This window comes from Dasypus novemcinctus, chromosome 19 (genome assembly GCF_030445035.2).
Source record: "Dasypus novemcinctus isolate mDasNov1 chromosome 19, mDasNov1.1.hap2, whole genome shotgun sequence".
Taxonomy (NCBI): domain Eukaryota; kingdom Metazoa; phylum Chordata; class Mammalia; order Cingulata; family Dasypodidae; genus Dasypus; species Dasypus novemcinctus.
The window spans coordinates 71,504,564-71,788,009 of NC_080691.1; the positions used below are offsets into that span (position 1 = coordinate 71,504,564).

General features: G+C 47.8%; 6 protein-coding genes, 1 long non-coding RNA gene and 2 pseudogenes across 29 annotated transcripts; 2 read left to right on the top strand and 7 right to left on the bottom strand.

Annotated features, from left to right (window-relative positions):
• Positions 1–34,982: 34,982 nt before the first annotated feature.
• PNPLA6 (patatin like phospholipase domain containing 6) lies at positions 34,983–59,631 on the bottom strand. 17 transcript variants are annotated; one of them, XR_011646559.1, is made up of 34 exons: positions 58,572–59,600; positions 58,249–58,317; positions 57,824–57,911; positions 57,595–57,677; positions 57,302–57,399; positions 55,428–55,568; positions 55,158–55,317; positions 54,711–54,791; positions 54,279–54,407; positions 53,750–53,830; positions 53,497–53,659; positions 53,082–53,165; positions 52,647–52,756; positions 52,334–52,501; positions 52,158–52,235; positions 47,267–47,472; positions 46,895–47,026; positions 46,689–46,812; positions 46,190–46,303; positions 45,870–45,945; positions 43,022–43,162; positions 42,723–42,786; positions 42,296–42,464; positions 41,932–42,114; positions 41,641–41,759; positions 41,324–41,480; positions 40,864–40,980; positions 40,701–40,770; positions 40,129–40,448; positions 37,441–37,742; positions 36,532–36,648; positions 36,209–36,305; positions 36,017–36,123; positions 34,983–35,287 (listed from the first exon to the last, which is right to left on the bottom strand). XR_011646559.1 is itself a non-coding variant. In XM_058281927.2 (34 exons), the coding sequence occupies exons 2-34, from the start codon at positions 58,273–58,275 to the stop codon at positions 35,216–35,218; spliced, it is 3,975 nt and encodes a 1,324-aa protein (XP_058137910.1). In that variant the 5' UTR covers positions 58,276–58,317; positions 59,519–59,631; the 3' UTR covers positions 34,983–35,215. The 17 variants fall into 17 exon arrangements, 12 of the variants coding, with proteins under 12 accessions (XP_058137910.1, XP_058137911.1, XP_058137908.1 ...); XR_011646558.1 differs by having other exon boundaries at positions 59,519–59,586; XR_011646557.1 differs by having other exon boundaries at positions 36,014–36,123; positions 59,519–59,586.
• Positions 59,632–59,749: 118 nt separating this feature from the next.
• On the bottom strand, positions 59,750–68,575 carry MCOLN1 (mucolipin TRP cation channel 1). Of its 2 annotated transcripts, none has more exons than XM_004477152.5 (14): positions 68,403–68,575; positions 66,233–66,438; positions 65,256–65,423; positions 65,013–65,178; positions 64,408–64,516; positions 64,059–64,155; positions 63,745–63,844; positions 63,426–63,532; positions 63,182–63,331; positions 62,966–63,067; positions 62,477–62,599; positions 61,808–62,023; positions 60,055–60,185; positions 59,750–59,944 (listed from the first exon to the last, which is right to left on the bottom strand). In XM_004477152.5, the coding sequence occupies exons 1-14, from the start codon at positions 68,431–68,433 to the stop codon at positions 59,908–59,910; spliced, it is 1,743 nt and encodes a 580-aa protein (XP_004477209.2). In that variant the 5' UTR covers positions 68,434–68,575; the 3' UTR covers positions 59,750–59,907. The 2 variants fall into 2 exon arrangements, with proteins under 2 accessions (XP_004477209.2, XP_012374551.2); XM_012519097.3 differs by lacking the exon at positions 68,403–68,575 and adding an exon at positions 67,813–67,849.
• A 1,532-nt stretch (positions 68,576–70,107) lies between these two features.
• ZNF358 (zinc finger protein 358) lies at positions 70,108–73,799 on the bottom strand. 3 transcript variants are annotated; one of them, XM_058281938.2, is made up of 3 exons: positions 73,671–73,799; positions 72,133–72,235; positions 70,108–71,874 (listed from the first exon to the last, which is right to left on the bottom strand). In XM_058281938.2, the coding sequence occupies exons 2-3, from the start codon at positions 72,203–72,205 to the stop codon at positions 70,184–70,186; spliced, it is 1,764 nt and encodes a 587-aa protein (XP_058137921.1). In that variant the 5' UTR covers positions 72,206–72,235; positions 73,671–73,799; the 3' UTR covers positions 70,108–70,183. The 3 variants fall into 3 exon arrangements, with proteins under 3 accessions (XP_058137921.1, XP_058137920.1, XP_012374541.2); XM_058281937.2 differs by lacking the exon at positions 73,671–73,799 and adding an exon at positions 72,801–73,528; XM_012519087.4 differs by lacking the exon at positions 73,671–73,799 and having other exon boundaries at positions 70,108–71,944; positions 72,133–72,350.
• A 9,464-nt stretch (positions 73,800–83,263) lies between these two features.
• Positions 83,264–88,992, bottom strand: SAXO5 (stabilizer of axonemal microtubules 5). Its single transcript, XM_004477156.3, has 9 exons — positions 88,953–88,992; positions 86,943–87,525; positions 85,903–86,009; positions 85,717–85,817; positions 85,379–85,491; positions 84,982–85,091; positions 84,502–84,703; positions 83,959–84,044; positions 83,264–83,504 (listed from the first exon to the last, which is right to left on the bottom strand). Exons 1-9 carry the CDS (start codon positions 88,965–88,967, stop codon positions 83,280–83,282), a joined length of 1,542 nt encoding a protein of 513 aa, XP_004477213.2. The 5' UTR covers positions 88,968–88,992; the 3' UTR covers positions 83,264–83,279.
• A 10,604-nt stretch (positions 88,993–99,596) lies between these two features.
• On the top strand, positions 99,597–109,600 carry PEX11G (peroxisomal biogenesis factor 11 gamma). The gene is made up of 5 exons (XM_004477157.5): positions 99,597–99,699; positions 101,223–101,408; positions 103,144–103,322; positions 106,835–106,897; positions 107,542–109,600. The coding sequence occupies exons 1-5, from the start codon at positions 99,640–99,642 to the stop codon at positions 107,777–107,779; spliced, it is 726 nt and encodes a 241-aa protein (XP_004477214.1). The 5' UTR covers positions 99,597–99,639; the 3' UTR covers positions 107,780–109,600.
• A 6,023-nt stretch (positions 109,601–115,623) lies between these two features.
• Positions 115,624–235,914, bottom strand: ARHGEF18 (Rho/Rac guanine nucleotide exchange factor 18). Of its 4 annotated transcripts, none has more exons than XM_058281935.1 (29): positions 235,823–235,914; positions 223,969–224,105; positions 218,431–218,684; positions 217,575–217,725; positions 216,752–216,866; positions 215,557–215,614; positions 215,192–215,236; positions 214,392–214,469; positions 213,422–213,524; positions 213,082–213,223; positions 164,554–164,692; positions 163,342–163,454; positions 163,033–163,173; positions 157,910–158,160; positions 157,090–157,215; positions 134,123–134,240; positions 133,018–133,266; positions 131,346–131,422; positions 128,239–128,417; positions 127,101–127,192; positions 124,299–124,490; positions 122,896–123,033; positions 122,412–122,539; positions 121,453–121,509; positions 121,313–121,360; positions 120,646–121,116; positions 119,179–119,503; positions 118,069–118,194; positions 115,624–117,995 (listed from the first exon to the last, which is right to left on the bottom strand). In XM_058281935.1, the coding sequence occupies exons 2-29, from the start codon at positions 223,981–223,983 to the stop codon at positions 117,808–117,810; spliced, it is 4,119 nt and encodes a 1,372-aa protein (XP_058137918.1). In that variant the 5' UTR covers positions 223,984–224,105; positions 235,823–235,914; the 3' UTR covers positions 115,624–117,807. The 4 variants fall into 4 exon arrangements, with proteins under 4 accessions (XP_058137918.1, XP_058137915.1, XP_058137914.1 ...); XM_058281932.2 differs by lacking the exon at positions 235,823–235,914 and adding an exon at positions 230,025–230,141 and having other exon boundaries at positions 120,658–121,116; XM_058281931.2 differs by lacking the exon at positions 235,823–235,914 and adding an exon at positions 230,025–230,141.
• On the top strand, positions 128,911–160,492 carry LOC131274633 (uncharacterized). The gene is made up of 3 exons (XR_009181925.2): positions 128,911–128,988; positions 131,102–131,174; positions 160,359–160,492. It is a non-coding gene; the product is annotated as an uncharacterized lncRNA (long non-coding RNA).
• Positions 137,414–138,292, bottom strand: LOC139436996 (thioredoxin-related transmembrane protein 1 pseudogene; annotated as a pseudogene).
• Positions 199,739–200,810, bottom strand: LOC139437030 (adenosylhomocysteinase pseudogene; annotated as a pseudogene).
• Positions 235,915–283,446: the final 47,532 nt, after the last annotated feature.

The window sequence follows — 283,446 nt, forward strand, 5'->3', positions numbered from 1 at the left end:
TGGCATAAAATATTTGCATTGCAAATTATAATGGGTTAGAAGTTACAATATGCTGATTGTAAGACATGCCCTGGAAAAATCTTCCCACAAAATCAACTGATAAAAAGACAAAGAAACCCACTCACATAGAACTCTGGAGGACGGTAGAGTGGAGAAGGACTCCACAAACACTGAATCAAAGAAAAATAGGGGATAGAGGATTAGAAAGACACAGGACTCTCTTCTCTCCTAGAAAAATAGCTAGAGGACAGGTAGAAAGGACCTGGAAAAAAATCTTCTATGACTTAGGACACCAGGGAAGGTTGGATGCCACCTGGAGGAGAGAGAGGCAGAGGAAAAGAATCATGATGGCAAAACTGTGAGTTAAAAGCCATAGCTGCTACTGCTGGCACTTTCCTCCACACTAAAAACCCTTTTGAATTCTCAGGCCTCGGGCAGCAGCTACAGAAAAAGGGTCCTCCAGGGATCCATCGCCCCAGGAAAGGCGAGAGAGAAGGACACAGCCTAAGGCTGACTCAGCTTTTGACTGACAAATTTTGTGGGCCGAGTCCCCCAGCCCTTCCAGTCCAGGTGGGGCCCACCATTGTTTGCTTTGGGAGCCTCCAAGGAACTAAAGATATCTGACCCTCTCAATCTCCCTCTCTACTGACTGGGACTGGTTGTTGAGAATGCAGAAGAGAGTGGATTTACTTCCTACACAGGAAAAGGAACGGGGCTGCCAGCAAAGACTGGAGAGCTGCCTCTAAGAAAGTTTGAATTATGAGGCTCTTAGCCTCCAGGTAGGAATCTGTGTCACACTGATTCAGTCCGTGTTGTAGCAAACATACTCCCACCGGGCATTTAACTGAGACGGCTTCCAAAGAGTGCCATCAGCTGGCAGAACAAAGAAGTACATTTGAGGAATTAAAAGTAAATAAATGGAGGATTTTCCCGGCCTTTATAGCCTCCCTATTCAAGGCCCTAAGAAACAGGTGTGCAAGCCATTGCTAGGTCCAGGGCCCAGATTTGAGTCACTAACAGGGAAAATTCTAAAGACCCAGAACAGGTTGAATCAAGCAACGAAGAGCAGCCATATCACACAACCTCCAACCACTAAAACCCTATGAAAGAGACAAAAATCAATCATCTTAGAAATTCGCCACCCTAATTAGTTATACAGACATCAGCAAAAAATTACAGGCCATTCTAATAAGTTGGAGAAAATGGCCCAAGAAAAGGAATATATCAGAGCCTCAGAAGATATGCAGGATTTTAGACAATTAATTAAAAAGATGCACACAAATTTCCAAAATCAAATTAAGGAGTTGAAAGACAATATGGCTAAAGAGATAAAGACATCAATAAGACACTAAGTGAGCAAGAAGAATTTGAAAACCAAAATAAAGAAGTAGCAGAGCTCATGGGAATGAAAAGTATGATAGGTGAGATTAAAAAAGACATTAGAGTGGAAAGTGGATATGGCTCAAGCAATTGAGCTCCTGCCTATACCATGGGAGGTCCCAGGTTTGGTACCTAGTGCCTCCTGGGGGAGATGAGCAAGACAGCAAGCTGTTTTGGCAAGCTAATGCAACAAGATGACACAATAAGGAGACACAAAAGGAAAGACAATGAGAGACACAACGAATCAGGGAGCTGAGGTTGCTCAAGTGATTGAGCACTTCTATCCTACATGGGAGGTCCCAGGCTCAGTTCCTGGTGCCTTCTAAAGAGGAGACAAGTAGACACAGAGAGCACACAGTGAATGGACACAGAGAGCAAATAATGAGTGCAAAACAGTGAGGGGGGAATAAATAAATAAAAATAAATCTTAAACACACACACATTAGAGAGGGGAGTGGATGTGGCTCAGGTGACTCATCTCCTGTCTACTACATGGGAGGTCCATGGTTCAGTTCCCAGTGTCTCCTAAAGAAGACAGCAAGCTGGGGTGATGGGCAGGCATGGCAAACTGACGCAACAAGTATATCAAGTATACACAAGACGAAACACAAAAAGACTTATACATCACAACCAAATGGGAGCTATTCCTAGTATGCAAGGTTGGTTCAACATAAGAAAATCAATCAACGTAATACACCACCTTAACAAATTGAAGGGAAAAAAAACACATGATCATCTGAATTGATGCAGGGAAGGCATTTGACAAATCTAGCATCCTTTCTGTTTTTTAAGATTTATTTTTTAATTATTTTTCTACCCTTCCCCCCCCAGTTGTCTGCGCTCTGTGTCCATTCTCTGTGTGTTCTTCTGTGTCCGCTTGTATTCTTGTCAGCGGCACCCCGAATCTGTGTTCCTTTTTGTTGCATCATCTTGTTGTGTCACCTCTCCATGTGTGCAGGACCATTCCTGGGTAGTCTGCATTTCTTTCACACTGGGCAGCTCTCCTTACGGGGTGCACTCCTTGCGTGTGGGGCTCCCCTATGCAGGGGACACCCCTGTGTGGCAGGGCACTCCTTGTGTGCATCAGCACTGCGCATGGGTCAGCTCATCACACGGATCAGGAGGCCCTGGGTTTGAACCTTGGACCTCCCATGTGGTAGGCGGATGCTCTATCGGTTGGGCCACATCCGCTTCCCTAGCATCCTTTCTTGATAAAAAACACTTCAAAAGATAGGAATAGAAGGAAAATTCCTCAATATGATAAAAGACATATATAAAAACCCACAGCCAACATCATACTCACTGGGAAGAGGATGAAAGCTTTCCTTCTAAGATCAGTAACAAGACAAGGATGCTAACTATTACCATTGTCACCATCATTATTGTACTAGAAGTTCTAGCTAGACAAGAAGAACATAAAAGGGATCCAAACAGGAAAAGAGGAAGTAAAACTCTCACTATTTGTGGATGGCATTCTCCTATATTTAGAAAATTCTGAAATGTCTACAACAAAGCTACTTGAGCTAATAAATGAGTTCAGCAAAGTGACAAGATACAAGATCAATATGCAAAAATCAGTAATGTTTCTGTACACTAATACTGAACAATCTGTGGAGGATATCAGGGGGAAAATTCCATTTACGAAAGCAACAAAAAGACTGAAATACCTAGGAATCAGTATAACCAAAGAAGTACAGGACCTGTATGCATAAAACTACAAAACAATGCTAAAAGAAACCAGTGAAGACCTAAACAAATGTGTTATAAATTGGGAGACTAAATATCTTGAAGAAGTCGGTCTTACCCAAACTGATTTATAGATCCAATGCAATACCAATAAAAATTCCAACAGCCTATGTTACAGAAATAGAAAAGGCAATTACCAAATTCATTAGGAGGGGAACATGCACCCAAATAGCCAAAAGTATTCTAAAAAAGAAGAGTGACATGGGAGGAATTTCACTGCCTGACCTTGCAACATATTACAAAGCTACAGGGGTTAAAACAGCACGGTACTGGCATAAAGATAGAAACATCGATCAGTGGAATAGAATTGAGAGTCCAGAAATAAACCCTCACTTCTATTGCCAATTGGTTGTATTTTTTTTATTCCCTCCCCCTTGCTGCTTTTTTTTGCTTGCTGTCTGCTTTCTGTGTCCATTCGCTGTGCGTTCTTCTGTGTCTGTAAGCAAACCTTGTGGTTTGCTTGCTGTCTGTTCTCTGTGTCCATCTGTGGTGCACTCTTTTGTGTTTTCCCTTGTCTCCCTTTTTGTTGCGTTACCTTGCTGAATTGGCTCTCTGCGGTGCTTGCGAGCCAGCGGCTCTCTGCAGTGTGCAGGCGAGCCTTCCTTCACAAGGAGGCCCCGGAACGTGAACCCAAGGCCTCCCATATGGTAGACGGGAGCCCAACTGATTGAGCCACAGCCACTTCCCTGTCAATTGTTTTTTGACAAACTACCAAATCCATGTTGACAGGACAAGACAGTCTCTTCAACTAATGGTGCTGGGAGAACTGGATATCCATAATTAAAAGAATTAAAGAGGATCCTTATCTCACTCCCTGTACAAGAGTCAACTTTAAGTGGATCAAAGACAAATATAAAAGCCAGGACCATAAAACTACTAGAAGAAAATGTAGGGAAACATCTTAAAGACCTTGTGGTAGGTCGTGGTTTCTTGGACCATATACCCAAATCTCATGCAACAAAAGGAAAAATAGATAAATGGGACCATCTCGCAGGGCTTTTACAAAAGGGCAAAAAGGCAGCTGACTCAATGGGACAAAGTATTTGGAAATCACATGTTCGGTAAGGGTTTAATATCCATGATATATAAAGAGATGCCACAACTCAACAATAAAAAGATAAATGACCAGATTAAAAGATGGGCAAAAGACTTGAATAGACATTTTCTCAAAAAAAGAAATACTAATGGCCAAAAAAAAAAAAAATGTTCAACATCATTAGTCATAAGGAAATTCAAACCAAAACTATAACGAGATATCATTTCACACCTATCAGAATGGCCAGTATTAAAAAGACAGAGGGAAGCAGATGTGGCTCACCTGATAGAGCATCCGCCCACTATATGGAGGGTCAAGGGTTCGATAACCCAGGACCTCCTGACCCATGTGGTAAGCTGGCCCATGCATGCTGCTGCCACACAAGGAGTGCTGTGCCACACACGGGTGCCCCTGTGTAGGGGTGCCCCACATGCATTGAGAGCCACCTTAGTGAAAAAAGGGCAGCCTGCCGAGGAGTGGCACAGCACACACGGAGAGCTGAGGCAGCGAGATGATGCAACAGAAAAGAGACACAGTTTCCTGGTGCCACCTGATAATGCAAGCAGACTCAGAAGAACACACAGCAAATGGACACAGAGAGCAGACAACGGGGTGGAGGGCAGGGGAAAGAAATAAAAATAAATCTTAAAAAATTAGAAAAAGAAAAAGAAAACTACAAGTGTTGGAAATGACTTGGAGAGTTAGGAATGCTTATTCACTGTTGGTGGGAATATAGAATGGTATAGCCACAGTGGAGGACTGTTTGGCAGTTCCTAAAGCAGTTGAATATAGATTTGCCATGTGACACTGCAATACCACTACTGGATATATACCCAGAAGAACTGAGAGCAGTGACATGAACAGACATCTACACACTGATGTTCATAGCAGTGTTATTTATGATTGCCCAAAGTTGGAAACAACCCAGGTGTCCACCAATGAATGGATAAACAAACTGGTGTATACACATGATGAAATATTATGCAGCTGTAAGAAGAAATGAAGCTGTGAAGCATATGACAACATGGATGAACCTGGAGGACATTATGTTGACTGAAGCAAGCCAGACACAAAAGGACAAATACTGTATGATTGTGCTATTATGAATATATTGTGTAATCTCATGGGGTTAATAACTTGAATATGGGTCATCAGAAAATAGACTGAGTTTAGAGAATGGAAAGCCGTGGGTTAATTTGTGCAGAATTGGTAAACAATTATGTGTGTTACCTAGGTCCTATGGTCATGGCAGATGGCTCTGGAGTTCAGTGCCTTGCCAGTAGGTCCTACTTTGGAATTTGTGCTCCTGAGTGTGATGGTGTTGGACTCAGATGTGACCTCTCTACTCATGCCTCTTCTGTCACTTACTGAACCTGTGGTTGGTGCTGGGGTTGGTGTATGCTCAGAAGACTTGAATCCCTGGACTGTCCATGTGCCAGCTGGGCCCTGAGCTTCAGCAGAGTTGCAACACCTACTCTCCAGTTCGTTGGACTTACCCAAGTCAGGTGACAGGGAGGTGAGGATGGTCAATCACCACACCAGGGAACCGAGAGAGTCTTCAACTGCGAACAGGAGAATCACATCCACCAACCATGTGGGATCTAAGCACCCTCTCGATTTAGAGGTGGAGAGGACATCGCCACCCCTGGGTCCTCAGGATGGAGGAATAAAATATGGACTAGAGTGGACTTACTGGTATTCTACTGTAGAATTATTGTGACTCTAGCAATGGAAGAAATTATATCATTGATGTGGAGACAGTGGCCACAGGAGTTGCTGAAGGCAGGGAGAGGGAAAAAGAGGTGTGATGTGGGGGCATTTTTGGGACTTGGAGTTGTCCTGAATGATATTGCAGGAACAAATGCAAGACATTATATATCCTGCCTAACCCACTGAATGGACTTGGGGAGAGTGTAAAACTACTATGTGAACTATAATCTATGCAGTGCAGCAGTGCTCCAAAATGTATTCATCAAATGCAATGAATGTGCCACACTGATGAAAGAGGTTGTTGATTTGGGAGGAGTGGGGTGGGGTGTGGGGTATGTGGTATTATATTTTTTAATGTAACATTTTGTGTGACCAATGTATCAAATAAAAAATAAATTAAAAAAAAAGAATGGACTCGTCAGCAATCAAAAAAAAAAATGTGTGTTGGTCTTTGGAAATGAATAGAAAAGGTGAAAGCCTAACATAATGTTTGTAACTAGCAGAACTATTATGTGGGTATGAAAGTGATTTAAAGGAAAGTCTAAGGTCATGTATATTACTAAAAGGAAAGCTAAAAAATGTAACATGGAACTGTGTAGCGTAGTAAAATCGCATGTGAAATACGAGTATGGGTAAAATTGCATGTAAGAGCATTTTTCTTTAAAGCTGAACAAATATATCTGACAAAAATATATTATGCTAAGCAAAAGAAACTAGACAGAAAGTACTATATATTGTATGATTCCATTTATATAAAATGTGAATATGAATCAATTTATAAAGATTAAGTGAGATTAGTGGTTATATAGGGCTGGGGAAGGAATGCTAAAGGTTGTGGAGTTTTTCTTTTTGGAGTAATGAAATTGTTCTAAAATTTTTTGTGCTAATGAATGAAAAACATTGTGATTATACTAAAAGCCACTGATAATACACTTTAGATAGAGCATATGGTATGTGACTACATCTCAATAAAACTACTTATTAATAATTGGGCATGAATAGCCAGAAACAGCAGCTATGCACAGCAGGGAAACAGAGAGAGATTAAGAGGTGAAGAATTTTCTTGTTTGTTTGCTTTTTGTTGTTTATTATTACTACTGAAATAATGAAAATGCTCTAATAATGACTGAACTGATGAATGCACAACTCTGATTATATCAAATACCATTGATTGTACACTTTGGATGAATTTTATGATTTATTAATATGTATCAGTAAAATTGATGCGTTAAAACAAAGAAAAGAAAAACAGGAATGATCTCCAAGATTAGGTAAAGCATGTTTTTACTGGACATGTCAATCCAGACCCCTCCTTCCCCAGTCCCTGAGGTTTGTAGCATATAAAAGTCTACCCAGGAGGGAGCACGGGAGAAGGGGGAGAGAGAGAGAGAGAGAGAGAGAGTCACAGAACTGTTAGCAAGAGGTGTGCTCAGACAATTCAGTCTCTGTTTGCTGGGCCATCTAAATGCAAAATGTCCCTTTCTGTATTAACCCACCTTTCTGCATCAATCCCATTTGGGTCCCTGGGTTGGGACACCCTAACAGGAAAGAAACCAGAAGCGGGAAAGCCTCACAGAATTAAAAAAAAAAAAAGGGGGGGGGGTGGTACTTGGCTGCTGTAAGACAGGAGAGTCCCAGCCTGAAAAGTATAAGGAAAAGGGGGCACTCTGAGTGAGGGAAAGAATTTAAACAAATCATAAGAACTGGGTAGAAAATTCTGCACAAAAACGAACAGAACAGATCAAGGTTTTCAGAGAAGGAAGAGAGGAAAGGAGGCTTTCTCCTGGAGTTGCACAAAATTTGCAATCTTAAAAATTGTACTGGAGGAGGACTTGGCCCAGTGGTCAGGGCGTCCGTCTACCACATGGGAGGTCCAAGGTTCAAACCCCGGGCCTCCTTGACCCGTGTGGAGGTGGCCCATGTGCAGTGCTGATACGTGCAAGGAGTGCCATGCTACGCAGGGGTGTCCCCCGTGTAGGGGAGCCCCACGTGCAAGGAGTGTGCCCTGTAAGGAGAGCCGCCCAGCGCGAAAGAAAGTGCAACCTGCCCAGGAATGTGCCGCACACACGGAGAGCTGACACAACAAGATGACACAACAAAAAGAGACACAGATTCCCATGCTGTTGACAACAACAGAAGCAGACGAAGAAGACGTAGCAAATAGACACAGAGAACAGACAACTGGCGGGGGGAAGGGGAGAGAGAAATAAATAAATAAATAAATCTTTTTAAAAAATTGTACTGCAAACCCAAGGCAAGAAACAGATGAAGAAGAGCTGAGAAAACCTGAACAGTTGAACATGGGCTACTCTAAAGATCCCATACAAGCTGAACTAAGTGTCAAAGGAAAGTCAACCAACAATAAAACCCTACACAAGAGGAAGAAACTGACCTTCAGAATAAACACATCAAAAATAATCACCTACCCAGACATCAGCAAAAAATTACAAGCCATACACAAGAAACAGAAAGCTATGGCTCAGTTAAGGGAACAAACTTCAGAGGAGACACAGAATTTGGCTAATCAAAGAGGTTCAAACAAATCTCCAAAATCAATTCAAGGAAATAAAGGAAAATATGGATATAGAGCTAAAGGATATTAAGAAGACAATGTGTGGGCATAAAGGAGAATTTGAAAGCTTAAAAAGAAACATAGAAATTTCGGGAATGAAAGGCAAATAATAGAAATTTAAAATACACTGTGGAATTGGATGTGGCTTAAGTGACTGGGCTCCCACCTACCACATGGGAGGTCCCAGGTTAGTTTCCTGGGGCTTCCTGGGGAAAGCAAGGTGGCCCACATGGAGAGTTGGCCCATATGGAGAGCTGGCCCATGTGGAGAGCTGTTGCAACAAAAAGAGACAAAGAGGAGAGACACAACAAACCAGGGAGCTGAGGTGGCTCAAGCAATTGAGTACTTCTCTCGCGCATCAGAGGTCCCAGGTTCGGTTTCTGATGCTTACTAAAGAAAAAACGAGAAGACAAGCAGACACAGAAAGCAGACAGTGAGCATAAAAACAATAAGGGGAGAGGATAAATAAATAAAATGAAGCTTTAAAAAAACGGAAAATACTTAAAATACACTAGAGGCAAACAACAGCAGATTTGAACAGGCAGAATAAAGATCAGGGAAATAGAAGAAGGGACATTTGAAGTCATAAAATCAGAAGAACAGATAGAGACAAGAATAGAAAAAAATGAGCAGTGTCTCAGGGATTGTATGATAGCATACAAACATACAGGTAATGGATGTCTCAGAAGAAGAAAAGAGAAAGGGGGAAGAAAGAATATTTGAGGAAATAAGGCCAAAAATTGCCCAACTCTTATGAAAGACATAGATATACATACTCTAAACAGAATAAACCCTAATAGACCCACTCTGAGACATATACTAATCATAATGTCAAACCCCAAAGATAAAAACAGAAAGAGGAAAGTAATTTCTCATCTACAAGGGAACCTCAATAAGACTAACTGCTGATTTCTCTTTAGAAACCATAGCAGCAAGAAGACAATAATATGATGTATTTAAGGTGCTGAAAGAAAAAAACTGCCAGCCAAAAATTCTTTACCTGGCATGTGACAGTATGAAGTTTTCGTGGATCTTGGAAAAGGTCTTGTTCTTAGAGCTAACCCATTCCTGTGTTTGGGACCCTTTGATTAATTCTGTTGGGGGCATTTGATTAGATTAATTTGGTGATGCATGACCCAGGGTGGGTCTTGGTCTTCTTGCTGAAGTCCTTTACAAACAAGAGAAACATACAGAGATAAACAGAGGAAAAGCAGCAGAGACAGAGAAACGCTGAGAGTCTGAGAGTGAGGTTTCAGAGGATGGAATCAGCAGAGCACAGAGGCATGGAAAGAGGCCCCCAAGAGGCTGAAAAGAGAGGAGGCCCAGAGGAGAGGGCAGAGATGAGTCATATGCCTGATTGCCCATGGCAGAGCTCAGGGAGAAAAGAAAGCCTGGAGAAGAAGGCAGAGACCCAGACTGGAGAGCTGCCATTGTGACTTGCCATGTGGCAGGAGTCTGGGGTTGTTAGCCGCTGACCTTCAGTGAAAAAACACGTCTGATGATTTGGACATTTTCACAGCTTCAGAGCTGTAAGCTTTTAACCTGATAAATTCCCATTATAAAGCCAACTCATTTCTGGTATATTGGTCACAGCAGCTTTTAGCAAACAGTCCTTCAAAAGTGAGGTAGAGTTTAAAATATTCACAGATAAGCAGAAACAGAGAGTTCATCAGCAAAAGACCCATCCTACAAGAAATACTAAAGGGAGTTCTGTAGATTGAAAGGAAAAGGCAGGAGAGTAATGTGAAGAAATGAAGATCTGTAGTAAAGGTAAATGCAAAACCCAATTATACTGTATCCTCAATATGCTATTCTACTCTTTAGTTACTATGAGTCAGAATACAATTGAACAAGAAAAACACAAATTTCATGATAATGGAAATGCAAAATATAAATAGATAATGTGGAACAAAAACAACATAAATAGGGGAAAGTGAGGGATATGGTAGCAGAGAATGTGTATACTGTTGAAGCTAAATTGATACTTTTCAAATTAGCTTATAGATTTAGATTGTTTAATATAAATACAAGGTAACCACAAATAAATTATTTTAAAAATAAACAAACAAAAATGAGAAAGGGCGCGGTCAGATATATCACAAAAGATCAACTATACCGACAAAGAGTTTGCAATAAAGGACAAGAGAGACTAAAAATATGACATATAAAAACCAAAGGACAAAATGACAAAAGTACTGCCTTTACAGTTATAACACTGAATGTTAATAGATTAAATTCCCCAACCAAAAGTCACAGATTGGATAAAAAAGCATGATCTTGTTGTTTACCAGAGACTCATCTTGGACCCAAAGACACAAATAGACTGAAAGAGAAAGGATGGAAAAAGATATTCCATGCAAATAGTAACCAAAAATGAGATGGGGTAGCTGTCCAACCATCAGACAAAATAGAATATAAGTCAAAAGTTGTTACAAGAGACAAAGAAGGACACTGTATATTAATAAAAGGGTCAAACCACCAAGAAGAAATAACAATCATAAATATTTAAGCACCTCACCATGTTGCCCCAAAATACATGAGGCAAACACTGGTAAAAATAAGGGAAAAATAGAACAACTCTACCTTACTAGTTGGAGACTCCAACATACTCTCACTGACAGATAGAATATCTAGACAGAGTATCAATAAGGAAACAGAACTTGAATAACACAGTAAATGAACTAGACCTAACAGACATATACAGAACATCACACCCCCAAACAGCAGGATATACATTCTTCTAAAGTGCACATGGATCATTCTCCAGGATAGACCACATACTGGATCACAAAACGAGTCTCAATAAATTTTAAAAATTGAAATAATACAGAAACAAATTATCTGGTCATAAAGGAATGAAGTTGGAAATCAATAACAGGCAGTAGGGAATTGTGGGAAGATGGCATTGGACTAGGCAGGGATGGCTCAACTCTCTCACAAAAACAATGGAGAAAGAACAAGGGGCTGTCTGAAGGACCTGCTTTGGGGGTCAGCAGACCAGGACAGTGCTACACAACTCCCAGGAGGATGAGAGACAGAGACAAAGAACTCGAAACAACAAATGTGAGTTACCAAGTCCCCTCAGTGGCTGGGAAGGGCTCCCCTCCCTCATGCTCAAGATATTAAGCCAGGATAAAACCTCTGACTCAAGCAGCTGCCTGAGGGGGGAAAATATATCTTCCTCCCTGTTAGTTGTTACAAGGGTAAAGGGAGGGGGACTTGGGAGGATTTTCTTGAGAAATTCAGCAAGCAGAGCCTGCTTTGATTCTTGCTCTGGCCAGACCAAAACACAGGAAAATGGACATTGAAATACCTCCAAGGAAAGGTGCACTGATGAGCGCCATCTGCTGGCTGGTCTGGGAATTGCCTAGACAAAACAGCTTTTGGCTCTTTCGGCACCCTAACTCCTGGGAGAAAATCTGCACCCCATTAGTGAGTCCCTGGCCTGATCTTGGTAACTTAGCTGGGCAATTTTAAAGACTGAGAATAAGTTGAACCAAATATGAAAGAAGAGCTTTGGAAAAAAAGACAATAGGCAAGAGACAGAAATTGGCCATTAGAGTAAATTGACCGACATATTCAGATGCCTAGACATCAGCAAAGAAATACAAGCCATGCTAGGAAACAGGAAGAGATGGCCCAGCCAAAGGAACAAACCAAATATCCTGAAGTGATAGAGAATTTGAGACAATTAATCAATGATAATCACACAATTCTCATAAATCAATTCAAAGAAGTGAAAGAAAATATGATAAAGGATATTAAGAAGACACTGGGTGAGAGCATAAAGATCAATTTGAAGGCCTGCAAGGAAAAGTAACCAATCTTATGGGAATGAAAGGTGTGTCAGATGAGATTTTAAAACACAGTAGAGGTACATAAGAGACTATCTGAATTGCTTGGAGGCAGAATTAGTAATTTCAAAAGGAGAACATCTGAACTGGAAAAGACAGGAGAACAGAAAGAGAAGAGAATGGAAGAAATGAAGCAGGGTCTCAGGAAATTGAATGACAATGTGGAACACACAATTATATGCATTATTGGTGTCCCAGAAGGAGAAAAGAATGGAAAAGAGGGAGAAAGAATATTTGAGGAATAATGATCAAAACTTCCCAACCCTTATAAAAGCCATAAATGTAAATATCCAAGAAGGACAGTGCACCCCAAATAGAATAAATATGAATAGATGTACCTTGAGACACCTATTGCACAAAATGACAAATATCAGAGAAAGCAGCAAGAGAAAAGCAAAGCATCACATGTAAAGAAACCCCAGTTAAGATTAAGTGCTGACTTATCATCAGAAACCACTGATGTAAGAAGAAAGTAGCATGATGTATTTAAGGTACTGAAAGAGAAAAACTGCCAGCCAATAATTATGTATCCAGCAAAACTGTTCTTCAAAAATGAGGGTGAGTCCAAAGTCTTCACAAATAAAAACTATGAGAGAGTATGTTACCAAAAGACCAGAATGACAAGAGATACTAAAGAGAATGTTGCAGCCTGAAATGTAAAAACAAGGGCTAGAGACTTGGAGAAGAGTGTAGAAATGAAGATTATCAGGAAGGGTAAATTATAGATAAAAAGATAGAAATAGTATGATATCACAACAGAAAGCCAAAGGATAAAATGGATGGAGTAAGTAATGCCTTTACAGTAATAACATTGAATGTTAATGGCTTGAGCTCCCCAATCAAAAGACATAGACTGATAAAATGGATATATATATATGAGCCATCTATATGTTGTCTACAGTAAACTCACCTCAGATGTAAGGACACAACCAGGTTAAAAGTGAAAAGTGAGAAAAAGATATTCCATGCAAATAGTAACCAAAAAAGAGCTGGAGTAGTGATACTAATAATGGACAAAATAGATTTTAAAAGCAAAACTGTTATAAAGGATGAAGAAGGCCATTATGTGTTTTTAAAAGGGGGGCAATTCACCGAAAATAAATAGCTATGCTAAATATTTGTACACCTAACCTGAGTGCCCCAAGACACATAGACACACACTGGCAAAGCTGAAGGGAAAAATAGATGTCTCTATAATAATAGTTGGAGACTTCAATACACCACTCTCAGTATTAGATAGACCATCTGGACAGAGGATAAAGAAACAAAGAGCTTGAATAATATGATAGATGAAATAGACCAAGCAGACATCTATAGAGTATCACACCCCAAAACAGCAGGATATACATTATTTTCAAGTGCTTGTAGATCCTTCTCCAAGATAGACCATTCGTTGGGTCACAAGACAAATCTCAATATATTTTAAAAGATTGAAATTATACACAACACTTTCTCTGATCATAATGGAATGAAGCTAGAAATCAATAATGGATGGAAAAAGGAAAAACTTATAAATATATTGAGATTAAACAACATACTCTTTTTTTTAAGGTTTATTTATTTATTTCTCTCCCTGCCTCCTCCCCCTGCTGTTGTCTGCTCTCTGTATCCATTTGCTGTGTATTCTTCTGTGTCTGCTTGCATTCTTGTCAGCTGCACCAGGAATCTGTGTCTCTTTTTTGTTGCATCATCTTGCTGCATCACCTCTCTGTGCATGTAGCGCCACTCCTGGGTGGCTGCGCTTTTCTCGTGCAGCGCAGCTCTCCTTGTGGGGTGCACTCCTTGCGTGTGGGGCTCCCCTACATGGGGGACACCCCTGTGTGGCAGGGCACTCTTTGCACGCATCAGCACTGTGTGTGGGCCAGTTCACCACACAGGTCAGGAGGCCCTGGGTTTGAACCCTGGTCCTCCCATATGGTAGGCAGACACTATCAGTTGAGGCAAATCTGCTTCCCTAAACAATACACTCTTAAATAATCAGTGAGTCAAAGAAGAATTTGCAAGAGAATTCAGCAAATATCTTGAGATGAATGAAAATGAGAATACAATATATCAAAACCTATGGGACATTGATTCAAAGAATCAGTTCTTGTTTTAGTTGATTTTCTCTATTTTTGTTGTCGTTGTTCTCAATTTCATTTACTTCTGCTCTAATCTTTATTATTTCTCCCCTTCTGCTTGCTTTGGGATTGGTTTGCTATTTTTTTCTAGTTTCTCTAGTTGTTCAGTTAAATCTTTGAATTTAGCTCTTTCTTCTTTTTTAATATAGGAATTTAGGGCTATAAATTTCCCTCTCAAGACTGCCTTTGCTGTATCCCATAAGTTTTGATAAGTTGTGTTCTCATTTTCATTTGTCTCAATATATTTACTGATTTCACTTGCAATTTCTTCTTTGAGCCACTGATTATTCAGGCATGTGTTGTTCAGCCTCCACACATTTGCAAATTTACTTTTTTCCAATTATTGATTTCCAGTTTCATTCCATCATCATCTGAAAAGTTGCTTTGTATAATTTCAATCTTTTTCTATTTATTGAGAACTGCATTGTGCCCTAACGTGTGGTCTATCCTGGAGAAAGAGCCATAAGCATTTGAGAAGAAAGTATAACCTGCTGAGTTTGGATGCAACATTCTGTGTATGTCTGTTACATCTAACTTGTTTATCACATTGTTCAAGTTCTCTGTTTCTTTGTTGATTTTCTATCTAGTTTTTCTTTCTAATGATGTGAGTGGTGTTGTAGAGATGTCTATTTCTCCTTTCAGTTTTCCCAGAGTTTGTCTCATGTATTTTGGGTCACCCTGATTAGGTGCATAGATATATATGACTATTGTATCTTCCTGGTGGATGGTCCCTTTTATTAATATATATGGCCTTCTGTATCTGTCATAACTTTTTTTGCATTTAAAGTCTGTTTTGTCCGATATTAGTATAGCTACCCCTGCTCTTTTTTGGTTACTATTTGCATGATTTTTCCAACCTTCACTTTCAACCGGTTTGTATCCCTGGGTCTAAGGTGAGTTTCTTGTAAGCAGGATATGGGTGGCTCATGTTTTTTTATCCATTCTGTCAGACTGTATCTTTTGATTGGGGAGTTTAATCTATTCATATTCAATGATATTACTGTAAATGCATTATTTACTTCTACCATTTTATTCTTTGGTTTCTTATGGATAATTTTGCTGGATAAAGAATTCTCAGCTGGCAGTTTTTCTCTTTCAGCATCCTAACTTTATCATACCACTGTCTTCTTGCCTCCATGGTTTCTGAAGAGAAATTTGTGTAAGTCATACTGAACATCCTTGTACATGATGGTTTGCTTCTCCATTGCTGCTCTGAGAATTTTCTCTTTATCTTTGACAGTGAACATTCTGAGTAGTATGTGTCTTAGAGTAGGTATTTTCAGATTTATTCTGATTGGGGTACTGTGAGCTTCTGGGACATCTAAATTGATTTCTTTCATGAGAGTTGGGAAATTTTCAGCCATTATTTCCTCAAATACTCTTTCCACCCCTTTCCCCTTCTCTTCTCCTTCTGGAACTCCCATGACCCATATGTTTTTGCATTTCATGTTATCATTCAGCTCTCTGAGCCCTTGCTCAATTTTTCCATTCTTTTCTCTGTGTGTTCTTTTCTCTTCAATTTTAGCTGTTCTGTCTTTTGTATCACTCTTTCTTTCTTCTATTATTTCAAGTCTGCTGTTGTATGCCTCTAATGTGTTTTTCAAAAAAATATTTTTATTTTTTAATTTACTTAGATTACATAAATGTTATATTACAATACAGAGGATTCCCATATGCCCCACTCCCTACATCTCCCACATTTTCCCACATTAACAACATCTTTCATTAGTGTGGTACAGTCATTACAACTGATGAAAACATTTTGGAGCATTGTCACTAAGCATAGATTATAGTTTACATTGTAGTTTACACTCTCTCCCATTCAATTTTGTAGGTTATGGCAAGATGTATAATGGCTTGTATCTGTCGTTGCAATGTCATTCAGGACAATTCCCAAGGCCCCCAAATATCCCTGTATCACACCTGTTTTTCCCTCTCCCTCCCCTCAGAACCTCCAGTGGCCACTGCCTCCAAAGCAATAAGATAATTTCTTCCATTGCTAGAATCACAATAAGACTACAGTAGAATACCAGTAAGTCTACTTTAGTCCATTGTTCATTCCCTAATCCTGAGGAATCTGAGATGGTGATGCCCACTGTAATTGAGAGGTGGAGTAGATCCCATGGGACAGATGGATGGGGCTCTCTTGCTTGTAGTTGTGTACTTTCTTGGTTCTTGGGATGATCATTGTCCATTATCATTCCTTCTTTGTTGTCCTTCTATTGTGTTTTTGATCTCACCTATTGTGCCTTTCATTCCCATGGGCTCTGTTACTTTTCTGTTCAGGATTTCAAATTCTTCTTTGCTCTCTCAATGTCTTCTTGGTATCATTTATCTCTTTAGTTATTTTGTCTTTCAACTCATCAATTTTATTTTGGAAATTTGTGCACATCTTGCTAATTAGTTGTTTCAAATCCTGCATCTCTTCTGGGGCTTTGATATATTCTTTTTCTTGGGTCATGTCTTTCATTTTCTTAGTATGGCTCATAATTTTTTGCTGATGTCTAGCCATCTGACTATGATGTAGTTCACTCAGATGTTCAATTTCTTTCTCTTTTGTAGGGATTTAGCGACAGGAGGCTATGTGTTACTGCTGCTTTTTGATTCTTGGCTTGACCTAGATTGTTAGGATCATCCCTGCTAGTTGCTCAAAACTTGGCTTTAGACCTAGTAATTGGTTGCAGACCTGCTTCCTAGGACCTTGGGGAGGGAAGCTATAAAGGCCGGAAAAATCCTCTCTTATTATTATTATTTTTAATAATAATGGATTTTTATTATCTAGCCACAAAAACGAATGGAACACTGATTAATGCCACAACACGGATGAACACTGAAAAGATTTATCTTAAATGAAAGAAGGCGCACATAATAGCTCCATATTGTATGACTACATTCATATAAAACGTCAAAAATAGTTAAACCTAAGGAGGCAGAGAGTAGATTAAATGTTGCCAAGAGTGTGGGGTGGGGGTGAGGGATCGGAAGTGATTGTTAATGGGAACAGGATTTCTTTCTGGGGTGAGAAAAATGTTCTGGAATTACATACTGCTTATATTAGCATAACATTCTTATTTTTAATTGTCTCAGAGAGTAGATTAAATGTTGCCAAGAGTGTGGGGTGGGGGTGAGGGATCGGGAGTGATTGTTAATGGGAACAGGATTTCTTTCTGGGGTGAGAAAAATGTTCTGGAATTACATACTGCTGATATTAGCATAACATTCTTATTTTTAATTGTCTCACATGCACTTCCTCTGTCTGCCAGCAGATGGCGATCTTTGAAAGTCCTCTCAGTTCAGGGCCTGGTGGGAGTGTATTTGTTGCAACACTGGCTGGATCAATGGGATAGAGCTTCCTGCCTGGAGGCTAAGAGCCTTGAGATTCAAACTTTCTCAGTGACAGTTCTCCAGCCTTCTCTGGCAGCCCCCTCCCTTTTCCAGGGGTTGGAAATATTCCACTCCCCTCTGAGTCCTTAACCATCTGTCCCCGTTAGAAGAGATAGAGATTAGGAGGGTGGTATATCTTTAGCAGCTTGCAGGCTCCCCAGGCAAACAATGGTCAGCCCCACCTGGCCTGGAAGGGCTCACAGGACACAGCAGACCAGATCTGTGGGTCGGAAGCTGAGTCAGCCTTAGGCTATGTCCCTCTCTCTCCCCTTTCCTGGGGTGGTGGATCCCTGGAGCCCACTTTGTCCCTAGTGGGCTCAGAGGCTTGAGAATTCTCAAGTGTCTTTAGTGTGGGGAGGATGCCTGCAGCAGCAGCTGCTCGTTTCAACTCACAGTTCTGTTGTAGTGATTCCCCTCCTTTGTCCCTTTCTCCTGTGGGCAGTGTCCAGCCTTTGCCTGGTGTCTTAAACCCTAGAGGATCTTTTTCTAGGCTATTTCAGCCTATCCTCTAGCTATTTTTCTGGAAGAGAAGAGTGTCTTTCTAGACTGTCATCTTGCCAGAAGTCCTGGAAGATTATTAATATTCCTATGCATTGCTGACCATATTTTGCTGCTATTAACATCTTGAAACATTAACATACATTTGTTCCGTTTCAAAGAAAACAGTCTTTTTAAAAATTTTTTATTTTTTTATTTTTATTTTTTTTTATTTAAATATTACATTCAAAAAAACATGAGGTCCCCATTCACCCCCACCATCCCCACCTCACCACTCCCCCCACAGTAACTCTCTCCCCCATCATCATGACACATCCATTGCATCTGATGAATACATCTCTGGGCATCACTGCACCTCATGGCCTGTGGTCCACTCCATAGCCCACACTCTCCCACATTCCATCCAGTGGGCCATGGGAGGACATACAATGTCCGGTAATTGTCCCTGCAGCACCACCCAGGACAACTCCAAGTCCCGAAAATGCCTCCACATCTCATCTCCTCCTCCCCTTCCCCACAACCATCAGCCATCATGGCCACTTTTTCCACACCAATGTCACATTTTCTCGATTATTAACCACAATAGTTCATGAATAGAATATCATTAAGTCCACTCTAATCCTTACTGTATTCCTCCTTCCTGTGGACCTTGGTTTGGTTGTGTCCATTCCACATCTATGTCAAGAGGGGGCTTAGATTCCACATGGATACTGGATGAAATCCTTCTCCTTTCAGTTGTAGGCACTCTTGGCTCCCTGGTGTGGTGGTTGTCATTCTTCAACTCCATGTTAGCTGAGTGGGGTAAGTTCAATAAATCGAGTGTAGGAGCTGAAGTCTGTTGAGGCTCAGGGCCTGGCTATAATATTGTCAGTCCAGAGATTCAAATCCCCTTAAACCCCAGCACCAACTACAATTCCAGTAAAGTAGCATGAAAGGCTTGTGAAAAGAGATCCCATCTGAGTCCAGCTCCATCACGCAGAAACACCAGCTCCAAAGAAGGGCCAACTAACATGGCAGTGAACCCCATCTGCCATGACCATAGAACCTGTGGGTCTCTTTAGCCCTCAAAAGGACCAATACCTGGGGTTGTATCTACTTTATCTGTCTCTGAGACTCTGCTCAGGTGTGCATAAGGGCAATCCTTCTGACAACCTCCAGACTCTTTTTTAGAGACTCATAGCCATATAAACTCATTTGTCCTTTCCATTTCCCCTTACTTTAGGTCAAACAGCATTTTTAACTCCTGTTATTATATGTAGACAGGGATATTCTGCTGGTCCGCGTTGAACCTTTAATTCAAGGTCATTTTCTAGTTGCATCATCAGCTGGTACTTGGTAGTGATTCCTCGGTGCCAGGGAGGCTCATCCCCGGATGTCATGTCCCACGCTGGGGGGAAGGCATTGCATTTACATGCTGAGTTTGGCTTCGAGACTGGCCATATTTGAGTAACACGGAGGCTGTCAGGAGGGAACTCCTAGGCACAGTGCTGCTCTAGACCTTGTTCTTATTTCAGGTGTATAGGCTCACAAGCATAGTCATTAGTATCAGGGGCTCACTGTTGGACCCTCATTCCTTCCTGGTCCTTGCTGTTGCACCCGGGGGACTGCCACTGCTCCCCTAGGGACCATGACAGAGCCCCCTCCCCAGCCAGGAACCCAGTACCCCCCCCCAGCTGTTGTTTTTTAATTGTTTCCACTATGAGTATATCCAAACATTTCCATGCACCCTGGACACAGGCCCTGTAAAACTCGCTGTCAACCATATATCACCTGTCAATAACATCCCATACCAGTATTCCTCTGCTGCCATTATTGAACCACTCTATGATCCAAAACTTCCTGAAAAGTGAAGCCCAATATAATGCCAGGTTCCCTTAATAGTAAAATGGAATATAGCGATGAGTTTAAAGGTTAGATATAGAATACATATTGATTTGGAAAAATTCTACATCCTATCTTTTTCTTTTCTTTTTTCCTGATTATTGAGCTTCTCTTCACAAGAGCTATAGATTACAATAATTCATATATACAATATACAGTACTCCCACATATCCATTATAAAACCTTTTCCCTTCCACAGCGATAATCTTTTAACTTATTCATATCATATTTACTGAAACTGATGTACAGATATTGAGACAATAGCTTTCAAACAAGATAACATTTGTGTTTACATTGTGGTTTATACTTTAGGCTATACAGTTTTCTAAATTTTTTAGTTATCCTATGTTTTACATTATGGTTTACATTATTAGTCTGTCATCCCCTATATGTTTTTGGTGTAATATTACATGTTTTATATCCATCCTTGTGTACTCTTGTGAAACACTTCTTTTGCCCTCACAGTTACTTTGGTTCCATCTATGAAAACAGTCTTATGTTTGCAATATTACCCATACTTATATTTCACATGAGGTTTTACCATGCTATACAGTCCCATGTTACATTTTCTAGCTTTCTTTCTAATAATATACACGACCTTAGATTTTCCCTTCCAGCCATTGTCAAACCCATATATTAGCGTGTTGCAAACACTATGATGTCCAGCATTCTTTCTTGATAAATACACTTAGAAAAATAGGAATAGAAACTTCCTCAACATGATAAAAGGCATATATGAAAAACCCACTGCTAACATTATACTCAATGGTGAAAGAACGAAAGCTTTCCCAAGACAAGGATGACCGCTGTCACGCTGTTACTCAACATCATGCTGGAAGTTCTAGTCAGAGCAGTTAGGCAAGGAAAATAAATAACAGGAAAGGAAGAAGTAAAACTTTCATTATTTGCAGATGACATGGTTGTATACATAGAAAGTCCTGAAAAATCTACAACAAAGCTACTAGAGCTAATTATTGAATTCAGCAATGAGGTGGGGTAGAAGGACAACATGCAAAAATCAGTAGCATCTTTATACACTAGTAATGAGCAATCTGAGGAGGAAATCAGGAGAAAAATTCCATTTACAATAGCAACTAAAAGAATCAAATAGCCAGGAATAAATTTAACCAAGGATATAAAGGACTTATACAAGGAAAACTACAAAATTTTGCTAAAAGATATCAAAGACCTAAATAAATGGAAGGGCATTCCATGCCCATGGCTTGGAAGACTGTGGTGGTTTGAAACTGTAAGGAAATCATGCTCTTAAATTTAATTCATTCCCGTGGGTGTGGACCCATTGCATGTAAGACATTTTGACAAGGTACTTAAGTGTGACCCCACCTCATTCAGGATGGGTCTTAATCCTCTTACTGGAGTCCTTTATAAGTGGAATAAATACAGAGAGAGAGAGAGAGACAGCCACAGAAGCAAGAAGCTGAAAGCAATGAAACCTGGAAGAGAAGGGAGAGACCAGCAGATGCCTCCATGTGGCAGAGGAGTCAAGGATCGCCAGCAGTCAGTTTGTAGGAAGAAAATATCGCCTTGATGATGCCTTGATTTGGGCATTTTTCTCAGCCTCAAAACTGTAAGCTAGTAAATCACCATTGTTAAGCCCACCCATTTTATGGTATCTGCTTTCAGCAGCCTAGGAAACTAAAACAAAGACTAAATATTATTAAGATGTCAATTATACCAACATGATTTACAAATTCAATGAAATTCCAGTCAAAATTCCAACAGCCTACTTTGCAGAAATGGAAAAGCTAATTATCACATTTATCTGGGGGGAGAAGATGTGGCTCAAGTGATTGAGCTCCTGCTTACCACATGGGAGGTCCCTGGTTTGGTTCCCAGTGCCTCCTAAAGAAGACAGTGAGCTGGCACAATGGGCAGGCATTGCAATAAGAGACACAAGAAGAAAAACATAATGAGAGACACAACAAAGTAGGGAGTAGAGGTTCCTGGTGCCTCCTAAAGAGGACGAGCAAGACAGTGAGCTGGCATGGATAGGCAGGTGCAGCAAGCTGACGCAACAAGATGATGCAACAAGAAATACAAGAAGAGGGAAACGGACTTTGGCCCAGTGGTTAGGGCGTCCATCTACCATATGGGAGGTCCGTGGTTCAAACCCCGGGCCTCCTCGACCCGTGTGGAGCTGGCCATGCGCAGTGCTGATGCGCGCAAGGAATGCCGTGCCACACAAGGGTGTCCCCCGTGTGGGGGAGCCCCCACGCGCAAGGAGTGCGCCCGTGAGGAGAGCCGCCCAGCGTGAAAAGAAAGAGCAGCCTGCCCAGGAATGGCGCCGCCCACACTTCCCGTGCCGCTGACGACAACAGAAGCGGACAAAGAAACAAAAGCAGACAAAGAAACAAGACGCAACAAATAGACACCAAGAACAGACAACCAGGGGAGGGGGGGAGATTAAATAAATAAATAAATCTTTAAAAAAAAAAAAAAAAAAAAAAGAAATACAAGAAGAAAACCACAATGAGAGACACGAGAAAGCAGGGATCAGAGGTGGTTCAAGTGATTAGGTGCCTCACTCCCATATTGGAGGTCCTGGGTTCAGTTTCTGGTGCCTCCTAAAGAAACAAGGAAGACAGACACAGCAAGTACAAACGATGAGAGGGGGGGATTAAAAAAAATAAATCTTTAAAAAATTTTATTTGGAAGGGTAAGGGACCCCAAATAGACAAAAATATCTTGAAAAAGAATGAAGTAGGAGGAATCACACTTCCTGATTTTAAAGCTTATTACAAAGCTACAATCGTCAAAACAGCATGGTTCTGGCATGAAGGTAGACATAAATCATTGGAATCAAATTGAGAGTTCAGAAATAGACCTTCACATCAATGCCAGTTGTTGGTTTTTTTTTTTTAGGGTGGACAAGAGAGTACAGAGTTTTTTAAGAAACAAGAAAAAAATAGATAAATGGACCGCATCAAAATTTTAAAACTTGTGCATCAAAGGACTTAATCACACAAGTGAAAAGACGACCATGAGACTTAATACTGCAGCAGTCCCACAGGCCATGTCTAGGATTATGTACTCTTTTCTTGTTTCTTAACTTCTTTACTCCTTTGCCAAAAACAAACAAACAACAACAACAAAAACCTGCTCAATGGGAGAAAATACTACTTGGAGACCACATATTCAGTAAGAGTTTAATATCCAGAATATATAAAGAAAGCCTACAACTCAAAATAAAAAGACAACCCAGTTGTAAAATAAGCAAGACTTGAATGGATATTTCTTCAAAGAGGATAACAATGTGGTTCTTTGAACCTTTTGTGGACCCAGAAAATCTTGTTCTTAAAGCTATTCCATTCCTGTTCAATGAACACATATTGCCCATGGGAATTTTTCATTAAATTACTTCAGTTAGGGGCCTTTGATTAGGGTGGGTCTTAATCGTCTTACTGGAGTCCTTTATAAACAGAGGAATAAAAAGCTGCAGACACAGAAAAAAGTTGGAGAGACAGATAGGAACCCAGAGGCTGAGAGGAAAGGTCCCTCTGGGAGCCAGAATCTGAGAGGAAGACACTTTAGTCAGAAGCTAAAAGCAGTGAGAGGGAAGCGGATGTGGTTCAAGTGATTGAGCTCCTGCCTACCACACAGGAGGTACCTGGTTTGGTTCCCGATGTTTCCTAAAGAAGCACAACAGGCAGGCTTGGCAAGCTGACACAACAAGAGACACAAAAAGAAAAACATAATGAGAGACACAACAAAGCAGGGAACCAAGATGGCTCAAGCAATTAGGCTCCTCACTCCCATATCAGAGGTCCTGGGTTCAGTTCCTGGTGTCTCCTAAAGAAACAAGGAAGATGAGCAGACACAGCAAGTGCAAACAATAAGGGGGTGGGGAGAAATAATATTTATTTTATTAAATAAATATATAAATAAATATTTATTAAATAAATATATACTTAAATAAATCTTTAAAAAATAAATATATAAAAGCAATGAGACCCAGAGGAGAGGGGACTCTGCCATGTGCCTGATAGCCCAAAGCTGCAGCTTGGGAAGAAAGCATCTTCTGATGATGCCTTGATTTGGACACTTAAAATTATTTTTTCCTTACTCCATATTTAATAATTACATGATTATGACTGTTAATTATACTTTCTTTCCTGCACACTTTTTTTTAAGAAAAATACCAAGGATTGAACCTAGAATCTCATACAAATGAAGCAGTTGTTCAAACCACTGAGCCACAACCACTCCCCTGATTTGGACACTTCAATGGCCTCAGAACTGTAAGCTTTTAAATTAATAAATTCCCATAGTAAAATCCAACCCATTTCTGGTATATTGCTCCCAGTAGCTTTTAGCAAACTAAAACAAATGGCTAAAAAGCACATGGAAAGATGCTCAACACCATTAGCTATTAGGGAAATGCAAATCAAAATCACAGTGAGGGGAGCAGATGTGGCTCAAGTGGTTGAGCGCCTGCTTCCCACATGGGAGGTCCTGGGTTTGGTTTCTGGTGCCTCCTAAAAACAAACAACAAACGAACAAAAAAACCAACTCAGGGGAGCCCATGTGACTCAGTGGTTGAGCACCGGCTTCCCACTTACAAGGTCCAAGGTTCAATCCCTGACCCCAGTACCTCAAAAAGACAAACAAAAGAAACCTACTATGACTCTTGAGTTCCTTGTTCTATTTTGAATATATAGCTTTACCTTTCTTGGCTTATTGTCTACATAATTTATTGTTTGCACATTTTTCTTTAATAGATCTTTATATCAGTTACAAATTTTCTGTGAAATGAACATGCTTATATGTAAATTATTTTTACTTTGTCCTATTGCTTTATTGGAAAAATGCCTGTGAATTGAAAGAGCTAGGGCAAAGGATATGCAAAATTTACATTTTGAGGGAAGCAGATGTGGCTTAAGTGATTGGGCTTCGTCTACCATATGGGAGGACCCGGGTTTGATCCCTGGGGCCTCCTGGTAAAGGCGTGCCAGCACAGCAAGTCAGTGCCCGTAGGACGAGCCAGTGCCTGCACGGCGAGCTCCGCAGCAAGACGATGATGCAACAGAAAGAGAGACAAAGGGGAGAGTGAAGGCGAGATGCAACAGAAACCAGGAACTAAGGCGGTGCAATTGACAGGGAACCTCTCTCCACATCAGAGGTCCCCAGGATCGAATCCTGGTGAATCTTTGAGGAGAAAGATGAGAAGAGTAGACAAAAAAAGAAATACACACAGAAGATCACACAGTGAATGGACACAAACAGCTAAAACAGCAGGGTGGGTGGGAGTGGGAAGGAAAAAAATTTACATTTTGAGTGAAAATTCAGAACTCTCTCTGAATATAAGGCAGTCCGCATCAGCCTTCTTCCCCAGTGTTCATAAATGAGAGTTCCCTGTTACCTACTACTGTACAAAGACTGTGTATCAGTTTTAGGTTTTTTGTTTTCTGTTTTGTTTTGTTTTGAGGTACCAGGTGCTGGCGCCAGGGCTTGAACCCAGGACCTTGTATGTGGGAAGCTGGCATTCAACCACTAGCCACATCGGCAACCCTGAGTTGGGTTTTTCATTTGTTTGCTTGTTGTTTGCTTTTTGTTTTTTTGTTTTTGTTTTTAGGAGGCCCTGGAAACCGAACCCAGGACCTCCCATGTGGGAAGCATGCGCTCAACCACTTAAGCCACATCCACTCCCCTGTATGAGTATTTTTAATCTTCAACTATGTAATAATACAAAGAACTTTGAGCTTGATCATCATGGCATAAACAAATATGGTATATGCATACAATGGAATATATATACATATATAGATTTTTTTTTTTGAGGTACCAGGGCTGGGGATTGAACCAGGGACCTTGTATGTGGGAAGCCAGCACTCAACCACTGAGCCACATTGGCTCCCCACAATGGAATATTACTCAGCATTAAAAAGGAATGAAGTCCTGGTTTTTGCTACAACATGGATGACCCTTGAAGACATTATGTTGAATGAAATAAGCCAGACACAAAAGGACAAATATTGTATGATCTCACAGAATGAAATTAGAAAAAGCAACTCCGAGTTAGAATCTAGAATATAGATTACCAGGGGCTGGGTTGTGGGTAGGGAATGAGGAGTTGATTCTTAATTTGTATAGAATATCTATTTGGGTTGGTTGTAAAGTTTTGGAAATGAATGGTGGTGATGGTAGCACAACATTGTGAGTATAATTAACAGTGCTGACTTATATTTGTGAATGTGGTTTAAAGGGGAGATTTTAGGTTATACGTATGTTGTTAGAATAAAAATTAAAAGATTAAAAAATGTAAGGTAACAATATAGATAGACGATACACAAAATAAAGTCAGGAAGTCAGAAGTAAGGTATACAAAGGGTTGAGAGAATGAAGGAAGAAGCAAGTGGTGACTGTCAGAAATAGCTCAGTGCACAAGGGGTGTGTTTACAACCATGGCTCTGTAAAAGATAAACAGAAGAAGTGGCTCCATGGTCTATGGCACTCCTTCCTCCTAGGAGGTGTGTTTGAAATGGGGGGTCTTTTTCCATTGTCACAATCAATGCAGGCACTACTGGCATTTAGGACAGAGGCCAGAGATGCTAGCCATCCTGCAATGGATGGACCACCCCGCACAGGAGAGATTGTGCATCATCCCTCACAGTTTTCAAAACTTGCCTAAGTCCACAAGTTACATGTCAGTAGCATGTCAGTATTAATATCAAACATTTTTATAAAAAGATAAAGGTCTAGGGATTCAGGACTAGCTAGTTATGGAGATGGAAGCAGGTTTCCCCATTTTACACTTTACTTTAATTAGTGTCTTAGTGCCTGTCCAACTACAGAGATAATTGAGAATGGTCTCAGTGCAGAAGTGAAGTTACCACACAAATCACGAAATGGTCCAAAGGAATTTGCAGCCACCTTAATGATGTTCATTAGCAGCTGTGTTCACTTCTGGGCGGTGGACTTCAGATGACTTTATTTTCCCTTTTTTATACTCTATGTTTTCCAAATTTTCTACAACGAACATATATTACCTTTATTGATTTAAAAAATAACTTTTTATAATACAGTGAACCCAGGGGTGGATGAGAATTGTGGTTAATAGTACAAATGCAAGAATGTCCTTCTGTGAAATACAACAGATGTACATCACTATTGTAGGGTAGTGGAGATGTTGAGAAGCATGGGAAAAATACAATTAATGTAACCTGTGGACTATTGCTAACAGCAATACTGTAATATTGTTGCACCAATGCCAAAGATGTACTGTGTTAATAATAGGGGGTTATGGAAAAAATATGCCAAATGTACACTATGGACCATAGTTAGTATAATAGTCTGTATTATCTCATAATCTGTAACAAAGGTTCCCCAATGGTGCAGGGTACTGGTGAAGGGTTGTTATATGGGAATTCCACACATGCTCATGATTGTTTTGTAAGTTCACTTCTATAATAAAAATATATTTTAAAAAACTTTTAAAAAGCCTATTTTTAGACAAGTTGTAGGTTTACAGAAAAATCATGCAGATAATACAGAGTTTCCATATAAACCCATAATTTTACCTTTACTTTTACGCTTGATCTTGGCTAAAAGGCCAAGATGAGATTATCTTCGTGTTTATGTTGTATTTGCTTTTTAATTTTACTTTAGGTACACAGACAATAAGTTTATAATGAGGAAAAGTCCCCTGACTCCCCCAAATAAATGTTTAGCCTAAAGGACAAAGAACTAACCAAACAAACCCAAACAAACAAAGAACAAAAACCCCCAAGGCAGTCGCCAAGTCCTTTACACTTAGCACCCCATAAACGAGCAGAGGGAAATCTCATATCTGGAAGTCCAGTGCTGGACCGAGACACCCCAGCACCACAGCAGGAGTGCCTCCTGGTGGCAGAGAAAGTAGAGCCGGTCTGTACGTATGTGTGCTCCCACGTGTGCGCACGTGTGCCCACCTGCAAAGAGCCTGGTCTCATTTCATTTAAATTCACAAAGTAGCCCTTTGCATCAGCAACTAAAGTTGTATAGAAAACACAGGTGAGAAATCAGAATCTGGGATTTCAAGGTCACCCAGTGGTCAGGGTGCAGAACAAGCCACTCTGTGCAACTCCCAGTTTTAAATCCCTATGTCTACTGCCCCCGAAAGTATGGGGAGGCTCTGCTCTGTGCCTGTGGATCTCTGGTGTTCTGGGGTCTGTGAGGTCTTTTAAAAATGAACGAACAGGGTGGCAGACTTGGCCCAGTGGTTAGGGCATCCGTCTACCACATGGGAGGTCCGTGGTTCAAACCCCGGGTCTCCTTGACCCGTGTGGAGCTGGCCCATGCGCAGTGCTGATCTGCGCAAGGAGTGCTGTGCCACACAGGGGTGTCCCCCGCGTAGGGGAGCCCCACGCGCAAGGAATGCGCCCTGTAAGGAGAGTCGCCCAGCACGAAAGAAAGTGCAGACTGCCCAAGAATGGCGCCGCACACACAGAGAGCTGACACAACAAGATGATGCAACAAAAAGAAACACAGATTTCCGTGCCACTGACAACAGAAGCGGACAAAGAAGACACAGCAAATAGATACAGAGAACAAACAACCAGGGTGGGGGGGGGGAAGGGAAGAGAAATAAATAAATAAATAAATAGATAGATAGATAGATAGATAGATAGATAGATAGATAGATAGATTAAAAAATAAATAAATAAATAAGAAGGGGGGAAAAAAATGAAGGAACAGGGAAGCAGACTTGGCCCAGTGGTTAGGGCGTCCGTCTACCACATGGGAGGTCTGCGGTTCAAACCCCAGGCCTCCTTGACCCGTGTGGAGCTGGCCCATGCGCAGTGTTGATGCACGCAAGGAGTGCCCTGCCACGCAGGGGTGTCCCCCGCATAGGGGAGCCCCACGTGCAAGGAGTGCGCCCTGTAAGGAGAGCCGCTCAGCACGAAAGAAAGCTCAGCCTGCCCAGGAATGGCACCGCCCACACAGAGAGCTGACACAGCAAGATGATGCAACAAAAATAAACAGATTCCTGTGCTCCTGACAACACAAGCGGACGAAGAAGATGCAGCAAATAGACACAGAGAACAGACAACCGGGGGGCAAGGGGGGAGGGGAGAGAAATAAATAAATAAATAAAATCTTAAAAAAGAGTGAACAAACAAACAAATAGCTTTATGGAACTAAAATTCACATACCATTCAACTCACCCCTTTAAAGTGTACTGGTCAATGGTTTTTAAGATATTCACAGAGATATGCAACTATCACTGATACTCTTTCCAGAACACTCCATTATGCCAAATAGAAATCCTGTGTCCATCAGCAGTTAGTCCCTCTATCCCCAACCTTTCAAGCCACACAGCCGTAGGCAATGACCGATCTACTTTCTCTCATTCCATGGATTTGTCTATTCTGGGCATTTCATATAAATGCCCAGAATAGACAATGTAATATGGGGGTGCTTTGTGTCCAGTTTATTTCACTTTGCTCAATCTGTGTTGTAGCAGCTATTAATCATTCATTGCTTTTTGTTGACGAATAATATTCCATTGTATGGATGGGTCACATTTGTTGGTTCCTCCATTAGGTGATGGACATTTGGGTTGTTCCCACATTGAGGCTATTCTGATTCATGCTGCTATGAACACGTGTGTACAATTTGTTGGTGAACATGTGTTTTCATTCCTCTTGGGTGGATGACTAAAAGAATTGCTGGGTCATATGGTAACCATGTGAGGTCTTGTAATTCTCCCAGATGCTTGTAACTCCCAGATGCTGACCTGATTGGTGCTTTCCTCTGACCTCTACAGGGCCATTTCCAGAGCCTGATCTAGAAGAAACACAGGATGAAAACCCTCTTGTGGGTCTGGTTCCATCCTTCTCCTCACACTCCATGTCTGTTATAGAGACAGAAAGTAGATTGGAGGTTACCAGGGCCTGGATGAAGAGAATTTTGGAAAGCTATTGTTTAACAGGCACAGGATTTCTGTTTGGGATAATGATAAAGTTTTGGAAATAGATAGTGGGGCTGGTTGCACAATATTGCAAGCCCCTGAATTTTACATTTAAAATGGTTAAAATGGCAGCTTTATTGTTATCTATATTTTACAATTAAGGAAACAGTGGAACAATTAAAAACAAAGCAAAACAAACAAACAAACAAAAAACACAGAGATCCAAAGGGGACAGGGACGTTGGCAGTTCAGAAAGTAGAAAGGGACCCTAGTAGCACCGTGGACAGCATTATTTACTGTCCATGGTGCTGACATCTCAAGACCCGGTTTCCCAGGAGGTGCAGAAGCCAAGAAGTTAACAATAGAGATACAGAAGTGAACCAAACAGAGTAAGTTTCCTACCTTTGAGGCACTGGAATTCCGGGTATGAATGAGCAGAACTTCAGTAATGACCAACTAATCATCCTGGTAAAAACTGCAATCTACTGAGGGACTCCTATAGGTTTGACCTATGTTCTTTGCCACGTTACTTCCCAGCAATTTTATGAGGGAGCTTTGGGAGGCAAACTGTACCAAACTGTCCCAAACAGTCCCCCAAACTGTCCCTGTCCTAATTCCCCAACTCTGTCAATGTGCGACCTTAAATGGTTAATGGTACCTTTTATGGGGCCTTTGAAAATGAGATTAAGATCTTGAGATGGTTAGATTATCGTGGATCATCTGAGTGAGAACAACGTAATCACAGGGTTCTTTTAAGTGAAAGAGGAAGGCAGACGTCAGAGAAGGAGCTGTGTGGCCAGAAGCATTGTCAGAGTGACCGAGTGTGAGAAAGACGCGATTGGCCATTGCTGGCTTGGAAGATGGAAAGCTGGCAGCCTCTAAATGCTGGAAAAGGTGAGGCAATGGCTTTCCTCCTAGATGCTCTCGAAGGACTTCTTGATTTTAGCCTAGTGAGCCCCATTTTGGACTTCTGACCTACAGAAATGTGAGATAATAAGTCTGCATTGTTTTAAGCCACTGAGTTTGTGTCAATTTGTTAGAATACCAAGAGGGAACCAATACAGGACCCAAAGGTCAGAAAAGCCAGATCTCTCATTCATGGACACACAACCAGTTATTGGAAGAATTGAAACTGAACAGATGGTCAGACTCTAGACCTGTGCTCTTTTTTGCCTCAATAACCTTGAAACAAAACGTTCCCCAGGGACTCTGGGAAGCTCTAGTCCACTTCCAGATTAAACCAAGCCCCTCTTGGAGAGTAGCACTCCCCCCTCCCCTCAAATCAGCAGAGTCACCAGACTTAGGATGCTGAACCCCCTACAGATGGCTCATACCACAGGGCTGTTTTTTTTCTTTTCTTTCTTTCTTTACTTCTCTCCCCTTCCCCCCCCAACCCCCCCCCCCCATTGTCTGCTCTCTGTGTCCATTTGCTGTGTGTTCTTTGTTCGCATCTGTTGGTGTCGGTGGCACGGGAATCTGTGTTTCTTTTTGTTGCATCATCTTGTGTGTCAGCTCTCCGTGTGTGCGGCACCATTCCTGGGCAGGCTGCACTTTCTTTTGTGCTGGGCAGCTCTCCTTACAGGGCGCACACCTTGCATGTGGGGCTCCCCTATGCGCAGACACCTCTGTGTGGCATGGCACTCCTTGCATGCATCAGCACTGTGCATGGGCCAGCTGCACACGGGTCAAGGAGGCCCGGGGTTTGAACCACGGACCTCCCATGTGGTAGACGGACGCCCTAACCACTGGGCCAAGTCCGCTTCCCCACAGGCTGTTTCAAAGTGTGGAGGGGAGCTTCAGGTGGGCATCCAGAGCCAGGACATTCAAGGGCCTTGCCTGCTACATTCTTGTCCACGATTCCTCTCTGCACAGTCTCACCCATCCCCACGGGATCAGTTTCCACTGCTGTCCTGATAACTTCTTGTTCTTGGCACGAATCTCTCTCCATTCTAAATGTCCATGCCATCTCCCCCTGGATGTCTCTCAGGCTCCTCAAACCCAGCATGTTCAAAACTGGAGTCCCAAAATATCCAGAATATATAAAGAACTCCTACAACTCAACGACAAAAAAGGCAAATAACCCAATTTAAAAATGGGCCTGCCACCACCCAGAGATGATCACTGTTAACGTTGTCTTCAATTATTTTCATAATAGTAATAATTTGCTACCCCATTTAATCCTCATAATAACTTTATAAGGTAGGAACAAATACTCTCATGTCCATTTCACAGAAAGAAGCTTAGGTAAATTAATTTGTACAATTCATGTCATCTAACTAATAACCAAATGGATTCAACCCTAATCCTCTTGACACAGACTCTCAAGAAACTATATCATTTTTGGTGTTCTACAAAACTGGAATAATATCACTGTGCATACCATTTTGTATTGTTTTTTAAAAATATGAATATTTAATGATAAACCTTTTCTCGTGTCTAACTTTGTTCAATTTTTAAAAATATTGTAAATAAATCTTTGCACATTGAAAAAAAAAAAAACGGGTCCAGGACTTGAATATACATTTCTCCAAAGTAGACAAATGGCCAATAAGCACCACAGTCAACATCATTAGCCAGTGGGGAAATGCAAATGAACCAGGAGATAACACTTCACACCCACTAGAAAGGCTAGTATTGAAAAACCAGAAAATAATGTTAGCGAGGATGCAGAGAAACAGGAATCCTCTTGCCTTACTGGTGGGAATGTAAAGTGGTGCAGTCACTGGAGAAAACAATTTGGTAGTTCCTCAGCAATTATAAAAACACTATAGGACCTGGCAACCCTACTTCTAGGTATTATGTATACCCCAAGGAATTGAAAGCTGGGACTCCAACAGATATCTGTACATCAGTGTTCATAGCAGCATTATTCACAAGAACCAAAAGATGGAAGCAAACCAAGTGCCCAACAATTGATGAATGGATAAACACAATGTGGTGTATCCATACAATGGAATATTATCCAACATTAAAAAGGAATGAAGTTCTGATGCATGTGACAATATGGATGAACCTTGAAGACATTAGGTTGAGTGAAACAAGCCAGACACAAAAGGACAAATACTGTATGGCCTCACTTCTATGAATTATCTCAAGTATGCAAACTCAGAGACAGAAAGTAGATTAGAAGTTACCAGGGGCTGGGGGGAAGAAGGACAGGGAGTTAATGCTTCATGAGTGGAGTTTTTGTCTTGCATACCGAAAAGTTTTCATAATGGAAGGTGGTGATGGTAGCACAATATTATGAATGTAATTAATACCACTGAATTACTTAAAAAGAGTTAAAATGGCAAATTTTATATTATATACGTTACAACAATTTAAGACAATAACAAGGGAAGCGGACTTGGCCCAATGGATAGGGCGTCTGCCTACCACATGGGAGGTCTGCGGTTCAAACCTCCGACCTCCTTGACCCGTGTGGAGCTGGCCCATGTGCAGTGCTGATGCGCGCAAGGAGTGCCGTGCCACGCAGGGGTGTCCCCCACATAGGGGAGCCCCCATGCGCAAGGAGTGAGCCCCACAAGGAGTGCGCTCCGTAAGGAAAGCCGCCCAACACAAAAGAAAGTGCAGCCTGCCCAAGAATGGCCCCCCCACACACGGAGAGCTGACACAAGATGACGCAACAAAAAGAAACACAGATTCCCAGTGCCACTGATAAGTATAGAAGCGGTCACAGAAGACACACAGCATATGGACACAGAGAGCAGACAACTGGAGGGTGGGGGGAGGGAGAGAAAAAATAAAAAATCTTTAAAAAAAAAGTTGCACAAATTAACTTTAAAAAAATAAAAAAAAATAAAACAGTAACAAAACGGAGCCCAGCCTCTTCCTGATTCTGCTCATTTCCCTTACCCCTCCCATCATCTGTGCCAGGGACCCGTTATCCTCCTTGAGTTCCCTGATCTTGTAACCGCACGGCACCTCTACTTCTAAGTCCTGCCAAATTGCCTTGTAAATGTTTCTTGGACATGTCCCCTTCTCATCATCCACATTTGTGCCTCATCATTGCTTCCTGGTCTCTGATCTCCAGTCTCACCCCCCACCAATCCACCCACTTCCTGAAGTCCAAATCTGATTGCTTTCTCCTCTGCTTAAATGGCTCCCCATTGCCACCAAGATAAGGTCTTATGAACGAGGCTTCCTTCCACTGTGTTCTCCATTCTGGGGCCAGCACGTGGTGGGGGTGGTGACAGGGGGCCCCCCAGGCTGCAGCTCACACTAGGGCACTGACTGGGAACCATGAGGGGACGGGTGCTAGGCCACAGGTCCAGGAATAGCAGCACTTGAGGTGGGTCCTATCATTAGCCCCATTTTACAGGTAAAGCAACTGAAGCTCAGAGTCTAAGCTCTTAGCCAATGTGCCAGGACAGGGAGCGAGAGCCCCTGGGGACAGGTCTTAGTGCACAATAGGAACTGGCTCACTGTGTGGCCTCAGCTGAGCACACAGTAGGGGCAATGCCTGGAAGCCTCTGAGGGTAAAGTCTTTGAACCCTGAGCGTGTGGGGGGGATAACAGCGATGTTTTTCAGGAACTGGGCTCAGTAGGCATATCCTCGGAACATACCAGAAACACAGAACACCCACACACAGTAGGCAAGCCAAGGGCAAAGACCATGGGAACCCAGTAGGGGAAAGAATGGGGTGCCAGGACAGGCACCCAAGAAGATCCATGAGCCCCCTGGGGGGCACATAGTACTTGGGGGCCCTGTGGCCTGGGGCCGGCACTGAGTGGGACAACACGGAAATTCCAGGGACGGCACTCATAGCAGGGGAGCTCGGCCCAAAGCTGCGCACCCAGAAGGTCAATGCAACAGGCTTAAAGCTATTTCGTGCTGAGTGTGGAAGGCAGGGGATAAAGGGCTCCAAACCCAAAGATGACATGAGGCCACTTCCTAGAGATGAAGGTTTATTGGAGGGTTATCAGTGCAGCGCTGCCCCTCCCCTCAGGGGCAAGTCAGTCCAGTGTGGGGCCCTGGGGGCCGAGGGGGACCGAGGGGGGCCACAGGCATAGCAGCAGGCAGAAGGGGAAGGGAACAGCCCCCACAGGCTCACCCCTAGTCCAGCCCAGGGGCAGTTCCCAGGAGGCCTCAGGAGTGAACCTGGGCAGCCCCTCGCGAGGTCCTCAGGTGTCTGCAGCTGAGCTGGAAGGGCCCTGGGGCAGACAGTGCCGGTGTCGGAGAATCGACTTCTCTTCCTGCAGGGACAGGAGTACCCGATACATGCATTACCACACAATGCCACCCAGCATGGGACACAACCGTGTCACTCAACACGCACCACCCCCCATACGTGCCACCGGCATGGATCATGCTACTCAGCACATGTCAAGCATGCCAGCCAACATATACCAGCCTACACATATGCCACCCGGAATGGAACATGTCACTCAATACATGTCAACTGTGTCACCCCAATATTCACCACCCCACACATATGGCACCTGACATGGATTATGCTACTCAAAACATCAACCGTGTGACCCAACATGCACCCAACATAAGGGTAATTCAGCATGAGGCATTAATACATCAACCAAAACTCAGGTCTCCTGACATCTTCCATTCAAAATTTGTTTCGTCCCTGGTACCAATGTGTCTCCCACCAGGACCACACTTCAGAAGCACGTAGCCCTGTCAATAATGAACAGACTGGTCCTCACGTATGACATAAACATGCCATGCTACACCCAATATCTCTTCTAAGGTGTTTGTTACTCAACATGGGCTATTCAACCCTTCAGTCATAAAACGCCTTACCCTGTGTCTTCAAACACACCACACTGCCATCACAGAACTCCTGATACCCCTGGGTCTGTCAGTCACTGCAGGGCACCCACCACACATACCACCCACACACACACCAACTCCGCCTTATGCCACGGCACTCAAGACCAGCCAGGGCCTGGGCAAGGGGCTCTCACCACCTCAGAAGCAGTGCTGGGGCTTGCGCCCTCGGGAGAGCCCCCTTCATCCCGGGAGCAGTCGGGTCCGGCGTCCTCCTCGTACTCTGTCAGGCAATCCGATTCCTCCCCTGGAATTGGAGTGGGGGGGAAGGTATGGCATCTTCAGCCATATACACCTGAGCCCTCCCCTTCCGGGTCCCCTCAGCCCCTCACCATCAGCACAGCCGTCAGAGACATAGGTTGTGGGGGGCTCTATCCGGGACACGATCTCTGCCAAGTCGGTGAAGCCAGAACTGGGGAAGGCAAACACCTGTAGGTGGAGTAAGAGAGGGTCACAAGGGTCCATGGGGTCTGAGGGGGTCCGAGGGGCCAGTGGTGTCTTGGGAGCTTAGAGGAGATCTTGGGGGACTCTCTAAAGTTGGTGGAGGACTGAAGGGCTTAGCAAAACCCCAGGGGTATCTTGAGTCATCTGAGGTGGAGACTGGAATCTTTGTGGTCAGAGCGGCCCCCACTGGGGGGGGGCATAACAGGCTTACGTCTGAGCGGCGGCTCTCGTTAAGGTCTGCAGACCGCCGATCTGTAAGCATCTTCTCGATGATGTCACCGCGGCTCCAGCCCCCAAACACAGCCTTCCCATACTGGTAGCCCACGTCCTGTGGGAAGCGTAGGGCTGGGGTTGTGCCTGCAACACTCCAGCCCCTCTCCTCTGCCTCACCCTCTCCACTCACTCCCACTCTGTCTGCCCCTTCCCCGGCTTATCAAAAGTCCAATGCTCCAGGGAGCTGGTGTTTAAGATGAAACTTATTTCAGACTCAGCCACAGGGAGCACATTCACCGGTGTATCCCACGGCACTGCCCTTGCTAATCAACCTCTCCACTATCAAATGGGAGAAGACAACAGTGGTGTGCAAAACAGCTGATTTCGAGGTCTGCAAAACTGCACCAGCAGGACAGGGAGCCCTTGCACACACCCATAGCAGACATCACACATCAATTGTCACACAATTCCCCAGTGAGCCCAGGAAAAGTACTGGGCACTTTTACCCAGGGCTCTGGGCAGCAGCTGCCAATTAGTTTCAGCTAGCATGGGCTATAGGACATTTCTGAGGGTCAGTGGCATAGGCCCTGCTACTGCCCAGACTCATGGCAGATATCACCAAGCGATCACCGTTCTCATTCCCACCAAGGCAAACAGCATCAGAAATCTCCACCCTGTGCTTTGGGCAGGGCAGCTGGCACACAGAAAGAAAGTTAGTTCATACATAGCACGGGGGCACCCAACATCCCTGCCGCACCAGCTGCGCATGTCACTCATCAATCGCTGTTCTGTTTCTTACAAATCCCGGAGGCAGCCCTAGAACCCTGCCCCTCGCAGTGCTCTGGGTGGTACGTAGTAAATCTCACTGGCCCATCCTGTGGGCACTGTGCCACTCCCACCCACTCACGTAGATCTGGTCAAACTTCCCGAAGTCCATGGTCTTGAAGCAGTCAATGGGCGGGCGCAGGTACTCGCAGTAGGAGCTGGACTTGACGACCTCCAGCTGCCGCACACAGGACACGTAGGCCAGGCGGGACTGGATCTCGGCCATGTCTGGAACCTTGACCTTCTCTGACCAGGGGTTCAGCCGCTTCCACAGCAGCCACCAGCCAGACAGGCTGTCCCCATAGGTGCTGAGGTCTGTCTCGTCCTGGCTCCCCACGTCAATGGCAATGACCGTCTTGGCCCCCATGCTGCGGGCAATGTCCGCTGTGGGGACAGGGTGGGAGTCAGCAGACGGCTCCCTCTACCCGGGGCCCAGGCCCCGGAGCAAGGAAGCTTGACCCAGTTCCAAAAACACAAATGGTCATTAAAAAAACACACACACACACACACAAAAAGTGCTGTCATACAAAGGGCAGGGAAATGAAGGTAAATGACATTGAGGGGATAGGGTCAAATTTTGGGGCCAGAGGAATGGTGGAGGTGGGGACAGACACAGGGGAAGGAAACACAGAGCCAGGACCCCAGGGAATGAGGCATGAGAAGGCAGAGAAAGACTTGGGAGGAAAGACACCAGGGACCGAGTCATGGGTGGGGGGAAAGGGCCAGGGATACAGAGAAAAAAAAGAGACATTTGGAGGTGGGGGGAGGAAGAGATGCCAGGGTCAACTGTGGCAGGGAAGACTCCAGGCAGAAAGAGGAACCAGGGATGGAGGGCACGGAGCAGGCACACAAGGAGGTTCAGGGACGCAGGACAGTGAGGTGAAGAGGTGGGAGGGCGGGGTGACAGGCCTGGCGAGCAGGGCGCTGGGCTGGGCGTCCACATTGGCACGTCTGTGGGCCCCTGCAAGGGAGCGTCCCTGCGTGGAGGTGGGAGGTAGGGCCTGGCAGCCAGGCCCAGGCCAGAGGATAGCAAGTCTCCGTCAGACTCCACATCCAGCTCCCTCATGAGCTCATTTGTGTTTCTGGGGACAAGTGCCTGTGCCCCTTCTCCTGGGTGCCCCCACGGGGGAGGCTGTGCATTGGTGAACACGTGTGTCTCTGGGTGTGCTATGCCTCTGCACGCCATCTGGCCCCATCTACACTCATTTCCATCCCAGCGTCCCAAGTTGGTGTCAATGTATCTGCTTTCTGGTGGATCTGGGAGTGGGCCCAGCACCTGTGAGCCTGCACATGCCTGCTCACGCCTGTGCGGCTACATCAGGCATGTGTCTGTACAGAGTACCTACAGCAGGAGCCGACAAATGTTCCTATGAAGGACCAGACAGCAAATATTTCCAGTCTTGCAGGGCACATGGTCTTGGCCTCAATGACCCCACTCTGCCATAAAAGCAGCTCTAGGAAATATGCAAACGAGCAGGAATGGCTGTGTGCAATAAAACGTTACTTATAAACGCAGTCAGAGATTTGGCCCCCAGGCTGGGGTTTGGCTACCTCTGCCCTACAGGAACCTGCAGCTCACAAGCATGTTTACCTGCAGGGGGCATGCTAAATGGGTAAATGAAATGTTAAAGTTGTGGACCTGCCTGTGTCTCATCCATCTGTGTCAAGTCAGTGGGGGGTGAAAGACGCTGACTCAGTTATGGATGCCTCCCGTCCGATCTGTTTGCCCACCATACATGCCCGTCTGAGTGAGCATGGGGGGTAGGTGTAGATGGACTGGCAAGCAAGTGGACAGGTGACCTGTCTCACCAGCACATCTGCTCATCTGTGCCCATGTGTCTGACTGTACATGTATATGTACAGGCACCTGCCTACCATGTGAGCCTGAGAGGATGTGCATGTGTGAGCCCATGAGGACCTATTCTAGATGCATGTACTTCTCTGCTTGTGTGTCTTGTTGGGTATGCACAGCAGCCTATGTGCACAAGGCTGTCTGTGTACTTCGCTGGGTGTACATGGGTTTCTATGTGCCTCTTGGGTAAGCACAGGTGTCTCTGTGCCTCACCGGGTGTGCACAAGTCTCTGTGCCTTGCCAGGTGTGCATGGGCATCTGTGCTTTACTAGGGGTGCATGGGCATCTGGGAGCCTCACTATGGGTGCATGGGCATCTGTGTGCCTCAGTGGGGGTGCATGGGCACCTGGTGCCTCACTAGGGGTGCATGGGCATCTGGGTGCCTCACTGGGGGTGCATGGGCATCTGGTGCCTCACTTGGGGTGCATGGGCATCTGGGTGCCTCTCTGGGGGTACACAGGCACCTGTGTACCTCTTGGATGTGCATGGGTGTCTTGTGTGCCTCACTAGGGGTGCACAGGCTTCTGTGTGCTTTGCTGGGGGTTGGGGGTGAATGGACACCTGTGTGCCTCACCGAGTATGCACGGGTGAATGTATGCCTCACTGAGATCTGCGTGCACGTTTGTGTGTGAAATGGTAAACTTCTCAACAGCATGCATCTCTATCTAAGGCACACTCATATACCCAAGTATATACGTGCGTGCTCCCTCGTGGTTTAGTAGTTAGGATTCAGCACTCATACACCCAGGTATGGAGGTGAGCATGGGCAGATGTGTCTGCGTGTAGGGGAGCTGCATGTGCCCAAGGGTGTGCTAGCATGTGTCCTCTCAGCGTGGGAGCCTGTGTGGGCCCATCTGCTTGCGTGGGAGCCCTGGTGTGTAAGCCAGCAAGCGAGTGTGTGTGTGGGCAGCGACTTGCCTGGCAGGTTGTTGATGTAGCCGCCATCCATGAGGAGGTGCCCGTCCTTGGGGTCGCAGAGCGGGGGCAGGTAGCCCGAGAGCGTCATGCTGGCGCGCACGTACCGCCACAGGGAGCCTGCCCGGCGGAACACACAGACACAGACACGCACGGACCCGTTCAGACACGCTCAGAGGCCCAACCGGCCCGGTAGGCGTGCTGACCTGGCACATTGTTAACGTAGCACCCGTCCACCAGCAGGTGCCCATCCTTGGGGTCGCACAGCGGGGGCAGGTAGGGGCAGTAGGAGGCGCTGGCCCGGACGTAGCGCCACACACGGCCTGTGGGGATGGTGTGAGGGGGTAAGCCGCTCAACTAGTCTCCCAGCTCCCCACCCCCAAAAACGAGCACGGACATACCTGGGGCCTCTGGGACATTAGTGGGTGGCAGTTAGTGGTCAGCGATCAGGCCGGGGTGGACGGTCACTTGTGTTAACAACATCCCAGGTGCTCAGCTGCCCTCCCTGCAACTCCCCCCACCCCCAATATGGCCGTAGCAGCTGTTGAAGGGATGGTGGGGGTGGGGGCACCCACCATCTTTGTGGACACGCATGGCTGAGGCAGTGATGTCTGTGGTCACGTTGAAGTATGGCAGCCACAGGTCCTACAGGGAAGGAGAACAAAGCAATGGGGTCTGGGAACTGGAATTACGGGGGAGGGAAGGCGGGGGCAGGGCTGGGAAAGGAGGTGGGTGTACCTCAATCTGCTTATCCTGGAAGACCCGGTGGATGCTGCGGTTGAAGGCTGACCCCGTGAACATGGAGGTGACAGGGTAGGTGAGGTCCAGCACAGGCTCCAGCACTGACGTCATACTCTGGAGGTAAAGAGGGGTCAGCAGGGTCACCCATCAGGGTTCAGGAAAAGAATGTGGATGACAATGTGGCCCCCAAGGGTCAAGCAGAGATCACCCAGGCCATCAACAAGGTGGGCACTGAAGATCCTGATTACTCCAGCTGTAAGCTGGGGACCGGGACATTGGCCAGGAGTCAAGGAGGGCGTCAGCCCAGGTCCCTGCAAAGAACCCAGGGGAGGGGATCCCTAACCAGATGCACATAGAAAGTGAGGGTCTTGCCAGGGCATGCAGATTAAGAAAGAAAGGGTTCCAGGAAAGGGTCCGACTGGGTGGGGGCAGCATCGCCAGTCCCCCACACACACACCTTGGCCCACTCGCGGGCACGCTGCTTGGTGCGGCTGGCGCTGCGTTCCTCGGCGTACAGGGCTCCGATGAAGGAGCCGATGGACGTGCCGCCAACCAGGTCCACGGGGACCCCCGCCTCCTCTAACGCCTTCAGCACCCCGATGTGTGAACAGCCCCTGGGTGGAGGGGAGCCAACCACATGCTGGGGACCCGTTTCAGGGGTCCCCCTTCCCTTCCTGTCCCCCACAGCCAGAGAGCGATCTGGGCTGAGCAGCAACCCCTTCTGCGCCCTGGCCCCGCCCAGGGGCTCTAGGAAAGCAGGCCCCGCCCCCTCACCTGGCCCCGCCCCCGCCCAGCACCAGGGCGATGGTGTTTCCCGTGAGCACTCGCGCCAGGCGGGAGAAGTCGCTGTGTCGGTCTGCGCGCCGGGAGAAAACCTTCTCGTAGAGCTCGTGCTGGGGTGGGGTGGGATGGGGTGGCGTAAACAGCGACCATGAGGATGGGGGCGTGCGAGGCAAAGGGGGAAAGTTCCAAGGCTCCCCCGCCTTGTCCTGGCCTCGGGTGGCCCATCCTCCACCCCGGGAGGTCCCGCCCCGCCGGCCCCGCCCCGCCGGCCCCGCCCCTCACCAGCTTGGCGGGGCTGCGGCGGGAGAAGAGGCGGCGCGGGCAGCGCAGGTGCAGGTGGCCCGAGCACCAGCTGCGCATGTTGAGCCACTCGACCGTGCGCGCGGGGCCGGGGCTCTCCTCACGGTGCAGAAGGACCAGCTGCTTGAGGGCACGCACTGCCGTATTTTCCAGCATCTGCTCGAGCTACAGTGGGGGTGGGCCAAGGTCACCGGCTGCCCCCCACATCTGGCCCGGCTGGGGACCCTAGCCTCACGGCAGGCTGGGCTCCTGGGGGGGCCTGCCCCCCATCCACTGGGCCTGGCTGGGGACCCTGGTCGCCCTGCCTCACGGTGGACCCCGCCCCTGGGGGGCGGGATCTCCAGACCTGGCCGAGCGTGGGCTCCTGGTCGCCCAGCCCCACGATGAGGATGCAGTCAGCCTGGCGCAGGCAGCGAACGGTCCACGGCGTCAGCGACGCATCTGTCTGGTAGAGCACGATGCGGTGTGCATCTTCCTGCTGGGCCAGCCACCCCGACAGCCGGAACTCTTGGATGCTGCAGGGGAAGGGGGGAGCTGGTTTGGGTTTGCATGCCCCCCAGAGACCATGAGACTCACTGCCAAAGGTGCTGAGACACCCAGGCCTTCACAACCGAGTGCAATCACACCATTATCTCCCCAAGGACCAGGAAGGGGGGTGGGTCCCTGCTCCTGTGTTCACAGCCTGTCACAGGAACCCAGGTCTAAAAGTCTCCTAAGCCCCACCCTCCTCGCTCTCCCCAGCCCCTCCATCCCCCGCCCTTCCCCATACACACCTATCCAGTGCAGAAGCCCCCAGGCGGGCCCGGATGATGTCACTGTTGAGGAGGAGTGTGGGACCTGGGGGCAGGGAAGGAGGAAGGGTTAGGAGTCAAGACCAACAAAGCCAAGAGCCCCTGGGAAGAGATAGCCCCTCCAATGGCCCAAGGTCCCACACCACCCCAGCCTGCAGTGACCCAGCCTGCAGTGACCCACCCAGGCAACACCACTCAGGTACTCTGCCCCACCATCATTCACCCTGCTCCTCTGGACCAGTGGCCTGCCCCCTCCTCCACGCCCCTTCCCCATCACTGACCAATGGCTTGTAGGGCGTGCTGCAGCTCCAGTGTGAAGGCCACCATGGGTACTTCGGCGCACACGGGCAGGACAGCCACCGTTGCCAGGTTGCTGGCTGGGTTGGTGAGCTCCGAGTGTGGGAGTACACCCAGCCCTGAGCCTGCTCAGAGACCCGGAAGGATGAAATTGGCCAAGTCTGGGGAGGGTACCCTCCTCCCTCCTCTGAAATCTACCCTGCCTTCCCTGGCTGGCAGGTTCTGGCTGGCCTGGGTCCTTAGGCAGCCACAGTGAAGGTCATAAATTCAGTTCTAGACCCATTATCTCACCCAGTCTCCTCCCTTGAGCAACCTGGCCATCCAGCCTTCTGGTTTAGCCCTTGTCTCCCCAGCGGGATCTGTTACACTTTCCCCACCAACTCTACAACCATTCCCATTCACCCCCTCACTGCCCCTCCCTCCCAGTGGGCCTTATCTCTTCTGTCCAAGGAAGGGACTTGAACAGAACATCAGGTAGAAATATACCTATTTTTAATCCATTTATTGATTCTCAGGCTCTCTGTCAATACCTTAAACCAAGCCCTTGACCTTCATCTCCTGCCTGGACCTCTTGCAGTAGCCTGTTTGCTGGTCTCCCCATTTCAACTTCACCTTCCCCTCCCCATGCTCACAAAATCCACTCTAAACAGAGCAGCCCAAAATACCGGTAAATTTTGGAAAAATTTTGGTAGCGGAGGCTGGTGATGATGGCACAATACTATGAATGTAATTAATACCACTGATTGTATACTTGAAAGCAGTACAAATGGGAACTGTTATGTTGTATGTATGTTTCCATAATAAAAATGAAACAGGAGAGTAGATGTGGCTCAAGCAGGTGAGTGCCTGCTTCCCACAATGGGAGGTCCTGGGTTCAGTTCCCAGTACCTCCTAAAAACAAAACAAAACAAAAACAAAAATAACAAGCAAACAAATGAAAAAACCATCTCAGGGGAGCTGACATGACTAAGTGGTTAAGTACCAGCTTCCTTCCCACATATGAGATTCTGGGTTCAAGTCCCACACTTCAGAAAAAAAAAAGAAACAGACTATCCTGTTTATTCCATAGGAACAGAAAGCACATCAATAAGTACAGAGTGGGAAACAGACTTGGCCCAGTGGTTAGGGCATCCGTCTACCACATGGGAGGTCTGCGGTTCAAACCCCGGGTCTCTTTGACCCATGTGCAGCCGGCCCATGCGCGGTGCTAATGCGCGCAAGGAGTGCCGTGCCACGCAGGAGTGTCCCCGCGCAGGAGAGCCCCACATGCAAGGAGTGTGTCCCATAAGGAGAGCCGCCCAGCGCGAAAGGAAGTGCAGCCTGCTTAAGAATGGCGCCGCCCACACAAAGAGCTAACACAAGATGACGCAACAACAAGATGAAGCAACAAAAAGAGACACAGATTCCCGCATCGCTGATAACAACAGAAGCCGACAAAGACGACGACGAAGATAACGTAGCAAACAGACACAGAGGACAGACAACTGGGGTGGGGGGGGGGAAGGGGAGAGAAATAAATAAATTAGTTAAAATCTTAAAAAAAAATAAAGAAGTTAAAAAAAATAGGTACAGAGGGTTTCTGCTTGTGAGTGATGAGAAAGTTCTGGAACTAGATAGTTGTGATGGCTGCACAACATTATCCACGTACCTAATGTTTCTGAATTTTTGCTTTGAAATGGCTAAAATGGTAAATTCTATGTTATGTGTATTTTATCAAATATATACACACAAAAAAACACACAAAGACTTTTCCCCAACCACACTTAAAAGCCTCCATCTGCTTCCCCTAACAGTCTGAATAAATTTAAATGCAATCTCACAGCCCCTACATGACTTGCACCCTATCCCCGTTTCTCAGTCTTGCTTATTCTCCTCACAGTACCTCCAAACCACCAATCTCCAGGGCAGGGCCTTTCAATTTCTCTTGGATGTCTGGTTCCATCTCATTTATCAAGTCTCAGCTAATTTTCCTCAGAATTCTCCCTCCCACCCACCCTCCTCAAGGGCCGACCCTCTTTTGTTTCCTTTGCAATAGCCCTCAGTGCCTGACGTTGAGCTCTTTCTATGTGATTTTTAAGTTACATCTTGCACATCAGGAGGTAAACCCCACTAGGGCCCTGTCTGTCTCCAGCCGACCACAGGCTCCTGGGAAATTTGCTATTCTCTCCAGCATCCCCCAGAGGCTGTAGGAGCTGGAGGTCTTAATGCTCCTGCCCCCATGCCTGTCCCAGAATTACTTCAAGCTGGCCTGGGTACCCTGGTGGGTCTGAATGAACATTTACAGTCATGACACAAAACTGGAGCGGGGAGGGACAAAGGAGGTGGGGTATGGCCACTGCCCACCCCCCGCCTCCACATACCCAGGTGTCAGCATTGATGGGCAGAAGCCTCTGGGGAAGACAGGCAGCTAAAGGATGCCAGGCTGGTCTAGGCTTGGGCCACCACAATCTAAAACCGGGCAGGAAATAGCCTTTGCTTCCGCCTAGGTGTCAGACCCACATTTCAGCACCTGCCGACCCTGATTCCTTTTTCTATTATATCCCATGCCTGAACTCCAGCCCCCAGCATGAGGGGTTTTCCCAAAACCACTTCCCAAGAGGCCCTGGAACCCACACACTGCCCATCAAACCGTGGCCTCCATTTCCCAGTGTGTTTGGAATCTGGGCTCCATTCACAGCAAGCCTGGACATGGGGAACCAAACGCCCCGCTTCAGTCCTGATAGTCCAGACTCCATTGACCAGCCAGTCCCGTGTCTAGGACTACGTTTCCCAGCATGCCCAGGAACCCGGACTCCACCTCCCAGCATGCTCTAGTAACAGGTCCTCTCTCACCTGGGAAAGGTCCCTGCAGCTGCTGCAAATTTCCCAGGATTTTCTGACTCAGCAGGTGGATAAGGCGAGTAACGACCTGGGGGTGTTGGAGGCCCCAGGAGGCCCAATGAGGTTGGGGGAGTGACTATGCAAGTCCCGCCCTTCACTCAAGCAGGGTGCCTGGGCCTCGCCATACCCACAGGCTCCACCTCCACCCTGAAAGCCCTCCCTGTACATTAGGCTCCGCCCCCCACAGTGCCTCGATGCCCCGCCCCACACTCTGTGAGTCCAGTACACCCCACAGTACCTGCGGGTACTGCCCAGGACACCCCAGACAGTACCTGCGGGTACCGCCGCTTGATGTGGCCCAAGGTGCCCTCGGGGAGCTTGGCCAGCTCCGTGTCGCGCACTGCGTGCACTGTCGTGGCACGTGGCTGCCGGGTCAGCGCCTCCACCTGCGGGATGCGCAAGACTTGGGCTGGGAGGCCCCAGAGATGGAAGGGGACGGTCTATCTTGGGTGCATAAACGGGGAGGTACCGCCCCTCCCAGAGGGTACCCAAGATGGGGGCAGAGGGAGTCAGAGGCAAGCTTCACACCCATTAGGGATTTGGAAATGGGGAAAGGGCAGGAATCCACGACAGGAGGGGGTCCCCCTCTTTGGATTAAGAGAGATCTGGGTAGCATCAGAGATCAGACCCATCACCTTTATTAGGTATCCCTGCCCAAGGGAAAGGGGCTGGGTGAAGTGAACCTGAAGATCAGAAGACTGGGACTGCAGCCTAGCTATGTGGGGCGACCAGCCTGGGGGAGGTCGGAGGTCAGTGGGTGGGCGTGCTCACCACACCAATGAGGTCCCCGCGTCCATACTCGCCCACTAGCTCCTTCTTGCCGCTGCCACGCTGGATGACGCTACGCAGCCGCCCGTTGAGCACGATGTAGGTGCAGTCGGAGCGGTCGCCCTGCCTGGGATGGGGAGCGAGTGAGAGCGAGCAGGGACCGAGTCCTATGCTTGGGTCCTAGCTGCAAGGTATGAGGCGGACCACACCTGTACAGCGCGCGACCCGCCTCCACTGCAGTCCAGTCGATGGCGAAGTCCATCTGGCGCACAAAGGGCGACATCCTGGCGGCTACTGTGTGTGCTGCACTGAGTACCACGCTGGGCTGTGCACGCATGATCCTGCAGAGATGCAGGGGAGGGGATGCAAGGGCCGCTGGTGCCCAGGAACAGCCCAGAGGGAATGGAAGGGCTGGTGAAGGCCTGGGGATGGGACAGGAAGGGCTCTGTACTGCCCCAGAAGGATGTAGGATGGCCAGACCTGGGGGAGGGGAGAGCCAAGGGATGGGATCCTAGACCAGAGTGGAGCTGGGTGGGGGGAATCTGAGCATTATCCCCATCCCAGCCTCAGCCTAGACATACTCGTAGAAGTCAGACTTGGAGATGCGCAGGAAGGTACAGTCCCGCTGGGCACGCAGGGTGAAGATGAGGGGTTCGCCCGTGAGCACAGCCAGCTGCCCCACTAACTCCCCGGGCTGTGCCACGAATAGGCACACATCCTCTGCCTTGTCTATCATGCGCTGGTAGACGTGCAGGCAGCCCCAGAGCACGAAGTGTAGGCTCACGTCCTGTGGAGACAGAGGCCAAGAGATGGGCAAAGTCAGGATAGGAAAGTTGAAGGAGGTCAAAAGAAGGAATGCAGGCTTTGGGCCAGTTCTGAGCTGAGCATCACATCTGACTACTAAGCACCCAAGGAAGACAGTACTGATGGATCACCCAAACTCGGCCCAGATTCAGACCCAAGAGCTCTTTCCGACATAGTCTGAGGCTGCAAGGATTGGCCTTACAGCTGCCTAGCTGAGTTTAAATCCTCTTTCTTCATGCTGGGACAACTGGATAGCTACATGCAGAAATGAACTTAGATCCCTACTTCACACCATATATAAAAATTAACTCAAAACTGACCAAAGGGAAGTGGCTGTGCCTCAAGCAACTGAGCTCCCGTTTACCATATGGTGGACCCAGGTTTGATCCCTAGGACCTCATCGTAAAAAAAGAAAAAAGGTATCTCAGACCCGTGCGGAGAGGCACAGGCTCCCACGCAGCACGGAGAGTCACAGGCCCCCATGCAGCAAAGTGGCACACTAAAAAGACGATGACACAACCAGACAGAGAGAGAGAAAAAAACAACTGACCTAAACCTAAGAATGAAGACCACAAAACTCTTAAAAGAAAATTACAGGGGTGTCTATTTTTGAGGTCATAATGAGCCTGGGAAACAGGCACAATGGATGTTCCACTTTGTTCTCTAGAAGGAATATTTGGATTTTCTCTGTAATAATCACTTGCTAGCCAGGTATTTTATGCTTCTGGGAGGCAAAACACCTAAATGCCTCACCCAAAGCCATTTTTACTGTTGTTCTATTTAGATGGCAACTGGGGCATAGAATTCTGACTGCCCAAGGAGATACTGGTGCTGACAGGCATGCAACCTGGGAGTGGGGAAATTGTATTTTGGTTCCGTCCTCTCTCTTAGCAATTAAAATAGCTGAGGGAAAAGGAGGGGGCCATGAATTATGGGAATACCTCTGGCTGTTTTATAATTGCTAAAAAGTGATCCCCAGATCTTAAAAGGTCTTGGAGAATTAAAACACATTAGTAGGATTCCCATTCCCTGTAGGAAACTAGTAGGGTCATTTATTATTTTTTATCTAACCTATATGGATTTTTCCTTCCATGTACTAAGTAAACCCACTCTAAGAATGGTCATTCTCTTATTGTTTCATTTACATAAGTTTTTCTTTCTACTTCTGGACAATGAATGGGTACATTAAACAATGTGAACATATTTTGATAATGTCTTCACCTGGGGATAATTTTGTTCAACTTCTTATATGAAAGCTTAAGTAAAATAAATATGACTTGTCTTTTTGTATGCCACTCAAATGATTTCTTTTGGTCTTATTCTGGGGAAGGTATTGTAAGGAGTGAGTAGCAGAGAAAATTGGCATTAAAAGAATAAATGTTGTGAAAAAAATTAAAAAAAAAAAGAAAATACAGGGGTAAATCTTCATTACCTTGAATTTGGTGATGCATTCTTAAGATATGACACCAAGAGCACAAGCAACAAAACGAAAGATAAATTGGACTTCATCAAAACGGCAAACTTTGGTACATCAAAGGGCAGTATTAAGAGTGTGAAGAGAACCCCACAATATCTGCAAATTATATGTTGGAAAAGGGATTTGTATCTAAAATATATTAAGAGCTCTTACAATTCACTAATAAAAAGACAAATGATCTAACTTAAAAATAGGCAAAAGATCTGAACAGACATTTCTCCAAAGAAGATATAATCAGCACATGAAATAATGCTCAATGCCATTAGCGATCAGGGAAATGCAAACAACACCAGAGTGAGATACCAATTCATACCCACTATAATGGCTATAATCAAAAAGCCAGACAAGTGGAATTGTGGAGAAATCTGAACTCTCATATACCGCTGCTGGGATATAAAATGATGCAGCTGCTTTGGAAAACCATCTGCCCTTTCTTCAAAAAGTTAAGGAGAATTACCGTAGGAGACAGCAATTCCACTCCTGGAAAACATATTCACACAAAAACTTGTACACAAATATCCATGGCAGCATCATTCACAATAGCCAAAAGGTGGAAACAACCCAAATGTCTGTCAGCTGGTGAAGGGATAAACAAAATGTGGTGTAGTACACAACAGATTATTCAGCCATAAAAGGAATGAAGTACATGCTAGAAAAACCTTGAAAACATGGTAAATGAAAGAATTAAGCCACAAAAGACCACAGACTATGATTTGATCTATATGAAACGTCCACAGTAGGGAAATCTATAGCGATAGAAAAGAGACCAATGCTTGCTTAGGGTTGGGGATGATGGGGGAATTGAGAGGGGACAGCTAAAGTATGAGTTTCTTTCAACTGTTATAAAATTGACTGTTATAAAATTGATTGTGGAGATGGCTGCACAATTTTGTGACTCTACTAAAAGCCACTGAGTTGTACCCTTTAAAAGGGTGAGTTGTATGTTACGTGAATTATTAATATATTTCAATAAAGCTGTTAACAACAACAAAAAATCCTCTTGGTTCTTCTCCGCTTGTTTTGCTCCAGCCCCGCTGACTTCCTTTTATTTCCTGGAGAGCAGCATGTTTCTTCCCAGCAGAGATTTTGCATAAGCGGTTCCCTCTGTGGAGAGTGCCCTTTCCTCCCACCCTTCCTCCACAACTGGAGCTCACTTCCTCAGAGACGCTGTCCTAAGCCAGACTGCCAGCCTAAGCCAGACTTCGTAGCACCAAAGCCACCTCCTTTGTACCACTAAATACAGGTGATTTGACAGTCATTTGTGCACTCATTTGAGTAATGTCTTCCCCTCCCACCTTCCCAAGGGCAAGGATCATGCTGTTCTTTTCATTTTCTCACTTTCTTACCTCCATAGCAGGCTGCCCACAGGGCCTGGGACACAGCAAGTGCTCAGTTAACAGATGTGTCCCTCCTCTCTTGTGTTCTACCCCTTAATCAATAAGGAATCTAAACTTTCCAGAGATAAAAAGATTCCTTCCCTATCAACCATACAAATCTGTCTGGTTCTCAATAAAGCCCCAGAGAGCTGGGAGCCAGACAACTGGCTCTGTCTGTCCCAGGATATAGATACACATGCTGGAACCTTCTAGGACAGAATTTACAGATTGTATTTGGGATACAAATGGGAAACTACTAATACTACGGTATCGTTCATCATCAGATTGGGAAACACATTTCTTTATTGCAGGACTTCTCAGAGCCTTGAATATGCAAATGATGTTCACTTGGACCTTCTAAGAAGGGATAAAACAGGCAGCATTTCCCAAACCTGGTTAATTATGGATCCCTGTTTGTAATATAGGAGCTCCATGAAACATACTTTGGGAAATGTTTGTGTAGAGCAGGGTTTCTCAACATTGGCACTACTGACACTCAGGACTAGGTAATTCCTTACCATGGGGGGCTGTCTTGTGCATTGGAGCATCCCTGGCTTCTCCACACTAGATGCTAGCAGCACTCCCCAAGTCGTAACGATCAAAAGTCTCTCAACTTGCCCAATGTCCCCCGGGGGCCAAAATTGCCCCTGCTTGAGATCCACTGGTGCAGTTTTGGAGGAAGGCACCACAGAGGAGTTGTCCCTAACAAAGTTCCAGAGACCTCCTAAGCCCCGAGTGGTACAGACCCGCCTGGTCCATTGGCAGGCCAGAGTCTCCCAAATAAGCATGGTCCAGGGGCCTCTGGAGGAGCTAGTGGCACCAACTTCCTCAGCCTGTTTCCCAAGTACCAGAAACGGTTGGCAAAGCCTCAAGAAACTTCCTCTCCAGAACTGAGCCCAGCCCTGCAGCAAGCAACTCAAGGTGACAGCAAGTTCAACAGATCAAGTGACAACTCACGATCCCAGCCAGCTAACAGCCCACACGTTTCTCCTCTCCACCCAGAGGTGGCACTGGGGTGGGGTGAGGCATGCCTCATGGCCTGAACCTTCACCCCCCGTCTCCACACAAGCTGCTGTGAAATTTTCTCCCCTCCCATTCGTTCCCTTTTTCGAACGTTACACATCTCAAAATTGGATGTTTCCTCTTTAACTTGCATAATAATTCTACGAGTAGATAGCATTTTTACCCTCATTTCACAAATGAACAAGCTGAGATGTTTCTAGATAATTTACCCAAGGGTAAATTACCCAAGGAGTCAGAGTCAGAATTTCAACTTGGGCCCATCTCACCCCAGACCCCACCCTCCTTCAGCATTTCCTGTGGGCTCATGACCAGGCCACCCCTCCACCTGTCTCTGTTTCCCACGTGGAGAAGGGGGGTATTGGCAGGGTACAGTTTCCAACACCTCCTGGGTGCTGTCAGGAGCCAACGAAATCCAGTCCCTGCAGCTGGTTCACTGCCTCCAAATTCAGATTCTGACTTGTGCTAATGCATTGGGCACCTATCCCAGTCAGGGCACAGGGTTAGGAGGAGGAGGGAGAATGTCAGGGTGTATTGTCGGATTGCGAGGTCAGAAAACCGAAGTTACAGAAAGGGCCAGGGGAGCTAAGAGAGTTCAAAGGTTGGGAGACCTAGAGTAAATGATTCAGGGGCTAGAGGTCAAGAAGAATGGGGTAAAAAGGGCTGGGGGTCAGGTTCTTAGGATCCAAGAGTCAGGGACTGGAAATCATAGAAGGAAAGGTTTCCCTGCTGGGGGTGAGGGTCCAAAATACTGGGGTTAGGATAACATGCTTAGAGATTAGGGGTCAGCCTCACCTGGTCCCCCTGGCGGGCAATGATGGTGCCGGCTTTGGCGTGATGCAGCAAAACACGGCTGTTCAGGAGGGAGGAGTCCTAGGGGAAGAAGGACGAGGGTTGAGAGTGCCCAGCCAGGCCTCTCCTCCCCTGACCTTGCTCCCCTACCCCACCCCCAGCCTCCCTTTGCTGCCCACCTCAATCCTCATCAACTTGGCCAGCTCCCGCTTTGCTGCCTCAAAAATGCTGCTCGTCTGGCGGCCTTGATAGGGTCCAAAGGGACAGCCACCAGTGGCCGACTCATCCTCGCAGTAGCTGTATTCACAGGCACCTGCCGGCTGCTCCCGGAACTCCTGAGTGGGAGTCTGCATGGGGTAGGGCCTGTGACCTCCAGGCTCCCATCCCAGCCACCCTCCTCTGGGGACTCTAACCTTGGCTGGGCCCAATCCAGACCAAGGAAGGGACTGGACTTGGGGGTGGCAGGGGTGGGGAGAAGTGGCAGGGCCTTACCCGAGCGGGGGCTGCCTGGGGTCCTCCAGAGGCCTCTTCTTGCAGGGACACGGAGATCCGGCCACGCTCATAGGCCATGTCGAAGTCCGAGCGGGGGCCACCCTGCAGGCCTGCAGGTGGGCGCAGCATGTTGAATACAAGACTGAGGAGTGTGACCACACTGTGGTCTCAGACCAACCTCTACCTCTGTGTCTATACCACACTGTGGCTGAAATGACTAATCAATTACTGGACTCTTGCCTTCACAATCCTTCTCAGCACCTTGGAGAGCACGAAAGAGCGCCATCTCAATCAACACCCACAAAATGCACCCAAGGAAGTGCTGATGGTATTCCCATTTCACAAGAAAGGAAATCAAGCCTCCAGCAGGCAGCAAAGACAGGATTCAAATCAAGAGGCTTCACAGCCTCCCCTCACCCACCCGGCATCACGAACCTGAGATGTCCACTGGCATGGAGATGCAGCGACTCAGCAGAGGGGCTGAGGGGCTTTCCAGGGATGTGGGCTTTACCGGGTCCCCTGGGGGCAGACACAAGTTTAAGCTCCAGCCCCTTAGAGCTGCTAGGTACAAAGCTAAGATGAGGGAGTGGGTGTGAGGGGCCTGGGCAGCTCAGCTCTAGTTCCTCGGATGCAAGAAGTAGGAAAATTCCAATGGGTGCAGGAGGCTGAGGTGAGGGGCCCCTGGGGGACCTGGTGGAAACCAGGCTTAAGTACCTAGTTAGGTCTGGGGGTCCTCAGAGAGCTGGGCAACTGAGACAGATGACTGGGGAACTAAGAAAGGGGACGTCGATGGGACTAGGGGGCTGAGGCTGGGGGTTCCTGGGAGCCAGGTAGAGGTCATCTTGGGTACCAGCAGGTCCAGGCAGTAGGGCCCCAGTGGGGTCGGGTGGCCGGCCAGATGTCTCTCTCAGCTCCTCGGTGGTCGAGGTGCTAACCATCCGCTTGGAGCCGCGCACGGGGCTGGTGCGGGCTGGAAGGCCTGGGCTAGGGAAGAGGCGAAGCGGCTGGATCTCCTGGGGATAGGGGGAGTGAGCTTGCAGCACTGTCCCAGGAGTCACCAGGTGGCCCCCCTGGGTCCCCTCTGCGCCCCCCCCCCAACTCACATGGCTGAAGAGCTCGTTGGTGAGCCCCAGGTAGTTGTGAAGCGCCAGGAATGTGACCCGCTGCAGCCTCACCATGATGATCTACCAGGGGTGGAGAGGGCCAGGAGAGGGGGAGTCAGGGGCAGAGCCAGGAGGCCAGCACCGGCACCCAGGGTGTGGCCAAGCAGGGAACAAGGTGGTGAGCTGCCAGAGAACAAGAATGGGGCAGCACCTGCAGGGGGAAGTTGGGACTGAGGAATAAGGTTTGGGGAAGGGGGTGGGGGTCGGCTAGGAGAAGGGTGGAGCTAGGGCAGAACCAAGGCTGGGAGTAAGTAAGGGGCTGGGCAGAGTCAGAGAAAATGAGATGCTAGGGGTGGAGCCAGGGTGAAATCAGCAATTAGGAAATGAGGTGGAGGCAGCTAATGGGAGGAGTTAAGGACAGGACCCAGGAGGGCTGGCTGATCAAAGCTGATAAACACAAGTTTATCTCCCGCGCCTGAGATGAGTAAAAGGGAGGGGGGCAGGGCAGAAACAGGCAAGGTCCACTGACCTGCACAACTCGCACCAAGCTCTCAGGGTACTTGGTGAAGACAGTGGAGAAGGCCTCCACGGGTAGCCGCAGCACAGTGGAGTCACGAGCTGCTCGGGCAGACACCGTGCGCTGGGGGTGTTGGTGACCCTACGTGGGGCGGTGAGGGGTATCAAGGGCTGTGACCCTGGCTCCAAGGGTTCTTTCACTGCTGCCCTATTTTCCTGGACACTAAATCCTTTAAGGACCACCCACGGCATCAGGGACACACCAGGGAATGGGGCTCCAGAATGAACCCTGAGCTCTGGCTACCAATGTCTGCTCAGAACCCCAAATCTGAGCCTCTTATTCCCCAGTGTACTAACCCCAAGCCCACCCCTTCTCTTGGCCCAGGCCCACCAGTGTGTCCTCATGCCCCAGCCTCCCCCTCAGTCCCACAGGCTGGTCACTCACGGTGATGACATCCAGGATGCTGAGAAGACTGTTGACACTGTCCCCAGGGACCACTTCCTTCACCACGCACTCCTTCCCATCCTGAGAAACAAGGAGCCACCTACCAATGCTGACCCCATCTGTCGACCAGGATTCCAGACTGTCCCTGCCACTGACCATACTCACCCCAGGGATCACTGATGTCCCACTAGCCCCAGAACCCACTGAGCCTTCTTATCAGCACCCCTTTCCTGTCCATCACTAACCCTAACCACTGACCCTGTTGACCACCCAAATGCCTATGGCTACCTCTGCCACCAACCCCCTCACCCCACATCTCAAAAGCCCACCAACTGTACCGACCAACAGCAATGCCGGCCCCGACAATCACATACCACCAACCAGCCTGCTCTCCCCCCACTGACCACCCCCTTTCCACCAAAGGACTGGAAAGGGTAGTCCACTCACGGGCCCTGGCAGGCAGAGCTCCAGCAGGCCATCCTGTACCACATAGATGCTGGCATCTGGCTGGCCTGGCCGGAAGACGTAGTCCCCCTGGCCAAGCCGCTGAAAGACCATGTGTCGGCACAGCTCCAGGAAAAGTGGCTTCTCAAAGTGGCCCAGTACTCTGGTGGCAGGTGGGGGAGGGGGAGGGAAAGGGAAGGGGTGCATAAGGACAAAGCCGTCCCCTAGTCCTGCAGACTCCCACAACCCCTGCTGGCAACCCCTGGCACTGACCGGACGTTCTTGAGCATGTAGAGCACCTCAGAAGGCAGGTGGGAGTTGGCCAGGTCACCCTCGGTTAGGTCAGCCTCAAGCACTGCAGGTGGGGGCTCCTTCCGCTGGAGCGTTGGCGCTTCTTTCTGGATGCGCAGGATCCTAGTGGGAGGGGAGAATGGGGGGCAGAGAGTGGTCTCGGGCAGTCCTGAGACCCTCCCACATCAGCTTTCCCCTAGGGTAGCCAACTATGGTCTGTCAGTCAAATCAGGCCCACTGCTTATTTTTGTAAATAAAATGTTACTGGCACCCAGCCACACTCCTTCATTTACATATTGTCTACAGCCATTTATGTGCTACAACAGCAGAACTGATTAGTTACAACAGAGATGTACAAAGCCTACAAAGCCCATGCTATCTAGTCCCCTACAGAAAAAAAACCTGCCAACCTCTGAGAGGAAGCCCTGAGGTAGTACCTCCACCAGTCAGGCTCCTGAAATAGACACTCTGGGGCAGGCAAAACCCTAATATAGCTTCCAAGCTATGGACAGACCCCAGAAATAACTCCTCCACTAATGGTGAGATCTCTGAGATAGCCCTTCCAGTAGTCACAGACTAGATTCTGAGATAACCTCCCTAGAGTATTAGGCCCCCAAAGTAGCTCCCATGATTTGGGAGACCCCAGATATCACTTATTTGCCCTTAAATGGTCCTTCTTCCAGATCAGAGAACCTAAAGTTAACCCACATTACATATGGAGAGTCCAGATCGGGCCCTTCTGCTAACCATGAACCTGTGACAGCTCTTCCTACCAAGTCACATCAACCACTCAGAGAGGCCCCAATTGATCACGAAGACCCCTAAGATAGATCCTCTAGTATGAGTAGACCTCTGAAATATGCTTTATGATATGAAGAAACCCAGATTAGTTCTTCTGATCAGAGAGAACCTTGGGAAAACCATTCTCTAGAACACAGGGAGCTCAGGGATAGCCCTTCAATGGTCATCAAAACATTGGGGAAGCTCTTCCAGGGTGTGCAGACACTGGAGGCAGTGCCCATGATGAGGGGAAACCCTAAATATAGACTTTAACTAATCATGGAGATCCTCAAGATAGCTCTGCGACCCAAATCATAGAAAACCCTGAGATAGTATCTCTGTGGGATGACCCTCTAGTGTGTGGCAAACCCTTGAGACAGACCTTCAAGTAAACCTCTGAAATAGCCCCAAGATGTAACAGACCTCAGAGACAGCTCCCAACTTACAAATACCCATGGAAGAGCTCTTCTTGGAGACACTGACAGAGCCCTTTGCTTTTGACAGGAATGCCTGAAATACTATTTCTACAATTCTGACTCAAGAAAACTCTTGAGCTAACTGCTGGGAGGAGAAATTCCTGAGATAGCCTCCCTGATGTGGGAAGGATTCTGAGATAAGTAACGTAGAGAGGGGCTTAGCAGTGTAGAAAGATGGCTGAGATGACTCCTAGAAGAGCTAGAGATAAGCCCCCTAGCAGACGATAGAGATATCTGAGATAAACCCGACAAGACATCCTGGAATAAACCTTTTTCTATGGGGAGACCCACAAAGTAGTCTGTACAGACTCCCAGACACCCTAAACATATAAGACCAATGAAACAGTGGCTGGGAAAGAAATATCTCAAAGATAATGCTGAAATAGGAGAATATCACTTAGATAGGCCATCAGGGAAAGAGAGCCCAGGGAGAGCACTGAGATAGTCCCACCAGAGGAGAATCCTGAGATGGCCTTCCGATTGAGAAGACTCCCAAGACAACCCATGAGACCCAAAGAACCTCGAGAAACACCCCTGGTATGGGCTGATCACTCAGAAAGCCCCTGAGATATCTCCCAGATATGCCCAGCACAGCCTTACTTCTTGGCAATGTTGAGCATCTTAAGTTTCTTCTTCATGCGAGGCCGGGAAGTGGTGGAGACTGAGGCATCTACCAGGGAGGAAGTAGACTGTGACACCTGGGTGGGTTAGAAGGGTGGAGGGGAGATAAATAGGTCAACTACCAGTTCAGCTGCCAGACCCTGGAGGAGAAGTGGGGCCAGATCCGGGGGGCCTTATCAAAAAGGAGGGTGTGTGTGCAGTTCCCTTGAGAAACATAACTACGGAAGGGGTAGGGCTTCAGTTCGGTCGGCTCCAGGGAGCCCTGGCCTCACCTTCCGCATAATCTTCCGGCCATAAAAAAGCACTTTGTCCCTCTTCCGGAATCGATACCGGGGGCCATCCGGGGCTGGGGTTTCTGGGGAAAGGTGGGTTGGGGGGTGTGTGTACTCTGAGCTCCACACAGACTCCCCGCGGCCGAAGGCGAAGAGGTGACCCGGCATTTCAACTCCCCACCCTGCGGCCTCCCTCCCTCGCCCCCAGAGGGACGCTCCGGGTCCTCACTCGGCACTCGCATCCGCCGCACCAGAAAGAGAATGAGCACGGCCGTGACCATCACCGCCACTCCAGCTCCTATCATCACGCCCAGCACCTGAGGAGCAAACGGCACAGGCTGCGCGTCGCAGGCCCGCTTCGCCAAGCCCTCCCCGGGGGCCGGGACGTCCCGTACCCCATCCCATTCCTCCTCCTCCGCCCCCGAGGAGGTCGCAGCCAGCCCGGGCCACTGCGTGTCCATTCTATGGATGGGCCGGCGCGGGTCCCTCCCCGGGGGCGCGAGGCTTCCTTGCGGCTCAGCTGCCCGCAGTGCACGTCGGGAAGCGTAGTTCCTCCGGAACCGACGAAGCCACGTTCTCGCGAGACCGTGACGATACGCGCTGAGCCCGCCGGGAGTTGTAGTCCCCGCGGCGACGCACAACACCGCCGCTTACCATGCCGGTTTGCAGCGGGGCCTCCATCAGCTACTTCAGGTTGGGCGGCGGGTCCTGCGGCCCTGAGTCCTGGGAAACCAAGAAGCAGAAGGACCCCTTGGGTCGTCCTCACTCTGGGCCCGCCCCTCCGCTGTTGGAAGCCCCGCCCCTTGGAGCAGGTCCCGCCCCCCGCGTGCTGTGGTTGGAGCCGCTTCCCCGCAGGGCAGGTGGCGGACGGAGGGAGGGATGCTGCCGCGCAGTGGGGACCGGTCAGAGGGTGAGAAGAGCCCTCGGTTCCCCTCCAGCTCCCTCCGCCGACTCCCAGGGCGGACTAGAAGCCTCACCCGTCCAACCCCGCCCTGGGGCCAAAGGGCAGCCAGCCGGGTCCCTGCAGCCAGCAGTCCACGCCAGGCCTCCCGCAGGGCGGTTTCTAGAGGGGGGGGCGGGGGGGGACACGGCGCACCGCCCACGAGCTTCCTATGGACCCCTCCCCTGCCCCTGTCCTGCGGGGTTGATCGGTCCTGACTAACCGGTCCCTGGGCCGCATCCCTTACCCCCTGCAAAGACCGGACGGAAACCACAGTCCAGAAAACTTGGGTCTGCAGACCACAGAGGAGCAGAAAGGCGCCTGCTCCCCACGCTCAGGGACACCCGGAAGCGGGGGCGCGCGGGACTGCTACTGGGGGCTCGGAGTAAGGGTGGGCTCCCTGGAGATTTACTATCACATTAATAGTAAAGTTTTGAGGTCTGGGAGGGTGCGGTGCATCACTGGGACTCCAGGAAGGATGCTAGCGACATGGCTGGGAGATGTAACCAAGGACGCTTTTAGTACTGGGGGCACTGGAAAGTTACTGAGGTCCTGGAGAATGCAAGACCACTACCCGGGAAAAGTAGGGGCTCGGTGGGCAGATCCCTGGGAGCCCTCGAGTTTGACTGCGGGCCTGGGGGTGGCGCCCGGTCTCCCTGGAAGATACTGATGGATGCTGGAATATTACTGGAGCTTTTCTGGGAAGCTGGGGTGTTTGTGGCGCCGCTAGAGTATCAACAAAGATTTGAAGGAGTCACTGGCCGCTTGAGGCGTCGCCTGGAAAATTCCCGGGGAATGTAGTCCTTTTCCACCCTAGGAAGCACCTGGTTATAGGTGCGGAAACACCTACCGGGACCTGGGGGATGGGAGAACGGGCAAGTCAGGAGCTACAGGGAATGAAGGGGTCAGACCTGGGAAAATCGAGGGCTCGTGAAAGACCCCCGAAGGGACACCCTTGCGGGGCCGCAGCAATTCCGGACTCACCCAGGGGCCGCAGCCGGGGTCCACTCTGCGCCAACACCGCCAGCTTTCCTCCCAGGCACAGAGGGCGCGGCCCCTTTAAATTATTCGCGCAGCGCGCCCCGCAGCCCCACCCCACCCCGAGCCTGGAAAATCTCCAGCCGCCAGCCAGCCCCGCGGAGTCCACTGGCCCCTTAAAGGGGCCGTACGCCGGGCACCAGGAACGCCCCTCCCGCTAGAAATGGGGGCGCCACGTTTCTCTACCCTTTTATTTCACACCCCCCACCCCAATTTCCTACCCCCACTCCCAGTGTCCGACCCGACAGGCCCAGGCCCTCACGGGGCGCAGCATGGAGTCGGTCTTTAAAAGCAGACTCTAAAAATAAATATGCCTGGGACCGTCGAGGTCCGCATCAATTCACCAACAGCGACTGCTCCTCCGAAGCGTCCCTGGAAGAGGGGAGAGGAAGGGTGGGGTCGGCTGGTGGCGCAGGCGGCCTCGGTGGCCCCCAGCCCCTCCTTTTCTGTAGCCCCCGACCCACGCCCATTGTCCCCCGAACCTGCCGCAGCAACAGAGGAGGCTGCAGGCCGAGCCGCTCCCGCGGCGGAATTTGCCCGACGTGGGGCTGTCCTGGCACTGCTCGATGTAGGCCTGGAGCTCGCTTTTCTCTGCACCCGCGCCGCCTGGGTGCTGGGGAGATACCGCGGGGTCCTGCATGATGGTGGGGCCCCTTGCCAAGGCCCTTCAAGTCCGCCCTCCCTGACAATCATCTGGGCCTCTTTGGTCTTCCTCCTGCCAGGCAGACAGGCAGGATCCCACCTCTGGGCCTTTGCCCCAGTGGTGCCATCTACCTTGTTTTTATCATCGGTGTCCCCCACGGTTTGCTCCTGCAGGGAGACCTCCTCTGACCCCTAATCGTGTGCACCTCCCACATCTGTCAGTTCAGCACCCCAACACCTAGAGCAGTACCTGACTCACTTCTGGCTACACCATGAACGCCTGCAAGTGAACTAGGTGCACGCAGTGCCCAGCAGTGGGAGGAGGGGGTGGGCTTGTAAGCCCAAGGCTGACACACGTGTGTGATGTCTAAGTGCTAAAGCAAGGCCCAGGGGGTCTCCCTGGGCTCGAGTAACAGGTGTGTGTCTAGGACGGTGCTGTGCAGGCATGGAGGTGGGCATGCCTCTGCTAGTAACTCAGGACGTGGTAGGGCCCCCAGAAGGAGAGAATGTTACGGGTACAGGCCCAGCCATCATCCCTCCCTACCTCTCTGAGCCATCTCTCCTCACTAAGCCCTTCCCAGCTACTCAGCCTTTGCTTTTGCTGATTGTTCTCTGGGGCTGTCTCCCTTCAGTTCCCATCTCTCCAACCTGCTGACAGGAATGTCAGCTGGCTAGGCTCTCCAAGGTGGAAGCCACTAACCTTTGGCTTTTGGACACTGGATATGTAGAGGGTGTGAGTGAAAAACAGAATTCTTAATTCAACTCCACTTTGATGTATATTAAAGTGTAAACTCACATGTGGCGAGAGGCTAGTATTAGGGCATTCCAGAAGCCTTCCCAGATCCACCACCAATTCCAGTTTAAAGTAGGAGATCCCTTGATGACCCTCCACCCATCACTACTCTTTTCTGTCAGTCACTGTCCACCTGTCTGTCCTCTCTCTCATGCCCAGCCCAGAAGAGACCATGGGCACTTGATTTTCCTTGATGCCTTGCCCAGCACAGGGCAGCACCCACAAGAGGCCCTCAGACGTGTTTGCAAAATGAACATCTACCTGCCACTCCCATACCCCTCTCTGACCCCCCCCTCTCTCCTCTGATCCCTGCAGCCTGCAAGACCTTTCTTGGACCCAAACAGCCCACACCCTACATGACAGAGGGGTTGAGAGCGTGGCTTCTAGATCCCCTCCCAAGGGGAAGCCAGCTCCACCATTTAGCTGAGGGTGTTCAAGTTACTGATATTCCATGACTCCGTTTCTCTGTTGGTAAAAACAGACAAGGGAATCTTACCTGACTGGGGGGCAGGGAGTTAAGAGCATGGCAGTCAGAACTACAACACTTTCAACCCTACCAGATACTCTTTGATTCCAAGCACCCACTCCTTTGGTTTTGCAGGTCCTATCCAGAGACTCCCACATTCCCAAATTGTGTCTCTGGGTCTTCTCCTTGCCAAGTATCTGGGAAACCGGCTCACGGCTGATCCCAAGGGACCGAAGCCAAATCCGGAGCTATGTGTGTACGTGTGCATATACGAGGCACACAAGTATACAGGCTGGGGTGGGGGGGTGCGAAGGGAGGGACGGAACAGGCGGACCTTGATGGTGTCGTAGGCGCCCGTGATGAGCGCGATGAAGAGACTCAGCACCATGTAGATGAAGAGGCTGATGAAGGAGTAGAGGTAGAGCTGGGAGAAGAGCCAGACAAGGCTGCTGCGGCCCTGCTGCGCCTGCATTGCCGCGAACGTCACGAACATGTCATCCCCGTTGATGAGTGAGAACAGGCACTCCGACACCATGGACAGCGAGCGGAACTGCCGGCGGGGCGACAGGGTCGTTGTGGGGTTGTGGACTCAAGGGGAACGGGAGGCTGGGGTCAGGCAGGTCACCAGGGGTCAGAGGGGCCAGCGAAGGGAGTCCCAGCACCCAGGATGCTGACACTGTATCAATGACACAGTCATAGGACCAATGACAGCATCACCTGGGATCAGGGTGGGATCCTTTGGGGTCAGGGTATCAATGCCAGAGTCACCAGGGGTCAGAGGGACCAGTGAACACAACTACTAGGAAGGTCCCAGGGGTCAAGGTCAGTCTGTTTGGTGTTGTCCTGTCTGTGACAGGGTCTCCCTGGAGGGAGGGCTTAAGGAGTGTGCTCAGGTAAGGAGAGCTAGGGAGTCCCAGGTCCTGCCAGGGCAGGCGACGTCACAGGACACCTGCATCTTGCACCATGAGACTTGAGCACCTCCCAGCAGCCAGCCGGCCCCTACCTTGACATGGTATGGCCCCAGCACGATCCAGCCACAGAAGCAATAGCCCAGGTAGATGACAGCCACACAGCAGCAGAAGCGCATGACACTGGGCAGGGCCACCCGCAGCGTGGCAATGAGGATCTGTGGCGGGGAGAGGGGCGAGACAAGGGCTTGGCCACGGTCCACGTCAACCGTAGACCTGCGGATGGGGTGAAGCAGGTAGGACCCTGCAAGGAGCTCAGAAGGGGCAGACCGGGACAAGGGGGTCTGCAGGCACCCCATGGCTGGGTGGGTATGAGGGGGACAGGAAGGCCACTGGGGCTGGCTCTCGTGGTCCCTGCCCAGGTGTTGTGGCAAGCAAGGGGAAGGAGGTTGCCGGAGGCCCACAGCTGGAGCTGGTGAGTACTGGGTGGGTGTTGTGTTTATTTGGGGGGTTTGGGGGACAGGACAGCCCCCCGGAGCACCGGCCTCACCCAGCCAGGCCCGGCCCAGGCACGTGAGGCTCACGTTGTACTTGTGGAAGAAAGTCAGGTAACGGATGACGCCAACCCAGACGAGCAGCGTCGAGGTGCCCAGGAGGATGCTGCAGACGTCGTAGCTTGCCAGGTTCTGGGGGGGGGAGGGGGACAGCATCAGCCCAGCTGGCCCAACCCAGTCCAGCAGGCGCCGGGCAGGCAAGGGCCAGGGTCTGGGAAAGGACGCCGGGGCCCAGGCAGAACCCACCTTGGCTTCGATGCCAATCTTCATGATGGTGCCTGAGACCGTGAGCACATCGCTGGTGACCAGCAGGATGTACCAGCCATTGATGAATTCCAGCCGTTCCCACAGGCTGATGGCCCGTCCCCGCTGCCGCCACATGAACCCTACAAACTCCTGCGGGAGATAGGCAGGATGAGGGCCAGTCCGGGCCTGGGACCCTCACCCCTGGGACCCTGATGGCCCCGGAGCCAGGCAAGGCGGGCCTCACGTTCTGCAGCAGGAAGCCGCGGAGCAGTGAGCGGGCGCAAAGCAGGAAGGACAGGCAGCAGGTGAGGATCACGATCACATCGAACAGGAGCCGGAAGCTGTTGTCTCCTGTGGGGAGGGGGCAGTGGGTAGAGCCAGGGTGGGCAGGGCCTGGAGAGGCTGGGGCAGACTGGAGACCTGGAGGGTTCTGGTCTGAGGCTCAGGGAGAACTCTGGGAGGTTCAGGTCCCCACTCAGCACTACTCTGAGGCTCTCAGGCTCTGATGGACCTCTGGGAGGGGAAGGACCCGGATCAGGGGCCGTCTGAGGCTTGGGGCTCACCGTGCCTGAAGACGCTGGGGTGCTTACACTCCTGGATGTGGGCCCGCGTCTCCAGGCTGATGGGGACACGTCCACTGTGAGCCTTATTGTCAAAGGTGATCTGCAGGGCAAGGACAGGCAGGAAACAGCACAGTAAAGTTCAGCAGCTCCCAGAGCAGCATGATGGATAGTCTGGCCTTCCCCATCACCTTCACGCTGCCCTTGATGAACTGTCCCCAGGTGTACTTCCACTGCTGTGGAGCTCAGGAGCCCCGCTGGCCCCCAGACCACTGGCATGTCAGGCATCCCTCACCCCAGCGGCACTGCAAGCTCACCAGGATGCTGAAGGTGTAACAGTCAGGGATCTCGTTGTTGATGAGGCTTTGGAGGTTGATTGTCTTCAGCTGGAAGTAGATGGTGACGTTGATCAGCCTGGGGGTGGGAGGCTCGGGTGAGGGGAAGGGGGCCCCCGCAGAGCTGGCACCTCTGCCCTGTGCTGACACTGTAGCTCTGCAATTCAGGAAGCTGACAGGGGAAGTGCTGGCACAGCAGGCATCAGCACAGCTGCCCCCAGCCCCTGCTGGTGGGAGGTGGCCCCCAGGGGCCCAGCGGTGCCCCCAGTGTCCTACCCCCCTCCCAACCCTGAACCTGGCCCTCGAGCAGCCCCCCTCAAGCAGGTGGTACTTGTGGAACTTGAGCGTGAGGTTCCTGTAACTGGAGCTACCATCCGAGAGGAAGACATCATCAACTGGCGACAGAAGGGGCCTCTCAGGGGGGTCCACCCGGATGCAGTCTGAGAGAGAGAGACAGGAAAGAGCCTCAGGGGGGTAGGGGAAGCACAGGCTAGTCTCCCCAAGGTCTCCAGCAGCCCCTCTGCCAGCTTCACTTCCCCGTTTGTTCTGAAATACATGCCCTTGGTTTGCTGCTATCTCCCCCACAGGGGAAGTACCACGACCCTAGAGCCTGGCGCTCGGTGAGCCCCCAGACATCTAGCACATTAAAAATTTTTTAAATAACACCTCTGAAGAATGCACTACTCCATGGTTATCTTAAAAGCCGTTGCTTTTGCACCTTGGATAGATGGTATGATATATGACTATACCTCAATAAAACTGCTTAAAAACACAACCAAAACCCCTAGTGCTTTCACATGTCAAGCATTGTGCTGAGTGTTTTGCTCACATTATTAATTATCACAGCATCCCCCACTTCACAAATGAGAGAAGGGCTGAGATGGGATGGTGATGCTGGCAGCCCGGGCACCCAACAGCTATGCCCGGCCCACTTACCAGTGACAACCATTGGGTCAATGTCAAAGGTGTCATTGGCTGGATCCACGTGGCCCCGGTGGTAATATCGCTGGCAGAGGGCCAGCGCTGAGCCGTTGGCCCAGGGGCCACCCCCACCTGGCACGTAGGCATAGCGTCCCAGTGACACATCAGGGAGCAACAGATACTGTGGGCAGAGAAGGGGAGGCTCCATTACACTGCCTGCTCTCTCCCTTGTGCCTGCCCGCCTGGGCCCATCCTCACCTGGTCCACAGCGTAGAAGATGGCCTGATAGAGCTGCTCCCGGGTGTAGGCCGCGAAAGTGTCGTCTGCCCCGTCCGAGTAGCCCAGAAGGAAGAGGTGCCGGAAAGCAATGGTGTTCTCCTCCCGGAAGGTCACTGCCAGCTGGTTGCTGAGCCCGAACAGAATGAGCTGACAGGAGGGGCAAGAGAGGTCAGGACTGGCAGAGTTAAGGACCCACAGGCTCCCCGACTCCCTCAGGGCCTGAGTGGAAGATGAGGGGTAGGCCCCAGGGACTTCCACTGGCGCTGAGGGGAGGCAGGCCCTCCTAATACAGGGGCCCCTTTGCATTTCTTTGAGTAGGTATTTGATTCCCGTCTGGCCTTCTCCCACCCTGCAAGCATAAGCTCTGAGATGTGGATCTGTGTGTCTTCGGGGCAGGTATGGCACAAGGTGGGAATTCAAATATCTGAGGGCAGTCGTTTGTGTTTATGAAATGTGCTAAAGCCGAGCCCACGGGGTCAGTCCCATTAGTGAGCCCCAGGGTCACAGCATGAGAGGACCATGCTTCTTAGGGCCAGGGCTGGGTCGGATTCATTTGGGGGTCCCCAGAGCCCAGCACAGGACCAGGCAACAGGGGGCCGTCAACTATCCATTCAGCACCCGGTTCGTTCTCAAAATGGTGCTAAGACCTCCTGGCTTCCAATCCCAACATCCAGTACTGGACTGTGGTGGGAATTTGGACAAGTCCTTTAACCTCTTTGAGGCTCAGTGGCCACATGTATAAAATGGTGGTGACATGCCACTGCAAGGCTTTAAAGGAGATAGTGCAGACTCTGAGCCAAGGGCCTCATGATTAATCCCTGACCCCATCGTTGCTGCCGTGCTGCCACGAGGTAAGGAAGAGGTTCAGAAGAGGTCCCTACTCAATGAGACTCCTTCGAGGAAAGCAGAAGCCACAGGGGGCATGGCATGGGGACCCTTGCCCAGCCGGGTCTTACCTGCACAGTGACCACCAGGATCTTCACGACCTGCAGCATCAGCTTGAAGGGTTTGCGGCCCTTGGCGCGAAATTTGTCACAGGGACTCATGAAGAAATACTTGAGGCGGCGGCGGAGGTCCTCCTCTTCCAATGGGGTTGGAGGGGCAGGGGAAGCTCCCGCCTGGGTCCCATAGCTGGGGCTGGGGGTCAGGAGCCGCTGGGTCTCTGTAGGAATGGGAGAGGGCAATGGGGAACAAGCCGTGGTTTGGAGCAGCAACCCCACCACCACCATGCCACAAAGGGATTTCCCCTGCCTCTGTCCCCCACATGGGAGGTAGGATGCACTTTCTCCTGGTCTACCCCATGCCCCAGCCAAGGAAGCACTTTGAGAGGTCCAAGAAAAACAAATAGGGAGCTGATATGGCTCAAGCAGTCAAGCATCTGCCTCCCACATGGAGGTCCCAGGTTCAGTTCCCGGTGCCTCCTAAAAAAATAAAACAAACAACAAGCAAAACAAATGATAACACCAACTCAGGGAAGCCGATGTGGTTGAGTGGTTGAGTGTCAGCGTCCCACACATGAAGTCCTGGGTTCAATCTCCAGCCCCAGGTACCTCAAAAAAAAAGCAATGATAACACCAACGAAAATCAGAAACTCTTATGGGTATACAAAGAACTACTACTGCTCAGAGGTTAAAAGTTTGGGATTGGGGAATCCAGAAAGTCTGAAGGGATTCCTGACCCAGCTCTGCTCAGGAGCTCCAGCAAGCACTCAGCCTTCTGTTTTGTTTTATTTTTTCTGGGAAGGCACTCAAAAGATCACCTTCCCATTCTTCAAGACCTGGCCTGTCTGGCAGAGAGGCTCACAAGCCATAGGCCTGGAAGAGGGGTAACTGGGTGACTGATAATAACAATAATGACAACAGCAAGTACTCGCTGAAGACTCTCTGTGTGCCTGCAGATGTTATCATAGCGACTGCCCTTATGTCATTTTATGAAGTAGGACAGCATCATTATCAAAGGCTCCTGGAACTTACACAGCCCTGACACCAAATCCTAGATCTGCCACTTCCCAGCTGGAGGACTCTGGGCGTATTATAAGCTGCAGGCTCCTATCTGAATGGTGGGGGGGGGGGGGGAGGGGGGAAGTCTACACTTGATGCTGAGATGCTGAAGCTGTTCTGAGAATTGACATGAAGCAGGTAAAGGGCTCTGCTCAATCCCTGAGCCTCGGTAATTCCCACAGCTTATTTCCTGCAATCCTGACAAATCTAAGAGGAAGGTCCAAGGTTCCAGCTAGTCAGAGCAGTTCAGATTCACCCGTGACACACCCCCACCTCACCCCAACTAGAGAACCCTGCTTCTTTCCAGGGCCTAGTCCCCTGTCTGGGATGCCTGTAAGGACCAATGGGTGCACAGTCAGAACCTGTCGGGCAGGGAGGGCCCAATTCCTGTCCCTCTGGCACTTGGCTGCTGTTGTGGTGCCTGTTTACAAAAGGGCTGAGGAGAAGTCAGAAAGCAAGTCCAGCCTCCCTAGTTAGAATCCCTGGTAACCTACCCAGACCCTACCAACTAGGACACCTGAAAAGTGTTAACTAACCCAAGTAGGAGAAGTCAACCATGGGACCTTCCTTCCCACTCAATGAGGGGTGGAGGCTGGGCACCCACCACATCATTTCAGGAAGGTTGACCTCGAGTGGGTTTGGAGAGCAGAAATCTGAGTTCATCTCTGGGATTCAAGGAGGCACGTCCCTCCTCCTCTCCCCACCTCCCACCGCAATCATCTGCGTAGCTATAGGAAGGTGAGCATTTGCCTCCCGGGTTCAGGAGCGAAAGCCTTGGGAGTCAGTCCCATATCCGGGACTGGAGAAGCTGGTGCATTCAGAGCCGAGATTCGCAACGGAAAATCTGACTCCCTCGGCTGCGCCAAATCGGAGAAGCTAGCGACCCGCCCGCTGCCTGAGTTCAGGAATTCCGAATAGAGCCCGGCTTCAGGAAGGGGAGCCGGGAGTCCCGCCGCGCCGAGGTCGGAAAAGTTGGTGCCAACCCGCCGCCCGGGATCCAGGAGCCACGGAGCCACGGAGAAGGCGAGCAGTCAGCACTGGTGTTGAGGAAGGGCGCCCCAAGTCAGAGGATCTGGCCGCCCGCCCGCCGCCCGCGTTCGGGGCCCGCGGGGCCGCCCCGCCTCACCTGAACCGCGCGGGCCCGCCGGGGCTGCCATGCCGGGGCGGAGATAGCGCGGGGCCGGCGGGCGCTCCGGGGCAGCCTGGGTCCGAGCGCCCGCCGCTGTCACTGCGGCTTCGCCTCCTCGCGGCGTAGCTTCAAAACACCCAAGTCAGCTGACCCGCGCCCCACGGTCACGTGATCAGGGTTCTCTCCCTCTTCCCTCCCACAGAGACACGTGACTGGACCCGGCCCCACCCCCTGCGCCACGGAGAACCCGGCCAGAGCAGTACGCATGCGCGCTTCAGCCGGCGGCCGCCGGGTCCTAGGGCCGATGCGTGCGCTAGTGCCTGGGAATGGGCTGGCTCTGAGCATGGCCGGTGTTCAGCAACGACTAGGACCGCCTGGCTCCCTTTCATGGCCGGCGTCCAGTGCCAACCTCGTGATTTCCATGTCCAGTGTCAGGCGATGTCAGGCGATGACCCGGTGTCCCCCCCCATTTCAGTGCTGGCCCCTCTAACTTCACACAAAAAAAGGGGGGGATGTCAGATTCACTTCCAATTCTCCCCACTTTTGCCTCTTTCACCCAAAACATCGGCAGATCCTATTTCATTTTTAATTATATCCCAAATAGGACCACTTCTCCCCACCCCTATGGCCCCCACAACATTCCTGGCCTGGACCATTGCAACAGTCTTCTTAGTCTCTGGCTCCCAAGCCTGCCCCGTTCCACTCCACCCAGCAGCCAGAAGCATCTTCAAACAACTCACACCAGTCCCCAGCCCGAGCCCACCTGGGGCTTCCCATTGCTCTGGGATGCTAAGCCTACTCCCCACTTGTGCCTGCCAAGACCCTACCCTCACCTCATCCTCTAATCTCTGGATGACCCCAGCGTCTTTGCACATTCTTACCTGAGGCATAAGGGTTAAGACCACCCGCTCTGGAGGGCAGACAATCCCAGTTTAAATCTAGGCACTTCCAGCCACCACCTCTTTCAAAGAGTCACTTAAACTCCATGGGCCTGTTTTCTCCTTTGCAAAATGGGGAGACTCAATCATAGTACCCACTTCCTGGAGGCTGTTAGAATTAAATGAGCAAATGCAAGAACATAGGACAAGCCTGGTCAAAAGGTATTCTTTAAATTAATGGCTATTATGATAATAAACTCCTTCCTTGGGAAACTTGTTCCCATCTAAAGCAGAAGCCCTGTTAGGCTTCTTCTAGAATGTATCGTACTCTGTACTTTTTAAAAGAGATTTCTGAATTGGCTATCTGGAACTCCTTAAGGGAGCACTCAACACATGCTTGTTGAATGCATCAGCAAGCAGCCTTGTCCCTATAATGTGGATTTTGAAGGGCAAGGTGTTGACTAAGGGATCAGTTGGGCAGGGCTGCTCTCAAGGTCTCTCCTCAACCTCCATTATCAGCCCACAAGCCAGAAATCCAGCTGTGTGGAAAGGACTAAGGGAAGAGCTCCTGCTTGGGGGGAGAAGGGGGCACTGCCAGGTGAGTGCAGGGTAGCCAGACCTGGGGCAGCAGAGAACGGTGACCGTTGGCATGGGTCAGTGCAAGACAGACCTCAAGACTTCCAGACATCATGGGGAAGCCCAAGGGATGTGGCTCCAGGGCCTCAATGTGGCCCCAGGACCCAGGGAGGAAGCTAGGACACTTGGATCTCATGCATGGCAATTCCTGCATCAAGGGAGAAAGCAATAAAGCCAGGACACTGAGCCAGAAGGCAGTGGGAGGATTTTACTAACTTCACGACACACAACTTCCCCAGACCCCCGTGGAGGGTGGCATTCCCTTCAGCCATCAGGCCCCAAGAGCGCCCCTTGCTCCTTCACCCACTCCGGACTCTCACCGGCAGGGAGGGCTGGGCTGACAGTGTCACAGGTGGGAGAACCAGGGTCAGAGCGGGACTCAGGGTTGGGGTTGGGACTGGAACCAGATGCCTGGTCAGGGCTCGGCACAAGGTCAGGATCCTCATCGAGGCCAGGCTCAGGATCAGAAGACTGGACAGGTTCAGGACTGGGTTTGGGGCTGGGATTGGGGAGGGAGCCCAGCCCAGAGCCAGGGTCAGAGCCAAGGCCAGAGCTGGGACCAGCACTGAGGCCAAGGCCAGAGCCCAGCATGGATACGGGGTCAGGCCCCAGGAGAGAGACCTGGCCTGGCCTCAACATGGACACGGGGCTCAGCCCAGGCCCAAGGCCCAGGCCTGCAGCAGCGGCCGCGGCCGCAGCAGCCGCACCCTCGTGCACGCGCTTGTGCTTGGTGAGGCTGGAGGCCTGGCCGAAGGCCTTGCCGCAGAGCTGGCAGCGGTAGGGGCGCTCGCCCGAGTGCACGTGCAGATGCTGCAGCAGCGCCGAGCTCTGCCCAAAGGCCTTGGAGCAGTGGGGGCAGGCATAGGGGCGCTCGCCTGTGTGGATGCGCAGGTGGTGCTGCAAGTTGGAGCTCTGCCCGAAGGCCTTGCCGCAGTCCGGACAGCGGTAGGGGCGCTCGGCCGTGTGCGTGCGCTGGTGCTGCAGTAACGCCGAGCTCTGCCCGAAGGCCTTGCCGCACTGCGGGCACGGGTAAGGCCGCTCACCCGTGTGCGTGCGCAGGTGCTTCAGGAGCGCCGAGCCCTGCCCGAAGCCCTTGGCGCACACCGGGCACTTGTGGGGCCGCGGGCCGCCGTGCGTGCGCAGGTGCTGCGCCAGCAGCGAGCCGTGCCCGAAGGCCTTGCCACACACGGGGCAGTGGTGCGGTTTCTCGCCGCTGTGGCTGCTGCGGTGCTTCAGCAGCGTGGAGCGCCACCCGAAGGCCTTGCCGCAGGCCGCGCACTGGTACGGCCGCGCCCCCGTGTGGATACCGCGGTGCTGGGCCAGCGTGGCGCCGTGGCTGAAGGACTTGCCGCAATCGGGGCAGCGGTAGGGCTTCTCGCCACTGTGGGTGCGGCGGTGCTGGCTCAGCCCCGAGCTGCGGCGGAAGGCTCGGCCGCAGTCGGGGCAGGAGAAGGGCCGGGGTGGGCTGGCCGGAGCCGGGAGCACTGCGGGGCCGGTGGCCAGGACCTCGGGGGTGCCAGTGAGGCTAGTCGAGAGGGGGTCCAGGTCTGGGGCGGTGGGGCTGAGGGTGTCGCTGTTTGGGTCGAGAACCAGGGGCACAGGGCCGATGACGTCTGGATCGAGGTCAAAACTTGACATGGGGTCTAGATCTTGGGGGCCAGGGTGGGGGTTCCCCATTATGGAGCCAGGGGTTTCTACATCAGGGTCCAGGTCCTCCGAGACCGGGTCCAGGTCTTCATAGCTGGGGTCCACATCTTCGGAGACGATGTTGAGGTCTTCCGGGTCGGGTTCAGCATCTTCAGAAACTGGATCCAGCTCTTCTGGGTTGGGGTCAAGATCCTCAGAGTCGGAGTCGAGCTCTTGGTAGACAGGCCTTGGGCCTCTGTGGCCTGGGTTCCTGACCAGGACGGAGCGCCGCATCCCAGGTGTTGACGTGCCAGCAGTGGCGGCACCATCTACAGGGCAAGGCCAGAAGGGGGTGGGGGTGGAACTAGGTACTGGGGAACAGCGGGTTTCTTTTGGAGCCTGGGCAGGGACAGGAGAGGGGGACAGGTCACCCACTCCAGCAAACACAGGGATGCTTCCCTTGACTCCGACCTTGGGGAGATTTCCCAACCAGGATAGGGAGAAGAGGGTCCCAACCAGGTCCCAGCCAGGACAGGAAGAGGGGTCCCGGTGAGATGGGGCGCGACCCTCTGCTCTGGGCCCCGCACCTGGGTGGAAGTCACGGGACCCGGTGCTCGAGGTCTCCAGTGCCCATCTCCACGGCTCCGCCCCTCTCTCCATCCTGCGCTCCTCTGGTGGGAAGCTTGGGTCCTGTGGAGGAGAGAAGCCTCCGTTCCCACACCCTTGCCCAGGGGCGTGTCAGTGTTGCTGTTTGCTGCTAGCACACACCTGAGTTCCTCCCCCAGAGCTGGGGGTGACGTATTTGGGGATTCCTAGTGGGGCAGGGGCCTCTGGCTCACCTTCTAGAGAAGGAACATCCTGAGCTCTGGAGTCTCTGGCTGGGGTAGGAGAGTGTGGGTCTAAAAACACGGGGAGCCTCTCCTGGGTCACTGGGGGAGGGTAGAGGGACCCTGGCTGGCCTCTAGGGGAGGGGCGCATAATGAATTCCAGACTCCATAGCTGGGAGGTGGGAGTACGTGTCAAAACATCTGTGTTCCCTCTAGCTAGAGCTAGAGTACAAGGGTGGGCAGACCATACGTGGGACCCCTTGGAGTCAGGGCAGGAAGCCCCCATTGCTAGGAGGATGGGGACAGGTGTTAGTATTACCTGTTTTCCCAACTGAATAGAAGACATGGCTTCTAATTTGCCACTAGGGAGGTAGATGGAATTAGCACCTCGGCCTTTCCTAGGTTACTGGGGGAAACCGTGAGCTTACCTTCTAGGAAGGGGCGATTCCTAAGCCACAGACCCCACGGCTGGGGCCTGGGGGCAGGGCCCAGGACACTTGTGTCCCCTCCTGGGTGCAAGATCCTGAATTCCAGCCCCGTGGCTGGTGCATAGGAAGGGGAGGGAGAAATGATAGCTCTGGGGCCCCTTCTGTGGGGGGTGGCTGGGGAGCTCAGAGTTACTTGCCAGAGTGGAGACGCCTTGAGCTTCCCTCCCCAGGCCTGGGGGTTGGGGGGCAAATATAGGTCTGTTCCTGGGGACAGAGGAACCTCTGGCTTACCCTGAGCCCCAGACCCCATAGATGGGAGTGGGTAAGCAAATAGAGAGCAGTGAGGTTTCCAGATGGAACTTCTCCACCACAGGCCCCATAGTTGGAGGGAGTGGAAAACAATACCTGGGTCCCCCTCTGGGTCCCTGGGGCACAGGGGGACCCTTGGAACATCCCCTGAGAAAGGGGCCTCCTGAACTCTGGACCACAAGGCTGGAGGGTGGAGGGGCAATACCCGGGACCCCTCCTGAGTCCCTAAGGGATGGTGGGCCTCTGGGTGGGCTCTGGTGAGTAGGTGTCCTCAGCTGCGGGAACCATCGCTGCAGGGTGCCCGGGTCCCTCCCGACTTAGGGCTCGAAGCCTCCCGCGGGGCCCTCTGCTCCGGACGCAGCGGCGGAATGAGCGCGTTAGGCCCGCGGGCCGCGCTGCCCCCTCCCCACCGCGCCCGCGACTCCGCTCTCCCGGGCTGGCGGAGGCCGCGCGGGGCGGGGGGCGAATAGAGGTCGCCCCGGGCCGCGCCCCGCGCCGGAGCCTCTCATCCGCCCTCCACCCGGCCCCCGCCCGGCCCGGCCCGCTCGCGGGGACACTCACCCGGCGCCCCTCGCCCCTGCCCGGCCCACCGCGCCCACGCCGGCCGCCGGCGCCCCCCGGGCGTGCAGAAAGCCCCCCCGCCCACCAGCCCCGCCGGCGGCCCCCTCGGCCCAGCGGCCCCGCCAGGCGCTCTCGGGGAGCGAGAGGGGCCGGCCGAGGGCCGCAGCGGGAGCTGCTGGGACTTGTAGTTCGCCCGCGCCCGCCGCCGTCGCCATCGCTGCCCCCGCCCCCCGGGCCAGCCTTTGTCCCGGCCCGGCCTCCCCGGCCTTTGTCTGCGCCCGGGCCTAGCCTGCGCTACCCTGCCGCTGTCCCTCTGTCTGTCCCTCTCTGTCCCCGTCTCTCGGTTTCTGCACCTCTCTTGTCTAGCCCGGTCTCTGTGCCTATCTCTGTTCCTTTCTCTCTGTCCCCGTCTGTATCTCTACTTCTGTCCCTCTCCTATTTTAGCTTCTCTTTGCCTCTGGCCCTCTCTTTGCGCTCCCCCATGCCTCTCTCTCCCTCTCTCCTCTGTCTCTCGCTCCCACTCTTTCTTTGGTCGGAAAACACCAGCATCTGTGTCTTTTGCAGCCTCACAGTGCACATCAGCAGATTCAAGGGCTGGTTTTTAAAAAATGTGTTTTCTCTTTGCAAAACCCAGCATGTCTCAAAAAAATTTTGATCATGTAACCTGCAACCATTTTGGGGTAACATCCTTTCGCATCCCTCAAGGGACAGAGTTTGGGGTACCCTCCGTTCATGTGTTTTCATCTTCCTAGCCAGGTCACTGCTGTCTCTGGGAGACTCTGCGTGCCTGATGCTCCGGGGACGATTTCTGGAGAACCCTGGGCCAGGTCTGGGAAGGGTTCTGGGTCAGCTTTACCTGGAGGTATCCAGATTCCTGCAGAGAGAGTGAGTGTCAAACAGTCCTGGCAGCCTACAGCTGGGCAATGATGTTCTCCACTGGACAGAAACAACAGTTGCAGAATATAAACAATGATCAGACAAGGCCACGCTGTGACCATGTCTGAACCAAGATAGAGACAAGGACACCCTGCAACCACACAAGTGAACAAACATCCCCTTGTCCCGACCAACCTCCTAAGCGCCCACTGATGCTTACCAACATCTCCAGCCCCCGCTTTCGTCTTCCCGCCCCCAAGATAAAAATCACCCAAATGCCTAGTCACCAATTTGCCCCTGCTTGCTGAGAGCACCAACTGAGAACTGCTTCTACTCTCTTCTAGACTCCTTAAACCACCCAGCCCAAGCCCAAATACTATAAGGAACTCTTTCCCCAATCCCCTCTTCCATAAATGCTCATGGTTTCTCAACGTGTGGTCTTTCTCCCTGGAGCAAGCTAAATGGACCTAAATTTTGACAGGAGATCTGTGCCTGGTCTTTGGCAGGTGCATTTTGATACCACACATCTGCGAATACACCCATGAGCAAACCAGGCGCCCAGGACTTTCCTCCTCTCTTTCTTTCTGAACCTTCTAGAGCTCTGTTGGATTTATGGCCTAAGGTCTGCTTTCCACTTTTCTGTGGCACCATGGCAGATTGGAGTGATCTGAGACTTCATTTGGATTGTCACTGGTTCCTCCTCCTGCCTCCTCCTCAAGGCTCCCACGAGAGGAACCTTTATGACATCTGTTGTATCTGTCTCTTCAGTATGCCCCATCCCTGCTAAAAGGACCTTGCTTTTCCTTTGTGCAACCCCTTTCCACTACTCTAGATGGATTTGTGTCTAATGCAGCTCCTCCAGTACCATGGGCCATAGACAACCATCAGAGGAGACCTTTGTCTGGCCACAATAAGTGAGTGTGGGATGAGGCCGTAACACAGGGATTCTTCCTCTAATATGATGAGCTGGAGGGGCTGATCCTCCCTAGGCCATCTTCCCCAGTTGCCTGGAAGAACAGCCTGCAGACTGAGGCCAACCTATACCAGTATGCAGAGGTGAAAATCGGAGAACCACATCTGAATCCAGAAGCCCTCACTCTCCCATACCATTAGCCAATGCATTTCCTTGGTGCTTAAGCTAGTTTCAGTGGGTTTCTATCTCTTGCATCCATGACAGTTTTGAGCGATTTAGAAATTAGTACCTGGAAAGGGGAGGGTATCAAGAAAAAGAACTGAAAATGTGGGATTGGCTGAGGAAAGGTGGGGGAGAGGGCCAGGGCCATCACAGACATGGACTATTACGTGAATAGGGCTCCCTAGATTTGCACAGCACACAACCTGCCCAGAATGATGTGGCAGCCCTATAGAAAAGCTCTTCCCAGGTCATGTAATCTTTGTCATGTGGAAGAAAAACAGCTGATTAAAGTGTTGCCTATTCTGTGGCAAGACTTGGGACTAACATATCAGGATGTTGGAATAGGTGGACATTTTCTTGAAGCTTTCCACAAGGGCTTGCAAGAAAGACACATGCTTCTTCTATGTGGTCCTTCCAAAAGTAGGAAGTAGGAAGGTCCTTCCAGAAGTAGGAAACTCATCTGCTTGAGTTTGTGGGCTTGCCAGAGCCAAAGGAACTCTCTGCTCCAAACGAGAGAAGGAGACAGATAATGAAATGAGAGATAAATACTGAGATTATTGGAGAACTACAGGGTACTTGATGCCCCAGGTGACCACCAAACAATGAACATGCCTTTTCTACACAGGTAACATTTACCCTCCTTGGGAAGAGCCAACTCGCTGAGCTTTCTCCACATTGCGGATTGTAACTTGGGGCAAGACAGATGCTAAAGGGATGGGTAGGTACAGGTCTGTTGCTAGGAGACAAGGCGGGGCTCCAGACTCACAGCTGCAGGTGAGGTCTCAGGATCCAGATCACCCAGGGGTGGGCTAGTGAGCTGAGTTATCCAGTCACAAGACACTATTCCCCTGAACAAAGTGATTGGTTCACAGTTGGACATGTGACTCAAATGGACCTATCAGAGTATTCCTTTAAGGCTGATCTAACTGTAGAACAGCCCTGAAATATATATCTGAATGTGATTAATAGGGGAAATGTTAAATTACATATATGGTAATAAAATTTTTTTAAAGGCCTGAAAGATGAGGGGGAGAGTCCTGATACAGAACCAGATTGATGTTAGACCTAATTCAAGACTTTCTGGTTTCAAAGCTAATAAAATCCCTTTCTCCTTTAGCAGGACAGAACTGGGTGTCTGTCACTTTAACAAAAATCACCTAAGATAGAGATAATAGGAGGGTTCTGAAGGAATACTGATGCTTAATGTATGTAGAAGTTTTAATTAACTTGGCTGAAAAAGTGTTGAAATGTAGAGTTGATGGTAGCACATTATAGTGAGTAGTAGCAGCTTATAAATGTGATTGTGGCTGAAAAGGATAGTCTAGGGATGTAAATGTCAACTGAAACCTAGAGAATAATCTAGGGATTGAATAACACATTGAATCCAGAGGTGGATGAGAATTGTGCTTGATAGTACAAATGCAAGAATGTCCTCCTGTCAACTGCAATGAATGTCCTTCACTATTGCACAGTGGAAGGAATGTGGAGAAGCATGGGAAAAATACAATTAATGTAAGCTATGGACTATAGTTAACAGGAATATTGCAGTGTTCTTGCATCACTGACAAAGATGTACCATGTTAATAATAGGAGAGTATGAAAAAAATATGCCAACTGTACACTATGGACCATAGTTAGTGATAATAGTCAGATTATATTATCTCATAATCTGTAACAAATGTGTGTTGGTGAAGGGTTGTTGTATGGGAATTCTATGCATGTGCATGTTTTTTTTTGTTTTGGTCTTTATTTTTTTTTAATGTTACATTAAAAAAAAATGATGTCCCCATATACCCTTCACCCCCCTCACCCCAATCCTCCCATAACAGCCACCTCCTCCATCGTCATGGGATATTTATTGCACTTGGAGAATACATCTGAGCACTGCTGCACCACATGGTCAATGGTCCACATTATAATTTACACTCTCCCCCAGTCCACCCAGTGGGCCATGAGAGACATACAATGTCCAGTAACTGTCCCTGCAGTACCACCCAGGACAACCCCAAGTCCTGAAAATGCCCCCACATCACATTTTCTTCCCACTCCATACCCTCAGCAGCCACCATGGCCACTTTCTCCACATCAGTGCTACATTTACTTCCATTACTAATCACAGTAGTTCCAGAATGGACTATCAGTAAGTCCACTCTAATCCATACTCTATTCCTCCATTCTGTGGACCCTGGGATGGTTATGTCCACTCCACCTCTATATCGAGAGGGGGCTTAGATTCCACTTGGATGACGGATGCAATTCTCCTGCTTGCAGTGGTAGGCACTCTTGGCTCCCTGGTGTGGTGGTTGACCTTCTTTACCTCCTTGTTAGCTGGCTGGGGTAAGTCCATAAACCAGAGGGTAGCATGATTATTTTTTAAGTTCACAACTTCTGTAATAAAAATATATTAAGAATAAAAATAAAAGTAAAAAATCACCTAGAACATTAATAAAGTATCAGGCACCATTTATTAAGCTATTCAAATGCCAGTCACCATTCTAAGCATTGCATATGCACATTTTATTGAATCCTTATGATCTTCCTATGAAGAAAAAACTATTGCCATTCCCATCTTACAGATGAGGAAACTGAAGGCCAGAGCTTGAAGTCACTTGCCAAGGACAGACACACACAGAAGTGGCAGGCCTGAATTCTCCTGCTGCTTACCATTAGCAAAGTTTTGTGTTTTTTTATTGTTCCTTTAAAAGTTAATCTGTTTTTTTATATTCAACCCTATTTTGTCTTACTTCATAAGCCATTTTGGTTTTTATAATTCACCCGAGATGCTTTTTTTGTGGGGTGGGTATAGGAGAAATAGACATAAATCCATAAAATAACTCTTAGAACCGTCCTGATGTAGTATCTTTCCGCACTGATTAAAAACTTTCAGGGGTGTTAATGTTCTTCCCTAGCAATCGATCTCAGGCCCATCAGCTCCACTGATAGAATATACTTCAAGTTTTGTGAAATCTGCCTCCTTGAACCTCCTACTGCTGAAATCAGCTCAGTGATAGGTTGGCTCAAAGGGAAGGCAATGCACAGCTTTATGAAATAAAGGACAGAGAGAAAGACACGAGAGATAAAGATGGGACCAGGGGACAGATCCTCGACCCTAGTTTCCACATCCTATTTATTGGAAACTACCGAGCAGCTGTTTGCTATCAGAACTGCAACATCATCTACAATAATAGGAAATAACTGCAACGTCTACAATAGGGAACGGGTCATACAAAGTTCAAATACAATTTAGACTCCTTTTTCCCATATTTCCCCTTTTGGTTTTGCACATAGGGGGTCACACAAAACTAGATATATTTCAATAAGTGTTCTGCTAGATAAAATGCTTTTCTAATGCTTTGCAACATCTAACTTATGGCTAGGAAGTCCTGAACCAGCAGATGATACAGAAACTTGATTAAAAACAAGTGAAAAGTGCTGACCCATAAGGCATTGGTTCACTGATTAACAAAGCTTCCTGCATGATATTTTCACTTTTAGGTTTGAACAATACTCATTAAATTTTCTCTCAATATATTCGGTCCCTGGATCGTTCAAACTTAAAACAAGAGATTTACATATACATTCAACAAGGTACATTTATATATCACTTAAAGTTCATCAAATTACTTAAGTACACAATGTTATGTTATTAAAGTTCTTATTAGTATTCAAGCATTTTATACATAATCCATAACTGCAACAACAAACTATAAGACTTCCAACTAGCAGACATTTAATAAATAGACTTTCTCATGGGCTTAAGATTCCCAACCAACAAGGCTATATAGGCCAGTACTCAAAAACGATCTCTTTTTCCCCAGTTTGTATAGTGCTCTTAGCATCTTCACTGGACCTGGGGCCACATCCATTTCACAGGCTAAGTCATTACAAACTCCATTAACATGAGAAAACATTGTACTTATCAATTACAGCAGAGAGTATGGTTTTGTCTTACCCAACCAAACAACATTTAATAATTTGATAGAGTAGAAGGGACCTTACAGCTTGTCCCAATTGTTTGCCTATTCCAGGCTCTTAAAATACCATTGTCTCTGACGTTTCTTAGGAGGGTCACTGTCACAGGTTTCTTCCATGTAGCCAGTTTCATTTCCATCAGGCCGGGGCAGAAAGCCCTGAACTGCAAAAGTCCATTGTTGACCTTTTCACACAGTTTTTGTACTTTTTGTATTCATTCAGGTTTGTTTCACTTTTACAGAACACGTTATCTCACTAAATGCTACCACAATAATTTTGCAACTTACTATATGCATAGCAGTTCTGTCCTGCATACCTCCATTTCTGATTTTATAGAATTAACCATTTTCTTTTAGGACAAAATACACCTTATTAAATTTCAGTTAGCATTCCCACAAACTTTTTACCTTTTTCAGTATTCGCTTAACTTTTACATCTTTCATTCTATCCTTTTCTTTTTTTTTCTTTTTTCCTTCCTTTTTCTCCCTTTTTCCTTCCTTTCTCTTTTTTTCTATCTCCCTTTCTTTTTTTCTTTTTTTTGAACAATCACACACACTGAAACAATTACAACACACACACTGACATTGAACAAACACAAAAGCAGTTCAAATCTATTAATCTAGAATTTCTTCATTGCTTCCTTTCATAATTCAACATTTCTTTTCCAGTTTTCCTCCTCTCAATTTCTTTCTTAATCTCTTTATCCCCAAGCCATACTTGCTTTATGATGCCATGCTTGAACAAATTCTGTAGTTTAGATACTTTGATGTAAAGCCATTCTAGTCTTCAAAATGAGACCTAGCCATGCAAATTTCCAGTATCCATCTGCATGACCAGAGGTTCTGGGTTCCACAGAAACTTTCTTCATCTCTTGGTGTTCATGGTATGGCTTTATCCGATGAGCTGGTACCCACACAGGATGTTCTCCATCTCCTAGGAAAATACAAGCAAACCCTCGAGGACTTCGAAGGCTTTCCAAACCACTCGGGGCTCTGCACCGTTACACCAACTTTAGTTTCACTCGAGGTGATCCTTCTTCCCTTCTAGTCCCTGGTCGGGCACCAGTTGCTGAACTTCTTTTCAGGCCCCACGTTGGGTGCCAGTTGCTGAGATCAGCTCAGTGATAGGTTGGCTCGAAGGGAAGGCAACACAGAACTTTACGAAATGAAGGACAGAGAGAAAGACACGAGAGGAGATAAAGATGGGACCAGGGGATTCACAGCTTCTGGAACTGAGAGCCTCAACCCTAGTTTCCACGTCCTATTTATTGGAAACTACTGAGCAGCTGTTAGCTATCAGAACTATAACATCATCTACAATAATAGGGAACAACTGCAACATCTACAATAAGGAACAGGTCATACAAAGTTCAAATACAATTTGGACTCTTTCCCACATCCTACCCATTGTTTCTCATCTGGTGTCTGGGCTGCTTTAAGCCATTCCTGGAAACAGGCAGGAGCATAAATAATCCTACCACTGGAGCTACATGGAACTTAAAGTCAGAGTCAATGCTCTGAACTTCCTGACAGACAAGGCAAATAGGAAAGGCCTTTTAGCCAAGGTTGTCTGGTCAATGAGCAGACCAGCTTCATCAGGAAAGCCTGGTTTTGTCTTGCAGTCATTCTAAGATGGGTTTATCTTAGTGGTTCTCAATTAGGAGCCCTGGGGAGGGGGATTTGACAATGTCTAGAGGAATAGTTGTCACAACTCATTCAGGGGAGGGCTGCTACTGGCATGTTGTCACAATTCATTCAGGGGAGGACTGCTACTGGCATCTAGTGAGTGGGTAGAGGACAGGAATGCTGCTGAACATCCTACTATGCACAGGACATCCCCCACAATAAAGAATTGTCTGACCCAAAATGTCAATAATGTCAAGACTGAGAAACCCTGGCTTACGGTGAGGTAACTCAGAGGGGTGTTATGCACAGTCTTTGGGGGAAACAAGTAGAAGAGGTGTCCTGCAGGCAGCCGGCCCTCTCATGGTCAAGGTGGATACTGTGAGGGGGGCCACAAGGGCTGTTTTGTCCCTGAAGGGCCCAAGTCTGGACTCCTGTTCTTCCCATGGCAATGAAAACCTGCCTTGAAAAACTGCGCCAGTGAGGCTTGAGGTTGGCTCTCAGTGTTCCACTGGTCTTGGTTCTTGGTCTTTGAAGGTTTAACTCCAGGGTTGGGGGGCTAAAACCATACGCCTGAAAATCATTCCCCGAAACTGTATGCTCAACTGTCTACAGGTGCGGGCCCTGGGCAGCCACCAAGGTCCATCTTATTTGGACAGAGTGGGCTTCTTGGTGCTGACGTCCTGAGACCCAGGCCTTCGAGCCAGGGGCGCTGGCCAAGGAGCTGGCTCTTGCCATGCTTGCTAAGCCCTGTCACCCATGCACTCCACCGTATGCCCCCTCTTTTGTCCCTTTTATTTTGTTCTTGGCTGGATACTTACTCCCTGGACTTCAGGTGGTTTTCAGCAATTTGCAAACCACCCGCGACCTCCCAGGCTCAGCTTTGACTTGGGAGCCCGTGTCCATCCAGCTTCCACCCACAGTAGGCCATTCTTAGCTGCGTCCTCCCTCTGCCTTCCCCCAACCCCTCCCATCTCTCAAAGATCGAAGGCCTTTCCCCACACCCTCGTCTTCTTCCCCTCTCCTCGCCTTCATCCCCAGAAGGGAAACTCCCCCTCCCTGATTGCCCATCACGCAGTGCTGACAGGTGAGTGCATGTCTCATTTAAAACAACCAAGTGAGGAAGCGGATTTGGCTCAATGGATAGAGCATCCGCCTACCACATGGGAGGTCCAGGGTTCAAACCCAGGGCCTCCTGACTCATGTGATGAGCGGGCCCATGCACAGTGCCCATGCACGCGAGGAGTGCTGTGCCATGCAGGGGTGTCCCCCGTGTAGGGGAGCCCCACGCGCAAGGAGTGCACCCTGTAAGGAGAGCCACCCAGCACAAAAAAAGAGCAGCCTGCCCAGGAGTGGCCCCGGACATACAGAGAGCTGATGCAGCAAGATGACGCAACAAAAAGAGACAAGATTCCTGGTGTCGCTGACAAGAATACAAGCTGACCCAGAAGAACACACAGTGAATGGACAGAGAGAGCAGACAACGAGGGGGAAGGGGAAGGGGAGAGAAATAAATAAAAAATAAATCTTAAAAAAAAAAAGATTGGGTTTCTTTAAAAAAATAAACAATCCCTTTAATTAAAAATAAATAAATAAATAAAACAACCAAGTGGAGGAGCTACTACTTAGTTCCATTCTACAGGTGGGCAAACTTGACGTTCAGAGGGGTTACCTGACTTGGCCCAAGTTTACTCTCCAGGATGTAGAAAGATCAGGATTCAAACTCAGCCCACCCAGCCTCAATGCTGTGTGAGACACTGTGTTTCCCACACTCTCCACTTCATTCAGAACTGGCCTCCATTGCCTGAAGAGTCCGATCACCAAGACTTGGCACAAGCCACAACTGCCTCCCTGAACAGAGGGACGGCTCTAACGTCTGAACAAATGTTTTTTTGGGCATCCCAGGTTTTCTCCTTCCCAGTCGCTATCCCTCCAAGCACCTGATGGAATGGCCCGATGATGGGGAGGGGAGGGAGAGAGACCGGGGACTTGGCAAGATGGTGTTTATTGCTGGCTGTGGCACGGGTAGATGGGAGCCTGGGGGGCTTGGGGCTCCATGGTCCTCCCGCAGCCGGGCTGGCGAAGGGAACCCAGCGGAACGTGGCTCTCCTGGAAGTCGCGCCGTCTCAGCACCGTGGGGCCCTGGTACTTGAAAGGAAACTCGTCCTCATAGTGGGTTGAGAAGAAGCGCTGTCCACCCAGTGGGGGTTCCACGTGGCTGTACTTGCACTGGGGAGGCCAGGATGGGCAGCCTTGCAGGGCAGCCTGGAGGGCGACTGATGCACCCTGGGGCCCCCACCCCATCCTGACGCATCAGAGCAGAGGACAGGTTTAGCCAGGTGGGGCTGATATTGGACCCTGGTGAGGTGGGCAAAAGGGGTCCAGTCTGGATTGGCCCGGGAGCTGGGTGGGAAGCCAGATGGAAATTAGGGGTGCCTTTGGAAGGGCCCCAGGATTGGGGTGACCCTAGGCAACCCCTGAGCTAACTCTCAACTTGGGGTCTAATGCTGCGGAGAGGGTGATACTGGCATGACCCTGGGTGTGATACTGAGATGACTCTGAGCCTGGGGTGAGCCTGGGGTGGCCCTAGAGTGACCCTATCATCTTCCTGAGAACCCTGTGATGACCCCACACTGGTTTTGGGATTTGGGGTCGAGGACTCCCCCCTCCCTCCTGCCCTCACCCGCTGTAGCATCTCCTCAGTCACGGGGGCCCGTGTTGTTCGGTGCGGCATCAGCATCTTCTGGTTGGTGGTGAAAAAATCTGTGTCTGGAGATTGGGGTGGGGGCAGCCGAGGGGCAGGGCTGAGGGCTGCGAGGCGGGGCCTAGGGGGCGAGGGGACGGTCCATGGGCGGAGCCTGGGCTGAAGTTGGCGTGGGTGAAAGCTGAACTGAGAACCTGGGAGAAAGGGGCTCAGCAGGACTGGTGCTAAGGAGGCAAAGGAGCGGGGAGTGGGGGACCCAGCAGGACGAGTGTGGGGGCGGGGCCAGGTGGGGTCGGCTAGCTGGACAGGGGGCGGAGTCTGGAAAGTGGGGCGGGGTTTGGGCCAGGTAAGGGAGCCTGCAGAAAGGGGCGGAGCTATGGCCTGAGGCGAGGTCGGGGTCGCTAGGGGCGGGGTTGTCTGGGGGTGGAAGTGGGGGGCCTGGGAGATTGGGGGTCGGGCAGGGGGCGGGGCGGGGCCGGCCGAGGGGCGGGGCTTTCTGCGGCGGGGCGGGACCGCGCTCACCGCCAGTTCCCCCGGGCAGGTTGCTCTGCAACAAGTGGAGGTTGCGCGCTTTCCTGACAGGTAGCGTCTCGGGGGCGAGGTAGTCGGAGCCCATCGAGGTCTGGAAAAAGCGGTCGAGCAGCGACGCCTCCCTCAGGGTCACGTGGCTCTGCAGCTTCTCGTGGGGCGGGTGGCGGCCGGGTGGCTGCGTCGGGAGCGGCGGCTGGAGGACCACATGGCATCTGGGATGTCGCGAGGCCACGGTCCGCGCGCGCGGTGGGCGCTGCTCTTTGACCTTGGACAGCTCCCCCGGCCCTCGCGCTAGGAGCTGACTCCGTTCTCTCATCTTACAAAGTCAGCGAGGCTTGGGGTGATGAAGCGACTTATCCTAGACGACTCAAATAGATCTAAGAGCTCCCTGCATCCATTCCAAGCTCATGCCCACCTCAGGGCCTTTGCACTTGCTCTTAGCGCCACCTGGCGCTGCCCCTCGCCGCTGACCTGGCTGTGGAAGAACCGCGAGGAGGTGGTGAGGCTGCCAGGGCCCGGGCGCTGGTTTCCTTCCAGGATGTGGGACACCGGGGTCAGGTCGTGGTGAAGAACAAAAGGCTCTGTGGGGATGGTTGAAGAATGGCGCCTCCTCTCGTGGTTTTTGTTCTTGTGTCTAATGCACGTTATAACATGATAGGCCCAATACAGTCTATAGCTACAGTTTTCTGGAAAAGTCAATCATCTAGGAATTGCTTTTCAGAACTTCAATAAATGTGTTCTTTAAATTAAAGAAAAAAGAAAAAAAAAGGCCTGCAGGTGGCAGAGCAGGTGCTGGATAGCTCTGGGAAGCTGCAGCCAGACCAAGGATGGGGGTGGGGGGTGGGGGGGACAGGCAGCGGGCTCTCACCTGGCTCCTGAGCGAAGAAGTGCTCTGCCTGCGTGGTCCTGTCGTGGAAAAGGCCATCTCCGGGGCGAATATTCACCTTGTGGATGTGGACTGCAGCCTGGACCTTGTCGTACCTGCAGGAAAGGTGGGCTATCTCCCCACCTTGCCACTCCTGGAAAAGGGGGACAGGGTGGCCCAAGAGCCGAGCCGTGGGGGGTCATGGTGGAAGATCTGGCCCTCAGCAGAGCCCTCAGCTGAGCCCATCAGAGCCCTCAGCAGCGAAGCATTGCCCAAGGGAGGCATACCCCACAGGCCACCCTTTGTCCCATCTTGGTGGGAAAGCCATGATCCCTTTGTACCTGTCTGGGGACAGACCCTGGGGCCTGTAGGCCTCTTCCTGCACTGAACAAATGGACCCATAGCCAATCTTGTGGTCTCCCAGTTCCACACTGGAAGAGGCCTGTGGGTAGAAAAGAATGGGATGGACAAGACTGCCCGGCCTCCACGGCTGCCCTCCCTGGCGGTTTGGCCAGGCCTCAATTTACCCTTTTACACATCAAGGCAGGTGGGCCCGGGAGGGCCTGGAACTGTTTCTCGTAGGAGGTCTCATTGCCCTGTGTCCTCTGGTCCCACTTGAGGGTATTGGGGCCCCCTGAGGATGGGCAAAAGGGAGAATGAGAAGGGGATTGATTTTCCACAGCCTCAGGTTCACCAGGATTCACTGCCTCATCGGGGAAAGTAACCAGGGCAGGCCTGGCTAGTCTAACCTGAGGGGTGAGGAAAACACCAAAAATCCTAGCAATAACCACAACCCAATCTCGAGCCAGCTAGCCATCTTAAGTGCTTTGCACATCTCTGGGGCTGGTATTATTTCCCCCATTCTCTGAGGCTTGGAGAGGTTAAACCATTTACCAGGAATCACAGAAATTAGGAGCTAGAACAGGATCCAACCCAGATCTGATGATGATCCCTGAGCCAACCCTGGTGGGGTGGGGATGTCAGCAGGGCCCCTGGCCTCACAGCATTAGGAAGGTGGGCAACTCTTTGCTGTGCGCTCAGTAAGTGCCAGGCTCATGGTCTGCTGGGCTCCTTTAGCTTCACCAAGCCCCTATTAAATGGGTTCCTCTTACTGCACGCCTTTTGCAGATGAGGAAACCGAGGCTTGGAGAGGTTGACTTGCTCAGAGTCACTCTTTGGTGGCAGGGCTGGGATAACGGGGGACTTAGCAGAGTCATCTGATCCCCAACCAGCTGGCATGCCTTCCTGCCCATGCGGGGCACCCTGGAGATCCCGGAGCTATGGAGCCCACTCCATGGATGGAGACACTGAGGCTAGGAGAGGTTCCAGGGTCTCTCAGCCTCGTGGCTAATGACACTGGGGCTGGAAACTTCCTTGTGGTGGGGGGCTGTCCTGGGCACTGCAAGATGTTCAGCAGTATCCCTGTTCTCTTCCCACTAGAAGCCAGTAGCACCTGTCCCCGGTCGTGACAACCAAAATACCCTGGAAGGGGGTGCGTGGGGGGATGCAGGTGTCTTGAAAACTATCGGGTAGAGCCAATCGCCCAGGCGTCCTGGCGCGCACTCACCGAGGTGGAGGCAGGGCGCACGCGGCTGCGGGCCTGCGTGGTGGGGTGGGAACAGCGCCTGGTGCGTGGTGAGCGGGATGCGCAGCTTGGCGCGGTCGCCGGGCGGCACAGAGTCGCGGGCAAAGATGAGGCGCGCGCCGCGGATCTGCTCCCGGGTGCGCGGCGGCAGCTCGGGCCAGCCGAAGGCAGCGCGCACGTTGGAGAGGCTCACGCCGTCGCGCGCGTCCGCATGCATGCGCAGGTTGGTGGCCAGCATGGCCAGCTTGCGCTCCTGCGTCAGCGCGCCGGATGGCGCGGGCCTGGGCAGCGGCTGGTACGCACGGCGAGCCTCCGACACACGCTCTTCGCACGCACAGGGCGCGTCCTGGGGCAGGAGGGGCGAGCGGGTCTGCGGCGGCCGGCACAGCTGAATGCGGGTGGCTGCCGGGTAGGCCCGGAAGGCCCCGCGCGACGAGGACAGCATGGCGCCCTCGTTCAGCCGCGGGTCGGGCCCCAGCGCGAAGTGCGAGGCCTTGAGAAAGTCCTTCAGGGGCATCGGGTACACCAGGACGGCGCCCGCGGCCATCGCGGGAGGCTGGGCCACCTGCGAGGGGGCGGAAACATGCCCCTTGAGCAAGGACGGTGCTGCCTTTTGTACCTACCGGTGTGTCAGGCCTGGACTGGGGACGTCACAAGAAACAGGCACAGGCCCTGAGGAAGTCGAGCTGTAGTTATTCATTTGGCACTTGCTGTGTGCCGGAGACTATTCTAGGCCCCTGCTGGGGAGGAGCCAGAAAATAATTAATAAATATAATAAAATAAGTTTCAGCGTAAGTTAGAAGGTGGTAGGTGCTGTGGGAAAAAAAGAAGAAAAAACTCGAGATGGGTAGAAGGATGAGGGTTTGGGGTGGGAGGGTTGTAGTGTCAAAGAGGGTGATCTGGAAGGCCTTACTAAGATGACATTTGAACAAAGACCTGAAAAAGGTGGGAGGAAGGTGGGATTTAGACATCTGGGGGAACCGCATTCCCAGCAGAGGAGCAGCAGGTGCAAAGCCTGGGAGGTTGAAGTGGAGTGAGCAAGGGGGAGAGTCAGAGACAGTGAGACTGGAAAGGGCAAGGGGTGCTCACAGGCCTTGGTGGGGACCTTGACTTGTCCTCTGAGTGAGGTGGGAACTGTGGTAGGTTCTGGTGCGGAGGAGGAGCATGTTACTACACAAAAGAATGTGCATCCACAAGCCCCTGTTTATTGAATGCTCACCTTGCATCCATTTTGATCAGAGAGTTGCCTTTGGCTTGGGATTTGAACCCAGGACTCTGATTCTAGAGCCCGCAGAATGAACCACTGCCATCAAGAGTGTGCCTGGCCCCGGGACCCCTCTCCCCATTCTCAGTCAGGCACTAAGGCCATTGCTCTCCCCTCCTTCATGTATGCAGAGGAGCCTGTCCCTCTGCCCAACTCCTGCCCTGTAGTCCTATCCATTGTCCCATCCCTGCCACCCAGCTCCACATTGGTCCTCCTGCCCTCTGCGATTTTTCTGGGCCCTGATGATTTTCCTAGGTTCCTCTCTTCCCTCAAACTCTAAGGTTTCCCGTTCCCCTCCTCTGACCTTCCACTCCAGGCTCCCAGCAACCCCCTAGACTGGCCTCAAACTTGATTACCTCTGCTCAGTGTAGAGGCATCTCCCCCACCCTCCCCCTTGTCTCTTGGAGACCCTGGCTGCCCACCAACACCCAGATTCAGGCTCACCTGCTATAGGAAGCCCACCCAGACCACATAACCACTTGATCATACCCAGCTCTTCAAAGAAAACATGCAGTAAGGATTTTAGAGCATCCCCGGTGTTTCCATTGCCTTTTCTATACATTATCTTGCCACCCGAAATAGCTGAGAGCTGAGAAAAGGGTGCCTGAGATTTCAGGAGAAGCTGACAATTGAGATTTGCTAGCCTGCTAATGCTGGAAGAAGTCGAGGAGCTTCTGTGAGCTTCAGTTTCCTCATCTGTACATCAGGGACAAGGATAGCATCCCTACCTCAAGGGGTGACATGAGTCTCAGAAAACATGTCCGAAGATTGGCCTGACCCTTTGGGCTCTCTGTGAGCTGCTCACAAGGTCCTACCGAGGCTGCCCATTGTGACCCAAAGAGCTGCCCCCTGTCACAATGGTCGCCTGGCAACTCTGGGAAGAAAATCAGGGGAGGAGTGGGGTTTGAATCCTGCCTCCTTCTGAGAGTTTAAGGGTACCCAGGCAACTCCCTAGGCTTCTCGAAGCCTCAGTTCTGTCATTGGGAAAATGGGACTGTTAACGGCAATGGCTTCAGACCCAGTTGAGGATTTGAACTTGGTTTCCCATGTCTGTTGTCAGTATTTTGCAAACTTCCTTTTCCTTCTCCCTGGCCTCCTCACACTCCCCACATAGGATGGACCTGTGTCTCTGAGTTACTGCACCGCTTTTTTTTTTCTTTTCTTATATTTTATTTATTTATTTATTTCTCCCCCTCCCTCGTTGTTTGTGCTCGCTGTTTGCTCTCTGTGTCTGTTCATTGTGTGCTCTCTGTGTCTGCTCATCTTCTTTAGGAGTCACCGGGAACCGAACCCAAGACCTCTCATGTGGGAAGTGGATTTGGCTCAACTGATAGAGCATCCGCCTACCATATGGAAGGTCCAGGGTTCAAACCCAGGGCCTCCTGACCCGTGTGGTGAGCTGGCCCACACACAGTGCTGATGCACACAACGAGTGCCCTGCAAGGAGAGCTGCCCTGTGTGAAAAAAGCGCAGCCTGCCCAGGAATGGTGCCACACACACAGAGAGCTGATGCAGCAAGATGACACAACAAAGAGACACAGATTCCCCGTGCTGCTGACAAGAATGCTAGCGGACACAGAAGAACACACAGCAAATGGACACAGAGAGCAGACAACGGGGGGCAGAGGGGCAGAAAGGAGAGATAAATAAAAATAAATAAATAAATCTTTAAAAAAAAAAGACCTCTCGTGTGGTAGGCAGGCACCCAACTGTTTGAGCCACATCCACTTCCTGACTTTTTTTTTTTTAAAGATTTATTTTTTATTTATTTAATTCCCCTCCCCTCCCCCGGTTGTCTGTTTTCTGTGTCTTTTTGCTGCGTCTTGTTTCTTTGTTCGCTTCTGTTGTCATCAGCGGGAGGGGAAGTGTGGGCGGCGCCATTCCTCAGCAGGCTGCTCCCTCCTTCGCGCTGGGCGGCTCTCCTTATGGGTGCACTCCTTGCGCGTGGGGCTCCCCTACGTGGGGGACACCCCTGTGTAGCACGGCACTCCTTGCGCTCATAAGCACTGCGCTTGGGCCAGCTCCACACGGGTCAAGGAGGCCCGGGGCTTGAACCGCGGGCCTCCCATGTGGTAGACGGACGCCCTAACCACTGGGCCAAAGTCCGTTTCCCGACTTTTTTTTTTAATACTCAACAAATTTTGTTATTGCAGTAATATGTATATAACAGACCATTTCATGTATCCCATTCAGTTGTGTAAATCATATTCAGACTGTTGTGTTGCCATCGTGACACCCCAAACAGAAACTCTGTACCCATGAAGTGTTGCCACCCCATTCCCCACCCCCACCTGGATTCTTCTTTCTGTCTCTGTGAATTTGCATATTTTAGGTATTTCATATGAGTGAGAGCATATGATATCTGAGCTTTTGTGTGACTTATTCCATTCAACATGACGTCTTCAGGGTTTACCCATATTGTCACATGCTTCAGGACTTTATTCTTTTTAACAGCTGGTTAATCTTCCATTATATGCCGCTGCACCTCAGTGATGCCATTCCAAGGCACCCTTCAAAGGTGTCAGTGCCTCCAGGCAGAGTCCACCAGGAACAACCTGGGTTGAGCAAATTCGGGCTTCTAACTCATTTGCAGCAAGGGAGAGTACACACCCTCAGGAACTGAGGTGGGTCTCAGGAGCATGCTAGAAAGGACTCATTATGGGCTTGTACCAGGTGCCTTGGGGGAGGGTTTAAGGAAGCAGGGCTTTTCTCTTTATTGAATGCTTGGAAATGTCACTTTCTTTTTTTTGAGATCATTAAACAGGTAAAAACAAGATATAAAACAACAGGAAAAAGCAAATTCAGAAACACAGATGAACTAATTAAAGATATCAGGGTGATGAAACTGACTCAGTTTGTGATGCTCCAAATTGCCTATGGCTGGGTTCCTTCTCATTAAAGTAGTTCAAGCAAATTATTGTCTTGTCCACTGGCTTGAGGTCAGGGTTTTGGCCCAGACCCAGGTAGATAGAAATGTCCATTTTGGCCTAGCCCACCTGCCTGCTATGGAAAGGAAGAGTCCGAATGCTGTCAGGAAGCCGGGGTGAGGGCTGTAATTCTATGATTGACTATCTCAGTAATTTTTACCAGGCCGGAATGAAGCAAGACTGAAGCTTTGATTGGTAAAGAAGCAGCAGTCGTTCATAGTAGACAGGAAAAGAGGATGTCTGGTTGTTTTTGTGGTTTGCACACTGTGTTTTGTCTGTGTGCAGACATGATTACAGAGCTGGTCTTATTTTGTCTTAATGCATCACGGTCATGTGGTGGCCTTGCCTGAAGTTGCCTCTTCTGTGAAATGGCTTGTACCCGACAGGAGCTCACTACAGCCCAGCTGTGAGCACCAGCGCCTAGCAACACCAAGGCGAGGTGTGAGCGCCGGGCCAGCTCCGTGTCTCCTTCTCCAAGGTCAAATACAGCCCTAACCAGATGAAGAATGCCAGGAGGGCTGGGCAGTGCCTGCTGGATCCACAGCTGCGTCCCTCAACCTAGAGTGGGGCCTGGTATACAGGAGGCGCTCAAGAGAAATATGTGGGGCTGTTGCAAGGCCCATTGGGACAGCAGAGGCTCAAGAAAAGTGACCCACCCATGCTTGCAGCAGCAGGCTCTAATGCCAGAGGTCCCCTGCACCTGCAGGCCTCTGGCTTGGCTGGAATTTCTCTCCTACAGATACAGTGTCCCCATTTTGGGGGAAGGGGGATGGAGGGGTGTGCACAGATCTCTGGACCCAAGTCCTGGGGAGTTATAGGCCCACTGGTGATTTTTAAAAAATTTAATGTACTTAAAATTTATTTTTTAGAGCCGTTGTAGGTTTGCAGAAATAAAATTCATTAAGAAAATACAGAATTCCCATATACCCCCTTTCCTCCATATACCTCCATATACCCAGTTTCCCCCATTGTTACATTTTGCTTTAGTATTGTACTTTTGTTATGCTTGATGAACCAGTATTATTATATTATTAACTATAGTCCATAGCTTACATTAGAGTTGACTCTCTGTGTTATACAGTCCTATGGTTTTTTTTTTTAAGATTAAAAAAATTATATATTTATTTTATTTATCTCTCCCTCTCTGTGTCCATTTGCTGTGCTTTCTTCTGTGTCTGCTTGTCTTTTCTTTAGGTGGCACCAGGTACCAGTCCTGGGACCTTCTGGGGTGGGAGAGAAGTGCTCAATCTCTTGTGCCACCTCAGCTCCCTGGTCTGCGGTGTCTCTTGTCTTCCTTCTATGTCTCTTTTTGTTGCATCATCTTGCTGAGCCAGCTTTCCACTCAGGCCAGCTCGCCTCACAGGCCAACTTGCCTTCACCAGAAGGCCCTGGAATCAAACCCTGGACTTCCCATATGGTAGATGGGAGCCCAGTTGTTTGAGCCACATCCACTTCCCTCCTATGGGTTTTTAAACAATTTTTTATTACATACAGGGTTAACATATGTAACACAACATTTCCCATTTTATTGTCCCTCCTCTGTGTCTGTTTTTGTTGCATCATCTTGCTGTGCCACTCTCCACTCGGGCCAGCACCCCTGCATGGGCCAGCTTGCCTTCACCAGGAGGCCCTGGCAATTGAACCCTGGACCTCCCATTTGGTAGACGGGAGCCCAATCACTTGAGCCACATCTGCTTCCCTCACATTTTAACCACTTTCAAGTATGCAGTTCAGTGGTGTTCATTGCATTTACAAGGTTGTGCTATGCTCATCACCATCCATTCCCAAAACTTTTCCGTCATCCCCACTGGCGGTCTTAATAGGGGAGAGCCATGGGAATTAAACAGGGAAGGCAGGTGGGGGCAGAGAGCGGGACCAGCAGGGATGCCAGGTCCAAGGAGGCTTCTGCAGTTGTCTGGGTGAGAGAATGGGACTGCCTGAGGAGGGAGCTGGGGACTGGGAAGAGGTGGATGGATTCAAGGGATTTTTTTTTGTTTTGGTAATTGATGGGACATGGGCAGGGAGGGTATGGAGGGAGAGGGAAGAGGTGAGCAGGGGTCCAGGTCTGTGGCTAGGTGATTGGGTGAATGGCAGGGCTGCCCCTGAGATGGGGACCTGGGGAGGCAGAGGTTTGGGGGCCGATGCTGAGGTCACTCTGGAGCCTGCTGTGGTTTGGAGCTGCCTGTACCCCAGAAAACATGTTCTTAAATTTAATCCATTCCTGTGGGTGTGAACCCATTGTAAGTAGGACCTTTTGGTGAAGTAAGCTTAGTTAAGGTGTGGCCCATCTCAATCGGGATAAGTCTTTTTATGTTTTTAATTTTTTTTAATTTTTAATTTTTTTATTAAATTGTCTTTTTTTTTAAAGATACATAAATCACAAAAAATGTTACATTAAAAAATATAAGAGGTTCCCACATATCCCACCCCCCACCCCCCCAACTCCTCCCACATCACCCATCCCCCTCATCATTGTGGTACATTCATTGCAATTGATGAATACATTTTGGAGCACTGCTGCACTGCATGGATTATAGTTTACATTGTAGTTTGCACTCTCCCCCAGTCCATTCAGTGGGTTATGGCAGGATATATAATGTCCAGCATCTGCCCCTGCAATATCATTTAAGACAGCTCCAAGTCCCGAAAATGCTCCCACATCACATCTGTTCTTCCCTCTCCCTGCCTCAGCAACTACCATGGCCACTTTCTCCACATCAATGCTGCAGTTTCTTCCATTACTAGTCATAATAGTTCTATAGGAGAATATCAGTAAATTCACTCTAATCCATATTTTATTCCTCCATCCTGTGGACCCTGGGATGGTGATGTCCACTTCACTTCTATATCGAGAGGGGGCTTAGATCTGTGGTTGATGGATGCAATTCTCCTGCTTGGAACTGTAGACATTCTAGGTTCCCTGGTGTGGTGGTTAACCATCTTCACCTCCCTGTTAGCTGGCCTGGGTAAGTCCAATGAACCAGAGGGTAGGAGTTGCAACTCTGCTGAGGTTCAGGGCCCAGCTGGCACATGGACAGTCCAGAAATTCAAGTCTCCTGAGTATACACCAACCCCAGCACCAACCACAGGTTCAGTACAAGTGTCAGAAGAGGGATGTGTAGAAAGGTCAAAACTGAACTTTCCTACTTCTGGAGTCCATTTTAAAAGAATGAAATTTAGACACACAGAGAGAAAGTCACAGATGGAGCAGCCAGAAGCTGAAATCAACGGAACCCAGAAGAGAGTGAGAGGCTATGAGATGCCACCACGTGCCTTGTCATGTGACAAAAACAAACTAAGGACCAAGGATTGCTGGCAGCCAGCCCCAGACCTCCAGAATCTTCAGGGAGAAAGCATTGCCTTGATGACACTTGATTTGGACCTTCTTTTAGCCTCAAAACAGTAAACTAAATATAAGATTGTTCTTCCACGACCTAGAACAAATTTTTGTCACTATTGCATGGTGTTAATAATAGGATGGTATATGGGGAAAATACACCTACTGCAAACTATGGGCCATAGTCAACAGCAATATTTTAATATCCTTCCATTAATTGTGCCCAAGACACCACACCAAGGCTAGATGTCAAAAATAGGGGAGTGTAAAGGGTGTTTTTCTTTTCTTTTTGGAGCAATGTAAAGGTTCTGAAATGGCGGTGATGAATGCGTGACTCTGTGATTATACTGAGAGCCATTGATTGTACACTCTGGATGGATTGTATGGTCCATGAATAAAACTGCTTAAAAAAAAAAAAAGACACGGCCTGGAAATTGACACCCTTTGTGCTGCCTCTGGCCTGGTGGTCGCCATATGCAGTGCCCAGGACAGGACGGACCTGCTCAGGGTCTGCAGGAGCCAAGCACTGTGGGTCAGAGCCGGGTCCGGAGGACAAGCTACGTGACCAGTGAATACCTTGGAGGACGAATGCCTCCTGCGCCAGGCCACTCCCTCACCCCTGCACACCTTCACCCGGTGTGGCAGTTTGGTACTGTTTATGAATTCCAAAAAAATAGCTATTGGATTGTGTCTGTAAAGTGGTTTGTTCCTCTAGGTGTATTAGATTGTATTACAGTCAGAGGCTTCACTTCTACTTTATTAGACTATGATTATGGCTTTGATTCTGCCAAGTCAGTAGGACATTGAGTCCCTGCACCCTTGGTGGGCAGGGACTCACAGAGAAAAACGACAGGGAGGAGGAGAACACAGGAATTTAGTTTTGGACGCTGGAGCCCCAGGTAGAGTTCGCCTGATAGTTGGCAGCTGAAGAGACCAAGCCCTGAACAGCTGAGAAAGCCTGGTAAGAAGTGAGCCCTGGGGAGAGAGACGAGCCTTATGCCAGCCTACAGCTGAGAATGGAAGGAGCTGGGACCACGGAAACTTAAGAGGAAGAGGAAGGCTGAACCCTTGCAGACGTCGGCAGCTGTCTTGCTCCAACACGTGGCAACAGACTTTGGTGAGGGACGTAACTTAGACTTTATGACCTTGTGACTGTGTCTACCCCAAATAAGCATGCTTTGTAAATACCAAGAGTTCTGATACTTTGCGTCAGCACCCCTTTGGCTGACGAATACACCCAGGAGCACTGTGGCAAGATGGAGTCGGCCTGCCAGTGCTTCCTCATTCAGGACAACCATCTCTGTGAATGCTTCCCCAGCCTGGGGCCCTGGATCCAGCAGTGGAACCTGCGTGGGCGCAAAGAGCGCCTCCTGTGCCGAGAGGCCGGTCAGGGCTGGTGGGAGCATTGATGTACCTCCTACACCTGCAGGAGCAACTGGCTCCAGGACGGGGACCGGACCTCAGGAAAGAGGCCAGCACCGCCTGCCGTGGGTCTGAGTCCTACTTGTCCATGCCTGCCGCCCCGCATGAGGGCCTCTGGGGTCACTCCAGCAGGGCAGCCTCTACTGCCGAGGGAGTGGCTGCTGCATCCAGGTGTGGTTTGACCCTGACCAGGGTCAACCCGATGAGGAGGTGGCCAGATTCTATGCCGCAAACATAACTGTGGCGGCCGGGAGTGGTGGGGCTGAGCTCCAGGGGACAGCTGAAGCTGTTGCCTGAGTCCAGTCCTGCCTGGTGTCCCCCCCTTTGCCCGCCCCCAGCCTGGGCCAGCACGCTGGGCTCACTTCTCACAAGTAGGAGAGCCTCAGTCCACTAGTCAACCCCCCATCACCGGGTTCCTGCTCCTTAGGGGGACTTGAGGTTCCTTTGCCAGCCTGTTCTAATAGTGAATAGATTGATCAAACAAGCAAACACACTAAAAAAATGTAAGCTAATAAATTCCCATTGTATAAGCCAATCCATAGCACAGTATTTGCTTGAGCAGCCTTGGAAATTAAAACACTTGCTGGATCTTTGTGATCTATTAGCTTTAATTTAAAAAGTGTAAAATAAATAAATAAATAAATTTTATTACAGCCAAAAAAAAACACACCACACTTGTTGGGAAGTGGATGTGGCTCAAGCATTTGGGTGCCCGCCTACCACATGGGAGATCCTGGGTTTGGTTCCCAGTGCCTCTTAAGGAAGATGAGCAAGACAGCGGGCTGACATGGCCAGCCGATGCAACAAGATGATACAACAAGGAGACACAATGAAGAAACACAATGAGAGTCACAACAAGCAGGGAGCAGAGGTGGCTCAAGTGATTGGTACCTCCCTTGTACTGTGGGTTCAGTTCTCGGTGCCTCCTGAAAAGAAGACAAGAGTGAGTCTGAAGATGGCAGCATGAGGCTTCAACACCCAAGGCTGGTTCTGAGATGTCAGGAATGATGTGCAAGGACCCAAGAGAGGCAGCTAGGAGTGAAGGGTGGACCACAGCTGACAGCCAGAAAGAAGTGGAGATCTCAAGTCTTAAAACCGAATGGAACTAAATCGGCCACCTGAAGAAGCAAGGAACCCTTCTCAGAGCTATAGAAAGGAACTCAGCCTGCAGACACCTTGATCTTAGGTCAGGGAGATCTGTACTGGACTTGCGACCTACAGAAAGGATTCATTGGACTGTTTGGATCTGTGGATTATGGTTTTCATCAAATTTGGAAAACATGTTGGCCATTATTTCATCAACTGTTCTTTGTCCCTCCCCCCCACCTACCTTTCAAACAACCATGTATACTTACTTGGTTCTTTGAAGTTGGCCCATAGTCACTAATACTCTGTTCTTTTTAAAATATATATATTTTTTCTCTATATGTTCATTTTTTATTTCTAGAAATTTGTTTCCTTTCTCAAATCTACACTTTTTTTTTTTTTTGGTCACTTTCTTGCCCGTGTATCCTATATCCTTTTTCATTAAAGAAAATATAAAAAACATGTTAAATATGTTAATTTATATTCTCTAAGTACAATGTATGAGGTATTTTCAGGGCTGATTATGCTTTTTTTCCCCATTGATACTTGTTCACAGTATCTTGTTTCCTTATATGTTTTGTCATGTATCTTTGATATAAGAGAGAAAGTTATAGGAATTCTGTCTTTTATGCATGATTTTTCTGTAAACCTACAACTTATCTAATAAAATTGTTTTTAAATTTAAAATAAAAAAAAAAAAGAAAAGAAGACAAGCAGGCACAGAGAGCACAGAACAACGAACAGACAGAAAGCAGACAGCAAGTAAGCTGGTGGGGGGGGGGAGGAGAAATAATTCTTTAAACAAAACCACACTTGCAAACCACACTCCATAGGAGATGCCCAGGGGCAGGGGACAGGAGGAGACAGGCTAGCAGAGAGGAGGCCACAGAAGCTGGGGAAGTAGACAAGCTCTCCGGGGGAGTGGAACAGGCAAAGAGAGGTTGGATGGGTTGTTGAGCCCTGCAGGCAGCCAACACTCATGGAGGACTTATTTTGTGCCATGCTGTGGGATACAGTGGTGAACAAAACAGATGAAGATCCCTGCCCTGGTGTGGCCCCTGACAAAGTGAAATTTAGAATTACCCTATGACCCAGCAATCCCATTCTGAGGTATATACCCCAAAGAATTGAAAACAGGGACTCAAACAGATACTTGTACGTCAATTGAATTATTGTGTATTATTCACAATAGTGAAAAGGGGGAAACAATCCAAGCATCCATTGGCAGAAAAATGGCTAAACAAAATGTGGTCTAGCCATGCAGGGGAATATTATTCAGCCATAAAAAAGAATGAATCTCTGATACCTACAACAATATGGATGGATCTTGAAGGCATTATGCTGAATGAAAGAAGGCAAGATGCAAAAGGACAAACATGGTTTGATGCCACTGATTTGAAAACATCCAGAATCAGCAAATTCAGAGGGACAGAAAGTAGATTAAAGGTTACCAGGGGCAGAGGGAGAGGAGAAATGGGGAGTAATTGCTTAATGGGGACAAAGTTTCTGTTTTATTAGTGGATAGTGGTAGAAGTTACACCACACCATGAATGTAATTAATGCCCCTGAATTGTACACTTAAAAATGATCAGAATGACAACGTTTAGGCTACATATATGTTATTACAATAAAACAAAATAGAAAAAGCCCTGCCCTGGTGGACTTCACATTCTGTTGAAGAGAGACAGACAAATAGATAAGCAAAACAAAATATGTAATTATATTAGTTTTATGAGCTAAAGGAGAAGAATAAAGCAGCAGGCAGTGTGGATAGATGTGTCTGGGAGGTGGGAGGCCATGACTAGTAAAGTCCCATTAGAAGGTGTTTGGATAAACATCAAGAGGAGGCCACAGAGGGAGCCATGGGGAGATCTGGAGGGACAGCATTCCAGCAACAACAAATGCAAAGGTCCTGAGGCAGGAGGGTGCTAGGTCTTCCCCCCAATAGGAGGAAGGCAATATGGTTGGAAATGAATGAGGGGGAAAGAGTAATAAGAGTTGAAATCAAGACGAAATATTTTGCAGAAGGAAACTGGTTAACTTAAAATTTTTTTTTTTGATGTTTCTATTATATGAGTCTTGTAAAAAAAAATTCAAAAGGGACAAAGATGGTAAAAAGGTGAACATTTTTTCTCCTCTTTCCACTCACCCAATTACCTGTTACCAGATTTGTGATTATTCTTCCAGAAAGTCTATGTATTTTCTTAATTTTCTAAGAGCCTCATATGATATTGTACCAGTAATTCACTCTCACTGTAGAAAAATTACGAGAATGCAGATCCGCAGGGGGTCCCTTCTTGAGCCACAGCTAGCAGTTTGGTGTTACTGCTGGGAATACTTTGTGTGTGGGTGGGTGACTTGTGAACTTTTTAAAGACAAGGTGGGGCAGAATGCAGCGAGCTCCGAAGATTATTCAGGATGCAGGGGCCCGGGGGCGTGCACACGTGGCACCCATTGGTCTGCAAAGTCGGCCCACCCCTGCAGAGGACAAAGGACCAGGGTCCGGGACGGGACAAAGAGCTCGGCTGCGCCTGCGCAGCACCCTCGCGGGCGCCCTTGGTGTCCTCGGGGCGCGGTCTCGCGCTCGGCCCCGCCTCCTGTGGCGGCGCGCGCAGGTCGCGGTGACGTCAAGGCAGAGTTGCCATGGCGGCGCTGAGGGGTCTGGTGGCGGCGCTGGAGTCGTACAGGGGCCGGGACCGCCTGGTGAGGCTGGGGCTGGCTTGGGGCTACCTACCGGGCCGCCGTCCGCCCCGCGTCGCGGAAGTCGCGGCGAAGCATGGCCAGAGGACTTGGAGTTTGGTCAGGAGCTCAGAGCTGGGGAAACCGAGGCACAGATGGTGGACGGGATCGCTCCAGATCCTTCGAAGCGGAGGCCCTCTCCAAACCGGGCTGGAACCAGGTCCCCCGGCGCTGGGCGCTTAGATTGTTCCAGCCAACCCAGCATGGCGGGGCATTTATGTACCAACCAAATCCCCACGGTTGGACCCTTGAGATTTGACCAGGCTCGGATAATTGGGTCCTGGGTTGCCCAGAGCAACCTCATACAGGGATTTAGGATGTTGCAGAGCTTCCCTCAGGCTGGGAATTTAGGGTGCAAGCAAATCCCCTGTAGTTGGACATTTAGACTGTTCCAGCCAACTCAGTACCAGGGAACCCACCGTGCCCAGGCTCTTGAAATTGGCATGCCCAGCCACGGTGGGTTCCAACAAAACCCCTATAGCTGGCCATTTAGGTTGTTCTAGCCAACCCAGCAGGGCTGGACCTTACATACCAACCAAATGCCTGGGGTTGGGCATTTAAGATCTGACCCAGGCCCCTGTAGTTGGTTGCTGGGTTGCCCAGAACAATTTCATATTGGGACTTCTGTTGTTGCAGGGCTTCCCCCATGACTAGATATTTAAATTCTGATCAAATCCCCTCCAGTTGGATATGTAGGTTGTTCTTCCAGGCCTCTGAGGTTGGGCTTTTAGACTGGCCAATTTTCTATCAGTGGGATTTTCATTGTACCAGGGACAGAACTGTGACTGGGCATTTAGTTTCCAACCATATCCTCTGGGATTGGGCATTCAGGTTTCAACAAATGCCCCCAAGTTGAATATTTAGATGGCAGTGTTTTGCCATGACAAAGGGGCTGAAAAGGAATTATGAGTAAAAATATTATTAAAAACTATAGGAAAAAGCAATTTCTGGAAAAAAAACCATGTGAAATAAATATGAAAGGGTGGTGAACCTGACTAAGTGCACGATGTTCCAAATTGCCTATGGATGAGTTCCTTCTCACTAAAATTATCGAACCAGATTATCATTTTGTCTACTGGGTTGAGGGCAGACCACTTTCTCTAGTCCCTGGCCTAGCCCTAGGCTTTGGCTCCGCCAGGTAGATGCAAATGTACACTTTGGCCTAGTCCTCCTGCCTGCTGGGTAAAGAAGGATCCAGAAGGAGGGAAATGGGACTTTCGTTTTCTTGTTCCTGTCACGCTGTCTCTAAACACTGTGCCCCTGGGTGACCTGAGCCATCAGCCCATTAAACTGTGGTGCCTCTTGGATAGTGACTTCCTGTTTCTCCATTTGTCCCACCTACAGGTATCTTTTCACCCTTCCAGCTTTTTTTGGAAGTTTGTGGAGTTAGAATCTTCCGCGTGCTTGATCCCTTGGGGCCAGGTCAGGGTGATGATGCAGCTCAGTGGAGAGGCAGGGCCGTCCTGACTGTTTCTGGTTTCTCGCAGATCCGAACACTGGGGTACTGCTGCCACCTGGTCGGTGGGGTCCTCGTGGAGCAATGTTCCGGGTCAGACTTGGGGACGCGCCTGCTGGCACTGTCCACCGAGCTTAGCCACTGCAGGACCGTCCTGAGGCTCTTCGACGACCTGGCCATGTTCGCCTACACCAAGCAGTATGGCCTAGGGACAGAGGTAAGTGGGCGTCTGGGGTCACGGGGAGGTATGGCTTCCAAAGTGCTTCCTATGTGGACAGTTTATTATTTTTAGATTTTTTAGATTTTACTTTCTTGGGGCAGTCAGATGTTCTCATTTTGATTAAAAATTTTAAAACAGTTTCTTAAAAAAGTGGATATATTTGCATGTTCCAAATTCAAACGGCTCAAATGTAATATATAAAATAAAATATATTTTATATATGATAAACAATATAAATTAAATAAACATAACTATATTAACTATAGTAGATCTTATGAATATAACAAATATAACCAATAAATGTAACTAATATAATATAATATAATATAATATAATATAATATAATATAATATAAATAATTTAAAAGTCTACATCCTTCCTGACCTCCTCAGGTCCCCAGTTTTCCTCCTTAGAGGGAGCGACTATTACCAGCTTCCTGTGTCTCCCTCATGAAATTTCCTATACCTTCACAAGCAAATACCTGTTGTTTACCTAAATAATTGCATGCCGTTTATACTCTTCTGCCACTTGCTTTTTTCCTTTGCCTTTTTAACTTGGAGATCTTTCCATATCAGTCCAAAGAGAGTGTCCTCATTCTTCATGCACACCTCGTGCTCTGCTCCACAGACGTACTGCCATGTATTTAACCCAGTCCCCTGTGGCTGGATGTGTAGCTTAGTTATAATGATTCACTGTTACGGATGGTCTCACGGGAGAGCGGCCTGTTCCTCCTCATTGCACACAGGTCGCCGTAGATCTGAAGCAGAGGTGGTCCTGCCCTCCTGGTCTGAGAGGCTGCCCCAGGCCAGTTCTGCTGAGGCACGTCCCTCCCTGGCTGCCCTGCCTGTCCCCCTGCCTTCCCATGGCCTGGCGGTCTCAAGTCACTCCTGTTTTCGGTTTCGTACCTGTCTCCACATCCTCCCCTTTGTCTGATTGATCACTTCCCATGCATCTGTGGAGACCTTCCCTCCCCACCCACGTATCTGCTCTGCTCAGGTCCTCCTTTGTCCCTCATACATTCCTGGGCCAGAACAAGAGCCCCTCTTTGTTGAGTCCTGTGTTTGTGTGCCCCCTTACCCCTGCCATGAACTTCTCCTTTCTTATCCCCAGGTTAGAGTCCAAACCCTGCCTCTCTTCAGGGAGTGTGGGAGAAGGAGCACATTGGGGTGGGGGCCCCCAGTAGGCGGCACAGGGTCCCAAGCAGGAGGGGGGACCATGGAGTGAGGATCAGAACCTAGGAGGAAACAGGAGCACTGCTGGCCAGGAGGGAGAGGGGGCGGGGTGGGGGTTCCTGGAAAGACGGAGAGGAGGAAGGGGGTATGGTAGGCAGTGAGGATGCCAAGGGTAAAGGCAGGGAGGGAAGCTGGGGCCTGGGAATGTAAAAATTCCCAGTGCCTGGGCCCCACCTCAGCCCTAGAAAGCGAGAATTTCTGGGGCTGGCACCCAGACATAGGCTTGACACACCACAGGGGGCTCCGTTGTGTAGCCTGGTAGAGACCTGCGGCTCCAAAGAGCCTGGCTGCCGAAAAGCAGAAATCACGCCTTTGTGTGGGACCCCAGCCTCCGAGCCTTTGTTCTGCAGAGGCCAGAGCTGGCCAGAGTTGCTCACAGGCCCGCCTGCCTGGCCTGGACTTTGACCTTGTGACTGGAGTGGGGCAATCTTCCTGGTGGGTGGGGCACCTGGTGTGGGCCCCATCCCTGGCCCTTGTCCCCGTCTCTCCTTGCCCCACAGGAGGAAGATGTCTTTGTCCGCTGGTTGTCTGTCCTGGGCAACGTGGCAGACCAGCTCTACTACCCCTGCGAGCACATTGCCTGGGCCGCTGACGCCAAGGTCCTCCGTGTGGACTCTGCCCGGTGGTGGGCTCTGAGCACGGCTCTCTGGGGCCTCTCCCTGCTTCTGGGGATTGCCAGGTGAGCAGCGTCACTGGCAGCCAGCAGGCCAGACGGGAGCTCTTGGGGTCAGCATCAGTGGACTGTTGCAGGCTGGAAGTTTGCGAGCGTTTGCCTCCTCTCCTTTTTGTTGCAAACCCACTGTATGAGTTTCCCATTGGTGCTGTAGCAAATGACCACAAACACAGTGGCACAAAACAACACAAATGGGAGAGTAGGTATAGCTCAGTGGTTTGAGCTCCTGCTTCCCATATATGAGATCTTGGGTTCAATCCCCGGTACCTCCTAAAAAAACCCACAAAAACACACAAACATATTGTCTTACAGTGTTCTGGAGGTTAGAGGTCCAACGTGGGTCTCACAGGGCTAAAATCAAGGTGGCGGCAGGACTATGTTCCATCTGGAGACTCTAGGGGAGAACCCGTTTGCTCCTTGGTCTTTTCCAGCTTCTAGAGGCTACCCACCTTCCTTGGCGCATGGCCTCATCCTCTGTCTTCTAAACATTCCTCTGTGGCCTCTACTTCTGTTGTCATCATAGCTCCTTTCTCTTATTCCAATCTTCTGCTTTTTAAAAAAATTTTTGTGTATTTTATTTAGCCCAGTATATCCCGAATATTATCATTTCAGCTTGTAATCCATACACAGTTTGTAATGGGATTTTTCACTTTTTTTTTTTTCATACTAAGCGTCCCAAGTCAGGTGTGTTGTTCACACTCCCAGCACATCTCTGTTTGTCCGAGCCACGTCTCAGGTACTCGAGAGGCACATGTGGCTGCTGTCCTGGACAGTTCCGGATCACTTTGTACCAGATGCCAGAGTGGGAGGGTTAACAGGGTCCTAGAGTCAGACCGTGGACATTGTCATCTGTCCCACAGGAATGCCAACGGCTTCAGGGCCTCTGGATTGACGGGGATGGAAAGGAATGCACTAGGCCGGGGCTGCCTTCTTTTTCCAAGGCCCCCGGTGAGGCCATTGGGCCCCCCGAGATAATCCAGAGCACCCTCGCCAGCTCAGGGCCCTTAACCTAGTCCCATCTGCAAGTTCTGTTTGGCCAGATATGGCCACATAGTCACAGGTTCCAGGGACTAGGTTGGGGGCATCTTCGGGGGGGTGTCACATTCTTCAGTGACTATACCCAGGACAAAGAAGTAACTAGGAGCCCTGGAGAGCAGTGGCCAGCTGTGGGCTTCTCCCCAGGTCCCTGAGTCCTGCCTGAGCGGCTCATCGGCTGACGCCCCCAAATGACACAGCTCACGGTTCCTGGATGGCTTCCAAACCACACGGTTGCCAAGAACTTTCAAATCTGGTTTCCTTCCAAAGCTTTTCCTCTTTTCAGATTTGCTGAGTCACTTTGCTCAGCATCCCCTGCCCCAGGAAACACAAGGAGGAACAGGAGCTCTGGGTCCTCGTGTTCTATATATTTTTTTGGGGGGGGGGTGGTGGTGGTGGTGGAGTGGAGGGAGTTCCTCTTTTTAAAAAAAAATTTTTAGGGGCTTGCATATATACAAAATAACATTTCCCATTTCAGTCACTTTCAAGGGCACACTTGAGTGGGTGGTAATACCTTCACAGTATTGTGCCCCCATCACCAGTGGCCATTCCACCACCGTACTGCAACTCTGTAGCCGTTAAAGCCTGAACTCCCCATTCCCCACCCTACTCCCAACCCCAGAACCTGCAGTCTACCTTCTGTCTCTCTGAATTTGCCTATTCCAGCTATTTCGTATGCTTTAGTCACAGCAGCGGCCTCTCCCATCCCTGAAATGAGGCACGGCTGCCCCCAGCCCCTGGTGTACTTGCACTTCTTTGGTTCTGACACAGGATTGGGGCGGGAGTCGGGGCTAGGGTGGGGAGACCTGATTTTGAGCCCCAGGTCTGCTGTGCCCTGGCCCTGAGCCAGGCACTGAAGTTAGCTCTTCTTGTTTCCTCCTCCTCTTACAGAGGCCTCTACTCTAATTCTAGGCTGATGGAGACCGTCTGGGAAATGGAGGTGCCCCAGAATAGAAACGAGACTCCCCCGCAGTCCCCCCCAGAGCTCCCCACTGCTTAGAGTCTGGCCATTCTCCTCAGCCTTCTGCCTTAGAGTCTGCCGACATTTTTCGTGCTCGCCTGGTGGTCTTAATTTCAGGGCCGCCCGTCTCTCCTTTATCTCCATGACTCCTTTACCTCCACGGTTGTCCTCTGTACATGCAGCTCACTACCTCTGATTTGGAATTGGCCGTGCCTCCCCCCAGGCATGGGCCACCGAGTGGGCTCGGGGTCCCTGGGGGCCCCTGGGCCAGGCAGTGGAGCATCCTGGGGCTGCAGCTGTAGGACAGCCTCATTTCCTGGTCTCGGACCCCAAGAGACCTCTCATTCTTGTTATAGGGGCAGCCTTGAGCCTGCTCATTTTTTTTCCCCCTTAAGCTTTTTATTTTGAAATAATGGCAAATGTATCAGATAGTGGCAAAAATAATGCCAAAATCCATCCTGAGAACTCCTGCATCACCTGCACATACCTCCTTGATTTTTAGAGCATGTAGCTCTTCCATCATCCAAGTGGATTTGGTGTGAGCCAGGAAGCTGGACTCCGGAAGCATTGGGTGTGTGGACTTGGGGCGCTCAGGGCCTCGGGGTGCAGGAGAGTCACCTGGGAGGTTGTTACAATGCAGAAGCCTGGGGTGGGGGTGGGGGGTGCAATGCAGATGCCTGGGCCAGGAGCCCAGAGGTTCTGGTTCCACAGGCTTGGGGGCCCCAGGAATCAGGGTTTTGCCCGAGTGTCCCCAGGTGGCTCTGAAGCAGGCCTGCTTAGCATGCCCCAGACTTGCTGGGCCATGACACCTGCTGGATCCACAGAGGGAAAGCCTGCATGGTGGCCAGAGACATGTGAGCAGGCTCTGGACAGCCTGGGTAGGGAGTCCGGCAAGGTCAGTCCTCCCACAGGCAGGACTCAGCGCTTCTCATTCTGGCCATGCTGGGAAGCACTGGAAGCCGCCCACCTGAGAGCCCCTTCCTCAGCCCGTGGATGCCAGCCCCTCAGGGCCCGGAGAGGCGTCCAGTCATCTCCGGCAGATCTGGCCAGTGTTCAGGGCGTGTCCAAGTTGTGTGGGGGTGTGAGTGTGTGCTGGGGCTGGCCTGGTGCCCATCTGGCCTGATCTCCACATCTAACGGGCAAGGCGGCTGAGCCCAGGAGAGGGAGAGCAGCGCCCCGGGGTGGTCCTGGTGCTTGGCAGCCAGTCCCATGGGCAAGCCTCTGTGTCCTGGTCCTCTGGTGGCCGCCTTGTGTCTGTGAGGCGAAGTGAAGGTGTGCTGTTCTGGGAGATGGGGGCCCCTGACCGTGTCCCCAGGGGCCGGGCCAGGGCCTAGCTTGCCCCTCAGAGGTGTTGATGCCTCTGACTCTGCTGCCGGGGGCCCAGGCATGTTGGGATTCTGGGAGCTTCTGAGGTGCAGCCAGGTCTGGAGCGCTGGGAGGGAGCAGGACCATTGGTGGCTGGGAAAGGGAGATGCCCCTGCCTGCTGTCCCCAGCCCTCCATGCTCCTCTGTGGCGTTGCAGGTCCCTGTGGATGGTGCTGAGGCTGAGGCAGAAGCTGAGGAGCCCCCCGATGGCCTTCACCAGGTAGGGTGGCTAGTGCTTCACCCAGGGGAGATGGACCCCCAGGCGAAGGCCCAGATTGCCAGCTCTTAGCTCCTGCCCCTGTGCCAGGCCCCAGGCAGGGGGTCCATGATGGGTGCTGGGTAACCAGGCCCCTCACAGCAGCTTCCACGCTGGGGGCAGTGCCTTTTACAGATGGGGAAACCGAGGCTTGCTGAGTCCCATTGCCAGGAAGGCACCAAATAAAGACTCAGAGCCCAGGCTCATAGAGCCTTTGTGGCCACGCCTCCAGCAGGGAGGGTGATCCCTGGAAGGAGTCATCCTCCCGAGGACGATGGCTGTGGTCTCTCAGCCTGGAAGCACGGTGGATTGATCAGGTCCCGGTCCACGGGTGGTTCAGCCCGTGATTGGCACTGCCGAGATGGGCCCCTGTCCCTCCCCCCGAGCCACTGGCCTGAGACTTGGCCCGGAGCTGAGGGAGGTGTGATGACAAGGCCAGGAACCCACCCCTCCAGCCAGACACCAACCCCACCCCCTGCCTGGGGTGTTGATTCGAGACTCAGGTCCCTGGCCCGTGCCCTGTGGACGCTATGGCTCTCCCTGGGATGTGGGATGGGGACTCGGTTGCCGTGGAGCCGCCCTGAGCCTCACCACCTCGCCCCCCACAGCCGGCTGCCACCGGGCAAGCGGAGGGCCGTGGAGGCCCAGATCCAGGCAGAGGTGCTGACGCTTCTGAGCAACCTGGCGGACCTGGGCAACGCCGTGCACTGGCTGCCCCCGGGGCTGCTGTGGGCCGGCCGCCTCCCTGCCTGGCTTGTGGGCCTCCTGGGCACCGTCTCCTCCCTGCTCAGCATGTACCAGGCCGCCCAGGCCCGTGGCAGCCGGGCCGATGCCACCACGCCGTGACAGCCAGGGGACCCACCACAGAGGCCCTCTGAGGCTGAGCAGGACGCCCCAGGGCAAAGGCCAGGGTCTTTAAGCAGATCAACAGCGGGTGTGGGGAGATGAATTTGAGGAGCGGAGCATGCTGGGAACAGGCCGTGGAGCAAACCCAGCCTGGCCGGAGGCTGGGGGCTGGTATTGGGGGCAGCGCCCTTTCCACCCAGGCCATGCCTCTGGATCCTTGAGGAAGCCTCCTCTCTGGGCCCCGGAGCAGGAAATGCCCTGGAAGAAGAGGAAGCAGCTGCAGGCCTCGCACAGGGCCTGCTTCCTCGCTGGCAGCTGCATCTTGCAGAGGCAGGAAGTCTATAATGTGGAGCCTTCGAGAAAAGGAGCCTGTAATGGGAATAAGTGAACATGGAGGGCTGGGGCCAGGCTTGGGTGTGAAATGAAGGTTCGCCTCACTCCTTCCCCCTTGCCGCTGGCAGGCCCGCGCTGGCTGCCCGTGCACCTTCTAGCCCTCCCTTGGGGTGGGGGGGCGCAGGTGTCACCGCTGGGCCCCCCGTGGGACTGGGGTGCAGTGAGGAACCTGCCCTCCCAAGCCCTCCTGCAGGCATCTTCTGGGGCATTCTCGGCCTGGTGGGCCTTTTCCATCTTGTCCAGTGCTGCCTGGCCAGCCCCCGAGGGTTCTCTGGCCATCCAGGGCCGTCCTCTTGGCCCCACAGTCTTGGTGCATGGGGGCTGAGGCACCCACTCCCTCCTGGTCACTGCGGTGGTGGCCACTGCTGGGCTGAGGCAGCTGCTGCCTCTGGAACACCTGCCTCCCAGCCACAGCGGGGACCAGTCACCCCTCGCCCAATTGCCCCCGCCCTCAGGCTTGGTCTGAGCATCTGGTGAGCCCCGAGCTCCAACCCAGGCCCCAGGCACTGGCATCCTTGAAGACTGCTCGTGCCTCCCCTTCTCCCTCCAGAGAACATGGTAGGAAGGGACCGCTCTGTCTAGTTAGCCTGACTGGTGCAAGCAACATCCGGGGGGCCGCGTGTGGCCTCGGGCAGGTGTCGGGGGACTGTGCCCAGGTGGGAACGTGTTGTGTTGTCCCTGGTCTCGCCAGCACCCTGATGGGCCACCAAAACGCAAGTGGCACCACCTGCTGGGCACTGTGGACAGCCTAAGGCTTCCCGTGATCCTGACTGCATTTGCAGTTTTTACCTGGAAGGCACCATGGGCCATGAGCGAGCTGGGATGCTGGGGGCTGGAGGCTCACCCTGAGCAGTACCGTGGGGTGCAGAAGGGGGCCCCGCCCCGGCCGAGCCTGCGCTGGCTTGTGTATCGGGGCTCGCTCTGCCCCAGTCTCACAAGCAGGAGCTCTGGACTGGGGCGGCCGGGCCAAGCTCCCCGTCCCTCCCGCGGGGGCTGCAGGCTTGCCTGGCCCTTAGCTCCCCAGGCATCAGCAAGGTACAGGGGTGGCCTCAGAGCAGCACCCCATTACCTGGAGACTCATGGGGTAATACCCTGGGGACGGTCTGTACTCATTTGTGGGGAAGCTACGTGACCAGGTGCCCCGAGGACATACAAAGCCAAGTTAGCGACAGCGTACGCAGGGAAGGCCTAGGTATCAACCATGTGTGATGAGGGCATGCAACAGGAGGGATGGATCCTTCCAGAAAGGGAGGCCCACCTCCTACTCCCTGAGCTGGTGTCCAGAAGTTTTTTTTTTCTGTTTTTTTAAAAAACCCAGCTTTATTGAGATATAATTCACATACCACATATTTCATCCATTTAACAGAGAGCAGACAACTGGGGGGTGGGGAAGGGGAGAGAAATAAAAAAAATATTTAAAAAAATAAAGTGGACAATTCAGTGGCTTTTACTTTAGTGAGAGTTGGGCAACCATCACCACAATCAATTTTAGAACATTTTCATCACCCCTAAAAAGAAGCCCCATGTCCCTTAGCTGTCACCCCAGTCCCTCCACCCTCCCCAAGCTTGGCAACCACTAATCTTTCTCTTTCTGTAAGTTTGCCCACTCTGGTCCTGGGCCTCCGAAGCTTTTTGGGGCTGGGACTGAGTCCCTTTGAGAACCCCTTAATGACCACGGACTCTGCAGAAAATGTGCACACTGTTTTGGGGTGTTCACAGACTCCTCCCCCTCCGCCGCCCACAGTGGAGCTCTGCTGGTGGAGGCTGGAGACATTCTGGATGAAGGGGCTGACCTAGCAGAGGCAGGCAGGCCTGAGGAGGCTCAAGGCTGGGGAAGACTGGGGTGGGGGGTCCTTCCTCCAGCATTGCGAGGGGCTCAACAGCATCCAGACCAGGGGTGCAGACTCCCCGGGTGCTCCCTGTAGGCCCGGCCTCCCTGCGGGCCTGGGTGAAGAGCCAGCCACGGGGCCTCCAGCTGTAGCTCCTGCCTCAGACACCCGCCTACCACCCACACTCCTGGCTGCTTTCCCAACCTTCCTCCATTCCGACGGGCCCCTCCTGGATAGATCCACACCCTCCAGAGTCATTTTCTGATAGACTGCAGCCCAGTATTTTCTGTGGCCAGGCACTTAACCCAGGTGTATGGACTGAATGGAGGATTGATGTGGGTGGGCAAATGTGCACCCTCCTGTGTAATCAGGGTCCCTAGCTTTCATCAGGTCCTTACACAGGTCTTTGACCCAAGAAAGGTTGAAAAAGACCCTTATATGTGCTTGGTCAAATTGGGAAAAAAAAAAAAGGAGATCCCTAATATTCATCATCAGGAAAATAGCTAAACAAATTGTGGTCCTTCCATACAGCTGCATATTACTCAGCAATAAGAACAACTACTTAAAAAACACAGCACAAAGTGAACCTCAGAAACCCTGTGCTGCAGGAATGAAGCCAGGCACAGAAGACTAGATACTGCTGCGTTCCACTGATAGGAAGTTCTAGAACAGGAAGACCAGTCAATGGTGACAGGAAGCAGACCAGTGGGTGCCTCTGGGGGTGGGAATGGAGAGGGTCAGGTGTGAAAGCCCTGGGTGAATGGGTATAGAAGATACTCTGTATCTTGGTTAGGGCATGGGTTATCTGCATACATTTGTCAAAACCCATCTGTCATGGGTAGAATCGGGTCCACCCAAAAGATACGGGTTAAAGTCCTAATCCCCAGCACGTCAGAATGTAGAAATAGGGACTTCAAAGATGGAATCAGACAAGTTAACAGGAGGTCCTACTGGAGGAGGGTGGGTTCTTCATCCCATGCGACTGGTGTCCTTATAAGAAGAGGAGAAATGGACAGAGGCAGAGGGGAGATGGCCATATGTTGACTGAGGCAAAAGCTGAAACTCAAGGCTGGCCAGCAAACCAACATGCTAGCAAGAGGCAAGGGAGGATCTCCCCGACAGATTTCCAGACTGCCAGTGTCCAGAACTGTAAGACAGTAAATTCCTGTTGTTTTCAGTGCCCCAGTTGGTGATACGTTTCCGTAGCCCAGCATCCCTGGGAAATGAAGATACCATCCAGGGAAGCGGATGTGGCTCAATTGATGGAGCATCCACATACCATATAGGAGGTCTAGGGTTCTATACCCAGGGCCTCCTGACCTGTGTGGTGGGCTGGCCCACATGCAGTACTGCCGCGTGCAAGGAGTGCTGTGCCACGCAGGGGCGCCCGTGCGTAGAGGTGCCCCATGTGCAAGGAGAGCAGCCCCCTGTGAAAAAAGCGCAGTCTGCCCAGGAGTGGCGCTGCACACAAGGAGAGCTGATGCAGCGAGATGACGCAACAAGAGAGAGTTTCCCAGTGCCACCTGATAATGCAAGTGGACGCAGAAGAACACATGGCAAATGGACAGAGTAGACAATAGGGGGGTAAAGGGAGAGAAATAAATCTTAAAAAAAAAAAGACACCATTTAGCTGTACCCTCAAGATGTGCATTTGTTGGCAGTTAATCAATCTGCCTCTAAAAATAGGTTGAAAACCACCTTTACAGTGTGGATCTTCCATTGCCCTGGGTGTTCCACATCCTCTCTGCCTAGCATCTGGCCCACCAAGCACAATGCAAGGGATGGTGGTTTTTGTTATTATTTGAGGTGTGCTCCAGACCAAGCCAGTCCTTGACTTGGTGCTCAGTCAGAGAAACACTCCCCTGCTCCAAGGTTAGGCAATTGAGGGATTTAAAAAAAAAACAAACAAACAACTTTTGAGGTTGTTTTCACAATTTAATATCCCTGTATGGTAGTATGAGACTGTCTGTATCCCAGAAAAGATCTTGTCCTTAGAGCTAATCCATTACTGTGGGTGTGAACCTACTGTAGGTGGGATCTTTTGATTAGATTACTTCAGTTAAGGGCTTAGATTAGATTCAGTAAGGTGTGATCCAGGGTGGGGCTTAATCCTTTTACTGGAGACCTTCATAAAAGGATGAAGACAGGAAAAACCCCACAGAGACAGAGAGAAACCCCCAGAAGCTGACAGTGACAGAAGGGTGGAGAAGGGTGATGCTGCCTCAGGCCTCACCACGTGAGAAAGAAGTCCGAGATTGCCAATGGCCGGTTTTCATGGGGAAAAGCATCGCCTGACGAAGCTGTGGCTGGGACGTTTTCACAGCCTCATAACTGTAAGCATTTAGGTAAGAAATCCCCACTGTAAAAACTACCTCATTCCTGGTATATTGCCTTGACAGCCTCTCACAAACTAAAACACCTGGTAAGATATACAGGCATTTCCTTTGTCCCTGCCCGACTCTCCCATTGTTTTTGGGGAACCCAAGTTTCTCTCCATCCTGACCCTCCAGGATGCATCAGAGGTGCTGTACTTTGTGGGAGACTAGTTTTTATTTAAAAATGTTATTGGGATGACATTTATAGGTAACATTTCCCATTTGAACTACTTTCAAGTGTACAATCCAGCGGTGTCAATCAGCCACAATTTTGTTGCTACCATCACCACTATCCATTACCAAAATATTTCCATCACTGCAAACAGAAACTCAGCACCCTTTAAGCATGGACTCCCCATTTACCACCCTTCCTCCCAGCCCTGGCACCCTATAATCTATGTGGCCTCTATGAATTTGCATATTCTAGGTATTTCATCTGAGTGAGATCACACAATCTCTGTCCTTTGGTGTCTGGTTTATTTCACTCAACAGGTTGTTTTCAGGGTTCACCCACATTGCTGCATGTATCAGAACTTCTCTCATTTTTAAGGCTAAATAATATCCCATTGTATGTATACATCTCATTTTGTTTATCCATTCATCTGTTGATGGACACTTGGGTGGCTTCCACCTTTTGGCTATTGTGAATAATGCTACTGTGAACATTGGGGTATAAATCTAAGTTCCAGTCCCTGCTTTCAATTCTTTTGGATATATCCCTGGAAGTGGCCTGCTGGGTCATATGGTAATTCTATACTTAACTATCTGAGGAAATGCCAATCTTTTCCTTGGAGGTAGCACCATTTTATATTTCTCACAATGCATGAAGGTTCCTATTTTTCCACATCTTCACCTACACTTGGTATTTTCCATTAAAAAAAATTATAGCCATTCTAATGGGTGTAAAAGGGTCTCTGATTGTAGTTTTTTTTTTTCCTTCTTTTTGATTATAGTTTTGATTTGCATTTTCATTTGTCTGTGGTCTTTTATGTATCTTCTTTGAAAAGTATCTATTCAAATTCTTGGAGTCCAGTTATTAAGCCACAGTTTCCTTGCTCCTTCTATCCTTTGATGTTGGGACTGGGACCCTACTTTGCCAGCAGCTCCTCTCCCTACAAGAGGTATGAGAGGGAGCCTGTGGGCCTAAAAGAGGGAGAAGGAACTTGTTCATGCCTGCTGGCTTCCTGTTCCTGTAAGCCTTACCCCAGCTTTGCTTCACCCCAGCAGCGGCATTCATTGCCAAAGTGGCAGCATCTGAATCCAGTTTTTGCAGGTTTCCCAGCTCCTGCAGGACCAGCCCGAGACACAGGTGTCTGAGCTTCAGCTCCATGGAGCCAGTCTCTAAGAGGCTAAACTTTAATAATCTCAATCACTTTCCTTTGTTCTCCCAGCCCCAGAGGTGGTGGCTGCCTCCTGCGGTTGGAACCTTTGACAGCTGCTGTCCAGTGTACCCACCCCAAGTAGCCACTGGCCACACGTGGCTACTGTACCCTTGTCTGTGGCCAGCTGGAATTGTGATGTGTTCTCAAGTGTGAAAGACACACCAGATTTCAGACTTAGGACAAATAAAACATAAAATATCTCAGTATTTTCTGTATTATTTCATGTTGAAATGATCACATTTTGGCTATGTTGAGTTAAATAACATTATTATTTTCACCTGCTTATAATTTTTTTGATTATGGTGGTATTTATCCAGTATGAGTGTCCCCCACTTTAATCATTTTCAAATTCATAAACTGGTGGAGTTAATTGTAGCATCAGCCATTTTTTACTTTTTAAAATGCAGTCACTAGAAATTTATAAGGTACACATATGGCCTTGCATCGTCATTCTATTGGAGTCCTCGTTTTACTCTTCCAGTCATCCAGTTAACCTGATCTCTTGCTAAGTCTATATTAAATCCTCTCTGTTCCATCAGCCAGTGGGTTTTCTGTCTCCTGATTGGGCCCTGACATAGGCCCTTGGCTTCTGAAGAATTTAGTCAGACTCTGTGGTGGTTTGGAGCTGTACATACCCAAGAAAAATGTTCTTCAACTTAGTCCATTCCAGTGGGTGTGCACCCACTGTGAGGACCTTGTGATGAAGTTCTTCAGGTAAGGTGGGGTCCACCTCCGTGAGGATGGGTCTTAATCCTGTTACTGGAGTCCTTTAGAAGCAGAATGACAGGCAGAGGGAGAGGCACAGGAAGCTCAAGGGCACCCGTGAGAAGGGAGAGGTCAGGAGGGGTGCCGTGTGAGCTGCCATGTGACAGCATTTCCCAGGACCAAGGATTGCAGGTTCTGGTCCCAGAATGCCAGTCTTCAGGAGGAAAGAATCGCCTGGAGGATGCCTTCATTTGGGTATTTTCTTAGCCTGAAAACCGTGAGCTAATAAATTCCCATTATTTATGTCGGCCCATTGTATGGTATTTGCTTGAGCAGCCCAAGAAGGGAACAAAAGTAGATTCCCTGCATTAATTTCGATTAAAAAAAAAAAAAAAAAAGGCCAAATCAGCAAAACAGCATCCTGGAGGCCCCACGTAAGCCCCAAGCATGCCGGTGGCAACAGCTGGAGGGCCTCCGAGGAGTCGGGGACCCAGTGTGGTCCTGCCTCCTCAGGTTGGGGCTGAGCATCAGCAGAGAGGCAATTTCTGGGGCTAGATGGGAAAGAGCTGTCCACCCAGGTTTTAAGCAGGACACAGGTGCTGATGATCTGTCGTGCCAACTCAGCTGTCAGGCCCAGGGGCCGCCCAGGAGGCAGTAGGGCCCCCACTGGGTGCCGAGCCCTGTGCTGAGGGGCAGGCCTGGAGGGAAGGGGCTCTGTGGTGCTCCTTAGGGGAGCTGCCTCTCCTGGGTGTCCACTGTGGCCGCCCCCTTGCTGATCTGTGACGGCCGTGTGGGCTTCCACCTGCTCCCCAGGGTGGGCAGGGAAGGGAATGTCCCTCACCCCCAGCTCAGGCCTTCACCCAGCAGGGGCGGATCAGGAGGGAGGGGTCGCAGAGAGCCTGGCAGAGGCCCTGGCCCTTTTGCTCCCATGAGACCCTTGACCCTTGCTCGAGGCAGGAGCTGTTGAGGTCAGTGGCAAGGCCCGGGGTCTTAGGGCAGGAGAGGTGGGTCCGTGCTGCTGAGAGGTCTGAGGGACCACTTCACGCCCACTCACTGCCCCAAAGCCATGGAGAACTCCCACATCCCATGACGATGGCCCGGCATCTGGGCAGGGGACAAGGCTAACACAACCCCCAAAGAACGTTCACTTTGCTCAGGGCTCATTTTAGACACTTTTATTGCTAGAATCAGAGCTGAAGTTCTGAGGCGGTTGGTGGAATCCCGCCATTTGGGAAGGTTGTGACCAACCTACAAACAACTGTTGGGAAGGCTAAGACCATGGTCACGATGAACAGAGATGGGCCTGGGTCCAACAGGAAGAGGACCGTGTTTCCAGCCTTCAACCTGACAGCATCACACTCGCCTGAGAAGGGACCGAGCGGCCCTGGCAAAAGGGGCTGTGCAGATGCCGCCGCCTGCTGCCTTAGCACAGCCGAGAAGCTCCTCAGCCACGTGGAGGGTCGCACTTGCTCCCCCTGGGTGGCCGAGCAGGAATTCCTCGGTCTTGGAGGGTCAGTTCAGACCCTCCCCCAGCGGAGCGCTGTCCTGGCCTAGGCGAGCCTCTCGGGCGCTCTCCAGGACAGGATGGGAACCTAAAGTTGCCTTTTCTAAAGTGCTCCAGTACTTTTCAGTACAAAAAACCCCACAAAACACTGATTATAAACATGGCACAGGGGAACTCAGATGTGAGGGAGGCTTGTCCTTCTTGCTCTTTGCTGGTGCCGGGGACCCCACCAGGAGAGAGGGAAAGGTGAGGAATGGCTTGTTTCCTCCCCCAAGATGAGGTGGGCAGGCGGCCACCTGCTGTGCCTCTGGGGCTCTGGGTGGCCCCTGCAGCCTACTGCTCCTGACCGGGGGCATCTGCTTCTTCCTGCAGCCCCTCTCCGAGCAGGCACCATGGCAGGGGAGCAGCTTTCCAACAGGGCTTCTCCCCCCACCGCCACGCCGGTCTGTCACTGAGTGGCGGGCTGGTGCTACTGCGAGAGGCCTGCCTCACGGCTGGGTTCTGGAGGCCAGCCGGCCCTGTCTGGGGCCTCAGGGACACCTTCTGGGATGAGAATAAGCAGTCTAGGGCCTAGTCCTCCAGGCAAGCTCCAGGGGGTTCCGAGCTCTGGCGGGGTCCAGGGTAAAGCCTAAAGTGTCCCTCACCCCCTCTCCACACCCAAGCTTGCACCCCAACGTGGATCTTACCAAATGGGGACTTGGCACTTGCCATTCCACACATACTCGATGCCACCCCCAAAGCCCATGGCAGAGTGGAGGATGGTAGCTTTCCCAGGTGGCCCTCGCCCTGCTCCAGAGGAAGGTGAGGACGAGCTACAATACGTGAAGCGCCTACAAGGCCACCACCTGCAGAGAGCATCTGGACGAAGCAGCACCCCTGCCCACAGGGGCTCAGCTCCCTCCCTCCACCCGGCTGTCTGGCCCTGGTGGGGGCGCACAGCTTAGCTGATGTGATGTCATTCCTGAACCGGTGTCCCTGCCAGCTTCCCTGACAGGCTAAGTGCACGGAGGAGGATGGTGCACTTGAAGCCCACAGTTCAGTACCACCTGCGTGAGGGGGCCTTGGAGAAGGGCCACGTGTGGGAACAGGCTTGAAAAACCCCCAGAGTTCAAAAGAGCCACGGGCAGCCCGTTCTAAGATGAACCCGCTATCCACTTGCTCGGCTCGGCTCTGCACAGGAGGGTGGTCCAGACCAAAGGCTGCCCCTGCGAGGACCAGCAGTGGCTGGGAGCCAGCCTCGCCCTTGAGGTCCCTGCTGTGGAAGTCCATTCTGCCTGTGATCATGCTCAGCTGACATCTGCCGGAACGCCGTCTGAGGGGACGCTTGGCCCCTTCTAGCCATCTCCAGCCATCTCCTCAGGGGTCCTGGGGTCCCGGCCCAGGGGCCTGCGCCTCTTGCTCACACTGAGGGTCTGACCTGTCATCAAGCTCCCTGAAGGACCACCACCAACTGCTGCTGCCGCCTTGAAGAAACCGCTGGTCACAGCTTTCTCCCCTACCCGAAGAGGGTACTGCCAGTTAGCATAGCTCCTGGATTTAGCTCAGGTTCAACCTTCAATTAAAAACCTTCCTTTATATACATATCTGTATATATACATATAGATATAAAAGGGGTTTAGAAAGTCACCCAGACACCACTAATCCCATGGAGAGAGCCGGGTGGTCACAGGAAGCTGCAGAAGGCTGACAGCCTCAGCCCCAGGCCGTCGCCAGGGTGGGGGAGAGACTGCTGGGCAGGCACAGTGGCTCCTGGGGGTTCCCAGGAAGCACAGCGGGCTGGCAGATGGGGGTGGTCTATACTGGGCCACCTCTAGGGGCCGGTCCCTTGAGTCTTGCCCTTTTAGAAGAAGATGACATCCTCTTTGCTGGTTTCGTCCTCAGTGGTGAGTGGTGTGGCTGGCGGCGGCAGAGGGGACAGGGACAAGGGCAGGGATGACATCCCTCCGGCCCTGAGGGTGAAGCTCTCAGGCAGGACATCTGCTGGGCCTGGGCTCAGGGCTGGGACACACGGTTCTGGAAGAGAAAGGGCTGGCAGAGGGCCCTGGCCGTCAGCCGCCAGCAGGCACCGGGAGGCAGCCCCCGCCCAGGAAGCTGGGCTCACCTGAGGGTGGGGCAGCGCTCTGGCTGCTGGGCACGACGGGGCTCAGAGAACGGCGGTTCCGGGAGGGGTTCTCGTCCTTCCCCTTGAGCTTAGTGAGCAGCAGAGGCTGCTTCAGGTCAAACGAGCCTGGAAGAGGAGGAGGATGGTGCAGCCAGGGGCTGGACCCATGACGTGCTCCCAACTGGCAGGGGTTACCTGGGAGCGGCCAGGGGCTTCCCTGGCCCTGCTCTTGGAGCCAGTCCCTGCTGAGACATCAATCCCCAGAGCCTCAAGAAGGGCCCCAGAGTGACTCAGTGACAGGACGAGAGAAGGTGGAGGCTGCCAGCTCTGGGGGACACATTCCATCCCTGCTACCCCGTCCCCAGCGCCTCCTCTGAGAGGCTGTGCAGCAGGGGCCCCAGGAACTCCAGCCCCACCACCCACTGCAGGGTGTTCTAGGGCAGGGGGCTTCTCTGCCCAGGGGCTGTTTCCTCTTCTGTGGAATGGGGCTGTGAGGGGTCTGTGGGACCCTGAGGACAGCCGGCAGAGCACCCAGCCCAGCATGGGGGGTTGGGAGCTCGATGGCTGAGTGTGCTATCACGATAGCACAGACGCTGATGAGGCCATGCTAACTGCCTGATTCATACCGAAAATACCCGACAGTGGCCCTTGTCAGACATGGTGGGTGAACGAGGGTGCATGGCCCCGCCTAGGCATGGGTGGTGCTGCTCTATGACCTCCTGCCTGGGACCCCCTCTTGGGTCCTGCAGGCCTCTAGCAGGCCCCTTTTTCATTGGCCAAGACACTCGCCTGTCCCTGATCCTGCTGTTAGTGAGTCAGGCCAGGGAAAGGACACAGGGTCCAGGGTTTCAATTCTGTGCCTTAAGATAAAAGGCTTCCATGTTCAGGGGCCAGTTCATCCATGGTGCCACAAGGCACCTTCTCCTTTGCACTGGTGACCTTTGCTGGTACATCTGCCGTGAGCCCTGATGAAGGGAACATGGCCTTCTACAGTCTGCTCAGCTGCCCGTGGCTGGACCTCCTGGGTCCAGGAGGAAGGGGGCCGCTGGCCAGCACCCTGAGCCTGCCCAGCCGCCCCAGGTTTTGGGGCAACACAGGGGCGGGGCTCACCTGAGCTCTCCCACCGCTGGGAGCCCCGGCTCTTCCCTCCCTTGTCCTTGCTGCCCTTGGTGGCGGCGGCCAGCTTGGTGGGGATCTGCTGCTGCACGGCTGCCTGCCGCTGGATCTGGTTGGTGGCGCTGAGCAGCTGGATGGGCACGTCGCTCTTGGTTGGCCGGCTGTCGGTGGGGGCGCTGTCCCGGCGAGCCCCCTCAGGCCGGTCCGTGAACTCGGGGGCCGCACAGATGCTCAGTCGCGCGCCTGGGGCTCTGGCCAGGCCTGGGAGTCCTTCTGGCCCTTCTCCATTGAAGCTGGGAGGGCGGCTCAGAGGCTGGGCCTGAGAGAGGAGGCAGCGGCTGCTGTCTGGCTTGGCAGACGCGGCCCACCCTGTTCCCTCAGGAAGTGCTCCAAGGAGTCCCGACAAGGGGCCTCTCCTCTAATTTCCCAGGGTGCCCTGCTGGCCTGGCCTCAGTCAGGTAGGGCCCAGCAACGCCGAGCATTGTCTGAGGAGGTGGACAGACCCTACCCGTCTGGCTCCTGGTCCCCACTGCCAACAGACCCGAGCGACTAAAGCCCTCTCTCCCGAGGCTTCTGTTCTGGACACAGCCCTGAGCGTCTAGAGCCCCTCCACCCGAGACTTCTGTTCTGGACACGGCCCTGAGCGTTTAGAGCCCTCTCTCCCAAGGCTTCTGTTCTGGACACAACCCTGAGCGTCGAGAGCCCTCTCCCCCAAGGCTTCTGTACTGGACATGGTCCTGAGCGTCTAGAGCCCCTCTCCCCAGAGGGTTCTGTTCTGGATGCGGTCCTGAGCGTCTAAGCCCTCTACCCAGAAGCTTCCATTCTGGATGCAGTGCCCTGGTCTAGGGCCAAAGGCACCAGCCATTCTCCCTCTGCCCTCAATACATGTGCTCGTTTACTCACAAAACTGTCCCCACTCACACATGAGAAGATTCACATACACGCATACTCATTCATGCACACACACACACAGTGTTCACTCGTGCATCAAACCACCCCCACTCCCTTGTGCACATACTTACATATGTTCACACACCCACCCATTCCCACATACACATGTACCCCCACACTCAGGGGCTCACACACTCACGTACACTTACACTTGCTCTCAAACCCTCACACACGTGCTCATTCACATGTGGACACACATTGACAATGCACACTCCTAACGCCTCAGTTTCCACTTGCACATGCACAACCACGCCCTGTTCATACATAACACCTCACATGTGCACACTTGCTCACTCGCATAATTGAGGATACATGCATACATGCACACAAGGTCATATGCCCTCACATTTTTACATGCACATGGACATTGACACACATAGTCCCTCTCACATGCATACATGCATTCATAACTGCATATACACATGGCCACATGCTGTTACGCACACACACGCCCATTCTTTGTGCGAACAGTCATGCACGCACATTCCCACTCTACGGCCGCACGCCCACCTCAGCTGCTACCTCGGGGGGCAGCGCCCCAGGCACAGAGCTCTGCTTCTTGAGCCTACGCAGCAGCTCCAGCCGCTCGCGCTCGCGCTCCACGGTGCGCTGGGCCTCACGCAGGCGCTCCAGGTCGTGCTGGTAGGCCTGCCGCTGGCGGCCCAGCTCCTCCCGCTCCTGGCTCAGTTGCTGGCTCAGCTGCTGGGCCTCACGTTTGTGCTCCTGTAGCCGCGCAGCGGCCAGCTCCAGCTCGCGGTGCTGCTGTGCGCGCTCGCGCTCCCAGCGCTGCTGCTCCTGCCGCAGCTGGCTCTGCAGCTTCTGCACACCGGCCAGCTCTTCCCGCTGCTTCTCGAAGTTCCGCTGCCGCTCCTGCTCCAGCAGCAGGTTCCCGCGAGTCGACTGCAGCCGTAACTGCTTCTCGCGCTCCTGGATGGTGGCCCTCTGCAGCTCCACACAGCTGTCCTGCTGGGCGATGACTGCCTGGGCGGTTGAGGGATAGGGCAGGAAGACATGGGGTGGGGAGGGGGCCGGCTGAGCCTGCTCGGCAAAGGGCAAATGGGGCACATGGCAAAGGGTCTGACTGGACCACTGCATGGTCAAATGAGAATATTAGGGCCTGGCTCCAATCAGGGAAAGGGTAGGTGAGGTTTACAGGTATCCCTGGAACCTTCCTTACCTGGAGGCTGAGGAGCAGCTGGGAAAGCGTCTGGATTCGCTGGATGAGCTGTGGGAAAAGGGAAAGACATTGGTCATTGTTCAAGGCGGTACCAGAGGTGCAGCCTGCCCTGCCCGCTGCCAGGATGTGTGAGAGCCTACCTCCGACTCCAGGATGGCTGGCCAATGGGAGTTAGACTCTGCACCCAGCGCCAGCCCCTGGGAAGGACAGAAATGCAAAATTGCAAGGCAGCTTCTACAGACCCTAATGACTCAAGACCTGACATGGCTGTTACTGAAACGACAGCCCTTTGGCCTTAGGTCAGGGGCAGGGACCAGGGCTGGGCGTGGGCACTGTGTGGTGGGCAGGCAAATTCCACCCGGTCATGGGAGTTGTTTGAGTCTGAGCATCGCTGCCTGGAAGTGAGGGGACAGGGCAGGACGGCCCTGGGGTCCCTGTCCCCTGGGCAGCTCTCACGCACAGCTACAGTTGTGATGCTAATGTCTGCAGGGCCCTGCCAGGACCTTGGGGTACGGGAGGCCAGTGCTCATTGCCCAGAGGCTCAGCAAGCTTGGCTGCCACTGGGTGGAGGTGAAGCTCACGTGCCGGCTGTGGGGAAGGCTTGGCGGATGCCTCCAACCTGGCAGAGGCAGCCGGCCCTCTGACTTTGAACCTGCAGGTATACCCTCCTCCCCACCTGACACTTGGCAAGGGTGGGCAGGCAGGTAGGCCTTCTGAGTCCCAGGCAAGGGAACAGCCAGCCTGACTCTGGCACCTGGTAGGTCTGTGACACTTCCGTGGACTGAAAACTGGCCGTTCCCATATGGTGTTTCTCACCTGCCCACGAGGCAACAGCCACTGCCCTGGGCCCCTCCCTCCCTTCCCTCCCTCCCGGGCACTGGGGTCAAGGCTTGGCCTCCCCCCTCCTGGGGCTTCCTGCTTACACTCTATCCTGGCTGAAGACAGCATTCACCAGAAAACGGGACAGCATTTGTCACTATTCGCCAGGAGATGGGAATAGCAAACCACCAAAACAAGCTGTTCCCAGTTCTTAATGCTACTTGACATGGTTCAGACGACTTTGAACTAAGAGAGGGAACGTTCCAAGGGAGCAACGTACTACTGTCTGTGCTCCTTCCTCAGGGGCCCCAGGGGCGGCGCTGAGCTTCGAGTCTGAGCAGCTGGCAGGGCCTCCCCAGTCTCCGGTCCGGGACTCGGTGCTGTAGGCTTTTTTCTTCAAACTGCCATCTGAAAACCCCGAGCATGTTAGGATGCTGTGGCTCCCACAGGAGTTGGGAACAACCCCATGCCTGGGGAGGGGATGAGGCGCAGACCGCCACAGTCAGATTCGTGCTGCGCGTGGCGTTTGTAGAGTGGGGGCAGGGGCAGAGATGATGGGAGGGAGCTGAAGGGGGGCTGGCTGGTCTGGGTGCTGCTGTCAGAATATGCCCAACACCCAGAGGGTTCTGGAACCTTCTGCAAGGTTGAGGGGAAGAGGCTTTGCCAAGAAAGCCGGGTGAAGGGAAGGCTCTAAGAAACTTTGCGCCCTTGGGGGCCAGGACCGGACCGCAGGGGTGGGGCGGGAGACGAGCAACACCACTCACTCTTGCTGAGGTTGGTCAGGCCGTCGCTGCCCCCAAAGGTCTCTGCCTGCCGGGGTGCGGTGGCACAGCCGCCTCTGTCCTCAGCCTGGCTGTTTGTGCTGCCCAGCCGCTCACAGATCAGGTTCTGGATGTCCTCAACTGGGGAGGGGAGGAGAGGAGCTCGTCATCACCCTGCAGAGCCATGCTGAGGGCGGTGCGGGGCGGCAGCCTGGCTTGCCCGCTGCTGTGCCCCTGGCTGGGGGGGCCCCACTGACCCCTACCCCGAGGTAGGACCTCAGCCCCTGTGTTCCAGTGTCCTCTTATTTCTGGTGCTGCCTCTACCACGAGGTGTGGAAAGTCAGAGGCCCTAGGCCTCCCACTCACTAGCCCACCTGTTCCTCTGCATGGGCCTTTGGGAGCCTGGGCATCTGCTCTGTTCTGGGCTCTGGGCCGGGAGCTGGGGGTGGATGTGCTGGGGGTGAGGAGGACGTGGCGCCCCTGGGGGTAGCTGGGAACCCGGGCACGTTACTGCTGCTTGTGTAAGGACAGTCATGGGGCATCGGGGGCAGTGTGTGTGCGCGTGTGTGCGCATGTGCGTGCAGCGTGGTAGTCAGAGGTAGCCTTGGGAGAAAGGGTGAAGCCAAGCCCTCTGGGGCAAACAGGTCTCGGCAGGGGGAAGAACATTCCAGACTGAGGCATGGGATGTGAGAAAGTTCACAAGGGTGGCTCACTTGAGAAACAGGAAGGACAATCACGCCGGTGGGGCTGGGAGAGGTGTGGGTGGAAGGCAGGAGGCTGCATACTGAGGGTGCGTGGGGTCCACATGGGCCCCCACTCTGGTCTGGTCTCTGCTATAACCCTAAAGATCGACTCTGGAGGGCAGTCCTGTGCAGAGACCAGCAAGGGTGGAAGCTGCCAGATACTTAGAGAAAGTGGGCACTCCCAGCCGGCTTCCTCCATCTGGCTGCTGGGTGCCGGCGTGCGGCTGGGGCACAGAAGCACCTTCCCATTTGAATCGGGGCTCCAGGTCCAGGCCACCTTATGGGAGGGCTCTTGGGTTCCACCAACTGTGTCCGTGTGCATTTCTCTAGGGATCACCAGCAACCCCCTTGGAGAACAGCAGGAACCTCACAGGGGCACCTGGCGAGGGTGTGTGGGGCGTGAGAGGGTGTGCTTTCTAGCTCTGCACCAAGGGGCTTCGACGGGATCATGTCTCGGGACCTCTGGCCCTAACAGGCGATAGTGAGGCCAGCACTGCTCCTGGGCACATCTACCCAGCTAGGTGGGAGCAGACCCGGGAAAGGCTGGCATCCCAGCCACACCTGCTGCGTGCCCAGTCTGGGGTAACTGTTCCTACCCAAAAGGGGTACAGAACTGCAACCACGGAGGAAGCACAGAGAAAAGGCCCTGGGTCTTCTACTTACTTTCAGTCATGGCGGATTTGAGAATCAGCTCCCCCTGCAGGCTCTCTGATGGGTCTCCAGCTCGGAAGAGGAGGGGAGACGGAGCACCCTGGGAGAAGTCTTCGAGGCCACTCATCTCGGACATTTCCAGGTAGATCTGCTGCTTCTCACTGAGGCTCTGGGCAATCAGATGGTCTTTCAGGTTCAAGCGCTCTGCAAAGCACCACAGGGAGGTGGCGGTCAGCCCTCGTTTAGCTGGATGGGCTGGCTAAGGCCAAGTGGGAAACCCTCAAAGGCTTCCTGCCAACACCAGCCTTCAGAGACCAACACCCCCTCCTGAGGTCAAACGCTCCCTCCATAAGTCTCTCCCCCACGACATCCCTGAGTACTGGGTGATGGCATCATCCTATCTTAGGGTTATGTTTTCCCCAATTATAAAAATCTTGGGAAGCGGTTATGGCTCAACCAATTGGGCTCCCATCTACCATATAGGAAGTCCAGGGTTCAATGCCCAGGGCCTCCTGATGAGGGCAAGCTGGCCCACGTGGGAAAGCTGCCCCATCAGGAGTACTGGCCAATGCGGAGAGCTGGCGCAGTAAGATGACGCAACAAGAGACACAGAGAAGAGAAAATAAGGACATAGCAGACCAGGGAGCTGAGATGGCACAAGAGAGTGATTGCCTCTCTCCCACTCCAGAAGCTCCCAGGATTGGTTCCTGGAGCCGCCTAATGAGAATACAAGCAGACACAGAAGAACACACAGTGAATAGACAGAGAAAGCAGACAATGGGGAGAATGGGGGAGGGAGTAGAAATAAAAAAAAAAAAGCCTTTAAAAAATATCTAACACAGTGGAGGATGAAGGCTGTATCAGGCTGATTTATGGGTTTGGGACAAACTGATAGTTTTATAATTCTTAGTTTTCTTATCTCCAAAGTCTTCCTTTAGGTCTTTCAGGTAAAGGTTTTTCTTTATTTAACTCCTCCCTCCAAGTCCCTGGGTTTTATACTCTTTTTGGTACCATGACTAGGACTTATTTTATTATACCTTTTCACTGGTTGTCCTAGTACATACACATCACGCTCAGCAAAATTGAAGTCTCTTACTAGTTTCAATAATTTTTCAGTTGATTCTACTGGATTTAATGTTATAGGCAAAAAAAGAATTTTGTGGCCTCTGTTTCAATAATTACATCTTATTTCTGTTTCTTCCCTTGTTACCCTGGTTAGAATTTCCAGGATGAAAATAATAATGGTGGGAATGGGCCTTGCTCCTGATTTTAACAGAGTGCCTGTAATATTTCAGTCACTATTAAGGATGATGTGGCTTTTGATTCAAGATGGCAATGAATATCCAGGTAAAGAAAATAGCTTTCTATTTCTGATTTGCTACGACTCTTGTCAGGATTGAGTGAAGAATAAATATTATCAAATGACTTTGTGGTTTCTATGCGGGGTATATATTTTAATTATCATCCAGCAGAAATAAAAAGTTAGAATGAGGCAAAATGAATACTATGTTTGGATTATGCTTTTTAGGACTCAACGGAATTTTCTTTCCTTTCACTTGGGCATTTTTACTAAAACCCTCAAACTTAGGAAAAGAAAAAAAAAGTCTTTGAAAAAAAACTGTCTCCACAAAAAGAACTAAAATATATACTACCTAGTTTAATGTACTTTATTGTTACCTACTTTAAAAACATATAATGCAAAAGAAACAAACAAATATATATAATGCAGTTGGTTAGAAAGAAGAGGGGAATTTGCTTTAATCAGAGCACGAGGAGCTGGCGATTGTTTTGGCATTGACCTCACTGAAATCTCAGATGAATCTGTTAAATGGACTAGCCATACAATGGAATATTGTTCAGAAATAAAAGGAATGAGGTTCTGGTAACATGCTACAATGTAGATGAACTCTGAAGACATATGCTAAGTGAGAGAAGCCAGACACAAAAGCCACACATTGTCTGATTCCTTATAGTAAATGCCCAGAAGAGACAAATCCAGAGACAGATTACCTGGGATCTGTGCAGAACGGAGGGAATAGGGGTGATGGGTAAATGGGGGAGGTTTCTTTTTGGGGTGATGAAGATGTTTTAAGATTGATTAGGGTGAGGGTTCCACACCTCTGTGAATAAACTGAAAGTAATTTTTTTCCCCCTTTGTTCTATCCATTGGTGTATTATAGTGATTTATTTTAGTATGTTGAACTCCTCTTAAACTAAAGCCATTGAACCGTATGCTTGAAATGGCTGGATTCATGGCACATGAATTACATCTCAATAAGGCCAACAAGCAGAAGGGTGGGGGAAGTGGAGGTTCAGGAAGTGCCCTGGTCATGAAGCAAAACTGACTAAGTCCAAAGATTCCTTTATGTGAAACATATATGTGACCTGGGACACCTGTCTGGACAAGGACAGGCTGGTGGCAGCGTGAGTGGCTAAACAATTGGATTTGGGAGGCACTGTGGAGGGAGAAGCCGAGTGCCACCCTCTCTCTTTCCTACTACCCCTTGGAAGGGCCGTCCAGCTTCCAGAAGATACTGCCTCATGCAGAGCTGCAGGACACAGGCCAACCTACGATGCAGTGCCCAGTTGTTTGGGCAGTGATTCTCTCCATGGTTTGTCCTGGTGGGGCAGAAAAGAGGCTGCTGGGCAGCTGCTGGGCCTTTGGGCCTGCTGGGCCAGGCGCTGCCAAGCCTGGTGCTCACTGAGGAGAGCTCTGTGGGCCATCCCCCCTACAGTAGACACGCCCATGATGCGTGTTGCCCCTCTGCTCCATGCTCTGCCCAGAAGGCTGACTCAGAGCCCACTCCCTCTTACCTTGGAAGTCCCTCAGTTTCACGGCCCGGGCCTCAACCATCTTCCTTTCCTCTTCGGCCTCGCTGAAGGGCCCCTCCTCCTCATCTGGACAGCTGCGGAGAGGGTGGACAGATGGAGGTGTAATGTGGCCTCTGCACACGGACGCTGTGAGGTTTATCTGCAGAGCCTGCTGCTGAAAGGGTCTCTGATTTGGCGAGTGACTTAGCTTGTTAATAGTGCAGAAAGAAAAAGGCAGGGGGGCGGGGAAGGAACCCATTGGCATTTATGCCCCCATTGTGGGCAGCTCTGAGACAGGAAAAGTGTCCCGAAAGAGAAAGTTTCTGTTCAGGGGGATGAGAACATTTTGGTGATGGATGGTGGTGATGGTAGTACAACACTTTGATGAATGTAATTAATGCCACAGGACTGAGCACTTAACAGTGGGTACAATGAGGAAATTTTGTGTTGCATTATGTGTTACCACGATAAAATGATAAAAGAAAGGCCCCAGTGTAAGAGTGGTTTTGAAACGCTTGGCTTTGGCTTGAAGGAGGCTTTCTGCGGGCCGGTTGGGTACAGGAGGCTGTAAACCCAGCAGAGCTGATGCTGGGAATGAGACTGAAGGAGCGCAGCGAGGCAGAGTGAGGGCAGGAGGCTGGCTGAGCATAAGGCCTGACTATCTTGGCCTGCTTGTCTCAGGCACATCAGGAGTCAGGAAGGGAAAGGTGAGGCAAAGGAACTCGTAGAGCCAAAGAGTTGGAGTCCTGAGGGCTGCTTAGCCTGAGGGGGTAAGACCGGTCTGGCCCTAAGGTGGGGGTGGAGAGACAGCCCGCTGTGCTGGGGAAGGGGTCCATAATACAGAAAGGTCCCAGTTAGAGCCCTCTGGCTTCTGGGCCATTTGGCCAAAAACATCAGGGCCTTTCCCCACAGCTGACAGGTGGAGATGTAGTGGGAAGGAGCTGGAATGCTGTCGCCTATCCCTGTTAGGTAAGGGAAGGCAAGAAGCAGAAAGGTGGAATGAGGGGAGAGGACAAGCAAAGGAAAAGCAATTCTGCCAAGTGATGTAAAGGTTGTGGCTGATGGACCAACCCTCAAGGACAAGGACAAACAGTGGTGCTGAACACACAACCCAGGGGCAGGAAGCTCTGGCCCTTCTCACCTCTCAACGGCCCTGCGGATGTGGTCCATCCAGGCGTTTCTCTCCTCTTTGGAGCTGGTGTAAATCTCGTACATCTCAGGCCCTTTCAGGGAGGCGCTGATCAGGAACATGGCCTTCTCTTTGTTGGCCACTTCCCTCACAATGAGCTTTTGTAAAGAGATGATGGGGGGCTTCGAGTCCTGCACAGGTAAAACGTGGTGGGGAGGGTCACTTCATACATTGTCACCTCCTGACAGCAGGACAGTCACAGGTTTGAGAAGAAGGGGCCAAAGGGGGGTGGGTTATGCGCCTTATTTACAGTCACTCAAAGCAGAAGTATTTTGCCATTCTGCCATCTGGGGAAAAAGGATACTATTGAAACGATAGCCTAGCATCCTTTTATTGTGTCAATTCAATGTTTTCAAAGTTTTAAAAAGCTTTTTAGAAATCAGCAATGCATGCACAGTGTACAAAACTGAAAAAAATATGAGTATATAGGACATAATAAATAAGTCCTCCATCTGTTCCTGGGCCCCAGCCAACCAGAGCTGAGCACTATTCCCAGTTCGTTGTGTACTGAATCCCTCGGGAGATCATGCTGTGACAGATCGGTAAAATGCACATTAATTTAAACAGGTACCAGCGCTCCCCAGGTCGGCCCCTCAAAATTTCTGATTTGCGTTCCCATTTCAAATCTGCCACCCAAAAGTCCTTGCACGACAGCTGCTTTTTCCTCCTTCCTGAGGAGATGTCTCTTCAAGAGTTAAACAGGTAGGGCCCTCTTTGCTAGTCCTCTTGCTTGAGGGTACAAGCCTGTCCTGGGAGGGCAAGACAGTGGTCACCAGCTCACCATATACACTTTAGTTTGAAGCGATCAGCTGGGGGGTGGTGAGGGAAATGTGGAGCCTGTGCTGGGCGGCTGTTAGGCAAAACACCCTTCTGAGTGCCAGCTTGGCAACACCTGGCGAAAGGACAACAGGCATGCATATCCCCTGACCACGAAAACCCATGCCCTGGAATTTCTGAGGAAGTAGGGAAGGGTGCATGCAAATATTTTTTTACAATAATTTTTATCAGAGTTTCTTGTAGAAAAACAAATGCATCCAACAACAGAGACTGGTTAAACAAAAATAGAGAATACCTATAAAAAGGAAGGGCAGGCAACTGTTACATACCATGTTCTAGTCTCTAGAGTAAGATGAGTGAAATGGAAAAAGCTCATAACATATTAGGTGGGGACAAAACAGCCAGTTACAAAATAATATGGAAAGTACAAATGCAATGGATTGAAATACATGTATTTTCTCACTGTAGGCCAGGGGGCAGCAAACCACAGCCTAGTGGCCAAATTCAGATGCCACCTAATTTTGTAAATAGCGTTTCCTTTAGGGCAGCCAATGTGGCTCAGTGGTTGAGCACCGGCTTCCCACATGTGAGGTCCCAGTTTCAATTCCTGGCCTTGGTATCTCAGGGGGAAAAAAAAGGAAATAATGAAGTTTTATTCACACACAGCCATGTCTGTTTACTTACATATTTTCTATGGCTACTTTCACACTACAATAGCAACAATTAAGTAGCTGCAAAAGATACTGCATGGCCTGCCAAGCCGAGAGTATTACTCTCTGGCCCTTAAGAAAGCTTGGCAATCCCTGTAATATACACATCATAAAGACTGGCAGAGTGGACATCCTAAGATAAAGAAAATGAAATCAGTGTCTTTGGGTGATAGGACTTCAGATGGTTTTTATTTTCTTTTTTGTTTTTTTCTGTATATGAAGTTTCCGACACAAAGGTGTATCCAGGTGAATGGGGTCTCTCAGTTTTTCCAGGATGAGGAAGAGGGAAGGGAGGAGAAAAGAGATGGCTCCATGTCCAGCCTAAGTTGCCTTTTTTGTGCAAGAGATGCTACTTTATGTCTTGCCACGTTCTCTTGGGGTACATGGCAGCTGCTTTAGTAAAATGAAGGAACGAGGCAAGGGAATCCCTGAGCAAGGCTCTCCAGTGATGCGTGGAGAACGGGGTGTGGCCTGAGGGTAGGAGCACTCCGTCTCCCAGCATCACCGTGAGGCTGATCCGGGGGTGGGCATGCAGGCCACCCAACCCAGCAGAGTAATGGCTTCACATCACCCTCACAGGAGTAACAGAGAAGAGCTGTGCTGGAGTCTTGGCAGGACAGCTGTTTTGTGGAGCAGCTTGACCCAGTTTAGGGGAATGAAGGTGGGAAATTTCTTAGGAAGCTATTTTAAGTGATATATGGGCAAAAACACATCTAAAAAAACCCAACTATGGACTATAAGTTCTCTAGTAGTTGTTGATATTTTTGTCGCACAATTTTAATGATTTTTAAAATAAATTGTTTTAAAACTTAAAAAAAAAAGTTATTTTAAAAAGGGTATACAATTCTATGGATTAATTATAAAGGCTGCATTCCTCTCCTCGTGAACCCAGAAAGCCAGCAGTTCTTTGAGCCCCCCTGCTGCTGGTGGCTATGCAGAGGGAGCCTGATACCTTCGTTAGATGCCAAGGACAATAGGGGTCATCCTAGGTGAGTGGGGGAGGAAGATGACCCTCACTTGGACATGGGGCAGGCTGAGGTCAGTGGTGACTGGGATCCCAGCTGAAGCCCTCACAGCCAGGCTGGGTTCTCGTAAGAGGGGGTTCTGGGACCTCGCATGCTCTGGGGTCATCATGGCCATCACACACCAGCACTGACATGAGCTCGGGTCCTCCCTGGTGGAGTCAGTAACCACCTGGGAAGAAGGAAGGGGTTTTCCTGGTAAGTGCCCATTGGAAAAAGAACTGCTAAATGCTGGGAGACTCTGAAACTGGAAAGGGAGTTAGGATGAGAACCTGAAGCCTCACATCTGCCCCCATCTCTTGTCAGGCAATCAGATGGGACTCATTTCCTTGGAAAATTCTACTCTGCTGGCTGGAGCCTTGTGCCTGGGACACATAAGGTGATTTATGGAGGCTCGTTCTGGCTATCCTTGCTCTCTGTGTGGCTCTCATCTTGTCATTGATGCAGTCCCTCTGGCGGGCCCCTTCAGCCAACCCTCTTCCAGCTTTAGAGCAACCCCAACAAATTCCTAGGCAATAGGACCCTTCATCTGAAGAGATGACATACATACCACAGAGGCAAAGACGTATTTTTGATCCTTTTCTTGGAGCAGTAAAAGTACATCAGTCAACAGGACAGCAAGAACATCTAAGAAGAAAGCACATAGACGGACATAGTTGAAGGGTGAGTGGGTGGGTCTTGCTGGCAGTCTAGGTCAACATGTACAGCCCAGGAAGGACTGAATGCCATGGATAGGAGATCTCAGACACTCTTAACCCAGCGATGGGGCCTTCCACATGAGGCTAAGCGTTTCCTTTCTGCGCCACCCCTTCCCCACCATCCTCATGGATTTCGACAGTGAGCACTGAGGAATGGCTGCTGTCTCCTCTGAGAAGTCCCTACAGCTCCTCCCGCTCCATACATTTGCCATGGAAGCCAGAGCTCCCAGCTCCCACTGACATTCCTCTCTTTTTCTGGCAACCACTGGGTCTGGTCTTTGTGATTCTCTCACTCTGACTTCACAAACCCGAAGTGACCCCAGGTCATCTTGGACCCTTGCATCCTGCCACCTCCTGCAGTGATGCAGGTGTGGGTTGTCTCAGTCCCCCGGGGCCCCTGAGTTCCTGGTGGCAGCAGGCTTGATACCTTTTCCCTGTGTGGACACCTCACTGCCCCCCGCACAGTGGGCTTGTCCCTCAATAAGCAACTTGTGCGGTGAGTTTCCCATTGGAACACTCATGTTGGTGGGAAGTGTAATTACCTTCCAGGGGAACTTCTGATTCCCCATATCTCAGTTATGTTCTCGTCACGGAATTCTCTCGCACTGCAGCCTGCTGGCTTCTTTCAAAGCAGTCACTGAGTTTCTAACTATGAATTTTTCTGTTTACTTATTTCTCTCTTTCTGCTTTGCTATCTAAAAGGCCTATGAGGGCAGGGACCAGGTCTTACCTGGCTGGGTGTATTTCCACTACCCAACTTGTGCCTGGCACACTGAGGCACTACAATATCTTTGCTGAATCCACGTGCACTCAGATTAAGAATAGATGTGCTCTGTCATTTAGCTACTCAAATATTCCCCAAAAGATCCTTCGAGATGCTGATGCCAATGAAAAATTAGGTTGGAATATTTCTAGAGACTCCTAACATGGGGAAGAATTCAGGGATGAGTCCTGAGGTCTCTCTGGCTGGGAAATGCAATGTGGATTTTTAAAGAGGGGCTCAGCGCACATTCTGTAGTAGAGACTGGGATTCTTGGGGACACTGAGTCAGCAGCCCTGGTGGCGTATTCTGCCTACATTGGGGCCCTTCAGTAGAAAGTGGGCTTTGCTAGCCCAAATGAAGGGCTCACTGCAGCCAGGCCCATGACTGCACTGGACTCCGGCTAAACTTGTTTTAACCCTGGGGCTTCTGCAAACTTGGGTGTCGTGATGCCAGTGCCTTTGGTTTTTGTTTGGAACTCAAGGGCTTGGTCAGCATGCCCTTTACCAGGTCCTCCTGGTCATACCATGTTGTTTCAAATACGAGAAAGAGGATGCTGCTATCACTGCCTTGTTCTTGTTACATCCCTGGCTGCCTAAGCATAACCAGACTCAGCACGTAACCTCCCTCTAGCCATGCCACAGCTGGGTGGCAGTGGCTCTGTCAGCCAGTGCCCATGGACCCAAGATGGTGCCTGTGGATCCAAGATGATGTTCACTAACCCAAGATGGTACCCACCAGGGGTGGCTGGGGCAGGGCTTTACCTTTCAAGCGTCCTGACGTAGTCTTCCAGCACAGAGTGCCCTCCAGGAGGAGCTGCCGCTGCAGCATGTCCTCCTTGCGGAAAGTCAGTCCATTCTTGAGTTTGCTGGAGGACTTCAGGTCCATCTTCCCTGTGATCTCCCTCAGGCGCTGACCTTTCTCGTACTCACTGACCTTGGCATCCACTTGTGAGATGATGTCTTTGATGAGGGTCAGGGCCTGGGTCAGGTCTTCATAGTCCTCGGTGCCAGCTGTCACAGACACCAGAGTTAGTGCTTTTCACCAACAGAAGTAGTCACATCTATCGGGTCTGTGGAGTTCATTACCTGAGCCCGTGGCTCCGAGAACCCTCAAGAATCAACTATAGAACCCTCCAACTATAATCTCCTGAGCAGTAAATGTTTCTTCAAAACAAATGCAAGAGCCCAACATTTCCATTTTGCCATGACAGAGCATAGGTTTAATGCATGAGCTAAGATGCAATTCAAGGGACAAAAACTCCCCTACATAGTTTGGCTGGCTATTCCTTGGTAAACAAACTCCCCCAAGTCGTCTAGATCTTCACAACAGACTCCCTCAACCTTCTGTCATTCCCAAGAGCTGGCTCCTCCTCACTCCACACACATGGCTTTCATGGAGGGGGAACTTGCTCATCTCCCCACATTCCAAATCTCCCAGAGTTGTGGGAGGTGGCAGCATTTCCCTAGCCCCTGAGAACTCCTGGCCAGGCTGTGTGCCCTTTCTCTGTCCTTGCTTGGCTCCAGGCACAACCTCTGCATGACCCTGGTCATGTGACAGGCCACCTCTGTTCCTTTCTGGATCACCCAAAAGTGTTTCCATCCATTCACCCACTCCACAGCTACTGAGCTAGGGGACCACGGTGGGCAGATACCACCCAGCTGCTGCCTTCGTAGTGCTGACCACCTAGGCCAGTGGATTCTGCCCAGTTGGTGCTTTATTAATGAGCACTGAACCAAGTCGAATTCAGAGAACCGGAGACAAAAGTACCGAAGGGTGTTTATCCCATCACCTGCTAAAATCAGGAGCAGACAGGCAGAAGCTCCCGGTGTCACCCAAGGGGCGAGGAAGTGAGGAGAGCTACTGTACCTTCTGTGTTCTGAATGATGCGCTCCACCAGAACTGGGTATTTGGTTATGCGCTGAGTAACCAGAAGAATACATTCTTGAACACCAAGCCGTCTCACGATGGGAGAGTTGCCTATTTTCTATGAGGTGGAAAAGAAAAACAACCATATTATCATCTCTTCCCTCAAACCAGTTAATGATTGGTGACCAAAACTGGGGGCTTCTTCCTTTTGCTCACTGGGACCTTAACTTTGCTGCTTTAGGGGTGGTGGTAGGGTGGGATGGTTAATATTTTGGACCAGTCACTGGATACCTGAGAGCAGGGATCACTTGCTGTATACAAAAAGGCCACAGAAGCAAAGGCAGCATCCCCTGTTGTATGCATTAGGACCCTTGCAGAACCATTAAGAAGGAATAAGAACCAGTCAGGACAGTACTGGAATTACCTGTTGATCTGTCACACACAAGCGAACATATGCACATGGAAAGAAGATAGTGTCAAAATGCTCTAGGCCTGGGCATGCGCCTAGGGGCTTCTGAAGCACACTTGTGGTTAAGAACCAAAGATGTGGACATGATGTCAACAAGATGGCAGAAGGAGACGGTCCAGGGTTCTGTTCCCCTTAGAATCTTTATACAACTAGCAAAAACTGGTCTAACCATCTATCTCAGAGCTCTGGAAAATAGCGCAAGGATTTCTGTAACAGGGTGAGAGCCAAATCAAGAAAGAGCCCACTTAATAATGCCAGTAGGAAACCTTGTGGTACTGTGGCTGGCCCTTCCCCTATGCCTCCCCAGGTCAGTGTGGTGCAGGCTGCGTGTTCACTGGGGTTCCCTGGTCCTAGTTCTGGAGGAAGCAGGGAAACCACTATGTCCATGCTGGGGTGCACGTGTGTCTGTACTAACCTATCTGGTGGCAACCTCAACTCCTGAACCAGGACATTCATTTCTGGCCTGCTGTCCCAGAACATGGCCAGCATGCAGAAGCAGACTGCAGGCAGCTAAATCAGTGCAATAAACAACGACACCGCAGTGGGCCGGAGCACACAGCCAGACTCCAGACTGAAGGTGTTTCTGTTGGTTTGTCTGTTTATTTTTAACTGACGTGCTTAGAAAAGTTTATTTCATGCTTGGAGTAGTTTTCTAAAGCATCACAAAATTATTACACATTCAGACTCTTCAATGGGAGAAGAACATTGTAAAGGGGAAGACTTTAAAGAAAAATGTCTCCCACTGTGATACTGTTAGTCTAATGGACCCACACAGTAGCAGAACCTGGAAGAAAGGTGGCACTGCAGAAAATGTTGATTACGTAAAGGAGAACTGGTTCATTCAGAATATTTACGGTCTTTCATCTTCTACTGGCTAATACGCTGTTCATCACTCTACCCCCCAACTTCTTTCCTGTAAAGTGAAAAATTGTCTGTGAAAATATGTTAAGTATTCCATCCTGTGGATATCCACGTGTGAAATACCACATGCACTAACACTAAGCATTCAAAAAAGTACAATAGAAGGCAGAGTCTGTCTTTTCAAAAACATAAAAATGTTATAATTTTAAAACATTAAGCAGACACTGGCTTTGTAGAATCAATTAAGAACTTTCTGTATAGGGAAGCAGATTTGGCTCAACTGATAGAGCATCCACACCTACCATATAGGAGGTCCAGGGTTTGAACCCAGGGCCTCCTGCCCTATGTGGTGAGCTGGCCCATGCGCAGTGCTGCCGCACGCAAGGAGTGCCGTGCCACGCAGCGGTGTCCCCCCATGTAGGGGTGCCCCACGCGCAAGGAGTGCGCCCTGCAAGGGAGCCACCCCATGTGAAAAGTGCAGCCTGCCCAGGAGTGGTGCCGCACACATGGAGAGCTGATGCAGCAAGATGATGCAACAAAAAGGGACATGGATTCCCGGTGCTGCCTGAAAAGAATGCAAGCGGACACAGAAGAACACACAGTGAATGGACAAAGAGAGCAGACAATGGGGGGGGGAGGGGGAAGGGAGAGAAATAAGTAATAAATCTTAAAAAAAACCAAAAACTTTCTGTATATGGAGATAAAAATACACTGAAAACATACACTGTAAGATGCATTCTCCTGAGCAGAATGCAAACTCATATCAATTTAAGCTTCTGTGAATTTTTGAAATGTAAAATATCAAGGCTTTTCTACAACACCAAATAAAAATCAGAAATGTTGACCATCAAATTAAAAAAATTTTTAAAAAGTACAAGTAGAAGTTCAATAAGAATGAAGTAAAATCTGAGCTGAATAACCAAACTTTTAAATTATTCATAGACCTTCAATTTTAAGGATTCTTGGGTAAATTTTATCAATTTGAACCAAGGAAAAAGTACTATTTACCAAAAAATGAAAATTTCCAGGGAATCCTCATCCAATTTGGAAAATAAAATACTATATACTGAACAGAAGGGACAAAACAGACAATTAGCAACTTTTATGGAAATTAAGACAATACCCCAATTTAGAAAAACTTCCTAAATCAGTATACATGCTGCAATAATGATCATGTGTAGAGAACTGTAATTAAGATAGTTTTTATTGATTGCATAATCTAAAATTATGAGTAAATTTTGGACTGTATCTCTAAAAAGACCACAGAGTTGTTAGAGAAATTTACATTTCTTGAGATGATGGGCAAAATTCCCACTTAGTGGAAATATATTCTTTTCCCCACACAGTTTAACTGTGTGGAAAGTAAACCAAAGAAATACTTTTCCCTAACATAAATTCGTTGTACACCTTCTTAAATACCTCAATAATGCAGTACTTAGGAAATATAAATTCTCAACTCAGATTTGAACCAGGTTAATATTAAATATATTCAAATTTTACTGGGAACAGATGTAGCTCAAGTGGTTGAGCACCAGCATCCCATGTACAAGGCCCCAGGTTTAATCTTTGGTACCTTCTAAAAACAAACAAACAAAAAAAACCAATTCTCATTGGGGAGCAGATGTAGCTCAATGGTAGACCACCTGCTTTCTAAGTATGAGGCCCTAAGTTCAACCCCTAGTACCTTAAAAAAAGAAAATTATTACTTGGAACCAGATTTTTACCATCATACTATTCTTAAATCATATTTCAAACTTTTATACCAGTGCTACTCTTATTTTCTGCAGGTAGATTGCTCAATCTAATGACAATCTAGACTGAACACTGCAGTGCAAAAGTCACTTGGTTTGCTCCAAAAGAAATGATCAATTTTCTGTTTCTGTCGAAATCATATTATTAATTATAAAAATTATTAGAATTTGTCTGTGGTCCACGAAGGACCCACAAAACGTTGTCTCATGATATACTGCAGAAAGCCTTGTTGTTTGTTCATTCTTTACTTCCTCTTCTGAGACATCTTCAAAGGTTGAGAAGATTTAGGTAATAACTTTTTTGAAGGGTATGGTTCTAGACTGAGCCTTTTTGAAGGATGAAGGCAACCACAAATATCATACAAAGTCCTAATAATAGTCCTGAAAGCAGAGATGCTAAATAAAAAACTGTATATGATCCCCAAACTGGTAATCCAAGGTTTTCAATAAAATAGTTATGGCAAGTCCTGATCCACATAGACAGCAGAGAGTGCTGACATACTACTCATCACAACATAACCTGGACCAAGCCATGATGAAACAGGTTCAATACTTTTCCATTCTTTTTTGTTTATAAAGTTTATGAAGTCCTTCTTAGATGTTGAGCCCTGATAGCACCTAAATTTACCATCCTTATGATAAATAGTGGGAAGAGCAGCTATGATAAATCATCCACTCAGTCCTGGTTGGTCTGTGACATCTATTTTTGCAACATTAATCTCAAGATCTTCTCCCCATTCAGCAGAACTTCCCCATTCTGGTTGAAGATTCTGACAAGCAGGACACCATGGAGCATAAAATCCTATCATGCACTCTCTTTCCAACAACTCTTTCAAGTTGTGTCTGTGATGATGTGCACATCACTCTACTGCCTGTGGGTCTAGGACATCCCCTGAAGTAACAACACAGGACAGCCAAGGGAACCATGAGGCTCCCGGAGGCACCATGCCAGCCAGGGAGGCAGCATCTCTGATGATGCCTTGATTTAGACATTTTCACAGCCTCAGAACTGTGAGCTTTTAACCTAATAAATTCCCATTGCCAAAGCATATCTAGTATATTGCTCTCAGCAGCTTTTAGCAAATTAAAATACAGACACACAATGTATAAAGATACAATTTATGACAAAAACAACATTAAAGGTGAGGGGGCAGGGGATAGAAGAACAAAGCTATATAATAGAAAATGCTATTGAAGTTAAGCTGGTATCAAATAAAATGAGACCACTAGAGATTTAGGATATTACATTCAGGCTTTATGGTAACTATAAAGAAAATACTTGAAAAAGAGTCCCAGAAGGAAATAAGGGACTCTAAATCCTCACTAAATACCAAAAAAAAAAAAAAGAGTAGACAGTAATGGAAGAACTGAGGGACAAAAGAGATATGAGATGGCACAGTCAAAGAACAAAACGGTTCTGCATTATCACTACTTACTTTAAATGTAAATGGATTTAACTTTCCCCAGTCAAAAGGCAGAGACTGGCAGAATTGTTAAAAAAGCACAACCCAACTATATGCTGTTCACAAGAGACTCACCTCAAATTCAAAGATAAGTATGTTCAGAGTGAAAGGATAGAAAAAATGTCCCATGCGAACAGTAACCAAAAGAGAGCTGAGGTGACTATACTATATGAGATAATAGAGAATTTATTTAGGTAAAAAAATGTTACGAGGGACAGAGAAGGATACTATATATTGATTGAAGTGTCAATTAATCAATAGAATAACAATTCTAGGGAAACGGACTTTGGCCCAGTGGTTAGGGCGTCCGTCTACCACATGGGAGGTCCGTGGTTCAAGCCCCGGGCCTCCTTGACCCGTGTGGAGCTGGCCCATGCGCAGTGCTGATGCGCGCAAGGAGTGCTGTGCTACACAGGGGTGTCCCCCGCGTAGGGGAGCCCCACGCGCAAGGAGTGCACCCATAAGGAGAGCCGCCCAGCGCAAAGGAGGGAGCAGCCTGCCGAGGAATGGCGCCGCCCACACTTCCCGTGCCGCTGACGACAACAGAAGCGGACAAAAGAAAACAAGACGCAGCAAAAAGACACAGAAAACAGACAACCAGGGGAAGGGAGGGGAATTAAATAAATAAAGATAAATCTTTAAAAAAAAAAAAAAAAAAGAATAACAATTCTAAATATATATGCACCTAACAGCAGAGCGCCCTAAAATACTTGAAGCAAATATTGACGTATTTCAAGGGAGAAACAGACAGTTCTACATTAATAGTAGGAGATGCTAACCCACCCTTTTCAATAACAGATAGAACATCTACACAGAAGATCAATAAAGAAACAGAAGAGGGAAACGGACTTTGGCCCAGTGGTTAGGGCGTCCGTCTACCACATGGGAGGCCCGCGGTTCAAGCCCCGGGCCTCCTTGACCCGTGTGGAGCTGGCCCATGCGCAGTGCTGATGCGCGCAAGGAGTGCCATGCCCCACAGGGGTGTCCCCCGCGTAGGGGAGCCCCACGCGCAAGGAGTGCACCCATAAGGAGAGCTGCCCAGCGCGAAGGAGGGAGCAGCCTGCCGAGGAATGGCGCCGCCCACACTTCCCTTGCCGCTGACGACAACAGAAGCGGACAAAGAAACAAGACGCAGCAAAAAGACACAGAAAACAGACAACCGGGGGAGGGGAGGGGAATTAAATAAATAAAAATAAATCTTTAAAAAAAAAAAAAAAAAAGAAACAGAAGAATTGACAGATACTATAAACCACCTAGACCTAACAGTCATATATAGAATACTTCATACAACAGCAGCAGAATATACATTTTTCTGAAGTGTACATGGATCATTCTCCAGAATAGACCATGTTGGAATCACAAGTCTTGATAAATTTAAAAAGACTGACAACATACAAAGTATCTTCTCTGGTCACAATGGAATGAAACTAGAAATCAATAACAGAGGAAGAAACGGAAAATTGACAATTATGTGAAAATTAAACAATACACTCTTAAACAACTGATGGGTTGAAGAAGAAATCACAATGAAAATTAGGAGATATCTTGAGATGAATGAAAATGAAAACACAATATACAAAAGCTTATAGGGTACAGCAAAGGCAGTCAGTGAGAGGGAAATTTACAGTGGTAAATGCTTACATTAAAAAAGAAAGATCTCAGATCAATGACAACTCACAACTGAAGGAATTAGAAAAAGAAAACCAAACAAAACCCAAACTGAGCAGAATGAAGGAAATAGTAAATAGTAGAGTAGAGATAAATGAAATAGACTAGAAAAACAAGAGAGAATGAATGTTCTTTGCAAAGATCAACAACACTGATAAACCTTTAACTAGGCAGACAAGAAATAACAAAATCAGAAATGAAAGTGGGAATGTTACTACTGACTCCAAAAAATAAAGAGTATCAATACTATGAGCAATTGTACACCAAAAAATTGGACAGCCTAGATGTAGTGGACAAATTTGTAGAAACAGACAAATTGCCTACAATGACTCAAGAAGCAATAGAAGATCCCAATAGACCAATAACAAGAAAAGAGATTCAATGAGTAATCAAAATCCTCCCAAGAAAGAAAGGTCCAGGATCAGATGACTTTTTTCTGTCTTTGGTGAATTTTGCCAAAGAATTAATAAGATTTAACACCAATCCTGCTCAAACTCTTCGGAAAAAAAAATAAAGAGGAGGGAACACCTCTAACACATTCTATGAGGCCAGCATTATCCTAATGTCAAAGCCAAATAAAGATAAAAGAAAAGAAAAAAGAGCAGAGGGGGAATCAAATGAATAGGCACCTCCCTCCCACATCAGAGGTTATGTGGGTTTGATTCCTGATGCCTCCTAAAAAACAAAGAAGTTGAACAGACATAGCAAGTACAAAAACAAGGGGGTGGGAAGAAATAAATAAAACTAAATCTTAAAAAAAAAAGGAAAAAGAAACTTATAAACCAATACTCTTTATGATCAGAGATGTAAAATTCTTGAACAAAATGCTAACAAACTGAATCCAATTAGCACATTAAAAGAATTACATACTAGACTTGTGGGAAGACGTTGGACTAGAAACAGATAGGAATCTCTTCCCTCCCAGAAAAATAAGCTAGAGGACAAGGGAAACAGCCTGGAAAAAGATCTTCTAGGGTTTAGGACACCAGGTGAAGGACTGACCCACCCAGAGGAGAAGGGCTCAAAGGAGGGGAATCACAATGACAGAACTGTGAGTTGAAACCAGCGGCAGCTGCTGCTGCAGGTACCGTCCCCACACTAAAGACTTTAGAATACTCAGGCCTCTGGGCCTGCAGCTACAGACAAGGGGGGCTCCAGGGATCCACCACCCCAGGAAAGGGGAGAGAGAGGGACACAGCCTAAGGTTGACTCAGCTTCCGACCCACAGATCGGGTCTGCTGTGTCCCACCAGCCCTTCCAGGCCAGGTGGGGCCGACCATTGTTTGCCTTGGGAGCCTGCAAGGGGCTAAAGAGAGAGGACCCTCCCAATCTCCTTCTCTGTTAACCAGGACTGATTGTTGAGGATGCAGAGTGGAGTGGAAATATTTGCTACCTGAGAAAAGGAAGGGGGGCTGCCAGAGAAGGCTGGAGAACTGTCTCTGAAAAAGCCTGATTACAAGGCTCTTAGCCTCCAGGCAGGAAGCTCTATCAGATTGATCCTGACTGTGTTGCAGCAAACAAAACTGGATCAGGCATTGAACTGAAAAGGCTTCCAAAGAGTGCCTTCTGCTGGCAGACCAAGGAAGTGCATGTCAGAAATTTAAAAATAAGCAAGAGAGACAACCAGCAAGATGGCTGCAGAGTAAGGAGCTCCTAGAGTCAGCTCCTGCTACAGGGCAATAGTAATCAACCAGAGCTATCTAAAGTACCTGGTTGGGGGCTCTAGGAGACTAGAAGAGCATCCTGCAACATCCTTGAAAGAATGGTAGGAGACTGTTCATCTGCGGAGAAGATTCGTAAGTAGAGTGCTCCATGACACAGAGTCCAGTGCCCATCCTCCACTGGCAGAACAAGCCACCTTGGGAGCTATTCCGCAGCTGTAATTGGAAGCTCCACTTCCCAAAAATGAGGGAGGAAGAGATGGTTGGGCACCAACTTCAGCTACTGATTAGTAAATTTGGTGGGCTAAAATATAATCCTAAGAACAGCTGAAGTTTGAACCTGTCCAAGTTATAAAGAGGCCAGTAGCCACCATCTTAACTCCGCCCCTGGCAGGAAGGGAAATGGAGCTGATAGAAAATCACAGTGCCGGTAGGGACTAGCTTCTTGCCATCCAGATTGGATTGCAGCTCTAGCCTAAACCCCAGGCCCACCTTCAGGAGGGGAGGAAGCTGGAGGACCTGAGCCAGCCTCTCTAGAAAAACACAGGCCACACTGTGGAGGATGGTCATCATACTACTCTGACGGTGCAAGCCACCTCAGGAGCTATTCTGTGGCTGGGATTTGAAACTTCATTTCTCAAAAACAAGACACAAAGAAATGGTTGGCCACTGACTTCAGCTACTGATCAGTCAATTTGGCTGGCTAAAGTATAACCCTAAGAACAGCTAAAGTTTGAACCTGTCCAAGTAGGAAAAAGGCCAGTAGCCACCATTTTGATTCTGCCCCTGGCATGAGGTGAAGCCAGGTTGACTGAAAATCACAGTGACAGTAGGGATCAGCTTCTTTCACCCAGATCGGCATGGAGCTCTAGCCTAGGCTGCAGCCCCACTCTGGCATGGAGGAAGCTGGTGCTGCACCGGGCTATCCAGGTAACTAAAGGTACAATTGGCTGACACAGACTGAATAGACAGAAGTCGACTGGGGCAACTGTGGTGATTTTGGACCCACACGGCATAGATTTGTGCCCACACCTGCAGCTCCATTCCTGCCCCAGGGAAGGGAGAAAGTGGCGTGAATCTTCATCAGTCTGTCTGGGCAACTATAGTCTAGGCCTGCATGACTTGGATTGTAACACATAGCTGTGACTCTGTCTCTTCCCCTGGCAAAGGAAAAAGTTGGGAGAAGTTTCACTGGTCCCTAGGGCAATGAGGGCAACTTGAGTCTCCACAGCTTGGAGCACCAACTACATCCTTGGCTCCTACTATACAACAAGGAAGCCCTAAACTAAAGAGAAAAACTGCACCCAGAATAAATACTCTAGTAAGCCAGATACCAAGACACCAGCAAAAAATTACAATCCACACCAAAAAACAGGAAGCTATGGCCCAGTTAAAGGAATAAAATAAGCCTCAAGATGACATAAAGGAGTTGAGACAACTAATCACAGATGTTCAAACAAATCTCCTTAATAAATTCAATGAGATGGCTAACGAGATTAAGGATATTAAGAAGACATTGGATGACCACAAAGAAGGATTTAAAGCATATATAGAAAAGTAGCAGATCTTATGGGAACAACAGGCACAATAAATTAAATTAAAAATACATTGAAATCATATAATAATAGATTTGAGGAGGCAGAATAAAGGATTGGTGAGCTCAAAGAAATGGTCTCTGAAAATGAACATACAAAAGAACAGATGAAGAGAATGGAAAAAATTGACCAAGTTTTCTCAGAGAACTAAATGACAGCAAAAGACATGCAAACATACGTGTCGTGGGTGTCCCAGAAGGAGAAGAGAAGGGAAAAGGGGCAGAAGGAATATGTGAAGAAATAATGATAGAAAATTTCCCAACCCTATTGAAGGACATAGATATCCATGTCCAAGAAGCACAATGTACTCCCAAATGAATAAATCCAAATAGACCAACTCCAAAACACATACTAATCAGAACATCAAATGCCAAAGACAAAGAAAGAATTCTGAGAGCCGCAAGAGAAAAGCAATGAAAATAAAAAACAAGCAAGAATAAAGAAAAAACACATAACGGGTACCCAATAAGATTAAGTGCTGATTTCTCATCAGAAACCATGGAGATAAGAAGATAGTCTATGATATATTTAAGATATATTATACTGCATATCTAGATAGTGCAAGAGAAAAACTTCCAGTCAAGAATCTTTTTTCTTAAAAAAAGATTTATTTATTTTTAAAATTTCTGCCCCCCCCCCCCGTTGTCTGCTCTCTGTTCCATTTGCTGTGTGGTCTTCTGTGACTGCTTCTATCCTTAGCAGCACTGGGAATTGTTTCTTTTTGTTGCGTCATCTTGTTATGTCAGCTCTCCAAGTGTGCGGCGTGGTTCTTGGGCAGGCTGCACTTTCTTTCGCGCTGGGCGGTTCTCCTTACGGGGCACACTCCTTGTGCATGGGGCTCCCCTACGCGGGAGACACCTCTGCGTGGCAGGGCACTCCTTGAGCGCATCAGCACTGCACATGGGCCAGCTCCATACGGGTCAAGGAAGCCCGGGATTAGAACTGCGGACCTCCAATGTGGTAGGCGGATGCCCTATCCATTGGGGCGAGTCTGCTTCCCAGCCAAGAATCTTATATCCAGCAAGACTGTCTTTCAAAAATGAGGGCGAGTTTAGAATATTCACAGATAAACAGAAACTGAGAGTTTGTAACCAAGAGACTATATTTGTAGGAAATACTAAAAAGTTTGCTACAGCCTGAAAAGACAGGAGAGAGGCTTGGAAGAGTCTAGAAATGAAGATTATACCAGTGAAAGGTAACTAAAAAGCACAAAAGAGTAGTGAAAATAAAATACCACAGATAAAACTCAAATATTTTGGAATAAACTTAACCAATGATGTAAAGCACTTATATTCAGAAAACTACAACTTACTGTTAAAAGAAATTTAAAAAGACCTAAATAATTGGAAGAACATTCCATGCTCACAGACTGGAAAACTAAATGTCATTAATATGTCAGTTGTATTTAAATTGATAAACAGATTCAATGCAATCCCAAAAAATTGCACCAGCATTTTAAAAATAAAGGAAAACATGATAATCAAATTTATTTGGAAGGGTAAGGGGTCCCGAAAAGCCAGAAAAATCTTAAAAAGGAAAAGCAAAGTTGGAGGACTCTCACATCCGGACTTTAAATCATCTTACCTAGCTACAGTGGTAAAAACTGCATGGTACTGGCATGAATAGACACATAGACCAATGGAACCTAACTGATGGTTCAGAAACAGACCCTCATTATCTATGGTCAAGTGATTTTTGACTAGCCTGTCAAACGTACCCAGCTTGGGCAGAACATTCAACAAATGGTGCGGAGAGAACTAGATATCCATAGTCAAAAGAAGAAAAAGGGACCCCATCTCACACCTTATCAAGTTAACCCAAAAATGCATCAAAAACCTAACTATAAGGGATGTGGATGTGGCTAAAGCAATTGGGCTTCCATCTACTATATAGGAGGTCCAGGGTTTGATGCCCAGGGCCTCCTGGTGAAGGCAAAGCTGGCCTGTGTGGCGAGCTGGACCATGAGGAGTGCTGGTCTGTATGGAGTACTGCCCTGTGCAGGACTGTTGGTCCATGTGGAGAACTAGTGCAGCAAGATGACGCAACAAAGAGACACAGAGAAGACAGAATAAGAGATGCAGCAGATCAGGGAGCTGAGGTGTGGCACAAAAGAATGATCACCTCTCTCCCACTCTGGAAAGTCCCAGGATTGGTTCCCGGAATCACCTAATGAGAATACAAGCAGACACAGAAGAACATATAGTGAATGGACACAGAGAGCAGACAATGGGGGAAGGAGGAAATAAATAAAAACATAAATCTTGAAAAAAAAAAAAAAGTAAAAATAAAAGCAAGAACCAGAAAGCTTCTAGAAAAAATGTAGGAGAATATCTTTAAGACCTGAAGGTAGGTAGTGGATTCTTAAAGGAGGTAAGAGGAAGACTGAGACAGACTACTGATGCTTAATGTATGTAGAACTTTTAATTAACTTTACTGTAAAAGTGTAGAAATGGATAGAGTTGATGGTAACACATTATAGTGAGAAAGAGCTGGTTCATAAACGGGAATGTGGCTGAAAAGGGTAGCTTAGGGATGAAAATGCCAATTAATAGAAAGCTAGAGAATAATCTACGGCTGAATAGCACAGTAAACTCAGAGGTGGATGAGAATTGTGGTTGATGGTACAGATGCAAGAGTGTCCTTTGTGAGCTAGAGCAGATGTACATTACTGTTGCAGGGTGGTGGGAATGTGGAGAAGCATGGGAAAAACACAAAGAGTGACCTATGGAGTGTGGTTAACAGTAATAATGTAATATTCATGCTTCTATGCCAAAGATGTATGGTGTTAATAACGGGAGTAAGAAAAAGTGTGCCAAATGTACACTATGGATCTTGTAATAGTCTGATGATATTATCCCATAATCTGTTACAAATATTCTACCATGGTGTGGTGTGTTGATAGAGGGGTGTTGTATGCGAATTCTGCACATGTGCATGCTTGTTTTGTAAGTTTACAACTTCTGTCATAAAAACATATTTAAAAAATAATAGGGTGGGTTTGGGGAAAAATACACCAAATGTAAGATCAAGACTATAATTAGTAGTAAGACTTTAACAATTTTCTTTAGTAATCTGTAAATAAATATCTCATAAAAATGCAAGGTGTTGGTAGTAGGGTGAGGTATGGGACCCCCATGTGATGTTATGCATATTTGCTTTGTAAGTTCACAACTTTTACTATACACTTACTGCTTATGTATGTTCATGTATAAACAACATAGTAATAATAATAACTATAGGCTGGGTTGGGGGGAAATTACTTTGGTTAGTAGTAATATTTTGAGGATGCTTTTTAATCATTAAACATGTTTCACAACAATGCAAGTTATTGGTGGTAGGGTAAGGTAAGAGAGCTCTGTATGATGTAATGTATGTTTCTTTTGTAAGTTCACAGCTATTACTACACTATTGTTTACGTATGCTTATGTATGATATATTTCAATAAATTAAAGAAAAAATATGAAGAGACAAACTTAAAAAAAAAAAAAGTAAAATAGGCTTTTCCCGGACTTTATACCCTCCTACCTCAAGGCCCTAGGAAGTAGGTCTGTAACCAATAACTAGATCCAGAGCCCAGTATTGAACAATTAGCAGAAACAATCCTAATGATGCAGGTCAAGCCACGAATCAAAGAGCAGTGGTAACATACAGTCTTCTGCCACTAAATCCCTATAAAAAAGAAAGCAATTGAGCATCTGAGTAAACTACATCATAGTCAGATGCTTACACATCAGCAAAAATTATGAGCTATACTAAGAAAATAGAAGACATGGCCGAAGAAAAGGAATTTATCTAAGCCCCAGAAGAGACACAGGATTTGAGACAACTAATTAGCGAAATGCGTACAAATTTCCAAAACCAAATTAATGAGTTGAAAGACAATGTGGCTAAAGAGATAAACAACATTAAGAAGACACTGAGGGAAGCAAACTTGGCTCAATGGACAGTGTCCGCATACCACATGGGAGGTACAAGGTTCAAACTCAGGGCCTCCTTGACCCGTTGGAGCTGGCCCATGTGCAGTGCTGATGCATGCAAGGAGTGCTGTGCCATACAGGAGTGTTCCCCGCGTAGGGGAGCCCCATGCGCAAGTAGTGTGCCCCGTAAGGAGAGCTGCCCAGTGCAAAAGAAAGTTCAGCCTGCCCAGGAGTGCCAGCCGCACACACGGAGAGCTGATGCAGCAAGATGATGCAACAGAAAGAGACACAGATTCCTGGTGCCACTGACAAGAATAGAAGCGGACACAGAAGAATACACAGCGAATGGACACAGAGAACAGACAACTGGGGTGGGGGGGGGGAGAAATAAATAAAAATAAAATCTTAAAAAAAAAAAGAAGACATTGAGCAAGGGCAAAGAAGAATCTGAAATCCTGAACAGCAAAGTAAAGGAGCTCATGGGAATGAAAGACACAGTAGGTGAGATAAAAAAACACATTAGAGGCATTTACCAGTAGACTCGAAATGATAGAAGAATAGGTGATACCGAAGACAGAACAGCCAAAATCGAAGACGGAAAAGAATGAGAAAAATTGAGCAGGGGCTCAGAGAGTTGAAGGACAACATGAACCTGAACAAATTACATGTCATGGGGGTTCCAGAAGAAGAGAAGGGAAAAGGGGCACAAGAAGTATTTAAGGAAATAATAGCAGAAAATTTCCCAACTCTCATGAAAGAAATAGACTTACATGTCCAAGAATCGCACTGGATGCCAATCAGAATAAATTTGAACAGACCTACTCCAAAACACATACTACTCAGATTGTCAAATGTTAAAGATCAAGAGAAAATTCAAAGAGCAGCAAGGGAGAAGGAAATCATTACATACAAGGGATACCCAGTAAGACTTAGTGCAGATTTCTCATGAGAAACCATGGAGGTGAGAAGACAGTGGTATTATACATTTAGGATACTGAAAGAGAAAAACTGCCAGCTGAGAATTCTTTGTCCAGCAAAACTGCCCTTCATATATGAAGGTGAGTATAAAATACTCACAAGCAAACAGAAACTAAAAGAGTTCATAAAAAAGAATCTGCCTTGCAGGAAATATTAAAGGAAGCCTTACGGCCTGAAAAGACAGGAGAGAGAGGCATGGAGGAGAGTATAGAAGAAAGAATAGCAGAAAAGATAACCAAAAGAGTAAAAGGACAGATAAAAATATGATATGATACATGAAAACCAAAGAATAAAATGATAGAAATAAATAATGCATTTACCGTAATATCATTGAATGTGAATGGATTAAACTCCTCAATCAAAAGATAACAGGCAGGCAGAATGGATTTAAAAAAACAAACAAATATGAGCCATCCATATACTGCTTATAAGAAACTCATCTTAGATCCAGGGATATGAACCAGCTGAAAGTGAAAGATTGGAAAAAGATACTCCACATGAATAGTAACCAGAAAAGACCAGGGGTAGCTATGCTAATATTGGACAAAACAGACTTTAAATGCAAAAAAATTGAGAGATATGGAAGGCCATTATATATTAATAAAAGGGAAAATCAATCAGGAAGATATAACAGTCATAAATATCTACGCACCTAACCTGAGTGCCCCAAAATACATGAGATGAACTCTGGGAAAACTGACGGAGAAATAGACATCTCTACAATAATCACTGGAGACTTCAACAACCCACTCACATTATTGGTTAGAAAACTATACAGAAGATCAACAGGGAAACAGAGAACTTAATAAACCAATCACATTTAAAGAGATTGAATCCATTATCAATCCCCCAGCAAAGAAAAGTCCAGGACCAGATGGCTTTAAAGGTGAATTCTACCAAGCATTTCAAAAAGAATGAACATCAATCCTGTTTAAACTCTTCAAAAAAGTTGAAGAGGAGGAAAATTACCCAACAGATTTAATGAAGCCAACATCACCCTAATACCAAAGCCAGATAAATATACTACAAGAAAAGAAAATTATGAACATAGATGCAAAAATTCTCAACAAAATATTTGCAAACTGAATCCAACAGCCTATCAAAAAACTTATACATCACGACTGAGTGGAATTTATTCCTCCTACACAAGGTTGGTTCAACATAAGAAAAGCAATCACTGTAATACACCATATTAACAAATTGAAGGAAAAAACCACATGACCATCTCAATTGACACAGAAAAGGCATTTAACCAAATCTAGCAAACTTTTTTGATAAAAACACTTCAAAAGATAGGAATAGAAGGATAATTCCTCAATCTGATAAAAGGCCAACATCATACTCAATGGGGAAAGGTTGAAAGCTTTCCCTCTAAGATTTGGAACAAGACAAGAATGCCCACTGTCACCACTGTTATCAATATTGTGCCAGAAGTTCTAGATAGCGCAATTAGAAAAGAAAAATTAAAGGTATCTGGAGCAGTTTGATATGGCTCATGAATTCCAAAAATAGATATTGGATTACATTTGTAAACTGGTTTGTACCTGGGTATAATTAAATTATGATTAGGGCTTTGATTGGGCCACATCAGTAAGGTGTTGAGTCCCCACCCCTCAGTGGGCGGGGACACGGCAAAGGACAAAGTTGGAGATTTTGAAGTTGGAGTCTTGAGCTGGAGCTCCGGGAAGTAAGCACACAGAACAGCTTGGTCGTGAGGAAAGAGAGGGCCTGGGAAGAGAAACAAGCCATTCACCTAATAGTCTACAGCTGGCCTTGTGGCAAGAGGCAAAGCCCAGAGAGCCTCATAGTCTACAGATGACCTTGTGGAGAAAACAGAGGTGCTGAGCCCGGAGGAACCCAGGAAGTCTGAACCCTGGCAGATGTCAGAAGCCATCTTGTTCTAATACATGGAAATGGACTTTGGTGAGGGAAGTAACTTATGCTTTATGGCCTGGTATCTGTAAGCTCCTACCCCAAATAAATACCCTTTATAAAAGTCAACAGATTTCTGGTATTTTGCATCAGCACTCCTTTAGCTAATACAGCATCCAAATAGGAAAAGAGGAAGTAAAACTCTATTCGCTGATGACATGATCCAATATTTAGGCAATTCTAAAGTGTCCATGACAAAGCTACTGGAGCTAAGAAATGAGTTCAGCAAAGTGGCAGGATACAAGATCAACATGCAAAAATAGCAATGCTTTTGTACATTAGTACTGAATAATCTGAGGAGGAAATCAGGGGGAAAATTCCATTTACAATAGCAACAAAAAGACTCAAGTACCGAGGAATTAATTTAACCAAAGAAGTACAGGACCTACAGGTAGAAAACTACAAAGCAATGCTAAAAGAAATCAATGAAGAACTAAACAAATGTAAAGACATTTCATGTTCATGGACTGGGAGACTAAATATCATGAAGATGTCAATTCTACCCAAACTGATTTACAGATTAAATGCAATACCAATAAAAATTCCAACAGCCTACTTTACAGAATTAGAAAAGGTAATTACTAAATTCATTTGGAAGGGAAAGTGCACCCAAATAGCCAAAAGCATTCTAAAAAAAGAAGAGCAACATGGGAGGAATTTCACGTGTGACCTTGAAACACATTACAGAGCTACAGTGGTCAAAATAGCAATGGTAATGGCATAAAGACAGACACATCAATCAGTAGATTAGAATTGCGAATCCAGAAATAAGTCCTCATTTACATGGTCAATTGATTTTTGACAAACCAACAAGGTCCTTGTTAACGGGACCAAACAGTCTCTTCAACAATTGGTGCTGGGAGAAATGGATATCTGTAACCAAAAGAATAAAAGAGGACCCCTATCTCACTTCCTATATAAGAATCAACTCAAAATGGATCAAAGACATAAATATAAAAGCCAGGACCATAAAACTACTAGAAGAAAATATAGGAAAACATCTTCATGACCTTGTAGTAGGTGGTGGTTTCTTGGACCTTACATACAAAGCAAGTGCAACAAAACTAAAAATAGAGGGAAACAGACGTGTCAACTCCTAGAGCCTCCATCTATCATATGGAGGGTCCAGCATTCGGTCCCCAGGGCCTCCTGACCCATGTGATGAGCTGGCCCATGCACAGTGCTGCAGTGCACAAGGAGTGCTGTGCCACGCAGGGGCACCCCCGCATAGGGGCCCACACGCAAGGAGTGTGCCCCACAAGGAGAGTTGCCCTGCATGAAAAAAGCACAGCTCGCCCAGAAGTGGCACTGCATACACGAAGAGCTGACACAGCAAGATGATGTAACAAAAAAAAGAAAGAGGCAGTTTCCCAGTGCTGCCAGATAATACAAGTGGACGCAGAAGAACACAGTGAATAGACACAGAGAGCAGACAATGGGGGGGAAGGGGAGATAAATAAATAAAATAAATCTTTAAAAAAAAAAAGAAAAAATAGATAAACGGGTAAACTCTTTTGCACTTCACAGGACTTAGTCAAAAGGGTGAAAAGGCAGCCCACTCAATTGGAGAATATATTTAGAAACCACATGTCAGATAAGGGTTTAATATCCAGGATATATACAGAGATGTTGCAATTCAACAATAAAAAGACAAACAACCCAATTTAAAAATGGGCAAAAGACCTCAATAGACATTTATCCAAAGAAGAAAAACAAAAGGCAAAAAAAACCACATGAAACAATGCTCAATATCACTCATGATTAGGGAAATGCAAATCAAAACTACAATGAGGTATCATTTCATACCTATCAGAATGGCCCCTATTAAAAAGGCAGAGAGCTACATGTGTTGGAGAGGATGTGGAGAGATAGGAACACTTCTTCACTGTTGGTGGGAATGCAGAATGGTACAGCCACTGTGGAGGTCTGTTTCACAGTCCCTTAAGAAGTTGAACATAGATTTTCCACATGACCTGACAATACCCCTATTGGGTATATACCCAGAAGAACTGAGAGCAGTGACGTAAACAGACATCTGCACACTGACGTTCAGAGTGGCATTATTCACAACTGTCAAAAGTTGAAAACAACCCAGGTGTCCACCAATGGATGAATTGATAAACAAATTGTGGTGTATGCACGTGAGGGAATATTATGCAGCTGTACGAAGAAATGAAGTCTTGAAGCATATGACAACATGGATGAATCTGGAGGACATCAGGTTGAGTGTAACAAGCCAGACCCAAAAGGACAAATACTATATGATTGCGTTACTACGAAGCAAATATTGTGTGTAACATATTATATGATTTAAGAAAAAATTTATACTTAATTGAGAAATGTATGTTATTCAACTGTATTTCTCTCCCCTTCCCTCCCCCCCTGCCCCAGTTGTCTGCTCTTTGTGTCTTATTTGTTGCATGTTCTTCTGTGTCTGCTTCCACTGTTGTATTGTCAGCGGCACCAGGAATCTGTGTCTATTCTTGTTGCGTCATCTTGCTGCATCAGCTCTCTGTGTGTGCGGCTGCAACTCCTGGGCAGGCTGAACTTTCCTTCACGCTGGGCGGCTCCCCTTACGGGGCACACTCCTTGTCTGAGGGGCTCCCCTACGCGGGGGACACCCCTGCGTGGCACGGTACTCCTTGCACAACATCAGCACTGCACATGGGCCAGCTCCACATGGGTTAAGGAGGCCCGGTATTTCTTTTTATTTTTAAATTACTTATATTTTCAATTATTTAATGTACAAAATAAAGTTTAAAAAAAAAAAAGAAAAGAATTACATATTATGACCAAGTGGATTTATCCCAGGAATGCAAGGGTGCTTCAACATAAGAAAATCAATGTTACACACCACATTAAACAGAACAAAGGGAAAAAAAGACATGAACATCAGAACTAATGTTTGACAAAATCCTGCACCTCCTTCTTGATAAAAACATTCAGAAAACCAAGAATAGAAGGAAATCTCTTCAATATGATAAAAGGCATATATGAAAAACTACAATTAGCATCATACTCAAATGGTGAAAGACTGAATGCTTTCCCCCTAAGATCAGGAACAAGTCAAGGATGCCCACTTTCATCACTACTAGTCAACATTATACTTAAAGTTCTAGTTAGAGCAATTAGGCAAGAAAAAGAAATAAAAGGCATCTAAATTGTAATGGAAGATGGCATGGGAAAAAGACTTGGCCTAATGGATAGGGCGTCCGCCTACCACATGGGGAGGTTTGCGGTTCAAACCCCAGGCCTCCTTGACCCATGTGGAGCTGGCCCATGTGTAGTGCTGATGTTGCGCAAGGAGTGCTGTGCCACACAGGGGTGTCCCCCGCATAGGGGAGCCCCTCGGACAAGGAGTGTGCCCCGTAATGGGAGCCGCCCAGTGTGAAGGAAAGTTCAGCTTGCCCAGGAGTGGCAGCCGCACACACGGAGAGCTGATGCAGCAAGATGATGCAACAAGAATAGACACAGATTCCTGGTGCCGCTGACAATACAACAATAGAAGCTGACACAGAAGAACATGCAACAAATAGACACAGAGAGCAGACAACTGGGGTGGGGGGAAGGGAAAGGGTGAGAAATAGATAAAAATTAAAAATCTTAAAAAAAAAGATGGCATGATCCTACACACAGAAGACCCTAAAGAATCTGTAAGAAAGCTATTATAGCTAATAAACAAATTCAGGAAGTGGCAGGGTATAAGATCAACACACAAAAATCAGTGGTGTTTCTATATACCAGCAATAAATAATCCAGGAAGGAAATCAAGAAAACAATTCCACTTACAATAGTAACTAAAATAATCAAGTATCTAGGATTAAACTTACCTAGGGATATAAGGGTACAAGGAAAACTTCAAAACATTGCTGAGAGAAATGAAAGAAGAGCAAAATAAATGGAAAATCATTCCATGTTCATGGATCAGAAGACTAAGTATTGTCAATGTTATTTAACACGATTTACAGATTAATGGACTCCCAATCAAAATTCCAATAGTCTTCTGCACAGAAATGGAAAGGCCAATTATCAAATTCAAACGGAAGGTCAAGGAACCCCAAATAGGCAAGACCATATGGAAAAAGAACAAAGTTGGGGGAGTCATACTTTCTGATTTCAAAACTTACTACAAAGTTACATAATCAACAGTGTGGTACTGGCACAAGGATAGACATACAGACCAATGGAATTGAACTGAGGGTTCAGAAACATACCCTTATATTTATGGCCAACTGATTTTTGACAAGGGTGCCAAGTTCACTCAATGGGGAAAGAATGGCCTATTCAGCAAATGGTGTTGGGAAAACTGGATCTCCACATGCAAAAGAACAAAAGTGAATCCCTACCTTATACCACATATAAAAATTAGTTTAAAATGGATCAAAGACCTCAATATAATAACTAAAATTATGAAACTCCTAGAAGAAATAGGAATATCTCCAGGACGTTCTATAAAGTCATGGATTCTTAAGACTGCACACTGAAAGTATGAGCAACAAAAGAAAAATTAAATTGGACATCATCAAGACAGTGAAATGATAATGTATAGAATGGGAGAAAATATTTGAAAAACATTAATTTCATATCTGAGAGGGGTATAATTTCCAGAATATATTAAAAACTCCTACAACTCAAAAACAAAAAGACAAACAAATCAATTAAAAAAAGGGCTAAGGAATGAAGAGATATTTCTCCAAAGAAGATATATACAAATGATCAATGAGCACATGAAAAAACGCTCAACATCATTAGCCATAAGGGACATGCAAATATAAACCACAATGAGTTATCACTTCACACCCACTAGAATGGCTAGTATTTAATAAATGGAAAATACCAACTGTTGGTGAAGATGCAGAGAAATAGGAACCCTTGTGCATTCTTGGTGGGCAACTAAAATGGTATAGCTACTGTGGAAAACAGTTTGGCAGTTCCTCAAAAAGTTAAACAGAATTTCCACATGACCTGGCAATCCCATTTCTTGGTATAGACCTCAGAGAATTGAAAGCAGAAACTTGGATAGATAGTTGCATACTAATGTTCACAGCAGCATTATTCATAATAACCCAAAGGTCCACCTTTGGGTGGTCCACCTTTGGCCCAAGTGTCCATCAGTGGAGGACTAGATAAACAAAGCGTTGAGTGTACACACAACATAATACTATTCAGCAGTAAAAAGGAATGAACTTCTGATACATGCAACAACCCGGATGAACCTTGAAGTCATCATGTTGATTGAAATAAGCCAGATACAAAAGGACAAATATTGTATGATCTCATTAATGGGAAATGTCTAGACTATGCAAATTTATAGAGATAACAAGTAGATTACAGGGTACCAGGGCAGGGGTGGGTATGGGGACTGGGGACTGGGGAGCTATTGCTTAATACATACCAGAGTTTCTTTGGGGTGATGAAAATGTTTTGGTAGTAGATGGTGGTAATGTAGCATAACATTGTAATGGTAATTAACACCACTGAATTGTATATTTGAACGTGGGAACTGCTATGTTGTACAAATGTCGAAGGAAGAAGAAGGAAGAAGGAAAAAGAAGAAAGAAGGAAGAAAGAAGAAAACAGCCAAAGAAGCAGTCATTTGAAGCCACTTTTGGGTGTGGAAGCAGAACAGCTTACTGGACTTGTCAAAGCATACCACACATTCTGCTCTCCTGCTTCTCCTGCTCTTGTATGAGTTTCAGAATACCAGTAATCACAGAGAGCCACTTCTCAAGAGGACCAGAGAGTAACTGTGGGATTTGTAAGATTCTGTAGACAAAGCTTGGTCTCTGTTTTCTTCTATTTTGTGAGAACCCTGCCATTTTTTAGGTTTCTCAGGCTCAAGATGTTGGGTGGCACAGTCCTCTACTTAGCAGATGAATTTAGGTCCCAAAGCCTCTCTTTTCCTTTTACTTCTATCCATTGTGATTATAATGAAACACAACTTTTTTTAGGGGGAGTGGGAAGTAAATCTTAACCTTCAACAGATAGTTAGATGTTGCATATCACTTCAGAATAAGGTCCCTATGGTATAAGGCAATGGGTGATAGGATTTGTTTCAGATTTGAGTATGCCAGGGCAGCTGAAGAAGCGAATCCTGATGAATCAAGTGGCGTTAACCGAAGGGTCCTTTCGAGGACCAGGGGGTGGGGCCTGGCTTGGCTGGGTGGAGTGTTTGGTTCTGGGCTCAGAGTCCTTGCTCCCTGTGGGGCAGAAGTCACCTGAGGCTCATTCCACAGGCCCCATGGGGAAGATGGGGAGCAGTGACGGGAGGAAAGCAGGGAAGAAAGGAAGATTTAGAGTAAGGGGTGGCTTAAGACAGTCGGGGCATCCAAAAGCAGAAGGCTCTGGAAGGGTGGTTTTTGGAGCAGTGCAGCTCCTTGAAGCAACCCTGGAATTACTCACATAGTGCCAGGAATATGGGTTGGTACCAGGGCCTGCGCGGGCCTCTCACAGGCGCGCTGGTGCATGAAGGTACAAACTACTAGGTATCAGGGGATTCTACGTAAGATTTCACTGACAACAGCCTTGTGGTTAAAAACAAAACAAGAAATTGGAAATCACTGGTTTATAATAGGTACCTGAAAAACTGCAGGATCTAAGGCTCTAGACTTATGTGGAACAAACTAATAGCAAAGTGGGTAAGGTTTTAATTTCAAACAAATTTTCTTTTACCTTGATTAAGTTTTGGAATTTCTTGTTTTGCTGCAGCAGCAACTTATAATGACTGACAGCCTCATTGTGGCCGCTACAAAAGACGCCATATTTTTCTTTCATTCGCTCTCCATTTTCACCTGAAAACTAACAAGAAGAAAAGAATGGTGATGTTACCAAAATGAAACATGAAAAACCCGGGGTGTTTTAATCTAGTTCATCAGCCTCTGCCAAAATAAATATTGAATTTACTTGCAATTTCACTTTCTTTCCTTACACACACTCAAACAGACAGGTCACTGTGGGGTATCTAATTGCAAGGCACAATAATGGTAAAATGAGAAACTTTCTGCCTAAGGGCTTCATTAAATTGCAGATGCTCTGAAACTTCCTGATATCCAAGAAGAGAGAAAAAATGTTGAGCTGAAGAATATAAGAAAACTTAAAGGGCAAAGGGGTGTTTTTCTAGGTAATTCTAACTAAGTGGTGCAGAATGCTTCCAGCACTCTGAGGTCAGATGGGGAGGTTGACCACTCTCCGCTGCTGATCCTGGCTTAGGCTCAGTAGCAATTGCTTGGGGTCAACACCCCTACCCCAGGCAGTTCTGGTCTTCAGGGATGCCTCCAACAGTCGAAACCCCTGTAGTTCAAAAGCCCAAAACCAAAACCAACTGACCAATCGATAGCACAAAATACACCTGCCATTTAGGCCTCCATGTTCCCAGAACGTTGAATGGATGCACAGCTGTTCCTGTGGCACTCAATTAAACAGGGAGCATTTTCTTGTTATTACTGGAAGGAACTGAACAGGGTAGGGGCTCCTCCAGCCTGGTGCATGATACCTGCTGGACCAGGAGGTCCCCGATTTTCTGGATGATGTAATTCCGGTCACTGTCCTCCTCCAGGAACTCTTGACGGCGTTCCTTCAGGCGGGAGAGGAACTGGCTATGCATCTCCAGCAGGTCATCAGCGCCCGGGAAGAGGCGGCTGATGTCCTTGCTGCTGAACTGCAGCTCCTCCTGCAGGGTCCTGGAGTAAACCCTCAGCATGATCTTGAGCGTCCGCACGTGGTGTACCTCTGTCTGCATCAGCTCTATGGGGATATGACAGCATGACTTAGCAGCACCGGGGAGGACATTCCAGCTCCATGGTTCACAGAATGCACAGGCGAGGCTGCTGCCTGGCGGCTTCATGCCTCCTGTGGCCTGTGGCCAGCAGGTGTGGGCTCTGACTGCCCACTGGGTGCCAAAGTCCTTCCCTTTGGGGTCGCACTGCCCCGGGCTTCCCCAGCCCAGTACACAAGGACCCTCACCTAAGAAAGCAGGGAGTGTCTCGGGAAAGGACAGGGCCAAGGAAATGGGCAGGACCTCAGAAAGCACAGGAAGGTTTGATGCCTAAAGTCAACAAAAGAAGCTTCAAGGAGGTTTTCAGCAAGAAGATTGTTTTGGTAAGCACCACTCACTCAAACATGGAAATGATCCAAACCAGACTGTTGATGAGGAAAAAGCAGAGCTCCAGGGAGGATTTTAATTCACTCTTACAAGGCAAAGAAGGACCTGATCTTGTGCTTATCTGTTCCTCAAGGCAAGGTCTTGAGGCTGGTAGAGACGAAACAGAAGTCAAGGCAGGGTTATGATCTGGGGCTTGTGGCTGGGCTGAGGAGCTGTGCACCACTGAGTCTGTCTGCACAATTCCATGGGTCTGTGTGTAGCGTGTGCGTGCTCCTTCCTGAGGAAAGGGGCCTTGCTTTTGCCAGGCTGTCAAGGACATGGCCCCCCAGAGTTCAAGAATTAGAAGAGACCAAAGAATGATGAGTTGGCATTAGTATACATGCTACCAGGGGCTGGGGTGAGGTTGGGGAATGAGGAGTTAATGCTTACAAGGGGACAGAGTGTCTGTTTTGGGTGATGGAAAAGTTTGGGTAATGGATGGTGGCGATGGTAGCACAGCACTGTGAATGCAATTAACACCACTGAATTATATATTTGAAAGTGGTTAAAAAGGGAAATTTTATGTTGAGTATCTGTTATCGTGATAAAAATTAAAAACCAACCAGGGAAGTGGATGTGGCTAAAGTGATTGCACTCCCGCCTACCACATGGAGAGTCCTGGGTTTGGTTCCCAGTGCCTCCTAAAGAACATGAATAAGACAGGAAGTGGACGCAGTGAGCTGACAAAAGATAATTCAACAAGAGACACAAGAAGGAAAACATAATGAGATACAACAAAGCAGGAAGCAGAGGTGGCTCAAGCGATTATGTGCCTCCCTCCCACATGGGAGGTCCTGGGTTCAGTTCCCAGTGCCTCCTAAAAAGGAAGATGAGCACACAATGAACTGATACGGCAAGTGCAAACAACCGGGGGTGGGGGGGGGGTGGGGTGGGATAGGGACAGAAATAAATAAATAAATAAAAATAAATTTCTAAAAAAACCAAAAACAAAAAAAAACAACCAAACAGCCATAGAACCATATAATATAAATAATGGCCCCTGATATAAACTAGACTTTAATTACTCATATAATTATAATAATGTTTCATCAAGTGTTAACAAAGGTACCAAACTAATGCAAAATGTTAATAACAGGGAAAACTGTTTATGTATGTGGTATATGGGAACTCTGTACTTGCTGCATGGTTTTTCTGTAAATCTACAATGCTCTAAAAAATAAATTAATAAAAAAAGCAGTAAGATGTGGGAAAACCAGTCTTTAACCTAGTGAGGTAGGCCTTTCTAACTTTGATTCAAAATCCAAATGTCACATAAGAAAATGCTGATAAATTAGATTACATAAATAGTAAAAATTTCTGCATGGCAAAAGCCCACTATAAGCAAAGTTGAAGGCAAAAGATAAACTGGGAAAAATACTTGTAATTCCTACAGCAGAAAAAAGCCTAATCTTAATTTATTAAGATCTCTTAAATATCATTAAGAAAAAGCAAATAGAAAAATGGGCAAAGGATCGGAACAAAAAAATACAAATGACTCTTAAAACATACTAAGGGACGTTCAATTCAGCTCATATGAGAAAAGCACATTAAAACTATACAAAGACGCCCTTTCATCTACCGGACCAGCAGACACAGTCCACTGGCTGACTATGGAGACCTGGACAGTCTCATACAGAGCCAGTGGGACTATAGATTGTACAACAACTCTAGTGATATCTAACAAAATTATAAATGCACATTCCTTCTGACTTAGCAGTCCTGTTTCTGGGAATTTATCCTACAGATATACTTGCACCCAAACAAAATCATGTTCTCAATGCGGCTTTGTTTCTCATTGCAGAAGATGGAAGCAATAAAGGATGGAAGATACATACAACAGAATTCCAGGCAACCAGTACCCAAAACATCCTCATATGGAAAGAACTCCATCACAGGACTGAATTTAAAACAAAAAAAAAAAAAGCAAGGGTGGGGGCTGGGATGGACAGTGACTGTTTAATGGGTATAGGGATACAGGGTTTCCTTTTGGATGATGAAATGTCTTGGAAAGAGATATACATGATGGTTGCACAACATCATAAATGTACTAAATGCCATTTTATACTTTAAAATTGTTAAAATAGTAATTTTATGTTATGTGTAGTTTATATTTTACTACAAAAATAAATAAATAAATAAAAAGCAAGGACTAGGACAATATAGTAGTTTCATACCTTTTGTATAAAAAGGGGAAAAAGAAACTCTGGGAGGACCTGTTGGAAGGACGGACTGTACAGACTGGGAATGAAGGTGTGAGGGTGATTTTTCACTGAATATCTTCCAATATTTAAAAATTTGAACCCTGTGAATGCTTTAAAACAAACTTTTCGAATAGGCAATACAATAAAGCATGGTGTTTAAAGAACCATTAAAAGTAGCTGTAGGGAAGTGGGTGTAGCTCAGTGGTTTGAGTGCCTGCTTCCCATTTACGAGGTTCTGGTACCTCCTGAAAAAAAAGAAAAGGTAGTTGTGTACTTTAACTCAGGAATCTCAATCTTGGGAAGTTTTGCTCTAAGGAGATTGAGTCAAAATAGAAAAGAGATATTTACTGCAAGGTTATCTTTAATAACGGTCTAAAAAATGTTCAGCGCATTCATTATACCGCTGTTTATAACACCAATAACATGAAGGGACCCAAATATCCACTAATGGGCAAAGTACATCCACAGTATATTGCCATGAGAAAGGATGAGGAAGGACTAAAAGCATCCACCAGAAAGAGTTCTATGATGTAAAAAGTGATCCTTACGTGGACTTTAAATCTATTTCAATTCCATGAATGATAACATGGCCATTTAAAATGGTAATTTCAAAGATCATGTAAGGTATGAAAACTTGATAAAAACAGCATATTCACTTACAACACCATTCAAGACTGAAGAGATGTGAAAGTGAACTTGGCCGCAGTGAGGTGTGCGGTCATTTCTCACCTTGATGAACTTGCAATGCTTTGCAATGACGTGTGTGGTCAGAGGATCTCCTAGGCATCCCCTTTCAGCCTCTCTGTTTTATATGATAAACTGAGTGATATGTACCACCACTGGGCTGTTCCACAAGTAGAATCCCAAAGAAGCAGGGGGCGTGTGAGTGCTTAGAATGAACAAGGCGCTGTGCCAGCCAGGGTGTGAAGCACAAGGCGATTTAGACATGCGGGTGGTGCCGACACCAATAAGGCCAAATATGGTAGAGGCGAGACGTGTTTAGAGAAGGGAGGAACGCTGTGTGTGGGCTGGGGGTGGCAGCAAGGATTCCAGAAAGGGACAGGACTGGAAGAGAAAAGGGATTCTGAAGGAGGTGGAAGAGGAAGCAGATTCTGGCCACCCTCCCGGGATGGTGTTAGGACCTGTTCGTCCTCAACAGCTTGAGCCCAGGGATACTGGCCATTGAGGGCTGGAACAGCCTGTGGGAGAGTGGCAGGCATGACAATGAGGCAGTGGGCTGCCCGGTTGGAGGTGTCTAGACAGAAAGTCCCTCTCTGCAGGGTCTCTGGCTTGGCTCTGGGACCCTGAGGGGAAGTGTCCACTCACGTTCTCCTCCTTACTGGCAACCTGACCTGCTGTGACCCGGGCTGAGTTCTGCGGCAGAAAAGCAGGAGGGGTGTGCCAGGGGACACAACCAAGCACTGTCCAGGAATCCCAGGAACTTCCACAGGGGATGAAAGTAAAAAAGGCTTCTACACCTGAATCTCCTCACAGAACACTGACAAGGGGCCCGGATACGCATAGACACCCTTGGTGGAAGGATTCTCTTGGTGGCAGAATCCTACGTAGCGTAAAGAGTAAATAAGGCCTTGGGGCTGAGAGGCCTCAGGTACCAGCATTATGTGCCTGAGCTCGAGCCTTCACCCCGGACATGTGGGGGCCCAGAGGCTTGGAGGGAAGCCCAGGGCGGTGCCCAGCACAGGGAGGTCTCCATGATTGGGAGCTATCGTTTTCATTTAGAAACTTCCCGCCCCCCAGGGAAGAGACCTTGCTATCCCATCTCAGAGGGCCAGCGACTGCCCATGGCCAGGACCCAGTAGGAAGGGGAGTGAAGCATTTGGTGTGGCTCCCGGCAGGGGGCCACAGCATGGAGGCCATGCTGTCATCAAGTGCTGAGACAGGGGCATGCCTCCAAAGCCTGCCTCCCAATTGAGGCCACGCCTGGGCCTGTCTGGTGGCCACCAGGGACAAGCAGATAGGACCAGCGGAGGCCGGTTTCAAGATCACTGTTTCTGGGCTGGAGTCAACAAGGTAAGTGTGAGTCAGACCTGGGCATTCGGTCACCCTTACCAGCAGGGACACCTTCTAACAAAGGCCTCTCCCTCCCTCTCTTCCCTGGCCCTGAAGGCAGGGCTGCCAGAGGGGAGGCAGGTGGAGTGGGCTATGAGGTCTCAGGGGAGGTCAGGTGGGACCCAGCCCCCTGGGTGGGATTACCAAAGAAAAGGAAGTAGAGAAATAGCTGGAGGGCTGGTATGGAGGCTCAGGACTTCTCACCGTAAAGGACATCCTGTCTTTTCACCACTTCTCTCTTCTGTTTCTTTGCGTACTCCAAGTCCACGGAAAGGCTCCAGGACTCTGACTCAAACTCCTGGGTGTCTGCTTCAATCTCACTCCTCAGCAAGGCAATGGAGGGGTCTGAGGGAAGAACACAACCCTGCGGCTTGGGAGGCTGGGAGCCTAAAGGCTCAGGGCTACCGCGTCCCACCCCACACCCTTCATGGGGAAACATTTACACGGGTCTCAGAACTCCCCAGTGCGGACAGAGACCCTCTGAAATCCAGGAAAGAAGAGAGCTGCCTGTACCTTCTACAAAAACGGAGTCAGCATTGGAAGGTGGAAGTGAGAGAGAGTCATCGACTGCCTGCTTAAATTTTAGAAATGCAGAGTCAGCTTCATCCATCTCTCCTGCGACTGGACTAAATAAAAACAGTAAAAACAATCACACACACGCACACCATTCTATAAAGGCAAGATGGATCATTCCTCAACCTGCTGAGATGCTACTGGAGAGCTTTCTGGATTTCAATATGAACCTTAATTTTGTCACAGGTCATTTGTAAGAATTAAGAGACTAGTGGACGTGGCTCAACTAGATGGGCGCCTGCCGACCACATGGGAGGTCCTGGTGCCTCCTAAAAAGAAGACGAGCAGATGCTGCCCCCGCTGCAATAAACTGTGCCACAAGCCAGCAGACCCCACAGTCCAAGGGGAGTGGACGTAGCTCAGGCCGCTGGGCACTCCCCTCTCATGTGGGCGTTCCTGGGTTCGGTTCCCATGCCTCCTGGAGAAGGCGAGCAAAGCAAACAGACAAGAGAACCGTCGGGGGGAGGGGGATAAATAAAGAAAACTAAAGTAAGTAAGTAAATCTTTAAAAAAAAGAGAGAGAGAGAGACTATCTGTGGATACACAGCATCAGGACTTATTTCGTCATTACTAACTTTAAGGTTCAGGTACATTCTAAGGGTGCATTAATTGCAGACTTCCTTTACTGACCACTGGAGCCAACTGCAGCCCCTAGAATTCTTTCTACCAATAGTCAAGTGGACAGAGCCTCACAGTCGGGGATCTTTCTTAGAGGAAAAAAGGAAATTAATCAGCTCCTTTCCCCACCAGCTCTCACTTCTATTAGGTTTTAGCATTTGAGTAATTTTCTACCCAAAGACTTAAGTGAACCCCCCTGAAGTCCTTGTAAAAGCTGGGAGGGTGCAATTAATGAAATGTACTCGCCTTCAGCAGGACTTTCAGCATTGCCTGGAGTATGGTGGGAAGCCCTGTCCGAGGTTCAAGTCTAAGGATCCTTGAAATGGCCCAAAACCACCCCAAGACACATCATTTTTTAAAAGAAAAGCCATCAATGTCTGGACAGAACATTGATGGGAATTTCTCTGCTCAGCACGGCAGCGAAGCGCAGGTTCACGCAGACCCCAGCAGCTCCTTCTGGAGATGCCTGTCCACAGCCTCCCCGTGGCATGCCCCACACCACTCACATACTCACAGGGAAAGGAAGCGGCTTACCCCAGTCTCGTCCCAGTTCCCGCGGGGCTCAGTGCTGGCTGTGGGCCCCCCTTCTGTGAGACCGTCATGCCGACATTCCTGGACAGGGCCGGGCTGCCATCTGACAAGAGAGTGCTCCGGGGGTGCTCCTTCAGAGAGGCTGCGACGGAGGCAAACACAGAGTTGGTGCTCAGGAAATGAGCTGGGTAGCGGAGGTTGCCCGTCCTGAAACCCCTCTCGGACTGTGGCCGCAGCACGGACAGGATCTTGGAGGTTAACAGCTCATTATCTAAAAAGACATTCTCGTTCCATTTCCTAGAAAAAGAGCCATAAAAAGCCAGCTCAGGATGGCCGGGGACAGTGGTACTCCTGCCACTGCTTTTAGAATGCGTGTTCCCCATGTTTGCGCTTGGGGCTCTGAGATTCCGCACCAGGTGAGGCTGGGGCGCGCTGTTTTTATACCTCTGATGTGATCCTTCTAGAAATGTAAAGCAGCTTCTTCCTTTACTGTATTGGTTAAATCAGCAGGTCTGGGTGGCAGGAAATTGGTCCCCACTGTGACCGTTTAGTGTGGAAATTGCACAGCATTTTCTCCTTTGGTAAAACAAAAACCTACATGTCTCAGTCTTCACAGGTGGCTGGAAAAAAAAAAGTGGAGCGTGGCTTATGTTCACTATAAATAGTCTAAGATCACAAAATAAGGAGTGCTGCACTTGCCATGGTTCATGCCAACACCACATGAGAGACTGCAATTAACCCAAGATCTCGCATTGTAATTATTCTAAGATCCAAAAATCAATGGGTGTAATGTTTAACTGCACATGCCACTGGACACATGAGACATTTATCACCAAAGTGGACAAGAGGCTCTATTTCCTGTGGAAATCATAAACCAATCTAATCTGTTTGCACCTGTCAGCTCATTTTTAAAATTTTATATTATTTATTTTACTAATGCTTTTTTAAAAAAAATTATTGTGGTAACATATTTACAACTCGTACCATTCTGTGGTGTCAATTACATTCACAATATTGTGCCACCATCACCACCAACCCATCTCATTAATTTAGGCCCCATTAATCTAGGGGTTTAAATTGTAGGCTGACTATACCCATTGGTTTTCTTTTCTATTGACAGAAAAACATGACTTTTAGAAAGCGAAAATATCTTTAGGCTGATTTACCCCCCTTCTATTTGAAACATCAACCATTTAAGTAAAACCTAATGGAGACTGACAGTTTGGCTAATTTATTCTCAAGGGAAAAAAACAGCGTTTGAAGCTCTGCTTTGGGAAGGATAAGCAGCAGCATTAAAAAGAAATCTGCGTATATGCCCAAAAGAAATGAAAGCAGGGACATTTATACACCAATGTGCATAGCAGCATTATTCACAATGGCCAAAAGGTGGCAGCAACCCAAGTGGATAAACACAATGAATATACCCACACAGTGGAATATTATTCAGCCATAAAAAGGAATGGAGTTCTTATCCATGCTACAACATGGATGAATTTGAAGACATCATGTTGTGTGAAATAAGCCAGACACGAAAAGACAAATATTGTATGACCTCACTTACATTAAATACCTAGAAGAAGTATATTTCAGAGACAGAAAGTAGATTACAGGTTACCAGGGCTGGGGGATGGAGGTGGGGATTAGGTGGGAGGGAGCTATTGCTTAATGGGTACAGAATTTCTATTGGAGGCAACACAAAAGTTGATGATGGTAGCCCAACATTGTGAATGCAATTAATACTACTAATTTACACCTGAAAGGGATTAAAAATGGGAAATTCTGAATTGTACACGTTACTACAATAAAAAGCTTAAACAGAAAAGAGAAATCTGTCTGGCAGGCTTCCTGAACTGGCTCGGCCTCTCTGCCAACCTCACTCAGTGGTTTCTCTATGTTACAGGAAGAAAGCAGGTGGAACTTGGATTCTCAGCAGCATGGAGGCTTGGGGTTGGCAAAGATCCTGTCCAGTAGCTTTTCTGGATGCTGCAAATCAGTATCCTGTGTGAGTTTTAACTCAGGTAGAAATTCAGGGTGATTGCAAATGTGCACGTGAGTGTATGTGTCAGAGAGCATTTCTGGTAGAAGAGTAATAAACTCAAACAATCTGTCATCAGGATAATATACGGCTAACAATGACTATAATAGGCAAAGGTGATGAAGATGTCACTCATGTGCCAACAGCCATGTGCAAAGACGAAGTCATAAATCAAAGCCTAAGGATTCAGGACAGTCATTTCCTGCCGTTTTTACACTATGCCAACCCCCCACCCAGGCAATTATGACCTAAACACACAAATATGGGACAAATCCTGATAATGCATCATTTGCCCAGCATCAAGGCCAACAGATTGTTTCTGTTAACCAAAGTCTTGACCAAAGTTGAATGGATTTTGATTTAATCAAACAGACCACAGGAAAAAAAGTTATCATAAATACCATCTAGGGAAACGGACTTGGCCCAGTGGTTAGGGCGTCCGTCTACCACATGGGAGGTCCGCGGTTCAAATCCTGGGCCTCCTTGACCCGTGTAGAGCTGGCCCATGCGCAGTGCTGATGCGTGCAAGGTGTCCCCCGCGTAGGGGAGCCCCACGCGCAAGGAGTGCACCCCGTAAGGAGAGCCGCCCAGCGCGAAAGAAAGTGCAGCCTGCCCAGGAATGGCACCGCCTACACTTCCCGTGCCGCTGACGACAACAGAAGCGGACAAAACAAGACGCAGCAAATAGACACAGAGAACAGACAACCGGGGGAGGGAGGGATTAAATAAATAAATAAATCTTTAAAAATAAAAAAAAAAATACCATCTAAGGACCACCGATTCCAAAGAATTTTTAACAAATTACCAGTAACACTAAATAAATTAAGCAAACTTAAAACTGCCTTTAATGGTTTAAATTGGACTTTAAGGTTTTTATGCCCCAGAGTCATAATGAGGGACACCAAGCACTATGGACTCAAGAGGGTACAAGGGGATGGAAATTTAATTAAAAGAACAGTGGACCACTGAATGATATGCTCAGGGGTGATTAAGATGGGAAAGCTTGTTGTATAAGCTATCACAATTAAAAAGGGCAACTAAAGAGACAATGACATTTAAATGTAACAAATGATCTTGGATGGGATCTAATAACAAAGAAAATTCCCCAAAGGACATTATTGGGGACATCTGAAAACTGGAAATATAGACTGCAACCTTTATATCAATGTTAAATTTCTTGAGCTTGATAACTGCACTTAAGATGGTTACATAAGTGAATATCACTGTTCTTTGGAAATGTACGTATAAGTATTAAATGTTCAAGGAAAATAGAAAGATGGGAGGAATGGAGGAAGGTAGGTATATAGGTGATTTCTATATGGTCTTTGTATTATTTTTGCAACTTTCCTGTAGGTTTGAAATTATTTTAAAATAAAAGTTATATATATATATATCTCAAGAATGATGGGCCAGCTTTTCAGCCAGTTTCAAATATACCAAATGATGTACCTATTATTCTAATCGTCTCCCTGCATTCCCACTAGCCTGCAGCACAGTGCATCATGCAGAACAAATAATGGTTCTTTGTGGTAATGGAGCAGTTCTGTACCCTAAATGTGTGCTGGTTACTCGAGTCTATACATGGGGTAGAATTTCACAGGATTATACACCCCCTTCTTTTCCCCTAAAAGAGTGAGGTAACAACTGGTGAAATCTGAATAGGGTCTGCCTCTGAGTACCAAGGTTAGTATCGTGGTTCTTACAATGGACTCTGATGAAATAAAAATGTCATAACCACAGGAAGCTGCAGGAAGGGGGCATGGGAACCTCTAATGTTTTTGCTGGGAACCTCTGTACTGTTTTTTCAACAATGGGTCAGATTATTTCAAAAGAAAAAGTTACACTGAAAAAAAGTTTTTGAATGAGAAGTTACTGTATTCTGGAACAAGTCCCTTGTTAAGATGACTACTGTGTTTATTCAAATATACACCCTGTTTCCGTAGAGCATTGATACTATTTGTAGTTCTTTGTAATTTATTATATGCAGACTTGTAAAAAGTATCTGACATGATGTTCTATTTTGGGTAGGGGTTTTTATAGAAAAGTTTAATGATGTGTATTTAGCAGTAACGTGACCTGATGAAATAAATACTTTTCCCTTAGGAGCATTCTCTCCTGGCAAGCTTTTTTCTTAAGGAGGTTCTGAGGATTGAACCCAGGACCTCGTACATGGGAATCAAGAGCTCAACCACCGAGCTACATCCACTCCCCAACAAGCTACCTTTCAAGACAGATAAAATAAGAGGTGGGCAGTCACAAGTCACATCTTTCTGTAACATAGGTAGCCATGCAAAAAACCGAGGAAGACACATGTCAGTGGTTCTGCGAGGGGCCAGTCACTCAGGGCTGCCCTAGGGCAGGCAGGGCAAGTCTTGGCTCTCCTGCCACGGCTTTCTTCCATTGAATGGCTGCTGGCAGAAATATAAAATGGTGCAGGAGCTTGGAAAACAGCCTGGCAGTTCCTCACAAAGTTAAACAAGGAGTTACCATGTGACCCAGGAGTGGAACTGCTGGGTATATAACCAAGAGAGGTGAAAACATACATCCACAGAAAAACCTGTACCCAAATGTTCTTAGCTGCATGATTCATAATAGCCAAAAGGTGGAACTACCCAGATGACTATTAATTGATGAGTAGAAAAACAAAATGCAGTAAATCCACACAATGTACTATTATTCAGACATAGAAAAAGAATGAAGTACTGGGACATGCTACAACATGGATGGACCTTGAAGCATCATGCTAAGTGAAAGCAGTCAGTCACAAAAGCACATTTTATATAAGCCCCCCTATAGGAAGCACACAGAATAAGTAAAACCACAGAGAAAAAAAGAGCATAAGTGGTTACCACAGGGAGATGGAGGGTGGTGACAGCTCATGGGGATGGGGTTTCTTTCTGGGGCAATGAAAATGTTCTAATATTGACTGTATAGGAATTGTGCACTTTAGATAGGGACACTGTATGGTGTGTGAATTATATCTCAATAAAGCTGTGAAACTTCTGTGAGGAAGTCATCTTTTCACAAGAGGAAAAGAGACATTTGATTTGCAGGTGAACAGACAGTACAAGTTAGTCTTTCTGCTCTTGGATCAGAGAGAGATGGGAGGAAATACTGAAGTGGCTATCTTATTTTCCTAGCCCAGACAGCCACAGAGGGATAAGCAGTGTGTGGCGCTAGGCCCCGCTACCACGCCACATAGTGGAGCTCAGCACGGCGCTGCCTCATGCTGTCTGCGCTGCACAAGGGCCACCTCAGAGCCTCATTAGCACCGTCTGCCCACTGCTGAGAGGGACGATCGATTAGCGGGCACCTGGACCCCTGGAGCAGACTGTATACCACAGAGCCGTTCCTACAAGGAGATCTGGAGAGGAAACAGGGACGAAAATAAGAGGCAAACGGTGAAAATGGAAAAAGTTCGTTGCCCTGAGGGAAGAAAATACAGCCCGTTCTTAGCAACAAACAGAACAGCGGCCTGTTTGCACAGTGCTCTTTAAAACAAAACAAACAAAACAAAACAACAAAAAACCGAACCTGTTTTGTCTTTGTTTCTTGGAATAAAGAGTAGGGAAGTCTCAGAGCAAATTAGACAGTTTAGCTGCATGACAGATGTTGGGATCCTACCTATATTGCTTTACCGGATGAGACCCCACACTACAAAGTTCAAGTAACAGGGGCTATATTCTAATAGTTCACTCCCTGTGTGACCCTCAATTTATGATTAATCCTTTAGGATGCAGGCTTTTTCTTCAAATGGAGACAAACAATCCACATTAACTTCTGCAGAAACTTTGTAAGGACCCACAGAAACATTACACAAACAAGATTTAACAGTTACTAACCTGCTGGAAGTGATTTTAGAGAAACCCCAATATGACATATTAAGCAACCACCCTAATCAGTCTTACACTATCTTTGATAATCTAAGAGCACATTAGCTTCCACAAAGAAAGAACTTTGAAGTAAGAATTTTACATTCTAAATTGCGGATTCCTGCTGCCTCTCGATGATAAAGCAAATGAAAAGATCTTTTGATGGCAGCTGGGACCCGGCACAGAAGTTTCTGTCATCTTCTGAAAAAGGCCATGCAAGGAAAGCCCAAAACAACCCGAAACAAACCAAAATGGACTGGAAATCCAGGATCAGAAGAAAGGAACGGTCTTCCCACAGCTTCAAAAGCATGGCCTCAAAAATAACTGGTGGGAAACAGATGTAGCTCAGTGGCTGAGCACCTGCTTCCCAAATATGAGGCCCTGGGTTCTATCTCTGATATCTCCTAAAACAAAACAAAATAAAACAAAACTAACTGGTCCTTCTCTCACATTTAGTTAGGTTTGTGCTCGCCCTCTACCCCCAGTGCTTTGCTGAGGACTTTTCTTTCAGACTGAGAGTGCTGCCTGGCTCTGGAGAGTTCTAGCAAGCACCAGCTACAGCCAAGTGTTCAAGAGACAATTAAGAAAATGTGATGCAAAATGAAGTGTTCAGTTCACAGGTCCCAGCTTTTCAGCCATCTGCGAAAAGATGAAATCGATGAAAAGCCAACTCATTGATTTCTCTGCCCTGCTTCATTTTGATGTTACACAGCAAGGAAGTATAAAAAAGAATAAAAATATAAGAGGGGGAAAAATCCTTAACCCCATGCTTCAGGGAAACAAACAAAAAAAAAGAGACAGGGCATCTTACAGTTTAGAAGATTAAACAAAAGCCAGAAAGAGCATTCTTCTTAAACCTGATATTGCCAAAGTGAAAACACACTACCCCATTGCCCCCTGCCCTTTCATGTCAAACCCAGAAAACATCATTTAAAAGAATTGTGGACACTTTTCTTGACCATATATAGGTATGGGTAGAAACTTTAGAAAACACAAAAAAGGAATAAAGATAAAAACAATCCATAATCCTATCATCCAGAGAGAAATGTTGGCATCGTTTCATAAATTGAGAAATAAATAACAATAATAACCAGTGATCCTGAGATCTGTGTTGAAAAAAATCCCTCAACTCTGGCAAAGGATAACATTAATGACAAAACATTTTTTTTTGTTTTTTGATATAAATACCATACAGGACATGGGGTTATGCTACCTCGCTACTTGTGAATCACAATACTACAAAAATATGATTTTATATTACTCTGTGAGTAATTCTGTAAGCTAAAACAGTAAGAAAATCAAAGTCCATGCCCATAGGCCAAAAAACCCTAACCAAACAAAAATAAATCTCAGCTTAATCTCACACTTAAAAAATGTAACTCAGAACAGATCACTGATTTAAATGAAAATCTAGAAAACTTTTCACAAATAACATAAAAGAAAAAAAATTCACTAAGGTGAACTTCATTGAAATTGAAAACTTTTGTTCTGCAGAAGATCTGGTTAAAAGTATGAAAAGAAAAGCAATGGAGTGGGAGAAAATAGTTACCAATCATGTCTGACAATGGACTAGCATCTAGAATACATAAAGAACTCTCCAAACTCAATAGTAAAAATACAATCTAATCAGAAAATGGGTAAAAAAGATAAAGATTCATTTCAACAGAAGACATTCAGATGTCAAACAGGCATGTGAAAAGATGATCAACATCATTAGCCCTGAGGGGAATGCAAATCAAAAGCAAGGCTAAAATAAAAAATAGAGACAATTCCAAATTCTGGCAAGGCTGTGGAGAAACTGGATTCACTGATACATTGTTGGTGGGAATAAAATGTTCGAGACACTCTGGAAAACTGTTTGGCAGATTGTTAAAAAACAACAAAAAACACAAACCTTTACTCCTGGATGTTTAATCTCAGAGAAGTGAAAAACTTATATCCAAACAAAACCTGTACACAACTGTTCACAGCAGCTTTATTCAAAATAGCCCCAAACTGGAAACAATGCAGATGTCCTTTAATAGATGAATGAAACTTGGGTACGTCCAGATGATGGAATACCACTCACCAATGAAAAAGGAGTGAACCACTGATATATGAAACAACTTGAATAGATCTTACAGGCATTATGCCAAGTGAAAAAAGTCTATCTCAAAAGTATATGATTCTCTTTATGCAACATTCTTGAAGTAACAAAATTATAGATGGAAAACAGAATAGTGGTTGCCAGGGTTGGCAATGACAGTGAAGTAAAACGTGAGTGTGATTCTATGGGGAAGCACGAGGTAGATGTCTGCGTCTTTGACTGCAATGGTGATTACAGGAATCTGCACCTGTGATAAAATGGCATAGAAATAGACCCACATATTGTCCCAATGTCAACTGCCTGGTTTTTCCTATGTTATGTAAGATGTCACCATTAGTGACACAGGGTGAATAGTACAGAGGGCTACTCTGCTGCCTTCGCAATTTACTTACTGTCGTTCTATAATTATTTCAAAATAAAAGGGTTAAGATGAACAAAAAGTACACCTACAATAAAAAAAAATACAGCAGTTATGCCCAAAAGTGAACAAAATGGTGTTTCCCCGAGAACTTTATTTATTTATTTATTTAAAAGATCTATTTATTTATTTAATTTCCACCCCCATCCCCTGGTTGTCTGTTCTTGGTGTCTATTTGCTGCGTCTTGTTTCTTTGTCCGCTTCTGTTGTCGTCAGCGGCACGGGAAGTGTGGGCGGCGCCATTCCTGGGCAGGCTGCTCTTTCTTTTTCACGCTGGGCGGCTTTCCTCACGGGCGTACTCCTTGCGCGCGTGGGGCTCCCGCACGCGGGGGACACCCTTGCGTGGCATGGCACTCCTTGCGCGCATCAGCACTGCACATGGCCAGCTCCACACGGGTCAAGGAGGCCCGGGGTTTGAACCGTGGACCTCCCATATGGTAGACGGACGCCCTAACCACTGGGCCAAAGTCCGTTTCACTCCCCGAGAACTTTAATAAAGACTTTCTCTAATCACTTACTAGGCCGCATCACTCAGCTGAAAGAGCAAGTAGGTGGTAAATTCCTGCCTTCCCTTCTCCTCTCAGAGGTCGGAGCCAAGGGCCTGGCCTGATAGTAGCTCACCTACATCACCTACATCGGTTATGAAGGACTGCTGCTGAAAGTGGCGGGTATGTGGCTGAGACCACTTCTGAAGCTTCTGATGGCCAAGAGGGAGGTCTGGGAAGAGTCTGCTGCGTCTCACTTTATAAGGAAGCAGACTTCAGCACTTCTGGAGAGGGTTGACAGGAAAGTGAGAAAATGACCTGAGGCCTTCGTGGCAAATTACCTTAATTTAGAGAGACAGGAGACAGTGACAAGGAAGAAAAGTGGTGAGGAAAAGTGGACCAGGAAACTGAGCCGTCCAACTGACTTTCCACTGCTGAAAGCAAGACTTTATCCTGAGTGGGAAAGTGCATGACTTTGAGCCACTCCCTTTCCAGGTAGATACTGTGTAAAAGGGAAATAGGAACATGTGTGGGTATTAAGAAATGACCCCAGGCTGAGAGAGCTATAGTTGGCAGTAAGCTCAGTGGGCTCCAAACAAAGGAGTATCCAGGAGGGACTCGGAGCAGCACCTTCTGACAGGCAGTGGTGGCTGGCCCAGGGTCTTGGGGTCTCAAGTACCCTTTATGGTGCCCACCAGCACAGACATCTGTGGCTGAGGAACACCTGGGCCCACCTGGGATCTCAAAACAGGACTGCTCTTTGCCAAGCTGGGGAGCCTCTCTTGGAACCAAGGGGACTAAGTTTGGTTGGGAGTCCCTGTTTTTATCTACCTCTGTTATAAGAAAATGTTTTAGATTGCTTTGTTCAAAACAGAAATCAGAATAGTAACAGTGGAGCAACTTTTTTTTTTTTTTTGAGGTACCGGGGGTCCGGGATTGAACCTGGGACTTCGTATGTGGCAAGCTAAAGCTCTACCACTGAGCCACATCAGCTTCCCTGAGTTGGTATTTTTCTTTCTTGTTTTTTGCTTGCTGTTCATTTTTGTTTTTCCAGAAGGCACTGGGAACCAAACCCTCCTATGTGGGAAGCGGGAGCTCAACTGTTTGTGTCACATTCACTCCCCTCTTTAGCAATTCTTTACGAACGATGTGATCTTCGATCTGGCCTTCCCCAACCACAAGGAACAGTGTTGAAGAACAGTGATGAGCACTCTTCTCCTAGGGTGGAACCCTGGAACTGCTCACCTAGGTGTGGTCATTCTTGGGGCCTGCCACATCAACAGGGGCCCCTCGACTTTTACTGGGGAGGAACCTGACAGAATGCTGGCTTGAAAAGCTGTGGAGCTCATCTTTGCAAAAGAGCAGGACCAGAAATTGCACGGGGTATTCAGTTTTGCCAGGCTAATAAAAAGGTTATGTCAAGTCTAGAGGGCAAGAGCTCCCCAAGGAGGGTAAGGTATGATTTGCTTATAAAAAAAGCTGCTTCTGTTTTTTTCTGGAATAGTTTTCTCTTGGTACTGTTTGGCTGCCATGGGCGATGAATTATGCTCCCCCAATTCCACGTGTTCTTAATCTTAACCTGCATTCCCATGGGTGTGAACCCACTGTAATAGGATCCTTGGAAGATGTCATTTTGGTGAAGGCATAGCCCAAATGAATGAGTATGGGTCTTAATCCAGATTACTGGAGTCCTTTGTAAGCAGAAGAAATTCGGACATAGAGAAAGAAACCCACCGGGAGGAGCCTGAAGCCAGAAATCAATGGCACCCAAAAGACACAGGAGAGGATGTCACCATGTGACATATTAGCAGGGGCACAGGCCAAAGAAGCCCAAGGACTGCTAGAGACCAGCACCAGAATGTTACAGACTTTGGGGAGACAGCATCACCTTGTCAACACCTTGGTTTTGGACTTCTCCTACCCTCAAAACTGTGAGACAATAAATTCATGTTGTTTAAGCCAACCTATTGTGTGGTATTTGTCTTAGCTGCCTGGCAAAACCAAGACAGCTGCCATGTTTAGTTCACAATAATATGGACTTAGGTAAAAAACATGTGACTCTGGCATCACTGAGGTGAAACAAAGAAGACTTTCAAAAATCTTTTCTGATACTTGGTGGGATGTGTATGGTATGTATTTGCATTTTCTTTTTTTTTTAAGATTTATTTATTTATTTAATTCCCCCCCTCCCCAGGTTGTCTGTTCTCTGTGTCTATTTGCTGCCGTCTTGTTTCTTTGTCCGCCTCTGTTGTCGTCAGCAGCACGGGAAGTGTGGGCGGCGCCATTCCTGGGCAGGCTGCACCCTCCCCTGCGCTGGGCGGCTCTCCCCACGGGGCGCACTTCCTGCGCATGGGGCTCCCCTACGAGGGGGACACCCCTGCGTGGCTGGGCACTCCCTGTGCGCATCAGCACTGCGCATGGGCCAGCTCCACACAGGTCAAGGAGGCCCGGGGCCTGAACGGCGGACCTCCCATGTGGTAGACGGACGCCCCAACCACTGGGCCAAGTCCGTTTCCCTGTATTTGCATTTTCATCAGCAAATTTCTAACTACTTAATAAAGACCTTGTAAAGACACACTTATCAGAGCATTTCATAATTTTGGTGACTACAGGTAACAATTTAGAGCTCCTCATGATTTTTTTTCTCTCCAATAATTGTTGATATAGCAGAATGGTAAGAACTCCCCCAGGACCGTTTGCACAATTTGCATTACTTGAATCTTTGCTCTTTCTGCAAAACGTTCATTCTCTTTTGGACAGAAAGATGCACTTGAGGCACAAAACAAATCTCTCCAAAGATATATGGCAAGTTAAACATCATGGGAAAATTTGCCCTTAATGAATAATTTTCCCCAGATCACTGTAAGGCATAAAAAGTCTATTTTGCTAAGAGCATAAATGCCAAATACCTTGTTTTCTTATCTGAAGAATTATGATCAATTATTCACTTGTGTCTTGAGAAAAGGGAAAACATGTGACCTTTTATGTGTATCTGGCCAAAATTTAATCAGGGCAAATGATTTATTTGAAAGTTCAGGTCTGAAATTATATTTTGTTGGCTACAACTGACATTTTGTCATATCATCCAAACCTGCAACTTATGAAGCATACCCGCATTCAAATTAAAACAAAAAACCAAAATGATAACAAAAATAAATGACCAAGGATCTTTCCATCTCTGAAATGGAACTGGTTGGCAGACAACTCACAGGTTCTTGACCTAAATGACATTTTTCTTTTCTCAATCATTTTGGTGCCAAAATGTAGTAATATTTTATAATGAAATTCACTTGTCTGTTCCTGTAGATAATTACTCCTTTGTTTTGTGTTGTTTAAATTAAATGTGCTTTATCTTTTTAAACTTTATTTTTAAGAGAAAGAAGAAAGACTCAGAGAAAAGAGAGGATAATTTTCAATGACCTGCTACTTGAGAATAACAGGGGAAGTGGATGTGGCTCAAGTGATTGAACCCTACCTACCACATGGGAGGTCCCTGGTTTGGTTCCTGGTACTTCCTAAAGAAAACAGTGAACTGGTGTGATGGGCAGAAGCGGCAAGATGACAGAACAAGAGACATAAGAAGAAAAACATAATGGGAGATACAACAAAGCAGGGAATGGAGGTGGCTCAAGTGATTAGGTGACTCCTTCCCATATTGGAGGCTCTAGGTTTGGTTCCTGGTGCCTCCTAAAGAAACAAGGAAAACAAACAGATACAGCAAGTACAAACCATGAGGGACTAGGAAGAAATAAATAAATAAAATAAATCTTAAAAAAAAAAAAAGAGTAACAGGGGAGGGAGGGACAGTCTTAAAAAATTGTGGAGGGAGTGGATGAGGCTTAAGCAGTTGAGAGCCTGCTTCTCATGGAAGGTCCTGGGTTTGATCCCTGGTGCCTCCTTAAAAAACAAAAATAAAAGCATACAACAAGCAAACAAATAAAAAAATCAACTTAGGGGAGCTGATGTGGCTTAGTGGTTGAGCACTGGCTTCCCACATAGAAGGTCCTGGGTTTAATCCTTGGCCCTGGTACCTTAAAAAAAATATCTGGAAAATACTTCATAAAAAATCATGAGGAAACAAACAAAATCATGAGGAGTAAAGAAAAGGAGAAGGGTCTAAAGAGTAAGAATAAGGGGCTGCTGAGGGAAGATGTTAAACAGTTTAGATTTTCAAAGTCTGATTATTAGAAATGGACAACCACATAATGAAAATGAAGGTAAGAGTGGCAGAGAAGTATCTCAGAACAGAAAAATCGGTGAAATCTGAGTAAAGTCTGGATTTAGGCCACAGTAATGTACCAAGGTTATATAAAATATGTTAATAGGGAAACTGGTTGCAGGAACTATGGAAACTCTTGGCACTATCTTTGCAACTTTTCTGTAAATTGAAAATTATTCCAAAATAAAGAGTTGATTTAATAAAAAGTTGAATCCAGGGAAAACTGGGGTTTGTTAAAAACAAAAGGATAATTTTTAAAAAAGGTATGTTTATGGGTTTTTTTTTGGGGGGGAGCTGTGAGTTATGCTAAGAGCAAAAAGAACAGGTCAGGCCCCTGAGGGAACAGGGAGTGAAAAACAAATAATCCACATCACTTAGTAACAGCATTTGTATAAGCTACTGAAGTTAAATTGGTATCAAACCAAACTAGATTATTACAGATGTTAAATATAATTCTAATGGTAACCACAAAGAAACTATCTAAAAAATTTACACAAAAGGAAATGAGAAAGGATTCAAAATGATTCACTACATTTTGATCACCTATAAACTATTAAGACCAACTATGAACAATAAAAAAGTCAGCTGTGGAAGAGGGACAAAAATGTATAAGACATATAAAAAACAAATGGCAAAAAAAGTTGTAGTTGGTCCTGTCTTATCAGTAATTACTGTGACTATAAATACTTAAACACTCCAATCAAAATGCAGAGATTAGCAGAATGGATAAAAAGGCATGATCCAATTATACGCTGTTTACTAGAGACTCACCTTAGATGTAAAGACACAAAAAGGTTGAAAGTGAAAGGTTGAAAAAAATATTCCATGCAAACAGTAACCAAAAAAAACCAAACAAACAAACAAAAAAAAACGGAGTGGCTATACTAATATTAGATAAAACAGAGTTTAGGTGAAAAAAAAAAAGTTACAAGTGACAAAGATAAACATTATATAATGATAAAAAGGTGAATTCATAAAAAAGCTCTAACTATAGTAAACACATATGCACTGAACAGCAGGGCCCCAACATACTGAAGTAAACATTGACAGAATTGACAGGAAAAAATAGACATTTCTACAACAATAGTGGAAGACTTCAATACACCACTTTCAATAATGGATAGAACAGCTGGACTGAATATCAAAAAGGAAATAAAGGACTCGAACAACACTACAAACCAACAATATTTAACTGACATATTTAAAACACTCCACCCAACACCAGCAGAATAACATATTCTTCTCAAGTGCACATGGATCATTCGCCAGGATAGACAACATTTTAGTAACAAAACAAATCTCAATAAATTTAAAGATTGAATAAACTTAAAGTTCGAAATTATACAAAGTACTCTGAATGCAAAAGAATGAAGCTGGGGGGAAACGGACTTTGGCCCAGTGGTTAGGGCGTCCGTCTACCACATGGGAGGTCCGCGGTTCAAGCCCCGGGCCTCCTTGACCCGTGTGGAGCTGGCCAATGCGCAGTGCTGATGCGCGCAAGGAGTGCCATGCCACACAGGGGTGTCCCCCGCGTAGGGGAGCCCCACGCGCAAGGAGTGCGCCCCGTAAGGAGAGCCGCCCAGCGCGAAGGAGGGAGCAGCCTGCCGAGGAATGGCGCGGCCCACACTTCCCGTGCCGCTGACGACAACAGAAACGGACAAAGAAACAAGACGCAGCAAAAAGACACAGAAGACAGACAACCGGGGGAGGGGAGGGGAATTAAATAAATAAAAATAAATCTTTAAAAAAAAAAAAAAAAGAATGAAGCTGGGAATCAGTAACATAAGGAAGAACTGGAAAATTCACAAATATGTGGAAATTAAACAATACACTCTTAAACAACTGATGGGTGAAAGATGAAATCACAAAGGAAATTATAAAATACTTAGAGATAAATGAAAACAAAACCATAACACACTAAAAAGAAGAAAGATCTCAAATCAATAACCTACTTTCACAGCCTGAGGAACTAGGAAAAGAAAAGTAAAGTAAATCCAAAGTGAAAAGGAAGAAAATAATTATTAAAGCAGACATAACTGAAATAGAGAACAGGAAAATAGTTGAGAGAATCAAGGAAACCAAAAGTTGATTCTTTGAAAAGCTCTATAAAGTTGACAAACCTTTAGCCAGATTTACACAGAAAAAAAGAGAGAAGATGCAAATAACTAAAATCAGAAATGAAAGTGGGGATATTACTACTGACCCTACAGAAATAAAAAGGATTATACCAACAAGGTAGATAATCTGGTGAAATGGACAAATTTCTAGAAACAAATTACTAGAAACAAAAACAGACTCAGGAAAAAACAGAAGATGTCAACAGACTAACAAGAGACTAAATCAGTAATACAAACCTCCCAACAAAGAAAACTCCAGATGGTTCACTGATGAATTTTATCAAACACTCAAAGGATAACTAAGACAAATCATGCTGAAATTCTTCCAAAAAGCTGAAAAGGAGGGACTACTTCCCACTCATTCTATGAGGCCAACAGTACTTTCATACCCAAAGCAGGTAAAAATAGCACAAGAAAGAAAATTAGAGACCAATTTCTCTTATAAATATAGATGCAAAAAAAATCCTCAACCAAATACCAACACATCAAATCTAAAAGCATAGTAAAAGGATTAGGCAGCAGATATGGCTCAAGCTGTTGAGCACCTGCTTCCCACATGGGAAATCTCCAGTTCAGTTCCCAGGGCCTCCTAAAAACAAAAAAACAACAAGCAAACAAACAACTCAGGCGAGTTAATGTGGCTCAGTGGTTGAGCACAAGTTTCCCACATACAAAGTATCAGGTTCAATTCCCAGCCCCAGTATCTAAAAAAAAAAAGATTACATGGGAAGCAGATATAGTTCTAGTGGTTGAGGACCTGCTTCCCATGTATGAGGTCCCAGGTTTGTTCCCTGGTACCCCCTAAAAAAAAAAAGGGAGACTAATCACAGGAATTCAAAGGTGGTTGAACATAAGAAAATCAATTGATGTAATATACTACATTAATAGAATGAAGATAAAAAACATTTAATCATCTCAATTGACACACAAAAAAAGGTATGTGACAGACTCCAACCTCCTTTCATGATAAAAACAGTCCAGAAACTAGAAATAGAAGGAAACTTTCTTAACATGATAAAGGGCATATATGAAAAACCTACAGCTAACATCATAATTAATGGTGAAAGACTGAAAGCTTTTCCCCTAAGATCAGGAACAAGACAAGGATGCCTGCTGTCACCAGTTATTCAACATTATACTGGAAGTTCTAGCCAGAGCAATTAGGCAAGAAAATGAAATAAAAAGCACCCAAATTCGAAAGGACGACATAAATACTATCTCTATGCACAGATGACATGATCCCATATATAAAAGATTCTAAAGAATTCACAAGAAAGCTACTCGATGCAAAAGGACAGTGTGTGATTCTACTTAAATGAAATAGATATAATAAACTTACAAAAAATAAATCTTAAAAAAAAAAACAAACCTATAAAGATATGAAGTAGATTAGAGGTTACCAGGGCTGGATGGAGAGGAGAAGGGAGATATTGCTTAATGGGCACAGAATTTGTTTGGAGTGGTGAAAAAGTTTGCATAACGGATGATGGCTATAGCAGCACAACATTGTAAAAGCAATTAATGCCACTGAATTGTACACTTAAAATAGTTGAAATGGCAAGTTTAATGTTATCTACATTAACCCTCCCAAACTAAACCAATCCCACAAAAAGGGATAGTTTTTTAAAAAAGTGTATATGTGTTGGGGAATGGGGTGATGGGGTGGTGGTGGCCCTTGAGTTATGTGAGGAGCAAAAAGAACAAGAACAAGCCAGGCCCCTGTTCAGGCAGAGGGAGTGGGGAACAGATAATCCAAATCATTTAGGGACCCAGAGGGTGTTCACATAATACCATTTTTTGGAGAGGGAAAGAGATTCCTTAACTGCAATTTTACTTCTTTTCCGCTGTTGGTCAGATGGAAGTTCAAATGGGAGGGTAAGCACAACAACCAAAGGATTCCCACCATGAGTGGTGAGGAAGGGTGGAAGAGTGGAAGGATGGGGATGTTAGCTCAGAAGGAAGGGAACCAAGGACAGCACAACTGTCCTCAGAGGGCTGGGTGGGCGGGGGGAGGCAGCCTCTCCCACAGGACCCTGGGACCTAGTGCCAAGGGGTGACAAGGCAAGGAAAGGATTTCTATTCCTATTTCTTTCTTTCTTTTTTTAAGGCGGTACCAGGGATTGAACCTAGGACCTTATACATAGGAAGTAGGCACTCAGCCACTGAGCTACATCCATTCCCCTCTATTTTTCAATAAGTGCTAAACAGCAATTGCCCAGTATTCCATAAACTGAAAGAACTACTACTCATGTTTTCACGTTTCTTTTCATTCCTTTTTCTTTTAGTTGCTTCAGTTAGTTTGAACCATTGCTGATATTCCACGATTTCTGACCAACCAAAACGACAATTTCTCATGATTTGACCTAAGATATGGGTGAGCTCACGCTGAATGTACAATTTTGCAGCCAATCTTTCTGCTTAAAATGTCACAAACATTTTTCCATTCTGTTAAAAATGTTTCGAAAATCTTTTTAGTAGCTGTAAAGTCATTTTTAAACAGAACCATCCTTCCCAAAGGCCTGTTACAATGTTTCATGTGTTTAGAAATAAAACTGCGGTGGCCATCTGTGTGGAATACTTTATCAGCACTTTGAATACTTTCTTGGGGTTAAATTCCTATTAGTATAAACTCCAGGCCAAAGGAAGGGGGAGTTTTCTCCTAGTTAGAGCTTTCCAGAACCAGGTTCGAGTCACACACAAGTCAGGGGCTGAATTAGGGTGGGTCTTAATCCTCTTACTGTAGGCCTTGTGGAGAGAGTCATGGGGAGGAGATGGAGGCTGGAAGTCAACACAGCCCAGGAGAGGAAGGGGAGCACACTGCCATGTGATGGGAAAGCCAAGGAACCCAAGGGCTGACAGCCAGCCAGAGTGCCCCTGACCCCAGAGGAAGCCAGCCTCCTAGCCTCTGGGACCACCAGCCAGTAAGATGCTGTTGTTAAAACAGCCCACTGTGCAGTATGCATCACAGCAGCCCAAGACTAAGAGAGCACCTAAAGGTGAGGCCTGGAGGGGCCATGGTAGGGGGGCAAGGTGGAAACCAGTTCTCAGCTATTCTATTTTAAAGATAACCTGCCATCTTATGGCCATTATCTTGGGCGAGACTTCAAATGGGCTCTTCTGGAATATGGGGGGCAAGGTGGAGGGGAGTGCAGTCAGGAAGCACATAGGATACCAAACAGAGAAGACTGGCAATAAAATTACCTGGTAAAGCCAGGAGTCACCTGCTTCAAAAAATCAGTTAAAAAATTGTTTTTAAGAAATACATTTTAAGTACTGCTGTTACTTAAGTGGAACTGTGTTTTATTTTTTTAAGACAAAGACTGCTCTTTGACTTAGCTGTTATACACCACCAGTCTAAGTTTTACATAAATCTGAAAAATTCCGGCAAGCTCCTCACATTCTAGAGCTGACATTATTTTAGTCTGAGTTTTTGCCAGTTACAAAATCTTAGCCTCTTCCTCTAAAATAAAGACTTTCATTTTCCCTTATCCTTTTTTTTTTTAAGATTTATTTTTTATTTGGTTCTCTCTCCCCTCACCCATTTGTCTGCTCTCTGTGTCCATTTGCTGTGTGTTCTGTGTCCGCTTGTATTCTTGTCAGCAGCACTGGGAATCTGCATCTTTTTTTTAAAAAGATTTATTTATTTTATTTTATTTCTTCCCCCCGCCCCAGCTGTCTGTTCTCTGTCTGCTTCTGTTGTTGTCAGCGGCACGGAAATCTGTGTTTCTTTTTGTTGCGTCATCTTGTTGTGTCAGCTCTCCGTGTGTGCGGCGCCAATCTTGGGCAGGCTGAATTTTCTTTTGCGCTGGGCGGCTCTCCTTACGGGGCGCACTCCTTATGTGTGGGGCTCCCCTGCACGGGGACATCCCTGCGTGGCATGGCATTCCTTGCGTGCATCAGCACTGCACATGGGCCAGCTCCACACGGGTCAAGGAGGCCCAGGGTTTGAACCGCGTACCTCCCATGTGGTAGATGGATGCCCTAACCACTGGGCCAAGTCCGCTTCCCCTGCCTCTCTTTTTTGTTGCATCATCTTGCTGTGTCAGCTCTCTGCGTGTGTGGTGCCACTCCTGGGCAGGTTGCATTTTTTTCGTGCGGGGCGGCTCTCCCTATGAGGCACACTCCTTGCACGTGGGGTTCCCCTATGTGGAGGGACACCCCTGTGTGGCATGGCACTCCTTGCGTGCATCAGCACTGTGTGTGGGACAGCTTATCACACAGGTCAGGAGGCCCTGGGTATAGAACCCTAGACCTCCCATGTGGTAGGCAGATGCTCTATCAGTTGAGCCAAATCAGCTTCCCTTCTCTTATTCTTAATTTCTTTGTTTTACTATCTCTTAGCCATATACCTTATTATTTCCCCTTCCTTCTGTTTTCCACCTTTGTTGGATATCTATTTTGCTTACGTGCAGCCTCAGGCGTTGCTGTAGAGTCTTCTGCTAGGCCATGGTGGTGGAGGCCATCTCTGCCCCAGGACCCTTTAACCACTGGCTCCACCATCTCTTTCCAAAAGGGCCTTCCTGCATCATCCACTGTATGAGTTTCCTATTGCTGCTGTAACAAGTGACCATACATTTAGCGGCTTAAAGTGCAGATTTATTACTTCATAGTTCTGGAGGTCAGAGGTTCAAAAGGAGTCTCACTGGGCTAAAATCAAGGTGTTGGCAAGGCTTCACATCCTCTGGAGGCTCTGGGGGAAAATCCATTTCCTTGCCTTTTCCATGGCTACCTACATTCCTTGCTTGTGGCTCTCCCCTTCCATTTTCAAAACCAGCAAATGGCCAGTGGAGTCTTTCTCAACTTACATCACTCTGACTTTCCTGCCCGCTTCTTTCACATTTATAGACCCTTATGAATACACTGCTCACCTGGATAATTCAGAATAATCTACCCATCTCAAGGTCAGCTGATTAGCAAACTTAATTATATCTGCAGCCCTGCCATGTAATTTAACATATTCATGGGCTTTGGTGATCAGCAGGTGGTCATCTCTGGGGAGCCATAATTCTGCCAACCACACCTAGGCAAGGTGGTTGGGAACCCGAAGTTTCCTGCCCCAGGGTAGTAATTATTCAAAGCAGGTGGTAATTATAGCTAATGCACACCCAGTGTTCACCATCCATCAGGATCTGGTATAGGCATGGCTGTATGCCCATTTTACAGATGTGGGTCTGAGGTGCAGAGGGGCCAAATGGTATAGGAACCCGTCTGTTAAGGTACTAGATTAGTCAGCCAAAGGGGTGCTGATGCAAAATACCAGAAATTGGTTGGTTTTTATAAAGGGTATTTATTTGGGGTAGGAGCTTACAGATACGAGGTCATAAAGCATAAGTTACTTCCCTCACCAAAGTCTATTTTCATGTATTGGAGCAAGATGGCTGGCGATGGCTGCGAGGGTTCAGGCATCCTGGGGTCCTCCCTTCCTGTGCCTGGCTTCTCTTTTTCCTGTGTGCTTACTTCCTGGGGCTCCAGCTTAAGGCTTCAGCATCAAACCCAACATCAAAAACCCTCCAACTTTGTCCTTTGCCATGCCTTTTATCTGTGAGTCCCCACTCACCAAGGGGTGGGCATTCAACTCTCTAATGATGAGGATCAATCAAAGCCCTAATCATAACTTAATCACGCCCAGGTACAGACCAGATTACAAACATAATCTCACACCTGTTTTTGGAATTCATAACCATATCAAACTGCTACAGGCACTACGCTCTAACACCACTCACCAGGTTCCCAATTTGCGGCCACATCCGGGCTTTCTGCTGTTCAATTGCATTCTGTTCCTTTCAGTATGAGGAGTGAACATCCCAGAATCTGCAGATTTTCTATGTGTGTGGCCCCTGGCCCAACAGCAAAGGCAGCAGCAGCTTCTCCAGGCCATGGAGCCTGTGGAAGCTGGGCAACTGAGGGGTGACCCTGTGAGTCCCACTCCCCGCGACTTCATGTACTTCTTTGCCCCCAGATAAGCTGTTAATCCAGCTCTGCCCTGACAGAAACTGTCCTCATCTTGTATACTGTGAAAGGCTGCCTGCTACCCACCCAGCCTTACAGTGATCTCTTCCAGCCCTCCCTGCCCAAGGGATTCCATGGGGCCCTTGCTGAGCTGGTTGATGTCATCAGAGCAGATCTCCTTCATATTCTGTTCTGGCTCACAGAGCCCACAGATATTCCAATGCCTGGGAACTGGGCAGGTGCACTGGCCCTGGACCCAGAGTACACGGTGAGGCTGGTAGAACATTCTCCTCTCCTCTCTCCAGAGTGGGCCTCTAGTGGCTTGTGGTTAGATGGGTGCTGAAGAACTCTGACAGTTTGAAGCTTTTTGTGGATTCCAGAAAAGATCGTGTCCTTAGAGCTAATTCATTCCTGTGCATGTAAACCTACTATAGGTGGGAACTCTTGATTAGATTATGTCTCTTAAGGGCCTTAGATTAGATTGGGTGACCCAGGGGGTCTTAATCCTCTTACTAGAGTCCTTTATAAAACGGAGGGCTGAAAGCAGCAGACACAAGAAAAGAACTTGCAGTGACAGAGAAACCCCCAGAGGCTGAGCAAGGTCCCTGAGACGCTGAAAGAGACACTGCCTGGAGATGGAGAGACAAGTCATATACCTGATTGCCCACAGGTGAGCTTGGGGAGAAAGCATGTTTAGATGAGCTGCCACATGCCTGATGGCCCACAGCTGCAGTCTGGTGAGCCAGCATCTCTTGATGACGCCTTGTGATCTGGACATTTCCACAGCCTCAAAACTGTAAGCTTTTAACCTAATAAATTCCCATTATAAAAGCAAACCCATTTCTGGTATATTGCATTGGAGGGCTGTAGTATAAACTAAAACAAACTCCAATGTGTGGGTTTTCCTAAATGTCATTAATGTTCCATGTCCACAAGAAGGCCTGACCAAACCACAATATTTGCCTGGAAGCCTCTAGCTGCCAAGGGAAAAAAGGAGGGAGGGGCCATCGGTATCCTCATCTCTAACCCCAAAGAGGTGGACCTGATCTCCCTCAACCTCCTCTAGCCCTGAATCCTCTGAATGAACTGTCTCTGAGATTCAGAGGGCTCTCCAGAATCTTTCAACACTGCTAGGTGACTTTTGACAAAAACATTCTGATAGCACCCTACGAAAACACTTGGGATCCATGGTGAAAAACCACAACCCTCCATGAAAACCATTAAAAGCCCCATTTTCTTTTAGGGCAAGTATCCTTGCAAGAGTAAGGTATATTTTGTGGTCCAAAACATATTCGCTGCTGCTGGGAAGTATTGTCTAAAATCTTTATCCCAGAAGTGGCCCATTCTGTTAAAATGGTCCCTCAACTGGTCTAGCATCATTTCTGAGACATTACAGTATAAAAAAATATTATTCTGATTTCATGTAAGGGGATAACTCAGGATGAGATGGAAAGTAAGGCAGAAAGCTATATTTCTGTGCCAAATTCCTGGATGTCTTTTGAATACCCAGATTACTGCCTAAGAATAAATCATTATTATTTTTAAAAATCTTAACTTTAAAGGTTGTTTTTTTTGGGGGGTGGGGGGAGGGAGGGAGAACCCCAGGTTAATTATTCCACTGATAAATAATACCAAGAAGGCATTTCTTTAAAGTAACATCTATACCAAGATCCTTATTCTTGTTTAATAAAGATAAGAACTAACTAAGGCAAACTGCTATAGGCGAGTCATCATAAGGGAAAATAAGAAAAAAAAAGAACAAAGCAGAACGTTCTTGGCATAAAACCAGCCAGCTGCAAATTATGGTCATGAAGTACAAATGTACATACTCTTTGCCTGCAAAGATTCCTGGCTGATAAGGAATTGCTCTCATAAACACTGATAAAGTGCTCATGAAAAAATGTCACCAAATCACTGTTATATGAATTTGATCCTTCTTTATTAAGAGTATATAACAGCGAACCTAAAAAAAGAAAAGAAAAAATTAACCAACTCTCTTACCAGTTATTACTGGCGTTTAAAAAGTCTGTATTCGGAAGGGGATTTGGCTCAATGGATAGAGCATCCGCCTACCACATGGGAGGTCCAAGGTTCAAACCCAGGGCCTCCTGACCCGTGTGGTGATGCTGGCTCACGCACAGCGCTGATGCGTGCAATGAGTGTTGTGCCATATATAGGGGAGCCCCACACACAAGGAGTGCGCCCCATAAGGAGAGCCACCCCAAGTGAAAAAAGTGCAACCTGCCCAGGAGTGGGGCAGCACACACAGAGAGCTGACGCGACAAAAAGGGACACAGATTCCTGGTGCCACTGACAAGAATACAAGTGGACACAGAAGAACACACAGCGAATGGACACAGAAAGCAGATAATTGGTGGGGGCGGGGCGGGCAGGGAGAGAAAAATAAATATTTAAAAAATAAAATAAAATAAAAAGTCTCTATGCCCTATCTTTATTTGCCCTCGTGTACATGTCTGCAGTGAAAATACAAACGGCTCACACTTTTTATGTTGCTACATGGTCATCATATCACTGCTTTAATCATTTCCCTGTTTTCAGCCATTATGAGATCCAAGACAGTTGCATTCAGAGCCTTACAGAGGCAAAGGTTGGAAATGACTTTAGTTAGGCATCACAAAATTGCTTTTCCCAGGGTCTGCGGCAGGGAGTACACCTCACAGGAAAATATGTATAAAGGAAGAAAATCTTCAAAGGGGATGCAACAAAATGGCAACTAATAGTAGTTGTGTGGGATGATGGGTGTTTCCCCCTCATTTTTCCATTTCCCAAATTTCCTGCAATTGTCTTTCATAATAAAAAATTATTTAACTGAAGGTGTGTGTATAAAATCTTATAATATAAAAGATTATAGAAGTAACAAACTTTAATAATTTAAAAAAAAATGTTAAGATTGGGGGTGCAGGGAGCAGGCCTGGGTTGGAAGCCTGACTGTCACATGCTATTGATGGCTCTGAGATCTTGTCTCCCTGAGACTGTTTCATCACCTGTCCAAAGCAATAAAAAGCACCTACGTCATAGGGCTCTTGAAGGATTAAATGACAAAATAAACTGGAAAAGTGTACGACAGCTCAAGAGGCCACTTATTAGCCCCCTCTAACTCCACCCCTAATATCTAAACATCTAATTAAAGAAACACCTGACAAGGTGTTCCCAGAAGCAGACAAGACCAGTGACAGGCCTTGATGAAAGAATACACTATCTAAACCCTACAAAACTGGGAAGAGGGAGGAATTGTGGCTCAGTTGATTCCCAGCTAATTTTTAAAAAAAGTCATTTACCAATCAGTTTAGAAAATCTACAACACATTTGCTGCAGGAGTGATGATTTCTCAGTGAGATTTGATCCCTGCCCAGGAGGAGCCCGGCTGACCAAGCAGGTGTAACAGCAGATGATAAGAATTCCCAAATTCCAGGGATGGTCACTGGGCCATTCTGGCTGGGGGGAGGCTCCTGGGGCACAGGATCTGCCCCCCTTGAAGGGTAAGAGAAGAAGGGAGGGAGAAGGCCATGCTGGGGGGGGGGGTGCGGGGAACCATGGGCAAAAGCAGAGGTAGGCACGAGGGCACAGCATGTGGGGGGGGGAGGTGGTTGGTTAAAGCCCCAGGCTGCCGAATGGGGTGAGTGAGAGCCCCAAAGTGGGGAGGTGAAGAACATGGCCAGAGACAAAGCTCAAAAGGCAGGCTGGGATGAGAATGCACAGCATTTCACGGGCTACCCTTTTACTGCCTAGTGGGGAGCCATGGAAGGATATTTAAATGAGGGAGAGAAGTGGTTAGACTGGCATTGCGTAACTGTGCAGAAAGTGGTTAGACATGGGCAAAGAGCCAAGACAGGCAGGGAACCAGCTGGGCCTCTATGTTCAAGGTGACACAGTCCTTAATTAAGAGAGGGTAAAGGACAGGGAAGGAGCTCAGAGGCAGGACCGTCAGGGTGTGGTGCCCTGTTAAAAGGAGGGGACCAGATGGCTATGATGTCTGGGTTGGGTCACAGGCACTGCCTTTACTGAGGTGAGACCCACAGGAAGGGAGGGAGAGGTGTACAGAGGTAGCGAGGAGAACAACAGAGCCCTCACTGCAGACATGGTCAGTCTGCTGTGCTCCTCTCCCACTCCTGGGACACTGTGGGATAGAAGTCCCGAAGGCCGCTAAAAATATGCCTGGAGTCAAGAGAAAAGCCAAGGCTGGGACTATTTATTTGGAAGCAATTCACATGCAGAAATAGCTGGAACATATAAAGAAAATTACACGAGAGGTGTCAAACACAGAATCCTGAAGAATAAAGTGAAAACGGGGTTTTCATGTGAGCTGCCACCTATTCAACCCAGGGGGCATAGCAGCCGAACTCTCAAGCAACTTGTGGGTCTGCTCCTCAGCTGAAGTTCTCTTCTCCATCTCGCCAGGAAAAACTCTTGATGGAGCAAAAGCCCTCTGAGTACTAGGCAGGCTGGCAGGCTACTGTGCAGCTGTCTACCTGTAAACCTCCCTTCCACCAGCTGAGGTGGAGATGGTTTGTTTCTATTTTAACAATATTTGTATTTGTTTCCAAAGCTATGCATGCTAGCAGTACTTGCTAGTATAATAATCAGGTCCTTTAACGATAACCTGCTACCTAAACTGAAAGATAAGGGCAAAGGTTTAGTATTTCTATGAAACTAAGTCAGATGCTTTGGAAAAACTTAAAAGCAAGTTGCTTGGCAACAAAATATAGTCCAACCAAGTGAAGGTGAGATAACGGCAATCACACAAAAAGAAAAACCCAAATCCAAGGGGAAACAATTGTAGAAACTAGAAAGATTTGGCATCCAGGCTGCTTCAAATCCTCATTCTGCATTAAATGGAATCTAGACAGGAGAGTCTAAGTGATGGATGTGGTTTGACCAAGGAAGGTGAGAGGGTATTCCACAACACAGGAAGGGCCTGGCATCTACCCCAGAAGACTGGCAAATAAAAGTACATCTACCGACTTCAAGTTAAAACCAAGTGGTTTTTCTTCTTCCTCCCAATTGCTGGCCTGAACTGGCTTTTGTTTTTTGCATAGGTTGATGATCTCTCTACTCAGCAGGCTGGAGTTGAGGCCTTGGGCTGGCTGTACTCAGGCCACTACCTACAGGCAGCCACCTATGGTATGGGTGTGTGGAGTTAAAAGACAAACAAACACAGAAACCCAAAAACCAACAGTGAAAAAGGTCCTGGGGGGTGGAGAAGTTTGCAATTAGGGCCAAGGGCCCTGATGAAAAACTCCCAGAGGCGTGGCACACCCTGCTCCAGTCAGCCGTGGGGCTGGCTCCATGAAGCCGGTGGGAATACTCTATGGGAAGGCACCAGGCTGGCGGTCGGAATACTGGTAGGGTGGATCTGGGAGCACCAAGAGGGAACCTAGAAATGCCTGTCCTGCAGTAGGAGGGGAGGGAGGAGCGCCCCCTGGTGGCGGGGCAGGTCTCACTCAGACAGACAGCAACTTCAATTACGGGCAAGCCACAAAGGGCGCACTCCTGAGACAGGCTGAGGGCAAGGGGCTTATGGTGGGATGGGGAACGGGGCTCCCCGGGCTACGGTGGAGACCACGGGTCCTCTAAAGCTGGGGGTAGTAGGAGGGACAGATGTGGGCTGGAGAGAAGACACATCTGCAGACAGAAATGCAAGCGTGACTGGTGTGCCACCAGGCTCTTATCTGGAAGGTTCTTCCATTTAGAGTCTGGCGGGCATCTGACAAGCGCTGTAGATACTCGAGACCTAGTCATGGCCACAGTCTGCATGTCCTTTCCTCCTTCCCTCTGCTTTGAATCCACATCCATCAGGCTTTCGCTTTTTCCTCTCATTGAGCATCAAGATCACTGAGAAACTCCATGTTTTTAAATCCACCAGGCAGCCCTCCGCAGGCTGAGGCATGTGAATCCTGGAGCCAGACCATTCAGGCTCAAATCCCAGCCTACACGCCCTTGAGCAAGGGACCTAATCACCCCTTGCCTCAGTTTACCCACTGTAAAATGAGGATAATAGTAGCGTCCTCCTCAGGGGTGTCTATCATGGAGAGCAGGAAGAGTATTCTAGAACACTACAGTGTTGACCATTTGTCTGACCAGTCATTCCTTCTGCAGGCGCCAGAATGGTCCCTTTGAAATCCAAGTCAGGTACCTCCTTCCCCTGCTCAAAGCCCTCCCACGGCCCCCACCTCCGCAAGGAGCCGGCACCTTTACAAACAGGGACTGGCAAACTATGACCCATAGTCAAATCCAACACCAGTTTTTGTCTAGCCCATGAGCCTGGAGTGGTGTTTACATTTTTAAAGGGTTGTATAAAAAGACTAAGCCACTGAGACTGTAAGTGGTCCACAAAACCTAAACTATTTTCCACCTGGCCTTCAACAGAAAGCCTGCTTCCCCCTGGCCTGCAAGGTCCTGTACCCCCTTTCTGCCCGGCTCCAGCCGCCCCTATGTCCCCCACGGTCTTCCAATGTGCCACCATCCCACCCAGGGCTGCTGCACCGGCAGCCCCTCTGCCTCCTTCAAGTTACCTTCTCAGCACATACATGTGCACTCCTTCATTCCCTGCCTGGTTTTGCTTCTCTCCCCAGCACTCACTACCACCTTACTCACCACGGATTTATGTTTCCTCGTGTGCTGGGGTGCCCCTACCAAGGATGGAAACTCCCCAAGGGCAGGGACCTTTGTGCTGCATGTCACTGGCACAGTACCCAGCCCATGATGAGTGCTCACCAAATGTTTGCTGAAGGAAGGAAGGGAATGCATGGGTGGAGACATGGCTGGGGCAAGTTCCGAGGAGAAGTCGGGAGAAGTGGCAGGGTGAAAGGGCAGGCAGGAGGTGCTGCAGGGCAACTTCAGGGGCCCTTGGATTTTACATTTTATCTCGGAAACTCAAGTCACAGAGAAGTTTGTGTAGAGTGGGCGGTGGATCAGATGGGTCTTGGAGAAAACAGCTGCAGCACATGAGTGGGTTGGAAGGGGCCATGAGTGGACGCAGGGAGACAAACAAGGGGGCTGTCAAGACAGTCCAGGCCGGTGGTGCTGGGGAGAGATGGGGAAATGCAGAGCAATTTGGGGTGGGTTGAAAGGTGGGTGATAGAGGATGCCAGGCACAGACCCGGGTGACACTGCAAGGGCAGATTTGGTATGGGGAGGAGAGGGCGTGCATTCAGTTTGGGATTCAAGTAATTGATGCTGCCTGAGAAAAATCAAAAGACAGCAATGGGAGTCTGGCTCTTTGGGGAGAGGTGAAGACGAGGGACAGAAATTTGGGTATGAGACAGGAACTGAAGCCAAGGTGTAGACAAGCTCCCAGGGCTAGGGAGAGTTCTCTGCAGAGCTGCCTGGCGATCAAATGGGATGAGAGGAGACGGAAGGAAATGTCCTAAGGGTCCCTGCTTTGTTTAAGGTGGACTTGGTACCTTGGTATCTGAACAGTCTTATTGCATTAAGTATTTTTTTTATTTTTATTTTTTTGTGAGGTGAGGCTGGGAGGAGTGCTGTTGTATCAAACTATTATTATTATTTTTCAATTATCAACTGAAATCCCTAAGTTGTTTTCTCACAGGCTATGATTAAGTCCTATTTCCTCATCCTGTATTTACGGAGCCGTTTGTTTAGACCAGTGATTCTCACCCAGGGATGGGGTGCTTCTGGTCCCTCAGGGGACATGTGACAATGACTGAAGACATTTGTGGGTATCATGACAGGAGATGGGGGTGCTACCGGCATCTAGTGGATAGAAGTCAGGAATGCTGCTCAACACCCTTCAATGCACAGGACTGTCCCCCAACCCCTCAGGAATTATCCAGACCAAAATGTCAATAGTCTCAAGGTGGAGTCACCCTGATAAAGTCCCAAATACAGGAATCAAGCATTCACTGCATTCAATTCCATATTGTTGTTTTTGGTCAACTACCTTCGCTGCTGAGATTTTTGAGTCCTGTCATATGGCGAATAAAACACTCCCTCCAGGTTGTCATCTCCAGCATTGATGAGCCAGCTTTCTAGATCTCTATCTGTCTAGACTACTTGTTAAACAATCAATGCGGATGGTGCAAAGGATGGAATCTCAGGGCAGGCTCCCTCTAAGCTGACAGCAGCCCAATAATTAACACCCTTGGGGAACTTGTATTCAATTAGTTATGAACGTGGCCAATGGCAGCGCATCATTATCTTAGTATCTATGTGGTTTGGGGCCTGATGAGATGCTTCCCTTTCCACAGTCAAGCCCACTCCTCTGGTCTACAGACTGGATAGGTGTCTGCCCAAAAAAGAAAGGAGGTTAATGTGACACAACGTCATCACGACGTGACACAATGTCACCGTGACTCACACTGGCCTTTACTGTTCCTGGCTGCATAGACTGCCGCTTTAGCAACCCTGCCCTGTGGGATGACGGAAGAGTGACAGCAAACCCACCCACCTCTAGTCTGAGGACTACACCATCCCCTCCCTGCTCCAGCCTCTGCAGGCCTGGAAGGACGCTCCTGCCCTTGGGTGGCATGTTGCGAGCCTTCCCAGATCACAGGCATCAGTGACTGTCGTTTAAGCTCCTGCTAGACTCTGTAGTTCAAGAGGCAGTTAGTGCTGCAGGAGATTTGGACTTCAGAGTGGTTGTTCCTCAGCAATCTTGGAGTTAGATTTTCTCCCATGAACCTGACACTTCCCGTGACGGAAGGTAAACACAAAATAGCAGTTCAGACCTTTCTGCTTTCTCTATTGAGAGCTGCCCTGTATAACAAGGCCCCTGTAATTGCATCAAGAGTTCAGTTCCAGCACACGCCCCCTCTGTGCCTTTGCACTTGGCCTGGAAGGTCCCTATCCCTGCCTCTTTTGATACCTCAGTTGTCAAAATCCCCTTGGTAGTAACAAGGAGACTGTCTGGTTGCTGAAAATATAGGACAAAAAACTGTTCCATTAGGTGTCTCAAGTCATTTTTCATGAATAAATTTAACCACTGGTAGCAGATGTAGCTCAAGTGGTTGAACATCTACTTCCTGCATATAAGGTCTCAGGTTCAATCCCTGTTACTGCCTTAAAAAAGAAAAAAAAGAAAAATTTAACCACTATTACCACTCCTCAAAGGGCTGGGAGATGTCTCTGGGTCAAGGGTGAACTAGTGAGAAATATTACTAATGGAAGAGGTTAACCATGAGGAGAAACGGTTTTTCAATGTGAGGTCGAAAAGGGATAAATCCAATCAAGTGGCCTCGAGAACAATCTTCATTGTTCACCTATCAGAAGAAAGTGTGAAGGGCCAGAAATCAAGCAGTGATTCCCCGGCCTTGCCCAGGGCTGACCTAGAGACTGTTCCTTCCCTTTGCCTGGATTTCACACTGCTTTCAGGTGTCAGGAAGGACATAGTTTCAACACTGTTCCTCGACATTTCAGACCCTGAAAAGGCTGATGTCTTGGGACTGAGTATTTAATTTGATTGTAGACACAAGGCCAGATCTTGAACTGAAGAGGCCCCAACGAAACAATTCTGCCCCGAGTCCTTGCCAGAAAAGGCAGCTGGCTTTCCTCTCTGGCATCTTTTAAACAATTAGGTTAATTCAACTGACTGTACAGAAATCAAGCTGTGGCTGAAAAACATTTTAATGAAGACAATTGGTTCTGAAAAGATTAATTCAGGTGTAGCTACCACACAATCTGACATCTTCCAGAAAACTCCAACTGGCCTTATTTAAAAACAAAAACAAGAAACTTTAATGTGGGGAATCAAGAGCAAATGTTAGCAGAGGTTGCTGCAAGGAGGGCAGAGGAAATCAAACACTTGACAGAGGCCAGGAGGTTTCTTTCAGCAGATAAAACACATTCTGTTCAAGGCAGAAGGTCAGACAGAAAAACATGCACGTACAAGGCAAGAAAAAAACCTGTTTGTCTCCAACGGGCAGGGAAATTATTCAAGGGCACTACATTTATGTGAAAAGACACCCAAAGTGGTGCTGGGGTTGGTGAGGCTTAGAAAGACCTTCCACAGGGCATTCCCAATGTTGAGTTCATGCCCAGGACAGGCTTCTGAAAGGACAATCTTTCCAGAGCAACTGCAGGTCTTGTTCTTTCCATCTGGGGGACTCTGAGCCCTTTGTTGATCCCCAGATTGTCAATGCCACTAGGGATCATCACTCCCTACCAATTGCACAAAGCGTAAAGAGGGAGATGGAGAAGTGGAGCTGCAAATCTGGTGAACTCATGCACCAGCCAAAGACTCCTGTTCCTGTCACCTGTACCCTTCACCTAATTTACAAAATCTGAAAGTCACAGCCCTTCGAGGTCTTTAGAAAACAGAACCACAAAAATCAGGAGTCTACAAACTACAGCCCCATGTTTTTGTAAATAAATTTTTATCTGAACACGCCACTCCTGTCCTCTACTGCTACTTTTGGGCTTACCATGGCAGTGACAGTGCTGGGTAGCTGCGACAGAGACTATGGGGCTGAGGAAGCCTGGTTGTTTGCAGAAAGTTTGCTGACCCCTGGTTTCTAGTATCTAACTCATCTGTTCTGGAAGGGGGCAGGGGATGTAGTCCAACAATCAAAATGCACCTGGCAGGGTTCATGTGGCTCATGAAGCCCTCATTCCACTCTTAATTTGCAGAAGGGAATGGAATCACAGCAGCAGCAAAATGGATTAACTGCAAAATCAACAGTGAATTCCAGGGTCCCAAAATATCCTGTGGTGGCCAACAGGTACCAGATTGGTTTCTGAGCATCTCATGTTTCCTACAATCCCAAAATGCCAGCTATAACTATTAATTTAAATCACCAACCAGCTCCTATTTTAGGAAAATTCCAGAACCTTGCAGAGACCTTCATTAGTATTCCTTTTAGAACTGTGACAGCGTGAGCTTGAATACATTTTAATATGGTCCATGCCTCAAGGTCAGGAAGGAAATGATTTCATGGATTTATGTAAGCATTTACTGAGGACCTACCACATGCTAGGAAGATGGTACATCTTCTCTCTCTACATTTACAAAACTTTTGTATTTGATGAAGTAGGTATTTGAATGCATGGGGAAAGAAGATTATATAGGTAAAAGGCAAATGGCCAAACATCTGATAGATTTAATATCAGACTCCTATCTACACTCTATAACAAATTGTCTTGCACTGAAGATTCAGACTTAGAAGCTTATCAGGCAAGAAACTCACAGTTCTTCTTAAGACCTCCCCTTTCCAAATATTAGATAAGGGCTTCATATCCAGGATATATAAAGAACTCTTATACCTCAACAATAAAAATACAAACAACCCAATTTTCCAAAAAGGATTTTTGCTGAACATTTTTCTAGATATTTCTCCAAAGAAGATATACCCATGGCCAATAAGCACATGAAAAGATGCTCAACATCATTAGCCCATTAGGGAAATATAAATCAAAAAACACAATGAGGGGAAAACGGACTTGGCCCAGTGGTTAGGGCGTCCGTCTACCACATAGGAGGTCCGCGGTTCAAACCCCGGGCCTCCTTGACCCGTGTGGAGCTTGCTGATGTGCGCAAGGAGTGCCCTGCCACGCAGGGGTGTCCCCCGCGTAGGGGAGCCCCACGCAGAAGGAGTGCGCCCTTAAGGAGAGCCACCCAGAGCAAAGGAGAGTGCAGCCTGCCCAGGAATGGCACTGCCCACACTTCCCATGCAGCTGACAACAGAAGCGGACAAAGAAAGACGACGCAGCCAATAGACACAGAGAACAGACAACGGGGGGGGGGGGGGGGGGGGGGGAATTAAATAAATCTTTTTTTTTTAAAAACCCACAATGAGCTACTACCCTAACACCCACAAAGATTGGCTATTACTTAAAAAAAGAACAAAACAGAAACAGAAAATAAGTGTTAGCAAGTGTGGTAGTTTGAGTCTTTTGTGGACCCCAGAAAAGTATGTTCTTAAATTGGTCCATTCCAGTAAGTGTGAATATATTGCAAACCTTTGATTAGATTACATTCAGTTCAGGGGTACTTGATTAGATCACTTCAGCAAGAGTCTTAATCTTCTTACTGGAGTCCTTCATATATTGGAATTGGTGGAGCCTCAGAAACAGAGAAACCCCCAGAAGCTGAGGGGAAGCCACTTAAACCAGAAGCTGATAGCAATGAAGCCTGGAGGAGAGGGAGATGAGTGGAAATTGCCAAGTTCCTGATTGCCCATGGCTGCAGCCAGGGAAGAAAGCACCTCCCAATGATGCCTTGATGTGGACACTTCCATGGCCTCAGAACGCTAAGCCTATAAATTAATAAACCCCTATTGTAAAAGCCAACCCACTTCTAGTATATTGCTTTGGTAGCCTTTAGCAAACTAAAACAGCAAGGGTGTGGAGAAACTGCGACTCTGGTGCACTCACTGTTGGTAGTGTAAAATGGTGGTTCCTCAAGAAGTTAACCATAGAATTATCACATGACCTGAAAGTACCCCCCCCAAAATGAAAGCAGGATTTCAAATAGATACTTGTACACCAATATTTATAGCAGCATTATTCTCAATTACCAAAAGGTAGAAACAACCTAAGTGTCCATCAACAGATAAACAAAATGTGGTAAAAACATACAATGGAATATTATTTGGCCATAAGAAAGAATGAAGTTCTGAGACTTGATGCAACATGGAAGAACCTTGAAAGCATTATGCTGAGTTGTGAAATCTGGACAAATACTGTGAGATGTGATTTATAAAAGACGACTAGAAATTGCAAATTCCCAGAGACAGAAGGTAGACTATAGGTTAAGAGGGGTGGGAGGAGGGGAGAAGAGGGAGTGTTTGGTTTTCTTGCTGCACTTACCTAACATGTCAACAAATTTATAGGAGACATTTCCAAATACATAAATGTATCTCATTCACACCTTTCTTTCAAACCATCATCAGTTGACACAGGGAGTCCAACTCCAGCACTCATTCATGATTTTCAAGAGTGAGCCAAATACTTTAAAATATTTGAAAGTAACTATGTATTGCAAACAATCTAAGAAATTAACATGAATAACTTGTGAACCTGTTCTTATTTACAAGTCACTAGAAATCGAAGGTTCCTCTAAAGTACAAGCTATTAATTGTACAAGCTATTAATTGTATCCCTAAGTGTTTCATCTTTTCAAAACATTTTACTACCATATGGAGCACTGGGATCCCAAGGTGATAGAGTTTTTTTAAATTTTTAAAAAGATACTTAGATTACATAAATATTACATAAAAGATATAAGGGATTCCCATATGCCCCACTCCCTAGCTTGCCCACATTTTCCCACATTAGCAAGATCCTTCATTAGTGTGGTACATTTGTTACAATTATGAACACATTTTGGAGCATTGCCACTAAGAGTGGATTATAGTTTACACTGTCATTTACACTCTCTCCTGCACATTTTTTAAGTTATTACAAGTTATATAATGGCCTGTATCTGTCACTGCAATATCATTCAGGCTAATTCCCAAGTCCCAAATTATACCTATTTTTCCCTCTCCCTCCCTTCAGAACCTCCAGTGGCCACTGCCTCCACATCAATGATAAAAGTTCTTCCATTGCTAGAATCACAGTAAGTCTATAGTAGAATAATAGTAAGTCTTCTCTATTCCATCATTTATTCCCCAATTGTGAGGATTCTGGGATGGTGATGCCCACTCGGCCTCTAACTGAAAGGGGGCTTAGATCTCATGGGGCATATGGAGGGACTATGTTGCTTGCAGTTGCAGACTCTCTCTGTTCCTTGAGATGGTCATCTATCAATATCTTCTTGTTAGTTGTCCTGGGTGAGTCCAATGACTGGAGAGTAGGTGTTGCAACTCTGTTGAGATTTAGGTCCCAGCTGGTACATGAATAGCCCAAAGATTTAAGTCTCTTGTATATATACCTATCAACTCTACTACTAAATATAGGTTCAAATGGAAGGGATAGAAGAGCCATGTGTAGGAAAACCACACCTGAGTCCAACTCTGTCACATTGGAGAGCATAAATTCCAAAGTAGGGTCCACTGGCAGGGCACCAAACTCCTGAGCTATCTGACTTGCCTACAGTGTCTCCACAGCATTCTTGTTGAGCCACTTGACATCAACCTCCACATCAAAGTGTAGACACTCGATGGCACCATACATCATCTGCTAGAAGTGTTAGCTGAGGAGGACATTGCTTCAGCCTGTGGTGGTGACAAAGATGTTGCCCTTCTTTCAGGGCTCATCTTCAATGGTCACCTCTTTGCCCTCCATGGTGGCCTGTGGTGTGTTGATGAGTTTGACTACGGTGACTATGGTGCAGGTCCCTAAACCCTCTCAGGGTCTGGGCACATCTGTTGCCTCGGTCACCACAGCCTGCCACCACCACCACATTGCATCACATCTGAGGTCCACCTGATGCCATCTATGAGGGACTCCTGGCAGCCATGGAGGTTGTCAGACTTGCTTTGGTGACAGAGTTGTTCACATTGATGGCAGGTGCCTTCAGAAGCCCAATGACCATCATCTTGTATGGACTGTGGACACGAGTCATGGTCTCCTCGGGGATGCCTTGGATACCAGACAGGAACCACAGGTACTTGGTGCGGATGAGGTTGGTGAGGTTACCACCATCATCCAGAATCATGTGGAGGGACTTGTGCTTGAAGAACAGTGGCTGCTCAATGCACCAGAGGGACTTCTCATCTGTTTCACCCTTCCAGATGTACACCGGTAGGCCAGCCTTGGCAGTGGCAGCCACTGCACAGTCTTGAGTGGAGAAGTTGCTGCGCTGAAACAAAGTCCCTTAGTACCAGGGGTGACGAGAGGTTCAAGGAGAACAGATATCTCCACAGTCAAGTGCAGACAGTAAGCAGCGCAGATACCCTTCCATGGCTTGGAGGCTGAATACATCTCCTGCATGTGTATCAGGACCCAGCGTCTCATTCTCCTCCACATCCAGGGCCCTGTGTCCCTAGGAGGCCAGGCTAAGGTTGGCGACTTTGTAGGGCAGTTTGTCTGACATGCTGGTGGTGCCTCTTTATGGAGTGATGAGTACAGGTGAAGGGAGCCAGGTTTCAGATCGGGGACAGGAATTGGATAGGTGGCCTGAGGCAACTTTTCACACACACAGAAATAGAATAGAAAATGCAGAATCTATCACAGGTTGTGAAGATGAATGTCGTCTGGTAAAACTTTGGATTCCATCTTGTCTATTCTATGTGTGTTTACTAGGTCACCGTGTACAATGTCAGTTTTCATTATGGTCCTGGTAAAAACGAAACTCACTCATCTGGGGGTACCATGCTACATCAGTCACAGAGACCCCTGTATTTAGATCTGCCTGCAAGGCAAACATTCTGGACCAAAGGAAAGCTACCCTAGTTTTTAAAACCTCCAGCAAAAGGGGTGCCCAGTGTTCAATTAATCTAGAAAGCCTTCTGTAACCTTAACTCCATTTCTGCTTATTTTGGCCTTAGATCAATTGCCCAATTCAGTTAAGTTTTTATGGGGCAGTGCAGTCCTAGATACTGAGGCAGCAGCCAGGAAGCCCCTCAAGCAAGGAGCTAACCGATTTACCGGAGACATGGCAGGAAAATGAATAAACCACCATCAGATGACACAGGATTAGGTCAACTGAGTAACACAGGACTCCACTCTGGGGCAACCTGTTCCTACTGTTGGTTGGGCCCATGTCACTATTTCTTTAATGTTAATATTTTTACAGATTAAAAACTGCTAAATTCATGGTAACAATAAGGATGAATCTTGAAACCATGTTAAATGAGAGAAGCCAAACACAAAAGGCCACATATAGTATAATTCCATGTCTATGAAATGTCCAGATCGGGTAAATCCGTAGAGGCAGGAAGTAGGTTAGTGGTTGTCAAGGGTGAAGGAGAGTGGGGGATTAACTGTTAATGGGATTTCTTTTGGGGTAATGGGAATGTTCTGCAATTAGACAGTGGTGGTGCCTGTCCAACTTTGTGAATATACTAAAATCACTGAATTGCGTATTTAGAAAGGATGAATGCTATGGTTTTTGAATTATAACTAACTAAATAAATAAGCAGCAGCATACTAACTAAATAAATAAAAAAGCAGTAGCAGGGTTCTCCCAAGCAAGTGCAGAAGCTGGAGGACTTTTCCTGTTGATTGGAGTTTTTGAAAAATTCTGGGAGAGGAAGAAACACCAAAAGGGAGCTCTCCCTAAGAAGCCAGCTGGAGCTCACGACAAATTTGAAAGCAAAAATTCACAAGATGTGACTTATAATTGTTCCTCAAACTTATGGACCAGACTACAATTATCCATTTTGATAATTAATAAAGTTAATAATAATAATAAAAAGCTACGTAGTGTTCAATCAGGCCTGGTGTACAACAGGCACCTGGTAATAATCTGCTGAATAAAGGGATGAATGAATGAATGAATGAACATACCTTGACACTGCCGGGGATTACAAAAGCAATAGCAACCCCAGGAAATCAGGAGCATTGTTATGTTTCTGATTGCATGGAGAGGAAACTGAGGCTTAGACAGTTTAAGCAGCATCTCTACCACCACAAAGGCAGCCCTGGGCTCCTGGTGGCAAGCTGTGTGAGAGCACCTTGGTGTCTGAGGTGCAAGCCCACCCGGGAGGAAAAGGGACTGTGGGTAAGGGTAGAGAAGGGGAGTGTCTGTGGCATGCTGGTTGTGTGGTGAGGAAGCCTGTGTAAAGCTGAGAGTGTTAAGACACCTCCAAGGTAGAAGAAAGGGCTGGAAAGGTAGGTGGGTGGGAAGGGGTGTGGGAGCTCCAAAGCTGGAAGTTTGGACTTTCAAGTAAGGGAGAGGAGAACTGGGTATATTAGTTGCCTGTTGCTGCCGTTACAAACTGCCACAAACACAGAGGCTTAAAGGAACTTATTTTCTTACAGTTCTTACAGTCTAAAATAGGTGTCATTGGGCTAACAGCAAGGGGCTGTGCTGCTTCTGGGGGAGAATCTGTTTCCTGGCCTTTTGCAGTTTCAAAGGCCACCTGCAATCTTTGGCTCCTGGCCCCTTCCTCCTAGCTCCTCTGCTCCTGTCAGCCTATCTCCTTCTGACTCTGGTCCTCCTGACTTCTTCTTCTAAAGACCCTTGCAATGACAATGGGCCCATCAGGATAATCCAGGATAATCTCCCCATCTCAAGATCCTTAACCACCCTTGCAAAGTCCCTTTTGCCCAGTCAAGTTATGTATTTGCAGGTTGCAAGGATTTGGTTGTGGACGTTTTTGTGGGGGTACATTATGATGGGGGTTATGATGCTTTCACTCAATCTGGTGGGAGAAGGACAACAATAAATTACACAACAGAGGAGTGACAGGCATTCCTCCAACCTCCTGAAGCCAGGACCCATCATGCGTAAAGCGTGGGACAAGGGTGGCTGACAGCTGGTGGGCATGGACAGAAAAGTCCAAGGAAGTGCAAGAATGAGGAAACTGATGGCTTACATGAGTTAAGACCTCGGAGGCTTCCTACCTCTAGTTTTGCAAGCATGTTAACCAAAGCACTGCTCTACTCTCAGCTCATCTTTTTGCATTGCAGATGAAGTTTACATCCTTAGCTCCAAGCGTCTCTGCTTCTCTCCCTTCTCCCTCTACCACCCACCTCAAGCAGGTAGTGACTGTAGACACTGTTTGCTGCCCTGCTGTTCCACCCTTACTCCATCCAAAAGTACTATAACTTGAGACCCTAAAGGTCTATAAAAGGCTACTTTTCATTGTTCTTAAACCTTGGGAAACCTTGGAATGGGGTGGAGATGAGGAGAAGAGCCCTTGACTGAAAGGTAGAGAACACAGCCTCTTCCCTCTCCAATGCAGGATAAAATTTAGAGAGGTCTAAACTGGCCAAACCAACAACTGTTTACATCTACCAGCTGGCATGTATCAGAACTCATTCCTTTTTATGGCTGAAAGATAGTCCACTGTCTGGACAGATCACACTGGGTTTATTCATCTATCATCCATTGATGGACACTGAACTTGTTTCAGCTTTCTCGCTAGTATGAATAAGGCTGCTATGAACATTTGTGTGCAAATTTTTGTGTGGCTGTCTATTTTCATTTCTCTTGGATATATATCCAGGAGTAGAATTGCTGGATCATAATGTGACTCTAAGTTGAGGCATTTGTGAAACTGCCAGACTCCCTCTCCAAAGCAGCAGCATCATTTTATATTCCCACCAGCAATATAGGAGGGATCCAATCTTTTCATTTTCCCACCTCTCTTAAAACTCTTTGATTGGGAGCTTTCCAACTGGGCATAGCAAAAGGTCACAAGGAACCCTCCAGTAACTGCCACACCTGAGCACTGGGCACCACAGAGCAGGCTCTCAGTTTCCAATGTCCGACAATGCTCTAATAATTCTCTGCTCTACACTGTGTCTAATCAGTTGCAAGGGGACAGTTTATATACTAACTCCCATTGTGGATGAATTCCCAATTTATTAGTCTTTCTAAACCTAATTTTGTTCTTTGCAAAGCTCAGTAAATTAGTTATCCATAAACAGTGGATAAGTGGCATGAACTTATGTGGAGGGTTACACAGGATTCCTGAGAAGAAATCTGATGGGCTCCTTGCCTCTCACCATCCCACACTCATAATCTAAATGTTAACATGGTTCACACCAAAATTGCCAGTACGTTGTATGTGCTCAGACCAGTCTCCTTCTTCTGACTTCCTCTTCTTCTGATACCCACCCATAAGAATGACAGGCTAATAAAATGTTCCAGACTTAGATAGCAGTGATAGTTGTATAGCTCTGTGAAGACTAAAAACCACTGAACTGTATACTTTAAAAGGATGAATTTTATGGAATGTGAATTATATCACAATAAAGTGGCGTATATATATATATAAAAGAATGACATGAGTTTAAAAAGTTAACAACTACAATGTGTTAAACATATATTTTTAGGTAGTTAAAGCTTAGCATATTTCAAGATCCAATCATAAATCAGTGCATGTATTATATTTGCTACATTTGACATAACCAACTGGACGGCTATACTGTTAAACCTATATTTTATCTATGAAAAAAAGCAGAGAAGGAAGCAAGCAGAATTTAGTTTATATTCAAATGATAATTTTAACAACAAAAAATAAGTACAGCTCCAGTGGTCTGTTCAGTGAAACTTCCAGGAAGACAATCTTTCAACCAGCTTCCCCCTTCCCCCACTCAGCCACATTCCTCCTCTGAAAGAATTCCTAAGGGCAGCCCCAGAGCCACCACTTGAATTGTTTTGCACCTGAAGAGAGCGTTTTCAAAACACCATTCTCTCCCCAGTCAGGGGAAAAGGAAAGGTTAGCTAACCAATAACAAAGTAAAGACTGGTCAGATTTAATAAAAGTCTCTGGTCTTAAATTATTTAAAAGAGCTGGAGATTAGAATGTTTTAAGAGTCATAAATGGAGGTAAAGAAACGGAATGAGCGAGGGAGAAGGGAGACCTTGACCCAAGGGTCAGAGCTATGCCAAACATGTGGTAGGTAAACATCCAGAGAGGCCCAGCTGGTGACCACAGCCCTAGTCCCGGAGGCCAGTGACAACGAAGGAATAATGGCTTTACAGCCGTAATTGCTACGGTGTGACAAGAATGAAAATTATACCACAGCTTATGCCAGAAACAGTGCACATGCCACTTCAACTTTCAAAGTTGGGGCACTCTCAAGACAAACTTAAAACAAAAAATAAAGGGAAGAGAAGACTAAAATAGCTTCTTTTCCATTTCTCTATTACAGGAAATAAACTATAGCAATCCCAAGCAAATTATGCTTACAAAAATGAAAATTATTATGCCTTCCGGCTGTATATTCTTATTCTACCTAGGATAATCATCTTCCAACATTTCTCAAAAGGGCTTGACCAACAGAAATAGCCGACTATTGATAAAGTGTAAATGCTGACCAGTTCAAACAACAACGGACACGCTCACATTTTCCAGACTCTTTATTATTTAGAATGCTACGTGGGTGCAGGCACACATGTACAGAATATATAACATTTAATGGGCAGTTACCATATGCCAGGCTCTCTGCTGTGTACCTTAGACATGCTATCTTACTGAATCCCCAACCAATTCTTATTCCCACTTCATAGATGGGAACAGGATAGGAGAAGTTAGACTGCCAACGTGGTAGAAGCAGGACCAGAACCCAGAGCTGACCTGACAGTGAAGCTCTGGGATTTGTCATTCACCCGTATACCTGCAAAATCATCCCAAATCACCGTAGGCTATCAGGTTTTTTGCACTGTCCTGAATTCTCCCTGGTCAAAGAGGATGAGAAGGGCCCTTCAAAGCTCCCGGCTGGAGTTCCACTCCCCACGCAGGAGGCAAAGGTGAAGTTGTGTTCTTCACTTCGCGGTGAAACTTCAAGAAACTTTTATCCTCTCGGCCAGCCATCTCTTCTACAGTAGCTTCGATCTCAACAGAGCAACAGGTAAAAAGAAGGGGGAGGCAGCTACAACAAACCACGCGAAGGACAAGCACCTCTCATTCCTGTCCGCAAAGCACGCAGCACCGCACCAAGTTCTTATGCAAGAAAGAAACAAAAAAGAGTAAAGACGACCCAAAGCGCACGCACTCTTCGTGTGATTTTGTTACCCAAACGCCCGCTGGCAGGCAGGACGTCTGGTCCAGGGTGTGAGGCTTCTCCTCGGAGGTCAGAAGTGTTCTGGGGCTAGGAAATGTTATTTTTTTCACTAGCCCATATCTGCGCCTGGCGCTCCTTAGTAGGGAGCAGAGGCTGGAGCCCGAGTGAACTTTCTTTCCCGGAGAAGGGAAAGTTGCGCCGCCCGGGGGCTGGGGCTCAGATGGGGCCCGTGGATATTGCCAAATAGAGCCCACAGTCAGGTCACGGGCGGCCTGAACCGGGGGACCTGCCCGCCTGGGTGAGGGGCCACCGCGGGCCGGCTGGAGGCCGTAGCACGCTCGGGGGTCGCGCGCGCACCCTGACGGCGAACGAGACCTCCCTACCGGGCTCTGCTCTCCTCGGACCCGTCTCTCCGCCGCCCTCACCTCGGCTCGGTGTCCTGAAGGCCGCTCTCCGCCCGGTCTCGCCGCGGCTGCCTGGCGTCCCCGGATCCACAGCAGCCCCGAGCTCCGAGCCGGAAGCGGGAAGCCGCGCGCCACGAGCTGCGCAGGCGCAGCCCCGCCCCCAGGGCGGGTCAGAGGGTGGGGACCCGGAAGGAGGCGGGCCAGAGGGTGGGGACCGGAAGGGGGCGTGTCCTCGGGGACCTCCCACTTTGGCCAAGGCTGAGCCTGGGGCGGTGGTAGGGAGTGGGGGCTGAAGGGGGAGGTCTGTGCTTGAGGGGAGGGGTCAGCGGGGTTGGAGCATCGGTGATGTGAGATCCATAGGGATGCGGAGTGTTTTGAGTGCTGCGGCCGTCTAGGAGGACCTGGCGGGGGGGGGTGGTCTCCGGGGAAGGGGGACTCTTGGACCAGGCAGTGAGTTCGGGGGCGTCTGAAATGAGGGAGTGCGAGGGAGTGCGAGGGCGCGGGAAGCCTGAGGGAGGAGGGTCCAAGAGATGGGGAGGGTGGGACTGTGGCCTGCGAAGGGAAGCGGGAAGGGCTTTAGAGAAGTGGGAAGGGGTAGGTAGACATGATGGGGGATGACTGAGGGGACACGTCAGGGCTGTGTGGATCGGGGAGCGGCGCAGGCTACGAAAAGAAGGGTCTGGGAAAAACGAGTCAGATACCGCCTCCCTGATGTATCCAGACACCCCAACATCAGACACTCCAAAAGCATACATACCAAGTACCCACACAGGTGCCACTGGATACACAAACAGGCTTTCAGGCAGGACCGCAGAAGTCCATCGCATACCCCAAATTAGCATTCACAGCCTGAAAAACCATGCCAAATACTCCTAATGTGCCAGACTCCACCCAGGAGCCACCAGGTACCCCCAGACAGGCTTTCAGACACCCAGAAACTTATCAGATACTCTACAGGGGAGCCTTCAGGTACTGATAGCCCCAAAACACATACCAGATATCCCCAATATAGATGCTGTCAGATATCCCCAAACAGGTGTTCAGAATCTGAAACATATGCCTGCACTTGACATGGGGGTGCATTATTAGACACCTGTAGACATGCCAGAAGACTTCCCCAGTGGCATCACCCTCTCAGGTGCTGTCAGACATCCCTGCTTGTCCAATCTGGGCTGACAGTTGGGCAATACCAAGAATGGAGACAAGCAGCTCTCAGCAGAGGTTCCAGACTGTTTAACTGGGCCCCAAAGGATCTCCTAAAACTAGTCACTTCAAAACATGCATCAAGTAGGGTCCAGAGTCCGCAGTTTGGAAGCTAGGGGATGGGGACCCCAAGCAGCCATGTTCACTAGCATGCCAGTGAATGATCTGCCTCCTGTTTAAGTTCAGTCTTCATGGTCAAGAAAGGGAGCAGGTTCAGAGAAATTTAGGTTCCAGAAGTGCAGAGGCATACTTCATCAGACACCCTACCCCAAATGAGGTCAGAGGCCCCAGCACAGGTATTTCTGAGAACTTAATCGTTCAGGACATGTTGATTCTGTGAATTGCTATGGCTTTTGGACTTCATTCCAAAGACAATGGGGGGCCACTGAAGATTTTAAATGGGAAGGGTGTCATGATTAGATTAGCATTGAAATGTGCAATGAAAGGCTCACTCTGGCTACGTCTAGAAGTGATTATTGGCAAGACTGTTGAATGTCAGCTCAGAGGCTCCTGAAAGGGGCTGGGAGCCTGGAGAGGGAAGTGAGGATTGAGAAAAAAGATTGCATTCAAGAGAAATTTTAGGAGATGTAGATGCCTGACCCCTGGGTCCTCATTTCTATAGCCACCTTGGTTATAAGAAGCCTTCAGGTTAACAAAGATATTCCCTAAATGTAGAAAGCAACTTTGTCAAAGAGCCTGGCAGGAAGGAGAGGAAGTCTCTTGTCTTTCTTTTCTCCATCCTCCCCATGGGCCAGGGACTGCTCAGAGCTATGCAGACACAAGGAACTTGGATCTAGGGCAGGGTTTTTTAGTCTTGGCACGGTAGACATTTGGGGCTGGATAAATCTGTTGTGTGGGGGAGAGGGGGCTCCTGTGCATTGCAGGATGTTGAGCAGCATCTCTGACTTTGACCCACTAGATGACATTAGCACCTCCAAACCTGATAACCAGAAATATCTCCAGACATTGCCAAATGTTCCCTGGGGGAACAAAATGGTCCTTGGTGGAGAATGACTGGCCTAAGAGACACTCAGACAGTGGCCTAATGCAGTCTTCCTGGGAGAGGTGTGTCTAAAGTTTGTCTTAAAGGGTGAGTAAGAGTTGGGTGGCCAAGACAGTTCCAGGAACAGTGATGAATGAGCAAGATGCAGGTGACATGCATGGGCAGCCACAGGACTTTGGGGTGGCTGAGTAGTGGGAGAGGATGGTGGAAGGGAAGATGGGGTCAGACCATGAAGGGCCTCAAAGGTCAAGGCCAGAACCTGACTGTATGGAACATTCTGTCAGTGAGGTTGGTCTCTGGGAAAGCATCTCATCTTTACCCTGGAGACCCACCTTCCATTATTGCCTGAAGTATGACTCATTCCTTGTTCATTTGAACTTTCTGTGAGTCTGTTTCCTCTATGGGATGGATAGTAGCATCTGGCTTTGAATACCTTTGTTGGTAGGTAGGCCTGTGATGTGTTATGCCTGACAGGTGTTTGCTCTAGGCCTGTTGGGAGTGAGACCCAGCCATTCTGGCTCCATCTGCCTCCTAAGATGGTGATTTAAATCCTGGCTTTGCCTCATACTGGCTGAATGACTTTGGGCAACACATAGTTATCATGATGATGATGATGATGATGATGATGGTGATAGAAGTCACTTTTTACACCCAGTGCCATGCTAAATGCTACCCACATCATCTCTTTTTACACAAATTCAAATCTCCCTTGGATCTCAAAAGGTTGTCCTGAAAAGCAAATAACATAGGGAGGAGGTGGACAGGGCAGATGAGGCTCAGGGACTTATTTCCAAAGAATAGAGTAGGGAAATGGAAAAATGGTAATTTTACAGTGGAGAAACCTTTGCAAGTTCGACTTTAGACAAGTGATGAAGTTTAAGATGACCGTGATGTCATCTGGATATCAAGTACCCCCTGACAGGCTGTAATGAGAAAGAGGTATTCTTTCCTCAAGCCCTGTCTAATCTTGAGAAAACATCAGACACACCTGGATTGGGGGATTTCCTATGCAATACGTAACTAGTGCCTCTCAAGGCTGTCAGAGCATGAACAACATGAAAAGACTGAGGAACTGTCACAGAGCAAATGGCGATTATATGTAATATAGCATCCTAGATTGGCTCCTGGAGTGGAAAGACAAACTTAGTGGGAAAACTGGTGAAAGCTGAATGGCATCTGGAATTTGGTTAATAGCATTGATTTCGCATTGGTTTCTAAGGTGGGATAAATGTACTGTGGTTATGTAAGATGCTGCTATCAGGGGAGGCTGAGTGAAGACTGTGCCCTCTTTGAAATGTTCTGCAAATTTAAAATCAAATGGCATAATGTGGCAGTGGATTGCTGCTCAGGAGCTCAGGCTCTGAGTTCCAATCCTGACTCTGTGCTCCTGGGCAAGAAGGTAACCTTCTTTGGGCCTCAGGTTCCCTGTCTGAAGAAAGGGAAACTATCATTGGACCAACCTTATAGAATTGTGAGGGGCAGTGAGTAAATCCTTTTAAAGGACTAAGGGTGCTGGGGAGAAGGTACTGTCATCCATTCTTATTATTGGCCTAAAATCTTCTGTGATGCTAAAGTTTTGGGAAATTAGTCCCTTTTTGAACCCTTATCTTTCAAGACCACATCTGTAAAGGAGTTTATTGGTCTGTAGGAATGGTAAGTCAGGGGTTCTTATTCAGTGGTCCATGGACACCAAGGGGTCCGTGGAAAGATTTCAGGGGGTCTGTGAGCTTGAACTGAAATTAATAAAACTGTTATTCTTGTGGGGACACACTAGTGCGGGTGTGATGTATTTATTAAATCATACACAGTGTAGTGTGAACTTAGTAAGTGGTCCGTGGTTTTCTCTTGACTGGCAAAGGGGTCTGTGGAACAAAAACGGCTAAGAACCCCTGCGGTAAGTCATTCTCCTGGGTTATACTTGCTGCCAGATAGGATAATCCAGCTCAGGGGTCAGCAAACTTGTTCTGTAAAGAGCCAGATAGTAAAGATTTTCAACTTCATGGGGTATGCCCCAAACTACTACTCAACTCTGACATTGGTAAACCTGAAAGCAGCCAAAGATGACATGCAAGCAAATGGGCATGACTGTGCTCCAACAAAACTCTTTATGTGGACACTGAATTTTTTTTTCCCCGGGAGGTACCGGGGATCAAACCCAGGACCAATAATGGAAAACAGGTGCTCAACCACTGAGCTACATCCACTCCCCGACACTGAAATTTGAATTTCATACAATTTTCATGTTCATGTGTCACAAAATATTCTTCTTTTGATTTCCCCCTCTGCTCCACCACTGAAAAATGTAAAAAAAAAAAAATTTTTGTTTTGTAGGCCGTACTGAAACAGATACTGGGGTGGATTTGGCCTGCTGGTGGTTTGCCGACCTAGCTAATTGTTGCTTAACCTTTTTGGAGGTCACGTGTTCCTTTGGTTTGAAACTCTGGGCCCTTGACCCAGAAAAATGCAGAGACAAGAACGGATTTTGCATACAACTTCAGGGGCTCCATGGCCTCCTAAAGACCATTCAGGAAAGTTTGTGATTGCTAGAAGTTGTCCAGCCTAAGAGCCCAGCTGATGCAGGAATGACCTTGGCAACAGACTCAGTCGAAAGGGGGCTCTGGGCAGTGATGGGAGCTTACAGAGCAGGCAGCTGCTGAAGCCTGGTGGCTCAAGGAGGAGCCTCTGTTGTGGCTGGATTTGCAGAAGGCAAGCCAGGTGTTGGGCAAGAACTGTCAAAGTCCGGTGGAAAAGCTGGATGGGATAAGGGCAGGCTGGCGTGCTGGGAAAGCATGTTTGTGCAACCTGTCCACTTCAGGCACACCCACTTCCCCGCTGTCATCATGTATACAGGCCCCTTCCTGCCTCAGGGCCTTTGATCCTACCACCTGGAAGGCTCTTCCTTGCACCAGCACCAATTCGATTCCCAGGGGACATTTGGCAACTTCTGGATTCATTTTTGGTCGTCAGGACTTGGGGGAGAAGTGGTGCTGGCATTGAGTGGGTAGAATCCAGGGATGCCGCTAAACATCCAACAATGCACCCACCCCCTCCCCCCGCCAAATGTCAATTTTCAGGCCCCAAACGTCAATAGAGCTGAGGTTGAGAAATCCTGTGTCTGAGCTATGCTTTGCAAACTCTAAAGCCAATAAAATGCAGCTTCTGTTTCGGCTGGTCAAAAGGTGGGGCTGAAGATCCAGCATTTGTAATTACTTCTCAAGTAATGTGATGCTGCAGGTCCTTTTAGGGGACCCCGCTTTGAGTTACCTTGAGGTTTGAAGACCTCAGAATTTTTAGGAGAGGCCAAGGAAAAGGAGGAAGAGAACTGATGGACAATGATAAGAAAGAATCAACAGTATTGGGAAGAAGCTAGTGGTTCAACTTAGCCTGGATCTGGAACAGCAAGCCCTCAGGAATGGACTTCCAGCACTTTTGGCCTCTCCCTGTCTTTTGAATCTGAGACCTGAGATTGGAAGGCACCCCCCGAGCCAGCCGGGCACCCAAAGGCTCACAGTCTGCAAACAGTTCCAGAACAAGGTAGGAAGGAGAGAGGGAGGAGGGAAATATCCACAGGAGCGCTGGTAAAGAAATATAAAACCTGTGGCTCAGGTCACACAGAGGTGCCCCACTCGTGAGTGGAGACAGCATTTGCACTCTGCCACTGCCCCCCCCCAGGGGACATGGGACAATGGCTGGACACAATACTGATTGCCTCAACTGGGGCTGTGCTACTGGCCTCAAATGGATAGAGGCCAGGGATCCTGCTCAACATCCTGCAATGCCAAAGAATTGTCCAGCCCCCAGAGCTAATGACATCAGTGCCCTAGCCTGAATCCAGTCAGTCCCAGTGGGATATGGAGAGCTGACTTGGTCTGCACTTGGGATTCTCGCCACCAACAGCTCATGCAGCTCTTCTAACGTGCTATTGCCAGCGAGGTGAGAAGGCCAAGTTCTAAATCTCAGAAACCATCAGCATCATCTCACTCTGGGACCCTTAAATCCCTTGCCTTTACTCCCCACCGGAGAGTCCGGGAAGCAGGAAACAACTGCCCGCATCCAGATTTTGCAGGATTTTTGCAAGGATGACGAGAGGGCAAAGTGGGAAGAGGACACACAGAACAGAGAGGCCGTGGGAGTCGAAAAGGGAAGGTGGTCCCTGCGCTGCAAAGCCCAAGGCCAAGGCCGGGCCTGGAGGCTGGACTCACCGGAGCTCAGGAACGGTTTGCCGCACAGGGGACAGCCAGAGTGGCCATAGAAGGTTCCTCGCGCCAGCTGGTGCCCACTGACGCACTCCCGCCTCTCTCGAGCATCCTGCCCCTTGTCCTTCGGCTGCGCTGGGCTCTTACCCTGTGGGGGGTGGGCGGGGGCCTTAGTATGTCCTCTGCTGTGGGCTCTGCCCCGTGCTCAAATTACAGGGCTCCTGGGTTGGGGCATCGTGGGAGCAGGGGAAGGCAGAGGGGGCCCAGCGGGAGAGGGGTGGGTGCTATGTGTGTGTGTGGGGGTGGGGGTGGACCCCTCCGGCTCACCCTGGCCTGGCCCCCTGACCTTCTCCTTCTGCCTGGTGACCCGGCTGCGGAGGGAGCTCAGGCTGCGCTTCACCCTGGCACTCCTGTGGGCTCGCTCGTTCTTGCTGCCATCGTCCTCCTTCCTGAGGGGAAGGAAAGAAGGAGGATGAGGAAGGGCCTGCAGGCCGGGGCGGCCGTTCCCTGCCCGGCGCTCCAGGAATCCATCTGGACTCTGTCTCCCTGTGGCCTCCTGATCCGCCTTTAGCCTTTCTTGGTCCCTGACTCCTTCGCTTTGCACGGATGTTTGCAAAGTTCCAGGAACCGCGGGAGCTGGGTTGGCAGAGGCGAGTGCCACGAACTTGGGTCCTTCGAGTGGCCCGGGCTGGAAATCTTGGCTCTGTCTCCTTCTGACTTCTCCCTTTGTTTACAGCCCTCACCCCCACTCCCCATGTCTAATTGGCCTATAAATCCTGCCCCTTCTTCCTGCTGAATATCCCTCAACCCTCTTGGCATCTCTTCCCTCCATTCCCCCAGCCCCAGCCCTGTCTCTCCTCCCCATTGTCTGTCACCAGGGAGCTGTTTAGGTCTGAAACTCCTTCCACACTTTAGGACAAAGTCCATGTCCCTTAGCTTTGCCGCAGCGACATGGCCTCTGCTGACCTCTCCCGCCTAACCTGCTCCTCACCCCAACACCGTTTCCTAGGGCTTCCCTGAAGGTGCCAGTTTCTCCGTCCCTCCCCTCCCCCATCTCTGCTTATTGGCAAACTCCTGCTCTTCCTTTGGGACCCAGCCCAAGCTGTCACCTCCTCCAGGAAGTCTTTCTCTTCCCTTCCAGAATGGATGAGGGGCAGCCTTTGGGCTCCCTTGTGGTTCCAGAGAGAGGATGGCATAGGGGCCCAGCTGCTGCCCCCAGCCCAGTGCCATGTACAGAGGGCCATCGGTAAATGCTCTTGTGGACCCCAAAGCTGCCCCACCCACACTCCCCAACTGAGGCAGCCCTCGGTACTTACTCAGACAGGAACTCGAACCAGGTGATGCTTGAGGGGGCTCTTCCCGGGCTGGCAGACAGGCAGGCCCTCTGCCGGGCCCTATGGGACAGACACCTGAGTTGGTACCCCTGAGGCAGCACTGCCTCCTCCCAGAGGTCACCCTGCAGCAGTTTGATGTGGTTATGAATTCCAAAAATAGATATTGGATTATGTTTGTAAACTGGTCTGAACCTGGGCATGATTAAGTTATAATTAGGGCTTTGATTGGGCCACATCATTAGGGCATGGCAAAGGGCAGAGTTGAGGGTTTTTGATGTTGGAGTTTTGATGTTGGAGTTTGATGCTGAAGCCTTAAGCTGAAGCCCTGTGAAGTAAGCACACAGAGGAAAGAGAAGCAAGCCCTGGGAGGAGAGAAACCCTAAGCCCAGAAAGAAGCAAGCCCTGGAAAGAAAGGAACCCAGGAAGCCTGAACCCTCACAGATGTTGGCAGCCATCTTGCTCCAACATGTGGAAATAGACTTTGGTGAGGGAAGTAACTTATGCTTTATGGCCTGGTATCTGTAAGCTGCTACCCCAAATAAACACCCTTTATAAAAACCAACCCAGTTCTGGTGTTTTGCATCAGCACCCCTTTGGCTGATTAATACACACCTGTATCTCCCACCTCTGTCGCTCTCCCACATCTTGTCTTCCCCACACCTGGCCTCCCCCACACCTGTACTTCTCCATGCTCATCCTTTCCTCCATGTCTTTCCCACATCTATTCCCCCCATACCTGTCCCCCACACCTGTCTCTCACATCTGTCCCCCTCCCCACTTACCCATGGTACTGCCGAAGTTCTTGAAGCACCTGCTGGACAATTAGCCTGGAGGGGGAAATCAAAGTTGCCCACAGTTGCCCAGATCCCAGAAGCACTCCCTGACACGAGCTGCCACTGCCCTTCCAGGCCCCCAGGTCCTGATTTGGACCCTAAGTGGAAGCCCCAGCCCTCTTCTGATGCTTCTCTGGGAGAAGGGAGTGTGTAGAAGAGAAGACCCAGGTTATGGGGGACTCGGGGACAAAGTGGCTGGCCCCTGTCACTTACAGGCAGGCAGACCATGCCAGCCACACGGTGCCCTCCTCCCCCTGCCCTGACCTCTGGGCTAGTGGGTCCGGGTCCCTCCCCTGCCTGGGGCAGGCACTCACACATGGTCCGGCTCCACGTGATCCTTTTCCACGCACTCTAGTCCCGGAGGTTCCAGGCCTGCAAGCAGCCCCCAGGTTAGGAGACACAGGTGTCAGGGGGTTCCCAGGCAGGACAGGTCCCCTTCCCCCCCATTCCTACCCTGCAGAACTGGAGGCCATCCAGCTGGGGCTTCCAGCTCTCAAGGAGGAGGAGCGAGAAGGAAGGTGGCATGTGCCACAGGCATTATAGCATGCGCTTGGGGAGGCTTCCCAGCAGCTGATGGAAGCCATGCTCTTTTTAAAAAATTTTTATTTTTATCTTTTTTTTATTGTCTTATTTTTTTAAAGATTAGACAAAATGTTACATTAAAAAAATATATAAGGGAAGTGGTTGTGGTTCAACTGATGGAGTGTCTGCCTAACATATGGAGGGTGCAGGGTTCAAACCCAGGGCCTCCTGGCCCGTGTGGTGAGCTGGCCCATGCGCAGTGCTGATGTGCACAAGGAGTGCCCTGCCATGCAGGGGTGTCCCCCGCATAGGGGAGCCCCACGCACAAGGAGAGCACCCCACAAGGAGAGCCGCCCTGTGCGAAAAAAGTGCAACCCACCCAGGGGTGGCACCGCACACACAGAGAGCTGATACAACAAAAAAGAGACACAGATTCGCTGTGTCACTGACAAGAATGCAAAATGCAAGCGGATGCAGAAGAACACACAGCAAATGGACACTGAGAGCAGACAACGAGGGAGACAGGGAAAGAAATAAAATAAATCTTTAAAAAATACATATATAAGAGGTTCCTCTTATTTTCCCCTTCTTGGGGAAGAAGAAACGGAGGCTCAGAGACTTGCAGATTCGCGTTTAGACCGTGGGTTTGCCCAACCCGGGAAAGATGCAAGCGCTTCTGTTAGATTTACTCAGAGCAAAGGGGCAGATAAGGAAAGAGGCAGAGAGAGGGAGAGGCCTGGGGGACGAGAGCTTCGCTGTGGCACAGTCCCCCCTGCCTCGAGGTCCCCAGGGAGAAGGCAAGGGGCAGGTGCTGGAGACCCTCCCTCCCCTGGGTCCCCCAGACCCTCCGCCTTCTACCAGATCCTGCCCAGGAGACCCTAACTCCCCCTTCCTGGGGCACCCTCCCAGAGAACCATCTCCTGCTAGCCCCCACCCCCACCCCTCCACCCCCTGCCTCGATTGACAGAGGTAAACCAGATGGGGCACCTTGCACCGCTGGGGTGGACACCTCCAAAGCCTGCACGATTTTCAGGTTGCCAATCTCATCAAAGGACAGGGGAACCGACCGTGACCGCACTCTTTTCTCGGAGCTGTCACAGTCCTGTGGGAAAGGAAGTGTCTCGTCAAGCCAAGCCCGGGAGATGGCCCGGGCAGGTCGGGGGCGGGGGCGCATCCACAGGACCCGAGGACACTCTCTCTGCAGGCGCGGACCCAGCCATGGTCAGGCTGTTCTCCCCACCCCCGAGGGTGTGGGCTAGGCCGGGGGCCTGGGCATGGATCTCCAAGGCCATGGGTGGGCTGGAGCCTCACCCTCCCTAGCCATGAGCTGTCATCCTGGCCAAGCATCCCCTAGCTGCAGGCTGGCCCCGGCTCCAGGCTCTAGCCACAGGCAGGAACTCGTCCCACCCCAGGGTCAAGACCATGGCCAAATATCCCCCAGCCCGGGGCCGCAGCCCCATGCAGGGAGGGGCTGGAATCTCGGGCCTAAGACAGACCCTGCCCCGCTGCATGTGCCAACCAGACAGAGCTTCCTTCCAGTCACAAGGGACAGTCACAATGAAGGGTGCTCCAAGCCTGGGCTGGGGCAGTGGGAAGCTGAGACCTGACTCACCCCCCACCCCAGCTTCCCCACCATGGACCTCAGCCCCAGGGAAGAATCCCTCCAGCCTGGGCTGGATTCTCAGACACAGAGATTCCAGGCCAGGTTGTGGCTACCCCCTTCCGCCAGGCAAGGATACACCCCTGACCAGCACCCGCTCCAGCCTCAGAGGGGATGCTATCGTCAGGAGCAGTTGCAGGTTGCACCCACCTTGCCTGGGTACTCTGCTGGGGTCCCGCCCCCAGCCAGACACACTTGGGTCCAGGCCTGCAGCCCCTCTCCGGGCAGGTTCAGAGCCAGGCTAGCCAGGGTCCGTGGGAGACAGGGCCCCTCTTCCACAGCTGAGGCATCGAGGCTGTGCCTGGTGGGAGATGGGAAGGAACCAGGGCTTCAGGGCCCCAGGCCCAGCGTGCCAGGCAGCCGAGGGCTTGGGGTGGTCCTTGCAGGATGGGGAGGGGTGGACAGGACACAAGCGGAGTCAGAGGGGTGGCATGGGGGGCTGCCTAGGGGACTGGCCCGAGGCTGCATTGGCTCAGCAGTCCCATCATTTTTACTTGGACTGGATTTCTCTTCGGGGTGGCTTGGGAGGGGTTCACGGCACCCCCGTCACGGGTTTTGGTGCCGCCTCTGAGGCGTGTAGGGGAGTCGAGCACACATCTGTGCTCGTGCACGCAAGTTGCATGTTTCAGCTGGTGTGTGTCTGGGGCGAGCGTGCAAGCCCGCCAGGCTGGGCGTGGACGTGAGTGTGTACACACAGAGGACATGGGTGTAAGTGTGCATTTTGGGCTCGCTCATGCCTGCAGTGTGCGTGTGCAGTCTCCGGTTTGGGCCTGGGCGCACTCCCTCATCCTGTGCGCCCCATTAAGCTGTGTGTGCGTGCAAGGACGGGTGTGCTGAAAGAGGGACTTCGGTGCTTGCCTCCGATGGTGCAAACCCCCTGGTGGCCCTCTAGCTAAACGGTCCAGATGCAGGGGGCGGCATGTCCTGGGGCCTGGCCCTGGCCTCCTGGGCCCCCTGACTTGCCCCGGGGGGTGTCACAGAAGGCAGGCAGCGGTGGGGGGCTGACCTCCGCCAGCTTTCCGAGCAGCTTCGGGACCTCTCCCAGCTGCGCCTCCTCGGCAGACCCAGGGCCTCGGCAGAGCCGGAGGAGGGTGAGGCTCCTTCAGCTTCGCCAGAGGCGTCACTGTCCCTGGGCCCCCCAGGCTGGCTGTGGGAAGGGGCCTCAAGGCCCAGGTCCTGGAGGTACTCGCTGCCCTGGAGAGACCCCAAGTCCAGGCTGAGGTCTTCGGCACTCTCGCTGAGCCGCCCAGGAAGGCTGTCCTGTGGGCCGATGGGGAGAAGAAGGCACTGAGGGAGGGGGGCAAGAGGCCCCTGCTCCCCAACACCCACAGCCTGCCCATCCTCCTCCCTCCAACCTGGGCTCAGGTGGTAGGGGTGCAGTGGGGGGCTTTTCTACCCCCAGCTCTCTGTCTAACTTGGGTCTTTAAGACTTAGACCCTGAAAAGGGGGCAGGGAGCCTGCACTTCCAGACCCAAGCTGTTGGCCGAGCATCTCCCGTGGCTCGTTTCAGTCCAACCATCTTACGAAACGGACATAATCACCCCAGCCCTGCCAGCTCACAGGCTGGTTTTTGTTTGTTTGTTGGTTTATTTTTATCAGCTGGTTTTAAGGCCCATAGAAGATCCTAAGACGCCTCCTGGGAAAACAATTTGCTGAAGCTCTGCGTGGATCTAAGCGACCCTGGACACTAATAGTGATTTCTGGCAGGGCTGGGCTCTGGGTTTTTCCCCCGGGCTGCTCTCTCCACGGTCTCCTTCTCAGAGCTGGGGCTAGGGTGAGGCAAGTGAGGCAAAACGTTTAAGGGAGTGGCCAAGCACAACCTCAACCACCAAGATAGGTGAGGTTTTAATGCGATCTTTTTTTTCACAAGCCAAAATTAATGCCAGAAGATCCGTGATAAACGTACTGGAAGTCTAAACGATGACCCTCCACCTGCACGACTCACCTCGCTCCCCTTCCCCTAGTCCCAGCCCTGCTCCCTCCTGCCCAAGTGGAGTCCAAAGTGATCTGAGATTGTTAAGCCCCTTCAATACTTTCCCTCCCCACAATTAAAAGCTCAGCACCGAAGGGTCCAAGGTTTGCCATGCCTGCCTCCGGGCCCTCTGCAGCTTCATCTCCCACCCACTTGGGAGCACAGGTGGGGACGATGATGCAACAGCAATTTCCTGGGCACCCACAGTCCACCATCTGGAAACTGCGCCTACATCACCCCCAGGCCCCCAGCAACTCCACCAGGGGGCATTGCTATTCCACGTCCAGAATGGAAAAGGGAGTTGCCCTGTGCCACGCAGCCAATAAATGGCAGGTCTGTCTGAATCCAAGCCCTTTGCTCTTCTGCTCCTCTATTTCTTTATCCTCTACTACCTTTTCCCTTCTTCTCTCTCACTTCCTCCCAGCCCTTCTTTTTGCCGTTCTGTCCAGCCAAAGCTCCTGCCCTTTCCTCTCCTTGGAAAACCTCTTCCTCCAGTCCACCCAGAGTCTGCCTGGTAAAACTCCTATTCATCCTACAAAACCCAGCCTGGGCATGCCCTCCAGGATGCCTTCTTGACTCCTCAAGGCTGAGTGAGATGACTCTCATCTGGGTTGCCAAGGTCCTCAGACAGGATCTGACAGATAGGGGCATGAGGGGGCCTCTCTCATTATCCCACATGAGGCCAATGCTGAGATGTGGCCCGAGGCAGGGATGCAATAGAGGCAGCCCCTGCTTAATGTTGGGAGGACCTGGCCCCCCTCATGAATTTTTACAAGGGGCCCTCAGGATGGGATTTTCCAGAGAAAATACAGATGCCCAGTTAAATGTGAATGTCAGATAAACAGGGAAAAGAAAATTTTTTAAGCATTACTATATCCCTAACATTGCAATATTTGAATTTCGAATTTAACCGGGCGTCTAGTCATTGCTAAATCTGGCGACCTTTCCTCAGGACCAATAAGCCAGGCATGGTCAGCCTTTATCAGGTGACGGGGGAATGGGGGAGACCCCTGCCAAGGCTGGCTGGGGACATTTGAAGAGAGCTGTGCAATCTGAAGTGGAAAGTACCAGCCAGGCAAAAGCCAGGCCCTCAAGTGGGCTGCGGCTCTTGTGGCCCCGTCCGCCACGGGATGAGCTACAGGGGTCCTCCGGCCTTGCCCACTTGTATCTCGCCACAGTTTTTGGCCTCTCTACTCTCTTTTCTCCCTGGGGCTCTGCCCTCGTTTCCTCTCACCTCTCCGGCCGCCCCTTCTCTGCCTCTGCTTCCCCCCCTTCTCTCTTGCCCTGCCTTACCCCTGGCCGTCTCTTCTGCTTCCTCAATCCCTGCCTAAATGCCCTCATCTCCGTCCCTGGCTGGTCCAGGATCCCGGGGCTCTCTGGTGACCTTGGAGGCAGCCTCCCTTCAGCCTCTCCAGGCGCCGGGGCCACCACTGCCTACCTCCTGTCTCCTCTGCCCCTGACAGAAAGATTTCCTTGTGTCTCTGGCTTTCATCCTCTCGTAAATATAAACACGTCAGGACAGCCTCTTGGCCTGGGCTGGGACTCACCACCCTCTCTCCTGCATCTGGCCTCCCTCAACGGAGGCAGAGCTGGGAACCAGGCCAGAGCTGGGGGGCGGCGGGTGAGCGGGCAGCTGCGGCACAGGCTGTCCTAGCTCCCTGCCAGCAGGTACACTGAGGGAGGGGAGGAAGGGGCCCCTGTCCTCTGCTCAGAAGCTTGTACCTTCCATCCAGCAGCTCCTGAGTGAGAAAAGACAGGAGCTGGCCCAAGGGGGGACCTTTCCAGACATCTGACTGCTCATTTTAGGCTGGCCCTAACACCCCCAGAGAGGATGCAATAAATCCAGGCTCTGGGTCCTGGGTCCTGGAGGGTCCTGGGGGATGGGCTTCTCCAGTCAGGCCCAGAGGAGAAACATCCCAGGGGTCTCCTCTCTTTCTCTTGGATTTACCGTGTGCTGTTTTAGCTGGTACAGGGACAAACTTTACAAAAAATGTGAATAGTTATTTATCCTGCTGTATATTAGGGGGAAAAAATTAGCACCACAACTTGGAGCATCTTGTGTGTATGTTTTTGTTTTGTTTTTTGTCTGGTTTCATTTCTTCATGCAAAAAAAAAAAAAGTGATGGATTCCAAAAACAATATCAAGTAAATAATAGGGCAGACGGTCTGTGAATGGCTGTCAGGCGCAAAGACCTTGGTCAGGGTTTGCATCTCTGCTGTGGCTTTTATTAGCTGAGCGTGACCTCGGGCAAGTTCCTGAAGCTGCTGAGCCTCAGTATTTCATCTCTGAAATGGCAGCAGTGCTACTTTTTTGTCGGGCTGCGGTGCAGGTCTGATGAGATAACGTTTGGACCCTGCTGGGACAGTGCCTCTTGCACGTTGCAAGGCTTTGATAAATGGAAGGTGCTATTGTTGTTGGTTTAATATTTCATTTCTGTGCGGAAGTCAGGGTACTTCCTTTGAGCAAGTCGATGATAGCTCCAGACCCATCCCTTGCTCTCGTAGAGCTAATCTCATAGAGCAAATTAAACCCAGCAATTATAATCAAGCACAAGAAAATGTTCCAGGCAGCGGGCTGGAGAAGAATGGAAGGAGGACAGCTAATGTTGTCCAGAGGTTATCAGGAGGGGCTTCATGGAGGAAGTGGCAGTGAATGGAGGCCTGAATAGGAGTTGGCTAGGCAGAGGCTGTGGGTGAGCATTCCAGGCAAAAAAAGAACAGTAAACAGTATGTTCAGATGCTTGCAGACTTGGAAGCTCATGGTGCCTTAGAGCAATTGGTGAAAGTTCTTTATGACCAGAGGTGTGGAGGATGCAAGAGTGGGGGCTGGATTGGCTGGCCTGGTTGGCCAAGTAAGGATTTCGTCTCCAAGTTTCAAATAGCAGGTGGTAAGGATGGTAGGGGGTTGTGATTTGCTTTTAGAAAGATTCTTTGGGTTGCAGAATGGAGATGGGCTTGGACAGGGACAAGGTGAAGGGTGTAGACCAGCGAGGACCCCTGGGCAAATAACCTGGGTTGATTGATTCTGGTGGCTTAAATTAGGTCAGTGGAAGAAGGAAAGAGAGGTGTGACAGATTTGAGGATTGATCATAGGACCTGGTGACTAATGGGAGAGGGAGGGGGCAAGGAGGACCAAGCCCAGATCTCTGGTTCCAGAGGCAGGAAGAGGGGCAGGTCTGGGAGGGGCAAACTCTGCCCCACACTTCCAGGCTCTCTGCTTCCCCAGGACCCACAGTTGCTCCATCACTATTGAATCTGCCCAACTGCCTTCAGCCCACAGTTCAGATCTGAAGAGGTACAGATCCAGAATTAAACTTGAGCGCTAGCCCTATCTTTGTTTCCTCCAGACCCTCTGTAACACCTGGGCTAATTTTTTCTTTGCTTGGGGGCTTGGAATCCTCCTCTAGAAAATGACTTGTAGGATGCCCTGTACTAGACGCTGTAATGTGCTTCCCAGATCCCCCTTCAATGAAGGATATGTGCCCCCCAATGCTGGGAGGACAGATGGCCATCAGCAGTCAGCCTCTTCAGGGAAGTCACACCCCTTGCCGGGCAGCCCACAACCAATGCCTGATTGATGTGGGGTACAAAGGCGTTACCATCTCAGCCCAACTTGGGGCAACTCCAGAGCTCTGGGGGTCGGCCAAGGCTGACGTCGGTCCTGCATCATAGCTTGACTTCTCCGGCTGCACATTCCTGCTTCCTCTCCTTTCCACAGGGAGGGCACCCCTTATCAACATCCTACCTGCTGAACTCTGTCTCAGAGTCAGTTTCCTGGGAAACCCAACCTGTAACACTTGGCCTTCCCAACCTCTGTCCCTGGTGGAGCTGAAGCTGACCCGTGAGCTCCTCTTTAGCTCTTTCTCTCTCAGATTGACCCTCCTAGATGCCTCATCCCCCACCCCAAGAGGACCTTCCTCAGAAGCAGGCTGGAGGTCGAAACAAGGACCTTTGCTGAGACCTCAGCCCCAGTGCCAGCCACACGTTGCAGGGTTTGACTTTAACCATGCCCCACTTGCATTTGGGGACCTCAAACTTTCTGGGGCTTCTCTTCAAGGCTGGATCCTGGGGCCTGGCCTTATCCATGGGATTTCTGAGACAAGCGCTTGGAGAAAACATAACTGCAACAAAGGGATAAGGTAGACTGCCGAGGCAGACTGGACTTGAATCCCAACTCTGCCACTATGGGAATTTAGTCAGACCACCTTTCTGAACTGGATTTGGTTTTAATCAGTCTTTCCTACTTCCCTCCCTCCTTATTTCCTCTACTTCTTTCTTCTTTATGCTTTGTCAGTCTAACCATAATTCATCCATCCCTTCCATCCACCCACTCACCCACCCATCCACTTACTCTTCCATCCATCCATCCATCCATCTATTCATCCTTTCATCACCCCTTCTTGCTCCTAAAAGGATTCCAGTTTCTTCATTTGTAAAACAGGACAACTATTTTTCCAAGTTTTTATGCATTTAACATGCATAAAATGCCTGGCAAAATGCAGATGCTAAACAAATGGTGCTTGCTGCCACTCTTGTCATCCTCTCCTGCCCATCTCAAAATTAGACACTTGCCTGCTCATCCTCCATGGAGGAGAAAAAGTCTGGATTCTCAGGCCTCCAATGTCCAGGGCAGGAACCACTGCTGCTGTTGGTGGCTGAGGCTGCAGTCCCAGACTCAAAAGTCTGAACACATGGCTTGGGCTCAGAGCCTGTGGAGAAAGGAGAAACAAAGTCAAGGCTAATCTGGAAGGGCTGAGGGTCCAGGACCTGAATTCTACATATGTTGCTGTTCTTTCTGGGCCTCAGTTTTCTCACCTATTAAATGGGGCTGGGGTGGGGGGAGGATGGTCTCAATGATATTTACACCAACATGTATGCCACCATATGTATGCCACCGTCTTGAGTCTATTGCAGACATTATTAATCACGAGACCCTGTTCTTCTGAACCATTTTCCCCCTTGCAATTCTCTCTAGTGCACTATTTCTGGCAGCTGTCACCAGCTGATGAGAGTTGGCCCATGAGACAAATTGATTTGTCATGTTTGCTCTTGCAAAAAGCTCCCATTTGATAGATGGTGCTAATGGGTCTGTAGGACCAAATACATGTGCTCAGAGTCCACATTTGGAGTAGAGTCAAATGATGGCACTTCAGCCATCTCCTTGTATGTGGAATCTCATTATTGATCTTGAGTTCTGAAGGGCCTAGAGTTCCAATGACCTCTGGACAGTGTGCTAGAGAGGAGAGAGCAAGGACTTTGGGGTCAACAAGATGGTGTCCCTTTATAGATCTGCCACTTACGGTTGCATGGCATTCATGGAGGAGTCTCTCTGAGCCTCAGGTTCTTCATGTGGGGAGTGGGCATGGCGATGCCCACCTTTTAGGACTTTGGTGAGGGTGTAGGAGCAGAGTGTGTCAAGCATTAGCCCTGGGTCGGGAGCATATGGAAGTGCTTGAGCTTTCTTGACCAACTTCCTTGCCGTCCAGGTTGGGAGGGTGCCCTGGTGTGGACTGAGGCCACTGCTGTGGGAGGAGTGGGGACCCCCTTCCCCTGCCTCCCAGTTTGCAGCTAGAGCACACTACCCCTGCTCAAATCCCGGTGGGGGCTCTACTCTGCAGGAAGAAGGTCAAGCCCTTGGATCTACCAGGATCTGCTTTTGGTGACTTATCCCCTATTCCTGCCCTAATGCCACATAAAGACCTCACCCCACTCCTTCAGGAAATACCACCTGTCCTATACCTGCACAGACCCTTGTGCCTCTCCTGATTGTGCCTCTTGTTGCCTTGACATCTGGACTCCCTTCACCATCCCCATCAATCCCCTGCCCCTGCCCCTTGCCCCCTGCCCCAGGCTCTGCTGAAACCAAAGAGGCAAAGGGAGCATGTCTGGAGGTGATGGCTAATTTCATGTGTCAACCTGGCTGGGTTATGGCATCCAGTTGTTAGGTCAAGCAAGCTCTGGCCTAACTGTTATTGTGAAGGTATTTTGTAGATGGATTTACATCATTAGACAGTTGATTACGTCAATGGCTGATTGCATCTACAATCAAAAGAAAGAGGAATGCCTGCCTTTTCTTCAGCCAGCCAGCTTCTTTCAGGGAATACGACTTCACCTTCATCAGAATTTCCAGCCTGTGGCCTGACTTACAGAATTTGGATGTGTCGGATTTCAGAATCACATTTTTTGAAGTTTTCAGCTTGTGGCCTGCCTTACAGAATTCAGACTTGCCTATCCCCACAGTAGTGTGAGCCAATTCCTATAATATATCTCATAATATTATATATATATGTAGACACACATACACATGTATGTGTACATCTACGTGTATGTGTACATATACACATACACATACGTATACGTATACATATACATATATGTATACATATATACATATACATACACATCTGATAGTTTTGTTTCTCTGGAGAATCCTGGCTAATAAAAGGAGGTTGGTGATGGTGGAGGAGTGGGAGTAGACAGGTGCTACATGGGGGGGATACATAGAGGGACTGCCCAGCACTTTCACAGTAGCAGGATTCGTAGCTGCCTCAGGTGGGTCAGAGATGCCGGGGCTGGGAAGAAGGACAACTTCCAGAAGTGCCATGTTAGGTTTCTGTTTACTCCAGGCTTAGAGCAGGGGACTGTCCTAATTTATGCTGCTGAGACAAGGAAGTTAGTGATAGAGCCCCCTTTAACTCTCCTAAGGACTTGGGTTTGACCCTAAACTTTGTAGCCACCTTGCTTATCAGCATTGTTAGCAGAAAGGAGGAGGGCTGTCATTGCCACTTCCCATCATGACGTGGGGTGAGCAGAATGGGATGGGGAGGGGGCAGGGCTTGCCTGTACCCCCTTTCATGTTCCCTCTTGTCTCATCTGCCCAACTTTTGTGCGCCCCAGAGCTTATGCAATTTGGTAAAAAAAAAAAAAAAAGAAAAGTACAAAATTATGTACCTAAAATTGCTGGGGCCCCTTCCAGAGCCTTGGATGGGGAAGATGCAAACAGGACCTTCTGAAGCTTAAGCTTCATTTGCTTCAAGGCTAATAATCCTTGACTGCCCTCGACCTTCCACCTTGTAGGGCATGCTACCATGCTTCCACCATCACTGCTTTCTGGGGGTGCTTGCTGGAAGAACTCTGCTGTGCTGTCCCAGTTAAGCCTTGCACCTACTCGTTTCCGATCCCAAAGCTGAGGAAGCATCTATGGCTTGGGAACTTCAGAACAAAACAACCAGGCTGTGAAGGAGGAGGAATACCAGATGTGGGGGTGGGTCCTGGAGGGGGCTGGGGAGGGGAGCTTCCTGGAGGGGCAGTTCCATCTCTCAGCCAAGTCTCCCAAAGACCTCAGGAGAGGGCTTGGGGGTTGGGGCTCTCAGGCCTGGCAGACGCAGCAAGAGTTTGCCTGCTTCACAGGGTAGGGGCCTCGTGGAGGCCTGGGTCCTCCCAAAGCCCATAGAAGCCAAAGGCAGAACACTCATAACCTGCATCTGTGAACACTGCAGGCCCACGATTCAAAGGCTAAAGGTGAAAGGCCACAGCTGTGAGTTCAGTCCTGGTATGGAAGTTTCTGCCCCAGGAACAGGCTAAGCCTGTTCTAGTGACAAACCCCGGTATCACAGACTGAACCCTAATTCTGGTGTCACAGTGTTATAGATTGAACTCTGATCCTAGTGCGTTAGACTGAGTCCTGATCCTGGTGTCATAGACTGAGCCACAATCTTGGTATCATAGACTAAGTTCTCATTCTCGTGCCACCAGCTGAACCCAACCCCAGTCACACCCTGAACCCCAGCTCTGGTCACAGACTGAGCCCCGATCCCAGACACAGACTGAGCCTGAGTCTGATGTCACATGCAGAACTCTGATCCTGGGGATAGACTTTCTCCCCTGAGCTCAGGACTTTGTCTCCAGGGGCCTCTGGCCATTCTCACCTGATTTTGCCACCTGTACCTCAACCTCAAGCTGTCAAGACCAAACTCTTCATTTTCCTTCCTACTCTGTGTCCCCATTTCTGTGTAACTGTCCTGTCTTCCCAATAACCAGACCAGACACCTGTACACTAGCTTTGACTCTTGACTATCTCTTAGGACACCAACCCAGCAATAATAGTAAAAACTTAGATGTGTTGATCAATTCCTTTTATGCCTTGTGCTGTGCTCATCTTTCCTTTTTCTATTCTCATAACAACCCACTGAGTCCCCACTGAGGCTGAGGGAGATATAGTGGCTTGTCCAATGTCACACCAGGCTGGTAAGAGGCAGAGTGGGCGTTTGAACCCAGGTATGGCCAACTTCAAAGCAAGGGCTCATCATCACCAGCCAATCCTTTCCTCAGCTGGGTTGGACACAGAGCCAGCACCCATGAGTATTTGGATGTATGGATGGATAGATGGATGGATGGATGGTTGGATGGATGGAAAGATGGGTGAATGAATGGGTGACACAACCAATGAATGGCTGTGTGTATGTATGAATATATATATAAATGACTGGCAGGAGGATTGACTGGATGAATGGATGGTTGGGTAGACTAATGGATTATTGGGTGGATGGATGGTTGCATGGATGGATGGATGAATGGCTGTAGAGTTAGATGAGTGATTCTATGTATGTATGTATGGATGATGGGTGGGTGGGTGGGTAGATGATAGATGTTTGGATAGATGGATAGATGTTTGCAAAGATGGATGGGTGTAAGTATGTATGTACGTACATATTAAGTATGATGTGACAGTGACCAGAGGCAGTGATGCACTACCCTAGGGAGATGGCATTCTAAAAGGAGAGGAAGAAATATAGATTAAGGAGGGACAGAATTTTGGCAGAGAATCCTGACTAGAAGGGATCAAGGTGAGACACCCAGAGTGCACTTATTATATATTAGGGGAATGAATTTTTAAAATATGGCCAGAATGGGTAATGGGGACAGTTGAGGGAGTGGGGCAGTGAAAAACCTAACTGAAGGCTCTAACCCCCCTCCCCACCCTAGCCTTTCTGCTTCCCCAAGTCCAAGCCCATTAAGTCCTATTAGGTGCCCAGTCAGACAGTTACAGAGCCTAAGAGGGGACCCCTAAAGGCCCTTCCCCCTCTGCCCCCAGGGCTAAAGACTATTTGGAAACAACCATCCCAGCAGAGTTAAGCCAGAGGAGACATGAGGCCTGAGCAGGGAGAGGTGTCAGTTGGGAATGGACCCCCACTCCCACCCCCATATTTCTCTCTCAGGAGCTGCCCATCAGCCTGAATTCAGGTCCCCTCGCCAGCCCAGCCCCTGCAGCATCAGCCATAAAAGGGTATCAGAGTTGCTGCCAGTTCTCTTAGCTCACTTCTCCACCTGCTGGCCTATAAATCACAGTGTCCACCTGCCCAGGCAGGGAGATGGAGAGGACTGGGGTTCAGGAGCAGGGCAGACCTTCACCTGGACCTAGGTTGCAGGAAGACCCCTTGGAGATCAAGGCTGAGGCACCCTTTCTCCTACTGCCATACAATGAGGGATTGAAAGCCCCTCCCCAGGTCCTCCAGCTGCCCTGCCCTGGCAGGTTTTCTCACTGGTCAGAGCACAATACAGAGGTGGCCTCAGAACAGAACTGGGTTAAATCCTGGCTCCTCCATGGGTGCCCTTGCTGTGCGACTTTGAGCAAGTCCCTTAACTTCTCTGAGCCCAGTTTCACGCGATACCATGCTAACTATTCCTGATGTGCAGCAAGAGGTCAACAACAGGCAGCAACTTCTGTTACTAAGACCACTGTCCTCTTGCACCCCAGTGCCTTGGACATCCTCTTTCTGATGTTCCCGTCTCCTCCCTGACCCCAGCACTCGAGGAGCGTCGGAGGTGAAATGCACAGGCTAATGCGTCTTTGGATGCTCACTGCTGCTCTAAACAAGTACTTGGCTCACACAGGCAATGGTGGGACTAGCTAAGGCAGAGCCAGGGGGCTGGCCTGGCCAAGAGGGTCCCACGTGGGTGGGGCCAAGGAAATTCCAGGGGCAGTTGGTACCTGACTGGCTTCAGTCCCACTGTGGAAGCAATGCACCCTGTTGGCCTGGACACCCCCTGCTGATTTTCAGGGGCTAGAATTCCTGGGATTTAGGACTTTTTTTTTCAAAAGGAGTTCAGTCAGGCCTTGGGGTATACAATACAAGGCGCCCTCCAGCCCCTGAGGTGGAAACTGAGGCCAGGGACCCTGGGGGCAGCCTCCAGCTAGGGCTTCTCTGTGTGTGTGTATTTGAGCGAGGTATCTTCCAGAATCCCCGAGGGTCTCAAATCTCTCTCCTGCCTCCTCCCTGAGCCTCTGCCTTGCCGGTCTGGGAACTCCCAACATTTAGACCCCTCCCAGGGTGTCACCAGGATGCCCCCAGGGAGTTAGACTCTCCTGCAAATGCTCTTTCCCGAGCAAGTTCCTGGCTGAAGCCGGGGAGACATTTTTCTCCGAGACAGTAGGGGCCCCTCAAGTCCCAAGGAATTGGGGACCAAGGACTCAGGGTCTTGGGATCTCCTCGAGTCCTTGGCAGGGCACCGAAGGTCAGAGACACCCCAGAGATGGAGCCCAAACAGGGGCCGGTTCAGGCAGAGTCTGTCCTGCAGCCAAGGAAAGCCTCCAGGCAAGGACAGCGGGTCACTGCCTGTTCCCTTACCTCTCTTGAAGGCCCACCGCTTCAGCCACAGTTTGGAGAGGGCCGGCCAGGAGTGGTTGAGCGCCGAGTCAGCCATGGGGGCCGCTGGAGTGTGAGTGAACTGCGGGGGGACGCAGCCGGCGCAGGGTAGGGAGTCCTTGCCAGGACGGGGCTGCCAGCAAGGGGGGCGGAGACTGCCGCCAGGGGCTGCCAGATGCATCAGCTGATGGCAGCCCGGGCTGGGGCAGGGGGGCAGGGGTTTCCGGCTGGGGGGGCCCCTGGGAACCCCGGCCTGGGGGAGGGACCAAGCCCTTAGCACCCTTCTTAGCTCCTTGAACCTCACCTCCTGGCTGGGCAAGACATTGCCGGGAGGAGAGGAAAAGAGCAGTGTGTGGTGGGCGGTAAGGGGTGGGGGGCCCTGAGGATCCTCGGAAAACGAGGAGACCCTGGCCTGGGTGTGCGTGGACATCTGGGTGTTTGCGTGCATGTGCCTGCTATGGTCTCTGAGTGTGTGACCTTGCATTTGCACAAGGTGTGTTTTCATGTATGTGAGAGTGTGTTTCAATGCACATCTGGGTTTTAAAAGTTTCCATGGATTTGTCGTGGTGTCTGTGTGCAAGAGCGATCGTGTGTGTGCCTCTTGGTGTCTGCGGGGTTGGATCTGAGCCATGCTTCTGTCACTCCGAGAAGATCCTTTTTCTGGTATCTGTGAGTGGGGTTTGATGTCTGCCTGGGTTTCTGTGCATCTAAGTGTTGGTGTCTTTGTCTCTGAGGGTGTCCAAGTGTGTTTTGTGAGCGTGTGCACGAGTGCCTGTCCGTGCAAGTGCTGACCCCTGGCGGTGGAAGCTTCCTCCCCTGCATCTCCACCCACCGTGCCGGAAAGTTTCTTGGCTTTGTCCCTTGCTGACCCCCTCCTCCACTCCCCAAATCCTCTCCACTACCTCCCTGTCCCGAACTTGTCACCGGTGAGATCCAAGCCTTCTCCCCCCTAACCTCCTGGCCCACCCTCACCCTCTTGGAGGAAGAAGCTCTTTCTCCAGTGGAACCTCACTCGCTTCCCTCCCTTCTCAATGTGTTATCCACACCCCTGTCTTCACCTCCTCACACTGTGGAGACCACGGCCTGCTGCCGTCCCTCCATCCCTATCCTCTGCTCTTCTGGATCTCTCTGGGGCTAAATCCAATGGGCACTTTTCAGTCTTCATTTTACTGGACTCGGCTGACCCCTCCCTACTTGAAACCCACTTCTCCTTTCTCGATCTGCTCCATCCGTGTCTCCCTTTCTGCCTTAGTTTGTCTTCTTTTCTCTACGTGCCCCTTAAACTCTGTGTTCCCAGGGCTCTGTCCTTGGTCACTTTGCACTCTCCCCATTGGCTCTGCTAATGCCATCTGCATTTCCCCCATGGCTTCATCTATCATATTACAAGCAGATGCCATGCAAATCTTTCACTCACAGAAAGACATGAAACAGACTCTGTATACTAATACGCAATGCACTCTCAAGCACACACAGGCAATGACACACCCACAGGCGTCTTCACAATCAGATACGCTTACATGCATAACACACACAATCACTTAGATACATATATAGAAACGCAAAGAAGTGTTGGAGAAGATTTAAAAAGCTACCTCTGCTGTTGTGCTCCAGGTTTTAGTTCCTCATATGTACACATTTTCCCCTGGAAAGGCTACAGATGCCACTTGGATCTTCCCAACCTCTGGGTGGAGAGCAATATGAGTCCCAGGGAACTCTAGAGAAGTGAGAAGCTAAGAGGGACCTGTATCAAACTACGGCACCAAAGCCCCCAGAAGTCCAGAACTAGGGAAAATACCCTGAGTTCAGGGCAGAATTAGTAATTGGGAGGCTTGATAAAATTTTTACTCTAAAAATACAATAGGGATATCTATTTCTAACAAAGGCATACTAGCTTTCTGCAGATTCAGTCTCCCACCAAGAATAAGAAAAGCTGGACAAAATTGAAAAAAAAAACCTATAAAAACTCAATTTGAGGACATCAGCAGAATTTGAGAAACTAATGAGGCGAGGTAGACCAATTCAGTACTTTTGTCTGTTTGAACACAATGCTTGAGCAGTTGAGAAAGAGGTTGAGAAGCTGAGTGTAGCTTTTAGAAATCTTCTGCAGAAACAAAAATTGGAATTCAGGGCCCACAAGGAGGAGTGGGTTGGGACTTCCAAAGACTATACCTATGTATGAGTAAGAATGGACCAGAGGGAAGTTGACTTGGCCCAGTAGTTAGGGCGTCCATCTACCACATGGGAGGTCCGCCGTTCAAACCCCGGGCCTCCTTGACCCATGTGGAGCTGGCCCATGTGCAGTGCTGATGCACACAAGGAGTACCCTGCCATGCAGGGGTGTCCCCTGCGTAGGGGAGCCCCATGCGTAAGGAGTGCGCCCTGTAGGGAGAGCCGCCCAGCATGAAAGAAAGTGCAGCCTGCCCAAGAATGGCGCCACACACACACAGAGCTGACACAGCAAGATGACGTAACAACAAAAAAAAGGAAACACAGATTCCCAGTGCCACAGATTCCTTCTATCCTTATCAGGATAGACGTGGTCACAGAAGAACACACAGCGAATGGACACAGAGAGCAGACAACGGGGGGTGGGGGAAGGGAGAGAAATAAATAAAAAATAAATCTTAAAAAGAAAAAAAAGAATGGACCAGAAATAGACCAGCCATCTGCAAGACCAAAATCTATTTTCAAGTCAACTAAATCCCTGATTAGATTAAAGTGATCTGTTCTTACTCTAACTGCCTGCCAGAGCAAAAGTAAACCCTCTCTGGAGAAAGATAACACCACACAGAGCCGCAAATTATCTCTACAGTTTTTCGTAAGTGATGTCTGGAATTCAGTAAAAAATTACCAGGCATATCAGGAGACAGAAGCATCTGACCTAAAACCAGGAAGAAAAACAGACAATAGCAACATACCCAGAGGAGATATAGCTACTGGAGTTGAAATAAAGCAGAATGTGACTTGGCAATGGCTTAGTCTTTTATAAATGACCATGGGAAAGGGATACAGGTATCTCTGCCTTGCACAGAGCCCACCTGGTTGAAACTTTGACATACATAGCAAGTGGTGGAGATAGGAAGTGACTCTAACTCTGGTTCTTCTGCCAATTTCCTCTTACTGACCTCGGACCAGAGATGAATGTGGTAGGTTAGAACAACACTTCAGGACTGTATGGTTCCCATCTTGAGTTAGTTGTGAAGTTGTGGGGAGGAGGAGGCTGGGTCTGCATGGGTGGAGGGAATTGGAGACAGAGAGCTAAGGGGTGGATGTCTTTGTGACCTTGAAAGGTCTCAGGCTAGAATTTTCTGTGTATGTGGCAAGAGGAGACCCCAGTGACACCTACCACTTGGATTATCTCCCTTAAGCCTGGTGCTAGCTGTAAGTTATAAATAGCTCCAATAGCCCCATGCCAAAGGGTGATCTGTTGGTCTGGGTGTTACTAGATGGTGGAAGGAGCATATTTAGAGTCTGGATGGAGGTGCAAGGTATGGGATGTGTTTTTTTTTTTTTTAATAAAAACAGTCACCATCTTGGTGTGGACATCCACCATCTTGGTGAGACATCCACTATCCACCATGAAAGTGTCTGCCTTGTTAATAAAGTCTTTCACCATCTCGTTGATGGTGACTGACATCTTGGCAAGAGTACCCACTCTTGACATGATAGTATCCTGGACCATGGAAAGGGCAATTTTCAGAGATGCCATCATGACAGGATCCCATGAATATAGATTTATTAGTGACCTCCTCAGAGAACAGCTGAGTAGGTTCAGGTCAGAAGGTCCATCAAATCATGAACTAAATAGACGGCTATTGCTTTTTAATCCACTGAGTTTTGGGGATTGTTTCATAGCAAAAGCTAGGTGATACACAGTGGCAGTGCAGGGTATTCTAGCCATTTCTGACTTTATAACAAATCACCCTAAAACCTAGTGGATTAAAACAATGGCCCTCATTTATTCTCTCTCAAGATTTCAATGGGACAGGAATTAGGGAGTGACTTGACTGGGTAGTTTTGGGTTGGGATCGCTCATGAGATTCTAGTCAGACAAGGGCTTGCGCTGGATTACCTGGAAGTCTTCACTCACATGGCTGGGAGGAGTCCAAGAGCTGGGGCTCCCTAGACATCCTTTTTTATCTCTGTGTAGTCTTTCCCCAGGGATTTTCCAGCACAGCAGCTTCAGGATAGCTGGACTTCTCACTTGGAGGCTCAGCACTCCCAAAGATGCACATCCCAAGAGAGAGGGCCAGGCGGAAGCTGCCTTGCCTTTTATGATCTAGCATCATTCTGCTTCATTCTATTAGTTGAGGAAATCATGAAGATCTGCCCAGGTTGAGGAAACGGGTTGACTCCAACTCTTGATGTAAGAGAGCCCTGAAGCTTCTGGAAGAGCATGTGGTCCTGGAAATATTGCTGTGGCCAGCTTTGAAAAACATAATCTGCCCCTTTGCCCCAGGGCCTGGAGTCCATGAGGGCAGGGGGTTCGGGTCTAGTACAGAGATGACCCCAAGCAATGGGAGGGACTATGCAGAGGCTGCCAACTGGGAGGCGAGGTGTGGAATCATGCCGCCCTAAAGCTCAGGGCTGAAGTAATAGCAATCAAGGCTAACATCCAACCAGAACTGATGGTGTACCAGCCACAGTTCTAAGTACTTTATGTAAATAGCTCAGTCCTCACAACTGCCCTATGGTGTAGGTGGGGGGAGTGGGATGCTTCGATCACTCTTATTGTGGACACGAGGGGACTGAGGCACAAGAGAGGGTAAGGAACCAACATCTCAATCTGTTTCTCTAAAATCAACTCATTTTCTCTACTTCCATTCCCATCATTTAAACAGAAACCGGCACCCTGTCCTGGACCTCCCTACCTCCAGACAGTCCCCAAGTGCTGCCCACACTCCTCTTCCTCCCTCTGCATCTTCCTTGCCTGGACTGGCCCAGCTGCCCTATCTTCTTGAGAGGGTCTCCCCATCCCTGGTCCCTCTCCTTCAATCTTTCCCAAGGGACTCCCAAGATGAGCCTCACTGCTGTGGTCCAACCCTTCCATGGTTGCTAAAATCCCACCCTGTCAAGGAAGAGCCAGCAAGGTCTGAGGAGGTGGCCGCCATCTCTGTTTGGGGTAGGGGTTCTTGACAAAGCCCACCTTTAGTCTCTCTTTTCAGATATGGCTTAGAAAGTCTATGATGAAGCACACATGTTGCATGGGCAGGGACTGCTCAGGGAGCAAGACTTTGGGATGGGGACAGAGTGTGAGGACATGCGTGCTGATGAAATTTTCTGAGCTCCTGCTGTGCAGGCACTCAGCTAAAGATTTTACATGCAAGGCATGACAATGCTTTTACGGGTGATCAGAGGTTGGAGAGGTCACGTCACTTCTCACTGTCACGCAGTAGGAGGGTTGCTGGGATTTGAACCCATATCTGTCTGATCCACATGAAAAGATCTGAGCACCTGCATGTGCTCAGCCCTGAATCAGTGGTTGGCGCGGATGTTTGCGGCGGATGTTTTGCTCGCAATTTAAGGACCAGTTAAAGCCTGCCTCAGCCAGGAAGCCCTCCCAGAGGGGCTCACGGTTGTGACGAGGGAGCTCGGAGCTGGCTGGTAGAGGGGGCAAGCCTTCCCTGTTCTCCCTCCTCCCCCATTGTCAAGCCCCATCCTCAGAGCTGCAGGGGGCTGAGCCCACCAAACAGGCAAGGAGAATCCACCCCTGAGTGCGGCACTCGCAGGCTCTCCCGATGTGGCCCCAGCCAAACTCACCGGCAACGTCCTAAACTCACCTGCAACGCCCTCCCCGGCTCCAGCCGTGCACTCCAACTTGGCCCCTTCCTGGCCCCCAGGCCTCCTTCCCAGACCCCAGCATGCTTGATGCCCGCCCATCTGGCCGCGCAGTGTCAGGGCTGGGAGGAAGCAGTAGGCTTGGGTGTGCCCAGAACAAACCGCAGTCTTCCTCCCCCTCCTCTCCCCACCCCAGGCAGCTGGGGTGGGGGGCAGGTTCTCCAGGCCGACGGTGGTGGGAGGCAGGGGCTATCTCCCTGCCGGGGAGGACCTCAACCTGAAGGGCTGCCTGGATGGGGAGGGGGGGTCATTCCCTTTGGATGACCTAGGAAGATGGGGCAAGATCCTGCTCAGGGCTGCTGCTTAGATCTCAGCCTTAAGCCAGAGTTTGTTTTGAACACCCGCCTCCCCATTCCTGCCCTGTGGACTCTGCCTCAGGGAGCAGAGCAGGGGCCTGGAACCTGCATTTTAAGAAGCTCTCCTGGTGACTTCATCACAGAGGGTTCCTGTCCCCTCTCTGTCCCACTTTCTTACCCTGTGGCCCATCACGGCATCTCCCCGCTCCCCCTTGAACCCTCTGGGTCACAAACAGGCAGCTCCAATGGTCTTCCCCATGCTATTTGGGAGGTGGGTTGACTGGAAGTTGGGGAGAGACTGTGGATGGTCTGTCTGCGTCCTCCCCCCCCCCTCGGCCAGGCCCCCAGGCCCTTCTGCCACCCCGGCCCTGTTAGTCCAGCAGTCCCCACTCCCAGCGACGGTCACTCACCGAATGGAGGCTTGTCCTCAGTTCCTGCAGTCCCCACGGCCCATGCTTCTAGCAGGCCTGGGGAGGGCAGTGGCAGGCGGGGCCCAGCCTAACCGCAGGGTGTCCCAACTCTGCCTCTGTTTCCTCTCCTTCAACGGCCTGCCCACCCACCTCCCAGGGCCGTCCCCCCGTGGCAGGCTGACCCAGGGGTCTGGGAACAGCACAGAAGCCTGGGGTTCTAGAAGCACTAGCAGCCGGGAGCCTCTTCACGCGCCCTCAGCTCTGTGCAGGTGTCCGGGGGAGGTGGGGCTGGGAGGTGGGGGAAGGAGTGTGTCACTGCCCTCCTCCCCACCCCCAAAGGCTTCCTGTGGAACCAACTGCTGGGGAAGAACGGGGTGTGGGGGCCTCCCCCGAGCACGTGGGGACACAGACAGAGAGACATGGGGCGCACACAGTCACATGCACCCACAGAGACACACGCACCCAGGCATGTGTGTGAAAGAAGCACACAGCGGCCTGTGGGTGTGCACACAGAGGCGGCGACGAAAGTGGGTACCCACACACTGGCATGTGTACCCACCTCGTGTGCCAGTAGGTGTTGAACCACTGCCTCTCAGCCCCCAAAGCCCTGATCTGTGTGTCTGCCAATTCCTGTGCTGTAAATACTCCCATCACGTCCCATCTCAACTGCCGATGGATGTCACCAGATCGAGCCTCGCGTACCTGGTTACCATGTGCATGGACTTGGGCATTCGGACATGTGGGTTCTCACGGAGGGACACGGGCCACCCCAGGGACAGGTGGGTCCACGCAGATGTGGGGTTGGCACACGGTGTGGTGTACACACTCACAGATGCATGCAGGGGCACACCCAGGCGCCTCTATAGTCAGAGACACATGATGTGGGTACATTGGCACACGCAGCACCATGCACGGGGACACATGGAGCCCTGTGCACAGGCACAAGGGGCATGCGTGTGGTTCTGTAGGCCAGAGGGGGACCCACGGGGAGCCTCAAATGTGGGCATGTGCGTGCCCAGAAGGACACAGACCTCAGAGATACCTCAGCACATGTTCACACACTGACACTGGGATAGTTTGAAGCTTTTGTGAATTCCGTAAAAGATCATATTCTCAGAACTAAGCTATTCCTGTGGGTGGGGGACCCTTTGATTGCATTAGATTCAGTTATGGGGCTTCTGGATTAGATTACTTTTGATTAGATCACTTTAGGATCTTCAGGTTGGGTCTTGACTCTCTTGCTGGAATCTTTTTTTAAAAAGATTTCTCTCCACTCCCCCGCCCCCCCCGCCCCCGGTTGTCTGCTTTCTGTATCCATTCCATTTGCTGTGTGTTCTGTGTCCTCTTGCATTCTTGGCACCACAGGGAATTGTGTCTCTTTTTTTTGTTGCGTCATCTTGCTGCATCAGCTCTCTGTTGTGTGCGGCACCACTCCTGGGCGGGCTGTGCTTTTAGTGCGGGGAGGGTCTCCTTGTGGGGTGCACTCCTTGCACATGGGGCACTCCTATGCAGGGGTGTCCCTATGTGGCATGGCACTCCTTGTGCACAGCAACACTGCTCATGGGCCAGCTCACCACATGGGCCAGGGGGCCCTGGGTTTGAACCCTGGACCTCCTATATCGTGGGTGGAAGCTCCATCAGTTGGACCATGTCTCCTTCCCGCTGGAGTCTTATATAAGTGGAGACAAGAAAGCAGAAGCACACAGAGAAAGAGAGGTGCCATTTAACCCTGCCATGTGAGAGAGGACTCTGGGATCACCTATGGCTGCAGAGAGACAGAGATACCCTGAGAGGCTGAGAGAGGCTGGAGTCAGTGGAGAAGCTGAAGCAATGAGGCCCCCAAGAGGACAGGCCCACCGAGCAGCTCAAAGCTGAAAAAACAGGTGAGTCTGGAGGAGAAGACAGGGAGAGATTGGTAGACCTCACATTTTGCCCTGCCAGTTGGCGGGAGTCCAGGAGAGCCAGCAGCCGACCGTTAGTAAGACAGGATCTCTGAGGATGCCTTGATTTGGCTTTTTTACAGCCTCGAGACTGTAAGATTTTACCCCAAATAAATTCCCATTATAAAAGCCCACCCACTTTTGGTATTTTGCCTCAGCAGCCCTGGAGCAAACTAAAACAGACATGCTGTCACACGTGCACACCTGTGTGGACACCTGGGGACCTGGGAGCCCAGATGCATACCTGAATGCACACATCCGTGCCTCACGGAGATGCTTGTGGGGCACATGCAGAGGTGCCACCTCCCCCTGGCACACCAGAGTCAATGGGGTAAATTTCCAGGCATTTTGCCAGCCCCAATTGCACACAGCACCGTTAAAAGGAAAATTATATAAATGGATGATGAAATAAATTGTATTAAAAAAAACAAAGTAATAACCATCGAAACGCATTTTTGGGCGTGGATGTGGCTCAAGAAGTTGAGCGCCTGCTTCCCACATGGAAGGTCCAGGGGTTGGTCCCTGGTGCTTTCTAAAAACAACAACAACAAAAAACAAGCAGCAAACAAACAAACAAAAAACCAACTCAGGGGAGCCGATGTGGCTCAGTGGCTGAGCACCTTCTTCCCACGTACGAGGTTCCAGGTTCAATCCCCAGCCCCGGTAGCTCCAAAACAAAACAAACAAACAAAAAAAACACGAACAAACAAAACAACTCATTTTACCCCATGAATGAGTTGCCCCAAACCGGGTGGCTTGAAACTCCAGAAATTTGTTTTCTCTTGGCCCTGGAGGCTGGAAGTCGGGATCGACGGAGGCGGGCTGCGCTCTCCTCAGGCTCTAGGGCGAATCCGTTCCTTGCGTCTTCTGGTTTATGGGCGCTGCCTGCGTTACTTCGCGTTCTTTGACTCGTGGCGGCATCGCTCCAAACTCTGCCTCCGTGGTAGAAAGGAAGGTGGGAAGAAATGGCCGTGATCCTGGGGGCCCCTGGGAGACCCCGCTGGCGCTCTCCAGGGTTCTGACAGCAGAACCTAAGAGCAGACACCGCGGAAGGACTCTTTTCTGGAGGGCGCGCTGTGAATCCGAAGCTGTGTTCAATGACTTATGCAAGAGAGCACAGTGGTTGGTTTCACTGCATCTATAAACAAAAGAAGCTTTTTTTCCCTCTCCCCTGATCGCGAGTAAGCAACATCTCAGGGATATCTTTCCACCAACATAATTTCAAACTGTTTACATGATTACCGAAAACATAACCTATGTTAGAAGCAGACCTCCTACATATGGATAATGGAGAATAAAAACAATGAACCCTTATAGAGCACTTGCCAAGTGTCATGCATTAACTCATTTAATTTGGATTTATTTTTTCTATTTTCCATTTTAAGCACTTTCAACTGTCCAATTTCTTGGTATTATTTACATTCTCAATATTGGGCTAACATCACCAACATCCATTACCAAACTTTTTCCGTCAGCTCAAACAGGAACTCTGCACTGTTAGGCAATAACTCCCTTTTCCTCACCCCCCATCTCCTGGTATCCAGTAATCTGCTTTCTGTCTCTATGAATTTGTTTGTTCTAGGTACTTCATATATGTGAGAGCATAAAATATTTGTTTTTCTGTGTCTGGCTTATTTCACTCGGCATGATGCCACCAAGGTTCATCCTTATTGTCACGTGCATTAGGATTCCATTCCTTTTTATGGCTAAATAATATTCCATTGTGTGAATATACCAGGTTTTGTTTACCCATTTCATTGGTTGACAGACACTTAGGTTGCTTCCATCGTTTGGCAATTGAGGCGAATGCTGCTGTGAACATATGTGTACAAGTATCTGTCCAAGTCCCTGCTTTCAATTCTTTTGGGCATAGTAGTGGGATTGCCAGGTCAGACCGAAATTCTGTGGTCAATTTTATTGAATGGAGCCACGCAGTAGCTGCACCATTTTATATTCCTGCCAACACTTGTTATTGTCTTTTTAAAATATAATAGTCATCCTTGTGGGTGTGAAAGGGCAGAAGGCGCAGCCCGACTCTAGCATCTCAGTCCCAATCACACACCCAAGTCCCCAAATGGCCTCTATGTCTCTTCCCATCCAGTTCTCCACCAAGTTCCCATCCTGACATGTACTTCAAAGGCTCTCATCTCTCTTCTCTTCTTCCTTCCAGGCTGCCCGCCCCACTGGTGTCCACTCAGGCCCCAGAGTGACCTTCCCAAATGGGAGACCAGATCCTCCCGCTTCCACTCCCATCCACTGCTGGTTGGAGTGTGAAATGGCTGCTTTGGAAAACAGTTGGGCCGATTCTTGAAAAATGAAGCATGCATCTACCATATAGCCCAGCAATTCTTCTTTACCCAAGAGACACGAAAAGTGTTTGTCTACCTAAAGGCTTGGGCATGAACATTCACAGTAGCTTTATTTTTCATAGCCTCAAATTGGAAATCACTTAAATGTCCATCATGAATGAATAAACGAATTGTGGTCTATCCATACAATGAAATACTCCCCAGCTATAAAAAGGCATGAGATATTAATACATAAAACCACTTGGACGAGTCTCAAAATAATGTCACGTGAAAGAGGCTGGGAGAAGAAGACAAACTATTTGCATCCATTTATAGAAAATACAGACTAGAAAATAGAGTTCTGGAAAACAGATCCGTGTTTGCCTGGGATGGGAGGAGCAGGAGGTAGGGATTAGAAAGGGACACAGGAAATGTTAGGGACGATGGATATGTTCTCTATCTTGAATGTGGTGATGGTTTTGTGGGCATTTGCATGTGTCAAAACTTATCAAATTGTACATTTTAAAAATGCACAATTTCTCTTTTACACTAAAGCTCTGAAAGAAAAATACCTCCCCCTTCCACACTCCCCTGCCCAGACTGCCAGACTAAATGGCTTAGTGGTTAAAAGTGTGAAGCTTGTTATAACTGACTTCAAATCCCAAATCCCCACTTCCCAGCCTGGACCCACCACTTCCCTGACTGAGCCTCCTCCTTCTCATCCATAAAAGGAAGATGAACTCAGCACCTCTTTCCAGGTCTCTCCTTCCAGTAAGAGGAGACCTCACTTAGTCCGGCCTCTGAAACCCTCCCTAAAAAGTGACCTTTCCCTCCTTCCTGGATGGATTCACAACTGAGGGCCATGGTCCTTGGTTCTGGCATCTAAGAAGGGAGGGGTATGGACAGGGATTTTCAAACCTGTTCATTTTGAGCAGTGTTCACCTTCCAAGAAATCACATCTGAGGAGCCGCCCCAATTCGCGAGACACCATTTGTTCTGGTTGTTGTGGGGAGGGGGCTATTGGCTGGAGGTCACTTCCTGGAACTCCCTGGCTCTGTCATGAAATCCTGTTCCCACCTTCTTTGCCCCACCCCCAAAGCTGGGAGACCCCAGAGGCCGGCTCTGACCCCACTATGCCCCCTTCTGTCCCTTGTTCAAATAACTGTCACTGGGTACCAACTTCCTACAAATTCATGACCTTCTTGACTCTGCATTCGAGGCCACAGTGCCCTGGAGGAAATGCATCGTTTATTTAGTTTTTAAAAAAAATCTTCCCAGGGTCTCATCGGACAGAGTGCTCTCTATGTCCCCTGTGCACTGCACTGCTTCTGTTCACCTGTTTTCTCAGCTTGGATGAAGTTACAGTCCCTTCTCCCTATCCTGTCTGCCTTGCTTCTACCCCAGCCTGGCAGACTGGCATTTGGAGAATAGCCAGGTGATGAAATAGCCCCAGTATGACTTCTAGATTAAGAAATGAATGAATAAGAAATGAGTTAGAGTTCACATCCATTCAATAAATATTTATTGAGCACCTATTATATCCCAGGTTGTGTGACTACAGCAATTAGCCAGACAGACCAGAATTCTTCCCTTCAGGGAGCTCACAATTTTTCAGGGAAGGTGGATATTTAAGAAACAAAGACTCCTGTTAGGAAGGAGGCATTTGGGGTGTTGACAGAGGCATTTAACAGGGAATCTGACTAAGCCTTGGAGGTCAAGGAAGGTTCCTGGAGATGTCATTTCACCTGAAATTTCAAGGAGGAGAAATTTCAAAAGGAGCTTGGAGGAGGCAAAAGGAAAGCAAGTGCCCTGGGACTAGGAAGAGGTTGGCGTGGATATAGTGAGAAAGGGAGAGGCTTTATTTCTCATCACAAGCGCAGTGAGAATCCACTAAAGAGAATTAAGCATGCGTGTGCTGAAACCGCCCAGCATTTGATTTCAGAGTGGCCTTTCAGTCAGAACCCAGCTGCTATCACTGTGGTCGCCACTAGAGGGCAATGCTTTCTCATGGCTTCGCGGACCGCAGCGAGAAGACCGGGAAAATAAGGTCACAGGTGGGAAACTTGATGGCCGACAGAGACCAGGCCTGTTAGTGAGGGGATGGGTGTGAGACCTAAATGGTCACTGGGTTTCCCCTTCCTTCTCCCATTTTAAAAAATAAACTTTTAAATTTTGAGATAATTTCAAACTTACAGGACAGTTGTACATATAATTAGAAAATCCATGTGGGGAACTCCCCCACTGATACCCATACCCACCCAACTTTTAACATTTTATCACATTTGCCATCCATCCATCTATCTATCTATCTATCTATCTATCTATCTATCTATCTATCTATCTATCTATCATCTATCTATCATATATATCTGTCATTTATCTATCTATAACTACCATCTATCTCTATTATCTATGTCTATCTATCATTTATCTATCTGTAACTATCCTCCATCCAAGTATCTATCTATCTCTGTCTATCTATCATCTACCTATCATCTATTTTCTAAACATTTGACAGTAGTTAGGGTATATCATGCTCTTGAACACTTAATACTTCATTGTTCTTTCCTAAGAACAAGGATATTCATTTATGTAAACACTTTAAGTGCAGTTATCAAATTCAAGACATTCAGGGTTGATATACGTCTTATAGTCTATGTCCCAATTTTTTCGTATGTTCCAGTAATGCCTTTTTGGGCATTTTCTTCTCCATTATTAGTTCCAATCTCTTCATTCTCTCTCTATTTTTTTTTGTTTTTAATTGTGGAAACATACATACAATATGTGCTTTCCCATATCAAAACCACTCCAAGAATACGATTTAGTGGGATTAATCACATTCACATTGTTGTGCTTCCCTTACCACCATCCATTACTGGAAATTTTCTGTCACCCCAAACAGAAACCCTGTACCTATTTGCATTAATTCCACATCCCTCCCTTCCCCCTCCCCCCAGTAAAAGAACCCTACTTTCTGTCTCTATGTGTTTGCATAATCCAGCTATTTCAAGTAAGCAGAATCACATAACATCTGTCCTTTTGGTTTGACTCATTTCATTCAGCATAATGTTCCTTCTCCCACTTTTGATAGAATAAAAATATTTCTGTGCCATGGAAAAAACAAAATAAATTCCAAACTGATTAAAGATAACTTGTGAAAAATAAATGAATACAAATCATAGAAGGAACTTGCAAGACTATTTATACAACCTAAGGTTGAAAACTTGTTGTTTAGCTGAGATAGGAAAACTAGATGTGTTGAATCAGAAGATAGAAGTATTTGATTATATGTGAATTAATAAAAATTTAAGGAAAATATTATAAATAAAAAACCATAAATAAAGATTAGTTAGTTGTTTGAAAAGGGTTAGTACCTTCCTATATAGAGTTTTTATACATTGATTTAAAAAATGGCATTACACATTGATAAGCCAAAAAACATAAATTGAAAAGTGAGAAAGGATTTGAATAGGTGCTTCTCAGAAGAACACAACCAAGTGGCCAAAAGACATGAAAATATAGTCCCCAGAGAGTACAAATTTCTGTAACAATGAACTGTCACTTCATACTCAAGAGAATGGCAACAACAAAAAAGAGTGACGAGGTGCTACTGTAATTGAAATTAGAGTGGAAATTAGAAAATTTATATGCGCAATTGTGCAGGTTTAGCTTGTCCATGATTTCCAATATTTTCTAAAGTTGAACAAAAGTTTTCAAATAATCATCATAAAATATGCAATAATAAAGTGATAAAAACATTTAAAAGTGATAACACCTACTGCTGACAGAGACGCAGAGAAAAGGGTACTGGCATAAATTACCCTATAATTAGAACCCTTCCCCCTAACATAAAAATCCACATCTGAGCCTGTCCCTTGGCAATCTCTGCTCTGTGTCATCATGTTTCAGTGGTGGAGCTTATTCTCTAGGACTTGCTGACATTTTTCTCATCCCATCTTAGGTAAGACCCAAAGAAGGTATGATGGTTTGAAGCTAAATGGACCCCAGAAAACTCATGTCCTTGGAGCTAATCCATTCCTGTGGGTGTGAACTTATTATAAGCGGGACTTTTTTATTATGTTATTCAGTGAGGCGTGACTCAGGGTGGTTCTCTTTTTTTTTAATTAGAGATTTATTTTGTTTATTTCTCTCCCCTCCCCCACCCCCACCCCACCCCCAGTTGTCTGTTCTTTGTGTCCATTTTGCTGTGTGTTCTTTGTCGGCTTCTGTTGTTGTCAGCGGCATGGGAATCTGTTTCTTTTTGTTGTGTCATCTTGCTGCGTCAGCTCTCCACGTGTGCGGCACCATTCTTAGGCAGGCTGCACTTTCTTTCGCGCTGGGTGGCTCTCCTTATGGGGCACACTCCTTGCGTGTGGGGTTCCCCTACACGGGGACATCCCTGCGTGACACAGCACTCCTTGCACGCATCAGCACTGCGCATGGGCCAGCTCCACACGGGTCAAGGAGGACCGGGGTTTGAACCGTGGACCTTCCACGTGGTAGATGGAAGCCCTATCCCATTGGGCCAAGTCCGCTTCCCAGGGTGGGTCTTAATCCTCTTACTGGAGGCCTTTATAAATGGGTGAATACAGAGAAAGAGAGAGAGAAAGAGAAAGCCACAGAAGCAAGAAGCTGAAAGCAATGAAACCTGAAAGAGAAGGGAGAGACCAGCAGATGCCGCAATGTGCCTTGCCATGTGACAGAGGAGTCCAGGATCACTGGCAGCTGCCTTCAGGGAGAAAGCATTGCCTGATGATGCCTTGATTTGGACATTTTTTTCTTAGTCTCAAACTATAAGCTTGCAACCTACTAAATCCCCATCATAAAAACCAACCCATTTCTGGTATATTGCATTTCAGCATCCCAGCAGACTGAAACAGAGGCTGACACCCAGTGGGGTCCCATTTTCTGAGTATAAGTCCTCCCCCTTCTTTGAATGTTTAAAAATTCAGATACGATGAACATATTGTGAAATTCCCTCTTTTTAGTGTACAGGTCTGTGAGTTTTGACAACCACAGTCATGTAACCATCACTTCAATCAAGATATAGAGCAATTTCATTGTTGCTAAAATTCCCTTGCACCCCTTTGTAGTCACCCTCTAACCCCACTCCTGAAAACCACTGATTTCTTCTCTGTCCCTTTTCCAGGATATTCAACACATGGGATCATACAGGGTTTTTTTTTTTGTTTTTTTTTTTTAGCCTTTTGAGTCTGGCTTCTTTCACTTCCTTCACTCCTGGTACCAAATTCTGGGCTTGGGACTTTCATGTCTGTGGCATCTCAGTTGATCCCAGCAGCAGCTCTCTGGGACAGGAGTATAATCCACCTTTTATTGTTTAGGAAACAAGCAAGCCATGTGCACTTGCTAAAGTGCATCATTATAATTCATGCTGTTTGAGATTCATCCATGTTGCTGAATGTATCAGTTCCTTTGTTTTCTGGCTGAGCAATCTTCCATCATATGGATAGTTAGATTGTTTCCACTGTTTGGCAATGATAAAAAATGCCACTATATACATTTTTGCAAAGGGTTCTGTGTGAGTCCAAGTTTTCATTTCTCTTGGGAAAATACCTAAGAATGGGATTGCGGGGTCATATACAAAATGTATATTTAAACTTAGAAGACACTTTAAACCTTTCTCCCAAAGTGGCTGCACCATTCTACATTCCCACCAAAATTGTTCTACATCTTCGTTGGCACTTACCATTGTCATTTATTAATTTTAACCAGTCAAATTGACATGCAGGGATATGTCATTGTCTTAGGGCCCCTTTGTAACATCAGAAAACTCTGGTGGTGTAACACATGATCACCACTGGGGCTTTTTTTTCAGTTTAAAGATCATTTATTATATATTTCAACTAGTGAAAGACACTATGCTAGGCACTGTAGGAAATACAAGTGAAAGTAAAATAACCTTTTTCCTTGGCTTTTTAAAAAAAAGATATATTTATTTTCCTCCACCCCCACCCTGCTGTTTTGCTGTCTGTGTCCATTTGCTGTGTTATCTTCTGTATCTATTTCTCTGTTCTCATCTTTCTCCTCTAGGATTCAGAGGGATTCCATCCTGGGGACCTCTGATGTGAAGAGAGGCTCCCTGTTAATTGTGCCACCTCAGTTCCTGTTTTTTTGCTGTGCTTCATTTTGACGCTCCCTTTTGTCTCTCTTTTGTATCTGTGTGACTCACTTGCATAGGCACTGACTCTCCATGCGGGCATGTCTCACCATGGGGCACTGGCTTACCACACAGGCATGCTTTCTCTTCTTCTTTTTCACCAGGTGGTCCCAGGGATCACACTTGGGTTCTCCCATATGGTAGGGGGCAGCCTTATCACTTGAGCCTCATCCACTTCCCTTCTTTTTTTTTTAAAGATTTATTTTATTTTATTTAATTCACCCCCCTCCCCTGGGGGTCTGTTCTCTGTGTCTATTTGCTACGTCTTGTTTCTTTGTCTGCTTCTGTTGTCACCAGTGGCACGGGAAGTGTGGGCGGCGCCATTCCTGGGCAGGCTGCACTTTCTTTCACGCTGGGCAGCTCTCCTTACAGGCGCACTCCTTGCGCGTGGGGCTCCCCTACGCGGGCGACACCCCTGCGTGGCAGGGCACTCCTTGTGCGCGTCAGCACTGTGCATGGGCCAGCTCCACACGGGTCAAGAGGCCCGGGGTTTGAACCGCGGACCTCCCATGTGGTAGACGGACGCCCTAACCACTGGGCCAAGTCCGTTTCCCTCCACTTCCCTTCTTGACTTTTTAAAACCATGGTAGTGGGAATGGATGTGGCTCAAGCAGTTGGGCTCCCACCTCCCACACGGGAAGTCCCAGGTTTGGCTCCCGGTGCCTCCTAAAGAAAAAACAGACAAATGAGCAAAAAACAACAAGCAGATAATGAGCACAAACAACAAGTAAACAGATGAGGGAGCCATCTTGGGGAGGGTGGGAGGGGAAGAAATAAAAAAATTTAAAAATTAAAAAACAATCATGGTTGCGGATATAGGCACAATAACATGAAATATTTTGCAAGGCATTTTCCCACCCAGGAGTACTGTATTTGATGAACAATTAAAATATTATGGGAATATTTGTTGTGGAGGCAGTGACCCATGGAGGTTCTGGGGTTAGGGAGAGGGAAAAACAGGTGTAAGATGGGGGCATTTTTGGGACTTGGGAATCATCTGAATGACATTACAATGACAGATAGAGGCCATTATGTATCCGGCCATAACCTACATTGTCGAATGGGAGGGAGCGTAAATTACAATGTAAACTATAATCCATGCTGTGTGGCAATGCTCCAAAATGTGTTCATCAATTGCAATGCATGTACCACACTGATGAAAGATGTGGCTAATGTGGGAAAATGTGGGAGGTGTGGGAAGCAGGGCATATGGGTCTCCCCAATATATTCTCTGTAACATTTATGTAATCAAAATATCTTTTAAAAACTAAAAAAAAGTGAAAAATAAAATAAAACAAAATGGCATTAAAAATATTATGGGAATAGATTGAAGATTCATCCAGAATGAATATTTTGCTTCAAAGATCATTACACCTAATTTTCTGATATGTAACTGTCATAAAGCCATAGGAAAATGGAACTCCACACGTCTGAAGAGAACATTTCATCAATCTTAGCAAGAATAGGACCAAATGCCTGCCATCACGTCCCACCTAGCTATATCAGCCAGAGCAATTGCTCGATGAATTTTTACATATTTATGAGTGGTGGCAGCTCTTAAATATAAAACCCTGATTGTGTCTGAGAGGCAAAAAGTGCTCAGTAAGTGCTAGCTATTGTTTCATCTGCCAATTTGACAGGTGAAAAATATCATCTTGGTCTAATTTGCATTTCTTTGATAAAGGGGGTTGAAGTTTTTAAAAAATATTACTTCTTCATGTTCAGTGACCTTTTCACTTTTGAGATAGTAGTCCTATGTTACTAATTTGTAAGCTCTCTTTATATATCGATATATAAAGAGACATAATGCCAGCTTAGCCCTTGCCTTTCCCAAGCCTGCCCCTTGCCTTTTTTTTTTTTTAAGATTTATTTATTTATTTCTCCCCCCTCCCTCCATTGTCTACTTTCTGTGTCCATTTGCCATGTGTTCTTCTGTGTCTGCTAGTGTTCTCATTAGGCTGCTCTGGGCAACTGATCTGGGACCTTCTGGAGTGGGAGAGAGGTGATTGTTCTCTTGTGCCACCTCAGCTCCCTGGTCTGCTGAGTCTCTTATTATTTCTCCTCTCTGTCTCTTTTTGTTGCATCATCTTGCTGCACCAGCTCTCTGCATGGGCCAGCACTCCTGCATGGGCCAGCACTCCATGTGGGCCAGCACTCTGCATGGGCCAGCTCACCTCACAGGCCAGCTTGCCTTCACCAGGAGGCCCTGGGTATTGAAGCCTGGACCTCCCATATGGTAGACAGGAGCCCAATTGCTTAAGCCACATCCATTTCCCTCCCTTGCCTTTTAAATTTCTTTGCTACCCAGTGGTCTTTAATTTTTATGTGGTCAAAGTTTCTCCTCTATTCCTTAGTGATTTCAGGCTTTGATATTATGCTTTCTAAAAAACTTTTCCTGATTCCATTATTAAATATTCACCCATATTTAATTATGAAAATTATTTTTTACATTTAAATCATAAGTCCATATATAATTTATTTCAGCACATGATATGAGGCTAGATTCTAACTTTGTTTCAAATAGTTAGCCAGTCCTGATATCCATATATTGAATTAGTCATCTATTTTAAACTTACTTGACCATATATAAAATTTTTATGTTCTTATTTTCCTATGTGTCACAAGAATGTCCAGAGGACCTGAATTCAGTTGACTTAACGTACAAAAAGCCTAGTTGTATACACATGAGCTAGCCATGGCAGAAGATAAATATTAAAATCTTTACATACCAGTATCTATTTCTAGAATAGCTAGTCTCTTTCACTGTATAATTCTATGTGGATTTCTATGTGGCTATTTCTATGTGGATATTTCAGTATTTCCTGTTAAGTTACCTTTATATTCCCCTGCCTGGAGCAGTCTACTATGGTTAAAATGCCCTGTATATCTTCATACTTTCAACATTAATTATTTATTACCATTGTTCAGTGTCTACTCTGTCACACACCATGCACCAGACAAATGAAATTCTTCCCACAGTGTAGCATAATATCCAGTGGAAGGCAATCTTTAATTATTTATACCAACAATTCACCACAGTCGTGTTGGGTGCTACAAATTATAGCATGATCCTCCTTCCAGCTGAGAAATTTTGTGTTGAGATCTGTTCATCTTTATACATTTCATGAGGCAAAGCCCAGGAGAGCTGGTAGATACGGTTCAGTTCTGAACTTAGAATTATCTTCATAGTATTTACAAGATGCCTCAGGCTAATGTGAGAAGTATAACTGGGCTCAAAAAGAACCTTAAAACATGAAGCAATAAAATTGCATCAGCGTAACAGACTCTTATGCCTTTAAATTCTCAGATTAATTTCCTGAGTGAAGAGCTTCTCTACCCCAATTGTTTGAAGAGTGGAGTTCTTATTGGAATTAGGCTTGGAGTTGATGAGCAACCTGTCCAACAAACCTCCACCACTGCAGCTCTCTGCCGTCGCAGTCCCCTGAGCAGCCCCCCTGGTGGTCTGTGAACAGCTTGGGCTGCACTGGGGCTCGCTGCCCAACTCCCAAGCCTCTTGCAAGCCTCCAGCACCACCTTATGGGGGCTTTTCATGTCCCTGGGCTGAGAAGGGAGGCAGCTGAGTCTGCGGGGGAGACCTGGGTTCAACTCCTGGTTCTACCAATTACTAGCTGCCTGCCCTCTGTGGGCAAGGAACTAAGTCTCTATGTGCTGGGGTTTCTTTCTCTGTAATGTGACAATCTTCCCATCTCATGGGATTAGATGAGACGTTATAGGCACAGGCTCTGGGACATGGTAAGCTCTAGCTAGGACTTCTCTCGGCTTTCTTCTGCCAAACTCTTTCCAGCCTCAGGGCCTTTGCACTTGCAGCTTCCTCTCCTGGAACATTTCTTTCTTCTGATCTCCTCTCTAACTCTATGTGTGTATTTATATACATGCAGGTAAACAGCTAAGATTAATTCACTGATACTTTAAAATCCATTTGTATTTTTAAAGCTAAATGCATCTACCCACATTAGAAAAATAGGTCTATATATATGTGAAGTCAAGAGAGGGTCCCTGGTGCTCCTGTGGATTCTGGCAGAGTTGTCTGTTAAAATATAAGCAACTGGGTGTCTTATATTTTTATTTGCAAAATCTGGCAACCCTACTCAGGGACCCCTTGTAGCAATCCCCCACCCCGAGAGGTTTCGCAAGTCCAGACAGCAGCATGGGGAAGGGGTGGGCTGGGCCCCTTGTCCCGCCTACTTTTTTCTGAGGACCCACCCTTTCTCGGGCTGCTAGTCCCCTACAGTGTGCTTGAGAGGCCCCAACAGGAAAACCGCATCTTAATATAACCCAAGAACCCAACGTTCTCATAACAAGATGCCCACAGAGGAACAGGGGCGCTTCCTTACAGACTTTCCAGTTGCAAGATGCATCTTGATGTGGCTTCCAGGGCTGGACAAAACTGAAGGGGAGACCACCGCTTTCTAAATGCTTTCCGTGGGCGGCCGGGTTAAGTGCTTCATGCCCAAGATCTCGTTATCTTCACAGCCATCTCAGGAGATGGGTCCTGTTGCACCCATTTTACAGATGGGGGAAGCTGAGGCTCAGGAGAAGAGTCCCCATGACACGCTGCTGGCAAGTCTGCCTTGTAAAGGGAATGTCCGGAGAGACAGATTCTGAGCCTGGGGGCCAGGGGCCTGGAATCCCATGGCTGTGGCTCTGCCCACCACTGTGCCCACCAAAGGCACAGCGTCACGTCCCAGCAGTGTCTTTCCCATCATGGCATTCTTCCCGAGGCTCTTCACATTGGGTCAGGAGGCCACTAGGATTATAATCTCGGTCCCCGGTCGTGTACCCTCCTGGGGTTTGTCCGGGGGGTGGTGGGGTGGTGCACAGGCAGGGGTCATCCTAGACTGCTGGGTGGGGTGCACAGCTAGTGCCAAACCCTGCCTTCTAATGGTCAGGGCCACCTGACTCTGGAATCACTCAAGACGCCTGCTTGGGGAAGTCTGGCTCTAAACTTCTTCATTTTTTATTTATTTTTATTTATTATTATTATTTTTAAAAATTTTAATTGTCTTTTTTAAAAAGATACATAGATCACAAAAAATGTTACATTAAAAAATATAAGAGGTTCCCATATACCCCCCACGCCCCCACTCCTCCCACATCAACAACCTCCCTCATCATTGTGGCACATTCATTGCATTTGGTGAATACATTTTGAAACACTATTGCACCACATGGGTTGTAGTTCATATTGTAGTTTACACTGTCCTCCAGTCCATTCAGTGGGTTATGGCAGGATATATAATATCCAGCATCGGTCTCTGCAATATGATTCAGGACAACTCCAAGCCCCTAAAATGCCCCCTAGCTCTCAACTTCTTGACTCAAACTCCAGAGCCAGTGACACTTATCTCAGCTAAGAGTATGAGCCACAAAGGGCTTGCTGCTAAATCCCTCTAGCCCCTGCCCAACCATGGAAAACCCCTGTACATCTTGCGCAGGAAGTAGCATGTTATTTTTTAAGCATGTACTTTGCACCAGATACTGTGCCAGGTGTGGGGGGACCTGGCAGACATAGGTTAGCCCTTGCAGGGTTCAAGTCTACTAGGGGGACAAACAGGTAATGCATAGCAATATGGTAAATACTTCAGTGGCAGCCCAGAGGCAAGGTTCCTGAGCCCCAGAGTTGGGGGTCCAGGAAGGCACCCTCAGGAGGTGAGGTCCGAACAGACATCCAACAGATGAGGGGTAGGGAGGAGACCTCGTGACCAGGGCGGGGTCACAGGGCACCCAAAAGGGGAATCACCCCTCTGCCCCAAACTGCAAAGAGGAGTGGTCAAAATGGACGCCTTCATATGCTGGGGCCCAGTATATGGATGTTTTTTAAAAATTTTCTTAGCAAAATTTTTTTATCTTCCTTTTTTAAAAAGATACATAGATCACACAAAATGTTACATTAAAAAATATAAGAGGTTCCCATATACCCCACTCCCCCCACCCCACTCCTCCCACATCAACAACCTCTTTCATCATCATGGCACATTCATTGCATTTGGTGACTACATCTTGGAGCACTGCTGCACTGCATGGATTATAGTTTATGGTGTAATTTACACTCTGCCCCAGTACTTTCAGTGGGTTATGGCGGGATAAAAATGCCCCCACATCACACCTCTTCTTCCCTCTCCCTGCCTTCAGCAACCCCCATGGCTACTGTCTCCACATCAATGACACGATTTCTTCCATTACTAGAGTCACAATAGTTCTATAATAGAAGACCAGTAAGTCCACTCTAATCCATATTTTATTCCTCCATCCTGAGGACCCTGGGATGGTGATGTCCACTCCACCTGTGGTTGGTGCTGGGGTTGGTGTACGCTCAGGAGACTTGAATCTCTGGACTGTCCATGTGCCAGCTGGGCCCTGAGTCTCAGCAGAGTTGCAACACCTACTCTCCAGTTCATCAGACTTACCCAGGTCAGTTAAAAGGGAGGTGAGGATGGTCAACCACCACACCAGGGAAATGAGAGAGCCTACAGCTGCAGGCAGGAGAATCCCATCCATCAGCCACATGGGATCTAAGCCCCCTCTCGACTTAGAGGTGGAGTGGACATCAACATGGATTTGAAAAGAGTTTTAGGGGAAACAGACTTGGCCCAGTGGTTAGGGCATCCGTCTACCACATGGGAGGTCCATGATTCAAACCCTGGGCCTCCTTGACCCATGTGGAGCTGGCCCATGCACAGTGCTGATGCGTGCAAGGAGTGCCGTGCCACGCAGGGGTGGGAGACCCACATGCAAGGAGTGCACCCCATAAGGAGAGCCACCTGGCATGAAAGAAAGTGCAGCCTGCCTAAGAATGGCGCTGCCCACACGGAGAGCTGACATAACAAGATGATGCAACAAAAAGAAACAGATTCCCGAGCCGCTGACAACAACAGAAGAGGACAAAGAAGAACATGCAGCAAATAGACACAGAGAACAGACAACTGGGGCGGGGGTGGGAGGGAAGGGGAGAGAAATAAATACATAAATAAATCTTAAAAAAAAAGAAAAGAGTTTTAGGATTCACCCCAGAGCAACAGGGAGCCAGGGGAGGCTTTATGCAGGGGGTGGTGGTGGCTGGCATGGGGAGAGTGGCTCTAAGTGTAAGCCTGGGGGCCAGGAGGCCAGTGAGGAGGCAATGCTGTCACCCAGGGTGAGGGGACAGTGGCTTGGTCCAGGTAGGGGAGGGGGAGAAGGAGGGGCTCTAAGGGAGAGGCAGTAGGAAGAACGAGCTAGGCTCGAGGTGGACATGGGGAGTGAGGAGGAGAGAAGGGAGCAAGGGCTGGTGGCTCTTGGCCTGTCTCCCCAGTGGACAGGGTCCAAGGTCAGCCCTTTGGACCATGGGTGGAGCATCCCTTCCTACTTTCCTGCCACTTGCATGTTTGCATTTCCCTAGCCCGGAATTTTCCAGTGACCCCTCTGGGTTGCCTCGGAAGGGAGAGGGCTGGAGAGAAGGTCTCCTGCCCCAGCAGCTGGCCATGAAGCAGAGGCTACCCCAGGCTGACGCTCTTCCATTTCCTCCTAGGCCAGGGTGTCTGGGAGCCCCGGAGGAAGGGCAGGACATCCAGAGGCGGACGGGAGGTCCTGGAGACAGGAGCTTCTCTTCCCGTTGCCTCCATGTAGTCAGCCGCCCTCTGTGGCGTGAGCAGGGCTCAGGAGCTCAGGTGTGCTTGGACACATGTGTGCAAGAACCCTGGGGGTCACCTGCGTGCCTCCATCGGATCCTCCATCGGATCCTCCACCTCCCCAAGTGCTGGACAGATACAGTGCCTTGGAGCTGTGCTCATGGCCATGAACCTGATCTAGAAAGCTCTTCTCCCCAGATGGCCCCATGGCTGGCTCCTTCTCCTTAATTCTGCCTTGCACGAGGGGCAAAGGAAACATTGCCTTTCCCCCTGCTACTCTCCCAGCCCTCTCTCTGGCTTCTTCCCTTTTCTTGCCCCTCTGCAACATCATGTCTTTGTTCACATGTGTCTGATCTGCTTCCAGCTTTGGATATAAGTGACTCGGGGCACTTCGGCCGTCTCTTTCCCAGCTGGCACTCTGCTGCACCTGCAGGTGCTCAGTAGACATTTGTGGAAAGGGAGCCCTCAGAGTGGTGAGAGATGAAATGATCATTTCCTCCAAATTTACGGAGCACCCACTATGCTCCTGTACCAACCAGAATCGGACTTGTGCAGAGAACAGGGCCCACAGACATGCCCACCCGTGCAAAAGAGAATAAAAATGCTCATGTGAAATAAGGGGATAAGAGTGGGGAGGGAATAAAGTGGGGGAAGAGGGACAGGGCAGGGCCTGGATGGAGGGGCTTTTTAATTTTACGTAGGGTAGGTAGGGAAGGCATCAGAAGAGACATTTGAATAAAGACCAGAAGGAGATGAAAAAGAGAGTTGTGGTGACTTCGAGGGGAAGAGAGTTTCAAGCAGAGGGATCAGTCAGTGCAAAGGTCCTAAGCCAGGGCTGTGCCTGGCGAGGTGGAGGAACAGCGAGGAGGCCCCTGGGGCTGGAGCAGAGGGAGCGAGGGGGAGAGTGGGAAGAGGCTGCAGGCAGGACTTGGGCTCTTATCCCAAGAGAGGTGGGACCCTTGCGGGCTGTGAGCTGAGGAGGGACAGACCCTGACTCAGGGTTTTCACAGGCGCCCTCTGGCTGCTGCAGGGAGGACAGATGGGGCGCAGGCAAGGAGGCGGGGGATCAGGGCGGGGTGGCCACCCTGGTCCAGCCTGGTGATGACAGAGCTGGGCCTGGCGGATGAAGGGAGAGTGGTTAGATTCTGGGTACACTTTGAAGACCAAGCTGGCAGTGAGATTGGAGATTAGGTAGAATTGAAGATTGCAGAACATGATGCTTGCAGCTGTAAGGACCCCAGAAAAGTATGTTCTTGAAGTTAACCCATTCCTGTGGGTGGGGGACCCATGGTGAGTAGGGTCTTTTGGTGGTTAGGATTTTTTTTTTTTAAAGATTTATTTATTTTTCTCCCCTTCCCGCCGCCCCCCCCCCCCACCCTGGTTGTCCGTTCTTCTGTGTCTATTTGCTGCGTCTTCTTTGTCCGCTTCTGTTGTCATTATTGGTACGGGAATCTGTGTTTCTTTTTCGTTGCATCATCTTGTGTCAGCTCTCAGTGTGTGCGGCGCCTTTCTTGGGCAGGCTTCACTTTCTTTCGTGATGGGCGGCTCTCCTTACGTCCTTACGGGGTGCACTCCTTGCACGTGGGGCTCCCCTACGAGGGGATGCCGCTGTGTGGCAGGGCACTCCTTGCGTGCATCAGCACTGTGCATGGGCCAGCTCCACATGGGTTAAGGAGGCCCGGGGTTTGAACTGCAGACCTCCCATGTGGTAGACGGACGCCCTAACCACTGGGCCAAGTCCACTGCCGGTGGTTAGGATCTTAAGATGTGACCCACCTCATTCAGGGCAGGTCTTAATCCTTTATTTATTTATTTATTTATTTATTTATTTATTTATCCCCCCACCCGTTGTCTGCTCTCTGTGTCCATTTGCTGTGTGTTCTTTAGTGTCCGCTTGTGTTATCAGGCAGCTCTCGGAAACTGTACTCCTTGTGCGTGGGGCTGCCCTACTCAGGGGCGCCCCTGCATGGCACAGCACTCTTTGCATGCAACAGCACTGTGCATGGGCCAGCTCACCAAACAGGTCAGGAGGCCCTGAGGATCGAACCCTGGACCTCCTATATGGTAGGTGGATGCTCTATCTGTTGAGCCATGTCCACTCCTCCTGGAGTCCTTTATAAACAGATGAATACAGAAGGAGGGGGGGAGAGAGAGAGAGAGAAAGAGAAAGAGAGAGAGAAAGCCACAGAAGCAAGAAGCTGAGAGTAATGAAACCTGGAAGAGAAGGGAGAGGCCAGCAGATGCTGTCATGTGCCTTGCCATGTGACAGAGGAGCCCAGGACCACTGGCAGCTGCCTTCAGGAAGAAGGTATTGTCTTGACGATTCCTTGATATGGACATTTTCACAGCCTCAGAACCGTAAGCTTATAAGCTAATAAATCCCCACTGTAAAAGCCAAACTTTTTAGAATTTATTATTATTACTTTTTAAAAAGCGAACCCTTTACTGGTGTATTAGTCAGCCAAAGGGGTGCTGATGCAAAATACCAGAAATTGGTTGGTTTTTATAAAGGGTGTTTATTTGGGGTAGGAGCTTACAGATACCAGGCCATAAAGCATAAGTCACTTCCCTCACCAAAGTCTATTTCCACGTGTTGGAGCAAGATGGCTGCCAACAGCTGTGAGGGTTCAGGCTTCCTGGGGTGCTTTCTTCTGGGGCTGGCTTCTCTTTCCTCTGTGAGCTTACTTCCTGGGATTCCAGCTTAAGGCTTCAGCATCAAACTCCAACATCAAAACTCCAACATCAGAAACCCTCAACTCTGTTCTTTACCATGCCTTTTATCACTAGTACTCTAGTGATGTGGCCCAATCAAACCCTAATCATAACTTAATCACACCCAGGTACAGACCAGATTACAAACATAATCCAATATCTATTTTTGGAATTCATAACCATATCAAACTGCTGCAACTGGTATATTGCTTTCAGCAGGAGACAGAAGAGGAGCTGGCTGGGGTGGGGGGTGGAGGAGATTGGATGCTGGGCTTTGGCCATGTTGAGTGTGAGATGTCCAGGAGACCCCCCCACACACCCAGTGGGGATGCTGAGAAGGCAGCTGGTTCCCGGGACAGTCCTGGAGATGCCCATTTGTGAGTCCTCGGCTTACCTTGAGACCCCAGGGGTGTCTTCCATTACCTTTGGGATAAATATGTGCAGGAACGTATAGGGGTGTGAGGGAGGAGGAGTTAGAAGTGTGTGTGTGCCATAAAGTGTGTGCGTGTGCCCTGGGTGTGCACGCACATGTTTGTGCAGCAGCTGTGAAACTCTCACTCCTCGTCACCCGCCCTGACTTCTGGGAACCCTTCAGCTCTGTCCCCTCAAAACCTTTGGAAGCGCAGGGCCTCCTTGGTTTCTCTCATACCCGCGGCTGGGCTCTGGGCTCGTGGAGGCCAGTGTGAGGCATTGAGCCCCCATCTGGCCTTTGCGCCCCTGAGGGCAAGGCTGACCTGGATCCGGAGCCCAGCACGGAGTGAACCAGGCACACGCTGCAGGTGCACAAGGGATATTTGCAGCCTGAATCTGACAGGTATGGAGGGGGCTGGGCCCTGGGGGGAGAGGCAAGGGTGACAGGGTATGGGCCCTGCTCTGTTTGCCTGTTGGATGTCTGGACACGTCCGTGTGCCTGCCACAAATGGGTGCGCACATGTGGAGTGTGCTGGGATGTGTGCCTGAGTGCCCACATGCTCTGACCACGTCTCTGTGTACAATCCCACGCATGTGGGCTTTTCCGCCAGCTTGTCTGTGCATGTCTGCTTAAATGAGTGCACACATGCCCTGAGCATGCTTGTGAGTGTGCCCTCATGAGTGCACGTGTGCTGAGTGGGCCTGATTGTGCCCATATGAGCACACACATGCATGTCCTGAATGTGCCTGTGTGTGTGCCCTCATGAGTTTACACACATTTTGAGTGTGCCTGTGAGTGTGCCATGTTAGTGCATGCATGTCCTGAGTGTGCTTGAGAGTGTGCCCACAAGAACACACATATCCTGAGCAGGCCTGAGTGTGCCCATGCAAGCACGCACATGTCCTGAATGTGCCTATGAGTGTGCCCTTGTGAGATCACACTCATCTTGAGTGTGCCTGTGAGTGTGCCCACAGGTGCCTGAGCACACATGAGTCTGTATCTGCGTGTATATGAGACAGAAGTCAGACGGCTCGCATGTATATGGTTTTTTTGTGTTTTTCTTTAAAAGAACAGAAGTAGTCATTGATCATCTCCCGCAGTGTGGACCAGGGCTTCCAGAGCAGTCTGGATGGGTGGTTCTGGCCTGGGGGTTGCAGGAGGCTGCAGTCAGATGGCAGCTGGGTCTTCCAAAGACTTGATTGGGGGTGGAGGATCCATCCCAGAAGAGCGTTCACCCAACAGCTGCAAGGAGGGGCCAGCTGTGGGCAGGGGGCCTTGGTTCCTTTCCACATGGAACCCTCCGGGGCTGCTTGAGTGTCCTCAGAATATGGCGGCTGGCTTCCCCCAGAAGGAGAATCCAAGAGAACGAAGGTCAAAGGGTAGTGCCATTATAATCCAGGATATGCGGATATTTTTGAACATATTCTGGCGTGTGCATCCACAAGTATGCAATTGTGTGCTTGTGCAAATCTGTGCACATGCCTGCATGTGTATGAGCATGCCCGGGAGTATGTGAACACGTGGGTGCCCATGTGTGCCCAAGCTATATATTTCCATGGGTGGGTTTGAGTGTATTCTGGCATGGGCACCCACTAAATGTGCACAAGTATGCGCTCGTGTGAGTACACGTGTGTCTTGAACATGCCTGATTGTGTGTCCACGAGGGTGTCTGAGCCCACCTGTGCATGAGTTCCCAGGTGTGCCCGAGCACCCTTGTGTGTGTGCACATGGGTGTGCCTGAGCACGTCTGCTCCTGGGGCCCCCGTGCACCTACAGACTGGCTGAGTGTGGCCTCAGAGATCACATGATTCCTGGGAGGGTCCAGGCTGCCTGGCCTCCCTTTCTCTCCCACAGCCTTGGCTCTGAGGCCTTTGGCCTTCCCCCAAGCCCAATGCACCTTCAAAGGACCAGGATGCAGAGGAGGAAACTCCTCCTGGCGGCTTCCGGCCCTCACGACGGTTCCCACGGAGGGCTCCGGAACAGCCTGGAGTGGGAACGGCCTCCTTGGAAGGGAGCCCTGGCTCTCAGAGAACCAGAGCAGGGGCCACACAAGCCGGTCAGGGGGTGGCTCTGCCGGGTAGAGACTCCACCGCCAAAGTTCAGACATGAAACTGGAAAACAGTACCAAAAATAGACGGGATTGGCTGGGCAGCTGGTGTGTAGGGAGGTGATGGAGGTGAATTCGCAGCACATCTCGAGGGAGCAGGGCCTGTACCATCCCCATTTCAGAGCCGAGGAGGCCCAGAGGAGGCAGAACTCGAAGCCAGGCCTGGTGACTCCAATCCAGTGGTTCTCACCTGGGGTGGTTCTGTGCATTCCCTCCCACCCCCAAGAGAATCGGGTCTGAAGACATTTGTGGTCATTGTGACTATGGAGAGGGAATGCTACCGGTATCTTGTGAGTAGAGACCAGAGATGCTGACAATATCCCACAATACACAGGCCAACCCCCACCACCAAGAATAATTCTGCTCACATATGAATAGGGTTGAGGGTGAGAAGTCCTCCTTGAGGCCATGCCTTTTAGGAACATCAAGGGAGTCAGGCTGGACTCTGAAGTATGGGCTGAACTTAGAGACGTCAAAGGTGTTTTAGGGGCACAGATGCTTCACACACACCAAAAAAGACAGATGAATAATCAGCGAATGCATGAAAAGATGCTTAATACCAGTCATTAGGGAGACACAAATTAGAACCACCATGAGATACCACTACACACCCACTGGATGGCCAACATGAAAAATCCTGACAATATCAAGTGCTGACAAAAACATGGAGCAACCGGAACTCTCTGCTATGCTGGTGGAATATTCAATGTTACAACCACTTCAGGAAAGCTTGACAGTGTTTCCGTTTCCTTGGCTGCTCAAGCAAAGGCCATGCAATGGGCTGCCTTTAACAATGGGAATCTAATGGATTACAGTTTGGGGGCTAGAAAAAAGTCCAAATCAAGGCACCATCAAGGCGTTGCTTTCACCCTAAACACTGTGGCATCGTGGAGCTGGCTGCCAGTGATCTTTGGTCCTGGACTTCTCTATCACATGGCAATGCACATAGGCACCTCTCCCTTCTCTTCTGGGTTCCTTTGACCTTCAGCCTCTTGCTTCTTTCAATCTCTGTGAATTTCATTTTGCTTATAAAGGATGCTAGTAACAGGATTAAGACCCATCCTGATTGATTAGGCCACCTCTTAACTGAAGTAACCTCATCAAAAGGTCCTACTTACAATGAGTTCACAACCACAGGAATGGTTAAGTTTATGTAAGAACCTTTTTTCACTGGGGGTACATACAGCTCCAAACCACCATAGGCAGTTTCATATAAACATATGCTTACCTACGACTCAGCAATTCCATTTCTATGTGTTTACCTAAGGAATGAAAACATGTCCACACAGACCTGTACAATGTATTTATTTTCAGTCATTCTTTTAACAAATAGTTTTTGAGCACCTGTGTGTGCCAGATACTTGGGGTAAGTAGGTGAACAAAACAGCCCCACCCCCCCAAAAGAATCCCTGTCCTCAAGAGTCTTAATTTTCAGTGATGGTGGGGATTAGACAATAAGCAGCGAATGCAACAAAGAAGGAAATTATTTGGCATTTTAGAAGGTGGGAAGTACTAAGGGAGCTGGACAAGGCATTTGGGATTTCTTTTGGGGTGGGGAGCAGCTTTTTTTTTTTTTAGGAGATCCTGGGAATTGAACCCAGGACCCCAAACATGGGCAAGAAGCAGGCGCTCAACCACTAAGCTACACCCGCTTCCCAATGAGAGGGGTGTTTTTTTTCATTCGTTTGTTTTCAGGAGGTACTGGGGATTGAACCCGGGACCTCATGCATGGGAAGCAGGTGCTCAACCACGCGGGCTACATCCGCTCCCCAGCTTGGGGTTTTTGACAGGACACTTGGCAAACTGGGCTGTGTGTATTATGGCTGTTCTTTTTGCTATCAGCTATGTTCACTAATTGACCTCCTTCCACCCAGGTCAGCCTTCCTGTTTGCTTGGAAGATGAGGCCAAATGCAGAGGTTCCCAAAAGTCTATTTTATTTAAAGCACCCTTGGGAGGAATCCTGGGGGGAAAGGTTAGGGGAAGGGGCCTCTCTCTCTCCAGGACTCAAGAGTCTCCCCGCAAGGTCTGTCATGTTGGGATTCCCTCTGACTTCATGTTGCTTAGTCTTATCTGTGGCATCTTCAGTGCCTTCAGGTCTCAGGGCTCCCGAATAAACCCTCTGCCAAAGTGTGCTGACCTTGGTGGCACTTTGGTTTCAAGAGTGACCACTGAAATGATATCAGAGCAGGAGAGAGGGAAAGGGCCACACACAGCCACGAGGGTCCTTTTCAAGATGTGCAAGAAGCTCCCAGGTGCAATGATGTCGGAACTTGGAACCTTCTCATAGAGATGCTGGGTCAGAGCCCAAGTTTGGGGATCCCCAGAAGCAGACCTGAGCTGAAGATTCAAGGGAGAGCAATTACTTTGGGAGGTGTGACCCCAGGGTGGTGGGAGTTGTCAGGGATGCACCAGAGAAGCACAACCACGAGAGCATGTTTATCCGTAGACCTCTTCTCCTAAGTTCATCACTCATGGTGTCCTAGTCTATTGGTCAAACCAAGTCACAAGGCCAACCCAGATTCAAGGGCTGGAGAAGCAGTCTACTTCCTAACAGAGTTGCAAAGAATTGCAATCATTCTGTTACCAACCAGAGTAGGACTTCCCCAGCCTCAGAAAGATGGGGATTGGGGTTTGTGGTCCTTCTCACATGGAAGAGAAGCCCAGTTTCAATGTCTTTACTCCATGATTTGGGATTTTCTATCCCTGGATGGCACAAACTATATGAAAATATAAATGAGTTTGTTTTCTTTAGAACCTTGCTTTGACTGCCAGTCATTGCAGTGTCTTTAAAATTCAGGTCTAGGGAAGGGGATGTGACTCAAGCAGTTGGATGCCTGCCTACCACAGCAGAGGTCCCAGGTTCGGTTCCCGGTGCCTCCTAAAGAACATGAGCCAGACAGTGATCTGACGCAATGGGCTGGTGCAGTGCGCTGATGCAACAATATGATGCAATAAAGAGAAACAATAAGGAAACACAATGAGAGACACAACAAGCGGGAGTGGAGGTGGCTCAAGTCATTGGATGCCTTCTTCCCACATGGGAGGTCCTGGATTCCATTACCGGTACCTCCTAAAAAAAGAAGATGGGCACACAAGGAACAGACACAGAAAACAGATGGCAAGTCCAAACAATGGGGGGGGGGGGGGGGGAAGAAAGAAACAAATAAAATTAAATAAAAAACAGGTCTATAATTACAAATATTTTCAATAAAAAATGAGTTTTGAAAACAGGCCGGTTTTTAAAAATTATTTATTTTTTTAAACATTTTTTTTTTACTCCTGCCCCTTGTGGCTTTTTGCTTGCTGTTTGCTTTTTCTGTGTCCATTCACTGTGTGTTCTTCTGTGTCTATTTATTTTTATTTATTTATTCCGCCCCCCCCCTTGCGGCTTGCTTGCTGTATGCTCTCTGTGTCTATTCGCTGTGCGTTCTTCTGTGTTTTTACTTGTCTCACTTTTTGTTGTGTCACCTTGCTGAGTTGGCTCTCCACAGCGTGCAGGTGAACCTGCCTTCACAAGGAGGCCCCGGGACGCAAACTCAGGCTCTCCCATATGGTAGATGGGAGCCGAACTGATTGAGCCACAGACGCTTCCCAAAGGCTGTTTTTTTTTTTCCTTTTTGTTCTTTTCCTGAACTAGGCTATATATTTAAAAAATTGCAGTCCTGCCAGTATCTGACGGCAGTTTCTCATCTTCCTGAGAATAGAGGGTGAGAGGTGGTGCTGAATCCCCAGCCTCTTTCCCAGCAGGTGGGTGTGGGTGATTCCAGGATCTGAGGAAGGATGATGCACTGACCAGTTACAGCTTTCCTGGGAGGGACCTTCCTGAGCCAGGCCCTGGAGAGTTTCCCACGGGCAGACATGTGCCCCACCGCCACATCTGAAGACCAAGGGACTTTCCAAAGTTCCACCTTGAGGGCAGCTGTATGGCTCCCAGCACTTTGAATGCAGTCAAAACAATTCTCACATTTATTGAACATTGGTGGTGTTCCAGGCCTGGGGCTAATGACATTCCTAAATGCCATCCTATGTCTTCCTTCCACCACTTTGTCCCCTCGCCTCCCGCTCTCTCCACCCCAGCCACAGACCTCTCCAGGCTCAGGCCTTTGCCTTTGCTTTTCTCTTTGCCTGGTTCTCTCTTCCCCAGGTCTCCATGGCTGGCCTCTTCTCATTCTCCAGGCCTCCTCCAGAAAATGCCCCAAAGGATATTATTGGGACATATAAAAAAATTTGGAGTGTTGACTGTAAGCTTTATATCAATGTTAAATTTCTCCAATTTGATAACTGTACTTAAAGTGGTTACATAAGTAAATATCTTTTTTTCTCGGGAAACTCACGTGGAAGTATTATGTGTTCAAGCAGCATGATATGTAATTTACTCTCAAAGGTATAGAAAATAGGTAGATAGAGAAATGATAGATAGATGGCTAGACAGCTAAAATGATTTGGCAAATGTGGCAAAATATTAAAAGTTGGTGGATCTTGGTGTCTGGGAGAGGGATATGTGAGAGTTCCTTATATGGGTTTTATATTAGTTTTTGCAACTGTCCTGTAAGTTTAAAATTATTTCATAATAAAAATGTAAAAATAGGGGAAGCAGATGTGGCTCAAGTGATTGAACTCCCACCTACCACATGGGAGGTTCCAGGTTCTATTTCAGGTGCCTCCTAAAGAAGATGAGCAAGACAGTGAGGTGATGTGATGGGCCAGTACAGCGAGCTGACACAACAAGATGATAGAACAAGAGACACAAGGAGGAAAACATACAGAGAGACACTATAAAGCAGGGAGTGGAGATGGCTTAAGTGATTAGATGCCTCCCTCCCACATGGGAGATCCCAGCTCAGTTCCTGGTGCCTCCTAAAAAGAAGATCTGCACACAACAAACAGACACAGCAAATGCAAACAACAAGGGAGTGGGAAGAAATAAATAAAATAAATCTTAAAAAAAAAGTAAAAATAAAAGGTCACTTTCACAAGAGGCCTTCTTGTACCTTCCCTTTTAGAGTAGAAATGCCCCTCCTTATCACTCTCTTTCATAACCCTTTGCTGTATTTTATTCCTAACATTTATGACTCCATGGTGGTTTGGAGCTGTATGTACCCCAGAAAAACATATTGTTAGACTTAATCCATTCCTGTGGGTGTGTACACATTGATGAGTTTACTTCAGTTAAGGTATGGCCTAACTCAGTCAGGATGGGTCTTTTTTTTTTTTTTTTTTAATGGATTACCACTATTAAATCACATCTAATTTTTGATACTATATGATTCAATACAGCTATATGGCACAGTCATACAAAATGTGTTAACATCAAGGAATACACCGAAATTAAGATAGCAAACAAAACCTATGTAACTTTTTTTGAAACAGAAAAATACATTTGAAGTATGTATGTAACGGCCCATTCTTTTATTTTTTTATTTTTAACATATTTTTTTGCCCATTCTTTTAAAGAAAATCTGCTGCAAGAAAAATCACACATAGCATTACTAAGCTTATCCCCCAAAAGTGTACAATATGCACACTTGGAAAACACTAATCCTATTACTGGAGTCCTTTGTAAACAGAATGAAATTCAGATAGTGGGGGAATGTTCCAAGTATAGCAGGGAGCTGTGTAAAATGACAGCTTTGCACCAAACTGAGAGGGATATGTCAGATCAAAGAAAGACTTGGACAAGTCCAGCTTGGCTAATGAGGGGGCTTACCTGGGGAAGTTCTTCCACGGTAGAAGCTCTGAGCCTGGTCGTGGCCTGGAACCCTTGTCCTCGGTGGCAGGAGGAGAGCATGGCGCTTCCAAGGCTCAAAATCCTCACTTGCCACAAAGAGAGAGGGGTCTTTTCTACTACACGTCTACATGCAGCTACGGAGGGTACATGAGGGAGAGCATGCTTAAAAAATGCAGTGCTCAGGACAAATAATGAAAGAAAAGATATTCAGTGTTCCTCAGCAGGGAAGAAGTTACACTTTCATAATGAGTATGTAAAATGTACATTTACAATGATGCCAGTAGGGGTGAAGTTACGTATTTACAGTAATTACATAAAGGATCTGCTGGTATGAAGGTAGTCAAGCAGTTCACAAAACAGATTATTCTTAGTTTCCAGGAGAGAAGACTAAGCATACACAATTTATTTATCAGGTCAAAAAGCTCCCAGACAGTTATTTCATAAGGCTTGCTGTGTAACAATTCAGAAGTGAAATGCTGCTGTGACTAGAAGGGGAAAGAACTGGAAGGGTTGTGGGAAAATAAGCAAAGCCACATGTGCTACTGGGAGAAAACCACAGAGGAAGCAGCCAGAACCTAGAGCAGGTAGAGGCCAGGAGAGGCTGCCATGTAAATTGCCATGGGACTGAGGAACCAAGGATTACTGACAGCCAGTCCTAGGATGCCAGCCTTTGGAAAAAAGTCATTGCTTTGATGACACCTTCATTTGGACTTTATTCCAGCCTCAAAACCATGAGCTAACAAATTCCCGTTTTCAAACCAACCCACTGCATGGTCTTTGCTTGGGCAGCGAAGGAAACTAAAACAACATGTTTTCAGTTTATTCATTATTCCTGTATTTCTGCTCTCTCTCTGTAGCTAGAACAGAAGCTTGGTGCCTTCAGGGACCTGTCTGGCCTCTTTATCAGGGAGTCCCCAGCTCCCTTGCTTATCACCCCTGTGTCAAGTCACTTAACATCCCTGTATCTCCTTTCACTGGTCTATAAAAGGGTATGAGAATATTCTTATTTCAAAGTAAATCCATTCTCAAGTGCTTAGAAAACAATTGTCTGGCACATGCTCAAACATTAGCGATTATAATTTATTATCAGCTACTCACACACAAAAAAACTGCATTGAAGGAAATTATATCCCTGGACATATATCTCCAGTCATTCATTCAACAAATGTTCATTGAGAGCATACTATGTGTTAATTTTAAAAGAGAGGCACATTGGGAATGTCAAATGGTGCAGCCACTGTGGAAAGTTATAGGGCATTTCCTCAAAAAGTCAAATATGAAAACGTAAATGAAACTACACACACAAAAAGTCATATATGGAATGACCATGTGACCTGGCAATTCTACTTCTTGGGATATACTCAAAGAAAGTGAAAACAGGGTTATAAAGAATTACTTGTAAACCAGAATTCATAGCAGTATTATTCACAATGATCAAAAGATGGAAACAACCCAAGTATTTATCAGTAAATGAATTGATAAACAAAATGTGGTACATACAATGGGATATTATTTGGTCATAAGAAGGAATGAGCTTTTGAGACATGCTGCAACATGGAAGAAGCTTGAAATAAGCTAAGTGAAATAAGCAAGTGAAATAGGCAAGTGAAATAGGCAAGGTAACAAAAAGAACAAAAATTGAATATCACTTATAAGAGATGACTAGAAATAGCAAATTTGCAGAGATATAAAGAAGAATAGATGTTACTAGGGAGATGGAGAATGGGGATGGTTAGTAAATATTTAAAAAATTTAAAATTTATAAAGTGAAAAGACCTAAGTGTACATGCCTTTAACTCGGTTTCCAAAATTGAGGAACCTATGTGATTTACAGCTTCCTAGGAGAAAGTCTCATTAAAACATCATTCGGGGAATGAATGTGACTCAAGCAGTTGAGTGCCTGATTCCGACATGGCAGGTCCTGGGTTCGGTTCCTGGTGCCTCCTAAATACAACATCAACAGCAAGCAGAACAGAAAAACCAACTCAGGGGAGCCGATGTGGCTCAGTAGTTGAACGCCAGCTTCCCACATACAAGGTTCTGGTTCAATCCCTGGTCCCTGGTACCTTAACCCTCCCCTCCCCCCAAATCCCCATTATTATATAGGTGAGGAAAAGTGCACAGAAGAGAGTGAAACAAACAAACAAAAACACGTGGGCAAATATGAGCAAGCAATGAGCAGATAGGCAAGAGAACCATCTGGGAGAGAGGGGAGATAAATAAAAAAGAAAAACAAAGTAAATAAATCTAAAAAACTCAAAAAACTTTATTTACAAAACAGGCAGTGGGCCAGATTTGACCCACTGGCCACAGTTTGCCAATTTCTGTTTGACGCTTTTTAACTCATCTACTTGCAACAACACTATAAGGCAAGAAGCAGCATCGGGGACACAGAGACGACACACTTGGCTCAAGTTCTCACCTTGGCTCTGCCCCTTGCTCTCTCTGAGCCTCAGTTTTCTCATCCGTTGAGTGGGGTGATCATTCTCATTTCCACACAGCAGCCTTCCGCCATGAATCATTTTTCATTACAACCGCCTGTTTCTTCTTCAATGTATTTATTCTGTCCTGGAACTAAATTCTATCATTCTCTGCTTAATTGGTAATTACCCTCAAATTACTGTGCAAGCACAGAGTAAGTACTCAGTAAATATCTGTGGAATATTTGCAGGTTTTTTTTTTTTTAAGATTTATTAATTTATTTATTCTCCCCCTTCTCCTCCTCCAGCTCTGCTGTTTTTGCTGTCTGTGTTGTCTTCTCTTCTCATTTTCTCTCTAGGATTCACTGGGATTCGATCCTGGGAACCTCTGATAGGGAGAGAGGTTCCCTGTCAATTGAGCCACCCCAGTTCCTGGTTTCTGCTGTGCTTCACCTTGACTCTCCCCTTGTCTCTCTTTTGATGCATCTTCATCTCGCTGCGTGACTCTCTTGCTTGGGGCACTGGCTCACCACATGGGCACTCGTGCAGGCATTGGCTTACCATCTGGGCACTCATGCAGGGCACTGGCTTGCTAAACAGGCATGCTTTCTCTTCTTCTTTTTCAGCAGGAGGCCCCAGGGATCAAACCCAGGTCCTCCCACATGATAGGCGGAAGCTCTGTCACTTGAGCCATATTCGATTCCCTTGCAGGGTTATATTTTTAATTTATTTTTCAATTGTCTTTTTTTAAAAAAGATACATAGATCACAAAAAAATGTTGCATTAAAAAATATAAGTGGTTCCCATATACCACCTGCCCCCCCCCCCCGCCGGACTCCTCCCACATCAACAACCTCTTTCATCACTGTGGCACATTCATTGCGTTTGGCGAATACATCTTGGAGCACTGTTGCACTGCATGGATTATAGTTTACATTGTTGTTTATACTTTCCCCAAGTCCTTTCAGTAGGTTTTGCCAGGGTATATAATGTCCAGCATCTGTCCCTGTAATGCCATTTAGGACAACTCTAAGTCCTGAAAATGCCACCATATCACACCTCCTTTCCCCTCTCCCTGTTTTATATATCCTGCCATAACCCACTGGGGGAGAGTATAAACTACAATGTTAACTATAACCCATGTGGTTCAGTGGTGCTCCACAATGTACTCATCAAATGCAATGAGCGTGGAACACTAAGGACAGAATTTGTTGATGTGGGCAAAGTGTGGGGTGTGGGGAGTGGGGCATATGGGAATCTCCCATACTTTTTAATGTAACATTTTCTGTGATCTATGCATCTTTTAAACATAAATAAAGAATATATTTTAAAAAATTAAAAAACAAAAGAACAATTAGAGGCAAGTGGCAGCTGACATGGCACCGAACTCCAGAGCCATCTGCCAAGACCGTAGGACCTGTGGGATTCACCCTCTTGTGTGATCCCCTGCCCTTGAGTGTGAGCAGGACCTCTGTCTTGCTTCTAACAAATAAAACACGGCAACGGTTATTGAATATACATGATTAGGTGTGTGTGATTATGTTCCGTAAGGTTGTAATGTCTTGCTAGGAGACTCTGCTTTCCTTGCTGGCTTGGAAGAAACAGGTTGTCATGTTGTGAGCTGTCCTAGGGAAAGGGCTATGTGGCAAGAAACTGAGGGAAGTCCCCAGCTGACAGCCAAGAAGAAACTGAAACCCTCAGTCTGGCCACCCACAAGAAACTGAACACTGCCACGGGAGCTTGGAAATCGATTCTTCCCCAGTTGAGCCTCAGACAAGAACTCAGCCCTGTAATATTGTTACAATAGCTAACTTTGTTAGCGATAGCTAACTAGTACAAAAACTTAGCCCTGTTTTGGAGCGGAGAATGGATTGTGGAGGCTGGGGTGGATGCAGGGAGACTCAGAAGAGATGATTCAGGGATGACGATGAAGGTAGAGGAGATGAAAAACAATGGGGAATTTTTGTTTATTTGTGTTAATTTGTTTTCTTTCTTTTTAATTTTTATTTATAATCACTCTAGATCCACCAACTAAAACCACCACCACCCCATCCCCTGGTAATCTGCAATCGATTTTCTTTCTCTGCAAATTTTACTATTTCGACATATCTCATATAAGTGACATCAAATAATATTTGTCCTTATGTGCCTTGCTTATTTCACCTCATACTGCTTTTTAGATTCATCCATGTTGCAGCACATTTCATAACTTCATTCCTTCTTATGGTTGAATGATATTCCTTTGTGTGTATGTACCGCATTTTGTTTATCCATTCATCTGAGGGACACTTGGGTTGCTTCTACCCTTTGGCTATTGAGAATAATGCTTCTGTGAATATTGGTGTACAAGTATCTTTTTGAGGCCCTGTTTTCACTTTATTTGGGTATGTACCTAGAAGCGGAATTGACAGGTGATATGGTAATTCTGTATTTAACTTTTTAAGAACTGCCATACGGCTTTCCAGTGGCTGCACCACTTTACATGCCCACCAACAGTACCCTAGACTTTCAATGTCTCCACATCCTCTAAAACACTTATTTTCCTTTTTTTCAAATATTTATCCTTGTGGTATCCACCTGTTCTTTTTTAAAAAAAGATTTATTTATTTTTATTTATCCTTCCCCCCATTGTTTTGATGCTTGCTGTCTGCTCTCCGTGTCCATTCGCTGTGTGTTCTTCTGTGTCTGCTTGTCTTCTCTTTAGGCAGCACTGGGAACTGATCCTGGGACTCCAGAGTGGGAAAGAGGTGCTCAATCTCTTGCACCACCTCAGCTACCTGGTCTGCTGCATCTCTTATTGTCTTTTCTTTGTGTCTCTTTTTGTTGCATCATCTTTCTGCACTAGCCGCCTGCAAGGGCAAGCACTCCTGTGTGGCCCAGCACTCCTGAATGGGCCTGCACTCTGTGTGAGCCAGCACTCTGCGTGGGCCAGCTTGCCACATGGGCCAGCCCGCCTTCACCAGGAGGCCCCAGGACTCGAACCCTACACCTCCCATATGGTAGATGGAAACCCAATCACTTGAGCCACATCTACTTCCCCTATCCACTTGTTTTTAAAAGCAATTAATTTTTATTCCTAGCCATCCAATGTAACTCTTAGAGCATGGGCTTGGGTGGGGTTTTCTCATGAAATTGATGTCTTGGGACAGAAAACATACCATTTGTTTCATTTGGCTTCTGTGAAATGATGACAATATGTGCCTGGCACATAGTAGGTGCTTTATTGCTAATAAATTCACAAGCTAAGCTTGTGAGACCAGGCTTCTGTTCTTATAGGATCAAACTGGCTCCTTGTTTTTTAGTATAACTGTAAAAATAATACACAAGCAATGCATATTCATCATGGAAAAAATAGAAATGCAAATAAAAGGAATAAAGTTAAAAACCATCTGTGATTCCCTGTTAACATTTCAATATAAATTTTCTGATTTCCAATGTATACCTACATAATGTCTTTCTAACCAAAAATAGGGTAATATCATTTTAACAGATTTTTAAATTGCTTTTTTTCCACTTAAGTTTTTTCCGAAAATCTTTCCAAGACAACAAATATACTTTACTGTAAACTTTTCTATCATTTTAAAAAAACTCTTTATTTTGGAATAATTTGAAATTTAAAGAAGAGTTGCAAAGGTAGTTCAGAGTCCCCAAATATCCTTGCCTCAGCTTTCCCTAATATTATATCTTATACAGTCACAGCCCATTTGTCAAAACTAAGAAATTGACATTGGAACGTTACTCCTAACTAAACTACAGACTTTATTCCGATTTCCCAAGTTTTTTCACTAATGTTCCATGATTCAGTCCAATATCATACATGGGTATACCGTGGTCTCTTGTATGAATCCCCAGTTCGTGTACATTTGTTCTGAATTATCCATATTCTGTATCATGCATTGATAACTAACCTTACACACAATTCTTCTCATACTTTCTCAATCATTATTCCTTAGGATGATGCTTTTCAAAATTAGACTTAGAGGCAGGCGGGTAGTGCCCCCTTCTGGAGCCTGGATCCGTGCCTGTCCTCAGCGCCAGCGAGGGGACTCTACTGTCTACTGTGAGATAGGCTGCTAGGAGCAGCGACCCCCATCCTGCAGTCCGCTCGCCATCCCAAGAGTGCGAGTGCAAGCTGGACACAGGGCTCACCAAGTTCCTGCCGGCTGAATGAAGAGTGTCTGCACAGCTCTCTGTCAAAGGCCCACATGGACCCCGGGGCTGGCAGAGTAGTGCGGAATTTTGCAGGAGTGGGCTGTTTCGGGAACCTACAAAGCAGGAGGTGTCTGGTCCTAGATCTAGAGAGACTACTAGAAAATTAGTGCTTGCTCAAGGTCAGCTAATAGGGAGATGAAGAGGGTCAACCACCACACCAGGGAATCAAGGGTGCCTACAACTGCAAGCAGAGGAATTGCTTCCATCATCCACGTGGAATCTAAGCCCCTTCTTGATCTAGAGGTGGAGTGTACGTCACCATCCCAGGGTCCTCAGGATGGAGGAATAAAATATGGATTAAAGTGGACTTACTGATACTCTACTATAAAAATATTGTGACTAGTAATAGAAGAAATTGTAGCATCGAGGTGAAGAAAGTGGTCACAGTAGTAGCTGAGGACAGGGAGAGGGAAGAAGAGATGTGATGTGGGGGCATTTTTGGGACTTTGAGTTGTTCTAAATGATATTGCAGGGTCAGATGCTGGACTTTATATATCCTGCCATAACCCACTGAACGTACTGGGGAGAGTGTAAACCACAGGGTAAACTATTATCCATGTGATGCAACAGTGCCCCAAAATGTGTTCACAGAGTGTGATGAGTGTGCCACAATGATGGGGGAGGTTGTTGGTGTGGGAGGAGTGGTGTGGGGAAGTGGGGTTATCTGGGAACCTCTTATGTTTTTTAATGTAACATTTTTTGAGATGTGTATGTTTTCAAAAAAATACAATTTGCAAAAATGATGGGTATGTGTGGGGGGTTATATGGGAACTGCTTATGTTTTTTAATGTAATCTTCTTTGTGATCTATTAACTTTAATTAAAAAAGAAATAAAAGATACTAAGAACAAACAACAACAAAAAAAGAAAGCAAAAAAATTAGACTTATTGAGAAATAATTCACATATGGTAAAAGTCACCCATTTTAGCATATAATTCTATAAGTTTTGACAAACACATACAACATGTAACTACCATAATAATCAAGATCCAGAACTTTCCATCACCCCCACATTTGCAGTCAGATCTTTCCTTCTATCCAAGCCCCTGGCAACCAGATACATTCTCCAACACTATAATTTTGCCTTTTCCAGAAGTCACATAAATGGAAATGTATAGTATTTAGCCTTTTAAAAAAATTTCTCTCCTTGCCCCCGCCCCCCATTGTCTGCTCTCTCTGTCCATTAACTGTGTGTTCTTCTGTGTCCGCTTGCATTCTTGTTAGCAGCACCTGGAATCTGTGTCTCTTTTTGTTGCGCCATCTTGTGTCAGCCCTCCATGTGCGCAGGCCACTCCAGGGCAGGCTGTGCTTTTTTTGCATATGGACTTCCCATATGGTAGGCAGATGCTCTATCAGTTGAGCCAAATCTGCTCCCCAGTATTCAACCTTTTGAACCTGGCACTTTCACTCAACAAAATGCCTTTGATAGTCATCCATGTTGTTGCATGTATCAACAGCTCATTCCTTTTTGTTGCTGAGTAGTATTCCAGTGTATGGATACACCACAGTTTGTCCATTTGCCAGTTGAAGGACATTTGGACTATTTCCAGTTTTTGGCGATTATGGATAAAGCCGTTATAAATGTTGGCATGTAGGTTTTTACATGAACATCGGTTTTTATTTCTCTTGAATGAACACCTATTGCTGGGTGGTAGAGATGAGTTTTTGGAAGATTTTCAAGGTAAAACAGTTTGCATGCTTTTATATATAGAATAAAAATTGACCTCAATTTTAATTAGATTGTCTCATTTTATTCTCTCACCTGGAGTATATGAAATTGTCCATTTCCCCACATCTTCATTTATCAGCATTGAGTGTTATTATGTTTGGTAAAACAGCATCTCATTTCAATTTGCAAATCTTTGATACCCAAATAAGACTGAATTTTTCCATGCATTTCTTGGCCATTTGTCTTTTAACTATTTCTTAGAATCTCTAATTTTTTTTTTTACATATCAAGTGTCCTTTGGCAAATATATTTCAAATACTGTTTTCTAATTTCTCTTGTTTTAACTTTTTGAAAATTGTGTTTGATCCTCAGAAATATAAAAATTTTATCTAGTCAAATTTATCAGCCTTTTCCTTTATGATTTCTGTTTCAGTAAATATTCATCCTGTGTTTTCTTCTAGGAGAGTATTGTCACAGTCTTTCACATTTAACTTTTTTATACATCTGGAATGTATTTGGTTGTGTAGGGTGAAATGAAGGTCAAACTTGATGTTTTTTTTCCCCAAACGATTAGTCAGTTGTCTCAAATCCATTTTTTGAATAAGCAGTCTTTTGCCCTCTGATTTGAAGTTCTTCAGCTATAAAAGCATTATTTATATTTTGATTTGCATAAGGATCTTCTTTCCTATAAATCTTTCTTCTCTGTCATAAAGATATCTTAATAATATTGATCCTTCCCATCCAGGAACATTTATTTGTTTAGATTACATATTCCTCAAACGTTTCATGACTTCATTCATATTATCCCTTTACATTTATTGCCAAATTTATTCCTAGATTATTCATATTTTTGGTTGCTATTCTAAAATGGGTCATTTCTCCCATTATGCTTTCTGTTTATTGCTGGTCTGTAGGAAAGCTATTAATGTATGTATTTATTTTGTACCCTGTTGCCTTCCTGAATTCTAATGAACTCTAATAGTTTTTCAGTTAGCATTTCTAGGGTGGATAAGATTTATCACCTATAAAAAAGAAATTATTATTAGGGAAGCAGATTTGGCTTGACTGATAGAGCATCCGCCTACCATATAGGAAGTCCAGGGTTCAAACCCAGGGCCTCCTGGCCTGGGTGGTGAGCTGGCCCACGTGCAGTGCTGTTGCACGACAGGAGTGCCCTGTCACCCAAGGGTGTCCCCTGTGTAGGGGAGCCCCACGTGCAAGGAGCATGCCCCATAAGGAGAGTTGCCCTGTGCAAAAAAATAGTGCAGCCTGCCCAGGAGGGGCACCGCACGCACAGAGAGCTGATGCAGCAAGTTGACACAACAAAAAGAGACACAGATTCCCAGTGCCACTGACAAGACTGCAATCAGACAGAAGAACACACAGCAAATGGACACAGAGAGTAGATAATGGGGTGGGGGTGGGAGAAATAAATAAAAAAAAATAAGTCTTTTTAAAAAACCTTATAAAAAAAGATGATTAAAGATTTTTACCTTAGTACATGTTCTTCTTATTTTTTCTTATTATACTGTGAAAGTTGGAACATCCACATGTTAAATGACAGTGACAAAAGGAATTCCTATTCTTGCCCTAAATGTAACTAGAAAGCTTGTGTTTTCCTGTTCAACATGATGGGCAGTTGAGATAGTATAATTTCTTGCTAAGGGAATTTCATTTTTTCATCTTTAACAATTAATAGCAATAGCTACCAATTAGGTACTTATGATTTGCCAGGTACTTTTCTATGCTCTATACAGAGATGATTTCATTTAATTCTCTCAAATAGCCCCCTGAGGTAGGAACTATTGTTATTCTTTTTTTAAAAAAGATTTATTTATTTCTCTCCCTTTCCTCCCCCTCCCCCTCCCCCCAGTTGTCTGCTCTCTGTGTCCATTCGCTGTGTGTTCTTCTGTGACCTCTTCTATCCTTATCAGCGGCACCGGGAATCCGTGTTTCTTTTTGTTGCGTCATCTTGTTGTGTCAGCTCTCCGTGTGTGCGGCACCATTCCTGGGCAGGCTGCACTTTCTTTCATGCTGGGCAGATCTCCTTCCGGGGCACACTCCTTGTGCGTGGGGCTCCCCTATGAAGGGGACACCCCTGCATGGCACGGCACTCCAGGCGTGCATCAGCACTGCGCATGGGCCAGCTCCACGTGGGTCAAGGAGGCCCCGGGTTTGAACCGTGGACCTCCCATGTGGTAGGCGGATGCCCTATCCATTGGGCCAAGTCCGCCTCCCTATTGTTATTCTTATTTATTAGAAAACTTAGGCTCAGAGAACCCAAGAAAAACCAGTAAGTCCAAGAATCAGGGTTTAAGCACAGGCAATACATCTTGCGATTAATTAATTAATAGATGTGTTTAATAACATGCTACACTAACCCCCAGACGATGAAACAATCCATTCATTACTAGTTTATGGAATTTTTACATCAGGGATAGAGAAGTATTTTATCAAATAACTTTGTGATTTTTTTTGGGAGATGAAAATGCATTATTTTTTCTTTCACTACTGATAGTTTTATTTAAAAGATTTCCATAGAGTGCTAGGAAATGCAAAAACGAGAACAAAAACAAAACAACAACAAAACAACAACAAGAAAACCAGACCTGATCTGTAGCATTTGCCAATTTCTGTGGTGTAAATCCTCCCAACATGACTGATTTCAAACTTCCAACTTGATGTCACAGAGTGAGGAGGTGGGAAGAGAAGCATATGATTGTCTTTTGTGAGCCTGTATGAGCAGGTTCCAGTACATGCTGTCAACTCTGATATATGCTTGTACTCCTGGCAAAAACCTGTATGGTCATTGTGAATTATTATTTTAATACACACATCAACCATAGAGTATATATATTGTAGTATCACTCAATTACCCTAATGAGGTATGCAGAAGGAGCTTGTAAACAAGCACTTTGATATGTCAGCAGCAAAAACATGTGAATATTCACATTACATGCCCTAAATAATTACTATTAGCAGATTGACATCACTTTGGGTCAAGTTGGTCACCGACTTAGTTTTGGCATCAAACTTAGTCCAAAATTTTGGTTTGCAGAGATTTTTGGGTTTTGGAATTACGGGCTATTGGGTATTGAACCATGTATTCCACAAGAGATATGTTCAAGTCTTATTCATGTTCCTGTGGGTGTGAACTGATCTGTACATAGAATTTTTGAATGTGTTAAGGTGAGTCAAGATGTGGAGGTGTGGAAATGCTTTGTCCCCAAAGACGGTGACATTCTGGGGCTGGCTACTGCTGATCCTCAGGCCCCAGTTTGTCATAGCAAGGCACATGGTGGCGTCTCCTGGTCTCTCCCTTCTCTTTCAGGATTTGTTCATGTTGAGTTTCTTGCTTCCCGTGGCTCTCTCTCTCTGTGTCTGAATTTCACTCACTCTGCTTCTCAAGGACTCCAGTCATAGGATTAAGTCCCATCCCGATGTCGTGGGCCACGCCTTAACTGAAGTGACCTCATCAAAAGCTCCTATTTAGAGCCAGGGTCTGTATAATTGGTTTGGTTGTAAACTATTTTTCAAAGTAAATCCTAGTGTAAGAAGTTTTATATTGTAATTGAAAAGACTTAAGCTGCTAAAACACTTCCTATTTTTAGGAGATGTGAAATGCAGTACAAGACTATTTTTTTTCCTTAAGTGCAGAGATGAATATTAAAAGGTTCCTTCCAACCTTAAAGATCCATTTGGACTTTGGCCAATTTTTGTAACCTACGATACTAGTAAAGTTTATTTTACAATGGGAGTGTATTTTCTTTTCTGTCACAAGTGCAACTGGGGAGACCACTTAAACAAAATATGTAATTTCTTGTATTGTATCTTGAGAGCATTTTTAACCTATCTTCAGGGTAAATGTTAAACATTAAACAACAGTTAATCCAATAGTGAAACTAAAAAGCGAGGGGGGAAGTTTTCCCTGTTTTCTAACTTTGCCTCTCTTTTCAATATTTATAAGCAGAATGGTTAGGCTGTATTTCTCCAAATAAGTTCAGAGGACATAACTTTGCCCCAAGTCTAATATCGATCTCCTAAAGACAAATTTATGTAATACTTACTGTACATATAATAGTTTGAAGCATGAAATTAAAAAATAAATCAGCCTCCCACCTCCTGCCCCCAAAGTTCCTACTTACAATGGGTTCAAACTCACAGGAATGGATTAAGTTTTAGAACATGTTTTTCTGGGGTATGTATAGTTTCAAACCACTGCAAGCTGTTTATAGAACGATTCATAAAATTTCCATCTATTTTGGAAATCTTTATTAACTTCTTGAACTTTGGAAGGTTGAAGATGGCAAAACCATCTGTGATTGACCTCTTTGGAAGGTTATTTTTGATAATATCCTTAGTTTCTTCCCTTATTATTTATGTATCCATTCAATTGGATACTCTTTCTTGAGTTAATTTTGGTATAGCATATACTTGTAGAGAGCCCAGTTTCATTGAGATTTTCATATTTATTAACATAGAGCTGTACTTCATATTCTTTTATTTTTAAAACCTCACCCAAACCTGTGTTTACCATCCTTTTTCTATTTCTGATTTTAGATAATTGAGTTTCTTTTCTTTCTCCAATAAACTGGCTAAGAATGTGGCTGCTCAGTTTCCAGATTCTTTTCTTTATTCCAGTGTTCTTATTTATCCTAATTGATGAAGTTCTGCTTTTATCATTCATTTATTCTTTCCTCAGCTTGTTTTATTTCTATCTTTACAACCTTTTAAGTTTAAAGCTTCATTGGTTCTTTTATTTTTTTTTGTTTGTTTATCTGTAATTTCTTTTTTTTTTTAATATTTATTTATTATTTTTTTAAATTACATTAAAAAATATATATGAGGTCCCATTCAACCCCACCGCCCCTGCCCCCCACTCCCCCCACAGCAACACTCTCTCCCATCATCGTGATACATCCATTGCACCTGGTAAGTTCATCTCTGAGCATCACTGCACCCCATAGTCAATGGTCCACATCATAGCCCAGACTCTCTCACGTTCCATCCAGTGGGCCCTGGGGGGATCTACAGTGTCCCGTAATTGTCCGTGAAGCACTATCCAGGACAACTCCACGTCCCGAAAACGCCTCCACATCTCATCTCTTCCTCCCGTTCCCCACACCCAGCAGCCCCCATGGCTACCGTTCCCACACCCATTCCACATTTTCTCTGTGGACATTGGATTGGTTGTGTCCATTGCACACCTATGTCAAGTGAGGGCTTAGATTGCACATGGGTACTGGATGCACTCTTCCCGCTTCTAGTTGTAGACACTCTAGGCTCCATGTTGTGGTGGTTGACCTTCTTCAACTCCATGTTAGCTGAGTGGAGTAAGTCCAATAAGTCAAAGTGTAGGAGCTGAAGTCTGTTGAGGCTCTGGGCCTGGGTGTCATATTATCAATCCAGAGATTCAAATCCCCTACATATATCTTAAACCCAGCACCAACTACAATTCCAATAAAGTAGCATGCAAGTCTTGTGAAAAGAGATCCCCTCTGAGTCCATTTCCATCACGCAGAAACACCAGCTCCAAAGAAGGGCCATCTGTCATGGCAGTGAACCCCTTCTGCCATGACCATAGAACCCGTGGGTCTCTTTATCCCTCAAAAGAACCAATACCTGGGGTTGTATCTACCTTATCTGTCTCTTAGACTCTGTTCAGTTGTACATAGGGCTATTCCTTCTGACAACCTCCAGACTCTTTTTTAGAGACTCACAGCCTTATAATCTCATTTCTCCTTTCCATTTCCCCCTTACATTAGGTCAAACCGCTTCCCGAAGTCATGTTATTATATGTAGACAGGTATATTCTGCTGTTCCGCATTGAATCTTTAATTCAAGGTCATTTTCTAGTTGCTTCTTCAGCTGGTATGTGGTAGTGATCCCTTGGTGCCAGGGAGGCTCATCCCTGGGTGTCGTGTCCCACGCTGGGGGGAATGCATCACATCTACACACTGAGTTTGGCTGTGAGAGTGGCCACATTTGAGTAACATGAAGGCTGTCAGGAGGAAACCCCCAGGCACAATGCTACTCTAGGCCTTGTTCTTTTTGCAGGTGCATAAGCTCAAAAGTGTAGCCATTAGTATCAAGAGCCCACTGTTGGGCCCTCCTTCCTTCCTGGTTCTTGCCGTTGCACCTGGAGGATTGCCGCTGCTCTCCCAGGGCCCACAACAGTGACCCCCCGGCCAGGAGCCCAGTACCCCCCCAGCTGTTGTTTTTAATTGTTTCCACTATGAGTATATCTAGACATTACTATATACCCTGGGCATATGCCCTGTATAACTCCCTGTCAGCCATATATATCCTGTCAATAACATCCTATATCAGTATTCCTCTGCTGCCATTGTTGAACCACTCTGTGATCCAAAACTTCCCGTAAAGTGAATCCCAACATAATGTCAGCTTCAGAAGAGTCTTAGATCACCAAAATTCATATATACAATATACAGTATTTCCCCAGATCCACCATAAAAGCTTTTCCCTTCCACAGCAATAATCTTTTAACTTATTCATATCATATTTCCTGAAACTGATGTACAGATTCCGAAACTATAGTTTTCAAACAAGGTAACATTTGTGCTTACTATGTGGTCCATACTTTAGGTTGTACAGTTTTCTAAATTTTTTAGTTATCCTATGTTTTGTCTTATGGTTTTCATTATTAGTCTGTCGTCCCCTATATGTTTTTGGTGTAATATTAGCTGTTTTATATTCATCCTCGTGTACTCTCACATAACTCCTCTTTTGCCCCCTTATTTACCTTTGTTCCATCCATTGCACGTCCATTTTCCCCTCCCCTTAGGGCCCACAACGCCTGCCAATCTAATGCCCTGGGAGCCGTCCTTTCTCACGAGAGATACAGTTCTCTCTATTCGACGGCATTAGTCTTCCCCAGGATATGGGTCCACCCCACCCAATGGTAGAACCCACCTTGGCAAAATAAGCCTTCAGCTATTCCCTCCGGAGTCCGTCCCGCATCAGACCATACCCCCTGAGCGTCCTAACCAGGTAACCCTCCTACTTATACTTTGATACGTTTTACTCAACATTTAGTTCTCAATGAACTTCTGGCACTCTCCCATGTTTGTATGTTGCCCCTCCCTCCCACCTATTTCTTGGACCATATTACCCCTCTTCCCATCCCCAGCCCCCCTCAAACCCAGAAAACCCCACCCGAAGGTAACCCCTTGCCCCCATTTTGTCCCTTCTTTGTGCTCATACTTACCGCCAGCTCATCACAGATTCCACCCCTGCAGACATTAACTCACATCCTTCCTCCACCCCCCGATTTCCAGTAAGCCACTTTTCCAGACTCTAGCTCTCTGAGGCAGTTAACTTATTTCATATCATTGAGGTCATATAGTATTTGTCCTTCAATGCCTGGGTTGCTTCACTCAACATAAGATTCTCAAGGTTCATCCATGTTATCACGTGCGATTGTAGTGTATTGGTTCTTACAGCTGAGTAGTATTCCATTGTGTGTATATACCACATTTTATTGATCCACTCATCTGTTGATGGACTTTTGGATTGATTCCAACTTTTGGCGATGGTGAACAATGCTGCTATGAACATTGGTGTACATATATCGGTTTGTGTCCTTGTTTTCAGATCTGATGGGTATATACCCAGCAGTGGTATTGCTGGGTCATATGGCAAATCTATGGATAATTTTTTGAGAAACTGCCAAACTGTCCTCCAGAATGGTTGGATCCTTCTGCATTCCCACCAGCAATGGATGAGTGTTCCCCTTTCTTCACATCCTCTCCAGCATTTGTATTCTACTGTTTTTTTCATGGCTGCCAATCTTATGGGAGTAAGATGGTATCTCATTGTAGTTTTGATTTGCATTTCCCTGATAGCTAGGGATTTGGAGCATTTTTTCATGTGCTTTTTAGCCATTTGTATTTCTTCTTTGGAGAAGTGTCTGTTTAAATCTTTTTCCCATTTTTTAAATGGGTTGTTTATCTTTTTGTTTTCAAGATCTATGAGTTCTTTATATATGCAAGTTATAAGTCTCTTATCAGATATATGGTTGCCAAATATTTTCTCCCATTGTGTGGGTTCCCTTTTTACTTTCTTGACAAACTCCTTTGAGGTGCAGAAGGCTTTAATTTTGAGGTAGTCCCATTTATCTATTTGTTCTTTTGCTGCTCGTGCTTTTGGTGTGATATTCATGAAGCCATTTCCTATTACAAGGTCCTGTAATTGGTTCTTTTATATCCACCATAGCACAAGGGCAGAATGGGGGAATAAATCATTTCATAGAATGTAGTAGAAAGGAGGGTCAGGGAAGTAAACTTGAGGCTGGATTTTAATGGGTGAATAGGCGTTTTATAGATGCAGGTTCTTGCCATCTGAGATAGGGTGCCAGCCAGAGGGATAAAAGACCAGTCATGTTCTAGAAATGAGCACTGGCATGGGGTGGTTGAATGAATAAACAAATGACACAGGCTGGCATTTGTAATAATATATTTATTTGAGTGACTATTTGATATAATTGTAAACTCTATGAGGGTAGAGACCACTATTTTCTAGTGCTGGCTCCAGGATGTAAAGCCCACAAATATTTTTTGAAGAAATGAATGAATTCCCAGGCACTGGAGACATAGCTGTGAGCAGAGTCTGTGAAAATCTTTGCCTTCCTGGAGATGACAGATGGTGAAAAGGAGACAGACAATAAGAAAGCAAGCAAATAAATGAGGAAACCAAAATGCTGTAATGAGAAACCAGGAGATGGGGGTGGTCAGAGAGGCTCTCCCTGAGAAGGTGACACTTGAGCAGAGTCCTGAGAAGGAACCCACCCCGGGAAGATGTGGGAGAAAGGCTGCAGGAGAAGGAATGCCAAATGCAAAGGCCTGGAGGGTGATCTGGGCTTGGCATCTTCAAGGCAACATAATGTGAGGTCGGCAGGGAAGCCACGAGGGACCTTGTCCACTGAAGTGTGGAATTTGGAGTTTACGTACCACGCAGAGCCATGGGAAGGACATGACGTGACCAGACGATGTTGAAAAGAAAAGAAAATCCTTGTGGTTGTAGATTGAGAATGGATTCTAGGGTGTGGCAATAGAAGCTGAGGGGTCAGGAAGAAGTGGCTGTGTAACTGGTACAGGTGGGAGATGATGGGTATAGCAACAAGTGGACAGGCTTGGCAGCTGTGTGTGGAGTAGAACAACTTTGGACCAAATGGGACTCCATGGTTTTTCATTTTATATATATATATATAATTATATATTATATTTTTATGGCTTTGTTGAGGTATAATTGACTTAACAATAACTGCATATATTTAAAGTATAAAACTTGATAAGTTTTGACATGTATGTACACCTAAAACCACCATCACCATCATGATAATAAGTATATTCATCACCCCTAAAAGTTTCCTTTTATCCTTTGTTAATTCCATCTTTCTTTCCCTCTCTCCCATCACCAGGCAACCACTGATGTGCTGTCTGTTATTGCAGATTAGTTTGCATTTTCTAGAATTTTATATAAATGGAGCCACACGACATATTCTCTTTTGTCTGGCTTCTTTCACATAGTGATTTTGAGATTCATCCAT

Bases quoted from the DNA above. Each gene is read 5' to 3' on its own strand.
- PNPLA6 (XM_058281919.2), bottom strand. From the start codon at position 58,055: ATGGACACGCAGTGGCCCGGGCTGGCTGCGACCTCCTCGGGGGCGGAG. The intron at 55,318-55,427 runs GTCAGTGCCAGG...ACCTGCCACCAG, and splicing joins TACATGCTCAAGAACGTCCG to AGTACTGGGCCACTTTGAGA. The intron at 36,306-36,531 runs GTAAGCCTGTTA...CTCCACCTACAG, and splicing joins ACGAGAGCCGCCGCTCAGAC to GTGTTTGCCTTCCCCAGTTC.
- MCOLN1 (XM_004477152.5), bottom strand. From the start codon at position 68,433: ATGGCAGCCCCGGCGGGCCCGCGCGGTTCAG. The intron at 66,439-68,402 runs GTGAGGCGGGGC...CCATTCCTACAG, and splicing joins GGCGGGCCCGCGCGGTTCAG to AGACCCAGCGGCTCCTGACC. The intron at 62,600-62,965 runs GTGAGCCTCACG...TCCCCGCCACAG, and splicing joins CTTTCTTCCACAAGTACAAC to ATCCTCATTGCCACGCTGCG.
- ZNF358 (XM_058281938.2), bottom strand. From the start codon at position 72,205: ATGGAGAGAGGGGCGGAGCCGTGGAGATGGGCACTGGAGACCTCGAGC. The intron at 71,875-72,132 runs GTGCGGGGCCCA...CTTGCCCTGTAG, and splicing joins GTCCCGTGACTTCCACCCAG to ATGGTGCCGCCACTGCTGGC.
- SAXO5 (XM_004477156.3), bottom strand. The intron at 85,092-85,378 runs GTGAGAGCCCGC...CCATCCCCACAG, and splicing joins CTTCTTCGCTCAGGAGCCAG to AGCCTTTTGTTCTTCACCAC. The intron at 84,045-84,501 runs GTGAGCGCGGTC...CCCAATCTCCAG, and splicing joins CCTGCCCGGGGGAACTGGCG to ACACAGATTTTTTCACCACC.
- PEX11G (XM_004477157.5), top strand. From the start codon at position 99,640: ATGGCGGCGCTGAGGGGTCTGGTGGCGGCGCTGGAGTCGTACAGGGGC. The intron at 99,700-101,222 runs GTGAGGCTGGGG...GGTTTCTCGCAG, and splicing joins ACAGGGGCCGGGACCGCCTG to ATCCGAACACTGGGGTACTG. The intron at 103,323-106,834 runs GTGAGCAGCGTC...GTGGCGTTGCAG, and splicing joins CTGCTTCTGGGGATTGCCAG to GTCCCTGTGGATGGTGCTGA.
- ARHGEF18 (XM_058281931.2), bottom strand. From the start codon at position 230,100: ATGGCTGACTCGGCGCTCAACCACTCCTGGCCGGCCCTCTCCAAACTG. The intron at 213,224-213,421 runs GTCAGGGGGCCA...CACCCCCCACAG, and splicing joins TCACCAGGCAGAAGGAGAAG to GGTAAGAGCCCAGCGCAGCC. The intron at 133,267-134,122 runs GTACAGTAGCTC...TGTCTGTGACAG, and splicing joins CATCATTCAGAACACAGAAG to CTGGCACCGAGGACTATGAA.